At 43.4% G+C, this 288358-nt stretch overlaps 7 protein-coding genes, 1 long non-coding RNA gene, 2 other non-coding genes and 3 pseudogenes across 39 annotated transcripts; 8 read left to right on the plus strand and 5 right to left on the minus strand.

Moving 5' to 3' along the window:
• Nucleotides 1-2874: 2874 nt before the first annotated feature.
• Nucleotides 2875-16154, plus strand: SPACA6 (sperm acrosome associated 6). The gene is made up of 10 exons (XM_015100074.4): nt 2875-6989; nt 7217-7294; nt 13367-13435; nt 14144-14167; nt 14548-14625; nt 14753-14859; nt 14939-14941; nt 15317-15473; nt 15568-15778; nt 16047-16154. The coding sequence occupies exons 1-10, from the start codon at nt 6776-6778 to the stop codon at nt 16078-16080; spliced, it is 975 nt and encodes a 324-aa protein (XP_014955560.2). The 5' UTR covers nt 2875-6775; the 3' UTR covers nt 16081-16154.
• Nucleotides 16155-18637: 2483 nt separating this feature from the next.
• HAS1 (hyaluronan synthase 1) lies at nt 18638-29981 on the minus strand. The gene is made up of 5 exons (XM_027977477.2): nt 29910-29981; nt 25650-26354; nt 23827-24052; nt 22927-23059; nt 18638-19657 (listed from the first exon to the last, which is right to left on the minus strand). Exons 1-5 carry the CDS (start codon nt 29916-29918, stop codon nt 18982-18984), a joined length of 1749 nt encoding a protein of 582 aa, XP_027833278.2. The 5' UTR covers nt 29919-29981; the 3' UTR covers nt 18638-18981.
• Nucleotides 29982-36421: 6440 nt separating this feature from the next.
• On the minus strand, nt 36422-38136 carry LOC132657780 (uncharacterized). The gene is made up of 2 exons (XR_009596391.1): nt 37784-38136; nt 36422-37576 (listed from the first exon to the last, which is right to left on the minus strand). It is a non-coding gene; the product is annotated as an uncharacterized LOC132657780 (long non-coding RNA).
• A 2774-nt stretch (nt 38137-40910) lies between these two features.
• Nucleotides 40911-92837, minus strand: LOC101103089 (zinc finger protein 84). 10 transcript variants are annotated; one of them, XM_060398824.1, is made up of 6 exons: nt 92697-92837; nt 88039-88229; nt 85636-85762; nt 84795-84890; nt 75968-76060; nt 40911-53336 (listed from the first exon to the last, which is right to left on the minus strand). In XM_060398824.1, the coding sequence occupies exons 2-6, from the start codon at nt 88051-88053 to the stop codon at nt 53047-53049; spliced, it is 621 nt and encodes a 206-aa protein (XP_060254807.1). In that variant the 5' UTR covers nt 88054-88229; nt 92697-92837; the 3' UTR covers nt 40911-53046. The 10 variants fall into 10 exon arrangements, with proteins under 10 accessions (XP_060254807.1, XP_060254808.1, XP_042086962.1 ...); XM_060398825.1 differs by lacking the exon at nt 40911-53336 and adding an exon at nt 54033-66756; XM_042231028.2 differs by lacking the exons at nt 40911-53336; nt 88039-88229 and adding exons at nt 54033-66756; nt 90774-90863.
• Nucleotides 92838-92908: 71 nt separating this feature from the next.
• Nucleotides 92909-131834, plus strand: LOC101114548 (zinc finger protein 613). Of its 15 annotated transcripts, XM_060398802.1 has the most exons (9): nt 92909-92992; nt 95035-95093; nt 102283-102335; nt 103342-103432; nt 105549-105719; nt 122673-122880; nt 124478-124604; nt 124889-124981; nt 129723-131834. In XM_060398802.1, the coding sequence occupies exons 6-9, from the start codon at nt 122866-122868 to the stop codon at nt 131420-131422; spliced, it is 1935 nt and encodes a 644-aa protein (XP_060254785.1). In that variant the 5' UTR covers nt 92909-92992; nt 95035-95093; nt 102283-102335; nt 103342-103432; nt 105549-105719; nt 122673-122865; the 3' UTR covers nt 131423-131834. The 15 variants fall into 15 exon arrangements, with proteins under 15 accessions (XP_060254785.1, XP_060254786.1, XP_060254783.1 ...); XM_060398803.1 differs by adding an exon at nt 109360-109511 and having other exon boundaries at nt 95035-103432; XM_060398800.1 differs by lacking the exons at nt 102283-102335; nt 103342-103432 and adding an exon at nt 109360-109511.
• LOC105602084 (zinc finger protein 613-like) lies at nt 97142-98831 on the minus strand (annotated as a pseudogene).
• TRNAC-GCA (transfer RNA cysteine (anticodon GCA)) lies at nt 106758-106829 on the plus strand. Its single transcript has one exon. It is a non-coding gene; the product is annotated as a tRNA-Cys (tRNA).
• On the minus strand, nt 107298-117524 carry LOC101103588 (zinc finger protein 432-like; annotated as a pseudogene).
• On the plus strand, nt 124888-176286 carry LOC101103836 (zinc finger protein 432). Of its 4 annotated transcripts, none has more exons than XM_042231013.2 (6): nt 124888-124981; nt 141305-141493; nt 143215-143341; nt 145270-145365; nt 145975-153307; nt 168641-176286. In XM_042231013.2, the coding sequence occupies exons 2-5, from the start codon at nt 141479-141481 to the stop codon at nt 147693-147695; spliced, it is 1959 nt and encodes a 652-aa protein (XP_042086947.1). In that variant the 5' UTR covers nt 124888-124981; nt 141305-141478; the 3' UTR covers nt 147696-153307; nt 168641-176286. The 4 variants fall into 4 exon arrangements, with proteins under 4 accessions (XP_042086947.1, XP_042086949.1, XP_060254779.1 ...); XM_042231015.2 differs by having other exon boundaries at nt 124889-124981; nt 141305-141357; XM_060398796.1 differs by lacking the exon at nt 124888-124981 and adding an exon at nt 138093-138191.
• ZNF614 (zinc finger protein 614) lies at nt 153163-176286 on the plus strand. Of its 4 annotated transcripts, XM_060398809.1 has the most exons (6): nt 153163-153212; nt 153800-153894; nt 168641-168839; nt 171352-171478; nt 171977-172072; nt 172414-176286. In XM_060398809.1, the coding sequence occupies exons 3-6, from the start codon at nt 168822-168824 to the stop codon at nt 173925-173927; spliced, it is 1755 nt and encodes a 584-aa protein (XP_060254792.1). In that variant the 5' UTR covers nt 153163-153212; nt 153800-153894; nt 168641-168821; the 3' UTR covers nt 173928-176286. The 4 variants fall into 4 exon arrangements, with proteins under 4 accessions (XP_060254792.1, XP_042086954.1, XP_060254791.1 ...); XM_042231020.1 differs by lacking the exon at nt 153800-153894 and having other exon boundaries at nt 153163-153307; XM_060398808.1 differs by lacking the exon at nt 153800-153894.
• A 19482-nt stretch (nt 176287-195768) lies between these two features.
• LOC114117831 (TATA box-binding protein-associated factor RNA polymerase I subunit D-like) lies at nt 195769-197359 on the plus strand (annotated as a pseudogene).
• On the plus strand, nt 197231-197358 carry LOC114118121 (small nucleolar RNA SNORA40). Its single transcript, XR_003591668.2, has one exon. It is a non-coding gene; the product is annotated as a small nucleolar RNA SNORA40 (small nucleolar RNA).
• A 7194-nt stretch (nt 197360-204553) lies between the features above and the next one.
• LOC101104336 (zinc finger protein 521-like) lies at nt 204554-226875 on the plus strand. Its single transcript, XM_027977959.3, has 10 exons — nt 204554-207133; nt 208063-208242; nt 208651-208777; nt 208997-209089; nt 212257-213596; nt 218116-218189; nt 222077-222170; nt 222571-222697; nt 222962-223054; nt 225348-226875. The coding sequence occupies exons 1-10, from the start codon at nt 206993-206995 to the stop codon at nt 226640-226642; spliced, it is 3564 nt and encodes a 1187-aa protein (XP_027833760.2). The 5' UTR covers nt 204554-206992; the 3' UTR covers nt 226643-226875.
• Nucleotides 226876-288358: the final 61483 nt, after the last annotated feature.

The following is a 288358-nucleotide window of genomic DNA, read 5'->3' on the forward strand; positions in this document are numbered from 1 at the left end:
TGATATGAACGCAGGGCATCTGAAGATGAGAACAGACTGACAGTCATTCTGGATGCCAAGTCAAGGTGCAGGGTCTGACAAAAGATCCTTTTATCAGGTGTGAATCTGTGTGCATGACAAGTCTAACCTATGCTGGACAGCAACCCCAGGCAAGCTGGACATTTTCACAGAGGCAGCCGGTTTCCAAAGAAAGGGCATAGCACATGGACCCAGAGAGGCCTGGGTGAATGGCCTGGGCTCTGCCATTCACTTGTAAGCATGGGAAACTCACTATTCAGAATCTCAGTTCTCTCATCCTTACATGGAGATAAAACAATTCTTAAAAATAAGACTGCTGCTGGGAAGTCCCTGGTGGTCCAGTGGTTAAGACTCCATGCTTCCCATGCAGGGGGCATTGACTTGATCCCTGGTGAGGGAACTAAGATCCCACAAGTAGCAGGGTGAGGCCAAAAAACCCCAAAAAATGTTGACTGAGATAATGTATAACAAATACTCAGCCCAGAAAACTGTCCTTAAGTAGACATTCGAGAAAGGATTGCCATTTGTTATTATTCCTACCATTAGTAATCAGTGACAAAATTTAAAGAACCTAGAAGTATTTATCAAATATCTGGGTCAAGAGGCTTCAGAGCATTGGAAGAAATTATAGTTTTTAAAAAAACAGTAATTTGCATATTCATAATCATTAGTTTCTTTATGTGAAAAACCCCTCCTAGTTGATAACAAAAATGGATGAATAAGGTTTCCCAAGTGACACTAGTGGTAAAGAACCCGCCTGCCAATGAAAGAGACATAAGAGACGCTGGTTTGATCCCTGGGTCAGGAAGATCCCTTGGAGGAGGGCATGGCCAACCACTCCAGTATTCTTGCCTGGAGAATCCCATGGACAGAGGAGCCTGTTGGGCTACAATCCATGGGGTCACAAAGAGCTGGACACGACTGAAGCGACTTAGCACACACACATGGATGAATAATACAGGATACAGTGTTAAAAAAAAAAAAGCATAGAATAATATGATCCCACCTGGGGACAAAAAAGAGGGGGTTAGTATAATACATGCGTGAAAGTGAAGGTCGCTCAGTCCTGTAGGACTCTTTGCAACCCTATGGCCTATACAGTCCATGGAATTCTCTAGGCCAGAATACTGGAGTGGGTACCCTTTCCCTTCTCCAGGGGATCTTCTTAACCCAGGGATCGAACCCAGGTCTCCCGCATTGCAGGCAAATTCTTTAAGCTGAGCCATAAGGGAAGCCCAATAAACAAGTACAAAAGGATATAATTCTTCTGGAAAGATTCATAAGAAACTGGTAAGCATGAGCTGTCCCCAGAGAGGAGTGGATGGCCAGGGACAGGGCAGGAGGAGACGGCATTTTTCACTGTTGGAACCCCAGGACCCTACACTCACCACTCCCTCAGTGTGTCCTCAATATGTCCTCTGGGCCCTAATGTCCACTAGGTCCCAATCGGCACACAGTGCCTGCCCTCTTCTGCACCCCCTTCTCCCTCTGGTTCCCCATCCAGAACAACTCCTGGCCCCCGCAGTCTCAGGGCCACACTCCTGGTTGTTTTATCTTCCTGACCTCTTCCATCCTCATCACCCTCCTCACATTCTCTGTCCCACCCCCTCCTCTGGGTCCCCAGGGTCCCCGCCTCGGATCAGGCAACCATCTCCCCATCCTCCAGCAGTCTCTTCCCCCCAACTCATCCCCCACAGGCCCCAGAGGGATCACTTTGACACCCCAAATCTGACCCTGCCCCTCCCTTTGCTCCCAGACACCCACATGGGAAAGTTCCCCGCCCCGGCCAGCCAAGCGCTGGGCACCTGGCCCCGCCCACCACCTCAGCCTCCTCTTGCAGGCTCCTGAGTTCCCATCAGACTTGACCGCCCGCCCTTCTCCCAGAATCGCCCCCCTGGTTTCCTCTGGGCCTCTGCTTCAGCTGTGCCCTCCGCCTGCAATGCCCGTACGGACGCCTCTCTCTCTCTCTCTGTCTCTCTCTCTCTCTCACACACACAATTCAGATCTAACTTCTCCTAGTTCTTGGAGGTCACAACCACCGCCTTGTCTGGAGGCCCTTTCGGCTATCGCCAGCTGAAAGGATTCCTGCCCCATACCCCGGGGCTCCCACAAGCCGCTGGATCCTCCCTTCGTCATACCCCGATCGCCCAGGATTGGAACTGTCTGCGTCTGGGTCTGTCTCCTCCATCAGACTTGTGAGCTCGGACTGCAAGGGCAGATCTGGGTCTGATTCACCTTTCCGTCCCCCAGTGGGTGGGTGGGTGGAGAAACCGAAGCGGAGGGAGGGGAAGGAGGCTGGGAGAGCAGAAAGGGGGAGACAGAGCGAGGAGAGGAGAAGACCCTGATGGAGGGGCGCGGGGGGCGTGATGTAAGGAGAAAGAGAGACGCGGAGACGGAGACACGGGGGCGGGGGGGGGGGGGGGGGGAGCACAGGGCCAGGAGGAGGCAGGCAGAGTGAAGGAAAGGGAGGAGAGGTGGAGGGGACGAAAGAAAGCAGAGAGTAGAGAACCGGCCCCGGCCGAGGGAGGAGGGAGGGAGGAGCGGGAGCGCCGCCGGCTCACCCTACCGCCTCCCGGCCCCTTTTGTCCCTTCCCTCCTCCCTGCGTCACGCTCCCCGGCCCGGCCTCTCCGCCCCGCTCCCTCCCCCGCCCCGCTCCCTCCTCCCCGGGGCTGGATGGAATTTTTTCCCCTGGACCGGGGCCAGCTCCGGGGCAGGGGCGGGGCGGGGGGGGGGGGGCGGTGGCGGTGGTGGAAGCCAGGCCGGACTGGGCCGGGCGGTGGGGAGGGGCCGGGGCGGGGGCCCCCCTGGGGAGGGGGCTGATCCGCCGGGGTCCCGGGCGGGGGAGCCGGGCCCGCAGAACCGGGAGGAGGCCCAGGCCGGAGGGAGTCGGGGAGGAGGGAAGGAGGATGGCTGGGACGCCGGGAGGAAGGGGAGAGGCCGTCGGGCGGCGGAGGCGGGGAGAGGATGGAGAGCTGGCGGCGGTGGCGGCGGCGGCAGCGGGGCCCGGCTCGGCCCGGCCCCGGGGGGTTGCCCGCCGAGACCCTTCCCCCGACGCGGGAGCGGTGGAGCCGTGAGTCTACGGAGAGGCAGGGGCGTGGGACCCGGGGCCCGGACTCCAGGGTCCTTGGATTTCTGGGTTCCTGGAGGAGGAGGCGGGGGCTGGGGACCCAGAGTCCCGAATCCTTGTAGGTGGGAACTGGGGGGCCTGGATTCCGGGGTTCAGGAGGAGGAGTGGGCCAGGAGCACCTCCTAGATTCCACTGGGAGGGGAGAGATGGGGCTGGGATAGCTAGAGAGGCTCGGAGCCGGAGGAGACTCGGGAGGGGTGCCCTCCCGCGCCCTCAGGGGAGCTCAAGGGAGAGGCTGGCTCTGGAGGTGCCTCTGGCCGCGGAAGGGTTAACGTCTGGCTGGAGGGGCGGGGGAGGGGCAGGGAAGGGGCTGCGGGGCTCTGAGGGGTCAAGGGTGAGCCGAGCCAGTGGGAGGGGGCTGCCGAGGAGGGGGAGGTTGTCTGGGCTGCCAGACAGGCCAGGGTCAGCGGCGGGGGCAGGGGATGTCTGGCGCAGGAGAGGCCCAGCGTCCAGGCTCCCTCGGGGACCGGGATTCCAGTCCCCGGCCCCCTCCTCCCTCAGACCTGGGCGTCCGCGACCCGGCCCCTCCCGCAGAATTCCAGCGTCCGAACCCCAGCCCCCATTTTTTAGCCCTGGACCCTGGAGCCTCCAGCCTCTTCTTCCCTCAGCCCTTGGAAGGGAGGAAGGGGGGGGGGCGGGTCCACATTCCAGCCCCCTGATTCTCCATGAAATCCCAGAGTTCGGGCCCCCAGACCCTTTCTCCCCCTAACCCAGGTGTCCCCACCTCCTCCTCTTTGGCCCCAGCTGGAGTCCAGCCCTCTGGGGGTTAAGGGGGCGGGGCCACTGGTTGCCATGGTGCCAGACTGTTTGGGTCTGCTCTCTGACCCTTGGGGGCTCCCCAGGGTCTGCGGGGAGGGGGAGGGGGGCCCAGACCTGGGCGAAGTCCTGCGCCAACCCTTTCCCCGGGTCGGGCCTGCGGGCCCGGGGAGTCCGCGTTTCCGCCGAGGCCCGGTGCGGTGACCTCGATCGGGTCCTGACCCCCGCCCCCCGCCCTCCGCTCTCTGCGGGCCTCAGTTTCCCTAGGAGAGACGTGCCGGAGCCGCAGGGCGATGCTGCGGCCCCGCGAACCCTGAGGACGCTCGGCTTCCCTCGGCTCGCACCCCCTCCCCAGGCCCCCGGCAGCCCCGGGGCATGCTGGGAGCCCGGGCCTGGGCTTCGGGCCAGGTTGGGGGGGTCGGGGGGGCGGGGGCCGCCTCCTCCCTTCCCCTTCCTCCCCACCTTGGCCCGGCTCGCGCCCCTGCCGGAGGGTCGGGGAGGCCGGGAAGGAGGGAAGCGGGATGCGAGCGGGGTCCGCGGACCCGTCCCTGGGCTCCCCCCTCCGCCCTTCCCCCCGGCCTCCCCCGCCCCTCCGCGCCTCCCCGCCTCCCCAGCAGGTCGCTACCCCGGCCCTGGGCCCCTGCGCGAACCACCCCCACCCCACCCCCAGCTCCAGACCTGGCTCCGAGCTGCGGCGAGGGGGAGGGAGAGAAGGAAGGAGAAGGGGGGGTGGAGGGAGGCGAGAGACCCGGGAGGGAGAGAAGGAGAAAGAGAGAGAGAGAGGCAAGGAGGGAGACGGAGGGGGAGAAGGAGGCCGGGAGATGGAGAGACGAGGGAGGGAGGCAGGCAGGGGGAAGAGGGTTGTGGGGGGGGGGGGGGGGGGGGGGGGAGAGTGAGACGGGGAAATCGAGGGAGAGAAGGGAGGAAAGGGACAAAGACAGAGGGAGGGGGGCGGAGCAGGGGAGGGGGCAAGGCCGGAGGGAAAGGGAAAGAAGCAGAAAGGAGGAGAGGAGAGAGAGCAAGGCGGGGGAGGGCGGAGAGACACGGCCTGAGAAAGGCCCCTGCGAGCCGGGGACGGCCGCGCGCGGGGGGAGGCGCGGCTGGGCAGCGCAGAGCCGGGGAGGAGCACACGGAGCCTGCAGGAGATGGGGACCAGGTGAGGCCGAGGGCGAGCAGGCCGGACCGGGAGAGAGGACCGGGAAGATGGAGCTGGAGCGGGAGACGGCGGGAGCGAGACCGCTGGAGCCCTGGACCGAGGCGGAGGTTCTCAGGTGCACAGACTCAGCCCCGGGCTGGGGAGGGCGGGTGCTGGGCCCTCTAGCCTGGAAGGCCTGGCCCCTCCCACTCCTGCCCCCGCCACCCTCCCCACCCCAGCCTACGGCTGGCTGGGGCTCAGCCTTACCACCTGCGAAATGGGGGTGCCGATGGCACCTCGCGCTCAGCCGGAGAGATGACACAGGCCTGGGGCGGCATCCGCGGATGTCAGTGTGGTACTTGATGAGAGGCCGAAAGCAGGGGTGAGAGAGGAGCAGATACCCAGACAGGCTTTCACGGGTTTATAGCCCCTGGGCGGCCTCCGCCCTGCTTCTGGATTTCAGATTATCTGACAGGTAGGGTCAGGGAGGGAGCTGGCCCAAGTGTCCAAACTCTGAAACTGGTGAAGTTCCCTCGGACCCGGGATCCAGGAAGCCGGGCTGCGTCTTCTCCGAAGGAGACAGGCCTGGCTGGATTCCCGGGACTGAGGGAGGGGCCGGGGGCCTGGCCTCCTGGGTCCCCTGGGGAGAAGAGGGGCTTGAGGACTCGGACTTTTGAATCTCAGGGAGCAGTGGGGGCTAGGGGACCTGGATTCCGGGGACCTTTGGGGAGGAAGGGGCCGAGAGACTGACTCCTGGGTTCCTTGGGGAGGAGGGGGCCGGGGGCCCGGATTCCTGGGTCCTGGCACCCACCCGTAGAACCGACCTTGCGGGGCCTTCGCCGCACACAAGCTCGTGTCTGTGGGTCCGTGTCGGGGGCTCACCATCGCGGCTGGGGCCTCCCCCGGCCCTCCCCGCCCTCCCTGGCCCCGTCTGTCCGTCCATCCGTCTGTCTGTCCACCTGCCGCGCCCCCCGGGCTGAGGTAGGAGGTTGTATAGTTGAGGAGGACACCCAAGGAGATCACTATACGGCCTCCTAGCTTTCCCCAGGCTGCGCCCTGCACGGGACGGCCGGCGGGGACCCCTGGACCCTGGTCCCCTGCCCCACCCGGCCAGGCTGGGGAGGGGGGGCTGCCGCAGGGACCCTGGGAGAGAAGTGGGGCTGTCCCTCCTGTCCTCATCCCTTTCCTTTCTCCCCTTTCCTTCAGAGAGTTTCTCTCCCATCCAGAAATCTCTGCTTGGCTTTCTCTGTCTCTCCATTTCCACTGGGTCTCTGTGCAGCGGCCTCTGAAACTGTCTCCATTAGTCTCTTATGGTGCTTTCTGGATCTCTGGCCTCCTGGTGTCTCCCTGTGGCCTAGTTTCTGTCTTTCGGGCCCTTACGGTGTCTCTGTGCCATGTTCATGTCCCCGGCACCCCCACCCCCACCCCAGGGCCTGGCAGGCCCCCACACACACAGCGCACTGCCGGCCTCTGCGTCCCTGAGACCCTTTAACCTGTGAGGATGTCCAGGGTCACAGGTGAGGTTCTTGGGAGCCTGGCGTCCGGCCCAACCACCAGCCTGGGGCTTGCCGGCCCGACCCCCCTGTCCCCTTCCTCCCTGAAAACCCCCACAGGGGGAGCCTGACATTGGATTGGTGACTGAGACCTGACCTCTGACCCCTGCATCTTGAGCCCCTCCCCCGCACCACAGTGACCTCACAAAAGTCACCAGCTTTCCCCCAGGCTGCGACCCTCCGCCATGGCCTGGCTGGCCCCTTGGAGCGCCATCCTGCCCTCCCTGGTGGCCCTTGTGGTCTCTGGGGCTTCAGCCTGGGCCTGTCTCCTCTGCTTCACGTCTTATGAGGAGCGTCTCCAGATTTGCCAGATCTTCGCCGGCCTGGACAGCCCCGACCTCGGGAAGTGTGAGGAGGCCTTCGCAGATGCCTTTAAGGGGCTGCTGGACACTGAGATCAGTGAGGAGACTGCCCCTTGCTCCCCAGCATCCTCCTGGGATGGGAGGGGGGCCGAGGGTAGGTGGAGGGAGGGACCTGAGAGGCCTGGAGAGACTGAGAGGGACGAGACACACAGACGGGAGAATGGAGACGTGGGGAGCAGAGCTCGGAGACAGAGGGATGACCACCTCGGGGACATGGTGCCGGGGGAAGCAGTTTCCCCCCCAGCCCCTGCTTCCCACCACCAGACTACGAGGAGAGGGGCCAGCTGCACGATGCCTTCACCCAGATGACCCACTCCCTCCAGGAGATGGCCGCTGCCCAGGGTGAGTGGGGCAGGGTCCATGGCACTGGGATATGGATGTCTGAGCCTTTGTGGGGCGGAGGGCACGGGGGAGAAAGCCCAGAACGTGACAGTGATCTTGATGGTAGGATGCCAAGGGAGCTGGGTGACCTTGTCAGGGAGCAGAGACGGGCGGGTTCAGGGCAGAAGGAACTTGAGAGTCTGAGGCCAGTGGGGCTCAGGGAGGTGAAACCTGCCCTCCCTCTGTGGCTTGCCCTCTCCCTGGCTGTGAGATTCTGGATGCACCACTGCCCCCGTCCCCAACTTCGGGCCTCAACTTACCCATCTGAGAAAGGGGACAAGCACTTTGCCTTCGGCAAGGTGTGGGAACTCAGTGAGACGGAGGGGGCTCCAGCAGTGGAGACAGACTTCAGGGAGGAGAGCTTCCTCTAGGATAAAACTCCCTACAGTTAGCAAAGTGATTCCACATCTTTGACCGACGGAGGCTATTAGGGGGCCCGGAAGACAGGTGGGAGCAGGGAGGGAGAGCATCACTGGGGAGACAGGCACATGTGACAACCTCGAGGGAGTGAGACACGATCAACACACGCGTGTGACAGTGTGAAGGGATCACAGGGCTGGGGTGACCCTCGTGGCCGAGGGGCAGGTTGAACAGTGATCACACCAGGCCACAGTGATCACGTGACACAGGACTCCCTCCAACCCCAACCCCTGCCCCTGCATGCTGGAGACTGGAACCATGGGTGGGGAAGCTTCCATGGCCGTGTCCGTGGTCTGGGGGCTCCGCACTTATTTCTTCATTTCAGTTCTATTACTTCTTTTGCTTCCTACTCTTGCCTGTGAGCTTTTTGACAAACATGATCCCCAAACATGAGGAGCTTCCCGTCCATCCGGGGGGCTCCCAGTGCAGGGGGGAGGTGCAGCATGGAGAAGACTTCAGCTGCAGTTTCCCCCACCCACAAAGGGAGAGCTGGGGAACTCAGAGCTGGGGGTGGGGGTGGGGGGAGAATTCTGGGAAATGCCCTTCTCCCCTACATCAGAAGTTTTCGAAAAGAGCAGAAACAAGTCCTGCTCTGGGTGCAGAAGACCCTGAGGGCAGTGTGTGGGACCAACTGGAGCAGGGGAGGGAGTGGAGGCTGGGAGGCCCGGGGTGGAGGCTGTGGTGAAGGAGGCCAGACCTGTGGTGGGGAATCTGTGAAGATGGAGAAGAGAGGACCAGGCCTGGGTCTGATGAGCTGTTCAGGGAGAGGGGAAGAGGAGGGTTAGGGACTGTGTGCCGGGTCTGGCTCCGTGTCTGAGTGGGCAGTGGTCATCCCTGGGAGGAAGAGCAGGAGAAGGGGTAGATGGCCAGCTGGGTGAGGCTGCAGTGACTGCGAGGGGCCTGGGGGACGTCCAGGGTACAACTGGGAGTCAGGGAGATTTGAGACTGTCCCAAAGAAACAAGGCTGTGAGCAGGGGAAGGGCAGGGTCAGCTCAGGGTGTAGAAAGATCCTCGAGGGCCATATGGATGGACTGGAGGGAGAGTCTGGGGGCCGGGAGAAGCTGGGGCTTTACGTTCCATGGGTATTTACTGACTGTGCCAGGAACACCACCAGGGACACGGCTGTGACCCAAACTGCAAGCCACCTGCCCTCAGGTTCCTTGCGCTGTTTATTAAAAGTAATCAGTGAAATGCCGTAGATGTCAGTTGGTGATCTATGCTATGGAGGGAAACAAAAGAGTGAAAGGGGGGTGGCCGGTGGGGTGATCATTTTACTAAACAGGTTGATCAGGGGAGATGCAAATGAAAAGATCCAGTTGTGCAAAGACTGAGGGGGAACAGAGAGAGCTGTGCAGGTGATCTGGGGAGAGAGCTTCCAGGTGGTGGAGCCAGTGCAAAGGCCCTGGGGCCAGTGGGGCTGGAGTGGACCATGTAGGCCAGTAGTTCTCCAGCCCCACAGTGTATGTCAGAATCTCCTGGGACCTTATTAAAATGCAGGCTCCTGGGCCCCACCCTCTGTTTCTGAGCCTTAGGTCTGAGGTGGGGCCCAGAAATGGACATGTCTAACAAGTTCCCAGGTGCTGCTGCTGCTGTGCTGGGAACACACTTTGGGAACCGCTAGGGTGCGTCCTTGAGCCAGCTTCAGCCAAAGGACCCCCTCTTTCCAGCTCATACCCAATGATCACTTCAGCTCTTGCTCTTGATGTGGGAAAACCCTTTGGAGGATTTTACAGGAAAGAGGGGTTCTGACTAAGGCCATGTGGGTCAAAAGCAGACGCAGAAAGCCTAGGGAGGAGATGGTCAGTGGTGTCTTAAACTTGTTGTGATGGTTGGTGGGGACTGAGATGAATCTGCCCCTTGCATGGAAGATGCTGTGTCTGCAAAGTTGATTTGTGTTAATAATCCTCCTAAAGGATGTCCTTGTACTGGCCCCACGAGGTGGAGTTTTATAGCTCCATTTTCCAGATAGGGAAGTTGGGGCTCCCCTGGATGGACCCAGGGGCTGTCTGGACCAGATGTATGTAGGATGATGGGGATGGGAAGAATTGAGACGACCCCTGGGTCTCTCCTGAATGGAGGCCCAGAGAGATGGACAGGTAGACTCAGAGTGGTTCCCGGTGGTGGCCGCTGACACTGTTAGTGTCGTGTGGAGGGCAGTGTGTCTACCACAGGTAGTGGCCACCCGTGGAGACTCTGGAGTTCGGCCACATGGGTTCCCATCTAGCTGTGTGACCTTGGCTGATTTCCTAACCTCTCTGTGCCTGGGTTTCCCCATCTCAGATTAGGGGATGATAATGCCAGTAGTTGACGATTCTATAACACAGACATTATCGCATTATGGTCATTTAATGGTACCTAGCATGTAGTTTGGGAGGAGGAGGCTTTTATATTGTATGACATGAAATCCTCATCACCAATGCTGTGAAGTAGATACCGATATTGTCCCCATTTTATGAATGAGGGAAAAAAACAAGGATCAGGAAGGTTAAATACCCGGCCAAGGTCACATAGGGAGGAGTGCATCTGATGGGTAGCATGGAAGTGAGACAGGTGTGCGCATAGTTGGGACAGACAGGACTCAAACGCAGGTGATCAGCAAGTCGAGGCTCCCAGTGAAGCAGCTCTTTGGGGAGACTATAACTCTTGCCCCTTTGTGGTTAACACAAGCCTGCCTCTTGCCCTTTTGGACATTTTGCTCCACCCCTGTTTACTCCCATGCTTCTCCCCTGCCCCCTGGCTGACTTGGTATATCCCACACACCGGCCCCCAAGAGCCATTTGGTTTGGCCCATGGATATTCCTTGGCTGCCTCCTCCAACATCATGACACGCCACTCGGACCACATCCTCCTGACCATACTGCCATCACCAGACCACAGCTCCTGCCTGCCTTGTGGCCAAGGAGAGACTGCTAAGTCCTTGACCCCTCATTTGGCACCTGCTTCCTGGCTTCAGAGCCCTCTTCTCTCCAGCTTCTACCATCACTTCTATGATCATTACTTCAGCCAAATTGTTATCAGAATCCTCAATTCCCTCCCTTTATGTATGGTTTAACCTAAGGTTAAAACCTGCAATGTCTTAAGCAGGGTAGAAGTTTATTTTTTCCATATAAAATAAGTCTTAATGTAGGCACTTAAGACTACTATGGCAGCTCCATTTTCCTGGGGACTCAGTACCCTTCCAGCTTTCTACCTTACCATCCTAGGGTATACTACTTATCCTCATGGTCCTATATAACTGCTAGAGTGCAGCCATCAAATCTAAGTTTCAGGCAACAGGATGAAAGAAGGGGAAAGGGGCCAATAAATTGGCACCATATCTCTTTTAAGGCTACTTTCTGTGACTCAACACATCACACTTAAACTTACATCTCAGCCATCAGAACTTGGATACATGACCACAGCTAGGTCACATGACCACAGTTAGCTACAATGGGAGGTTGGGAAATGTAGTCTTTTAACTGGGGCAGGGTCGGGGTGCTTTCTCAGCTGAAACGTGGTAATATGTTATTAAGGAGAAAATAGATATTTTGAGGCAACTGGCAATCCCTGTGTATTAGTTTGCTAGGGCTCCTGTAACAAAAAAACCAGAGACTGGGTGGCTTAACTAAAAGAGGTGTATTTGCCCACAGTTCTGGAGGCCAGAAGTCCGGCATCAAGGTGTCAGTGTCAGCAGGGTGGGTTTCTTCTGAGGCCTCTCTCCTTGACTTGCAGAATGACGTGTCCAAATTTCCTTCTCTTCCAAGGAAATCAGTCATGGTGGGTTAAGGCCCACCCGAAAAACCTCATTTTAATGTTGTTACCACCTTAAGATTCCATCTCCAGGGACTTCCCTGGTGGTCCAGTGACTAAGACTCTGTGCTGCAATGGTGAGGGCACAGGTTCAATCCCTGGTCAGGGAACTAGATCCCACATGCTGCAACTAAGACCCGGCGCAGCCAAATAAATAATTAAAATTAAAAAAAAAAAGATTCCATCTCCAAATACAGTTATGTTCTGAAGGACTAGGCTTAGGACCTTACTGTATCAATTTGGAAGAGATGACTTCAGCCTGTAGCACCCTGCCACATGAGCACTGGTGGCTCAGTGGTAAAGAATCTGCCTGCGGTGCAGGAGACGCAGGTTTGATCCCTGGGTGGGGAAGATCCCCTGGAGAAGGAAATGGCTCCCCATTCCAGTATTCTTGCCTGGAGAATCCCATGGACAGAGGAGCAAGGCAGGCTACAGTGCACTGGATCACAGAATTGAAACCTGACTTAGCAACTAAATGACAACAACAAAATCCTGCCACATTTCTGACTTCCAAAGCCACCTCTACCTGTAAATCATTGCGGCCATCCACTTTGAGAAAGTCCCCCAATTTTTTTTTTTTTTTGGAAGGCCATTACAGTGGTGTAAACTCAAACATCCATAAGAGCAGAGAACATAGAAAGAGTGAAAGAGGGGTAGAAATGAAGAGACTGGGAACTCTGGAAAAGTGGGTGTGTGCCCTGTCTAGAGTGGGTGGCTGCTGCTAAGCTCCAGCCAACTGCTGCCTCATGGAAATACTGCCTCTGTTACAGCTCTTCCAGATTTCATAAAGGGATGCCAAACATTTTATGTGACTTTTCCCAAACTTCATATGATGGCAACTGGGTCATTTTTTAAAAACACTTTCCAGGCCAAATATAACACATCCAGTGGATGAATTGTGGCCCCTGGCTTCCAGCTGTGGTGCTCATTCCAGTTGAATCCTGGAATTCATTCTACACATACTTATTCCTAAGACTCGGGGGCCCTTTCCTGGTTTCTGAGGACACAGCACTAAAGAAGGGCTTGTTTGCTTACTTAAGAGACAGTCTTAAATGCTCACTATGTATATATGAATATATGTATTTGCAAACTGGTGAGAGCTATGAATGGAACAGACGGAGTACTGTTAGAGACAAAGATAGGGGACTGGATTAAATTAGATTTGTGGTCAGAGAAAACCTCTAAGGAGAAGACATGAGGGTTGACAGGAAGGAAGAGTAGGAGTGGCGGGGGGAGGTGTGCTGGAGACTGAAGACAGCATGTGCAAAGGCCCTGAGGTGGCAGAGAGCGTGATGCTTTCCTTACTAGGGGAAATGAACTGCAGGAGACTTAAGAGTTGCGGGTTCCATACCTGGGTCAGGAAGATCCCCTGGAGGAGGACATGGCAACCCACTCCAGTATACTTGCCTGGAGAATCTCCATGGACAGAGGAACCTGGTGGGCTACAGTCCATGAGGTCACAAAGAGTCAGACAAGACTGAAGCGACTTAGCATGCAGAGGGAGACGAGACTAGGGCAGACTACACAGGGCCTCCTAGGCCATGGGAGAAATTTGACCTTTATCCTCCCTTTTCTCCTTAATAAGATAACACGGATGCGGAGTCCTGTCAGAGTGATTAGTCCAGAGGCTGATTAGTCCAGAGGCAGCAGAAGATTTGGGGGTGTGCCCACCATCCAGATGGAGTAGGAGGCTGTGGCATATACCAGAGACCTGGGGATAGCAGGGGCTGGGGGAGGGGCACAGACATGATGACAGCCAGACCTGTCAAGCCCCGGCAGCCTTGGGGAAGGGTCTTTACCACAAGGACTCCCTCCACCCTCCAGGGTCCTTTCGGGTTGCCTTTCTTCATGCCGCGGAGAAAATGCAGAAGATTATATTGCAGCTTAAGGAAGGTAAAATAGACTGTCTTCTTCCCCCAAGCTCAATTATCAAACCCAGCTCCGAAGACCCCCATTAGCTCCCATCAAGCCAACCCCCCCCCCCCGCCCCGATCTCTGAGCCGAGCTTCCCTTGTGGGTCACTCTGGGCACAGCCTCTTACCCTGCTAGGACCACTCTGGGTCCGGCCCCGCCTCCGAGGCAAGGTTACCTCTAGCTGGGACCGCTTTGTAGGACAATTCTGTCCCAGACTAGCTCGGGCCTCTTCATGGATCAATGTCTGACCCTAGGCACTCTGTGACAGGTTTCCTTTCCATCCGGGGCATCTTAGTGGGCTCGTCCAGCCTGACCACACCTCTAATTGGACGCCCTAATTAGGCTCTGTCCCCTCCGATGATCGCCTGCGATCTAGGCCCGTCCCGCTCGATGGGATACACCGGGGCTGGACCTGCCTCCTGGGTGCCAGCAGCAGGCATGTGCCTGACGTCTTAATGGAATGCTGCAGGGCTGGCAGGGTCCCCAGGTGAAGTACCGCAGGCCTGGCCCCGCCTGCAGGGGGGAAGCTGCAGGCTTGGCCCCACCCCTTTGGTAGAGCGCGGCATACCTGGCTCTGGTCCCTTGGAGGAATGAATGCATCCGGCCCCGAAACGTTTCCTCTAGGGGAGTTTCAAGTGGGCACCTGCCACGACTTACAGGGTGGTAACGCTTCCCCTCTCTCCGCAGTGCAGGCCTGTATTCCTCCCTGCGGTAAGCACGTCATTCAAAGCTCAGAATTGCGGGGGGAAGGGAGGTGGTAAGGGCCGAAACCTGGGACTCTTGGAAGAGCACGGGTGCCTCTGATCCGAAGGGGCCAATGCGAGCCCAGGAAAAGAGTAAGAAAACCAGTTCACAAACCTCACGAAAGGCGGGTCCGAAAAAACAAACAAACAAACAAACACCAAGGCAAACCAATAGGGGTCCTAGAGGCTGGAGAGTTGTGAGAGCCAGCCAATGAGCGCGGGAAAGGCGGGGTCCAGGTTTTGTCCGGCAAGTAGAACCCCGCGAAGTTAAATAAACCTTATGGTGGCTGAAGGGACCCTGGCCAGGGGAGGCAGATGGACCCCAGACTCAGCGTTCCCACCACACAGGACTCCAGGAGGTCACCCGGCGTTTTCGCTGCCGCGGATGCTACTCCAAGGTCTGCGACCTCCCGCTTGACTGCCCAGGTGAGGGGTGTGGCCTTGAAAGGCGAGAAACCTGAAAAGCTGGGAGAGGGCTGAGCGAGGAAGGGGCTGGGGTTGGGGGGGATCGGACGTGGACGGGCCGAGGTGGCGATGCGAGACCTGTCTTCAGTTCAGGACCTGACGGTGACTCGGGGTCGTCAGGCCATGTTCTCTTGCACTGTGAACTTCCAGCTGCCTAAGGAAGAGATCACCTATTCCTGGAAGTTCGCAGGAGGTGTGAGTCGGGGCGGGTCCAGCGTGAAGGGCTTTAGGAGGCGGTTTATGCTTCACTAGAGGATGGAGAGTCAGGAGGCAGGGAGTGGGATTCGAGGAGGCTCGGTCTAGACTCATGCTTCGTGCAAGGGGACTGTCCCGGCATTTGGGGGTAAGGTCAAAGCTCAAAATGCAATGCAATGCAATGCAATGCAATGCTCAAAAACTCCGTAGGAGTTTCAGGTGGGAAAGCAAACCCTAGGCCCACGAGGCGGAGTCAAGGCTTAGGGGGCGGGGTCGTGCGTGAACGCTCGGTGAATAAGAGGGTGAGGCCGGGGCTCGGGGGGGGGGGGGGGGCGGTGGCCTGGCTTAGGGGCGGGGCTTCACGTAGCGGTTTGCCGAGAGGGCGGACTCTCTTCTGTGCTCGGGGCGGAGCCGGCTGCCCGCGGCCTCTCACCGCTTCAGCCCGAGCGTCCCGCAGCTCCGGACTCAAGATCCAACCTACTTCCGAGATATTCCGCGGGCCCAAGGATACCTGGCGCGGATCCGGCCGGTGCAGCCCACGCACCGCGGGACCTTCTCTTGCGTGATCACGCACGACCAGCGCCCCCTGGCGCGGCTCTACTTCTTTCTGAACGGTGCGGGCGGGGCGGGGCCGCGCGGCGGGACAGGGGGCGGGGCTGCGCGGCGGGGGGTGGGGCTGGCGCCCGGCTGACGTGCGCGTCCCCGCAGTGACGGGCCCGCCGCCGCGCGCGGAGACCGAGCTCCAGGTCTCTTTTCGGGAAGTGTTACGCTGGGTGCCGCAGGAGGCGGAGATGGTCGAACCCTGGAGGCCCAGCCTGGGCGAGCTGCTGGCCAGGCCCGAGGCTCTGACGCCGGGCAATCAGTGCCTGCTCGTGGCGCTTGTGGCCTTAGCATCAGCCAGTGTGACCGTGCTGGTGTGGTGAGTCCCCGGGACCCGGAGTCCCAGCCTCCGGCTCTCTCCTTACTGAGACTGGGACGTTTGGGTTTCTCAGCCCCTCCTCCCTCAGATCCGGAATTCCGAGTCGCCAGCCCCCTCCTACTCAGGAGTCATAACCCCCAGCCCCTGGTGTCTCAGATCCAAGAGTCCAAGCCCTATCACCCGCCTTTGGAACTTGGGCTCCAGGACCCACATTTCTGGTCCCCAGCCTCTTCCCCCGCCACACACTAACATCGCCTTGTTTCCCCAGGATGTTTTTTCGATGGTACTGCAGCGGCAACTAACAAAGGTATCTTTTTTTTTTTTCTTCCTTATCCTGTTTTCATCCTTAAAATAAAGAATATATTTTGACTCCCTAGATTCTTTCATCGTTGCAAGTGATCGCTACAAACAACTTAGGGGGAAGGGCGGGATATGCCCAGGTGCACATGCCCCCATAATGATGGTGAGAGGCACCGCTGTGGCAGGGCAGGGCCCTGTGCTGAGGGCTTTAGGTGCACGCCCAGGCCCCTCCCCAGATTTCCGGCAGTGTCCTGGACATTTATGCCTGCATCAGTCACCCCCAAATAAAGACCTTCGTGTGGCCCCCAAAGCCTGTTCCTCCCCCAGAACTTTCTTGCTGTCAAGCGCATCACCATCCACCCAGCCGCTCGACTGGAAACCTAAGCTGTATTTACTTTCTCCTCCATGTCTCACCTATTTCCAAGTCTCAGCCTTTTCAATTCCTAAATATCTCATGGAGTTGCTCTGTGGTGCACCACCATCTCTTGCCTGGATCTCTGCAGCAGTATCCACACTGGTCTCCCTGGCTGAGAGTGGGCTCAGCCTTGTCCCAGTGCGATCCATTCTCCACAAAGCAGCCAGAGTGTTATTATTTTTGGCTACTTTGGCTAAGTTTTTAATTTTTTAAATTAAAATTTATTGGAGTATAGTTTCTTTTCAGTGTTGTGCAGCGAAGTGAATCAGTTATACATATACACATATGCAATCTTTTTTAGGTTCTTTTCCAGGTTCTTTTCCCATATATGTCATTACAGAGTATTGAGTAGAGTTCCCTGTGCTGTACAGTAGGTTCTTATAAGTTATCTCTTTTATATATAGTAGTTTGTATATGTCAGTTCCAGTCTCCAGAGTGATATTCTAAAGTTTGTCAGGTCAGGTCACTCTGTTCAGAGCCCTTCAGTGGCTCCCATTGCTACTGGGCCAAAATCCACTTCCCCTCAAGGTCTCCAAAGCACCCCGTGTATTCACCATTATTCCTCTTGTTCTATCCAGGATCTAGGGTACATACTATTTTCTTCCTAGAATCATGTTTCTTCTCCTTTTTGTCTAGCTAGCTCAGTTATGATTTCCCCTGAACAGCCTTTATGTACATGAACCTATTTGATCTCCAGGACAACTCTGTGGGCAGGCACTATGTTGGTGTGCCTGACTCCCCTTCTCTATCACCCTTCTCTTTATTCTCTAACCCACCATTCTTTGCAGGTCCCTGGAACATACAAAGCTCAGTCCTGTACCTGGGCCTTTGCATGTGCAGTTCTTCCTACTTGAAATGAGATTACTCTGACCCTCATGAAGCCACCTCCCTCTCACTTCACAGGTCTCAGCTCAGATTATACCTCTGACTATTCCCTTCCTCCCACATGATACCCCCCCCCCATTTTATTTTTACTTTTTGTGTGACTGGCTTGTGAGATCTTATTTCCCTGACAAGGGATTGAACCTGGGCCCTTGGCAGTGAAAGCTTGGAGTCCTAACCACTGGGTAGCCTAGAAAATCTCGACATCCCCCTATTTTTGCTTGTGCACAGCATTCATTCAGACCTGATGTAAACTTATTTTTTAATTTGGTTTTATGGCTTCCCCACCTTAAAGGTAAGCTCTCTCATAGTATTCTTCACCAGTATGTTCCTTTTCACTGATTCATTCAATAAGAAAATATTTACCGAGCGTTTATTATGCATCAGGCGTTTTCAAGGCACTGTAGACACAACAATGAAGAAATCAGAACAGACAGAAATCTGCACCCTCAAGACAGGCACAGGGGATCAAGAGATACAGACTATTATGTGCCTGTTAGTTGCTCAGTTGTGTTCGACTGTTTGGGACCCCTGTGTTCTGTCCATGGAATTCTCCAAACAACAATACTGGAGTGGGTTGCCATTCCCTTCTCCAGAGGATCCTCCTGACTCAGGGATCAATCCAGGTCTCCTGCATTGCAGGCAGATTCTTTACCATCTGAGGTACCAAGGACTAATGGATTATGTTCCTGAGAATCCTTAACTAAGGATAACACTCTCTTTGCTTAATGGAATAGGAGCTCCTGGAAATCTGACTCAGACTCTTAATATCTTCTGTATTTGCAAACCTGGCAATGTGTGTGGAATTCAATAGGAGCTTAGTAAATGTGTTTTGTGGTTGACTGACTGAGTCAAAGAATGATTGAAGTGAAATGGCAGTGTCCAGCAGATAGTAGGTGCTCCATAGTACCTGAATGAAGAGTTGACAAATTCCACCTTCAAAATAACCCTGATCCATGGTATTCCTATCCCTGTTTCCCAAAGGGGACGTCCAGGCTAAAAGAAAGGAGGGTATCCTGTCTAGTTTCAAACAGGCTCCTCTGTCCATGGAATTTTCCAGGGAAGAATACTGGAGCAGGTTGCCCTTTCCTTCTCCAGGGAACCTTCCAAACCCAGGGATCGAACCCATGTCTCCTGAGTCGCCTGCATTGACAGGCAGATTGTGTACCACTGCGCCACCTGGGAAGCCCCAAGACCCAGCCAGGAGTCCTCAGTTCTTAACCATGCAGCACCCCCTTAGAAAAAAATGGAGGAGAGTAAGCTGAGAAGAAAATAAATAAAATTCTTTATTATATTCTAATACACAGTACAAATGGAGGTTAAATAAGAACAGAGAAATCAGGGGCCCCAGGACAGCTTGTGAGGACCCCTTTTGCCCTGTCCCTAAAAATCCACACCCTGATCAATAAATACCCCTCCCAAGAGACCCAGAAGTCCCAGTCCGCCCCTCCAAAAGAGTTTAGGCTGAGAAGTCTTGGGTCGAGCCCCTCACTTCACAGAGGAGGGCCACTGAGGCCCAGGGGGTCACCTAACAAGTGCGTCGCTCCGGGAACCCCGCTAAGTCCCCTCGGGCCGCTCCCCGAGCCAGCGCCCCGTGCACCCAGCCTCACACCTGGACGCGGTAGCCTCCCGCCCGCCGCCGGCAGAGCCTTCGCACGCCCACCCAGTAGAGGGTCAGCATCACGGCCCAGTAGCCCACATAAGCGCCGGCGCCCGCGGCCAGATGGCGGGCCTCGGCCGCCCGGGAGGGGCCGCTCCAGTCGGCCCGGGCCTCGTGGACCACGCTGCGGACCAGGCCCCCGAGCAGCAGCAGCGCCCAGAGGGCCAGGGGCAGCACGGGCACGTAGTTGGCGGCCAGCTTGCGGCGGCCCGACGTGCCCCAGCCGCTCTGGTTCATGGTGGCCAGCGCCAGGAACTTGGCCGGCAGGAGGCCGCCCATGTAGAGGGGCGCGTAGAGCGAGAGCAGCAGCATCCGCAGGCAGCCCCGCAGCCAGGCCGCGAATGCCGCCTTGGCCAGCGCCACGCCCTGCACGCAGAGCAGCACCCAGAGCAGCGCCCAGGGGCGGCCCGCGTAGAAGAGCCGCAGCACCGTGGCCGCCACGAAGAAAGGGAAGAGCCCCGAGACCACCGCCTCGTAGGTCATCCACGCGTGGTGCCGGTGCCACCAGAGCGCATTGTAGAGCCACTCGCGGAAGTACGACTTGGACCAGCGCGTCTGCTGGCTCAGCCAGCGCAGGAAGGACGAGGGCGTCTCCGAGTAGCAGCGCGACCGCGAGGTGTACCTGGGAGGGAGGGAAGAGACGGGGCTGTCGGCGCGGCTCTCCTCGGAGCCCCTGGGGACAGATCCGAGCCAGGAATGGCCCCTGGGCCACGTGTGCTCAGCCTCTCTTGGAGAGGGAAATGCAACACACTTGCCTGGAGAATCCCATGGACGGAGGCGCCTGGTGGGCTACCGTCCATGGGGTCGCAAAGAATGAGACACGACTGAGCGACTCTCTTTCTGGACCTCGGGGGTTTTGATACCCACCTGGTCCCTGGACTTTTTACCTAAGTGTGTGCACTTTTGGGGACCCCATGGACGGTAGCCCGCCAGATTCCCGTCCATGAATGAGATTCTCCAGGCAAGAATACTGGAGTGGGTTGCCATTTAGGATCTTTCCAACCCAGGGATCAAACCCACATCTCTTATGCCTGCTGTACCGGCAGGCGGATTCTTTACCACTGTGCCACCTGGGAAACCCCTCTTTATCCGACAGGAATTGATTAAAAGGCCAGTGGAGGAATTCAGGGAAGCCTTTACTGGGACTCCTGCTGCAAGTAACATGTTCCCTTGCTTGCTCCCTCCCCTGTGGGGCTGGGGAGGCGCTGGTCCCTTAAATGGGATGAGGGTAGGAACGGATCAGTAGATCAGGTGGAGGGGTAGTTTTGGTGGTCTGCCCACCCCTTTGGTGGTGCACTGTGTGGGGATCAGGCCGGGTAACCCCACTTTTGCTCCCTACACCTCAGAAATGGCAGTTGAGTTTTGGCCTTTTTGTATCTCATTGTTCATAAGTCGCCCGGCTGCACATGCACGTGGGTTACTTTTAGTCCCATATAGTTTCTTTGTATTTTGTTACTGGAGGAGGTGTTTGTTTGGGTGCAAGCACTGGTATAGCGTCTGCCTACAATGCGGAAGACCCGGGTTCAATCCCTGGGTCAGGAAGATCCTCTGGCGAAGGAAATGGCAACACACTCCAGTACTCTTGCCTGGAAAATCCCATGGCCAGAGCAGTGTGGTAGGCTACAGCCCAAGGGGTCGCAAAGAGTCGGACACGACTGAGAGGCGTCACTTTCACTTTCACTGCAGTAAAGGGTCCCAGGTTCCAGCCTGTCTCATTCTCATATGTAAAATGGGGTCAACAATGTTTCCTACCTAATAGATGAGGGTTGAAGGAGGATTAACGCCAAGTGCTTAAGACCAGTATATTGTACTTGCTCAACTGATGGTGACTATTACAATATTTTTACTATGACTAATGTAACTTGGCATTACTAATATCATTGCAGTGGCTGACACTATTACTAATACTATCACTAATCTATTACGAATACTGTTATTGGCAGACCTCAGGGTGAGGAAGGAGCCAGGCATGGTTCCTACTAGGGAGAGCCCATGCCTTAGAGGTTCTCAAGGGAACTATTAAGCTCCTTTCCTGTGGCCCTGGCAGACGTTACTAATCAATCCCTCCTAGGTTTCCAGCCAAGCCCCCACAAAGCTAAAATCACTTATGTGAGACGTCATCGAGGTGGCCTCCGGCAGTCAGCTTGTTAGGAGGGATTAAACCATCCTGTCCCCAGAGGCATTATTTGACAGTGTCCAGTCTCCTTCCCCTGTGCCACCTGGGATCCTCAGTGACCTCTGTGGTTATTCTCTTCCTCCTGCAGTCCGTACTCAAAACAGCTGGGAGGGGTCCTGTTACAACAGCATGCTACCCCTCTGCTCAAAACCGCCAATGGCTCCCTCTCCTTAGTTCACATTTCTTGACCATGGAGACTCTCATGAATGGACCCTCCACCCTGTGAGCTCTCTATCCTCTCCTGATGCTCTCTCCCTTGCTATTGATCCAGCTGCTCTATTTTCAGCCCCCATTCCTATCTTATCCTAATTTATCATTTCACTCTCTACCTGGAAACTTCTATCCCCCTTCCTGGCTTTATATGTCACCTTAGCATGTGCTGTTGTTCAGTTGCTAGATATGTCTGACACTCTGCAACCCCATAGATTGCAGCATGCCAGGCTTCCCTGTCCTCCATTATCTGCTGGAGTTTTCTCAAACTCATATCCATTGAGTCAGTGGTGCTATCTAACCATCTCATCCTCTGTTATCCCCCTCTCCTCCTGACTTCAATCTTTCCCAACCTCAGCGTCTTTTCCAATAAGTTGGCTCTTCACAACAAGTGTCCAAAGTATTGGAGCTTCAGCTTCAGCATCAGTCCTTCCAATGAATATTCAGGACCAATTTCCTTTAGGATAGACTGGTTTGCTACCCTTGCAGACGAAGGGACTGTCAAGAGTCTTCACCAGATGTATCATTCTCACCCACTCCAACTTCTACATTTTACTTATTGTCTATCTCCACAATCAGTGTAAGCATGAATTTGCAGTTCTTTTGTTTGCTGCTGCATCCCCAGAGCTGAAAACATGGGAGGCACCTGAAGAATATTTGTCAAGTGCATAAAGGTATGGGTTCCCTTGGCATATGCTGAGTTCTCTCTGGTGCTGTCACTGGTCTAACTTTGTAGAAATATCTTTCCCCAGTATGTCACGTGGTCTAGCCATACTCCCCCGAATCTCCTTCAGTTACATCCCTTCTTCCTGGAGCACGTATTGGGGTTTAGGCGCTCCCCTCCTCTCCCATGTGATTCTTCTCACTCTCTCACTAGCTGATCCCACTCTGTTGATGTCTTTCTCTTCCCACAGACTGGGGAGTCTGTGCTCTCCGTGGTGGCGCCATCTTGCCCAATTTCATGGTATATCTTCTTGGTGGCATTCCCACCCTCACCTCACCCTACTTGGTAGAGTCCACTGGGTCACATGGTTCCATGTAAAGGCCACCCCTGGCCCTATGGTATCTTCCACTCTCCTCTAGTGTCTCACTTGATGCATTGGATTGGCCAAAAAGTTCACTGGTAATGTGTTACGAAAAACCCAAAGGAACTTTTTGGCCAACACTATAGCTCATGATTCAATGCAAGTGCCCCTTCTGTTCCTTATGCGTTCTCTCTGCCTCCTCTGAAATCTTGCTAGAGAGACCCCAATGTCCTATGATTCACTTTAAGTTTGGAATATCCCCAACACACACACGGGAGAAGGCAATGGCAACCCACTCCAGTATTCTTGCCTAGAGAATCCTGTGGACAGAGGAGCCTGGTGGGCTGCCGTCTATGGGGTCGCACAGAGTCGGACACGACTGAAGCGACTTAGCTGCAGCAGCAGAAGCAATACACATGTGTTTGCTGAGATACTCATTGGCCCCTGCACACACCCAACCACCCAGTGCCCTCAGCTTACTTGGTGGCATAGCCCATGCTGAGCATGCGATTGGTGAGGTGGCGGTCATCCCCAAAGGTGCAGTGGGTGCCCAGGAACTTCTGGTTGTACCAGGCCTCGAGGAACTGCTGCAGGAGGTTGTTCCTGTATAGGCCTGGGTGGGGGAGGGGCGCACAGGAGCCTCAGCTGCTGCTGTTGCCAGCACCATCCCCAGCCCAACTCATCTCCAATTCCAACCCCACCCTTTCTCTAAATATTTATTTCTATTTATTTATTCAGCTGCTCTAGGACTTGGTTGTGGCATGTGGGATCTAGTGCCCCCACCAGCGATTGAAGCTGGGCCCCCTGCCTTAGGATGATGGAGTCTTAGCCACTGGACCATCACTGTAGGCCCTCCAGCCCCATCTTTAACCACCTCAATCCCATTCTTAACCCTGTCTCCAATGACAACTCCAGCCGTGATCCTGTTCTCAACTTCACCTCTTTCCTCAACCCCACACCCATCCCAAACTTGCCCCAGTCCCACCCCTGACCCACAGCCACTTTGACTGCAAACCCATCCCCAATCTGGTATCCATTCTCAGCTCCACCCCTTACTCATCCTCATCCAAAAAACCCATCTCCAGCCTCAAGTCTAGCACCAACAGTGTTCTTAAGTTCCAAACCCATCTCATCCCCTTCCCCAATCCTTTGCCTAGCCCCAGTCCAATCGCCATCCACATGCTTTCTCCAGACCATTCCTAACATCAGACACCATCCCCACCTCCAGCTTCCAATCTTACCCCACCCCCAGTTCCTGCCCCAGCCCCATCTTAGTCTCCTGTCTCAATCCCACCTTCAACCCTGGCTTCAGCTTCTGGCTCCTCTTCTCCCTTCCTTCTCCACCCCATCCACCGCCCTCCCAGCCCTACCCCTGCTCACCTAGGGGCCCGCTGATGCAGGACACGCAGTGGAAGTAGCTCTGACAAGCCCGCTCCACATTGAAGGCCACCCAGTACCGCAGGCTGCTTAGGAAGCTGACCCAGGAGTCCAGTGGGTTCAGGATCCGTACATCACCCCCAACAGCCCCTACATGGGGGTCCTCGTCCAGCACCCGCACCAGCTCCAGCAGCGCCATGGGGTCCAGCCTCGTGTCTGAGTCACAAACCTGACAAATGGAAGGGGCCAAGATTCAGGCGAGATCCTTGTACAGGGCTGGCAATTGAGGGACCATTGGGATGGTCTCTTACAAGGGATGAGGACCAGCTCAGACACTCTGCAGCCAATCTGAACATAGTTTTGAGGTTTTTTAGTCATGTTCAATGTTTTATCACATTTTAAGATGACCACCCCCTCCTCCCCACACACCCATGCTCTTGTAAAATACCCTCCTCTGGTGTGTGGGCAAGATCTGTAACTTGCTTCTAACCTATTGAATATGGCCAATGGCCAGAGTGATGATATAGAACTCCTGTAACTGTATTCTCTTATTTGGAAATGGTGAAGGAGTTTTGCAGTGTAATTAAGGTTCCTAATCTGTTTTCTTTAAGTTAATCAAAGAGAGAATATCCTGGGTGAGCCTGATCTAATCAGGTAAGCCCTTTAAAAGAGGGTCTAGAAGTCAGGTTCTTGCTGGTCTTGACAAGGCAAGCTTTTTTCCCTGAATAGTAGGTCACAATATGGGAGATTATTCCAAATCCAGGTAAAATAAGAATATATACTTCAGGGTGTCCAAAGAATCAGAATAGATGTTGATATAAAATAGGGTCTCCTCCTCCTGCTGGGTCAAAGAAGGTTGTGTTTAGGTTTCGGTCTGCTATGAGTTCTATGGTTCCTTGGAACGGGTCCTGGAACCTTTGATAAGACCCAGTCACAACTGACACCATGACTGCAGCCTGATGACACTCTGAACAAGGGATCCAGTTAAGCTTTGCCCAGATTCCTAACCCATGGAAACTATGAGATAATAATAAATGTGTTTTGTTTCAAGTTGCCAAGTGTGTGGAAATTTGTTATGCAGCAGTAAAAAAAAAAAAACTGTAGCAATGCATTCATGAATAAATTACTGCGTTGAATGGATGAATGAATGATGAAATTAACAAATCTCTATACTGATAGGTAAATGGATGGATAAACAAAAGAATCTCAACACTGAATGAATGAAGAAACAGAATGAACCAATCTCTACCTTTAATGACTTAATTTAAGTGAATGAGTAAATGAATGAATGATCTCCATACTGGATGGACAGATGGAGGCATGAAAGAATGAGTGACAGGAAGAATTTCTACCTTGGATGAAGAAAAGACGGAACTCCCGTATTGAATGGATGAATAAATAAAGGAGTGAATGATCTCTGTAGTGGATGATAAGATAAGTGAATGAAGAAAAGATACAATGAAAGAAGGAAGAGAAAGGAGGACAGAATATTCGATATTGAATGGGTAAATGAATCTTTAGATTGAATGGATGGATACATGGATGGATGTGTTAATGAGTTTCTGCATCAAATGGACGAATGAATGAAAAAGGAAGGAAAGAAGAAAGGAATCTCTTCACTGAATGAACAAAACGAACGCATAATCTCCCTAATGGTTAGATGGATAAATGGAAGTATGAATGGTGGCAGGAAGGAAAGAATCTCTCCATTGAATGGATGAATGAACAAAGGAAGCAGAGAGGTTCACTCCAGTTGAATGAAGGATCCGAGGGAAGTGGGATGGGGTGTTAGGGTCACAGACGCGGCGGGGGCGCCTTCCACGCACCTGCACGTAGTCCACCGAGTCGCCGAGAGCCTTGAAGGCCGTGTACATGACCTCGCGCTTGCCGCCCCAGCGCTGCGCCACGCACACGCACCTGCGCGTCCTCACCAGCGCCTCCACCGCCAGGCGCCCGGGGTCCTCGGCCTCCACCTCGCGGTAGGCGCCCTCGCCCGCCGCGCCCGCCGCCGCCGGCTCCCAGGGCTGGTGATAGTTACCGTCCCACACATAGGTGGCGGGGTCCTCGTCGGCAAAGACCTCGCGGAACATGTTGACCATGTACAGGTCCTCGGCGCGGTTGCCGTCCACCACCATGAGGACGCGCAGGCGCGCGCGCGGGTACACCAGGCCTCGGGCCGACACCAGGCACTGGCGCAGGTACGCGGGGTCCTCCTGGTACGCCGAGATGGTGAGCGCCACGCTGCGCGCCGTGGCCGCCTCCGGGGGCCCCCGCGCCGCCGCGCGCCGCGCCGCCGCCGCCACCCGCCGGTGCTCCAGGTAGGCGAAGAGGCTCTGCGCCACCAGGTGCGCCGAGAGGAAGGCCCCGTAGAGGCCGAAGGCCAGGAGGCCGTAGCGATCGGAGGCCAGCGGCACGCCGGCGGCATAGGCCCAGGTCATGAGGCCCAGAATGAGCAGCGCGAAGGCGATGGTCAGAACCCGGCGGACGAGGCCGGAGCAGTGGCGGGCTGCCTGGCTCGGCTTGGGCACGTCCTTTGGGAAGAGAAAGGGGGAAAGAAGAGTCCTGAGATGCTCTCCAGGAAGGGAAGCCCTCCTGGCTTTTGTTTCCAGGATAGACGGTCACATCTCCTCTTCATAAAGAGAATCCCCTGGGTACTGCAGTTACTTTCATTCATGAAAGTAAATGTGGCAAACAGTTATCAAGGCTGAATACCTGCTTTCCCTGCTTCTGATGCTATTCCCCCCCGCCCCCCACGTGTTTAACAGCTTTAAAATCCACAAGGATTACACTTAGCGGAGTGTCACAGTTGAATTAACAGGGGTTTCCTGCCTCCTTCTTAGTGGCACGGAAAATGATTCATCTCATAAAGCTTTCTTAGTGTTGAGATAATAATAGTGATAAAAATATACATCTCAGAGAAGAATGCAATGTGCCTTAAACGTTTTACAAAAACTAACTTATTTTCCTCGCTACAGCCCTGTGAGGTAGGTACTATTATTGTGTATGTATGTGTTAAGTCGCTTCAGTTGTGTCCAACTCTTTGCGACCCCATGAACTCTAGCCTTTCAGTCTCCTCTGTCCATGGGATTTCCCAGGCAAGAATACTGGAGCCGGTTGTCGTTTCCTACTCCAGGGGAGGGTCCCAACCCAGGAACTGAACTTGTGTCTCCTGCGTTGGCTGGTGGATTCTTTACCACTGAGCCACCTGGGAAGTCCCATCCCCATTTTACAGGTGAGGCAACTGAGTCACATAGAGGTGCAGCAACCTGCCCAAGGTCTGCCTGGAAAGCAGTGAAGTCAAGCCTTTGTGTGTTTTCTTTGGGGGGGAGGGGTGTGGGTGTTGCATTAAAAATTATTTTTATTGAAGTATAGTTGATTTACAATGTTGTCTTAATTTCTGCTGTTCAGTAATTCAGTTAAACATATATATTCTTTTCCATTATAATTTATCACAGGATATTGAATACAGTGTTCTGGACTATACAGTAGGACCTTGTTGTTTCTCCATTCTATATATGACAGTTTGCAAGTGCTAATCTCAAATTCTCAACCCTTCCCTCCACCACCTCTCTTCCCGTTTGGCCACCACAAATGTGTCAGAGAAGCCAAGATTTAAACCACAACCTTATGTATTGGCTTTACTCCACACCAGCACCCCAGGGGGTGAGGGTGGGGGAACATAATCTTTCCGGCCACCACGATAGAGATGGCAAAACCAAGTACTGATTAGCCAAAAGGAGTGGCTGGCAGGGCCAGGTGCCCAGTACATGTGACTGGCAGAGCTCATAATTGAAGGGAAGGAGGTGCCTCTGTTTTCTTGTCTGTAAAATGGGGGTTTAGCCCCTTCCACGTGCCAAGCCCTGGTAAGGTGAATACTGTTAACACTTCCTATTACAGATGAGGAAACTGAGACCCAGGTGGGTGTGTTCTCTCATCCAAGGTTACTCAGGCTCCAGCCTCTGGCTCCACCATCCTCTACACTAAACTGCCTTCTCCCTCTGTCACCAGTTTGCACCTCTTGGGCTTATTATGAGTTAAATGAATCACTAAAGCTATAATTCTGCAGGGTCCAATACGTGACCCATAGGCCACCTGTAGCTATAGACCGCTTGAAATGCAGTGGGTACCACTGAGAAACTGAATTTTTAATTGTATTCCATTTAAATGTTTGAATTCAGAAACTGGGACTTCCTCGGTGGACCAGTGATTAAGAATCCGCCTTCCAATGCAGAGGACATGGGTTTGATCCTTGGTTGGGAAACTAAGCCTGCGTGGGGCGACCGTGCCACAACTAGAGAGAAGCCCATGTGCCGCAACTAAGGCCTGACACAACCAAAAATATATAGATAAATATTTTTTAAAATAAAAATAAATTTAAAACAGATCCTTAATTCAGTTATTGGAAGGCTTTTACACATGTTTGGAACAAGTAGGATCTGTGAAGCTTCTTTTTCAACTAAATGTTATGAAATCTAAAAATACAGATCAAGCATCTCCAGCGGAAATATAGCATCTGCATGAGATGTTCTATACATCTCGATTGTGAAGCCCGAGTGCGGAAAAAAGAAAGTAAAACACCACATTCATGTGTTTGTACTGAAATGATCATTTTTTTGTATATATAGTAGGGAGTCAGCCGTCTACGGCCTCTTGGACCAAATGCCTGCCTCCTTTTTCACTGCAGCCTGGCAAGCTAAGATTAGTTTTTATGTCTCTAGAAGGTTGAAAAAAGTCAAAACAAGAATAATATTTTGTGGGACATGAAAATTATATGAATACACACAGTACTATGTATAAAATAGATAACAAGGACCGACTGTATAGCACAGGGAACTACACTCTATTTTGTAATAACCTACATGGGAAAAGAATCTGAAAGAGCATATACATCGATATATACATATAATTGAATCACTTTGCTGTACACCTGAAACTAACATGACATTGTAAATCAACTTCTTGTTTAGTCACTAAGTCGTGTCTGAGTCTTTTGTGACCCCTGTGGACTATAGCCGGCCAGGCTCCACCGTCCATGGGATTTCCCAGACAAGAATAATGGAGTGGGTCGTCATTTCCTTCTGCAGAGGATCTTCCCAACCCAGGGATGGAACCTGCGTCTCCTGCATTGGCAGGCAGATTCTTTACCACTGAGCCACCTGAGAAGCCCTGTAAATCAATTATACTTCATTCAATCAACATAAAGGAATAAAGAAGATTACATGAAATTCAAATGTTATTGTTCTTAACATCGTTTCCTTGGCACACCACACACATCTGGTTACATATTGTCTACAGCTGCTTCCTCATTATGCCAAAGTTGTGTAGTTACAATGGAGACCCTATGGCCCTCAAAACCCGGAATATTGACTGTCTGGCCCGGTACAGAAAAAGTTTGCTGACTCCTGATACCATGGGTTAAAGAAAATTTTATTATTAAAATTAACCACACCTGTTTCATTTTCCTTTTTAATGTGGCTACTAGAAAATTTTAAATGCTGTCTGCAGCTCGTTTAATGTTTCTCTGGTGCTGGTGCTAAGTCGCTTCAGTGGTGTCCGACTCTGTGCCACCCCATAGATGGCAGCCCACCAGACTCCCCCATCCCTGGGATTCTCCAGGCAAGAACACTGGAGTGGGTTGCCTAGGGCAGAGCTAAGTTACAGCTTTTAGCCTGGTGCTAGTAATCGCTCAGTATTAACCACTGTTATCATTTCTTCTGGAATCTTCCTCCTGACACCCTTTGGCCCACACCTAACTGTGCCTGAGTTCCTGGGGGTGACCAGAGATGGGCGATTTCACTTAGTCCACCTTAATATTTACCGAACACAAGAAAATAGAAATCTAGACCCCCGTGTGGTGCAAAGACAGCTCTTCTCTGCCCGGTCCGGTCTGGGGCATACAGACCTACACGGCTTTACAGGCAGGTTGGACCTGACAGGCGTTCAGGCCAGAAGGCACACACTCACAGGGCCGCTGTCACACATAGGAGCACACGTGCGCACAAACGCGCGGGGAGGCCTCCCGCCTGGCCGCAGTCTCACGCATGCCCACGCACACTCACCATGCCCACGCACACTCATGCACACACCTGTGTCATCGCTGCGGCTCCGGCTCCGGGGCGGCCTCTCTCCTCGCCCGCTCGCTGCTCCCGAGTCTCCCTGCTGCCCCAGAGCTCAGGGCAGATTTGAAGAGCCGGGCGGGCGGGGGCGGGAGGTGGGGCTGACGTCAGGGCTGAGCTGGGCCAGGGGCTCTGAGGTCACAGCCGAGACTCGGGCAGCCACACCCGCTTCCCGCCATCACCCCCGCCCCCCAGTACCAGATGGGCCTCCCCTTCCCTCTCCCCTCGAAGCTCCCCTATCACCCCCACTCCTGGCCCCGTCTCTCCCCTCCATTTCTCCTCCTTTCTCTGCCTTCATCTCGTCCCTCTATTTCTGGACTTCTCTCCATCCTTTTCGTTCTCCCCACTCCCTCTGTCTCTCTCCACCCCTTTTCCCCCTCCCCTCCTCCATTTCTCTCTCTTCTCCCCCACCCCCAGCCCCCCTCGCCTCCCCTCTTATCCCCATCAACACACAATGCCCGCCCGTCCCCTCGAATCCTTGGAATCTCTCCCATGTTGACTTCCCTGGGGACTGGCCACTGGCAGACGAAATGAGATGCACACTTGTGCGTGCTGGTGGGTGTGACTGTGAGTGCCCTGGTCTGGGAGGTCGGCTGTCTGGAACTGGAGGAGTGAGTGAAGGTCTGAACATTCCGTGCCTGGTTGTTTCTGGTCCACGTGCGTGTGCTTGCGTGTGTATGTGTGTATGTGTGTGTGTGTGTGTGTGTGTGTGTGCACGCACGCGCAGGGCACGCGCTTATGTGCCAGGGTCTGGGGAGGCGGTTGGGGCATTGGGGTTTGACTCTCCAGGATCTCCAGGGTGAACTAAGAGTTGTGGGTCAGCTGCCCCAGGAAGTCTGGGCAACTGAGTCAGAGAGAGCACAGGCAGAAGTGGAATGGGGTTATTTGGAAGTCTGAATCTCCGATTTCTCAGAACCAGAGACTCATACATGTCGTTGTTTCGATGCCCTTGTTTTCATGATTAAAAAAAAAATTTCTGGAGGTGATGGAATTCCAGTTGAGTTATTTCAAATCCTGAAAGATGATGCTGTGAAAGTGCTGCACTCAATATGCCAGCAAATTTGGAAAACTCAGCAGTGGCCACAGGACTGGAAAAGGTCAGTTTTCATTCCAATCCCAAAGAAAGGCAATGCCAAAGAATGCTCAAACTATCGCACAGTTGCACTCATCTCACACGCTAGTAAAGTAATGCTCAAAATTCTCCAAGCCAGGCTTCAGCAATACGTGATCTGTGAACTTCCAGATGTTCAAGCTGGTTTTAGAAAAGGCAGAGGAACCAGAAATCAAATTGCCAACATCCGCTGGATCATCAAAAAAGCAAGAGAGTTCCAGAAAAACATCTATTTCTGCTTTATTGACTATGCCAAAGCCTTTGACTGTGTGGATCACAATAAACTGGAAAATTCTGAAAGAGATGGGAATACCAGACCACCTGACCTGCCTCTTGAGAAACCTATATGTAGGTCAGGACGCAACAGTTAGAACTGGACATGGAACAACAGACTGGTTCCAAATAGGAAAAGGAGTACATCAAGGCTGTATATTGTCACCCTGCTTATTTAACTTCTATGCAGAGTACATCATGAGAAACGCTGGGCTGGATGAAGCACAAGCTGGAATCAAGATTTCCGGGAGAAATATCAGTAACCTCAGATACGCAGATGACACCACCCTTATGGCAGAAAGTGAAGAAGAACTAAAGAGCTTCTTGATAAAAGTGAAAGAGGAGAGTGAAGTTCAGTTCAGTTCAGTCGCTCAGTTGTGTCCGACTCTTTGCGACCCCATGAATCGCAGCACGCCAGGCCTCCCTGTCCATTACCAAATCCTGGAGTTCACTCAGACTCGCGTCCATCAAGTCAGTGATGCCATCCAGCCATCTCATCCTCTGTCGTCCCCTTCTTCTCCTGCCCCCAACTCCTCCCACCATCAAAGTCTTTTCCAATGAGTCAAGTCTTCTCATGAGGTGGCCAAAATACTGGAGTTTCAGCTTTAGCATCCTTTCTTCCAAAGAAATTCCAGGGTTGATCTTCTGAATGGACTGGTTGGATCTCCTTACAGTCCAAGGGACTCTCAAGAGTCTTCTCCAATACCACAGTTCAAAAGCATCAATTCTTCGGCACTCAGCCTTCTTCACAGTCCAACTCTCACATCCATACATGACTACTGGAAAAACCACAGCCTTGACTAGACAGACCTTAGTTGGCAAAGTAATGTCTCTGCTTTTGAATATACTATCTAGGTTGGTCATAACTTTTCTTCCAAGGAGTAAGCATCTTTTAATTTCATGGCTGCAGTCACCATCTGCAGTGACTTTGGAGCCCAAAAAGATAAAGTCTGACACTGTTTCCACTGTTTCCCCATCTATTTCCCATGAAGTGATGGGACCGGATGCCATGATCTTCATTTTCTGAATGTTGAGCTATAAGCCAATTTTTTCACTCTCCTCTTTTACTTTCATCAACAGGCTTTTTAGCTCCTCTTCACTTTCTGCCATAAGGGTGGTGTCATCTGCATATCTGAGGTTATTGATATTTCTCCCGGCAATCTTGATTTCAGCTTGTGTTTCTTCCAGTCCAGCGTTTCTCATGATGTACTCTGCATAGAAGTTAAATAAGCAGGGTGACAGTATGCAGCCTTGATGTACTCCTTTTCCTATTTGGAACCAGTCTGTTGTTCCAAGTCCAGTTCTAACTGTTGCTTCCTGACCTGCATGCAGATTTCTCAAGAGACAGGTCAGGTGGTCTGATATTCCCATCTCTTGAAGAATTTTCCACAGTTTATTGTGATCCACACAGTCAAAGGCTTTGGCATAGTCAATAAAGCAGAAATAGATGTTTTCTGGAACTCTCTTGCTTTTTTGATGATCCAGCGGATGTTGGCAATTTGATCTCTGGTTCCTCTGCCTTTTCTAAAACCAGCTTGAACTCAGGAAGTTTACGGTTCACGTATTGCTGAAGCGTGGCTTGGAGAATTTTGAGCATTATTTTACTAGCATGTGAGATGAGTGCAATTGTGTGGTATTTTGAGCATTCTTTGGCATTGCCTTTCTTTGGGATTTGAATGAAAACTGACCTTTTCCAGTCCTGTGGCCACTGCTGAGTTTTCCAAATTTGCTGGCATATTGAGTGCAGCACTTTCACAGCATCATCTTTCAGGGTTTGAAAGAGCTCAACTGGAATTCCATCACCTCCACTAGCTTTGTTTGTAGTGATGCTTTCTAAGGCCCACTTGACTTCATATTCCAGGATGTCTGGCTCTAGATGAGTGATCACACCATCGTGATTAACCGGGTTGTGAAGATCTTTTTGTACACTTCTTCTGTGTATTCTTGCCATCTCTTCTTAATATCTTCTAAGTTTAAAGCTCAACACTCAGAAGACTAAGATCATGGCATGCAGTCTCATCACTTCACGGCAGATAGATGGGGAAAGAGTGGAAACAGTGTCAGACTTTATTTTTGCGGGCTCCAAAATCACTGCAGATGGTGATTGCAGCCATGAAATTAAAAGATGCTTACTCCTTGGATGGAAAATTATGACCAACCTAGACAGCATATTAAAAAGCAGAGACATTATTTTGTCAACAAAGGTCTGCCTAGTCAAAGCTATGTTTTTTCCAGTGGTCATGTATGGATGTGAGACTTGGACTATAAATAAAACTGAGTGCTGAAGAATTGATGCTTTTGAACTGTGGTGTTGGAGTAGACTCTGAGGGTCCCTTGGACTGCAAGGAGACCCAACCAGTCCATTCTAAAGGAGATCAGTCTTGGGTGTTCATTGGAAGGACTGATGCTGAAGCTGAAACTCCAATACTTTGGCTACCTGATGTGAAGAGCTGACTCATTGGAAAAGATCCTGATGCGGGGAGGGATTGAGGGCAGGAAGAGAAGGGGACGACAGAGAATGAGATGGTTGAATGGCATCACCGACTCAATGGACATGGGTTTGGGTGGACTCCAGTAGTTGGTTATGGACAGGGAGGCCTGGCTTGCTGCAGTTCATGGGGTTGCAAAAAGTCGGACAGGACTGAGCAACTGAACTGAACTGAATTCTCTCTGCTCCTCTTAGAATGAACTGCTAACATCTCTCTGTGACCCTGACTATGTTTCTGTATGCCTGACCATCTCCTCTCTCTTTATATCTGTCTTTCTTTAAATCTCACACTTTGTCTCTCTCTCCCTGGCTTTGTTTCTCTGTCTGTCTCTTAATTTCTGACTCCGTATCTCCTGACTTCCTTATACTATTGTCTCTTTCTCTCTCTCTCTTATCAATTTTCTCTCTTTCTCTATTCCTCGCTCCCTGTGGGTTTCCCTCTGCCCCTGTCTCTCTTTGCGTACATCTATCTCCTTCTCTCTGATTCTATCTGGATCCTTAACTCTTTGTTTTTTCCTGTCTCCCAGTATTTGATTCTCTGTTTCTCCTGGATCCTCTCAGTGGCTGCCTGTTTCTCCTTTGTGTGTTCATCTGTCTGTTTGTCCATCTGTATGTGTGTGTCTCCTCTCTAAGTCTCTCTGTCTCTGTGTACCTCCGAGGCTCTGTGTGTGTGTGTCTCTCTCTGACTCACACACTCTCTCTCACACTGTTTGTCTCTGTTTTCCTGTCTCCAGGTCCTCGTATCTCCCTGCTGCTCCATCTCTCCCCGCCTGTTCTGGCACTTTCCCCTGCAAGGTGCCAAGTTCTCACTCCCTGAGTTTCCCCAGACAGGCAGGGTGTGGGGGAGCCCCAGCCAGGTTGGGTCTCTGCCTGAGCCTGGCTGTCAGCGAGAAGAAGGTTGCTTGAGGCCCCAAGTCAGGGGTACCCTGCCCCCTCTCCAGGGCAGGGCGTCTCTGACGCGGTTGCTGGGAGCCCGGCCGCCGCCTGGTGTCTGGCCGTGTCAGGGTGATGGGTCCTCCGGTGGGAGCCCAGCCCAGAGCACGAGGGGAGGGCAATCCCTCTACCCCAGGGGGAGGCTGGCGGGAGCCCAGGCTCCACTCAGAAGCTGGGCATTTGGCTGCCCAGCCCCCACGCCGCCCTGCCGGGGTGGAGCAGCTGTATAAAACCAGCTGTTTCTAAAACCAGAGTGCGGACGAGAAAGGAGGGACCAGGACTTTAGACCCAATGGTGTCTTTCTCCAGGACCCAGGATTTGGGGCCCCCAGCTCCCAGACCCTCCTCCCTCAGACCCAGAGGTCCAGACCCCCAGCCCCTCCTGACTCAGAACCAGGGGTCCAGGACCCCAGCCTTTTCCTCCCTCGGATCCAAGAGTTCAGGACCCTAATGCTCTCCTCCTTCGGACCTAAATGTCCAGTCTCCCAGAATTCCTTGCAGGGAGAGATGACCAAGGCTGGAAACAGCCAAGCCAAGAGCTGAAAGACAAGGACAGATAAAACGGGCACTCGCACAGGAGGCAGGGGCTGATAGTGGCAGGACCACCCCCTGCTCTCCTCACTAACAGCCATCTCTCCCAGAATCCTCCACTCCAATAGTGGCCCTCGGGTCCCTGTCCTGGGTCCACAGTGACCCTCCCAAGATTTCCATCATCATCGAAAAACTCAGGGTGTGGTTTACAGAACGCAGGATGGAAAGAGCGAAAGCGGGGAGACCATAAGGCTGAAGCGGAGAAAAGGCAGCAGGAAGGACATGTGCTCACTGGAGGGACATCTCCTGTGCCCCCAGCTCCTGGTGGGGCTGGGCTCTCAGCTGGGCGATGCCTGGCACACAGAAATGACTCAGACCCGGGCCCTGCCCTTGAGGAGATGCCAATCTGGTGGCGAAGACAGCTGTGTAAACAGAGGATCACAGACCAGTGCGAGCAAGGATGCATGAACCCAGAAGGAGAGTCAGGGAGGGCTTTCTGGAGGAGGTGATATCCTGGAGGAGCCGAGTCCTTGAGTGTGGAGGAGTTAGTCAGGGTAAGGGTAGTGGGGGTGGGGCTGGGGGTTGAAAGATGGAACAAGAAGGGCATCCGAGGCAAGGAATGTCCTAGACAGTCAGGAAAGTACCTGGGAGTTGATGTTGCAGAAGCTGAAAGGGTGAAGCCCAGGGCTGGGTGCATAACACAGTCCACCCTGGGCAGGATTTTGAATGCCAGCTTCAGAGGCTGGGAGTTTGTCCTGGGTGCTGGGGAGCCAGGGGCGGGCTGGGGGCAAGGGAGGGACAGGGTCCACTCTGGGTGCCTGTGAGGGACACAGGGAATGGAGAGACTAGGGGCATTTGGCCAGGGTGTGTGCGTGGCGGGTTCACCTCAGCATCTTCTCTGGGAGGAAAGGAGCACGGAATGTGAGCTGGGATGCAGGCAGCAGCCGTGGGTTTGGAGGAGCATCGGGGACCTGCAGAGCTGGGGGAGCAAAGGCCAGAGGGGAAGCCCTGAGGGTGGCTGAGAGAGGGAGGCAGACAGCAGGTGTGGGGGCAGGCACGCTGGCCCTTTTTGTCTGAGCTCCTTGTTTGTTCTTTGCATATTTTAAAATTAGAAATCTAGTATTCTATTCATACAAAGTCAAACAAGTGGAATCAAAATGTCATAAATTTTTTAGTTAGGTAAAAATTCATAAGCTTTCTAAAATATATATATTAAACATATTATTTATATATGTATACAAAAACTTCTATTGTGTAAATGCTTGAGTAACAACATAAAAAAAGAGAAGAGACAGAGAAGTTGGAAAACATAAACTAAATGAGATGGGAGCACTGAATAAGAAATAGAAAAAGTGAAACAAACTAGATAAAAGTAAATGATCATCATCTAGTCCAGTTGTTCTTAAACAAGACTGCTCATTAGAAACATATTTCGTGAGCTGCTTCTTTTAAAATTTATCTTAAATGTTAGTAGTTTGGTCACACTGCAGGGCATGTGGGATCTTAGTGGGTCTTAGTGCCCCTCTGCCCCCTGCATTGGCAGCTCAGAGTCTTAGCCACTGAACCAGCAGGGAAGTCCTTTCTGAGCTCCTTCTGACTACATCTGCCTCCCTTCAGAACTAGGGAGGGTGCCGGGCCTAGGGAGGCAGCTTGAAGAAGTCTGTGTTTTGTTAAGTGCTTGAGTCCAGGCGAATGACTTCTCTGCAAGGAGTCCTGGGTAGAAGGGAAGTGCTTTGGGAGAATTTAGACACTGAGAGTCAGAGGAGGAAGGAAAAGAGGGAGAAGGAGGGGAGGGAAGAGGAAGAAGAAGAGAGTAGGGAAGGAGGGAAGGGGGGAAGGGAGGAGGGGAGGGAGGCTGGTTAGCCTGACCACCCTATTTAATACGGAAAGCTGTCCCACTCTGGGACTCCTAAATCTCACTGCTAATTCTCTTTTTTCCCCACAGCATAGATTTCTATATAAAGCGTAACTTGTCCATGGAGTCTCTTTCCTGTATAACCTGCCTCTCCTTTGTTGGAATGCGAGCTGCTCATAGACAGTGGTCTTCGCTTCGTCGGTGACTCCATTTCCTTGGGTCTGGACTGGTACCTGTTGTGTAGCAAGTGTTGGATGGATATATACCGGGTGCATGAGTGAGTGAGACTGGGATGGAGAGTCAGAATGCTGGGTGGAGGCAGGAAAGAGGAAGAAGATGGAACTCCCTGGTGGCCCAGTGGTTAGGCCTCATGCTTTCACAGCCAAGGGCTGGGGTTCCATCCGTGGTTGCGCAACTACAATGCTGCATCCCACAAGCCTCTGGGTGCTGTCAAAGAAAGAAAAATAAAAAAGGGAAGAGAAGGAAGAGGAGGAAAAGGGGGAGGGGGACAGGAGGGAAAGGAGGGAAGGAGAGGAGGGAAAAGGGAGGGGGAGGGGTAAGGAGGAGGGCAGAGGAGGAGGAGGGAGATGGGGGGAAATGGGAAAGTGAGGGGTTGAGGGGGAGAAAGCCCAGAGCTGAGGACCCCCCAGCTACCTGCAGCTCTGGAGGGATGGGAGGAGGTGTTCCCAGCAAGGTGGGACCCTGGACAAGGCTTCCCAGGATGAGTGAGTATTCAAATCCGGAAGCAGGTGGGTGGCCTTCCAGGAGTTCCAGGGCTGGGTCCCAGCGCTCTGAGCTGAGCCCTGGACAGGCTGCAGCCGGTTCCGCTGGCCATTCTTCCCATTCAGCCGCGTTCTGGGAAACACCTAGGCCTCCAGATTCCGCCGAAATCAACGCCTAGGCTTCCAGATTCTGCCGAAATCCTGGGAGGGGGAGGGGAGGGCGGAGGGAAGGGGATGATGGCTGCAGGTCCGCCCTCTGCCCTTGGGAGAAGCTGGGGGGCCTCTGAGGCCCGAGGAGAGGGCCGCCCCGTCAGGCCGTAACCCTCCCTCCAGCTGCAGACACCGCCCCACCCCTACCCCCGCCCCCGCTGCTTGTCTTTGTTACTACCCTTCTCCCAGAGGAAGACAGACAGACAGGGCCAGGCTTCCCAGGTCAGCAGCTTGCTCTTCTTCCAGGAAAACAAGAGAGGAGTCTCCTCTTGAGACGGAGACTGAGGCCTGGGAGGAGCTGGTTCCTGGTCAGAGGGATGCAGCCTGGGGACAGCAGAGGCCGGTGGACAGGCCATCAGGGGGAGGACTGGAGGGGGAGGGGCTGGGGAGGAGGACTCGGGTCTGAGGGGGGAGGGAGCTGGGGGTCTGGACCCCTGGGACTGAGGAAGGAGGCATTGAGGATCTGCACTCCTGCGTGCTGAAGAGGAGTCCTGGACCCTGGCCCTTCAAGTCCATCACCTTCTGAGCTCTGACAGGACTGTGGAGCCGGGTCACTCTGCACATATGACTTTGGTTCTGCGCCTCCCTGGCTCCCTTCCGGAGCAAAGTTCCCATTGTCCACGTTGAGTCCTGCCTGTGCCTACACACAGACTAGGGCCTGAAGAGCCTCCCAGGAGAGACACACAACGATCAGAGTCAGAAGACAGGATAATGGGGACCAGGAGGGACCTCCTGGGCCCCCCAGGTGGGAGCTGGCCACTTGTGTGTTCTTGAGTCCCTGAGCCTCTCTTTCTGCATCTGTAAAATGGGACCATCTCAAGTTGTCCCCTGTGCTTCCCTCGTGGCTCAGGGGTAAATAATCCACCTGCAATACTAGAGACACAAGAGACACAGGTTCCATCCGACCTCGGAGAAGGAAATGGCAACCCACTCCAGTATTCTTGCCTGGAGAATTCCATGGACAGAAGAGCCTGGCAGGCTACAGTCTATGGGATTGCAAACAGCCAGACATGACTGAGTCCGCACACACAAATGGTCCCTCACGGACAGCCCTACAGGTTAGGAGAGCATATGGAATTGGAGGTGAGTTTTAGCTGTTCCTGAGCCAGCCACAGCTGAGGGTCTGCATGACTGCCTCACGCTGCAACAGGCAGGCCCCCGACCTTCCCCTGGCAACCTCAGCACAGACCTGGGGATCAGACCAGCTGATGGAAGGCACCCAAAGCTCAGACCCAGAAACCTGCTCTAACGTCTGCTCTTATCATCCATCCAAGCGTCCTGCAGAGTGGTCTAGGGGCCTCAGAGCGTCCACTGTGTGGATTTGCTAAAAATATAGATTTCTGGGCCCTGCTCCCATATATTCTGACTCAGCGAGCTCAGGACCCCACAAATGACTCAAACATATGCCCTATAGAGTCCCTTGGACTGCAAGGAGATCCAACCAGTCCATCCTAAAGGAAATCAACCCTGAATATTCATTGGAAGGACTGATGCTAAAGCTGAAGCTCCAATACTTGGGCCAACTGGTGGAAAGAGTTGACTCATTGGAAAAGACCCTGATGCTGCGAAAGATAAAACGCAGGAGGAGAAGGGGGTGACAGAGGATGAGATGGTTGGATGGCACCACCAACTCAATGGACATGAGTTTGAGCAAAGACAATGAAGGACAGGGAAGCCTGGTGTGCTGCAGTCCACAGGGTTGGAACAAGTCTGACGTGACTTAGTGACTGAACAACAAAACATCAGGGTGTTCCCTGGTGACCTAATGGTTAGGATTCCAGGCTCTCACTGCTTCGACCTGGGTTCAATCCCTAGTTGGGGAATTGAGATCCTGTAAGCTGTGCAGTGTGGCCAAAAAAAAAAAAAAAACAAAAAACAAACAAACAAACAAAAAAACCCCTACAGGGTTCTTAGACTCTGTGAAGTTTGAGAACCATCTGACTAGGGAAAAAACGACTTCTGAAGTGGCATTACCCCTGCACCCTCCCCAGGCTCCTGTTTCATGCTTAGCATTGATCTATGTGCTTGCCCTCATTTAACTGCTATGAAAACCTTTTGAAGCAAGTATTATAATCCTCATTTTACTAATAAACTAAGGTCTTGATATACTCAATGTTCTGCAGAGAGCTGGAGGTCCCAAGCCCAGAAACTGCCTTAAATGAGCTCCCAAATTCATGGATAATTTGTTATTTACAGGAAATAGTTGCACAAGATTGCTTTCTGGGCCTGTGAGTAATTTGCTTCATCCTGGCTCAGATGGTAAAGAATCTGCCTGCAATATGGGAGACCTAGGTTCCATCCTTGGATCGGGAAGATCCCCTGGAGTAGGAAGTGGCAACCCACTCCAGTATTCTTTCCTGGAGAATCTCATGGACAGAGGAGCCTGGCGGGCTGCAGTCCATGGGGTCACACAGAGTTGAACACAACTGAGCCACTCAGCCCAGCACATTCAGTCACTCAGCAGACACTGTTACCAAGGCCTCCCGTGGGACAGAGCATGGAAGAGCAATAGGTTGGAGGGACCTGTATTCTTTTTTTTTTTTTTAGAAACAATTATTTAATTTTGTGTGTGCTGGGTCTTCCTTTCTTCGAGCTTTTCCCTAGCTGCAGTGAGCCAGGAATACTTTTCACTCTGTTCCTCAGGCTTCTCACTGCGGTCATTTTCTTAGTGCGGAGCGCGGGCCCTAGGCCCACAGTTTCAGTAGTTGTGGCTCATAGGCTTAGTTGCTCCGAGGCCTGTGGAATCTTCCCAGATCGGGAATCGAACCTGTGTCTCGTGCATTGGCAGGCAGACTCAACCACTAGACCACCAGGGAAGTCCGTCTTTTTAAGAAAAAAAATAATAACAATTAAAAAGGGAAGGAAGATCTTTATTTTAAATTAATGAATTAGTTTCTGGTTGAACGGGGTCTTTGTTGCTGTGCGTGGGCTTTTCTCTCGTTGGAGCGGCGGCCGTGCGTTAGTTGGGGTCCCGGGCTTCTCACTGCGGGGCGTCTCTTGTTGCGGAGCGCGGGCTCTAGGCGAACCGGCTTCAGGACTTGCAGCGTCCTGGAGGAACCTGTATTCTAAGCCCACATCCGACCGAAGCGTGTGGGCTTGGAAAAGTGATTTGTTCGCTCATAGCCTCAGTTTCCGCCTCAGACATCATTTTGGAGCGCAGTTTCATGAGAGGGTCGAGTCCCTACGTATCCTGGGGTGACTGGTGCCCACCCCCGCCCCAGAGTCCTCACCCCCTGAACCTCTGAGTGTGATCTCAGGTGGGAAAAGTCTTTGTGGGTGTGATGAGGTTAAGGATTTTTATGTGAGATCACCCCTACCTAAATCCAATGCTGGAATCCTTTCCAGAGTGAGGCACATACGTTAAGGCATGTATATGAAATCTAGAAAAATGGCGCAGACGAATTTATTTCCAAGGCAGGAATAGAGACGTAGACATAAAGAAAGGACATAGGGACATGGGGGGAGCAGAGGGTGGGACGAACTGGGAGAGTAGCGTGGAGATATAGACACTACCTCGTGTGCAATGGATGGCTAGAGGGAAGCTGCTGTAATAGCACAGGGGCTCAGCCTGGGGCTCCGTGATGGCCTAGAGGGGTGGGATAGGGGTGGTGGTGGAGGGAGGCTCAAGAGGGAGGGGATATATGTATTCATAGCGCTGATTCACGCTGTTGTACAGCAGAAACTAACACAACATCGTAAAGGAGTTATACTCTAATAAAAAGAATTATCGTATATTAATGTGTAATATATGGGCTCTAGAAATACATATGGACCTTATGCAGGGCAGGAAATGAGACGCCGAGGTAGGGAACAGACAAGCGGACACAGCAGGGAAGGAGAGGGTGGGATGAGTTGAGAGAGTGGTATCAACATATATGCACTACCATGTTTAAAGCAGGGAGCGAGAGGGAAGCTGCTGTACAACCCAGGGAGCTCTGCCTGGGGCTCTGTGATGCCTTAGAGGGGTGGGATGGGGGCGGTGGTGGAGGCGGGCTCAAGAGGGAGGGGATATATGCATTCATACAGCTGATTCACGTTGCTGTAGACCAGAAACTGACAAAACATTGTAAAGCAACTATATTCCAGTAATAAATTTTTAAAAACAATGAGTGACCAAATTAAAAAAAAAAAAAAAGAGTAAGGCTGAGGGAGATTAGTAAATAGGAGACGGAAAGGAGAAGGTGATGTGAAGACAAAGGTAGAGATTGGAGGGATGTGTCTGTCAGCCAAGTGTATTCATTTTCCAGGACTTCTGTATAGCTTACCGCAAACTTTTGGCTAAAATCAAGAGAAAGTTGCTGCCCCATAGGTCTTGAGGTGGAAGGCTGAGGTCAAGGTTTTGGACAGGTTGCGACTGAACTGTGAACTGTGGTGTTGGAGAAGACTCTTGAGAGTCCCTTGGACTGCAAGGAGATTCAACCAGTCCATCCTAAAGGAAATCAGTCCTGAATATTCACTGGAAGGGCTGATGCTGAAGCTGAAACTCCAATACTTTGGCCACCTCTGATGTGAAAAACTGACTCATTGGAAAAGACCCTGATGCTGGGAAATACTGAAGGCAGGAGTACAGGGCGCCAGAGAATGAGACAGTTGGATGGCATCACCATCCAACTGGATGGACATGAATCTGAGCAAACTCCGGGAGTTGGTGATGGACAGGGAAGCCTGTCATGCTGGGTCCATGGGGTCGCAGAGTCAGACATGACTGAGCGACTGAACTGTGACTCTGAAGGCTCTGAGTCTTTTGGGGCCTTCTTGAGTTTTTGGTGGTTTGCTGGCAACCTCTGTCTCTCTCCTTTTGTAGAAGCATCACCTGAATCTCATCTTCACATGACGTTCACACTGTGTGTGCATCTGTGTGCTGGTTCCCTTTTTCCTAAGGACATCTGGTCATACTAAGGGCTGACCAGACTTCACGATGACCTCATCTTAACTGAAATGACTATATAGGCAACAACCTCATATCCAAATAAGGTCGCATTCAGAGGTGCTGGAGGGTTAGAACTTCAACTTAAGAATTTGGAGGAGCAGGGGTTACAATTTAATTTATCACATCAAGGATTGCTGGGAACCACTAGAAAGGAGGAGGAAGTCTTGAACGGATCTCCCTGAGAACCATCAGAAAGAACCCCTCCCCACTCCACACACACACCTTGATTTCAGACTTCTAGGCCCCAGAGCTGTGAGAGAACACATTTCTGTGGTTTGAACCCACCCAGCTTGTGGTCATGAGTTACAACAGTCCTAGCAGACCAATACATCAGCCTGATGCCTGGCCTGCAGTAAACCAGGAACCAGTCTTTGCCCTGGAGAAGCTCACGGGGACCCTCCTCTTCTCAGGCAGCAGGGACCAGAATGGGTTACAAGGAAGGTTTTCCCTTGCCTCCCTCCCCAGGTCCGAGGAGTCACAGTAAATTCTGCTGAAGGATTTGTCCCTGTGTTGACTGCTGAAGGGTGGGGCTGGAGGAAGGAAGGTTGTGGGGAGGAGGGGGAAGGGCCACGTCATTGTGGTCTGGACCTCAGAGGGTTGAAAAGGCAAGGAGAGCAGGCTTGTCTCCAGCAAGTCGAAATAGCCATACCGTGGAGGGTGCCGCGATACATGCCAAGTCCGCATGGGATACATACATACCCACTTCGTATTCAACGTTGTTGTTGTTGTTCAGTTGCTCGTGACTTTTTGTGACCCCACGGACTGCAGCACATCAGGCTTTCCCATCCTTCACCATCTCCCTGAGTTTGCTCAAATTCATGTCTACTGAGTCGATGATGCCATCCAAGTATCTCATCCCTTCGCCTCCTGCCCTGAATCTTTCCCAACATCAGGGTCTTTTCCAATGAGTCAGCTCTTTACATCAGGTGGCCGAAGTATTGGAGCTTCAGCTTCAGCATCAGTCCTTCTGATGACTATACAGGGCTGATTTTCTTTAGAATTGACTGGTTTGATCTCCTTGCAGTCCAAGGGAATCTCAACAGTCATCTCCAGTACCACCGTTCGAAAGCATCAATTCTTCAGCACTTGGCCTTCTTTATGGTCTAACTCTCACATCCATATATGACATTAGCTCCAGCAAAACATCGACCTCAGTTATAATAGCTTCCATATTAAAGAAGAGAAAAACTGAAGTTCAAAAAAGGGGGGATGAGGTCTCTAGGGTCATACGAGTACTAACAGAGCCAGAGTTTGAACGCGCTCTTCCAGAATCCCAAGCACAGGTGCTGTCTGGACTGTGGTATGCTGGTAAACATTAACAGCCAGCTCTCAAGGGAAAAAAGTAGGTCTGTATATAAATATGTATGTTTACGATAAATTTTACTGATTATAAATGATACGTAGCAGATACTTTGGGGCTTCTCTGGTGGCTCAGTGGTAACGAATCCACCTGCCAGTGCAGGAGACTCAGGTTCGATCCCTGGGCTGGGACGATCCCTTGGAGGAGGGCATGGCAACCCACTCCAGTATTCTTGCCTGGAGAATCCCATGGACAGAGGAGCCTGGTGAGCGAATAGTCCTTGGGGTCGAAGAAGAGTTGGACATGACTTAGCAACTAAACAACGACAACAACAAAGCAGACAGCTTACAAATCAGACTTCAACACACAATACTCTACTGTAAATTCCATACCATGGTGGTTTCTGGACAACTTGCTACTTCTTACAACTGATGATGTGAGTGTCTGTTGGTATCTTTGTTTATGTTAATAAGAGGCAAACGTGAAACAAGGAATATGGATGTTGAAACTTCAAGGGTCCATCGAAATTTAAGACAGTAATTAGGAAAGGCTGAATCTGAGAATTTGTTACCTTTGTTTTGACGATCACTTATTCACTGTAATTTTATAGGACTGATTTCTTTTTTAGAAAATATTTATTTAATTTTTAAAAATTATTTATTGGCTGCACTGGGTCTTAGTTGCAGCACCCAGGATCTCTGATCTTCCTGGAGGCTTGCGTGCAGGATCTTTAGTTGCTGCATGTGAGATCTAGTTCCCTGAACTGGGGTTGAACCCCAGGCCCCTGGCATTGGGAGCAAGGAGTCTTACCCAAGGGATCACCAGAGATGTCTCTACAAGATTGATTTCTAATAGTGGCTCATAAAATTCCTGACACGTTAACGGCTGTCTGGAAGCCATCACGAGCCATCTCAACACACGGCTGGTGTTGCCCCCTCTGATATATGAGTGGGCGGGTGGGAGGGAGAAAGACACGGGTGGCAGTCATGTCAGAGTCCCAGGAGTCATGTGCCCTGGCTACTTTGAGGCTTGGGAGATGGAGTCCAGCTCCTGCCGCTGGAAATAGTCTTGACAACAGAGGACCCTTGTCCACAGTGGTCTCTCTGCCTCGGGCACTGTCCAGCTGCCCCAGGTCACTGGTGATTGTGCTCGGAACTCAGCTATTTCTGTCTGCGGTGCTGGTGTTTCTCCCAGCCTCCAGGTGTGTGGATGGGGCAGGGGTGGGGAAGGATATGACAGTGTTTTCACAGACTCTACTGAATGCCTGTATCCACTCATTCTGTGTCATGCGTTCAGCTGTGGCAGATGCTAAAACTCACTGCCCTTTCCATTCGCTGTTCCAGGAAATAGCTTCTTCCACCCCTTCCTCCCTCCTCCATCCCTCTGTCCCTCCCTCTCTTTTCTCTCTCTCCCTTTTCCTTTCCTCCATCTCCTCTCCCTCACTCCTTCGCTTCTCTCTCGTCTCTCACCTCTCTCCCCCTCCCTCCTTTTTCCTCTCTCAGTAAAATTTTCACTGAAATGTAATATACACACAGGCCATTGAGCACGTCATAAATGTTCCACTTATCCAATATTCTTGAGGGTCCCTTGGACCGCAAGGAGATCCAATCAGTCCATCCTAAAGCAGATCAGTCCTGGGTGTTCATTGGAAGGACTGATGCTAAAGCTGAAACTCCAATACTTTCGCCACCTCATGTGAAGAGCTGACTTATTGGAAAAGATCCTGATGCAGGGAAGATTGAGGGCAGGAGGAGAAAGGGACGACAGAGGATGAGATGGTTGGACGGCATCACCGACTCAATGGACATGGGTTTGGGTGGACTCCGGGAGTTGGTGATGAACAGGGAGGCCTGGTGTGCTGCTGTTCATGGTGTCACAAAGAGCTGGACACGACTGAGCGACTGAACTGAACTGAACTGAACTGATTCAATATTCACAATTTCAACACATCTGAAGAACCAGCACCCAGAGAAGCAGAATGTTCCCACTGCCCCCTTCCAGACATCCTACACACACACACACACACACACACACACACACACACACACACACACACACACACACTGTGGTCCCCTTTGCCTGGCAAAGTAATAAAGCTACTCTTTTCTACTTCACCCCAAACTCTGTCTCCAACATTTTATTTGGCGCTTGTTTGCAGAGGCCCATCACTACAGTTCAGTTCTGACATGGTCTAGATTCCACATCGGATTCCATCATATTAAGAAGGTCTCAGTCCCCTCAAGACTGCTCTTTCCCCCACTTCACACACTGATCCCAACTCCAGGGATCAGTGCTTCTGACCGACTGACTATAACCCGGAGTTTCCTGTGGCATCTCCTCTCTGGGTTTATTAATTTGCTAGAGCAGCTCAGGGAACTCTGGACACCCATTTATTCATGACATTACTGGGTTATTACAGAGAATATGAATCAACAGCTAGAGACACATAGGGTGAGGTCTGAACAAAAGGTTTTCTGTGCTGTTGAACAACACAAATCCAACTGAGTGATTTAAAGATCAAACTGGCTTGCTCAAACAACTCATGAATCAGACAGCATCCCATCTAGCAAATGGAAAGGAACTTCAATGAGCCGCAGAAAAGGAAAGGTTTTTAAAGGTGGAGGTAGTGGGCAAGGAGGTGGGGATTATTAGCAAAGAATGCATTGTTTCAGGCAAGGTCAACCCCTGTGCCTGGCAAAGTACCCTGCCTAACTTGTTGCCTGACCACTTTGTTTTGCAATAAATCAATCTGAAAAAGGACTTGGTCTTTTCCCTTGCTTTCTGCAAAGGATCACTCACAAATTGCCCTTTATTGTGTAACGCGCATTCTTAATACACTGGCAAAAGAAAGAACTCAAAATGAATATCACCTGGTCTTGTTATCAAAAGTCATTCACCCACTGCACTGTTTTTCCTCCATCATCTCCTCCCCCTCCATGTCACCCCTAAAGTTTTTGCATTTTCAATGCAAAGAAGTTTACCCATCTCATTTGCACTCTTGACTCCTAGAAAAGCAATTTCCAAGAAATGTATTCTCTTCAATGCCCAACTAAGACGTGGCTATAGAAAATAAGGAACAATAAAGACAAGAGGCTTCCCTGGTGGCTCAGTGGTAAAGAATCCACCTGCCAGTGCTGGAGGCGAGGGCTCCATCCCTGGGTCAGGAAGATCCCCTGGAGAAGGAAATGGCAACCCACTCCAGTATTCTTGTCTGGGAAATGCCCTGGACAGAGAAGCCTGGCATGCTACAGCCCATGGGGTCACAAAAGAGTCAGACATGACTTAGCGACTAAACCACAACAATAAAGACGAGGGAGCAAACTAGGAGGCTTGAAAGATGGTGTGTGCATCCTCTGTATAGGAGAATAAGTGCTTCCAAAGTGGCCGCCAGGGCAGGAAACTCTTACTATCCCTGCCCGCTGGCCTTGGTTGCAATACAATAGCACTTGTTGGCTATCCTCTCCAGTATTCTTTTGATTGGAGTAGAATTGCTTTACAATATTGTGCTAATTTCTGCTGTACAACAACACGAACTAGCTATTTTTGTTCAGTCGCTAAGTCATGTCCGACTCTTTGCAACCCCATGAACTGCAGCATGCCAGGCTTCCCTGTCCATCACTATCTCCCGGAGTTTGCTCCAACTCATGTCCATCAAGTCAGTGATGCCATCCACCCATCTCGTCCTCTGTCTCCCCCTTCTCCTCCTGCCCTCATTCTTTTCCAGCAGGGGGATCTTTTCCAGTGAGTTGTCTGTTTGCATCAGGTGGGCAAAGTATTGGAGGTTGAGTTTCAGCATCCGTCCTTCCAATGAATATTCAGGGTTGATTTCCTTTAGGATTGACTGGTTTGATCTCCTTGCTTTCCAAGGGACTCTCAAGAGTCTTCTCCAGCATTGCAATTCGAAAGCATCAATTCTTTGGTGCTCAGCCTTCTTTATGGTCCAACTCTCACATCTGTACATGACTACTAGAAAAACCACAGCTTTGACTATATGAACCTTTGTCGTCGAAGTGATGTATAGAATACTCACCACAAAGTTGGCTCAGCTGGTAAAGAATATGCCTGCAATGTGGGAGACCTGGGTTTGATCCCTGGGTTGGGAAGATCCCCTGGAGAAGGGAACTGCTACCTATTCCAGTATTCTGGCCTGGAGAATTGCATGGGCTGTATAGTCCATGGGGTTGCAAAGAGTAGGACACAACTGAGTGACTTCTAGACCTGATTGAGTCTAAAACTCCAAAATAAAACTTTGGCACTCTCTCCCTTAGGAAGGATGGGTCTACTTCCATTTGAGGAGAAGAGTATATAAAGACGCTGGGTAGACAACAGGGTAGGATGCGGTACAGACTGGCAGCTTCCTGCTCAATATTCACGCCTCTTCCTTGTGGCCAGATGTGGTAGAAATTCATCTGCCTAAAACAATAGGTTTCTCAGCCATCCTTTCAGTTCAGTTCAGTTCAGTTCAGTTCAGTCGCTCAGTTGTGTCTGACTCTTTGCAACCCCATGAATTGCAGCACGCCAGGCCTCCCTGTCCATCACCAACTGCCGGAGTTCACTCAAACTCATGTCCATCGATTTGGTGATGCCATCCAGCCATCTCATCCTGTGTCGTCCCCTTCTCCTCCTGCCCCCAATCCCTCCCAGCATCACAGTCTTTTCCAATGAGTCAACTCTTCCCATGAGGTGGCCAAAGTATTGGAGTTTCAGCTTCAGCATCAGTCCTTCCAATGAACACCCAGGACTGATCTCCTTTAGAATGGACTGGTTGGATCTCCTTGCAGTCCAAGGGACTCTCAGGAGTCTTCTCCAACACCACAGTTCAAAAGCATCAATTCTTAGGCGCTCAGCCTTCTTCACAGTACAACTCTCACATCCATACATGACTACAGGAAAAACCATAGCCTTGACTAAACGGACCTTTGTTGGCAAAGTAATGTCTCTGCTTTTGAATATGCTATCTAGGTTGGTCATAACTTTCCTTCCAAGGAGTAAGCGTCTTTTAATTTCATGGCTGCAATCACCATCTGCAGTGATTCTGGAGCCCAAAAAAATAAAATCTGACACTGTTTCCACTGTTTCCCCATCTATTTCCCATGAAGTGAGGGACCAGATGCCATGATCGTTTTCTGAATGTTGAGCTTTAAGCCAACTTTTTCAGTCTCCTCTTTCACTTTCATCAAGAGGCTTTTTAGTTCTTCTTCACTTTTTGCCATAAGGGTGGTGTCATCTGCATATCTGAGGTTATTGATATTTCTCCCGGCAATCTTGATTCCAGCTTGTGCTTCCTCCAGCCCAGCGTTTCTCATGATGTACTCCGCATAGAAGTTAAATAAGTAGGGTGACAATATACAGCCTTGACATACTCCTTTTCCTATTTGGAACCAGTCTGTCGTTCCATGTCCAGTTCTAACTGTTGCTTCCTGACTTGCATATAGGTTTCTCAAGAGGCAGGTCAGGTGGTCTGGTATTCCCATCTCTTTCAGAATTTTCCACAGTTTATTGTGATCCACACAGTCAAAGGCTTTGGCATAGTCAATAAAGCAGAAATAGATGTTTTCTGGAACTCTCTTGCTTTTTCGATGATCCAGCGGATGTTGGCAATTTGATCTCTGGTTCCTCTGCCTTTTCGAAAACCAGCTTGAACATCAGGAAGTTCACGGTTCACGTATTGCTGAAGCCTGGCTTGGAGAATTTTGAGCACTACTTTACTAGCGTGTGAGATGAGTGCAATTGTGTGGTAGTTTGAGCATCCTTTCCAAGCAATGAGATGCAACTGTTGTATCACATCAACTCATAATTAGGACGGGGAGAGCAGAGGGGTCAGAAGGCAGCAGCAGTAAATAGTCCTGGCATGACTAGGTTTGGTGTGGTGTCACTCAGTTTGTCCCAACGGGGAATGAAAACTCGTTAGGACCCGAGCGCCACCTGGTGGCTCCTAAGACACAAAGCAGGGAAATATGAGTCTTGCCTTACCCTCAGTTCTCTGAAGCTGAAGCTCCAAAACTTTGGCCACCTGATGCGAAGAGCCCACTCATTGTAAAAGATCCTGATGCTGGGAGAGATTGAAGGCAAAAGGAGAAGGAGGTGACAGAGGATGAGATGGTTAGATAACATCACTGACTCAATGGATATGAATCTGAGCCAAGTCTGGGAGATAGTGAACGGCAGAGGAGCCTGGCATGCTGCAGTCCATGGGGTCGCAAAGAGTCGAACACAACTTAGCGACTGAATAACAAACAAGAACTCCGACTTCATTGGGAGAGAACGTTTAGGAGAGTTAAATTATTTTCCATGGGAGCTTCTAGAGTGAATCTCTAAGTGCATCTGAACGAGAAACTTTTTTTTTTTTCTTTCCCTTTATGGTTTATCACAGACTAGTGCAATACAATAAGACCTTGTTTATCCAAGGAACTTTTTTTTTTTTAAGTAATCTAGGAAGTCCCCTTCATTCCAGAATGTACATTCCAGAGACTGGCGATCTCTCAAGTATCTCATCCCATCCTAAGAGTTACCACGGCTACAAGATAAGAGAGAACTTAGGTAAATGTTTCATAATCTCAGGATGCTGTGGATTGTTCAACTGTGTTTTTTCCCCTCACATTCCCATCTCATGCCTCTCCAGGTGGCAAATACCATCCAGGTAACTGTCTCCCAAAGTTGATTTACAGCCAATGCTGCTCCATCAAAATCGCCTGAGGGGGGTATTTTTTGAAACTAATTAATTACGTTATTTATTTTTGCCTGTGCTGGAACTTCCTTCCTGCGTGGACTCTTCCCTACTCATGGAGAGCGGGGCTACTCTCTAGGTGTGGTAGCAGGCTTCTCATTGCTTTGGCTTCTCTTGCTGAGGAACACAGGCTCTAAGACCCATGGGCTTCAGGAGTTGCAGCTCCCGGGTTCTAGAGAACAGACACAATAGTCATGGTGCATGGGCTTAGTTGCTCCTGGCCTGTGGGATCTTCCTGGATCAGGGATTGAACCCCTGTCTCCTATACTGTCGGGTGGATTCTTTATCACAGGGAAAGCCGGGGATGTACTTTTAAAAAATATAGGTTAGGGACTTCCCTGGCAGTCCAGTCATTAAGACCCTGCAGTTCCACTACAGAGGGCATGGGTTCAACCCCGGTCAGGGAACTAAGATCCCACGACTCACGTCATGACCAAAAGACAAAAATAAACTAATTAGAAACCCGGAGGATCAAAAGACAGCAAAAGTAAAACAGCTCTGGTGTGACCTGATGATGGCACTCATGTCACCTTTCTTTGTCCCAAGAGCGGATGAAAACTCAGATTAGAACTCAGTTTCCACCTAGGCTTCCCTTGTGGCTCAGCTGGTAAAGAATCTGCCTGCAATGTGGAGACCTGGGTTTGGTTCCTGGGTTTGGAAGATCCCCTGGAGAAGGGAAAGGCTACAGAATACACTCCAGTATTCTGGCCTGGAGAATTCCATGGACTGTGTAGTCCATGGGGTCGCAAAGAGTCAGACACGACTGAGCGACCTTCACTCACTTCCACCTAGTGGTTGCTTGGAGCTAGGATACATGATTAAGGAAGTTTTGCTAAATGTCACTGAGAGAACCTCAGAAGAACCTTACAGTCTCCGTCAGCTTCTCCAGAGTGAGTATTCAGGGACCTCCAGAATAAATAACCTTCCAAGAAATCCCAATATCCTTATCTGGAATGTATTTCAGGAGATTGGCCCTCACCTCACCCAAAAACTTACTGTTACTAGACAGATGAAAATTATTATTATACACTTTATGGCGATCTGTGACTTTTTTCTTCTGTCTGTGCTGTGTAGTATGTAGGAGCTCAGGTCCCCGACCAGGAATTGAACCCTCACCCCCAGCAGTGGAAGTGCGAAGTCTTAACCACTGGACTGCCAGGGAAGTCCTTGTGATCAGTGATCTTTGATGTTGCTATTGAAAAGAAAATTATGACTTGCTGAAGTCTCAGGTGACGGTTAGTATTTTTTTAGTGAAAAATCATTTTTAATTGAAGTATAGTTGATTTATAATATTGTTTCAGGTATACAGCAAAGTGATTTAGTCATATTTATACATAATTTCTTCAGATAAGCAAAAACATTTTAATCTCAAGGTATGTAACTTGCTTTTTAAGGTATAATACCGTTGCACACTTAACCCACTACAATATAATGTAAACATAACTTTTTTTCTTTTTTGTCATGATAGCAGGATCTTAGTTCCCTGACCAGGGATTAAAACCAGGGCCGTGGCAATGAAAGCGCCTAGTTCTAACTAACCACTGGACCACCAAATAACTCCCCAAGCATAACTTTTATATGCACTGGGAAGTCAAAACTTTTGTGTGATTCACTTCATTGCAATATTATCTTTATTGTTGTGATCTGGAAAAATCTGCAGTATCTCTGAGGTATTCCCTGTACTCTGCTTATTAGCCTTTCTTTGGGTTCACACTATTTTTTAGTTATTCTATTTTTGCTCTTTACTCTTGCCCTTGACTGGTTTGGAAGACACACATCCTGGTTCTACTCTGTTAATGATTAAACATGCATTCATTAAAAAATTTTTTTTTACTGAAGGAGAACTGATTTACAATGTTGCATTAACTTCTGCTGTACAGCAAAGTGGTTCAGTTATACACACAGATACAGGCTTTTTCATGTTCTTTTCCACTATGGTTTGTCACAGGGTATTGAACAGAGCTCCCTGTGCTATACAGTAGGCCCTTGTTTATCCATTCTGTATATAGGTTTCTGAGTAGAACTCACTTATCTAACACTGCTGCTGCTGCTGCTGCTGCTAAGTCGCTTCAGTCGTGTCCGACTCTGTGCGACCCCACAGACAGCAGCCCGACAGGCTCCGCCATCCTTGGGATTCTCCAGGCAAGAACACTGGAGTGGGTTGCCATTTCCTTCTCCAATGCATGAAAGTGAGAAGTGAAGTTGCTCAGTTGCGTCCAACTCTTCACGACCCCATGGGTTGCAGCCTACGAGGCTCTCCGTCCATGGGGTTTTCCGGGCAAGAGTACTGGAGTGGGTTGCCATTGCCTTCTCCGTATCTAATAATGAGAGAGCAAGAACTGTGAGACGTTTTTATGTCATCACCATTATCGTTGCCTAAGCATTCATCATGCAGCATATCATGTGCAAGACCCAAAGTGGACAGACTACCCTTACATAGGCCTAAGATGAGTGGTATTTAGTATAAAATTAATGTGTTAGTTTTCTGATTTATAACTTTGCTTCTCTTTCATTGTTGGAGAAACTGCATATCAGCCTATCATCACAGGTGTTTTTTGTTTGGTTTGTTTTGACCACACTTCCTGGCTTGCGGGATGTTACAGGGATTGCACTCAGGCTCTCAACAGTAAGAGTGTAAGAGTCCTAACCACTGGACTGCCAGGGAATTTCCCCTTATGACTTTCTTAATAACATTTTCTTTCCTCTAGTATATAAAACATAAAAAATATGTGGCTCGTCAACTATTTATGTTATTGGTAAGGCTTTTGGTCAACAGAAATCTATTAGTAGTTAAGTTCTGAGGGAATCAAGTTATATATGGATTCCCAAATGCATAGGGGATCAGCACCTCTAAACCCTGCACTGTTCAAGGGTCAACTGCACTAGCTTTTTAAAAAAATAACTTATTTATTTATTGACTTTTCTGGGTCTTCGTGGCTTTGCCTGGCTTCATGACATGACTAAGTGAGCATGCAGGCAGGAGGTCAGGAAGACAGAGCCTTCAGGAGGACTGGTGAGGTCGAAATTGATTTATTCGAATGGGAAAACAGACTTATAGAACTTAATACTTTATCTAAAGTCACACAAACCAGTGGAAAAACTGACATAAAAAGCTAGGATTCATTTGATTTCAAGTGCTTACAAACACATGTGTATACTGGCTGACTCACACACACATTAAACTCATATATTTATGGCAGTTCAGTTCAGTTGCTCAGTTGAGTCTGACTCTCTGTGACCCCATGGACTGCAGCACGCCAGCCCTCCCTGTCCATCACCAACTCCTGGAGTCTACTCAAACTTATGTCCATCGAGTTGGTGATGCCATCCAACCATCTCATCCTCTGTCGTCCCCCTTTCCTCCTGTCTTCAACCATCAGGGTCTCTTCAAATGAGTCAGCTCTTTGCATCAGGTGGCCAAAGTATTGGAGTTTCTGCTTCAACATCAGTCCTTCCAATGAATATTGAGGACTGATTTCCTTTAGAATGGACTGGTTGGATCTCCTTGCAGTCCAAGGGACCCTCAACAGTCTTCTCCAACAACACAGTTCAAAAGCATCAATTCTTCAGCACTCAGCTTTCCTTATAGTCCAACTCTCACATCCATACATGACTACTGGAAAAACCATAGCCTTGACTAGACGGACCTTTGTTGATTTTAACAATTCGTGGATCTAAGTGGCAGCTATAGTGGAGAACATTTTGCTATTGTTTCAATTTTTCTGTATGCTTGAAATTCTTCAGTCTAAAATGTTGGGAAATAAAGTACCTCAGTGCTCAGTATATACCCAAATATCTGTCCACCTGAGGTCGCTACGCTCCAACCCCTCTCAGCCTTTCCTAGGCCCACACAGCTCCCCACCCTGCACTTGACTGTCCTACCCATTCACGGTTCCCCAGACACCTCTTTTCATCCGGACCACTAGGCCCTCTGAAGCTCAAGCCCCAACAACGGGTATTCCAATGAATGACCCCCAAGCCTTATCCTGACGGGCCAGACGGGCCCCTTGATCACTGACTCTTCCATTGCCTCTCTCCACTGCCTGGGGGCTGCGGGCTTAGGGACTAGGAGGTGCGAGCCGGCGCCGACCTGTCACTGTCAACAGCAACGGTCTCTGGTGTCTTCCTCAACCCCACTTCCCAAGACTGATGCCGGCCCAAACCACCCAAAACGCCCTTCAAACTCCGGGGACGCCTTAAACAATAATCATCCACAAGTCCCCACCACACACCACATCTCAAGCCGCAGAATTTCCCCTACGAGGGATTCTAAAAGCCGCTCGCAGAAATCTCAAGTAACGTCAAAGACCAATTCCGCGACCTTAAGCTCGGGGAAGCCAAGCTTCCGACAGTTCCGGTTCCGCCGAAGCGAGTGGCAGGTCCCTGCTGTCACTCACATTCCAGGCCACTTTGGAAGTGAGCGATGGTTTCTGACGCCTGGAGGGAACTAGCGCCGGGCAGTATGGCCCCGTCAACGCCCTTACGTTATGATGGGAGCTGCCATTTTGGCCAGTGCGTTGCCGTTGGGGATCACGTGACCTACTGAGAGCTGAGTTGGACACTGGGGCTGACCAGGCGGCAAAGTGCCAATCCAAGCGATTCTTTATCTTTGACGTTTTTCATCTTGGGCACTTCCATCTAGCATTTCAGCAGCCAAATAAATAAATATTACAAACGAAAAATCTTAAAAAAGAGAGGGAGTAGTATCCTAAGATCTACCACTTTTCCTCCTTCTCTTTCGCCTGCTGGGTCTTCAGTGATGAACTCAATTGTTTTAGTCTTTTCTACAGGCATTAGAGAACTTCAGTCTTCAATTTGACCAACTTAAAGGACTGTGGTTGTCCGGTCCCAAGATCTGATAACCATGTGGAAGTTTACATATTGGGGGGCCTGATTCTGAACCTGGTTGGATGATTTTCAAATCTAATGAAGGCTCTGTTGTTGCCTTACATGGTATATTTGTTTTTTTCGCCTTTTTGGATTCAAGAAGGATCATTATGGCTTTCTTGGCTAAAACTCTTATTGAAACTAGGCTTCTCTTTTTCAGTTTGCAGATGTTCTTCAGTATCTGGTCCTCTTTCTCCCCCAATACCACACTCCCAAAAGACTGGCATCATGAAGACCTTGTGGCTTGTAGGAGAATATTTTTTATTATTAGGAGATTCTAACTGAGGTATCTGGGGGTGAAGGACCATGATGTCTGCAATTTACTTTCAAAATAGTTCAGCCAAAAGTAAATTGGATAGAAGACAGAGGGAGATGGATAGATACATGATAGCTAGAAGATATACCCAAAACAAAATGGCAAAATTTAACATTTATTGAATTTATGTGATAGTATAAGGATGTCCATGGTACTGAGTTTCTATATATGTAAGAACATTTTTATAATAAGAAACTTGTGAGAAGCTACTGGTGACTGGTTTTGGATGATATGTAACTGATTTGGAAGTGATATACTTTTTGTGCGGCAGGAAGTTGGAGAAGAAAGTAGAGTTTCTATTTATTATATCCCAGATCACTGTAGAAATGTTCTCAGCATTCATCCAATAAGAACCCATTTTGTACCCATCTCTGGAAAGAACCAGTTTCCTGTTTAGTATCCTGAAATTAAAACCTTTGAGGAAGACAATAATTTAATGCTATTTGGAGTTTGCTGACCTAATTGTATACAGAGATTGTTTTCATCAAATTTTGAAGTTTTTTTTTTCTTTGCCACACTGGGTGGCTTGCACGATCTTAGCTCTTCAACTAAAGACTGAACCCAGGCCCACAGCAGTGAAAGTGCAGAGTTCTAACCACTGGGACTTCCCTTTGTCATTATTTCTTCAGATGTCCTTTATGCCCACTATTGTCTCTCCTCTGCTTCTAGGACTTCCATTATGCATATGTCGGTATGCTTGAGAGTGTACCATGGATTTCTGAGGCTCTGTTTACTTTTTCACTTTTTTCTCTTTGAGTTTTCCCTGTTTCTCACGCTGGATAATCTTTATTGACTGGTCTTCATGTTTACCTATTCTGTCTGCTACAACTGAAATCTGCTGTGAAGCCCCTCCAGTATTTTCATGATCTCTTTGTTGATATCCTGCATTTCATGAAACATCATTGTCATACTTTCCTTCAGTTTTTCAGAGATGGTTTCTTTTAGTTCCTTGACTATATTTATAATTGCTGATTTAATGTCTTTGTGTAGTAAATCTAATATATGAGACTGCTCAGTGACAATGTCTATGGATTACTTTTTTCCTGTGTAAAGGTAAAAAGTAATACTTTCCTGTGCTTTGTGTATCACAACTTTCTATTGAAGCTAGACATTTTATTATTACTATTTTTGGCCACACTGTGCATTATGTGGAATCTTTAGTCCCCCAACTTAAGTTTCCCAACTAGAGATGGAACCCATCCATGCTCCTTGCATTGGGAGGCAGAGTCTTAACTGGAGGGGAAGACCCTGAATACAATTGAATAATTGCCCTAGTAAACCATTCAAAATTTTGATGTGTCCCCAAATTATGTCTATCCAACTTGCCTTTCATCAACTGTTTCAAAGAAAAAATAATCACAAAGCATCAAGATTATACTAACACCTACACAGAATTATATTCATTTGATTATTTGTCTGCCTTCTTAGTGAAGCTGAAAGCTTCTATATTGTTAAGTCAGTGTCTTCTAAATCTTTCCATCGTCATCAAGATACATTCCAGTATCTTGAGTGTATGTGTCACGTGCTAGATATCCATATATCTTTGCTTTGAATAAGTGAATAACCAGATTATTTGAAGAAAAGAGAAACTGTTGTGAATGGGCCATGAGTCATTTGGGATTTTTTCTTTTCACCATTTAAGAGCAGAATCTTGGTGCCTGGAGATCTCGAAGCAGCAATATCAGGGGGCTCAGGGAGGGATAACATGCAGCTAGAAAGGTGGTAGTGTGCTGCACCCAGAGGTGAGACTTGGAAAAAACATTATAGATTGTAAGGAGAGAATTGGTCAAGTAAAACAAAATGAAGGTGCTTGCTAGAAGCAGGACGGTGTGAGCAGCTTTTGCCTCAGGAGAGAAGCTGTGGCAGTTTCTGAGGGTGTGAATATGCTTCACTCGCTGGTGGTGTCTATGCAGGAGGAGGACCATGTAAACACTGGCTCCAATCATGAGCCCCATGAACACAGCATCTGGGAAAGTCATGGTAATGGTGTATTTTGCAGCACTAGACATTTCAGGATTTTTCGAAGAACACAGCCCATAATCCTGTAGCTTGGTTGAATTGTGAGTATGCCGATGAGCCTCTAAATTTATAGGGACAAAGACATTTATCACCTTTGTTGGAGATCCAACAAAGGAAGCAGGAAGAAAGGATGTGCTTCCAAGCTCTGTCCTTGAGCCTCATCCATCCACCAATTCTGGGGCTGATGGTGATTGCCTGAAAACTGCTCAAGAGGCAAGTGGTGCAGAGAGAAAGACCTCAGGCTAGTCTATGGATGTACTAGACAAGTTTACACCCCGTGTTGCCCAGGATGTGTGTCATTCCCCAGATAAAAGTCATCTGGGGGATCCCCTTGAAGAGAAGAACCAAAAAGTTGGCCACTGCCATGTCGGTGATAATCAAGTGTACGGGCTTCAGGGCACAGCCAGTGCAGGATGTAGAAGCGTAAGTTGAGAGCAGAAAGGTGTTTCCCAGGACCCCAAGCCCCGTTTGGACCAGGAAGAGTAGCCTTAGGATCGAGTCACCAAAAATCATTCTCATGAGATCATGGGAGGAAGGAGCTCAGAAAAGAACCTGAGGGTCATGAAGTTAGAACTCAAGAGTGATAGCACTAATCACAGATTTGCTCCACTATTCCCAGTTCTGATAGGGAGTCTTGGGCCCTTAGGAACTCCCTTTCTGAGGATAGAGATTCACAGTTCTGGGGAGGGGAGTCCACAGGAATGAGCTCAAAATCACCACTCAGAGTAGCCATCTTGGCGTATGTCTGCTTATGCTCACACAGCCATGCAAACTGGTTCATTATTTAGTCCATTACCTAAATCCTTCTGTGTCTGTGTTGAGGTCATAAGCTCCAAGGTATAAACTCTTATATTTCATTTAAAATACTCTTCTTAGACTATATGCCAGGACAGGTTGTCAGTGCACAGATTTACAAAAATTAGCTGACCTGGATCATTGTTCCAAAGGGCAGGGAGCCTAATGTGGGTGACACCTATACAAAATACAATAAGATAAAATAAAATCACACAAAAATGAATAAAGGATATAAATAGTATTGTGGATGTGTGTGTCAGGGATTCCAGCACTTAAAGAATCTGTGATAACATATAGACATTTTAATTAATTTAGTAAAACTGCTCTCCCACTGATGCCCCCACACAATCAAGAGAGAACTCTGTGGGGAAGGCACCAGGGAGGTCCTTGCCTAACACTGGTCACATGACCCTGATGGGAAACAGATGGAAATCACTTGGCCAATGGTTCAGATTCTTTCTGAACCATTTCAGTGAATATGAACCCCTCTAGGTCAGGTCCCCACTCTAAGAAGTTATGAATCTGCAGGTCTGAGGTGGGGTCATTAAATACATCTTTAGCAAGTTCTCTGTTCTGATGCTTCTTCCCCAAGACCCACACTCAGGAGCCCTGAGCTATAGCCTTCTCACTCAGCACAGCTGAGACATCTCAGGAGGGGAGAGTTTAGGGTGGGAATTTCTGAGGGAGGTCAGGCTAGAACCAGGCAGAGAAAGCTCCAGTACTTGGGGTTTAGGCCTTTCTAAGGGACCCTGGGTGAAGTGTTGTGGGCTCCCCAGGCTGAACATGGATGGGTCCATTCAAACCAGAGGAGCAAGAATCTGGTGAAATCTGAGGGTGTCATTGAAGGGGGGGCCTGTGCAATAGACCCTGGGGTTCAGCAAGACTGATCTCAAGGAAGGGGGTCATCTAGTGGAGGTGCTCACAGGATGGCTGCTGTGAGTTCAAGGACCTGCAAGCTGCCAGCTCCCCAGACAGATGCTGAGGCAGCAACAGCACGGAGCAGTCAGGGAAGCTCTCAACAATACTCTGTCTGATCCTTCTTATTAGAACCATCACAATGTCCCTGCAGTTACAGAGAGGGGGGAAAAGTACAATGGATAAATGATGGGAAATACATGATCAAATTATATGAGGCTTAAGGGCAGTAACAGATGCCATCCCACTGTGCTACCTAATAGTTCACTGGTATGCATTCTTCCCTGCAACCTTAAATAAGGTGGGAGAGGTTAAAGCGTCTGTCTACAATGCAGGAGACCCGGGTTCGATCCCTGGGTCAGGAAGATCTGCTGGAGAAGGAAATGGCAATCCACTCCAGTACTACTGCCTGGAAAATCCCATGGACAGAGGAGCCTGGTAGGCTACAGTCCATGGGGCCGCAAAGAGTCAGACACGACTGAGCGACGTTCCTGTTCCTGTGCATCTCCTATTAAGGCATAAAATAATTACAAAGATATAGAGAGGAAAAAGTTCATCTGTGTCCTCTGTCTCTCATTTCTAGTCTTATTCCTCTCTCCCCTGAGATAATCGTATATTTTAGGTGTGCATTCTTTCACACCCGTTCACACAAAAAGTGTGCATGCGTGTGTGTTAGCAATCAGTAATAATAAGTATAGGACTAAATGTGCCACTTATGTTTAGAAATTTAAGACATTCTCTCTCATAAAACATGGGCCAAAGGGGGGAAAAATCATACTGAAAACCTGGCACTAAGAAAACAATATAGCGTGGCCATGGGAGACAAGGAATGCAAGGAATTTTATTACCGAAATTCACCATATATATATATCTTGATATTATAAAATCCACTTGATATATCTAAGGAGAAAATTCATATGACTATCTTCATTGATGTTAAAAAAGCCTTTGACAAAAATCAACCACATCATTTTTTTTTTTTAAACCACTCTAGGATATAGGAGTTTATGGATACCTCCTTGGCATGATTATGAATTTATATATTAGCACTTTACTGAAGGGGAAATATCGCCAGAACAAAGCAAGGAGGAATGGTGTTTCAATTAGTAATTCATATTGTCCTCTAAGTGCAAGTCAATATAATCACACAACAGAAAACAAATAAGCATGAGCATTTTAAAAGAAGCAAAATTATTTTTGCATATGATATGATGGTATAGCATGAAAACCCTAGAGAATCTATGTTGAAACTAATTCAACTAATAAAATAATTTATGGGAATTCCCTGGCAGTCCAGTGGTTAGGTCTCTGCCCTCTCACTGCCCATTGTGGAGGGCCTGGATTCAATCCCTGGTCAGGGAACTAAGATTCCCCCAAGCCCCATGAATAAACAGATAAATAATAAAATTTGGAAGGTAGAAAGCTTTAAAATTAATATATGAGTCATATACACATATAACAATCAGTTAGATTATGTAATGGAAGAGAAATTTTATTTACAAAACCAATGAAGATTTATAATTTTTTAGGGATAAACTTAACAAAAACAGAAAATATCAAAGTAATATCAAAGTCAATATAATATCAAAGAAAATACCAAAGTAATATCAAAGTCAATATAATATCAAAGAAAATATCAAAGTAATATCAAAGTCAATATAATATCAAAGAAACTATCAAAGTCAAGTGAAAAGACATTCCATGCTTTCTAAACATTCTAAAGACATCAGTTCTCTCTAAGATAATTGTAAAATTTAATGGACCTAGTAAAAATAACAACAAGCTTTTTTTCTGGAACCAAATGAGTTGGTTTTTTAAATTACATGGAAAGTAACATGCAAGATTAGGTAGGAAGAGCATAAAAGAAGTGTGATGGGCTATGGAGTAGTTCTAGCAGTTGTTAAAACATAATTCAAAATCTCTGTAATTAAAAGGGTTGTACTCGCATGTTTGTGTGTGTGTGCTCAGTCATGTCCAAGTCTTTGGAACTCCAAGGACCATAGCCCACCAGTCTCCTCTGTTCATGGGATTTCCCAGACAAGAATACGGGATGGGTTGCCATTTCCTTCTCCAGGGGATCTTTCCGACCTAGGAATCTAACCCACATCTCCTGCACTGGTGGTAGTTCTTCACCACTGAGCCACTAGGGAAGCTGAACTAACTGTATATTCATTAAAAAAAAAATACAATATAACATATATATATAATATACAGGCTTCCCTGGTGGCTCAGCTGGTAAAGAACCACCTGCAATGCGGGAGACCTGGGTTCAATCCCTGGGTTAGGAAGACCCCCTGGAGAAGGGAACAGCTACCCACTCCAATATTCTGGCCTGGAGAATTCCATGGACTGTATATTCCATGGGGTCACAAAGAGTCGGACATGACTGACTGACTTTCACTTTTCTTTCATATAATGTACGTATAATATATATAATTATATAATATATATAGTATATATATCTTATATTGCAGGTGGGCTCCTTACCGCTGTGCTACCTGGGAAGCCCGTACTCACATAAAGATGGACAAACTGAGCAGCAGAACAGATGGAAGATCAAAATCTTTTAAAATGGAGCCCTCGATATATTGTGTATAAAAGACTATAGGTGAATTCCTCTATGACCCAGACATAGGGAAAGGCTTTCTAACTACGACTGAATATCAAAAGACAATAAAATATTGATAAAATCAACTATATAAAGGTTAAAAAGAAAGTTTTCATGAAACACTGTAAGTAAAATAAAAGACAAAGAACAGTTTCTGCTTCTGTTAACAGCTGGGCAAATTCTACAAATAACAATCATAGACCCCGGACAAAAGATACATATATACATACATTTATTTCTTTGTTATATTATTTATATTTTTAAATGAGTTATCTATAGAGCTAGTTCAGCTTCCCTGGTGGCGCAGAACCATCTGCCAATGCAGGAGATGTGGGTTAGATCCCTGGGTTGGGAAGATCCCCTGGAAAAGGAAATGGCAACCCACTCCAGTATTCTCGCCTGGGAAATCCCACGGACAGATGAGCCTGGCAGACTACAGTCCATGGGATCGCAGAAGAGTTGGACACAACTGAGTGACTAAAAAACAACAGAAGTAGTTCACTAAAGAGTGAACAACGGCAGGCAAATCCTGCTGGGATGACACTTGGAAGAAGCATGAGTTTCCTTTTCTTTCTTTTTTTAAATGACTCTTCCTGAGGGCAGGCTGTAGCTAGTATCATGCCTTAAGCCCAAATAGATTCCCCATAATCCTACTGGTCTAAAGAACCAAACGACAGGATAACCACAGAGGGTGCAAAGTAAAAAAAAAAAAAAAAAAAAAAAATCTTAAAAAAAAAGGAAGAAAAAAAGAGAGCCAGAAACGTGTGACCATAAATTTAAACCAGCACGTCTATCCAAGACTCTGGCTGACCCCCTGAATGTGCTTGCAAGGGGCCAGACAGCAAACAGTCCACCATAGCATGCTGCAGTCCAGCACACTTGTAGAACTGCAGGTTCTAGGGATCCTGTCTTTACCCACTTTACTACAGATGGTAAGTTTCTGCAATAGGACTCAAGATGTCTCTTGATTTTGCCTTTTCCGCTGGATGCTTGGTGCTTCAGGGGTTTCTCTTTATGGAAAAAAAAATTAAACTGACAGCAAGGACAAGGGGAAAAAAAAGTCTTGAGTGTTCCAAGTGCCACAGGGGCAAGCATCGGGCAGAAATAAATATGAAAACGAAAATGGAATTCTGAAGATCAGGTCAAGCACTGGTGAGTCAGGCATGGTTAGACTTGCTCTTTGGAGTCAGGGACTGTGACATTTGAGAAAGCTGCCAGCTATAAGAGCACTGGAAATAAACCCTGAATCTTCAAGGAGACCAACATGAAGACAGTTGTTAAAAAAAAAAAAAGGAAGAATGGCCTTCAGTTCAGTTCAGTTCAGTCGCTCAGTCGTGTCCGACTCTTTGCGACCCCATGAATCGCAGCATGCCAGGCCTCCCTGTCCATCACCAACTCCTGGAGTTCACTCAGACTCACGTCCATCGAGTCCGTGATGCCATCCAGCCATCTCATCCTCGGTCGTCCCCTCCTCCTTCTGCCTCCAATCCCTCCCAGAATGGCCTTAGAAGAGGCCTACTCACCCAAAGGGGAATTCTTTGAGAGGTAAAAGAATTGGAAGTGATTAAGAAGACAGAAGTAATTAACAGAGCTACCAATTTCTGTACCCTCCCTGGTAGCTCAGCTGGTAAAGAATCCACCTGCAATGTAGGAAACCTGGAATCGATCACAGGCTTGGGAAGATCCCCTGGAGAAGGGAACAGCTACCCACTCCAGTATTCTGGCCTGGAGAATTCCATGGACTGTATAGACCATGGAGTCCTAAAGAGCTGGACACAACTGAGCGACTTTCACTTTCTCTTTTCACCAACTTCTGTATTTTTTTTTTTTAATTTAATATGCACAGGCTTCTTAGTTGCTCTGTGGCATGTGAGATCTTCCCAGATCAGGGATCAAACCTGTGTCTCCAGCATTGGCAGGCAGATTCTTTACCACCGAATCACAAGGAAAGCCCCAATTTCTGTATTTTTAACTCACTTCCCAATAAGCGGCTCACAGTCCATTCAGAGAATATACCAGGAGATACAATTTATTGATGAGCTTTTGCACATAGGGCCAAGAATAGGCCCTTATAAGTTAATATTGAATGTTCAGTGTCAAAGATCATTATCCGATGAATATTATCCTATTTTACATGGATGGAAAATGAGCCAGAGAGGCTTTTTTTTAACGTTCTCAAGGTCACTCAGTTCCAGTAAATTGCAGCCTAGCTCTGATGTGACTCAAGGTATGTACTTCTGATTTTTTAAAAAATAAATTCATTCTTTAGTCTTGAAGCCAGATTGGTTTCTCCTTTGCTACTAAAGTTTACTCAATATATTAAGTGAATCAGTGGGTAATTCAAATCCTACTAGCTGATTTTAAGAAGGCTTTTTTTTTTTTTTTTTTGCTGCACCACTCGGCTTGCAGGGTCTTAGTCACCCAACCAGGTACTGAATCAGGGCCCTGGCAGTGAAAGTGCTGAATCTTAACCACTGGACAGGGAATTCCCAGAGGCAGTTTTTTTGTCCTACCTTGTTGTTTATGCTACTGTATAGCACAGAGAACTAAATTTAATATCCTGTGATAAACCATCATGAAAAATAATTTATAAAGTTATATACACACATATAACTGAATCACTTTGCAGTACAGCAGACATTAACACTGTATGTCAACCATACTTCAATACATTTTTAAAAAAAGCAGTCCCCTCTCCGACCCCACTCCTGCCTTTCACAAAGCTAAAGCAAAAAAAGAAAAAAAGAAAAAAAGAAAGAAAGGTACTGATCTGTGTTGTAAAGGGGTTATTCTTCTCTACTATGGAAATCTTTGCTAAGAAGAAACTCCTAAACACATCAACAGCCTTCTTTACTGAATAAGACATCAGGTTTGGATGTACTGCCTCATTTTTCGTAAGTATCTTAGGATTAAATCACTGGTAGGTTGGTAAATGTGGGCATGGTCTAGGCAGTCTTTCCGTCTCTGTCTCTGTCTCACACACACAAATACACCAAGTCATTCAGATCCATCCCACAAAATCTCCGAAACACCATCAGATGGAATTGGGAAATCAACACAGAATCACTGAGATGGGGTGAAATTTAGTGAGTTGTTGCAGTGTGTGTCTGTCTAGCTGCAAAATATTGGCTCTAACATCATACAGGTGAGACCATCACGACCACCATTTACCAGAGACTTGCTGTGCACCTGCCTGTCACTCTCTTAAACATTCAGCCACCTGCTCACTATTCAGAGTGATACTGTTCTAATCCCAGCTCACTGGCTGGGAGGCTGAGACTTGCTGTCCGGGGTCCCCGGTCCCCGAGATTGTAGGAGGCAGAGCCAGGAATTGAAGATAAGCTGCTCCCACCCCCTGAGTAAGACTGGGCTCTTACTCAGTGTTGCTTTGAAGCTGTGCCTTTTGGTGGCAAAGAAAAATATGTATGATATTACAACCCCACTAGGTCCCACGCCTGTCCATTTCTCCAGGTCCTTCCAGATTGTGGAATCGGTCTGTGAGACAATAGTGGAGCAGTGTGAGTGTGAGTGCCCACATGCGTGCAGAGAACAGGGGCCATGGCTCAAGAGTCTACATGTGAACCCTGAACTCTAGACATCAAAATGTCTCAACTCTGCGTCCAGCGCTGAGTGGTTTGGGTTGATGGAAAATCTCGTCTCCAATCTTAAGGGGCAAGAGCAGGAGGAAGAAAAGCAACCCTTACTCTTAGGCTGGGCACAGCCTCGGCAATGCCCATCCCCCTTCCAGCTGAGTACCCACTGCCCTCCCCTGCCTGCTCTGGGGTCTCTGCTGTTACACTTGCCCCGTCACTCTCTCAGCCCAGAAAGGAGTCCAGCTGAGACAAAGCTGTCCTGAGACACAAGGGGGAAAAGCCACTGTCTCACCCAGTTCCCCAGCTGCCCTCTCCTCCTGGACACTGTCTGTCTCACCTTGTTGGAGTCTGAGTTGTAAGGACACACTCACCAGGGTAGATCACTGCTGCTGGAACGGGTAGCAGGACTGTGGCTGTCAGTAAATATGTGCCGTGCAAGCCATGGTAGCTATGTGTCTTGAGATCCCCTGAGTTCATCTCCCCCACTAAACAGTTGCAATTACCCTGGCACTTGCAAGGCACCAACAACTTCTGCAGAGGGACCGAGGTACATCTGCAAAGAAGCTGTCAGTGTTAGTCCCAAGACAAGTTGGCATCCGCAGTTCCTGGGGATTAAGACAGAACTAATTAAAAGCAGGTGCAGCTGAGGGCAACATTTTCCTGCCCCCACTGCAGTGGATCCTGTGTGTCCAAGGGAGTGCAGGACAGACAGGGCACTCAGCGCTGTGCTGGGAAGGCAAAGTGGATCCTCAAATCCTGACCCCGTGCCCCACCCCCACCCCCCAGCCCTCTGTCCCCTCCCCTGCAAACCAGGGTCACAGAGATGAGACCTGTCATGTTCATGTTGGACTCTGAGCTGTGGCGTCGTAAGAGGGAAGAGTAAATCTGACTCCGTATTAGATCTGTTTCTTCCTAAACATTGTGCTGTTGCCTGTCCTTAGTCATAATGCACATTTTGCAAAAGAATGTTGCCTAAAACCTGAAATATATAGGACAGCCCATCCTCAAGACTCTGACCATTAAGCCTGTGCTCTGCAACGAGAAGCCACCGCAAAACTTGAGAGTAGTTCCCACTCTGCAACTAGAGAAAGCCTGCACAAAGCAGTGAAGACCTAATGCAGTCAAAAATAAATACATGTTATTTTTTAAATGTTTAAAAAAAATCAATGATTGCTTCATAAAGTGCTCCAACCTTTTTTTAAAATTTAATCTCACTTGAATCTCACTCTCTTGAGAGTCCCTTGGACTGCAAGGAGATCCGACTAGTTTATCCTAAAGGAAATCAGTCCTGAATATTCACTGAAAGGACTGATGCTGAAGCTGAAACTCCAATACTTTGGCCACCTGATGCGAAGAACTGACTCATTGGAAAAGACCCTGATGCTGGGAAAGATTGAAGGCGGGAGAAGGGACAACAGAGGATGAGATGGTTGGGTGGGATCACTGATTCAATGGACATGAGTCTGAGCAAACTCCAGGAGTTGGTGATGGACGTGGCATGCTGCAGTCCATAGGGTTGCAAAGAGTCAGACACGACTGAGCGACTGAAATGAACTGAACTGAAGCAGAAATGAACAATGGCACTCCTTTGGTGTAGACTCAATGTCAGACACTTTCTATTGTCCACTAGCAACATTAAAATAGGAAGCAAGAATGAAATATTTAAAAAGAAATAAAAGATCTATATATTTTATTCCCCTTGTTGAAAAAAAAAGCCAATTCATATAAAAAGTTGCAGAAGAGACAATAACCTTTGTCTTGCTGGAGGTTTACAGGAACAAAGTGAGCTGACCTATGTGGACAACAGCTGCAAGAAGCTAGGATACTCACACCAAGAAGTCAGTGATAACTAACCATGCCCCTCCCTCTCCTTGCCTTTAAAAGGGCTTTGCCGAAACCCTTCCAGGAGCTGGGGCTCTTTTGAGCACGAAGCACCTGTCTCCTTCATAGCCCCGCAGTACAATCTTCCCTGCTCCAAACTCTCACATTTCAGGTAGTTTGGTTTCACAGTGTGTCAAGCGCATGAACTTGCGTTTGGCTAATAGTGTGTCACCGTTAAGGACACAAGCTGTGTCTGAGGTGCTGGATTGCTGGGAAGGCTCTGGCTGGATCTTATTCTCGCTTGCAGGAGCCCTGATTACTCCTGCTAGTCCCTCCACCTTTCGTGCCCAAATCTGTCTTTTTGAACCATCTTGGGGCCAAGTCAACAAAAGTGACCCAGTCACTTTTGAAACTGCTTCCACACTAACTTGTTGAGTGCCTATTCTATGTAATGATACCATTCGTTTAGTTCCACTTCCTCTTTTTTTCCTTCCACTGCCCAGGGTTAACTGTACACTTGTCTTCATGTTTCTCTTTATATTTTATGTGTATGTGAAATAAAATTCACACTTTATGCTAAGACAAGAATATGAGCTTTTTTATATTATTTTTTGGCTGTGCCATGAGCCTTATGGGATTTTAGTTCCCCAAGCAGGGATCAAACTCCAGCCCTTGACAGTGAGAGCATGGAGTCCTCACCACTGGACCACCAGGGAATTCCCAGAAAAATTTAAACATAAAAAATTTTTCCTGTCCAGTGGCCTTCCCTCATCGCCCACTGTGCCTTGTGTACCTACATTAGGCATCGACCAAAACTCCCCCATCAAGAGAAATACTGGCTCAACCATTAAGAGCAACATCCTCCCAGAATCAAGACAACTCCTTAACACTCTTTCTTGACCTTGTAAGGGACCACAATGATGCTTAGATCTGGGTTGTGTAAACTGTCAACAGTATGCCATTTAACGTACAGCCATCTGTCTCAGAAAATATATATGTGTGTTTTGACTTCCAACAGGTAGAACAGGTTTTGGAACTTTCTGAGAGGCTGTTCCTGGGTTATAATTTTCAATTGAGATCGAATAAAATTTTCCTTAGATTGACTAATTTTTCATTGACATGTACTTGTCTTCTATTTTTTTTTTATGTCAGCTTAGATGATATCTAGCTTGCTCCCTAGACTAAAATGATTAGACCCATGTTCATACATTACCTTTTATTTTCTGTCCTCACTTCTCTCCCAATAGTTGATTTACCATGTTAATTTCTGCTGTACAGCAAAATAACTCAGTATACCCATATTCTTTTTTATACTCTTTCCCAATATGATTTATCACAGAATATTGACTATAGTTCCCTGTGCTATGCAGTGGACTCTCTTTTTCTACATGGTTGTCTATGGGTTCTCGTCTCTCCACGTAGGCAATCAAATCATCTGCAAATAATGACAATTTTGTTTCCAATTTTTAAACCCATTAGTTGTTATTGTCATGCTATGGTGGTTAAGACCTCCAGCAGTGTTTAGCAGGAATAGAGACAGCAGATTTGTGTCCCTCACTGGTGAATAACTAGAGAATATCTTCAAAATTTCATCATTAAATATGATGTTAGCTATAAAGTTTTGGTAGCTAATATCTATTAAGTCAAAGGTTGTATATTTACACTGGTTTTGCTGTGCAGGGTTTTTGGTTTTTTTTTTCTGTAAGTATCATCACTGACTCAATGGACATGAATTTGAGCAAACTCTGGGAGATAGTGAAGGACAGGGAACCCTGGTGTGACCATAGGGCTGCAAAGAGTCAGACATGACTTACCTACTGGACAACAACAAATGATTTTTATTTGCATTTTGAGTGCAAATAAAAACCAGAGGGTGGAAACAACCCAGATGCCCAAGAGCAGGACTGTAGGCTGCCAGGCTCATCTGTCCATGGGATTTTCCAGGTTCTTGCAATGTTATTTTTCTCAAACATTTTTTTATTGATGTAAAAATTCACAAAATATAGTTAGCCATTTCAAACTATTCACTGAGCATTTACTACACTGAGAATGTTATGCAATCACCACCTCTATCTAATTCCAAAGCATTTTCATCATTCTAACAGAAAACTCTGCAGCCATTAATCACTCAGTCTCTATTCCCCATTCCCCCCAGGTCCTGGTAACCACCAATTTCCTTTATGCCTCTATGTTGTTGTTTAGTCACTCAGTCGTGTCTCTTTTGAGACACCATGGACTGTAGGCCGCCAGGCTCATCTGTCCATGGGATTTTCCAGGTAAGAATACTGGAGTGGGTTGCCATTTCAGGGGATCTTCTCTGAATTGGCAAGTGATTCTTTACTGCTGAGCCACCAGGGAAGCTCTTATGTCTCTACAGATTTATGCATTCTGCACATTTTATAGAAATATGTGATCTTTTTTTTTTTTTTTTTCCCAGTTGGGTGGCATGTGGGATCTTAGCTCCCCATCCAGGGACCAAACTCATGCTTCCTGCATTGGAAGTGCAGTCTTAACTAGCGGACCACCAGGAAAGTCCCAACGCGTGGTATTTTGGGTCTGGTTTCTTTCACTCAGTGTACTGTTTCTAAGGCTTATTCATTTTATAATATGTATCGATAGTTCACTTGACTATTTCTAAGGCTTATTCATTTTATAATATGTATTGATAGTTCACTTATATGAGTGATTAATACTCTATTACATATATACATGTATTTTGTTTATCCATTTAGCCACTGATGGGCATCTGGGTTGTTCCCACCCTCTGGTTTTTGTGAACAGTGTGCTGCTATGAATATTCTTATGTAAGTATTTAATTATCTGTTTTCAACTTTGTTGGGTATATATCCAAGAGTGGAATTCCTGGGTCATTGTTCACTTGTTAAGTCGTGTTTGACTCTTTGTGACCCCATGGACTGCAGCATGCCAGGCTTCCCTGTCTTCCACTATCTCCCAGAGCTTGCTCAAACTCATGTCCATTGAGTCAGTGATGCCATCCAACCTTTTCATCCACTGTCACCCCCTTGTCCTCCTGCCCTCAATCTGTCCCAGCATCAGGGTCTTTTCTTATGAGTCATTCTTTGAATCAGTTGGCCAAAGAATTGGAGCTTCGGCTTCAGTATAAGTCCTTCTGATGAATATTACGTGTTGGTTTCCTTTAGGATTGACTGGTTTGATCTCCTTGCAGTCCAAGGAGATCATCTACATTAAGGAGGTACTACGTTTACTACATTAGTAAGGCTCTCCTCCTCTCTGAGTTTGTTGATGTACGGAAGATCTTACATCATGTTGATGTGGGAAGACTACCACATTCACCACATCCATAGGATCTCTCTCCTGTACAAGATGATCAAAGAGTTTTGACTTTTCTAGGGGATACTGTCATTATCAAAACATTCCTGAAACTTCCATTTTTATGTACAATGAGATGTGACTTTTCTTAGCTTGCTTGTATTCACTGCAACTGCAGGGTCCCTCTCCTGAATGAATACCCTAATGTATAACCAACATGACTTGAAAAAGAAAAATTTCCCACTTTCCCTGCACCCACATGGGCTGCCTCTTAAATGCATAGCCTGTGACTTTCAAACAAAGTCTTTTGACAATCGTTGCCTTTATACTACATTACATGCTCAGTCATGTCTGACTCTATGTGACCCCATGGACTGTAGCCTTCCAGGCTCCTCTGCCCACAGAATTCACTAGGCCAGAATACTGGAGTGGGTTGCCTTTTACTACTCCAGGGGATCCTCCCGATCCAGGGATCAAACCTGCATTTCCTGCGTTGGCAGGCAGATTCTTTATAGCACTGTACCACCAGAAAAGGCCATTCTCGCTGACTTTATAATGTTTCTTTTTTTGGCAAGATCCCTAAGGTATAACAAGGTGAATGTCTTCAGATGGAAGATGTAAAACTTTCATTCCATGTACAAGGTTTCTTTCCTATTAAGGAGTTCCAGAACAGTCTGTATAATGAGAACACTTACGGCATTTCCATCCTGTGTGAGTTCTGTGAGTAGATAAGGTTAATAGGAAGAGCTCTGTCACATTCTCACAGTCACTGTGCACAGTATTTTCCTCTATGCTGAGTTCGCTGATGATTAGCAAGCACTGATTTCCGAAAGAAGGCTTTCTGACATTCGTTGCATCCATAGGGCCTCTCTCCTGTGTGAGTTCTCCGGTGACTGATAAGAGCTGACAGAGTAGTAAACGCTTTCTTACAATGGGGGCATTCATATGGTTTCTCTCCTGTATGAATTCTCTGATGTACAGTGAGATAGGACTTGGCTGTGAAAGCCTTATCACATACACTGCATTTGAATGGTTTTTCACCTGTGTGGGTTCTCTGATGTATAATGAGTGTTGACTTACATGACAGAACCTTCCCACATTCGGGGCATTCACACAATTTCACTTTAGCATGACAATTTTTTAGATGGTTAGTGAGACCTGACTTCTGGATGAAAGCCTGTGGACATTCACTGCATCCATAAGGTCTCTCTCCTGTGTGAATTCGCTGATGGATCATGAGATACGCCTTAGTGGAGAAGGCCTTCTCACAGTTTGAGCATTCATATGGTCTCTCTCCTGTATGAACTCTCTCGTGGATAACGAGATGTGCCTTTGACGTGAAGGCTCTATCACATGCACTGCATTTGAAGGGCTTCTCGCCAGTATGGGTTCTCTGATGTACAATGAGAGTTGACTTAGAGGACAGAATCTTCCCACATTCACTGCATTCGTGGGATTTCTCTGCTGTGTGATGACTTTTCTTATGATCGCTGAGATCTGACTTCTGGATGAAGGCTTGCTGACACTCACTGCATCCATACGGTCTCTCTCCTGTGTGGATTCGCTGATGAATCAGGAGCTGAGCCTTTTTTGAGAAGGCTTTCTCACAATCGGAGCATTTGTATGGCTTCTCTCCCGTGTGAGTTCTCTGATGTACAGTGAGATGTGCTTTCACCATGAAGGCTTTATCACAAACTCCACATCTGAAGGGTCTTTCTCCTGAGTGAGTCCTCTGATGTAAGCTGAGCTTTGACTTCCAAGGAAAAGCCTTCCCACATTTGCTGCATCTGTGGGACTTTCCTTCTCTGTGTCGGGTCTTCTGATGATAGGCAAGTGCTGACTTTGTAATGAAGGCTTTCTGACATCGACTGCATCCATATTGGTTTTCTCCTGTGTGAGTGTCCTGATGAGTAACCAGCTTTAACTCACTGGGAAAGGTTCCCTTACAATCACGGCATCCATGGGAATTATTTCCTGCGTGAGTTCTCCAAGGCATGGTTGCGAGTGGTTGACAAATATCCACTGCATTTTGATTGCATCCATATAGTTTCTTGCCTAAAGAAGTTGAGTTATAATTAGCAAACCCTGACAGCTAGATGAAAGCCAGAGTACTCATAGCAGAATGAACAACACAGCAACTAAAGGTCCAGAAAAAGGCTGTTTTTTTAATTATTATTATAAAAATGAGTGAAATAATTAGTAAAATTTGAGGAAACTCTAGATTGGGTAATAGTTCAGTATAAGTAGTAATATTCTGATTTTGATAACTATTTTGTTTATGTTTTTTAAATTACCTGTTTCTAGGAAATACACAATTACGTATTTATAAAGGGTCATTATTAGGGGTCAAGAGTTCAGGAAAGCAATATGTACTTGTGTGTGTGTGTGTGTGTGTGTGTGTGTGTGTGTGTGTGTAAAATGACAGATTACGATAAAGCAAATGTGGTAAAATACTACCACTTAAGGGAATCTGCAAAAACAATGTACATGAAATCTGTGCATAATCTTGGGATTTCACATGAAGTCTAAACTATTTAGGAATAAATATTTTCAAAAGGAAAAAATAGAAAATAAAAGAAGACATTTTCATTAAGTTATATAGGAGGATTACTCATAATGGCCTGAATGCGGAATGACTAATTTGTTTTAGATTCCCACAATGGCATCTTGCACAGTACTCTGGTATTTCCGATCTAAATGCTGGTTATACTGTGGGTTGATTGCAAAATTAACTTCATTATACTTCATTTTTACATAAAGAAGTTAGAAAGTAGGCAGTAGGCAGGAAATGCTCATGTGTAGGACGACTCTGGAAGGATTCAGATATTATATTATTAATAACAGTAACAGGATGCCATTCAAGGTAATACTAGGAGAGAGATGTCTTAGCTTTCACTTCAAAAATGTCATCCTTTGCGTATGTGAATTACAAGGTCTTAAATATTGTGACATAACACTGTTTTTAGGCTTGTGGACTGTGGTTATGAACATTGGTAATGATCTGCTATGTCATATAGCATTGTTCTTAGATTACACTTTAGATTTTGCGCTCTACCCTCCCACTCAGGAGGTTGTTCTACATGATGGTTTATCTTGTCATTCCTCGGTTTTTCAATCCAGGTATGTCTTTAAAACGCCAGATGTTTCTGAAGCTCATGCTCATGACCATTGTGGGGGGTGGGGTGGTGACCAGCTACAAACACTCATTTTCCTTACTTCCTTTTTATAAATAAATAAACACAGCAAAATTTTTGAAAAGAAATCACTTGATTATTGTGTGGAGAACAGAGAGAAGCAAGATTAAACAAGTCAAGAGTATTTTCAAGAAAACTATCACAATTCTGGCAAAAAATACTGGACACTGATGTGTGAGTGAAAACAACAGTAACAGAAAAGAGTGGAGCCCTTGGGATATAAGGAGACAGACCAAACTTGCTGATAGATTCAATTTGTGGTGTGAGCGAAAAGAGGAACAAAAAGTGATGTGAATATGAGGTAGGTATCAGATCTCTGAGTGCAGAAAAGAAGCATCAGGTGACTATATAAGGATAAGGGAAGGTTTGGTCAGTAGACAGAAATTTGGGGGTCATCAGCAAATAAATAGTATTGTTAAGGCCATGAAATTTAATGAATTTACACTGGTTAACAAATGACAGAAACAGGCAAAAATGAAGCTTCATGCTTTGCAACTCTGAAGACTTTAGGAGATGCCCAGAGATGAATGGAGAAGGTCCATTCATCAGGCACAAACAATGACAACAAAGGAAAGACACCAAGTTAAGTCTTGAACAAACATCTGGGGGAAGCAGTTTAGAATAAAGGATCCTCAGCTTTTAAAGTGTAGTCACCCTATCTTACTGATTCTTTCTTATCTAATTAATTCTGCAGGCAATAGACAGTCAACCTTCCCAAAACTCTAATATCACATTTATAGACCACCAGTGGTCAATATCCCCACTTTCTGGTTTGCTCTGATACATTCTCACACAGCCCACAGAAAGCCACCAGCACTGGTGTTGCTGTATTAACTGGAAGAATTGTGGCATTATTTGATCAGGTAAGTGTTAGTCACTCAGTCGTGCAAGAAGCTAAAGAGAATGCGGAGAAAGGAAGTGACGCTGCCAAACAGGAAGAAGAAGGAGGAAGTCTGGATGCTGTAAGGAAACTAATTACTGAACAGTGAGTCAATCTGAGAGAAAAAAAGGCACATTTTCCTGGAAACAGCATGCAAGAGAGCCTTGTCAATGATTTAGGTGTTTGTAAAGACCTTCAGAGTCCCTTGGACAGCAGGGAGATCAAACCAGTCCATCCTAAAGGAGATTAAACCTGAATATTCACTGGAAGGACTGATGCAGAAGCTGAAGCTCCAATACTTTGGCCACGTGATGCAAAGAACTGACTCACTGGAGAAGACCCTGATGCTGGGAAAGAATGAGGGCAGGACAGGGGGGCAACAGAAGATGAGATGGTTCCACAGACTCAACAGACATGAGTTTATTTTCGCCCTGGGAGACAGTGAAGGACAGGAAAGACTAGCATGCTGCAGTTCATGGGGTTGCAAAGAGCCAGACACAACTTAGCGACTAAACAACCACCACCACCGTCAGAGTTTTAGCCTTGCTAAACACATTCGGAAGGGTCAACCTTTCACCTCCAACTACTTTCAAGGTCTCCCATCTTGCGGCTTCTCATCTGCTTACTTACCTGGAAAGTACTGATGCTGCATTTCATCTTCTTTCCATGGCCCTTTTCTGGGCTCGAAGTTAAGGATCAGAACTGGTATGGTAGCTTGATAGCCTGTTCATGGGAAATGACAAAGACTTGGATGCTTACAATTTGACTTGGTGGGGGATGTCTAGGAAGAGCACAAAAGGAATGGACACACTCTCACCTTGGCAGATTAAAGAGCTAATGAAGATGAAAGCACATTAAGTTCTGATGGGAACAGAAGGACTGAAAATTGATTGTCTATAAACTCAAACCCAGTATCTGGAGTCTCTTTGGACGTTAGGGCAACTAAAAAAGGAAAGGCTATTGGCTGTGTTCTGAATGACACAGTTAACTAGTATCACAGGTTATTAGAATTCTCCAGTAACATATCCTGATGTTGGCTCTTCTAAGCAGAACCTAGTAGCTACCACTCCTCTCAGGGAAATAAGTAGAAGTGAAATTGCTCAGTCGTACACAACTCTTTATGACCCCATGGACTATAGCCTACCAGGCTCCTCTGTCCATGGAATTTTCCAGGCAAGAGTACTGGAGTGGGTTGCCATTTCCTTCTCCAGGGGATATTCCCGACCCAGGGATCGAACGTAGGTCTCCCGCATTGTAGGCAGACGCTTTACCATCTGAGCCAAAAGGGAAGCCCCCCTCCCAAGTGAAGTCCATAGAAATATCCTCAAATGACACTAGTCCCTATTAATTATCACAGATTCTTCTTCCAATGTGTGGTGATCATTGTGTGTGTATGTGTGTGCTCAACTGTATCCAACTCTTTGTGATCCCATGGACCCCATGGACTATAGCCTGCCAGGCTCCTCTGTGCATGGAATTCTTCTAGGCAAGAATACTGGAGTGGGTTGCCATTTCCTCCTCCAGGGGATCTTCCCAACCTAGGAATTGAACTCATGTCTCTTGGGCCTCCTGTGTTGGCAGGTGGATTCTTTCCCACTGCAGCACCTAGGAAGCCGGTGATGGTCATTACTAATAAGCAAAAGACCTACAGGTATATGTTCTGGCTGTTTTCACCCTAAGTTACCAAGGCTCTCTCTCTCTGGGTAACAGTTTTCATTAGTTACTATGAAAAGAAGTAAAATGCCCTTATACTGATTTTGCAATTGAACACTTAATTATCAACTAGTCTAGTAAATCAGAAGTTTCTGAAAAGCATATTCACTATATTTTACAGGTAAAATATCCCTAAAACAGGGACATAAAATGTCTCTATAAAACATTTCAGACAATTATTTAAGAGGTGAAGAAGAACTAAGTGCTAACATATAAACACAGCAAAAATCTGCCCTCAAGGAGCTTTTGGACACATTTCAACAGACAGAACAAGTAACAGAATCAGATATGAAATAACTACACATGCAGGAATTATCAGTACAAGATATTAATATGTTTAATATAAAGGTTTACTGTATTGAGAAACAGGATATCTAAAATATGTAGAAGGGATATTATTAAAATGACCATTTAGATGTACATAAACCAGCAGAAAAATTAAAAAATAAAGTTCAGTCAGTTCTCATTATTCATGGATTTACTGTGAATTCACCTGCTAAAATTTCTTTTTAACCCAAAATCAATAATCACAGCACTTGCACGAACATCTGCAGACATCTGCATAGAATAATTTGAGCAACAAATAATATAAGTTGCCCGATGTGTATGATCCTGGCTGAGTCTGAACAAAATGATCCTGTCTTATTTCAGTTCTCCTATCGCAAACAAGCACCCTTTTCATGGTCTACTTAGGGTCATGTTTTTCACGACACTTTTCTTGGTAATTTATACTTTTATACTTTTTCTTGGTAATTCTGCTGATTAAAATGGTCCCAAGCACAGTGTTCAAGTACCGTCTAATGTCTGCAAGTGCAAGAAGGCAGTGATGTACCTTATGGAGCAAGGTGTTGGATAAGCTTTGTTCAAGGCTTCCCTTATGGCTCAGTAGTGGAGAATCTGCCTGCCAATGCAGGGGACACGGGTTCAATCCCATCTGGAAGGATCCCACATGTCACAGAACAACTAAACCTGTGTGCCACAACTACTGAGCCTGAGCTCTAGAGCTCATGCCCTGCAACTACTGATCCCATGTGCACTAGAGCCCATGCTCTGCAAAAAGAGAAGTCACTGCAATGAGAAGCCTGGGCACCACAACTAGAGAAAGCCCACACACAGCAACAAAGGCCCAGCTCAGCCAGAAATAAATAAAAATTTTAAAGAGACACTGCGCAATTGGCCACGTGCGTGTCAGTTGCTCAACTGTGTCCGACTCTTTGCAACTCCATGGGCTATAGACTACTAGGCTCCTCTGCCCATGAGATTCACCAGGCAAGAATACTAGAAAGGGTAGCCATTCCCTTCTCCAGGGGATCTTCCTGACACAGGGATTGAACCCAGGTCTCCCATGTTGCAGGTAGATCTTTACCCTGTGAGCCACCAGGGGAGCAATCTGTCCCTTTCTTCATGTGGAGAGAATTCCACAGAAAATTATAATTTCCATAATCCACTTGACACAGCCTTCTTGACCATATATAATATTTATAATAACTATTTTAACATCATTTTCTACTAATTCTATCACCCATGTCATTTCTGGGTCTCTTTTACTACTTTTCCCCTCTTTTTAGATTTATTGTTTTCTGTATTTTTTATTATTTTTATTTTCTTTAAGAAATATTTTTTCATTTTTTATTTTTCTGGGTCTCTTTCTATAGACTTTCCTTCGTGTTTATGGGTCCTATTTTCCTGTTTCTTGGCATACATGCATAGGTTCTGACTGGATGTCTGACTGTAAAATTAGCATTACTGGTTGATCCATGCCTGCTGAGTCATGTCCTACCTTTATGACCCCGTGGACTATAGCCCGCCAGGATCCTCTGCCCATGGAATTTTATGTGTGGATATGTTAATCTATTCAATTTCAGAATAGATACAAAGGTATGTTTGGTAGTATTTCCAGCAGTAAAAATCTCATGTTCCATTAGGAGAGAGTTCTTTTCCAGTGCTGATAATTTGATTCTTATGTTTCAAGAGCATTCCATGGTATTCACATCTAAGAATTAGTACAAGATTCTCTGATTAAAGGAAAAAAATGTTAATGTGCAGGTCAGGAAGCAACAGTTAGAACTGGACATGGAACAACAGACTGGTTCCAAATAGGAAAAGGAGTACGTCAAGGCTGTATGTTGTCACCCTGCTTATTTAACTTCTATGCAGAGTACATCATGAGAAACACTGGGCTGAAGAAGCACAAGCTGGAATCAAGATTCCCAGGAGAAATATCAATAATCTCAGATATGCAGATAACACCACCCTTATGGCAGAGAGTGAAGAGGAACTAAAAAGCCTCTTGATGAAAGTGAAAGAGGAGAGCGAAAAAGTTGGCTTAAAGCTCAACATTCAGAAAACGAAGATCATGGCATCTGGTCCCATCACTTCACGGGAAATAGATGGGGAAACAGTGGAAACAGTGCCAGACTTTATTTTTGGGGGCTCCAAAATCACCGCAGATGGTGACTGCAGCCATGAAATTAAAAGACACTTACTCCTTGGAAGGAAAGTTATGACCAACCTAGATAGCATATTCAAAAGCAAAGACATTACTTTGCCAAGAACGGTCCGTCTAGTCAAGGCTATGGTCTTTCCTGTGGTCATGTATGGATGTGAGAGTTGGACTGTGAAGAAAGCTGAGTGCCGAAGCATTGATGCTTTTGAACTGTGGTGTTGGAGAAGACTCTTGAGAGTCCCTTGGACTGCAAGGAGATCCAACCAGTCCATTCTAAAGGAGATTGGTCTTGGGTGTTCTTTGGAAGGAAGGATGCTAAAGCTGAAACTCCAGTACTTTGGCCACCTCATGCTAAGAGTTGACCCATTGGAAAAGACTCTGATGCTAGGAGGGATTGGGGGCAGGAGAAGGGGACGACAGAGGATGAGATGGCTGGATGGCATCACCGACTCAATGGACGTGAGTTTGAGTGAACTCCGGGAGATGGTGATGGACAGGGAGGCCTGGTGTGCTGCAATTTATGGGGTTGCAAAGAGTCGGACATGACTGAGCGACTGAACTGAATTGAACTGTACTTAGATCATAATTACTTTAGATAACTGCTTCACTGAGAACATGCTGTTTCAAATTTATTTAAGGGGTAGGCAGGAATTTATTGAAGTGCAACTCTCTGAAATCTAATGCTTTTGTGGTAGGCAATATCATGGCAAATCCCAAAGATGTTCATGTCCCAATTCCCAGAATATGGAAACCTGTTACATTGTATGGTGAAGGGGAATTAAGGCAGAAGATGGCATTAAGTCATTTTAAGGCCAAATAGTTTCTAGAGTTTTAAGGTTCACATGGTGCCCCAGGGCAGATTATACCCAGAGGCTCACCAATATTAGCTTTAGAAGGTGAGATCTGGCACTCCCGAGTAGATCCATTTTAGGTGAGATTTTGGACTGAGTTGGTCCTGTAACAGGCTGAGACACTTGGAGATGGTGGGATAGGGTGAATCCATTTTACATGTGGGATGGACATGAACCATTGGGTGCCAAAGGGTGACCTTTGGTAGGCAGCATAGTGGCCTCCCAAAGATGTCTACATCCTTATATCCAGGACTTGTGAATATGCTATATTATAAGGCAAAGGGGACACAAGTTAGCGATGAAGTTAAAGTTGCTAATTAGCTGATTTTAAGATAGGACATTATTTTGAACTTTCTGGGTGGGCCCAATGTAATCACAAGGGTCCTTAAGCGTGGAAGGAAGAGGCAGAAAAGTGAGAGATGAAGAGTTGACCAGTCATCACTGGCCTTAAGGAAGGAAAGGGGCCAAAAGTCATGGAATTTGGGCAGCTGCTAGAAGCTGGGAAAACAAAGAAACCGAGTCTGCTCTAGAACCTCCATAAAGAAATGTGACCTTGCCAACAACCTTGTTTTTAACCCTAGAGAGATGCATTTTTTTGGATTTCAGATCTCTGGACTAATGCACTGTGTTATTCTGAAACACTAACTTTGTGAAAATTGGTTACACCAGCCACAAGAAACTAATACAGCTGTACTTTTACATTCATTATATTCTGAGGTTTTCACTCCATACTGCAATTCCTGACGTCTAACGGACGCAAGTCTGAGTGAACTCCGGGAGTTGGTGATGGACAGGGAGGCCTGGCATGCTGCGATTCATGGGGTTGCAGAGTCGGACACGACCGAGTGACTCAACTGAAGATTTCCTTTACTTAGAGAAGTCTCTCCCCATTTCCCAAGGTAAAACTGTGATACAGGACTTAATTTGGGGATACAATTTCCTTTTTTTTTTTTTTTTTATGGCTTTCAGGGGATTTCTCTTTTCTATGAGTTCTTCCCCACTTTATAAATGTGTTTTTTCCACTTTCAGTGCCTCTAGAGTTGTCTTTCTATGCTTCTCTGACAAGTGAGAAGGTATAATTGATCACTGAAGACCATCACACTTTTTCCTAAGGTTTCAGTCCCATGGGAACTCTTTGAAACTCACCAGGATATCACTTCTGGGAAAAAGGTTCCCCACAAGAGCTACATTTCTGCTCCATATGATCTCACTGATATTTACTAAGTCTAACTTCTCATGGAAGTGTTCTACACAATCACTGCATCCATGGCATTTCTGTCCCGAAATCAACTCTTTATATATATATATTTTTGGCTGCACCCCACAACAGCCTGTGAGATTTTAGTTCCTCAACCAGGGATTTAACCTGTGCCCCTTGCATTGGAAGCTTAGAGTCTTAACCATTGGACCTCCAGGGAAATCCAGCATTTCTGCCCTAAGTGAGCATTGACACATAATGAATGTGGGGAAGATTCTGGCTCAAGGCTCCCCCATCTCTGGAGGAAAAATCCCCCAAGGATTTTTCTTTCTATGCAGTATCTGTAACATACAAGACATAATTTATTACTGAAGGGGTGATCACATTCACTGCATTTCTGAGGCTTATTCCCTGAGTAAACCCCCGATTATCTACTGAGGCCTGACTTCTTAGAAAAGACTGGGCCACAATCACTCTGTTTCTGCCCATTAGCAGCTCACTGCTTGATAAGGACTGGGTTCCCAAAGACACCATCTCTCTGGGCACTGTGTTAACAGGGCTTTGCTCTTGTATGAGTTCACTCAGGCATAAAGAGCTATGACACCCAGAGGAGGGTATCTCCAGCTCTGGGGATTCTACAGCTTTCTCTCCCCAGTGAGTCTTCTTATGTTTGATGAGAACACGTCGGCCAAGGCTTCGCCACATTCACTGCAGCTGTATGGTCTCTCTGGTGTGAGTCCGCTTGTGCTGAATGAGCTCTGCCTTGCTTCAGAAGGCCTTTTTGCAGTCACTGCACTCACACAGTTTCTCTTCCCTGTGAATTCTCTGATGCTTGGTCAGGTCAGACTTAAAAAAGAAGGTTCTTCTGCGTTTGCGGCACTCATAAGGCTTCTCTCCTGTGTGGCGTCTCTGATGGGCAATGAGGTAAGCCTTTTGGGAAAAGGCCTTCCCACACATACCGCAGCCATACAGTTTCTCTCTGGTGTGAGAACGCTGATGTCTCTTGAGCCGGTAACCTCTGGCTGAAGGCTTTTCCATACTCACCACATCCTGCAGGGCTTCTCTCCTGTGTGACTTCTCTGGAGGCCCATGAGCTGCAACCTTCTGGAAAAGGCTTTCCCATTCATTAGGTTCATGGGGCTTCCCTCCCGTATGAGTTCTCTGATGTTCAGTGAGCTGAATCTTGATGAATGCTTTTCCACATGTGTTGCATCTGTGGGGCTTCTCTCCCCTTTCAGTTCTCTGATGTCTAATGAGCTGGGCCTTCCTGGAGAACGCTTTCCCACATTCACTGCATGCACATGGCTGCTTTCCTGAGCAAGGTTTCTGACAGCCACTGAGCGGTGATATAGTGCTACTGGGTTTCACACAACCATGGTATTTGATCCACCAAGAGTTTTATTATCCTGGAGGCAGACAGATGATTTCCCATACCCACTGAACCCATCAGAGTCCTTTCCTGCGTATCTTCTATTCTCAGCAACAAAACCTAACTGTGACTTTAAACTTCTACAGTGTGAGCCAAACTTATTGTGTTTTTGTGTTAAAGGAACAAGGCTTTTGCATAAGTCAAAATTATTTGCATAACTTTGTGGACATCTTTCCAAAATTTTAATCCTGTTTTGGTTTTCTGGGTGCCACTGCAAAGGATCAATCTCCCACATTTCTTCTAGGACAAAGAACAATGAAAACATCCATGATAATTCTAGAGGGGGGGGAACAGAGTATAAAAATGCCATGGTTTGAGTTAGCTCTTATAAGATCCCAGTCTAAGAGAAATGGCTACTATGGAAGTGTATGCTATGCTCTGTGAAAAAAATGACAGTATTATAAAACAAAATTCAATAGGAACAGCAGTTAGTTAGTGTTAGTCACTCAGTCATGTCCAACTTTTTGTGACCCCATGGACTGTAGCCTGCCAGGCTCCTCTATCCATGCAATTCTCCAGGCAAGAATACTGGAGTGGGTAACCATTTCCTTCTCCAGGGGATCTTCCTGACCCAGGGCTCGAACCCAGGTCTCCTGCATTGCAGGCAGATTCTTTACCACCTGAGCCACCAGGGAAGCCCAAAAGAAGGCACCTGGAATCCATACAGAAGGTCTTTCAAATTTTTTTGGCCGTGTCCTGTGCCATATGGGACCTTAGTTCCCTGACCAGGGATCGAACCTGTGACCCCTGCAGAGGAAGCATGGAGTCTTAACTACTGGACCACCACAGAGACCTTCAGAAATAATAGAGCAAATAGGAAAGACTCAAGGTAACTGAAAGGCAGAGCAATATGGTAGAACCTAAACAAAATGCATGGGGAGGAAAAGAATTCACCAGGAGGAAAAATGATCTCATTCATGAAACCGAAGGAAAAAAGATTTCGCAGGATAATTACTTCGGATGTAGGCAAAATGCAGAATCAGAGGGCAGATTAGACTATAGACAGAGAGTTGTCAACCCAGGGATATCTGTCAGAGAGCTTAAACCTTCCATATGTGTGAACACACACTCTGAGGGTGAAGACAGGATCTGGGAGAAAAGAGGATTCTGGTCTCACGCACAGGAAGTAGAGCAACACAGGCCAGTGGCCCTGGTGGCTGGCAACACACAGAGGGTTAGAGTGCAGGTCAGATGTTAGCAGGAGTCAACCTGGGGCCCTCCAGCAGAGAACAGAAAGCTGAGGCCCGGAGACTGAGTCAAACTTTTAACAGAAGATTAACAAAACCCCTAACCTGAAAGCTGGGGAAGCAGAGGGTCAATCAGTAGACAGAGGTCCCCTGGGAGACAAGGTGTGTGTGGTTTTCAGATGAATGAAGGTGACATGGGTTGTCAGGGAGGGAGAACAGCTGTCAAAAGGGGAGCTGATACTGCAGAGGCAGGGAGCAGCGCTAAGTGCAAAACAATCTGTATGGGTGGTGAGAGGGACCTCGGAGTGAGCAAGGTGGAGGACAGAGAGTGAGCCCTTGCAGACAAAGGAAAGGAGAAGGCATGAGGGAGCGTGCTGGGAAGCACCGAACCAGCTTAAGACCGCAAGGTCTAGGATGAGACAAACCACAGTAAGATCCCGAAAACTGTAAAAAAGAAGACATCATCCTTTAATAGCAGGCAAAGAAGAACAGCCCTAATAACAACATGCAGAAAAGTGTTAGGTTATTGGGTCACAAACGGTGTCAGGGAACACTTCAGAAATGTCAACCTGTCACTGACTAACTGAATGTTTGTGTCATTTCTTCCCACCTTCTTGTTTTGAGCTCACTCACCTGGGCAGGTTGGACTCAGGACTGCTCCCTTGACTGTCCATGGGGGTCCTCCTTGTTCCAACTGAAAGAGTGAATCTGGTTTGGGAGCCTGATATCCTGTAAACGGGAAATCATGGGATGGCTGGTGCTGACCATTTGAGCCAAGGTGATCTACGAGAACTGTACAAAGTTTGATTTTGGGGACCACATCCCTTGTACTTTGGTAAAGTAAAAACCTTTAACTTGGAAAGGGAGAACATGCATTCTAGGACCTACAGTGCTTTAGTCCCAACCATAAAATACAACATTTCAGGAACCCTACAGATTTCACTGAATGAGAAAGAAAAGGCAACTGACTATAATGCTGTCTGCTGGGATGCACCTTGCAGTCCTCCAAGCCAAGCCCTGGACTCACCCAACTTCAAACCACGGAAAAAGAGCCTGGAGTCGGCGACAGAGACATCAATGGTTTAACGGAGGGAGGAGCTTACTTGTCTGACACAAGGTCCTGGAGCAACACCCCACTGTGTGCAGTACATGGCAGGTGGGACATGACTGCAGTCTTTGCTGGGGTGGGGGGTGCGTTACCAGTTACAGGGGAAATTGATGTCAGGTTGGCTCATTGGTTACCAGGGAAACCAGCAGAGAGGCACGCCCGTCACCATCCCTATGAAAAGCTCTCATAGTGGAGATGTTCTGATCTAAAGCCAGAATGGCATTAGCTGGGCCCAGGGTAAATTTGTAGACAGGGAGGTCAGTCATTTGAGAAGGGTGTAGGTGAAGCAGGCCTGGGTTGAGCTAGAGATGGACAGAGAGCAGGAGAACAGCCATCCTGGGTGGCCTGGGCACACGCTGCCCTTACCTACTGACACTAAGTTGCAGTAGTTCTCCAACATGACGTCCCAGTACAGGGCCTTCTGAGATGGGCCCAGTAGCTGCCACTCCTCCCCGCTGAAGCCCACAGCCACATCCTCGAATGACACAGGGCCCTGTAATAACAAATTCCAATGCAATTCGTGATGGAATATATGATGTGGAAAAAAGAGTAAGAACATGTTCTTTTATTTTTTTATACATCAGAAGAGATCTCATTTTTATTTTATTTTTTGGCCGTACAACATAGCTCATGGGATCTCAGTTCCCAGACCAGGGACTGAACCCAGATCACAGCAGTGAAAGCCTGGAATCCTAACCACTAGACCACCACGGAAGTCTCAGGAACACATTCTGTTTATCTTCCCCATGATAAAAAATTATGTGCACTGTAGCTGTGGCTATTTCACGTAGGCCAGACCATGTGTCTTTTTTTAAAAAAAATCTGTATTCATTTATTTTTGTGCTGTGTCTTTGTTGCTGCATGGGCTTTTCTCTAGTTGTGGGGGCCACTCCCTAGCTGTGGTGTGTGGGCCTCTCACTGTCATGGCTTCTCCTGTTGCAGAGCACAAGCTCTAGGCCAGTGGGCTTTAGCAGCTGCGCCTCCCATGCTCCAGAGCACAGGCTCAGTAGTTGTGGTGCTCGGGCTTAGCTCTGGGGCAATGTGGGATCTTCCTGGCCCAGGGATTGAACCTGTGTCCCCTGCATTGGCAGGTGGGTTCTTTACCACTGAGCCACCAGGGAAAAGCCTGTGACTGTGTCTTAGTCCACTTGGGTTGCTATAATAAAATGCCACAGACTGGGTAGCTTATAAAAACAAATTTATTTCTCACAGTTGTGGGGGCTGGGAAGTCTGGGATCAAGGGCCATCATGGCCACCTTTTAGTGAGGGCCCGCTCCCTGGTTCATAGCGGGAACCTTCGCAGGGAAGGGTGAGGGATCCCTGTGCATTCTCTCTTAAAAGGACACTCATCCTATTCGTGAAGACCTCACCCTCATGACTGATCTACACACCTCCAAATGGTCCCACCTCCTAATATGATCATCTTTGATTGGTTAAGATTTCAACAATGAATTGTAGAGGCACACAAACATTCAAACCACAGCCCTGTGGAATTCTACAAATTAGTCCTTCCCAGCCTAGAAAAGAACTCAAATAATATTTGCATAGAAATAAAAGACACTGTGCAGTAAGAATGTCTTTGTTTATATGAGTGAAAAATTTGTTATTAATTTAGATGTCTATTAGAGGCAGACAAAAGAAGTGAAGTGAAGTCGTTCAGTCGTGTCCGACTCTTTGCGATCCGCAGACTGTAGGCCACCAAGCTCCTCCGTCCATGGGATTCTCCAGGCAAGAATATTGGAGTGGGTTGCCATTTCCTTCTCCAGGGGATCTTCCTGACCCAGGGAGCGAACCCAGGTCTCCCACATTGCAGGGAGACGCTTTAACCTCTGCACCACAAGGTATCCTAAACCTCTATGCTATGAAATATTATGCAAACATTAACATCAATGAGACGGATTTAAATATACTGGTATCAATGATTTTCAAGGCATTCTCTTAAATGAAAAGAATCAAGCCCCCAAATAGTATGTAGTCTATAGTATATAGTCTATATAGTATATAGTCTCATCCCAGACACATGAAAAACTCTTAATAATATATTCAGCTACATATCTATAAGTTTACATATGTATGCGCATACAAACACATATATTAAGATATACATAAATTAATCTAAATATAGATATATTTTACCAAACATGAATTTGATGGGAAACCCAAATTATTATCATGTTACCCTTCGGGTTGGGCCTTTGGTAAGAAAAAGGTGAAAGAGGATATTTTCTTTTGGTGCAAAGACTTGTGTGTGCTTAAACCTCGTGCACGTGAACGGAGCTATGTATCATTTGTGTAAGTAAAAACACAAAGATCACCCAAGAATAATTGGCTTTGACTTCATTTTTTTGGAAACTGGGGTTAAGAAGTTATAAGGGAAGAATTTGCCTCTATTTTAAGATTTTAGCCTAAACTTACTGTCCACCAGATCCTAATTTTTATTCACATATACTCTTCTCAGGGCTTTCCTGGTGGCTCAGAAGGTAAAGAATCTGCCTGCAATGGAGGAGACCAGGGTTCTGTCTCCAGGTTGGAAAGATCCTCTAGAGAAGGGAATGGTTAACCACTCCAGTATTCTGGCCTGGAGAACTCCACAGACAGAGGAGCCCGGTGGGCTACACGCCATGGGAGTCCCAAAGAGTCTGACACAACTTAGGGACCATCATTTTCACTTTTTACTTCATACTGTTCTCACTTCACCAGACTGCTTTTTAGAAGCTTCCACAAGTCCCCTGGGAAACAAAGGATTAAAACAGATAACACAAACCTCACCTGGACCTTGCTCATCTTCTCTACTTCTTAAGAAAGGGTGTGTAACTCCAGGCTGTGTTCTGTCTTCTCTTTCCAGGCCTGCCTGGAGGTTATGGTCAGGGATCTCAGGTCAGGCTGCTGCCAGAATCCATGCCCTCCCAAGCCTGAAGCCTCCTTCTTCTATCACTGAAAATGTTCCTGTAGACTAGAACCTGTGGATTCAAGAGCAAATTCAATGACTGAACCTGTAGCCACAGCTCTCTCTAGCCACGAGTACTCATTCTAACAGAATGTCCCAATAGTTCAAGTCTCTTTAACTCCTTGAAAGGCTTTTCTATCATGGGGCTGGGTCCCACAGAAACATGAGATGGGTGAGAGGAATGCCTTTTTTGACAAAGCTGGAAAAGAGTGAAAGCAGAAGAGAAGATGGGAAATAAAAACCAGTTCCTGGTCTTGTCCATGGCTAAGATCTCACAGATCCAGTTCAGGAAAAATGAAGCACGAAAATGTTGGCCTTATAAACAACAAGGTCCTACTGTACAGCACAGGGAACTATATATTCAGTGTCTTACAATAAACAGTACTGGAAAAGAACATAACAGAATGTGTACATATATATAGCATAGTGGAGTAGGAAATGGCAATCCAGTCCAGTTTCTTGCCTGGAGAGGCAAGAGAATTCCATGGACAGAGAAGCCTGATGGTTACAGTCCATGGGGTTGCAAGAATCAGACATGACTGAGCAATAAAAAGAAATGAGATGGTAAAGAATCTGCCTGCAATGCAGGAGACCTGGGTTCAATCTGAGTCGGGATGATTCCCTGGAGAAGGGAATGGCTACCCACTCCAGAACTCTTGCCTGGAGAATTCCATGGACAGAGAAGCCTGGAGGGTGCTACAGTGCACGGGGTCGCAAAGAGGCAGACTCAACTGAGGGACTAACAATTTCTTTTACTTTCATACAGTGGGATACTAATAGCAATGAAAAGAAATAATATTTTGCTACATGCAGTAACTTAGATGAATTTCACAACAAAATATTGAACATAAGAAGCCAGACACAAGAGAATATGTAATACATGATTCCACTTACATAAACTTGTCAGGCAAATTTAATATGTTTTTAGGAAAGTAATTGCCTCTGGAGAGGAGGGAGATTAGCAGGTGGAGGCTTCTAGGGTAGTGGAATACTCTATTTTTTTTTTTTAGCCATGCTGTTTGGCATGTGAGATCTTAGTTCCCTAACCAGGGATGACCAGGAATTGAACCCATGCCTCTGTAGTGGAAGGGCAGAGTCTTAACCACTGGACTGCCAAGGATGTCCCTGTAATATTCTATTCTTTTTAATTTGGTTTTTATTTTATTTCTGTAACATTCTAGCCTTTAATTTGGGGTGTATACTTGAAAAAAGCTTTTAAAGAAAAGTACAGATCAGTTTCACTTATACATTTCCACAGTCTTTTTTTTACCATTTCAAGCAAAAGAAAGAACAGTCATTTAAACCTCATGTACAAAAACCCTGATAGAGAACAGTGTACTCAGGGACCCCCTGGTGGTTCAGTGCTTAAGAACCTGCCTGCCAAGGCAGGGAACACAGGTTCGATCCATGGTCCAGAAAGATCCCACACGCCTTCGGGCAACTAAGCCGAGGCACACACAACTACTGAGCCCGTGTGCCTAGAGTCCGTGCTCTGTGACAAAAGAAGCCACCTCAGTAAGAAGCCCCGTGCACCACAACCAGAAAGTAAATTCCACTTGCCGCACTAGAGAAAGCCCGTGTGTAGCAATGAAGACCCAGTGCAGCCGTAGATTAAAAAAAAAAAAAAAAAAAGAACAGCATAATCAAACTCCACATATCCATTGTGTGACTTCAATAATTATCAATTCAACCCTAATTTGTTTTTTTTTATCTACACTGCCATTCACTCCCCCACCACCACTGGATTACTTTGAAGCAAATCCAAAACATTTTTTTATTTCTAGGCGCAAAAATATTAGGTAGACTATCAGCAAACAGAATTCAGTCCCATGTTAAAAGAACAAATCATTATGAACAGGTATGGTTTATTCCCGGAATATAAAATATTGAGAAATCTCACAACATATAGAAAACTTTAAAGAGAAAGAAATTATCAATGAAAATAAAATTTAAAAGCCTTTTAAGGGGACTGTAATGTACAGCATGGTGATTACAGTTAAATACCATATTAGACCTGGGTTCAATCCCTGGGTTGCAACAATCCCCTGGAGGAAGGCATGGCAACCCATTCCAGTATTCTGGCCTGAAGAATCTTCATGGAGAGCAGAGCCTGGAGGGCTACCGTCCATGGGATCGCAAAGAGCCGGACACGACTGAGCAACTAAGCACATACACTTGAAAGTTAATAAAAAAAAGTAGATCTTCAGTGTTCTCACCCCTAAAAAGAAATGGTAATTATGTCACATGATGCAGATGTTGGCTAACTTACGGTGGTGATCATTTTGCAATATGTAAGTGTATTAAATAAACAACTGTACACCTTTAAACTTACAGAATTACATATGTATATGCCAACTACATCTCAATAAAGTGTGTGGGACACCTTTGAGAAAGAGTAATAACTTGATAAAGTGCAGGTACCATTTATTCAGACTATTAGGCACTCTGCTTTGTACTCAAAGAACTTTTGCTCATTCCATAGTTCTAACAGCTATGAAGTGGGAATCATGACAGCTTTTTTCACAACTGATGAAGCCTGACTCAGAGATTAACCTACCCAAGTCAGAGGGAGAAGCAGGTTCTTCTTATTCCAGTCCATAAACTTGCCACCTGGCCAACTCTATATGCAGATAACAAAGATGCTCAACTAGAAAACATAAAGGAATCAATTTGAAGGAATCAATTAGTAATATCTGAGTGGAATGAGGTGACAAAATAAGTATATCTTTTTAATTTTTGCTCTTGTGCATTACATAAAATTAGAAAACACAAAATTGAGGGAGCGGGGTAGTATGGGAAAAAAAATGACGCTATTTACAGTTACAACAAAAGTATAACCTGTTTACAAACAAACGTAATAAAACATGTCCAAAACACATAGAGAAAAACATCACAGCTGGTCAAAGAAACAAAAAAAACTTGAGTTAACAGAAATCCATTTATGCGTTCCTAAAAGTGTAGTACCTACATCTGTATTGCTTCTTCCCAAATTAAAATACCCACTTGATGGAACATAACTGCGATAGTTTTTTTAAAAGAAAAGAAATAAAACTTTCAAATGTTATGATAGGATGTTAGATTTAAAATGTATAAAATCATACCAATACCTACACACCTGATCCCAATGCTAAAAATGAAATATACTAAATTTTAATAAGAGTTGCTTTCTGGAGGAGTATTTAAAGTGTGTTAGTCGCTCAGTCGTGTCCAATTCTTTGTGAGCCCATGGACTGTAGCCTGCCAGGCTCCTCTGTCCATGCGATTTCCCAAACAAGAATACTGGAAAGTGAAAGTTGTTCAGTTGTGTCTGACTCTTTGCGGCCCCATGGACTATACAGTCCATGGAATTCTCTAGGCCAGAATACTGGAGTGGGTAGCCTTTCCCTTCTCCAGGGGATCTTCCCAACCCAGGGATCAAACCCAGGTCTCCCGCATTGCAGGCGGATTGTTTATCAGCTGACCCACAAGGGAAGCCCAAGAATACTGGAGTGGGTTGCCGTTCCCTTCTCCAAGAGATTTTCCCCACCCAGGGATCAAACCTCGGTCTCCTGCATTGGCAGGCAGATTCTTTACTGCTGAACACCAGGGAAGCCCTGATTTTAGGATGAACCTGAAAACCAAGTATTTTCAATAGGAATATACAGTAAACATGGATTCAAGACCAGAAACTTCACATCTAAAATTAAACATGCAATAAGCTCCCCAAACGCTGTCCCTAATGCAGACACAAGTTCCAATCCCCAACAACAGACACCCCAAATGTTTTATTCTCCAGCAAAGACCTCCCAATTTGTCATGCTGAAAGACACAGCAAAGCCAAACAAACTGAAACGCTGTTGTCTGGAACAGTGAAATGTTTATTTCAAGGCCTTGCAATGAGACAAGACGGCTCTTGCCCTAAAATGCCAAGGGATCTGGCAAAGCACTTTAAAAAGCCAGGTGAGGGAGAGGGTTTGCAGGGTCTAAGATCAGCTTGCGCACAATTCTTTAACTGGCTGATGGTGAGGTAGCAGGAAGGTTTCACAGGGGTTAACATTATCAGTCCTTGGGTTCCAGGAGGCGTGGGGTTCTGTGCCCTACCTCACTAAATAGTTTATTAATATCTTCTTCTTTGTTAGAGAGGGGGAGGGTTTTTTTTTTTTTTTTAACTTCTGCAAAACAATTCATGAAATGTACATCAAGTACTATTATCGAGGTACTTCAGAGAGGAGCTGAAACACAGGATATGAGGGAAGGCCTGTGCCAGGAAGGCCTGGTGGCGTCCAGCTAGGTTACAGATCCAACACGGGAACCCGTGATCCCCCACCAGAGAAAACACTCAACACGAATCCCCGGGGTGGTCCACAAACACAAAAGGCACCAGCCGGCATAACCACTCGCTTCACCCCAACGCCTACCCCTACGCAATCTGGAACAACAACAACAAACACCCTAAGGCGCTCTCCCTGGCCCTGAAACACGCCCAGAACCCAACACCGACCTGATGGATGACTTCCGTCTTCACCGCTGGAGACAAATCACAGGACAGCTGTTTTACAACCTGGCGACCACCCTCCGCCGCAGGCAAAAATGCTGGAAGCTGAAAGGATGGCGGCCGACGAGGTTCACAAGCGGCGGTTCCAAAGACCCGGATCCTGACTTCTCGCGAGCCTTCGATGACGCAGCATTTCCGCGCCGGGTTCGCGGCTCTTTACCAGTAGCAGCCGTTTTTCCACATAGTTCCGTTTGATCGGTGAGGGCTTCGTTTGTCTTCCTTTCGCGGGAAGGTGTAAAACGGTGAGAAGCTATCGAAAAGGACTTATTTCACCCTATTTTCAGCCCACCTGACCCATTGGGCCATGACTTTGAACATTTGCCAGGGGCGCTGCACAAACGCTTAGCTTCTCAGAAACTCAAGGGTACCTGGATCTCTGCAGTCTGGGCAGAGATGTTCGCGGACATGAAGGCCCTTTGATTTAAGATGAAGCTAAGAAGCGCGACCGTCTCAAAGAAATCCAACAGGGAGGGATCCCAAGCCAAACCTAGCAACAATTGAAGGAGAACCGAGCAGTATTCTAGGAATGCGGACTGGAGAGGGTGTTGTAGGGTTTAGAGAACCTTTCAGAAGCGCACAGGTCTGAAAGTGGGTAAAACGGCGGGATTATACAGCTCTTGTAATGACTGGTGTAGAGGAAATGGGAAACACTTTTGATCAGGGGCAAAGCCAGCGGAGAAGCATGGTTCCCCCCTTCCACAGTGGGATGAGCCAAAGATGGGGTAAGGTTTTACTTGCACACTTGCACAAAGGTGAGAAATACTTGAATCAAAAGCTCTAAGGGAAGTGATTCTGTTGAGTACTGTGACGCAACTGACTAAAGCACCGCTCCCTACGTGAGGAAGGTCAGAAAAGGAAATGGCAACCCCCTCCAGTACTCTTGCCTGTGAAATCCCATGGACAGAGGTGCCTGGAGAGCTACAGTCCATGGGGTCGCAAAAGAGTCGGACACGATGTACCAACTAAACAACAACCCTGTAATTATACAACTTGGTTCAGAGAACATTCATGCATGTTTATAAAATGCATACTCTGGCAAACAGGGATCTGGGTGCTGGAAATATAGAAGGTATAAGTGCAGGAAAAATAACATGGTTTCATTGAGCTGTACATTCTGTTACTGACCAAGTTCTTGGATTCTAGCCAATAGAAATTGGTAAGAGGCCAGATAAATTCAGGCAATGCTTTACTGGGCCTGGTGCTGTAGCAGGAGGAAGTGAAAACAAGTAACAGGTACCCTTTCTTGCTACAGGGCAGGTGGTGATCTGGTCCATTAAATGGTGTGAGGGTAGGGCAGGTCCAGGGGAGGGGTGGCTTGGGTGGTCTGCCCATTCCTTTTAGGGCTGTTTGCAGGGAACACACATAGGAGCCTGCGTTTGCTCACAGTACCTCAAAAGTAGCAGTTGGGTTTGGATCTTTGTGTATCTTGTTCATAATTTGCCCCTATTGCCTATGCCAGGCAGTTATTTTTAGTCCCTTATAGTTCCTCTGTATTCTGGATGGGCTGTTTGTCCAGATGCAGGCACTGCAGCAAAGTGTCCTGGGTCCCAGCCTGTCTCAGTACTGGTGTGCAGAATGTAAAAGGAAAGCTGTTGGCTTGTCTTCCTCATTATAGTGAGAGTTTTGATTCCCACCTACAATGTGATCTATAGTGCCTGGAGGGCAGAGCAGTGAACCAAAGACATTAGCCCTGAGATTTAATGGAATTTGTTTCTCTAACTTTTGGACTTGCTTGGGACCAGTCACTCTTTTTACCTTATGATTTATCTGTCTTATGATGGAAGTATGTATCATACCTCTGTCCCACCATTGTATTTTTGAAGAACATAACTTACCTGGTTTCACGGGTCCAAAGATGGAGAGGAATTTTTCCTCAGGATGAATTGTACATCATGTCTCACCTATATTTGGCTCAGATGAGACTTTGGATATAGACTTTTTTTTTTTTTTTTAAGTTATTGTTTTTGGCTGTGTTGGGTCTTCCTTGTTGGGCAGGGGCTTTGTTTAGTTGCAGTATGTGGGCTCAGTAGTTGTGACACACAGGCTGAGTTGCCATAGGCATGTGGAATCTTCCTGGACCAAGGGTCAAACCCATTTCCCTTGCATTGGCAGGTGGATTCTTAACCAGTGAACCACCAGGGAAGTCCTGGATTAGAGTTAATCCAGGGGGCTATTGGGATGCTATTGGGATGAAATGTATGTATTTTGCATGCAGGAGGGGCATGATTGGAGGGGACAGGGCCAGTGGTGGAATTTTAAGGACTGAATGTTTGTGTCCCCTCAGATTCACATGCTGAAGCCCTGAAACCCACTGTGGCTCTATTTGGAGATGGGACTCCTAAGGTAAGTAATTCAGGTTAAATGAAGTTGTAAGGGTGGGGCTCTACTCCAGTTGTATCTGCTGGAACCTTGACCTTGGACTTCTAGTCTCTGGAACTATGAGAAAATTAACTTCTGTTTAAGCCACCTACATTGGTATTTCAGTATGGCAGCCAGAGCAGTGTAATACAGGAATGTTTATGTATGGCCTAGGAGCTTAATAAAACCCTTAAGAAAACAATGAAGATGTTCACTCCAAGTGAGTCTTAAGTTTTCACATCATGTGTTAATTGTTAAAGAACATTTACAACGCCATTAAGATACCTTATCTACTTACATGCCTCTACCGCTAGCTTCTCCCTAAGGGACCTGACATCATGTCTTTCCTCAAACTCAGTTTTCCAGCAGTAGTCACTACTGACATTACTCCTGGCTACAGCTCAGTGATTATAGAGATTCAGAAAACATTTGCCAGATAGGTTAAAGGCCTGTAGTATTCCAGTCTAGAACCAGATTCAGCCCACTCTTGCAGGGCTCCTCGACTCATTCTCGATCTGATTCAGTCTCTCCAGCTCTGTGGAGAATGAGGTAACAGGCCAAAGTTGATTCTACAAAATCTACTTCTCTCTTCCTCATGTCACTCCCAAACATGTTAGACTCAAGAGTGCCTGAGTTAGGAGGAAATGGAATTACCCACCTTTCTTCCTGGCATCTGTTTCCATCCCATCAGTGAGGCAAAAGATAGGGTTAGGGAGCTATGTCCAGAAGGAAGAATGCAGCTGAGTTAACCAGTGTAGACTTTCATATTCCCAGGATTCTGAGAATAATCTGGATAACCAGAGAAGGGGAGAGCTAGGAGAGAAGCAATCTTAATTTGTGTTCAGATTGCCCATCTTTTCATGTTTTAAGGAAAAAAAAAAAAACAACCCAAGGTCTGTGTTGCAATGTATTTTATTACCTAATTTATAGGTTTAAATTACTAATTGTTTTTGGGCTTTCAGTTCACTTTGCAAACCTTCATTTCACTACCTTTGCAAGTCTAGGAAATCTTAAAAATCACATTTAAGGTGACCTTTATTGTATAATGCTTGGTCTTATTTATCAGTTGAAGTTAAGCTCATTCAAGGACATTAAGTTGCATTTATGACCTTAATATTCATTTTTCTTATTAGAAAATTCAATTTGCTGAAATAATATTTAAATATATTAAAGTCAAAGAAATGTAGCAGCTAAATATCATATACTGGGTGGGTGTTGAAGATAATTTTTTTTCCAGTTGGGAGAAATGAATGAATATGTGAAATGAATATAACCCGTGATGTGAGGTAGATTATCTCCTTAAAATTATGGAAATATAAGCATAGTAACCAGGCTTCCCTGGTTGCTCAGACAGGAAAGAATCTGCCAGCAATATAGGAGACCCTAGTTCAATCCCTGGGTCAAACCCCTGGCAAATGGAATGGCAACCTACTCCAGTATCCTTGCTTGGAGAATTCTATGGACAGAGGAGCTTGGCAGGTACAGTCCATGGGGTCACAAAGAGTCAGACATAACTGAGTGACTAACATTTTCACTTTTAAGCATAGTAACGAAGAATATGGTTCCAGGTTTCCTATCCAAAAATGTATATCAGGTATATTATGTAATGCATTAAAGTGGGAAATGGTACATAAAGCTCTCAAATACCCCTCATTTTCACAGGCTTTGCCTCACAAGAACTAATTAAGATACTTGTCAAGTAGTGATGTTCACAGTGTTTTGTGTATGATTTCACCAGCTGATGGATGAGGCAGAATGTACCACTGAAAACCTTGCCACATTCACTGCCTTCCAACAGTTTCTCTCTAGTATGTAATGATACCTATTGGGGGCAAGGGTTTTACCACTCTCATATTTTTTACCCACTATAAGCTCACCTATGACCAATGGTAATCACTGATGATGCGGTCTTTCTTCCAAAACACAGCTTTCCTAACTTCTGCATTCACAGGCTTCCTGTTTACATATAACCATGCAGTCAGCTATACATTATGGCCCAAGGCTTTTCCAAATAGAATGCACCAGTTTTCATCCTATGTATTTTTCGTGACATAAAATAAGATGTAATTGACCACTGAAGGCATAACCACATTCATGGCATCCATAAACCTTTCTCTCCTGCACAAACTCTCTGTTACCTCCTGAGGGTGCACATCTGTCAGCTGGCTGTTCCATCAGGACTACATTCCCACCTGCTAGGAGTCCACTGATATGTAATGATGTCTGAGGGGTCACAGAAGGCATCTGCACAGTCACTATATTAACAGGGTTTTTCCCCTGCAAGAGTTCACTAGTATCTAAGAAGCTGGGACCCTTTGTCCACCTTCACGGAATCTACTTGTTTCTCTCTTGTGTGTGTCCTCTTATGTTTAACCAGACATGACGTGGGAGAAAGCTCTCCCACAGTTGTTGCATCCATACGGCCTCTCTCCCATGTGAGTTCTTCGATGAACAGTGAGCATTGTCTTTGTGGTGAAGGCTTTCCTACAGTCACTGCACACATAAGGTTTCTCTCTTGTGTGAATTCTCTGAGGTTTAGAGTCCTGATTTCTGTGAACAAGATTTTCCACGGTCAGTACATACAAAGGAAGTCTTTCCTGTATAGAATCGCTGATGTGCTATGAGGCATGCCTTCTGAATGAAGGCCTTACCACATTCAGTGCATCCATAGGGTTTCTCTCCAGTGTGAGTTAGTTGATGTATGAGGAGATTGCCCTTCTGTATGAAACCTTTCCCACACTCACTGCATATATAAGATTTCTCTCCTGTATGAATTTTCTGATGCAGAATGAGCTGTGATTTTCTGGAGAAAGCTTTTCCACACTCACTGCATACATGGAGTTTTTCTCCTGTTTTGTTTTGTTGGTGTGTAGTGAGTTTTGCCTTCCTAAAGAAGGCTTTTCCACATTCAGTACATTTGTAGGCTTTCTCTCCTGTATGAGTTCTCTGGTGCTCAGTTAGCTTGAACTTTCTGTACAGTGCTTTCCCACATATACTGCATACATGGAGTTTATTTCCCATATGCGTCTTCTGATGTTCAATAAGCTAAAATTCCCTGAGGAAGGCTCTTCCACACTCACAACACTCATGGAGTTTCTCTCCTTTGTAAGTTTGCTGATGTTCAGTGAGCTTGAACTTCTTGAAGAAGGTTTTCCCACACAGACTACATCCATGGGGTTTCTTTCCTGTGTGAATTATTTTATGTTCATTGAGCTGAGACTTCTTGAGGAAGGCTTTCCCATATTCAGTACATTCATGGGCGTTCTCTGTTTTGTGTATTTCCTGATGTTCAGTTTCAGTATGAGTTTGTTCATGATGAGCATGGAGCAAGGATCTCCCATCCCCATTAAGCTCAGCAGGCTCCTTTTTGTTGCAGCTTTTATTCTGGTTGGTTATATCTATATATGATTTCGGAGTTTTCCTGTGTAAATCAAATACATCATAATTTGGCCTTAAAGGAAAACAACTTCTGCTGTGATGAATAATATTCCCAAATGCATTCTGTTCATAACACTTCAGCGTATTTTGGTTTTGCCAGTGCAACTGCACATGATCATCCACTTCCTTAATGTTTAGGAAAGATAACAATGAACACTTTATGAGCATCAGATGGAATAAAACTATTTCAAAAATACCTTGGGGTGATCTGGCTCTTTAATGAAAAACTCAAGATATCAAATAGAAAAGGAATTCCAAGCATAAAAGTACCTTATCTTTAAAAAAACTTTTCAAAATTATAGTTAAATATATATAAGATAAATTTTACTGTTTTAATGGTTTTAGGGGGGCTGGGCCGTGCAGGATCTAAGTTACCTGACCAGGGATGGAACCCATGCTCCCTGCAGTGGAGGCAGAGTCCTACCGCTGGACCACCAGGGAAGTCCCTTAACCATTTTTAAGTGTACAGTTCTGTGGCATTAAGTATAATCACAATGTTGTACAACCATCAGCACCTTTCATCACTAGTTTTTTGGGGTTTTTTTCCATCTTCTCCAACTGAAAAACTCTGCATCCATTAAGCACTAACTCCTGTCTCTTGGAAATGGTTAAAAACATGATAATATAAAACACCAAACAACCCAAAAGATGTCAGCCATCAGTGTAAAATAGAGTAAATTCACAATGAATAAATATAGATTTGTTTGCTTTATAAATAAGGCCCTGGGGACAGTTAAATACCGTCACTGTTAGCATCACTTCACAGAGACTGGAGGGACACCCAATTTCAAAATGGTGAAAGACATTCATTCAACACATCCTTAATTAATGGCTACTCCACAAACCAGACATGGTGCCAGTACTGGAGAAACACAAAAAAATTCTTAAACTGAAGTCATATTCTGCGGGTGGAAAGGAAACAGAATAAACAAGATAAGGAATAAAGTAGGCAGTTCAAACATGACAGTGGTTTGAAGAAGCAAAGGAAGTAACGACATGTAGAAGAAAAGAGGATTTATTTACAAGGAAGGATAAGACTCACTAATGAGATTTTATGATTTTGTTTAGGCTCCCTAGCCTAACGAACTGAGAATGAGAAATTTTAGAAAGATCTTCTCTAATGAAACAAAGAATAGAACAGCAAAGGTGTGAAACACAGGAGCACAGAGGGTAAAGAGGGGCTTCCCAGGTGGTGCTTGTAAAGAACCCGCCTGCCAATGCAGGAAATGTGGGAGATGCAGGTTCGATCTCTGGGTCAGGAGGATCCCCTGGCGAACGAAATGGCACCCCTCTCCAGTATTCTTGCCTGGAGAATCTCATGGACAGATGGGGCTGGCAGGCTACAGTCCATAGCGTTGCAAAGAGCTGGAAATGACTGAAGTGACACACGCACGCACGCAGAAGGTAAAGAAGATTCAAGGTAATGTCAGGATTTAAGATGTATGGAGGTGCAGCAGAATCTCAATTTCAGAAAGGATGTTGGAAAGGGATTTTCTTGGAGGGAAGATGGTTCTAGTATCTCACACAGAAAGTGTGAACTTATTGGGAGTTGCCATGGAGACAGGTAAAATATATGGTAGCAGCAGGTGTATTAGACATTGTTACGGAACATGGGCCAGAGAACAAGGGCTTAACACATTTAAATAAATAAGGTTTTATAGTCTAGGAGAGCAGAGGATAACAACAGAACCTTTGAAGCAGCTCAGAGTGGGGAAAAAAGAAAAACATAAATACGTGTTAAGAGATCATGTCACCATAAGAATAAAGGCTTCCAAGGTGTGGCTGGATGTCATAAGGGGAAGTATTTTCCAATGGGGCAGGAACGTGTATGTGTCAGAAGATAATGATGAATTCAAAGTTTCCTCTTAGAAACGAGACACAGAAGGAGGAGTTTCATAGCAAGAGACATGAAAGGAACATAAAATCATACTCTGACAAATGTTGAAGTATGGGAAGATTTGAAAATCCAAGCAAGACTGTGGGGTGTGGCAGGGGGGAACGTTGACATCTAAGGAGAAATATATGATTCTTTCCAAGAAGAGATAAAGGGGTATATTTTCCTTTAAATTCCCACCCAGAAAAAGAGTTCTTATGGAGAGAGGGCTACATGGAGGCTGTTTCTGTGTCCTCTGCACCCCTCCCCACTGGGATGCCTTCTCTAAGGAACTGAAAGGTGATTTCCACAGCCTTGCCCGTCTTGCTGCTTCTCTCTCACCTACTTGGATGAGGGTGACCGGGAACTTAATCATCTGAGGTCCATGGTGGTTCTTCTCATTCCAACTTGGAGAGTACATCAGGTTTGCTAACCTGATACCCTGTTCATGGGAAATGCCAGAAGACTCAGGCTCATCAGATGTCACCAGAGATTTGTGATGCTGAGAACAGTATGCTTTTTAGGGACTACGCAATTTGTATGTTTGTAAATTAAAGGCTTTTCTCTAAAATGAAAAGAGAGTATACCTTCTTGTCTGGGACAAGAGACGAGACCGAAAATCTACCACTTCAGAGCATGACAGACACAACAAAGCCTTCAGAAGCTGAAGAAAGAAAAGCCACTGTCCTCACCCACAGACACCAGGTTGCTGTAGTTCTCCAGCACCACATCCCGGTACAGGGCCTTCTGAGCAGGGGCCAGGAGCTGCCACTCCTCCCACATGACACCCACGGCCACATCCATGTTACAGTGTCAGCGATCTCTATAACAACACAGTCCCCTCTAATATGAGTGTTTCTCTTATCACTAAAATGGAGGGTGTGAAATAATAGAGGTTTCTATCCCTGGTGGTTGGCTTAGAGATCCTAAAACCGTTGTAGTCTCCTAAGTGGTAAAAGCACTAGGAACATCTTTTGTTCTAATATTTGGTCTTCAGCTTCAACCCTAATCTGACACTGACAACTTAGAATTAGCATCAGGCTCCACAGGCTAAAGGGCTCAGTATCACAAGAGTGCCTTCAGTTCAGACACCAGTCCAAAGTCCCAGGTTCCCTGCATTTGTGTCCAGCTTGGCTGCAACTCAGGGGTTCCCATAATTTCCGTGCTAAGATTGGATAAATTGCTAGAACAACTGACAGAACTGAGGACAATGTTATGCTTACCTTTATAGTTTATTATCAAGGATATAGGGCCTCCCGTGTGTGTCGCAGCGAGTAAAGAATCTGCCTGCAATGTGGGAGACCTGGGTTCAATCCCTCGGTTGGTAAGATCCCCTAAGGGAAAAGCTACCCACTCCAGTATTCTGGCCTGGAGAATTCCATGGACTGTATGGTTCATGTGGTTGTAAAGAGTCGGACATGACTGAGCGACTTTCACTTTCATCAAGGATATTAATGAACACCCACATGAAAAGGTAAGGAGAGCCAAGTGTAAAAAGGTCCTGAATGCAAGGGCCTCTTTCCCCATCAAGTTGGGATGAGTCACCCTCTTAGCACGGGGATCAGCCTGCCTCCTTGGAAGTTCTCTGAAACCTGTTGGGGTTTTTATGGTGGTTCTATTGCACAGGAATGATTGATTAAACCCCTGCCTACTAGTGACGGAGTTCAATCTCCAGTTCCTTTCCTATCTACTGAGATCAGAAGGTAGAGCCAAACACTCCAGTCAAGGCTTGGTCTTTCTGGGATCAGCTCCCGTCTTAAAGTTTTCTAGGGACCTGTCCTGAGTCACCTCATTAGCATACACTCACAGATGGTTCAGAGGGGCTTGTTATCAATAAAAAAAGGATACTCCTCTATTTCTCAGGAAATTGCAGATGTTTTAGGAACTCTGTCCCAAGAACCAGCGACAAAGACCAAGTATGTACAAAGACCAAATAAGTGACAACAAGTCATTTGTGTAATTAAAGGCAATACAGGGGCTTCCCTGATGGCTCAACAGGTAAAGAATCCGCCTGCAATGCAGGAGACACAGGTTGTTGACCACAAGTTCATGTGCCAGATACAGAGTGAGGCCAGACAAACCAAAATGTTGCAGTTTGGAGCAGAGAGAGGTTTACTGCAGGGCCAAGGAAGGAGAAGGATGGCTCCTGCTAAAAACCCCTGAACTCCCTGATGGTTTTGAGGGAAGAGTATTTGTTTGAGTTTTTTTTTTTTTTAATATTTATTTATTTGGGTGCATCAGATCTTAGTTGAGGCACGTGGGTTCTTCATTGCAGCATGGGAGCTTAGTCACCATGCTTAATTGAAGCATATGGGCTGTTCCCTGACCAGGGATCAAAAATGCATCCCCCGTGTTGGAAGGCACTCTTAACCACTGGACCACCAGCGAAGTCCCTGTTTGTTTTTAATTAATTAATTTTTGGCTGCATTGGGCCCTTGTTGCTGTGTGCTGGCCTTCTCTAGTGGCTGAGTCGGGGCAGTTCTTCACTGCAGTGCATGGGCTTCTCATTACGGTGGCTTCTCTTGTTGCAGAGCAACGGCTCTAGGCGCAAGGGCTTCAGTAGTTGAAGCTTGCCAGCTCAGTAGTTGTGGCCCACAGGTATGTGGAGATCCTCCCAGACCAAGGATTGAAACTTTGTCCCCTGCATTGGCAGGAGGATTCTTATCCACTAGACCACCAGGGAAATCTGGGGAAGAGTTTTTAAAGGCAAAATTCGGGGCAGGGGCTACAGGATATGTGATTTTCTTCTGTTTGGTTGGTGGTGAGGTAATGGATAGTGTTCCAGGAATGTTGTGCTCAGCCAAAAGCTGAAAGGTTTTGTATAGTTATGTATATCCTTGGAAGAAGAACCAGGACCCTGCTTTATTGCTGCAATATTATTTCTTGACTGCTTTTCCTGAGTTCCCTTACTTCCTTAATTAGAAAAACTATTTGAATCTGCTCTTTTGAACTCCTAGAAAGTCAAGGAGCCCAAAGCCTTTTTCCTACGAACAGGAAGCCCCACAGGGTTCTGGTAAGTCTCAAAATACACACAACCATTCTTTCTGCGACAACATCATTAAGGCCTTAGCACCTCTGCTTTCATCTGATATTATTGGGAGACAATTCTGGGGCATCTTTGTGCTGTTTTGTTACTTTTTAATGTCCAGCCAAAAATGTCTGCCACCTGATGTGAAGAGCTGACTCATTTGAAAAGACCCTGATGTTGGGGAAGATTTAAGGCAGGAGGAGAAGGGGACAACAGAGGATGAGATGGTTGGATGGCATCACCGACTCGATGGACATGAGTTTGGGTAAACTCTGGGAGTTGGTGATGGACAGGGAGGACTGGCATGCTGCGGTTCATGGGGCCGCAAAGAGTCAGACACGACTGAGTGACTGAACTGAACTAATGTACAGCCCCTTCTCTCTGCTCACCCATCACCCTATCTGTGCATCTTAGTCCAAGCTTCTTCCAGCTGTAGCAGCAGTGGGTTGTGGTTGCAGGAGAAGGGAGGAGCAAGAGAATGATCACATCTCAGGTCTCAGGAGAGTGAGCCATAGTAAAGTGAAAGTGAGTTTATTCAGAGAAATACACATGCCCTAGGCAAGTGAGAGCAGTCTAGGGGTAGAGGGTTGTTAGTTTTTATGGGTTGAATAATTTTATAAGCTAACAAGTGGGAGGATTATTTAAACTATTTGTGGGGAAAAGCAGTTTTCAGGAATTGGGCCACCACCCCCTTTTTGGTCTTTTAAAATGGTCAACCTTTTCCTGGCACTGGTGGGTGTGTTATTTAGCATATTAATGTACTATTGCTGCTGCTAAGTCGCTTCAGTCGTGTCCGACTCTGTGTGACCCCATAGACGGCAGCCCACCAGGCTCCCCCGTCCCTGGGATTCTCCAGGCAAGAACACTGGAGTGGGTTGCCATTTCCTTCTCCAATGCATGAAAGTGAAAAGTGAAAGTGAAGTCGCTCAGTCGTATCTGACTCTTCGTGACCCCGTGGACTGCAGCCTACCAGGCTCCTCTGCCCATGAGATTTTCCAGGCAAGAGTACTGGAGTGGGGTGCCATTGCCTTCTCTGTTAATGTACTACAGTGAGTGTATAATGAGGCTCAAGGTCTATGGGAAGTCGTGTAGGCTAGTCAGAGCCTTGTAGGTTCTAACCAGTTTGTCATATCTTCAATGGCTGTGTCATTCTTGTAATGGCTATGCCCTGTCCCCTTCCATCCTGTCATACTTTGGCAAAGACAAATCAAGTGTTCCTTACAAATTTTTAGGATACTGTAAGTTGGTCAGCTGTCACTTTACAGATATGTTCCCAAAAACTATTAAAACTATCCTATCCAGCAGGAATTGCTATAATTTTTAAGATAAAAGAAGTAAAATCTGAGAATTGGCTGTCCAAAAATGGTCCTGCTTTCAGTTAAAAATGCAGTTTAGTATCTTTTTATGTTAATTGGCTATTCAGAATCATCTCTTCTATGGATATTTACCTATAGATTTTTACTCTTATTTTCTTATTGATCTGTTGACTGGAAAACCCTCAAAATAACAGTTGTGAGCTTTAAGTTTTATTCAGGTTCTTGCTAAGGACCACAGCCACCCAGTTAGTGTAAGCATATGGGTTAGGGAGATTTCTCAGAGAAAGAGAACCAGGCGTGGCTTTCTTGACATGAGAGAACCTATTTCAGCCTAAGCCATTTTGTCGTCTAAGCCTGGCCATAATTCTTGCCCTTGAACAGTCTCCATAATCAATGATCTTAAGGGGACAATGGGGCTTCCCAGGTAACGCAGTGGTAAAGAATCCACCTGCCAATGCAGGAGCCACAGGAGACATGGGTTTGATCCCTGAGTCAGGAAGATCCCCTGGAGAAGGGAATGGCAGCCCACTCCAGTATTCTTGCCTGGAGAATTCGATGTAGCCTGGTGGACTAGAGTCCATGGGGTTGCAAAGAACTGGACACCACTAAGCAACTAAACTTTCACTTTCACTAGGTAAAGGACCAAACTGATGATCTTGACCCTCTGACTTCAATCTACTAAAGCTGGACACTCAACTTTTGCCCAATTTTATGCTGAATTCTCTGCTCAAGCCCCTTCATGAATGTGCATGTGCCCTTAGCTTAAAACTTCTTCACTTTTGCAGTTCCCAGGAGCCACTGCTTTGGTAAAGATCCCTGGCGTTCTTACTTGCTGCAAGTAATAAATCCTTCCTTCTCCTATTCTTTGGCTTGGGTGTACCTGTTGGCTTGACACCCACCAAGAGGTGAACCCAGTTTGGGGATGACATTAGCTCTGAGGAAGTTGCTCCGAAAAGGTAAGGGAGAAGCCTGTTTATATATTTCTGGAGAAATACATGCAGTTAGGCATACATCTTGGTAAAAGATTTACTGCTAATCATAAAGGAAAAAAAAATGTCTCAAGTTAATCTTTTTAAGGCTTATCTCTGTATGGGAAGATGCTAGAATCCAGTGTCACTAAAATTCTCCCTGAGATATACATCTAACGACCTGTGAGCCCTGCCTGCCTATTCACTTGCATTCTAAGCACAGAATGCCTGTTGTTTTCTATTTAAATTCCTCTCAGTGCACTGTCAGCAACTGTAGTGGGTTACAACTTAGAGTGAAGTGAGTGAGTGAAGTCGCTCAGTCGTGTCCGACTCTTTGCGACCCATGTACTGTAGCCCACCAAGCTCCTCCGTCCATGGGATTCTCCAGGCAAGAATACTGGAGTGGGTTGCCATTAACCCCCTGTCAAAACTGGATGGTGAGCAACCCTCTTTGTCTTAATGATCCTAATTTTTCTGCACCCACAGATTCATAAGAGTTCTTTATACACTCTAAGTTTTCATCTTTTTCAGTGAAGTGTTGAGGTATAGTCTCCCAGTCTGCGGATTGTTCTTTGAGGTTTCTGTTTTACTTTAATGTAAAATGTGCTTCAAAAGGAAACCAGAGTCAAGCTCCTTGTAACTTAAGAGTTTAATTCTCATTTAAGAAAAAAAATTGAGATTTTTGTATTACATTCTAGAAAGGGATTAATAAAAACATCTCTGAAGTTTGGTTTATACTCTTTCAAAAGGAAGTGCATCTTGAGCTGTATGGGGGAAATATTTTATTTGTCCTTAGGAACAAACCACACATCCTATCAGGCAATACCAGGACTCAAGCTAATATTTAATTTTATCTTCTGATACCAGGGACTTTATCTCAAACTGTTCAGAATTCAAAGGGGGTATATAAAACCTATGAATAGTCATCATCTTCAAACCCTAAATATCTGGCTGGTTTAGAAGAAAGCCTATTATAAAGATGATGATTTCTACTGTATTTCATCCAATCTAAGGCACCTTTGGGCTTCCCTGGTGGCTCAGAGGATAAAGCGTCTGCCTGCAATGCAGGAGACCCAGGTTCAATCCCTGGGTTGGGAAGATCCCCTGGAGAAGGAAATGGCAACCCACTCCTGTATTCTTGCCTGGAGAATCCCATAGACAGAGGAGCCTGGTGGGCTGCAGTCCATGGGGTCGCAAAGAGTTGGACACAACTGAGCGACTTGACTTTCACTTTCACGTAAGGTACCTTTGGTTGTATGATACACTAATATTTTGTGTACCCATTTCTCCATTTAAATATGTCAAGCAATCAACTGTGTGCTGCATTTTCACTTAAGCGTTGTTAATACACGGGACAATTTTTCCATCTTCGGATCAATGAAAACAAAAGTTTTACTCAAGAAAGATTGAGAAATTTCCAGGCCCACTTATTAATAAAGAATACAGTGGGGCATGGTAGAGGTGGCAAGATATTAAGTCATAAGATTCTTTTACTAAAATAATGAACCATGTAGTTCAGTTACAATTCATGTAGCATTATGATGATACAAAGACACAGTGCAGATATTCTGTGGTAAAATTTTATGACATTTAAGCACATGAACTAGGGAGTCACAATCATTAATGCTCACACACACAATTCCCAAATACAAAAATCATGTTATTATTAAAATAGGTACAGAACACATATATTTTCACATGGTTCTGCTATAATTTTTGCTTTGTTTTCTAACTACTGTCTTTATTTACATATTTAATAATTTCTATAATGCTGTGTATTATGTCAAAATTACAGGAAATGAATTCCCTCATAAATGATACCATGAAAGCATGACTTTCCCCCTAAATGTCAATTCTCTGTAGCTGAATTTCATACCAACAACATCCCCACCATTAATACATACACAGAAGTTCCTATTTGTTCCCTCTAGCCTACATTCAATTGACATTTATCGGGAAAGGTATTTCCTCCTGTCTGGCATTCTATGTAGTACCATTGTCTGATAAAAGTAATGTGGTATGAATCTGGAAAGTGTCCAAATCTGCTTCATTCTTAAGGTTTCACTCCTACATAAACTCTGGAGTGTAATGAGCTATTTCCTTTCAGTGACAACTTTTGGATATTAACTTTCTTCATGACTATTCTTGATGAGTTTTATGATGTAAAATGAGGCTAAATTTGTGGGAGAAAGTTTTCCAGCACTCACTGCATCTGTAATGTTTCTCACCTGTGTGAGTTCTTTGAGGTATAATAAGATGTGACATCTGGGCAGAAGATTTGACACTCATGGCATTCGAGGGGTTTTTCTCCCGTATGTGTTTTCTGATGTAAAACAAGGCTAAACTTCATAGGGAAATTTTTCCCACATTCACCGCATCCATAGGGTTTCTCTCCTGTATGGATTCTCTGATGAATGATGAGGCTAAACTTGTGGGAGAGTTTTCCCACATTTGTGGCATTGATAAGGCTTCTCTTCAGAGTGAATTCTCTGATGAATAAGGAAATACGACTTTCAGCTGAAGGCTTTGTGGCATTCACTGCATTTGTAGGGTTTTTCTCCTGTGTGAGACCTCCGCTAAATAGTGAGATGTGACTTTTAGGTGGAAGCTTTCTGACACTGATGGCATTCGTAGGGTTTCTCACCTGTGTGAGTTCTTTGGTGTAGGATGAGACTAAACATTGATGGAGAATGTTTTTCCACATTCATTGCATCCATAGGGCTTCTCTCCTGCATGAGTTCTCCAGTGAGTGTTGAGGAGTGACTTTACACTGAAGCCTTTTCCACATTCACTGCAATTATAAGGTTTCTCTCCTGTGTGAGTTCTCTGATGTCTGATGAGCTCAGATCTCTGGATGAAGGCTTTCCCACAATCACTGCATCCATAAGGTTTTCCCCCTGTATGTGTTTTTTGATGTAAAATGAGGCTAAACTTAAGGGGAAATGTCTTTCCGCATTCATGGCAACCACAGGGGTTCTCTCCCGTGTGAGATCTCTGATGAATAATGAGCTGTACTTACTGCCGAAGCTTTTCTGACATTCATGACATCTGTAGGACTTCTCCCCTGTATGTGTTCTTCGATGTAATGTGACTTGTGACTCATCACTGAAGCCTTTCTGACACATGCAGCACTCAAACCATTTCTCTCCTGTGTGGGTTCTCTGGTGTAAAATGAGATGGGACTTCTGGCTGAAGGCTTTCTGACACCTACTGCACCCGTAGGGTTTCTCTCCGGTGTGTGTTCTCTGATGCTTAATGAGGTCTGACTTCTGGGAAAAGGCTTTCCCACAGTCAGTGCAGCTGTAGTGTCTCTCTGCCATTTGAGTTTTCCAGTGTTTAATAAGCTGTGACTTACGGCTGAAAGGTTTAATGTGTTCCCTATATTCGTCGTATTTTTGTCTATTAAGAATTTTCTCATGCTTAGTATGAAGAAATAACTTGTCACATTGATTAAATTCCACTTCATTTCTTGTGTAGCTTTTATTCTGAGTAATACATTCTAGATTAGGCTTCAAGTATTTCCCAAGTATGTCAGGTGTATGAGATATTTGTGCTAAAGAAACTTCAAGGTTTAAGCTCAGAGAAGATACTTTTCCAAATGCATTATCTCTGTGGTGACTCTCCATAGTTTCCAGGTTGCCATGGTTTACTTCGTGCCAGTCTCTGTAATTATCAACTTGCCAGATGTCTTCTAGAAACAGACCAATGAATCCACAATGACCATGTAACAGAAGGAAGAGGATCTCAGCAAAGGCCAAAGAGAAAAGAGGAAGGGAGACTGTGAGTATAAACCTAAAGTCTGTGACATTTATAAGTAAAAGGAGATTTAAAGATGGGAAAAGAAAAAAGGAATAAACTACAAGTGTCTTCCCAGGTAACGACAGTGGTAAAGAACTCGCCTGCCAATGCAGGAGATGCAGGTTCAATCCTTGGGTCCAAGAGATCCCCTGGAGAAGGGCACGGCAACCAACTTCAGTATTCTTGCCTGGAGAATCCCATGGACAGAGGGGCCTGGCAGGCTACAGTCTGTGGGGTCACAAAGAGTCGGGCACGACGTAAGCAACTTAGCATGCACGCACAAGAAGCATGAGAGATACACAATGAGAAGAATGGAGAATTTATGTATGCTTGAATATATAAGAAAAGAGAGCTATTAATATAAACATGGATTAAGGAGATGGAGACAAGGAGAAGGCAAGTACACTGAGGATAACAGAGAGAAAGATTAATTAGGAGAGCAAGTTCCAAGATGGACTGGAGAGGGATCTGATCAGAATATCTAAAATAAAGAAATGTGTGTGTGTGTGTGTTTTTTAAACCAGGCAAAAGAGACCTAATACAGGTTTCCCAGGTGTCTTCCCACCTGGCAAGTTGATAATTACAGGTGGTTTCTCAGTGGTGAAGAATCTACCTGCCAGTGCAGGAGACCTAACATGGAGAGATTAAAATGTGAAGTCACAGCACTTTCACTGCCAAGGGCCCGAGTTGGATCCCTGGTGGTCAGGGAACTAAGATTCCACAAGCCATGCTGCATGGCCGAGAAAAGGAGTCAGTGTTCACGTTAGGTGGGAACTCAGGTCAGCTGTTCTGAGTCATATTGAGAGCTTAAAAATTTCAAGAAGATTTCTCCAGATATTTTTGAGGTGCCTCCCTCTTTCTGGCCAGCAAAGACTGATACTTCCCTTTATCCCATGGCGCTGGTTTTTCATTCACCAGAATGAGTCTGACTCTGGATTTTTTCCTGTTATCCATGGTGCTTGTTGCAACTGGTAGAATGCATGTGCTTTGGTAACATCATACCCTACTCAAGGGGAATTACAGAGGACCCACAGACTCAAATACAAGTCCTCTGTAGAATAAGGTTATATTTAAGGGGTTGAACAAATTCCAACTTGGCCAAGTAAAGGACTTTTGCTTTGGGAGTGGGAGAAGAAAACTAAGAGGCCAGAAGGTACTAAAATCTATGACGTATGAAACTCAAGTCTAGAAAAGTAAGGCAGTTGTAAGACTCCACCCCTTCCATCCCTGAGAAAGAAAAGGCAGTCCACTGCCTACAGTACCCAGAATGCTCTTCTTACCCACTGATACTAAGTTGATAAAATTTTCCAGCATCACATCTTGTTATAAGTTCTTCTGAAGGGGGTCCAGTAGCTGCTACTCCTCCCAGTTGAAAACCACAGCCACATCCTTGAATGACACCGAGCCCTGTAATAGAACATTCCTATTCATTCTAAAGGAATTATCATTGATTACTACTATGAAGATAAATAGGAATGTCTCAGAAGTTTTCCTGTAAGTTTTCCCATGATGAGCTATTCGACTGCTTTCTGTGTAATAAGTTTTGCATTTTACTTTGTAGGAAAAGCCAATTTTTTTAAATTTAAAACTGAAGCAACTGAGCACACACCCAAGATGTGTTCTTACAAATCATTGTTGGAAAAAGAAAACAAAATCCACATGATTTCATTGAGAAGTTTCTGCCTGGTGTCTTCTGCCTGTGCTTCTATTCAGTCATTCTGAGACTCACATGTTCATCGATTCACAAAAGAAGAATAGAACAGAGAACACCCTTAAATCTTTAATCTGGAAACCACCTACAGCCTATGTGTATGCACCTATGACAGACAACGTATTAAGTATTCCTTTATAAGGAAGACGTTCTTTGACCCTGAAGGAACACACTAGCTTACAGAGAGAGAAATATAACACATCGCTCTTTTGAGTCCTGTGAGGTCTTCTAGAGAATCACTGAGTTTGAGTCATGGGCCCTCAACTCAAATTCATACAAATACACATTTACATATGTGAGTACTGACACAGGAAGTCAGAAGAACATACATAAAAAGTTTTTGGATTATTTATCTTGCAGGTAAAGAAAAAGGACTGATGGGAGACATATGGGTTTAACTCTATAAACTTCTGGACTATATGAAACTTTGACACTGAGAATATCTTAAGCTTCACTAATATTATCAATGTGATTTATATTAGAGGTCTTGGGCCACACTGTAGCAACTTGACTTCTGGAAGTTGCTTGACTTCTGAAGTTGTCCACGGGCTGGACACCAACGACAGCCATTGATGTAGTCAGCCTTCCCTATGTGACCCACTGCAAATAAAAAGCCTAGACACTAATTAGCAATACCGGAGATGTGTTGTTGGACTTCCCAGGTGGCGCTAGTGGTAAAGAACCAAAGAACGTGCCTGCCAGTGAAGGAGATGTAAGAGATGCGGGTTCGATCCCCAGGTCAGGAAGATCCCCTGGAGGAGGGCACAGCCCACTCCAGTATTCTTGCCTGGCAAATCCCATGGACAGAGGAGTCTGGTGGGCTACAGTCCATAGGGTCCCAAAGAGTTGGATACAACTGAAGCAACTGAGCACACACGAGATGTGTTCTTACAAATCATTGTTGGGAAAAGGAAACAAAATCCATATGACTTCATTGAGACAACAGGAAGCTTCTGCCTGGTGTCTTCTAGACCTGGCCTTACGCACCATTTTCTGTTGCTGATTTTAATCTGTATCCTTTTGTTGTAATAAATCATAACCATGAGAATAAATGCTTTGCTGAGTACTGTTGAGCTCTTATAGCAAATCACTGAAACTGAGGATGGTCTTTGAAACCTGAAAAGATACGTGCCATTGCCATAGGGCCCACTAAATTGTTCATTAGATCTAAAATTATATATATATATATATATATACACCTTCCTGCATTTTTGAAGCATAAAGTAGTACATTGTACATATCTGTAAGCTAGTATATTTGTGTCACCATTTGTAATGTTTAAGAAATTCTCACTCATTATAGAACAAAAGTATTATGTATCCAAAAAAACTGCTGCTGCTGCTGCTAAGTTGCTTCAGTCGTGTCCGACTCTGTGCGACCCCATAGACGGCAGCCCACCAGGCTCCGCTGTCCTTGGGATTCTCCAGGCAAGAACACTGGAGTGAGTTGCCATTTCCTTCTCCAATGCATGAAGGTGAAAAGTGAAAGTGAAGTTGCTCAGTCGTGTCCGACTCTTATCGACCCCATGGACTGCAGTCTACCCGGCTGATACTTAATTTTTTTTTTTTTTTCAAAATTTGTAATGTGTTGCTCCTACATAAGCTCTCTGGAAACAATCATAACTAATGGGACACATGTAAACACTTGAAGATCCATCCTAGAATTCAGTGTCACACAAAAACTGTGTGGACAGAATATTTATACCCACTGAATCCTTTAGGATTATGTTTATCACCAGATTTTGGGGTGACTAACAAGGCAACAATAGATAAGTGGAAAAACAGGGGATACCAGAGACAAGTTTCTACTCTTTTTTTATTTTGGCACACTGTGAGGCATGGTGGGATGTTAGTTTACTAACCAGGGATCAAACCCACGCCCCCTGCAGTGGAAGGACAGTCTTAACCACTGGACTGCCAGGACTGGCACACAGGACTCCCATGTGCTCAATTTTACTAAACATTTAGAGCCTCACAGGCTATAATCTATGTTCTAACTTCAAACAATTTATATAAACATATGATTTATAAATTCTTATTTATAAATTTTATAAATTTATTAGTAAAATTTATAAATTATAAAAATAATAAATTTTATAAATGTATAAAGCTTACTGTGAAGTTGATCTTTTGTCTCAGTACTTTTTTCTGAATTCAGACATTCATCTTTCCATGCTGTGTCTGGTATAGAGTAACCTTCATAAATACTGAATAAACATTTTATCTTAATATATGTATTATTTAACCTCCTAAAATCCACTAGAAAGCTGAAAGGAAAATAAATGTGCAGAATACTACTCACTTGGGATGCAGGCATTTTCTGGAGCCCTAGGTTCAGCCAGCACCTCTTGTATCTGCTCTGTTGTTGGTTCTGCCTGCCTCCCTGCAGCTCCAGTACAAAGTCTCTGGTGAAGGACGCCAGGCTGCTCTGGCACCTTCAGTTCCTTCCCTCACTGGAACTGTTTCATCCCAGGAAGCCTGGGGATTACGGAAATTCACTCCTGTGACAAACTCTAACTGGGAGCACAATATTTTTCTGAGTTGTAAGAGTTTTTATTTGTATGTGGTGGTAGGTTAACATGATAGTTTAAGGAGGAAAAAAGTACCATATACTACATGATGGTCTATTTTACAAGAAAGAAACACAAGCAACAAAGCTCTCTTCATTAAATTATGTAATTGTGCTAAAACTGTATTGAAAACTAAATCTACATTTAGAGAAGGGTCACTATAAAGAAATTTTTTTTTAAACTAAATTTTTAAAAGGTTAAAATTCAGAGAAACAGTATATATATGTGTGTGTGCTAAGTTGCTTCAGTTCAGTTCAGTCGCTCAGTTGTGTCTGACTCTTTGCGACCCCATGAATCGCAGCACGCCAGGCCTCCCTGTCCATCACCAGCTGCTGGAGTTCACTCAGATTGACGTCTATCGAGTCAGTGATGCCATCCAGCCATCTCATCCTCTGTCGTCCCCTTCTCCTCCTGCCCCCAATCCCTCCCAGCATCACAGTCTTTTCCAATGAGTCAACTCTTCGCATGAGGTGGCCAGAGTACTGGAGTTTCAGCTTCAGCATCATTCCTTCCAAAGAAATCCCAGGACTGATCAGCTTTAGAATGGACTGGTTGGATCTCCTTGCAGTCCAAGGGACTCTCAAGAGTCTTCTCCAACACCACAGTTCAAAAGCATCAATTCTTCGGCGCTCAGCCTTCTTCACAGTCCAACTCTCATATCCATACATGACTACTGGAAAACCATAGCCTGGACTAGACAGATGGACCTTAGTCGGCCAAGTAATGTCTCTGCTTTTGAATATGCTATCTAGGTTGGTCATAACTTTTCTTCCAAGGAGTGTCTTTTAATTTCATGGATGCAGTCACCATCTGCAGTGATTTTGGAGCCCCCCAAAATAAAGTCTGACACTGTTTCCCCATCTATTTTCCATGAAGTGATGGGACCAGATGCGATGATCTTCGTTTTCTGAATGTTGAGATTTAAGCCAACTTTTTCGCTTTCCTCTTTCACTTTCATCAAGAGGCTTTTGAGTTCCTCTTCACTTTCTGCCATAAGGATGGTGTCATCTGCATATCTGAGGTTATTGATATTTCTCCCAGCAATCTTCATTCCAGCTTGTGTTTCTTCCAGTCTAGTGTTTCTCATGATGTACTGTGCATATAAGTTAAAGAAGCAGGGTGACAATATATAGCCTTGATGTACTCCTTTTCCTATTTGGAACCAGTCTGTTGTTCCAAGTCCAGTTCTAACTGTTGCTTCCTGACCTGCATACAGATTTCTCCAGAGGCAGGTCAGGTGGTCTGTATTCCCATCTCTTTCAGAATTTTCCACAGTTTATTGTGATCCACACAGTCAAAGGCTTTGGCATAGTCAATAAAGCAGAAATATATGTTTTTCTGGAACTCTCTTGCTTTTTCCATGATTCAGCAGATGTTGGCAATTTAATCTCTGGTTCCTCTGCCTTTTCTAAAACCAGCTTGAACATCAGGAAGTTCATGGTTCACATATTGCTGAAGCCTGGCTTCAGTCATGTCCAATTCGTTGTGACCCTATGGACTGTAGCCTGTCAGGCTCCTCTGTCTATGGGATTCTCTAGTCGAGAATACTGGAGTGGGTTGCCATGCCCTCCTTCAGGGGATCTTCCTGGCCCAGATCAAACCCAAGTCTCCTATGTCTCCTGCATTGGAAGGTGAATTCTTTATCACTAGAGCCATCTGGGAAGCATGTGTGCATGTAAGTGTGTGTGTGTATACTGGAATAGTGCTTGCTAACCTCTCTTGGGTACTTACTATGTGCTAGGTATTCTAAGTATCTGAATAGGTAGTACTGGTAGTTTTTTAACCAAATGGGAAAAGCAGCATAGGTTTAGAAATGCCCAAGTTCACAGAGTAAGTGGCAGAATATGAATAAAAACCTAGGTCTGCCCAAATCTGAAGTCCATATTCTTTTCTCTGAGTTAAATTTATCTGCAGGTGTTCTGACTGCTCACCTGGAAAACCTAAAAGGATCAGTTCAAACACATTAGTAATAAAAGGAGTTCAGTAAGGCTATGCTGCTGCTGCTAACTCATTTCAGTCTTGTCTGACTCTGTGTGATCCCACAGACGGCAGCCCATCAGTTTCCCCTGTCCCTGGGATTCTCCAGGCAAGAACACTGGAGTGGGTTGCCATTTCCTTCTCCAATGCATGAAAGTGAAAAGTGAAAGGGAAGTCGCTCAGTCATGTCCGACTCTTAGCGACCCCATGGACTGCAGCCTACCAGGCTCCTCCGTCCATGGGATTTGCCAGGCAAGAGTACTGGAGTGGGGTGCCATTGCCTTCTCCTCAGTAAGGCTATCGAAGAGAAAAAAGTTGATTACTTTTATACCTATAAAATAAAAATAACTGAAGTTTCAAAAGAAAGAGAAGCTGTTTGAAATGGCAGCAAACATAGATAAGATCTAGGCATAAACTTAACAAGCAGTGTCCAGACCTATGTGAATATTTCAAAGTCACGTCTATCCAAATTAGTGCAAAGAATATAAGGAGATTCACATTGTAGAATACTACGCAGCTATCAATAAGACTTTGTACCAAAAGTCAGTTATCTGGAACAATTTTACCATATAAGGTTAATTTTCTTTTTTTGAAGGTTTTGAAGTTTCTTTGAAAATGCAAATTATAAGCTATTTATGCACTGTTATCACATTTTTGTAATAGATAGTTTCATACCCCAATTTCATAGTTCTTGACTTCTAACAAATTATTATTCGTTTATCCAGACTCAAATACATAGATCCCCATGACTCTCAGTGACCACTGGGGACTCAAAGACAAGAAACAGTTGCCCCAAGCATTAACCTCCCTACAAGACCACCCAGAAGGATATTCTAAACACTGAACCCCTCACTAAGTACATCCCAAATATTCACCCAGGCCAAGAACATCAAAAACGCTGAACTGCCAACCAAGGATGTCTGAATCACGAACCTGCCATTCTGGACACTTCCATTAGAGAACCTCCCAAAAGACGTCTCAATCACTGACTTATACCCAAAGATTCCCCAGTCACTGACCTTCATGCAGGAAAGCTCCAATCGCTGACATCCCTCTAAGGCTGTCCTAAGAACTGATCTTCCTCCAGAAGACATTTTCAGGCTCTGACACACTCTCAAACCCCAATTTCTGACTTCCTCTAACACCTCATGTCATTCACCCCCAATCAATAACATTCCCCCGAAGGATGCCCCAAATCTCTGACCTATCCCCTAAGTGCATCCCAATCGCTGACTACCCCGCTAAACCATGCCAAACACTGGTTTGCCTCCAAGACCGCAAAGTCACTGACCTCTCCCATAAATGCTAACCCCAAGCCACCCCAAATCTGTCTCCACGCTACTGCGATACCCTGACCCCCAGGGCTGCCTTATTTCTGACCATTCTGTTCCCTCATTAACGGAATGCATCCCCTCCCCAACAAGGGCTTGCTTCTCCTAAAGACTCCCCATAGGCCTTCCTTACCTCAAAGCTCATATCTCCACAAAACTCAAACTGATTCTGCTCCCAGAAAGCGAAACTGAGACTCCTTAGTAGATTCTTCACGCACCGCTGCCTGGGTAGCAATAGGCACAGTCCATCACTTTCTTCAGCGTCACAAGCCCGGCTGTTCCACCTCGCAGGTCAAGTTTATTCTCTATAGCACCAGAGTCTGCAGGCTGACAACCGTTACCCCGGGGCGTCCTTCCACCAACGAAAATTCCATTTAGTTTTCGCGTCTTTTAAACAGAGACACTATGACAAGAGTATGGCGGCACCCTATTAGCTGATATCTAGGGGGCCCGCCATTTTAGAAGCCAGCCGTACAACCAATTTCCCTGCCCTACAAAACTTGTTTTGTAGCGATTGTTACGCCAATCGCTAGCGTTGCAAAGGGGAATTAGCATGCTCTAGTCTATCTCGGCGGAATACTGATGTCCTCCTAGTAAGGCGCACTAAACTCAAACATGTACGCCTTCGCTTTGCCGCTGCTACGTGCGAGGTACAAAACTTCACAGTGGGCGCAGCCATATTTAAAAAGGTGCGCATGTCCGAACCTCAAAAGGCGTTCTCCTTTAGGGAGTTGAGAGCAGGCGGAGAAGGCAATGGCCCGCCACTCCAGTACTCTTGCCCGGAAAATCCCATGGATGGAGGAGCCTGGTGGGCTACAGTCCATGGGGTCGCGAGGAGTTGGACACGACTGAGCGACTTCCCTTTCACTTTTCACTTTCATGCACTGGAGAAGGAAATGACAATCCACTCCAGTGTTCTTGCCTGGAGAATCCTAGGGACGGGGAAGCCTGGTGGGCTGCCGTCTATGGGGTCGCACAGAGTCGGACACGACTGAAGCGACTTAGCAGCAGCAGCAGCAGCAGCAGCAGCAGCAGCAGCAGCAGCAGCGGCGATTTCAGGGAACGGTACAGGGTTTGCAGAAGCCAAGGTGGTAGAGGAAGGCAGCATGCCTTTCTGCGGACACACAGGAAACACATTTAGTTGAAGGAAAAGGTCTTCAGTCAAAGTTGGGGGTGGAAGTTTGATGACATCCCTAGGGTGAAAGGTGAGAGGGTTGCTGGCAGGGTTGAGCTAGCTTGGAGGGGTTTTGTTCTGACTAAGATGAAAGGTAGTGAATTGGGGAGGAATAGAAGATCAGAAAATGTGGGTACAGAATCCGTCTGCCATGCAGAAGATCGCATTCGATCCCTGGGTCAGGAAGATCCCTGGAAAAGGGAACGACTACAGCCACTTCAGCATTCTTGCCTGGAGAATCCCATGGTAGAGGAGCAAGAGTGGGGCACCACTGAGTGACAAACACACTTTTTTCCAGGCCAGAAATTGTTGGGAGAAGTTTCTGTGCAGGCTTTATCTCAGTTGAAATGTTTTCACATTTGTCTAGTGAAGAATTGTTTAGAATTGGAGTTGTTGAGTCAGAGAGAATGAAAAGTTTGAATTGGATTGATTATTCCAGGTTGTCCAAAACTGTTCTATTAGTTGAGTCCACTTTACTAATCTATCCTCCCTCAAGAACTCCAGCTGAAAAGTAAGAGCTAATTTTTACTAAATGTATGCACATTTTTTTGATTAGGGGTGTATTTCAAACATTACCTAATATTATGAAAGCTGTCAATGGTGGGCAGAAATATTATCCTCATTTTAGATATGGGGAAAAAAGGTCTAATTCTATCAGAGTGCCTGCTTTCTAAATACCTCATCCATCTTTTAGTCTTTGCCTGTTCTAAGGAGTGAAAAAATATTATTTTAACTTTGCTTATTTATTTTAGTTGATAACATTTATTAAGTCTTTTGTTGTATTCTTCGTGTGCTGGAGGTTTTGGGAACCTTGGTCCCCAACCTGGGATTGAACCCCAGTCCCCTTTAGTGGACCACTGGACCACAAGGGAATTCTTTTATTAATTTTATAAATTATTTATTTTCTTATATCATTATTGCTTTTTTGTTTTAGGTTGATTATCTTTTTCTTAATCATATTGTAGATATTTATAACTATCAATTCAGGCTCCATTCTCCCCATCTTTTAGTTAGTTCAGTTCAGTCACTCAGTCATGTCCGACTCTTTGCAACCACATGAACTGCAGCACGCCAGGCTTCCCTCTCCATCACCAATTCCCGCAGCTTATCCAAACTCATGTCCATCGCGTTGGTAATGCCCTCCTCCAGGGGAGATACCCGATGCAGGGATCGAACCCGCGTCTTCTGTGTCTCTTGCATTGCGGCCGGACCTGGGAACTATAAGTAGTATTTATTTATATATGACTATATACTACTATATACTGTATAATACTGTAGTTCAACCACTAGTATACTATGATTACTTTTCCTTTCTTGTACGACTTTTTATTCTGCCCGGAATTATCTTATTTATTCCTTACAAAATTTCTGGACTCTCGTTTTCAGAAAGCCCGGCCCTTGATACTGGCTCAAGCTTAGCCCAGTATCAGGGGCAAAAAATTTCCCCAGACGTTGGATTCCCTGTTCCCATTGGCTTCTGGCTACTCTTCTCCCCTTTTCTGGGCGGAAATCAGTGTAGTTTGCCGAGGAGCGTTTAAGGTGCAAATCACTGCTGGCTCAGCGTGAAGAATCCTCCTGTAATACAGGAGACGCGAGTTCCATTCTTGGGTTGGGAAAATTCTCCGGGAGAACGAAGTGGAAATCCACTCCAGTATTGCCTTAAAAAAAAAAAAAAAAAAAAATCCCATGGACAGAGGAGCCTGTCCGGCTACAATCGGACGCGAAGGAGCAAAGAGGAGCAGAGACGTGAGGGTGGTTTGTTTCTTGTCACTTATGTGCTTGTGCCTGGCTTTCTGTACGGCAATTCCTAAAAGATGGCAGCCTCGGGTACCGTGGCGAGCAGGGCGCAGACATTAGCTCCCTGGAAAAGCCGGAAAAAACAAACAAACAAACAAGCAAACAAAAAAACGGGCGTGCGTTCTCCGCGTTCTCCGTACAAATGCCGCAGCCCCTAGTCGGCCGCCGTAGTCCAGCTGGGGCGCAGTAGTAAAAAGAATTCTCGGAAGTGCGGGTTCGAGGAGGTCGCGGTGGGATTAGGAGAAAATCAGGATAGTGTGTGGATTTCTGCGTGGAATAGGATGAGAGGACTGAGGTGAAGTTCGCGTCCGGGTTGGGTGGAGCCATGCTGTCCGTAGAGGGAGAGGAAGCAAGTGGGAGTTGGTGACTGGGCTATTTATGGTTGGGGTGACGTTGGAGTCAGTTCTGAAAGATTCTGGCGTTTAGTCCAGTCGAGATCAAGGATTGAAAATCCGTAATCGGGGTTTTGTGTCTCTTGGCCGTGCTTGATTGAGGACTGCGGCAGGGAGTGATATTTGTCAATAAAAGTGGTGTCTGGTTTGGATTCGGGGTTTAGTAGGCGTTTAATGACAGGATCGGGGGACTCCTGGTTAGCGAACCTGGGTGTCTAGTGCAGGTTTGGGGATAATCCAGTGTTTGCGGGAGCGGGGGTGGTGTCCAGTTGTGTCAGTCGTTGAGAGGTTTGTGAAAGCTGAAGCTGTTCGGTGGGTGGGTGTTTCAAACGTTACTTTCTCCTTCAGTTCCTCAAGTCCAAGGGCTTCTTTTGTAAAATCGCCTTTGGCTTTTTGTATCTTTTCGTCTCGGACCGGTAGAAATGAGAGCGTTGTCGGAGACCGAGGGCTAAGCACATCTAAAGTGGTAAGGTTTCTACTAAAAACGAGGATTTTGCCTTTTCTGCTCGTTTACTATGTGTGTACATGCACACACTTGTAAATATTTCCTTTCAGAGTTCTAACAAGAGTACAGTAGCATCTCTGTTATCCCAATTCTGTTCTCCAATGATCACGTTTTTTAAAGTTTTCCTGTTTACTCTTTAGTCTTCATTTTTCTATGCTTGATTTTCACAGTTCCAGTAAACTGCCAAAATATTGATATAATTAGCCTCATTATTTAATTTCCTATCATAAATATTCATAATGAATGTATCATACAATTTTTTGTGTGTGTGAAAATTCTTTTTAAAAAATTCCTAACAAAATACCAAGAGACAAACTTAAGCCATTAATGACTGGCATCACTCAATATGTACATTCATTTAGTTGGAATTTAAATGCTTAAATAGTCAGCACTTTTGAGAACAGGTTATGATTCTGGATTTACACAAGAGTGTGGTTCCCTGTCCCTCATCTCCATCTTGATTTTTAACTTTTTTGCCATTGTGAATGGTGTCTTTTTACTTTGGATCTTTTTACTGACTTTTAATTTTCTATTGCATAGAAGAGCAATTATATTGAAAAGATTTGTTTTTTTTTTTTTTTTGCTCACCCTGCTCATTATTACAGGCTTCCCCATCCCCCATGATTTTATTATGAAAATTTTCAAACATATATCAAGGATTACAGAATTAAACATTTGAATTCCTGTGCACCTGTCACCTAGATTTTATCATCATGATTTTTTTGTGTTTCCTTTATTGTATATGTATCCATATATCACTCTTCTATTCATCATCAACCCACCCTTTTACTTTTTGGGGGGTATATTTCACTGTAAGTTGCAGACATTTATGCATTTCCCTCTAAATATTTTAGTAAGCAAATAATTAGAGCTCTGCTCATAGTTTTTTCCTAATAGCTTTTTTTATTCAAACATCATACAGTTTATCTGCTTCAAGTCTACAATTTAGTGATTTTTATTGTAATCACATTTCTTGAACTTGTTTTTATACTTTTACTAAATGAGTTATTGTTGTTTTGTTGCCAAGTCATGTTCGACTCTCTTGCTGCTCCATGGACTGTATCCCACCAGGCTCCTCTGTCCATGGGATTCTCCAGGCAGGAATACTGGAGTGGGTTGCCATTTCTTTCTGCAGGGGATCTTCCCAACCCAGGGATCAAACCCTTGTTTCCTGTGTCTCCTGCTTGGTAGGTGAATTCTTTACTATTGAGCCACCTGGGAAGCCCACTAAATGTGGATATATCCACAAATAATAATCTTGATCTGTACACTTTAATTTTTTCCCCTTGGTTTTCCTTCATTTGTTTCTTTCACACTGTGGAGTAGTTCAGCAGGTCCACGAGCACACATGGTTTCCAGGGCAAAGCTGTCCAGGTCGTCATGTCTGTATGTTCTCTTTCCAGAAACTGGCCTGTGATGCTTCCCCTGCTGTGGGAGCTTCATGTTGTGCTGGTTCTCTTTTCCCATCTCCCGTTTCACAGTCACCCCACTTCCACCTCACAGAAGGAAGAAATACTATCCACACATTTACAGTCTTCTATTTTATTGCTCCAGCATGTAATAGCCTGTGAGTCCCCAAATAAAGGGACAAGTGACCTTGAAATTAGGTCGGTCATGATATCAATGACAAACATCTGGGCCCTGAGGAAATGAACACTCAAAAGTGAATTTACTCTTCACCCCACAGGTCCTGGCTCCCTGATACATCAAGATACAAGATATATCAAGTGACATGAGGAGGTTTCCCTTCCTGGACATCATCACTTGCAGGGACATCATTGCCTTGGCACTAAGATTTCTAACCCGAAATTGAGGAAAGTCCAAAAAGAGACTCAAGACACATCCTAGTCTTTGGCCAGTTCTCAATATATCAGAAGAAAATGATCAAGGACCAGGTAACTTTTTGGCTTGTCTTATTCCTTCCATCATTCTGTAATTGGTTTCTTGGGGGGGGGGGGGGACTGTAAAATGCAATGGAATTCAATAGAAAATAACAAATTGGAAAAGTAGGATTTGTGCAGAAATAAATTTAGATTTAAATTCAGCATCAAGTGAAAGTAGCACCAGAAATATATTGTTAGCAGGATCTACACTGAAGGACTAACGTGGAAAAACGTGTGTGATTGGAGTATCCTATGGATTATATTTGCTGTCAACTTATGTTTAACATTTCTTTTTTTCCTTTATAATTTTATTTATTTTTGGCTGTGCTGGGTCTTCATTGATGTGCAGGCTTTTCTGTAGTTGTGGTGAACAAGGGCTGCTGTCTAATTGCAGTGCGAGAACTTTCTTTGCCGTGGCTTCTGTTGTTGCAGAGCACAGGCTCTCAGGTACAGGATCAGTGGTTGTGCTTAGTTGCTCTGAGGCATGGGGGATCTTCTTAGACCAAGGATCAAACCCATGTCCCGTGCATTGGGAGGTGGATTCTTTACCGCTGAGCCAGCAGGGAAGCCCAGGAGTTCACAGCTACAAGTAGATGATCCTGCCGCATTGAAGACCCGGTGCAGCCTAATAAATAATAATAATAATAAAACCCTGCAGTGATTATGAAGTACATCTAGCAAAAAAGTAAGAGTCCTCTTCACAGGCTTCTTTCCTAATCCCCTGAGTATGTCTGTGCAGATGCTTGTGCATGGATCTCGCTCAGCTCTTAGGCCTTTGGATAGTGCCCTTCTTTGACTGTATTTACAGTTTCATAAACTGAGTTGGGGAATGTGAGATCTCTCTCAATCCTCTCTATTTATTGTTCTGGTTTATATTGTTCTGGTCCATCATTATATGTTTGTGCTGCATTTTGAGTAATTTCTTCAGATCTTACCATTCATTTTATTATCTCTTCAATGTATTTGATATGCTGTGAATCTGACTGGTAATGTAAATATAAATAATGTACATAGGTACGTAAGTATTTGTGTGTTTTTTGAAGGATGCTGTTTATTTTCTTAGTTTGCATAATGTGCTTTCCTAGTCTCTCACTGTTTGGACATGTTTTAGAAAGATGTCTTTATTCTTCCTAACATACCTATCTTGTAATTATAGTGTGTGGTGTTTCTTCACAGTTGATTCTGATAATGGTTACAAAGATTCATGGGAATGTAGGAATGTGTTCCATTCATCCTGGTGTCACTAGAATATACTTAGTGCCTGGTACATATGTACTTGCTTCAAAAAAAGTTACATATGTAGCAAATGGTTCAACTCTATATTGCAAATGTTTCTAGTTTAGCAAAAGGATTTAATGAGGACTTATTATAGAAACTTCTGATTTGTTGAATGATGGTTGACTGAACAGTTACAGAATATTTTGGGAGACAGGTTTGAACATGGTTAGATTTTGCTTCTATGACAATGTAGTTTAAAAAAAAAAATAAAAACACCTCTGTATATAGATGTAGCCTAAATGATAAAAGGGAAGAGAGCAGAACAACCTCCTTCACATGCCTTCCATTATGGTAACCAGAGAAACACTCTAGCAGGACTGTGTTGTTACAGGGATCTCTGACACTGGAGGATGTGGCCGTGGACTTCACGTGGGAGGAGTGGCAGCTCCTGGCCGCTCCTCAGAAGGCCCTGTACCGGGACGTGATGCTGGAGAACTATAGCAACCTGGTGTCTGTGGGTGAGGATGGCTCCTGCGGGTCCCTCGGAGAGTCCCCAGTCAGTGGCCTTTCCTATTTCGGCTTCGGCTTCTGAAAGCTCTGCAGTGTCCATGGTGCCCTGAAGTGGTACCTGAGTCTCAGTTTCTTCTCTGGTCCCAGACTAGAGAGTATGACATGCCCTTTCCTGAGAGATGAGCCTTCTCTTGGCTGAGCTGCACACTGTGTACTTCCTAAAATATAACTCCACGCTGGCAGACCACAACCCAAGTCAAGAGCCTGTCTGTCTCTCATTTCCCATGAACAGGGTATCAAGCCAGCAAGCCAGCTGCTCTCTCCAGATTGGAACGAGGAGAACTGTGGCCCATGGAAGACGAAGTCCACAGTCGAATCTGTCCAGGTGAGTGAGAGCACCAGCACTGGGTTGGCTGCAGGACTTACATTCTCATCATTCAGAGATGCAACAGCCATGAGCGTCTGATAACATGGAAGCTTGGCTTCCATGATACTCTCATAGAAGAGCTCTATATCTTTTAGGTGTGTCGAAGAATGTGTCTCTTCTTGGATTTCATCCTTGTTTATTTCATCTTGGTCTTGATTTTTTTTTTTCCTCTGAAGGTTCTGTTTACAATTCTCAAATCTTGCTCTCCTGCCCCCAGCACTGTGTCACTGATGGTTTCTTCTGCTTCCTTGCTATGAAATTACACCTTCCACGCCTCTCTAAATGTGAAGAGACGCGTTTAATTCTTTTTTAAAAATTTTGGCCACACAATTTTTCAGTCAGAACTTGTTTTAGGGAAATTTTTTAGTTCCCTGGCCAGGGATCAAACCTGGGGCCCCTGCACTGGAAGCATGGAGTCTTAACCACTGCACCACCAAGGAAGTCCCAAGATTTTTAGCACTGTCTTCTGGCAATTGTACCTTCTTGCCCCTTTGGATAATATTTATTTTCAGTCCTAACATTCAGATCATCTTTGATTGGCAGATAGAGTTTCAACATATAAACTGTGGAGGGAGGAAAGATAAACCCTTAAGGCAGTCTCTGGAACCTTCTATTTCTTTCTTCATAGATCTGTGTTGGGAAAGCCTCAGTCTTCTGTGTTTCTCCTCTGTTCTCACACCACTGCTGCACTCACAGCACTTCTGACACCGGATCTGTGTTGGGTTTTCCCCATAATAAGCAGTTCTCTGTGACACCAGCTGTATGTTTGTGTGCTCAGTCGTGTCTGACTCTTTGCAACCCCATGTACTGTAGCCCAGCAGGCTCCTCTGTCCATGGGATTTCCCAGGCAAGGATACTGGAGTGGGTTACTGTTTCCCTCTCCAAGGGATCTTTCCGACCTAGCGATCTAACCTGCGTCTCTTGCATCTCCTGCATTTGTAGGTGGATTCTTTACCACTAGCGCCCCCTGGGAAGCCTGACACAAGCAGTTTAACTCAGTTCTGACTCTGTCTTCCTGGAGAAAGCATCAGATCCCACAGGTTAAGGGCTCCATCACACCAGACACCCCCCCTCAACTCCACTTCCAAACACAGGTCCAGGTTGTATCCTGTGCTTTTGACTCACTTGCTCTAGATTGGGGCTTCCCAAGACTCCCTCCTCCCTCAGGTTCAATTCATTTGTTAGAGCAGCTCACAAAACTCAGAGAACCATTGCACATATTAGATCACCAGTTTGCTGTGAAAGGATCTAAGTCAGAAAGAGCCAGATGAAGAAGGTGCCCAGGGCAGGGTGTGGGGAAGGGGCTTAGGGACTTCCACAACGTGTCTGGGCATAATGCTCTCCCATCACCACCATGTGTTCAGGCACCCAGAAGCCCTCTAAATCCTGTAATTTTGTTATTTTTATGGAGACTTCATCCCCCTAGGCATGATTGATCATTGACTTTGTCTCCAGCCCTTCTCCCCTCTCTGGAGAATGGAGGTGGAGGTGAGACTGAAAATTGGATCAGATCCAAGCATCTGATCAAGCTTTGATCTTTCTGGTGATCAGCCCTACCCAGCATCCCCCACCCCAAAATATAGGGGAAATAGAGCTTACAAAATGACATAAATGAGAAAGCAATAGCCTGCTATATAGAAGGCATAGCTGGGATTTGAGTAAAGATGATGGAGAGCAAAGAATGAAGGTGTGAAGTTGGAAACATGCTAGGTCTTGAGGGAACTGTTGAAAGATTAGCCTGAAGCCCCTTGAAGGCCGGTTTTAGGAGGTAGTTGTACAGGAACAAGTGGAATGTGTACAATAAATAAATAAAGTAGATGTTGGTCATATAACTTTAATTTCCAGGCTAACTGTTCTGGTCTTTGTTAGTAGAGTTGCCCCTGAATAACACAGGTTTGAATGGGTCCACTTATATGTGGAATTTTTTTCCATAAATACATAATGGAGTGCTATGCTATCTGAGGTTGCTTGAATCCTTGACTATGGAGGGGTGTCTATAAATTTTATCTTTATAAAGTTAAATTGGATCTTGACTTCGAGGAGGGTCTGTACCCCTAACCCTGTGTCGTTCAAGGGTCAGCTGTAATTGAGGTATAGTGGTGGCGTTGTGAGTTTGGTTTATATTATCCTTGGATATGTAGTCTTACTTTTTAATTGGGTGGCAGTAGTGTGAGCTGTAGTTAAGTACATCCAATAGTTCTGAGACAAATGGCAGGTGAACTGTCAAGAGTCCTGAGATCAGTCCAGTGATCCTTTAGGATTTCTTAAATGATGGAAACCAGGATGAATATGTAAGCTGTTGAAAGAAAATGCTGTTAGTGGCAAGAGGTAGGCTTAGGGATTGTTACAATGAAATGGGGACAATTTGGATATTACATGTGTACATGTACAAAGGGCAAAAGAAAAAGGTGCCAGTTCCCTAGTATGAAATTGTGATATAAGATACATATATATCTTGGTCTTTGACTTTGGTTTAGCACGCCTAAAACCCTTGTAGTTTCCTGAGTACAGGACTGCTTATTTCCTTTATCAGTATTGGTATAGTCAATGTTGAATGCTCCTCACTGGGCTTCCCCCCCCCCCCCCCTGGGCTTTTTAAAACTCAAAGTTGTGAGACTTTCCTGTTGGTCCAGTGGCTGGGTCTCTGAGCTCCCGATGCAGGAGGCCTGGGTTTGATCCCTGGTCAGGAAACTAGATCCCACATGCTGCAACTTAAAAACAAACAAAATACTATATGCTGCAACTAAGACACAGCGCAGCCAAATAAATAAATAAATATTTTCAAAAAAAACCCCAAAGTCTTAATGTTACAAAACTATAAACTTTGACCCAGGCCTTCATCTACTTTCAATCTACACTTTTTTCCAAATATCTCATCCTATCCCCTATCCTTATATAATATTTATATACAGATGATTCCCACAGTGTTGTTTTCAGTGAGGACCTTTATCAGGATCTGTATGTTCAGTTGAATTCTTCATGTCTGCTTTGAATATCCAGAACCTACCTGAAGATTGATTTGCTTTGAAATGCACACTTGATTTAGCAACATTGTGAACCTCAGTGATAGTCCCCATCTCATTAAAAACCACTACTCATCTATCCAGTGGCCTAGGTCAGGTAATCAGGAATAACACTTGATACCTTACATTTATCATAGCAACCATGAGTGAATCTTGTTTTTTCTCTCTCTGGATTATATCCTAATTTTTTCCACCTGGTTCTTTATTGCTTCCTCAAACCACTATTCGAAATTTGCTCCTGCTTTCTTAATTGTTGCTTTAATGTTAGTTTTACCCTAACTGGAATTTATGCTCAGTGACAATAAGGACTTTGTTTCTATTTCCTCATCACTGGCATAATGCTTGATGCATAGCCATAATTTAATAAAGATTTATGGATGTATGAAAGTGTGCCACATCATTTGGAAACAAATAGCCCTCTGTCTTTGTTCATAATGAAAGTGAAAGTGTTAGTCACTCAGTTATGTCTCACTCTTTGTGACCCCATGGACTGCAGCCCTCCAGGCTCCTCCGTCCATGGAATTCTCCCGGCAAGAATACTGGAGTGGGTTGCCACTTCTTTGTCCAGGAGGTCTTCCTGACCCAGGGATTGAACCTGGTCTCTTATGTTGCAGGCAGACTCTTTACTGTCTGAACCTCATAATAACTTGATTTTATTTTACTCTCTCAGCATACTCTATAAGTTCACAATTACAAAGCAGCCAAATCTGTATTTGCTCAATTTGAATGCTCTAACCTCATTTGTGCCCTATTTTACCCTTTATTTTACCCTTTATTTATATTACTGTGTTGTACTCTTGTCCCAGTAATAACAAACATATTTACTTGAAGTTTCTTTCTTTCTTTCCTTTTTTTTTTTTGAGTTAAGGTATAGTTGATTTACAGCTTTGTGTTAATTTCTGCTATGCAAAGTGTTTCATTCTTTTTCATATTCTTTTCCATTATAATTTCTCACAGTATATTGAATATAATTCCCTGTGCTATACAGGAGGACATTGTTGTTTATCTATCCTGTTTATAATAGTTTACATCTGCTCATCCCAAAATCCCAATCCATCCCCTGCTTCCCTTTTGGCAACTACAAGTCTGTTCTCTAAGTCTGTAAGTCTTTCTGTTTCATAGACAAATTCATTTGTGTCATATTTTAGATTCCACATATAAGTGATATCATATCTTTCTCTTTCTGACTTACTTCACTTAGTTTGATAATTTCTAGGTCCATCCATGTTGCTACAAATAGCATTATTTCATTTTTTTTTTTAATGTCTGGCTAGTATTACATTATATACCACATCTTCTTTATCCATTCAAATGCTGATGGACATTTAGGTTGTTCCATGTTTTGGCTATTGTGAATTCTGCTGCTATGAACATAGAGGTGCATGTATCTTTTCAAATTATAGATTTTTCAGATATATGCTCAAGAGTGGGATTGCTGGATTGTATGGCATCTCTATTTTTAGTTTTTTAAAACCTCCATACTGTTTTCCAGAGTGGCTACACCAATTTAATTTACATTCCCACCAACAATGTAGGAGGGTTCTCTTTTCTACTTGGAGTTTCTTTAAACTGAGGTCATAGTGTTGTCTATAAAGAGCCCACCTACCCAAAATTTGTTAAACAGTTTCACTCTTTACCAAGTTCATGGGAAGGTTCATTCTTCTCTTCTTTCCTAGAAATAAGGAAAGATGACTGTCTTCTACAGGAGAACTTGCAAAATCAAAGCTGTCCAAAAAGAGCGGAACGATGTCACGAACATAATGCACTTGGAAATGTTTATCAGAGCAAAAGTCATTGTCCTTTATGCCAGAATCATGATATACTTTACTTACATGGGAAAACACTGAAATCAAACTTAAGTTCAATCAGCCAGAACAGAAACTATGAAGTAAAGAACCCCATTAAGGCTAATGTAGATGGGACATTCTTCCTCCATGCAAAGCATGAGGAATTTCACAGTGAAAGTAAGCTTCCTGAGTGTGGAATTCCTATGAGCACAAATTCACAGATCATTACATGTCTGGGAACTCAACAGATAAATAAACCTCATGTTTGCACTGAATGTGGGAAAGCCTTCATCAAGAAGTCCCGCCTCATCGATCATCAGAGAGTTCACACAGGAGAAAAACCCCACGGATGCAGTGTATGTGGGAAAGCTTTCTCTAGAAAGTCTAGACTCACTGAACACCAGAAAACCCACATAGGAGAGAAACGGTATGCATGCACTGAGTGTGACAAAGTCTTCCCTAAGAAGTCACGGCTGCTTATCCATCAAAAAACTCATACAGGTGAGAAGCCCTACATATGTGATGATTGTGGAAAAGGCTTTGTCAAGAAGTCTCGGCTCATTAATCATCAGAGAGTTCATACAGGAGAGAAACCTCATGGGTGCAGCCTGTGTGACAAAGCATTCTCCAGGAAGTCCAGGCTCATGGAACACCAGAGAACTCACACGGGAGAAAAACCGTATGAATGCACGGAATGTGACAAAGCCTTCCGCTGGAAATCGCAGCTCAATGCACACCAGAAAACTCATACAGGGGAGAAATCATATATATGTAGCGATTGTGGAAAGGGCTTCATTCAGAAGGGCAATCTCATTGTACATCAGCGAACTCACACTGGAGAGAAACCCTATGTATGCACTGAATGTGGGAAAGGCTTCATCCAGAAGGGCAATCTCCTGATACATCAGCGAACTCACACTGGAGAGAAACCCTATGTATGCACTGAATGTGGGAAAGGCTTCAGCCAGAAAACCTGCCTCATCTCACATCAGAGATTTCACACTGGAAAGACTCCCTTTGTGTGTACCGAGTGTGGAAAATCCTGTTCACACAAATCGGGTCTCATTAACCACCAGAGAATTCACACAGGAGAGAAACCCTACACGTGTAATGACTGTGGGAAAGCATTCAGGGATAAGTCGTGCCTCAACAGACACAGGAGAATACACACAGGAGAGAGACCCTATGGCTGCAGCGACTGCGGGAAAGCTTTCTCCCACTTGTCATGCCTTGTGTATCACAAGGGGATGCTACATGCAAGAGAGAAACGTGGTGACTCAGTCAAGTTGGAGAATCCTTTCTCAAAGCATCTCAGCCCATCACGTCCAAGTGATATGGTACAGAGGAAAAACCCTGTTAGTGTGGTGACTGTGCAGATGCCTTCTGTGGCAACTCAGACTCCATCCCACAGCGATAAGCCCCTAGAAGATGAGAACATAACCCTTGTGGGACAGCTAGGGGGCAGATATGCACCCTCAGCAGATAATAGAATTTGCGCAGAAGAGAAGCCTAGTGAATGCAGTGAATGTGGTAGCACCCTCAGTGGTCAATTACATCTTATTTTTGTCACAAAAGACACCCAGGAATAAACTCATTCAATCAAGCTGGAAAACCCTTGAATAAAACCTAGCTCTTTGTATGGCTGGCGAGTGTATACTGAGACAAATAGTATAAACACAGAGACTGGGAAAGCCTCTCATGGAAAGATAGACCCTAACAGGGCTTTCATAGGTCACATATGTCAGTGAGGTCATAGTTGGCAGAAATGTAATGACTGAGGAGAAGTCCTTCCCCAGAAATAAGACTTCAGTAGGTGTCAGAGTTCACACTAAGAGAAACTGTTGGACCCCTGAAGGCAGTAAATGGGTCAGTGGTATGTTCCTTTTCATTGGTTGGCAGAGGAAATCGTAGAAATAAAACTCTGAACACACCAACTATGGCACGTCTTCAGCAAAATATCAGAAAGTGCATGAAGCAAATAACAAACCCTGTTAAAATGAATCTTTTAGAGATGTCTGTCACAATTTTAACATGATATATCAAATTGTATACATAGTGTACACTCTAGGACAGTACACCTGGAATCAAATTCCTAGTTTTGATGTCATTTCAGTTCAGTTCAGTCACTCAGTTGTGTCCGACTCTTTGTGACCACATGCACTGCAGCACGCCAGGCCTCCCTGTCCATCACCAACCCCCAGAGTTCACTCAAACTCATGTCCATTGAGTCGGTGATGCCATCCAGCCATCTCATCCTCTGTCATCCCCTTCTCCTGCCCCCAATCCCTCCCAGCATCAGAGTCTTTTCCAATGAGTCAACTCTTAGCATGAGGTGGCCAAAGTATTGGAGTCCTAAAGCATTAGCTTTAGCATCAGTCCTTCTAATGAACACCCAGGACTGATCTCCTTTAGAATGGACTGGTTGGATCTCCTTGCAGTCCAAGGGACTCTCAAGAGTCTTCTCCAACACCACAGTTCAAAAGCATCAATTCTTTTGTGCTCAGCTTTCTTCACAGTCCAACTCTCACATCCATACAAGACCATTGGAAAAACCATAGCCTTGACTAGATGGACCTTTGTTGGCAAAGTAATGTCTCTGCTTTTGAATATGCTATCTAGGTTGGTCATAACTTTCCTTCCAAGGAGTAAGTGTCTTTTAATTTCATGGCTGCAGTCACCATCTGCAGTGATTTTGGAGCCCCCACAAAATAAAGTCTGACACTGTTTCCACTGTTTCTCCATCTATTTCCCATGAAATGATGGGACCAGATGCCATGATCTTAGTTTTCTGAATGTTGACCTCAGTGACTCCTTAATTGAAAGAAAAGCGTCTCTCTTGCACTTCATCTCTGAAAGTTATAATGTGGTACATTCCCCTCTGTGGGCTTCCCTGATAGTTCAGATAGTAAAGAATCTGCCTGGACTGCAGGGGACCTGGGTGATCTCTGGGTTGGAGAGATCCCTTGGAAAAGGAAATGGCAACCTACTCCAGTATTTTTGCCTGGAGAATCCTATGGACAGACCATGGGGTCACAAAGAGTCAGACATGACTGAGCAGCTAACACTAGCAAACACTCCCCTCTTTGAAAGGGACATGAGTCTTCTTTTCCCGCCCAGGATCATTATATGGTTAGCTCTTGCATTTCTTCAGTTCTAACTTTACTCAGTTTGTTGTTTCAGCCTACCAAAGTCCTTCAAAAGGAAATGAAATACATTTAATCTGACAATGTAACACAGCATGTTTGGATGTGCTTAACTTTATACATCTCACTTGGAGGAACAGGGCTCAAAATTCATGAATAATCTATCAGCCAAGCTCTGGCTCTAGAAGACAGTTCCCTTCCTGTACACACACCATCCAGAAAAAAAAAAACTTTTAAACAACTGTTTCCCTTGACTTGGTCCTGTCCTAGTACCTAGAGATGATGACAGTGATGAACTTAAGAGGAAATCCTTTCCACCTTTGAGCTGGCAATTTTTTTAAGGCTAGATTTCATGCCTATGGTAATTTTACCCACAGTCAAAGATAATCAAAGTATGTGTACACCTACATGAGTTGAAAAGGACATATAAGAAACGAAGTATTTCTGATAATTTTCTCTTCAAGGTGAAAGGTTGTTGCATGAAAGATGCCAGGATTCTTGGCCTCTGGAGGAGAGGAATTCTATCCGGGGCCAGTGACGAGGCTTGATCACTCAGAGCTTTGTGTGACAAAGTTTTATTAAAGTATAAAAGTGATAGACAAAGCTTCTGACATTGACATCAGAAGGGGGCAGAAAGAGTGCCCCCTTGCTAGTTTTTCGCAAGCTGTTTTATGTCTGTTAGAAAGGTATTAATCAGATAAGAGAGACACCTCAAGACTGAGGGAGTTTCACCAGGCCCCCACCAGTATACATTTTTGAGATAGGATGGAATGAGGTGTGTCATCCCCCAGCCATAAAACACTTGATATGAATACTGGTTTGTTGAGCTACTATCAGCCCAAGGTTTGAGAAAAGAAAAAGGTAGAACCATTTTGAAGAAAGGCAAATTCTAAAGCAAATAGGTAGTTTCATTAACATAGCTTAAGTAAAACATTTCCATAAGGAAAACGCATTGGTTAGCTCAAAGTCTGAGAAAAGTTCAGCTCAGGTGGAAACAGGTGTCATCATGGCAACACAGAATTTTATGAGAAAACTTTTATTTTTGTATAGAGAAGGAAAAAATTTTGACACCTGCTGTGTAAGGGAGAGAGAAAAAATTCTGCCACTTGCAGCCTGTTTCCTCCCCTTAGGATCCCTGGCCTTCCTGCCTGTTACCCTCTCAAATGGACATAGTAGAAGAGAAAGGGGAAATAATTCACTTAATTTTACATAGAAAAGGGTATGGATACTTTTAAAAAATATTCACATCATTCCACCTAGATTATAAATTCTTTGTTAGTTTATACATAATGGTATAGTCCCCAGTTCATAGCAAAATAGGAAATGAATTATATGTAGATTTGAAAAAATAATGACTTCAGGAACTAACCAATCAAAGTTATTTTGTCGCTGAAGGAAAGGACCTACTGGAAAGCGATTCTCAGAGTCAGAATTATTGCAAGAAACCTTTTTGAACAGAGGCTCCTGTCAGAATATAAGATGGGCAGATCAGAGAAAGAATAGTGAGATATTTAATCCTAACGTCTTAGTGTGGCATAATGATGAATGTATTTGGTCACTGCTCTTGGTTCCTGACACAAAGGTCATGAAACCCTTGGAATTTCCTGAGTGAAGGGGCTTCCCTGGTGGCTCAGAGGTTAAAGCGTCTGCCTTCGGTGCCGGAGACCTGGGTTCGATCCCTGGGTCGGGAAGATCCCCTGGAGAAGGAAATGACAATCCACTCCAGTATTCTTGCCTGGAGAATCCCATGGACAGAGAAGCCTCGTAGGTTACAGTCCACGGGGTCGCAAGGAGTCGGACACGACTGAGCGACTTCACCTTCACCTTCACCTTCACCTTCAGGAACATCTTACACAGAACTGTTAAATCCCTTGGAATTTCCTAGGTGATAGGAACTCCTGCTCTCATAAAGTGACTCTGTATGGGTTTCTGCCTATCTCTTAAGTGCGACTGGTCACCAGAAAGACCAAACCATGATTAGAAGCTTGGAACTTTCTACTTTATCCTCATATACTATGAGGATGGGAGAGGGGCTAGAAATTGAGTTAATAATTATTCATTTAAATATATATGTGTCATCATTTGAATTTCCTATCTTTAAAATGTAGCCATGAGTCAAGTATATCATTTTTTAAAGGAAAGGCAACATACATATGTATATATTTAATAATATATGTAATGATATATACATGTTTGTCAAAAAAGGACCTTCCATATTGTATTGGGGGGCTTCCCTGGTAGCTCAGCTGGTAAAGAATCCACCTAAAATGTGGGAGACCTGGGTTCGATCGCTGGGTTGGGAAGATCCCCTGGAAAAAGGAATGGCTACCCATTTCAGTATTCTTACGTGGAGAATTCCATGGACAGAGGAGCCTGGCAGGCTATAGTCTGTGGGGTCACAAGGAGTCGGACACAACTGAGTGACTTTCACTATTGTGTTGGGGGTCCCCAAGACTACCCTCAGGTCTGATAATCTGCTAGAAAGACTGATAGAACTCAGAAAACTTGTTATCCTCAAGGTTACATGTATTATAGAAAGAATAGACACTAAAATCAGCAAGGGAAAAAGGAAAAACCACACCCACACTGATTTAGGGCGGAAGCTATAGATCCCATGGTGTCAGTGGACCTCTGCAGGGACTGGAAACTAAAATCAGGCCTGTGGGTTTCCTTCCAGCCTGCTGGGATCCAGCCCCAGATAAAGACTGGACATTGGGGTTCAGGGGAGCTCCAGGTTGGTAATACCCCCTGCCTGCCTGCTGTCACACATTTATGTCAGGAAAGTAACCCTCATTATTATATACAAAATAGATAACCATGGGAATTCTCTGGCAGTCCTGTGGTTAGAACTCTGCCCTTCTGCAGGGGACACAGATTCCATCCTTGGTTGGGGAACTACTATTCTGCAAGCCTCAAGGTGTGGCCAAACAAAAAACATAACCAACAAGAGCCTATAGTATAGGACAGAGAACTATACTAAATATTTTATAGCAACCTATTAAGGAAAAGAATCTGAAAAAGAATATATATTCACGTATGTGCATGCTAAGTCACTTGAGTCATGTCTGACGCTTTCTGACTCTGTGGACTATAGACTGTCAGACTCTTCTATCCATGGGATTCTCCAGGCAAGAATACTGGAGTAGGTTGCTATGCCCTCCTCCAGATCTTCCCGACCTGGGGATCAAACCTGTGTCTCTATGTCTCCTGCATTGGCAGGTGGGTTCTCTACCACTAGCACCATGTGAGAAGCCCAATATATATGAATAATTGAATTGTTTTGCTATATATCTGAAACTAACACAATGTAAATCAACTATACTTCACTTTTAAAAATTTAATGTTTTTTTAAGTTAAAGGGATTTATTATGTATATGTCAAACTCTGGCTTCCCTGGTGGCTCAGATGGTAAAGAATCTGCCTGCAATTCTGGAGACCTGGGTTTGATCCTTGGGTTGAGATCTGGAGAAGGGAATGGCAGCCCACTCCAGTATTCCTGCCTGGAGAATCCCATGGATACAGGAGCCTAGCCGGCTGCAGTCCACAGCGTTGCAAAGAGTCAGACACTACTCAGTGACTAACACCATGTAAAACTGAATCACTTTGCTGTGCATCTGAAACTAACACAGCATTGTAAATCAGCTATACTTCAATTAAAAAATAAGGGGGGAAAAGGTTACACTGCCCATGATTCCATTGTCGGAAAGGCAGCTGGAATCTCCATTTGGAACTTCCCCAGACTCTGCCCTTCCAGTCTCTTCCCTTGGCTGATGTTAATGTGTATCCTTTAGCTGTTATGAACCCTCACTCTGAGTAGAACAACTTTCAGTAATCCTGAGCCCCTCTTGCAAATGAGTTTCTTGCTATGACCTTTGGTTACATGACTATCAGTCACTTCCTGAGAATTATTTATGGCATTGGCTATAGGGTAAAACATATTGAAGCCAACAGGTGAACCTGGGGGCTGTGCCACAACCTGTGTCCTCAAGATCTATTTCCTCAGGGTGAGTGAGTCTTCGAGCTTAGGGCTGGGGTGATGGGAGAAAAATGAGCTGGAGCAGGGCATAAAATAGGTAGTACCCCTGTAAATGACTGGCAAAGACTTCTTCGGGAGGTGACAAAGATGCACAGGACTGGGAAAAACAGTTCTTTGACATCATTGTTGTACACGGATATTCATAGTTCTATTTGCAGTATCCAAAAAAACGAACCAATTCAAAGGTCCACCCACTGGTGAATGATTATCCAATGAGTACCCAACAATGAATACTAAAGCAACAAAAAGGAACGAACTATTGATACTTTAGTAATGATGAATTTCAAAACAATTATACTATGTGAAAGAAGCCAGAACCTACAGTATTAGTTTTATGAAAAGAATAGAGACTAACTGTATAGTGACAGAAGGCAAGTTTTGTATTTCGGCCGTGTAATTAGCACACTTGAGAAGTGGCTCACAACGTCCACTGTTTCTGCTCACACTGTGATCGCTATACTAATCAGTTTCCCAAACCTCGGTTTTCCGCAAACACTTAACCTGACAATTCCACGCCTAGCCCCGCCCCGCACAAAGCACCTGCTCTGCGTACGGACACCGAACCTCTTCTAAGATGGCTGTTTCCACGGTGCTCCTGCCCAGTGGCTACAGAGCGCCTCCAGTTTTTGTTTTTTTCCAAGCACGTATGTAAGTTTTCATACAGTCTCTAGATCTTTTCGGGGTTAAACCACTGATCGAGATGTCCGGAAGTAATTTTAATTTCCCACGGAGGTGAGACGCCACAGCCATTAACAGCCGCTTAGAATGTATGCCTGCACCCTTCTGGTCTTGATGGGCTCCGACCTTAGAAAGAGGGCCCTGTCCATTCAAACGAATTTACCTTCACGTCATGATTGCTCTGTATGAGCTCAGACCTCTTAAAATCGTCCCATTTTCCTTGGGCCAGGAAATAGAATTTCCGTACGCCATCTATCCGACAGATAGGCAAAGATGGCGGCCCCCAGGGGGCCGAGGCGGCAGTGGCGGCGCGTATATATTAGCTCATAAGGAAATGCCGGAAACGCCCTACCGTTCACCATAGAAACGCGGTAGAAACGCCGCTGACCCTTGACGGTTGGTGTCTGTAGAGGGGGCTGGGCGAGGGGACCAGAAGTGAAAGAAGCTTAGGGAAGAAAGTTAGGCCCTGAAGAGGTGGCTGCAGGTTCAGGAGAGAACCAGGTGGGTTTGTGTGTCTGGCTGTAAAAAGGGCGGGGACGGGGGCGGTCTGTGGGCCTTTAGGTGGGTTGTGGCTCCTTCCAGCCCATGAAGGTAGCTCGAGGGCGGGTGGCGGTTTGATTTTGTTTTTGAGGGGAGCGTGTACTGAACGTCCGTGATCGGGGTGTCTTTGGGGTCAGTCATGGGCTCTGGTGGTCACCGATTAAAAGTCTGAACAGATCAACTACCGAGAGTCCTGAGGTCAGGGTTTAGCGTCTTGGCGGTTGACAACTAGTGTGGTGGGGATTGTCAGTGAATGCGGTGTCTTGTTCGGGTTTTCGAATAATTTGGAGCTCAAAGTCGAGGATGGAGAAGGAAATGGCAACCCACTCCAGTGTTCTTGCCTGGAGAATCCCAGGGACGGGGGAGCCTGGTGGGCTGCCGTCTCTGGGGTCGCACAGAGTCGGACACGACTGAAACGACTTGGCAGCAAAGTCGAGGAACCATTAAGGGAGGTCAGTATACGTGTGTATCTGACCTGGTTTGGTATTAGTCGGGTGGGGGGTTGGGTGGGTCATGGTCACTGTCTTTCGCGCAGAAATGCGTGACGCAGAAGGCTTGGAGGCTCAGGAGCCCTGGTAGGTTGTGTGTTTAGCTCAGACTTTGGCTAATGAACATAACATTCCCCGAAAACTTCAGGTCCAAGTCCCTGACCCACCAGTTTTCTAGTCCCTTTAAATTTTGTCTTTATTCTTCCTGCAAGTTGACTGCCTTATTCATTTCCCCCGTGTTTATATTTTTGAATTGTTTTTATATTTGTTATTTATAGCTCATATTCTTTTTTTTTTTTTTAGTTTTGTGAGTTTTTTAAAAAATTTTAATTGGAGGCTAATTACTTTACAATATTGTGGTGGTTTTTGCCATACATTCACATGAATCAGCCATGGGTGTATATGTGTTCCTCATCCTGACCCTCCCTCCCACCTCCCTCCCCATCCCTTCCCTCAGGGTCCTCCCAGTGCACCAGCCCTGAGCACCCTGTCTCATCCATTGAACCTGGACTGGCGATCTAGTTCACATATGATAATATACATGTTTCAATGCTATTCTCCCAGATCATCCCACCCTCACCTTCTCCCACAGAGTCCAAAAGTCTGTTCTTTACATCTGTGTCTCTTTCGCTGTCTTGCATATAGGGTCATTGTTACTGTCTTTCTAAATTCCATATATATGTGTTAATATAGTGTATTGGTGTTTTTCTTTCTTACTTTGCTCTGTATAATAGGCTCCAGTTTCATCCACCTCATTAGAACTGATTCAAATACATTCTTTTTAATAGCTGAGTAATAGTCCATTGTGTACATGTACCACAGCCTTCTTATCCATTCATCTGCTGATGGGCATCTAGGTTGCTTCTATGTCCTGCCTATTGTAAACAGTCCTGCAATGAACATTGGGGTACACGTGTCTCTTTCAATTCCAGTTTCCCCGGTGTGTATGCCCAGCAGTGGGATTGCTGGGTCGTATGGAAGTTCTATTCCAGTTTTTTAAGGAATCTCCACACTGTCCTCCATAGTGGCTATACTAGTTTGCATTCCCACCAACAGTGTAAGAGGGTTTCCTTTTCTCCACACCCTCTCCAGCATTTACTGTTTGTAGACTTTTTGATAGCAGCCATTCTGACCAGTGTGAGATGGTACGTCATTGTGGCTTTGATTTGCATTTCTCTGATAATGAGTGATGTTGAGCATCTTTTTCAAGTGTTTGTTAGCCATCTGTATGTCTTCTTTGGAGAAATGTCTATTTAGTTCTTTGGCCCATTTTTTGATTGGGTCGTTTATTTTTCTGGAGTTGAGCTGCAGGTGCTGCTTATATATTTTTGAGATTAATTATTTGTCGGTTGCTTCGTTGGCTTTTATTTTCTTCCATTCTGAAGGCTGTTTTTTCACCTTGCTCATAGTTTCCTTCATTGTGCAAAAGCTTTTAAGTTTAATTAGGTCTCATTTGTTTATTTTTGCTTTTATTTCCATTACTCTAGGAAGTGGGTCATAGAGGATCCTGCTGTGATTTATGCCAGAGAGTGTTTTGCCTATGTTTTCCTCTAGGAGTTTTATAGTTTCTGGCCTTACATTTAGATCTTTAATCCATTTTGAGTTTATTTTTGTGTATGGTGTTAGAAAGTGTTCTGCTGCTGCTGCTGCTAAGTCGCTTCAGTTGTGTCTGACTCTGTGCGACCCCATAAACAGCAGCCCACCAGGCTCCCCCGTCCCTGGGATTCTCCAGGCAAGAGCACTGGAGTAGGTTGCCATTTCCTTCTCCAATGCATGAAACTGAAAACTGAAAGGGACGTCACTCAGTCGTGTCTGACTCTCAGCAACGCACATGGGCTGCAGCCTTCCAGGCTCCTCCATCCATGAGATTTTCCAGGCAAGAGTAATGGAGTGGGGCGCCATTGCCTTCTCTGAGAAAGTGTTCTAGTTTCATTCTTTTACAAGTGGTTGACCAGTTTTCCCAGCACCACGTGTTAAAGAGATTGTCTTTTCTCCATTGTATATTCTTGCCTCCTTTTTCAAAGATAAGGTGTCCATAGGTGTGTGGATTTATCTCTGGGCTTTCTATTTTGTTTCATTAATCTATGTTTCTGTCTTGTGCCAGTACCATACTGTCTTGATGACTGTAGCTTTGTAGTATAGCCTGAAGTCAGGCAGGTTGATTCCTCCAGTTCCATTCTTCTTTCTCAAGATTGTATAGTGCATATTCTTTTTCTGATTTGCTCATTGGCCCTCATGTTGAAAATGTATTTAAACAAGGGATACGAAGACTTTTAAAGAGGCGTCAGGGCAACAAAATTTAAAGGAAGAATGTTACAGTTTCTCAATGCCCGGATGGCTTCGTCTGTATAACTGAAAATTAGCTGCCACTGAAATGTAGTGCTGTGTTAATTCTCCTTGGTCACTCCCCCCATCAAATTCATGTTACTCCCGCATATTCAGGGAATTAGGTTTCACTGGCTGGAGGTGTGAAATTCTCTGGGAAACTAAATGGAGAGACAGAAATACTGGGGACTGCAGTATTAAGGTGAGTGCACAGAAAAAAGGAATATAATCCTAAAAGTAATTTTGCTTTTCAACCCACAGATTTAAACAACAGATAAGATATGAATGAAGAAGGACGAGGTTCCAGGACCTAGGTATTGTTATTTCTGGGGACACTCTGGCAGCTGTGATATCTGACTAGAAATTAACAGGAATATCCAGAAGAGACAGAGACAGAACCTCTGCATTGCCAACTGTTTTCAGAGAACAGAGAATATGATCCAGGCGCAGGTGACTCATATCTTATTTTATTCTCTCCTTTATTCCTTAATGGATTTGTGGAGCCTATTAAAAAAATCCAGTTCAGTAGAGAGAAATAAACTGAATCTAACCCCAACACCATGGCAAAGTGGGATTAAGAATGTAGTGTTTATGTGATTCCTGTGAAACTAGTGTTAGAACATCATGTGTATCTGTCACTGACTCTGTGTGCACACCTGTAGATGTGTCTATTTACAAATTATGTGGGTTTGTGCATATATCTGTGTACACATCTGTTAGGACGTTTTGTGCAAAAAATTACACTCTTAAAGGACATCCTATTGCCCAAGATGATATAATTTAAACATCCAAACGAATAATGACTGCAATTGTTCAGTAAATATTAGCTGTATAAAATTCCATGTGTCTATGTGCTCTACTGTCTTAGTCACTCAGTCATGTCTGACTCTGTGTGACTCCGTGGGCTTTAACCCGCCAAGTTCCTCTGTCCATGGAATTCTCCAGGCAAGAATACTGGAGTGGGTTGCCATTTCCTCCGCCAGGGGATCTTCCCAGCCCAGGGATTGAACCCACATCTCCTGTGTCTCCTGCATTGCAGATAGATTCTTTACCCACTGAGCCATTTGTCTATAGTCATACTCAAAAAGTATGTTAAGCTATGTAAAGCATTTAGAGGAGTGCCTGCCACATGGTAAGGGCTGTATGAGGTCATCCATGCCTTTAGTCTTTGACAGCACTTTATACTAGGATATTATCAAATTGTATGATTTTCAGTAATCAGTTTTTTTTTGCCATATTTTGCATTTACCTCATCATAGATGAAGTTGAAATCTGCCTTGTATATTAATTGATCAGCTGTATTTTTTCTCTTGAGAAATGTCTGTCCTTACACTTTTTACATTAACAAGATTATCTTTTTCTTCTGATTAATGAGTCATTCCTATGTACTGTATATTGATTCTTTCTCTCTCTTTTGTTTTAACCTCACAACATGGCATGTGGGACCTTATTTCCCTGAGCAGGGATTAAACATGTGCTCCCTGCAGTGGAAGCATGGATTCTTAAGCACTGGACTCCTGGGGAAGTCCTCTTTCTTTTGTTTATAAAAAATATTTTCCTGGCTTGTCACTTTTATTTCAGCTCTGCTCATGATATCTTCTTTAAAATCTTTTTTAAATTGAAGAATATTTGATTTACAATGTTGTGTTAATTTCTGCTGTATACCAAAGTGATTCTGTTATACATGTATATACATTCTTTTTTTCATACTATTTTCTGTTATGGCTTGTCACAGAATATTGAATATAGTTCTCTGTGCTGAACATTAGAACTTTATTTATCCCTTCTATATATACAGTAGTTTGCATCTGCTAATCCCAAACTCCCAACCCATTTCTCCTCCAGCTCCCACTTTGGCAACCATAAGTCTATTCTCTATGTGAATCTGTCTCTATTTTGTAGCTAGGTTCCTTTGTGTCATATTTTAGACATGGGGACTGAGCCCTCACCCTATGCCACATGGTGCTCTCTTCAGGTTGATCGTGTCAGAATTGAATGGTAGGACACACAGCTGGTGTCAGACAATTGCTTGGTGGTATGTTTAAAAAAAACATAGACATGAGAATTGGTGTCAGAATCGTGCTTAATATGAGCAGGACAGCTTCCTTTATATTCTTTATGAATGAATTGAAGAGAAACACTCATATTAAACCAGGAATCTGTTACTCCAGGAAACCTTGTCATTCAAGGATGTGGCTGTGGACTTCACATGGGAAGAGTGGCAGCTCCTGGCCCCTGCTCAGAAGACCCTGTACCGGGATGTGATGCTGGAGAACTATAGCAACCTGGTGTCCGTGGGTGAGGACAGCTCCCTTGGGTCCTTCATAGGATCCCCAGTCAGTGGCCTTTATTTTCTCAGCTGCTTAAACTTTGAAATCACTGCAGTGCCCTATGGCAGATTCTTATTGCCTCTTCTAACTCCTGATGAAAGGATATATACAATGTGCTATGAACTGTTTTTACGCCCAACACGACTGATACCAAATGTCTGGGTTTTTTCTATACTAATAACCAATTCTCCTACTCTCCATGTACAGCCTGGGTGTCCCACAATTTAATCCTCTTTTGACATTGACCACCCAAATTCAGCATCATACCCCAGAAGCTTATGGGCTCACTTCAGATGTAAGTTAAACATATTAGGTGTCCAGGGTACCCACACTTCTGCCTGACTTGACTATAAACTGAGCCTTTGGGACTTCCCTGGTGGTCCAGTGGTTAAGAATTCGCACTTCGAATGCAGGGAGCACAAGTGTGATCCCTGGTTGGGAAACTAAGGTCCCACATGCCACAGGGCATGGCCCCCCCAGAAAAATTACATTAAAAAAAAAATCAAGCATTCCCATTCTCCACCCCTCAACATTTGACAGAATGGCTCACAGAACTCAGGAAAGCACTTAACTTACCATTACCAGTTTATTACAAAGGATAAACTCAGGAATAGCCAAATGGAAGAGATGCTGGGACAGAGTTAAGGGGGAGGGATCATGGTCCTTCCATGAGTGCTCCAAGTGTGTCACCTTGATGTGGTCATCAACCCAGAAGCTCCCCCAGCCTGGTTGTGTAGGGGTTTTTATGCTGATTTCATTGTGCAGGCATGTTTTTTAAAATCACTGGCTGTGGGTGGTTAACTCAGTCTCTAGTCCCCTCTCTCTGTGCGGCAGGGGTGAAAAGTGAAAGAAAGTGAAAGGTGCTCAGTCATGTCCAACGGTTTGCGACCTCATGGGCTATACAGTCCACAGAATTTTCCAGGCCAGAATACTGGAGTGGTTAGCCTCTTGCTTCTCCAGCGGATCTTCCTGACCTAGGAATCGAACGGGAGTCTCCTCCATTGCAGGTGGATTCTTTACCAACTGAGCTATCAGGGAAGCTCATGGCAGGGGTAGGAGGAGCTGAAATTTCTAACCTTCAGTTCATGCCTTGGTTTTTCTGGCAGCCAGTCTCCACTCTTAAACTCCCTAGGGCCCCTAGTCACCAGTCATCTTATCAGCACACAGAAGACACCCATCACTCTTGGAGACCAAGGGTGTTGGAAGTTCTTGTTCCAGGAACTGGAATTTAAACCAAATGCTGTAACAAAAGAGGTTTCTGCCATGCCTCTCACATAGGAAATTACAAGGGCATCATTTTTATTTTAATTTTAAAAATATTTATCCGGCTGTGCCAGGTCTTCCCAGATGGCGCTAGTGGTAAAGAACCTGCCTGCCAATGTAGGAGATACAAGAGACTATGGTTTGATCCCTGGGTCAGGAAGATCCCTTGGAGAAGGTCATGGGAACCCACTTCAGTATTCATGCTGAAGAATCCCGTGGACAGAGAACCTGGCAGGTTAGAGTCCATAGGGTCACAAAGAATCGGACACAACTGAAGTGACTTAGTACGCATACCAAGTCTTAGTTGTGGCAGAAAGGATCTTCAAGCTCTATTGTGGCATATGGGATCTTTAGTTGCAGCATATGGGATCTAGTTCCATGACCACGGATCAAACCCAGGCCCTCTGCATAACCACCAGGGAAATCCCTATTAGGGCTGCAGAAGCTGTCTGCCAAAAACCAGTGGTGGAGACCAAAGAGATATCATCGTATCGTAACATCCCATGAGTCCTGAGTGCAAAGCCTCTGCTTGGCAGATGGGAAAACCAATCCCTCAAATGTAAAATTCTCCTGTCTTGACCAGCCCCAGTCCAATTCAGTGGGACTAAATCTTCTATCATTTCCCATGAACAGGATATCGAGTCAGCAAATCAGATGTACTGTCCAAGTTGAAACAAGGGAAAGAACGATGGATGACAGAAGATGAAATCCACAGTCGTACCTGGCCAGGTGAGTGAGCACTGGTTGGTAACTGCAGATGTCCTGAACTAGACAGGGAGAAGAGGCTGGGGAGTGTCTGAAAATAGAGAAACTGTGCCTCTGCATAGCTCTCTCCCATAAAAGAACTTTTAGACTTGAGAGGGAAATAAATTCATTTTCACTTCTGAGATTTGATCCTTGATTTTATTTCACATCTAGATTTTTGTTTACCTTGTTTTCACCTTCCTTGGATTTTATACTCCTTTGAACCCTATCACAAATCCCTTTCACTTCCCTGGCTGTGGAATTCCACCTTCCAGGCCTCAGCTCAAGAAGAAATCTTGGTTTTTTGTTTTGTTTTGTTTTAAATTTTTGGCCACACTGCATGTGAGATCAAACCCATGTGCCCTACAGTGGAAGTACAGAGTCTTGACCACTGGCCCACCAGGGAAGTCCCTGTGTTACTTTGGTTTTACCAATGTGTAAGAAATAAGGAACATTTATACAGGGAGTGTTTGTTTCATACTGTTATCATAAGGTTGCCACTAAAGTGCCATTTTTTAAAAACACTAAGGAATTTTTTAATCAATTTTATTCCAAACAGGAATAAAAAGGATTCATTATTCTTTTCTTTCCTAGAAACTGGCAACATTGGTAATCATCTGCAGGTTGACTGGGAAAATAAAAAAATGCTGAAAGGTATTGAACAATGCCAGGAACATAATGCATTTGGAAATCCTGTTCCTCAAAGCCAAAGTTATTTCTGTTTCAGGCAAAATCATGATATGTTTGAGTACTATATAAAAACTTTGAAGTCAAATTTAAGTTTAGTCATCCAGAGCCAAAGCTATGAAATTAAAAACTCTATTAAATGTAATGGAGATGGGAAATCATTTCTGTTTGGTAAACATGAAAAATGTCATTCTCCAGTTAAATGCCCTGTAAGTGCAAAACCCATCAGCACTAAGTCCCAAGTTATTAAGCACCAAATAACTCACAACACAGAGAAAGCCCATATATGCAGTGAATGTGGGAAAGCCTTTGTTAAGAAGTCTCAGCTCACTGATCATCAGAGAGTTCACACAGGAGAGAAACCTTATGGATGCAGTCTGTGTGCAAAAGTATTCTCCCGGAAGTCCAGGCTCAATGAACATCAGAGAATTCATGAGAGAGAGAAATCTTTTATATGCAGTGATTGTGCAAAAGTCTTCACTACAAAGAGCCGTCTTATTGAACACCAGCGAACTCACACAGGAGAGAAACCTTATGTATGCAGTGACTGTGGAAAAGGCTTCCCAGGGAAGCGTAATCTCATCTTACATCAGCGAAATCATACTGGAGAGAAATGCTATGTATGTAGTGAATGTGGAAAAGGCTTTACTGGAAAGAGCATGCTCACTGTACACCAGCGAACTCACACTGGAGAGAAACCCTACATCTGCAGTGAATGTGGGAAAGGCTTTACCACAAAGCACTATGTCATCATCCACCAACGGAATCATACAGGAGAGAAACCCTACATATGCAATGAATGTGGGAAAGGTTTCATCATGAAAAGCCGTCTGACCGAACATCAGCGAATTCATACAGGAGAGAAGCCGTATGTGTGCAATGAATGTGGAAAAGGCTTTCCCAGGAAGGGTAATCTGATTGTACATCAGAAGACTCATACAGTAGAGAAATCCTATGTATGTAGTGAATGTGGAAAAGGCTTCACCATGAAGAGCATGCTTACCATACATCAACGAACTCACACTGGCGAGAAACCCTACATCTGCAGCGAGTGTGGAAAAGGCTTCCCATTGAAGAGTCGGCTGGTTGTGCATCAGCGAACACATACTGGTGAAAAACCTTACCGATGCAGTGAATGTGGGAAAGGCTTCATTGTGAATAGTGGACTGATGTTACATCAGCGAACTCACACTGGAGAGAAACCCTATAGATGCAATAAATGTGGAAAAGAGTTTGCCTTTAAGAGCAATCTTGTGGTACATCAGCGAACTCATACCGGAGAGAAGCCCTTTACATGCAGTGAGTGTGGAAAAGGTTTCACCATGAAACGCTATCTCATCGTACATCAACAAATTCATATGGGAGAGAAGTCCTATGTATGCAGTGAATGTGGAATAGGTTTTGTCATGGAAACAGAGCTCATTTTACATCAGCAGATTCATACTGGAGAGAAACCTTATGCCTGCTGTGAATGTGGCAAAGGCTTCACTGTGAAAAGCCGTCTAGTGGTTCATCAGCGGACTCATACAGGAGAGAAACCTTTTGTATGCAGTGATTGTGGAAAAGGCTTCTCCTCAAAAAGGAATCTCCTTGTACATCAGAGAACTCATAATGGAAACAAACCATAAAAGCGATGACTATGATCACACCTACAGGAAAAAAATATGCTTTGTCAAACATCAGAGATTTCTAACCTTTATATATACTGACTGTGGAAAATCCTATTCAGCATTGGTATTGGTCTCATTACCCACCAGAAAATTTACACAGGAGACAAATTGTATGTATGCAATTAATGTGAGAAAGCCTTCAACACAAATTCAACACTCATTGTACCTCAAAGAACTCATAAAAGAGACCGACTATGAATCCAGTGATTGGGGGTAATCTTTTGTCAACCCTTGTTAATACACATGAGAAACATGTAGGTCAAAGTACATAATTCTTTGTAGAAACTCTGAACTCATTATATACAAGTATATTTTTTAGGATAAAAAAGATGATGGTTCAGTGAACTCATTAAACATCAGTGTGCTCCTAGCATACTTGTCAAATTGCACCCTTAGGAAATATGAAATTTGCATAGGGGTGAAATTTAATGAATGAAGAGAATATGCTAGTGCCTTCAGTGATCAGTTACCTCACATTGTATGTCTAAATTAACATGTAGGAAAAGCTCTGATACATTCAATGCAGAAGAAGCTCAAGGAAGCATTTTTAGGTACTAATTATATGTCTGAAAAGTGTGTGCTAAGATAAATCCTATGACTGGAGAGACTAGGAAAGCCTTCTATGGAAATAAAAACCCTATCTCATCAGTGATCATAATAGATCACCAATGAGCTCATACACAGTAACAATATGATGATTGTGGGAAAGACTTTGCCTGGAAATAAAACCTCAGTAAGTTGCCTGATATGCATGCTGGAGAAAATTTTCAGATGGCAATGAATATGGCAGGATTTCAGTGATACATTCTGCCTCATTGCTTTTCATGAATTCACACAGAAATAAAATGGTTATGGACCCACTAAATATGGAGTAACTTTAGCAAAATATCAGAATTCTGAAGGAAAGAAACCTCATGAAAATGACATATACTTGAACTTTCTATCACAAGTCTAAAGTTATTATACACCTGATGTCCATTTTGGGGCAGAATACCTTGAACCATATCAATGATTCCATAATTTTAAAGTGGGCTAGTCTCGACACTAATTTGTAATGTTATATACAATACAGGAGTGTTCTGTGCCCACTTTATATTGTATTTTTCACTCTTGCATTTCTTAGGTTCTAAATTCAGCTCTGTCTACAATGTACTTCAAAGTAAAAAGGAATATATTCATAAATGAAATCTAACATAACTGGATGTATTTATCTAAGTTTATAAGTAGCATTAGGTAGTTTACAAACACTTTAAAAATGATTTTTCTAAAACTCGTTTTGAAATAGTTTTAGACTCCCAAGTAATTACAAAATATACCAAGTTCCCACATACCCTTACTCAGTTTCTTCAGTGGTGTTATCTTACATAACCATAATGCATCATCAAACCCAATAAAATGACATTGGTGCAGTGCTGTTAGGTAAACTGGATCTTATTTGGATTTTAGTAGGTTTTTGCATGCACTAATTTATATGAAGTTTTTTGGTTTTAGTATATAGTTTTAAGAAATTTTATCTTACACATAAGATTTCTGTAAACCCCACCACAATTGGGATGCAGAATTGTGCCAACACAAAGAAACACCCTCATGTTACCCCTCTGTGGTCACACTCTTCCCCCACCCCTGACCATGGTGACCACTGGTCAAACTCCATCACTCCAACTTGGTTATTTCAACAGTGCTGTTAAAATGGAATCATACCATGTGTAGCCTTTGAGATCGGCTTCGTTTCACTCAGCAAATTGCTGTTAAGATCCATCCAATTTTTTTTGGTGTATAAGTAGTTTTACTTGTTGTTAATAATATTCTTTTGTATGGATGTACAGTGACTATCTGTTTACTATTGACAGATGTCTGGGTTGTTTTCCAGTGTTTCATTGTTTTGAATAAAACCCTATGAACATTTATGGACCCAACTTTATGGGAAAGTAAGTATTTGTTCCTTTGGGGTAAATAGCCAGCAGTCATATGTTACATTTGTGTTTAACTTTATAAGAAACTGCCAAATTTTTCTTTAGTGGCTGTACTAATTTACATTCTCACCAGTAGTGTATGAACACCCTGGATGTTCCATGTCTTTTCTAGCAGTTGGCACTGTCATACTTGATTCCAGCCATCCTGTCACGTATGTGGTAGTAGATAATGATGGCCTTAATTTACAGTTCCCTAACAGGGAATGATATCTCAACACTTCTACTTACATTGAGAACCATATCAGGTAAAGTTATCATGTCTGCTTTCAACCATCCAATGTAATTTTAAAAAATTCAAAAGGAGACTAGTCTATTATATTTGATGATCTATTTACCCTTTCCATTCCTTTTTCTTCATTCCTGATGTCACGTTTCCTTCTGTTATTTTCCTTTTGTCAGTCTCCTTTATCAATTCTTTCTGGGCAGGTCTGCTTGCAACAAATTCTTAGTTTTCCAAGCAATAGATCTCTTGTCTCTATCCAATTATTTTCTTTGATATAATAAGGATATTTAACCCAGTTTACAAATGATGAGTCTTGCTTTTAGGGGAAAAAGAAAAGGACATTTGCCATACAGTATTGTGGCAGTATTCAATATCCAACTGCATGGTGAGTAATTCATTCCTTTAAAAATATTTGTTAAGCATCTACATTTGGCTAGACACTGTTTTAGTCACTGGAGACTCATCAGTGAACAAAACAGGCAAAGCCATGGCCTTCATGGAGCATACAGTCTAGTGAAGGTGACTGAGTAAATACACATCAGAATATCAGTTCTGATAAATGTTTTGGAGAAATATTAAGCCTAGTACATACGCTGTCACGGGGAAGCTATTTTAGAAAGGGTTTCCAAGGAAGGCTTTTCTGGGCAAATGTAATTTGAATCAACACCTAAATGTACCGGGGGGAGCCAACAAGATCTGTTGTGAGCCAAGAACACTCTAGATGTGTTTCTAAGTGTTTTCTATGGGCTTCCTGCCTCAGGATTCTCTGAGAGGCTTGTAAAAGACGCAAGCTCTTGAGTCACACTGCAGACCCAAACCAGTACCTGTGAGACTTGGGGACCCCAGACTCCGGGTTTATAAAATGACCTTTCTGATCTATACTTAAATTTGAACAGCTCTGCCCTAAATCCCGGATTAGTGCAGCCACTCCCGCCCCACATTGTCATAGGATGGATTCTGGGCAGATATTCTACAACAAAGAATTAGACATGAGGGCCCCACCTACCAGGTCCTCAGATGCTTTCTACTTGTCCTTCTGTGAACCTACACATGGTGCCATGGCAGGGTCACAGCCGCTCATTCCTGAAACTGATCAGTCAGTCACAGAATGGGCTGCCCCGAGTTCTCTGGACCACATGTTCAACTCACCTTTCAGAGTTTGACATCTCAGGTGAATAGGGCTGAAATTTAATCCCTGAAGGGAATTTAATATTATTAAGAAATTATGAAAACAAATTCTTAATATATAAAAATTAAAAGGCATATATAAACAAATTTTGTCACCCATATTGTACCTAAAAGCAAAATACTGTTAACGATATATTCTCCTCCAAATTTTAAATGCAGGTAAGTATATTTTTTACAAAAGAAGAATGAGACAAGTCTATAAACTTATGATATTCTCTACTCATAAGCACAAACCCTAAAGTAATCCAAGCTAAATATTTAACCAATCAGAATTTTCAAAAAGACAAACGTTTATGGTTTGTTCTCATAAAAGGATCAAAATATATATACTATCCTGCCGATACTTTTTATCTTCTGAAGAATACTTCAGTTCAGTTGCTCAGTTGTGTCCAACTCTTTGCAACCCCATGGACTGCAGCAAGCCAGGCCTCCCTGTCCATCACCAACTCCCAGAGTTTACTCAAACTCATGTCCATTGAGTCAGTGATGCCATCCAATCATCTCTGTTGTCCCCTTCTCCTCCTGCCCTCAATCTTTCCCAGCATCAGGGTCTTTTCAAATGAGTCTGTTCTTTGCATCAGGTGGCCAAAGTATTGGAGTTTCAGCTTCAGCATTAGTCATTCCAATGAATATTCAGGACTGATTTCCTTTAGGATGGTCTGGTTGGATCTCCTTGCAGTCCAGGGGACTCTCAAGAGTCTTCTCCAACACCACAGTTTAAAAGCATCAATTCTTCGGTGCTCAGCTTTCTTTATAGTCCAACTCTCATATCCATACATGACTACTGGAAAAACCATTTTCCTTATTTATAGTAACAATCTTTAAATATTATATACTGTTATACTGAGTGGATAGCCCATAATTTACAAAAGCATCTATTACTGTACACTTAGGCTTTTCCTTTGTTTGTTAAAAAAGCCTCTGTGGTTAATAAAACTTTTTACCAAATAAATTGTAGGAATCAGAATTGCTGGGTCAAAGAATGAAAAATTTAAATTGGATCTAGGTTGCCTTCTAAAAAAATCATCTTTAAACCCTCTAGAATTAAACTTCCCATGCCTACATAAAAATAACATTTTAAAGTATTTTTTTTTCATTTGTAAACTATGCCAAGTATGATAATTGCATGATCTCATAATTTTACATTCTCAAATGCCCCACTGTCACCATTTACTTCTTAAAACACATAGTTCACACATTTTCACCTCATCCTCTTACCCACTAGATGTCGCTATGTGTCCATCCCACGTGGATCTTAACATTTTTATTGAGATACACCTCTAGCTATTCCGCCGGTTTAACCAGTGGCAAAGAGGCGGACGCGACTGAGCGACTGAACTAGAGGTAAACAATCTGCTTGAAATGCAGATGCCCAAGGTTCGATCCCTGGGTCCGGACGATCCCCCGCAGAAGGGCATGGGAAGCCACTCCAGTGTTCTTGCTTGGAGAATCCCATGGACAAAAGAACCTGGCAGGCTACAGCCCGTGGGATCGCAGAGTCGGACACGACTGAAGAGACTTTGCATGCACACCTCTACAAAAGCTGTTAATTCTTCTAAACTACATAAGCCTTTACCCACTCCACATTTAACTGCTATCTCCACAAACCTAGGATTATAAGTGACCACTACTTTTGTCAACTCAAGTGGCCGCTGCCTCTCCAGAGAGGTCGCAGCTTCTATCTTTAATCTTTCCAAGTCACCGGGCGCCTGAGCCCTTTCCGTCGTACGGACACCTGCCTTCTAAGACGGCCGTGCCCATCGGGCTCTAGCTCTAGAGCTCACTAAGGGCGCTACAGTTTTTCTTTTTGCCTCAGCCGGCTGAACTCGCCACGTTGTCCTTGGAACTACATGGACCTCTGAAATCTTAACGCAGTTAGTACAGAATGGTTGGTCATTCCTTGCAACGAGGAAGCAAAAGCATTGAGGGTGCCAGGAATGATTTCAATTTCTCCCCACTGGCGTTACGGCTGGTCTCCTCAGAAACGCCGTGGTGGGTGGGGTCATGTTACGTCATAAAGCGGAGTCCGCTGACGGAATCCGGAAATCCGGCAGCGCTCCAAGGTCGTCGGCTGATAACCTGAACCAGCAGGTATGCGTCCCGAGGGACCGTGAAAGGCGTTAGTAGAGAAAGCGGGCTCCAGCATTCTGTTGCTGCCAGTGGTGTCTGGACGGGTTTGGGATCAAGTGAGTCGGGTTCTGGGCTTGTATTCACGGCCTGTGGGGTCTGTGAAACCGGAGCATGTGTGAAGGACCGTAATTGGGATTTTATTTAGATTCGGCCTCAGAGACTTCTGGGAGTTAATGATGAGGCCTTTGGCAATCTGTGATTAAGAGTCTGAAGAAATCATTGACCTAAGGTCCAACTCAGTCAGGGTTTGGATCGCTTTGCTTGTGGGGCTCCGTGATTGCGAACTGTGATGAAAGTTAGTATCGGTGAACGCGATGTCTTGTCCTGGTTAACCTGCGACTCTGTTAGAGACACCTGGGTTAGGGGCTGGCTCGGTTTCTTGGTCATGTTTGGAGTTTAATCTGGCATTTAGACGGCCTGGTGGGGGCTTTCAGTATTTGAGGAGGTCCGGGGTCCCTGGAGAATCCGTAGGATCAGGGGCGAATGCCGGAAACAGACTTGAAGGCTGCATTTCCCCAGTTAATCCGAATACAATTCTCTTCTTGTAGTCTGTCCTCCAAGTGAAGTCGCTCAATCGTGCCCGACTCTTTGCGACCCCGTGGACTGTAGCCCACCAAGCTCCTCCGTCCATGGGATTCTCCAGGCAAGAATACTGGAGTGGGTTGCCATTTCCTTCTCCAGGGGATCTTCCCTACCCAGGGATCGAACCCAGGTCTCCCACATTGCAGGCAGACGCTTTAACCTCTGCACCAACAGGGAAGCCCTGTCTGTCCTCAAGGACCCTACTAAAAACTTTGGCTCTCCGCATCACCACTGTTCTCACCGTCCTCACAAAATTCAGTGTGGTTGATGTAGTTATAAATTTACTGTTTTTAATGTAATCTAATATAGTTTCCGTTCCTCTGTCCCCAAGTTTATTATACTTTTGGATATTTCCACCTAGGGTCATTCTTACTCAAGTAAAAGCTTCTCCCTTACCCTATATTCTGTTCTACAGTGCGAATTTTTTTAATAGGCGGTTTTATATCAGGATTTTTTTTTAAACTTTTTGGATTATCTGTGTAAGCATGATAGGTGACTGCATTGCTTAATTTCTCTGTTCTCAACACATTTGCATCTGAGATATTTATACTTTTTAAAAATAGTTCCAGTAGTATCAACTCAGGTTGGTGAACCACTGGCATGGTGTCTGGAATCAAATGTATTCATTAATGGAGGTAGTGTTGACATACAGTATTCAAAAGTATTCGATTATAATTTCATTAATCCATTTTGACTTTCTGATTACTTTCTGATTCTACCACTTCACTTAAAAATTTATGGTGCCCTTTTTTTCCTACCCCCCCCCCCCCGCCCCCCCGAGATTTCTGGCTGCTTTTATTTCTTGGTGAACTCTTTTCCTTGACCTTTTTTGGAAATTTCAGTTGATGGGTTCTTTCTTTGGTTGGTTGTTTTTGTTTTTGTTTTTGTTTTTTTTAACTGTAGAAAAGGAAGTCTTTTTTTAATTGTACTTTTATTTGCTGTAAAATTCACTAAGTACAAATATACATTTCAGTACTTTGAATCTCTACAGTTACACAGTTCAATTTTAAAACATTTCTCACCCCAGAAATTTTCCTTGATTCTCTGTGCGCTCAAGTTTCCACTCCCATATACTCATGAAAGTATCAACACCATGAAGACAGTGAACATACCTGTCATCTTGAGAAGTTTCATTGTGTTCCTTTTTAATCTCTGCCTGTCATATTCCGCACACCTTCCCAAGCAACCACTGATCTATTCAACCACCAATCTATTCTATGTTACAATAGGTCACTTTATATTTTTAAAAACATTTTTGTAAATTGAATCATACAGTGTACATTCATTTTCATTCTAACTTGTTTCATCAGCATTCAGTTCAGTTCAGTCGCTCAGTTGTGTCCGACTCTTTGTGACCCCATGGACTGCAGCATGCCAGGCCTTCCTGTCCATCACCAACTCCCAGAGTTTACTCAGACTCATGTCCATTCAGCCGGTGATGCCATCCAACCATCTCATCCTCTGTGGTCCCCTTCTCCTCCTGCCTTCAATCTTTCCCAGCATCAGGGTCTTTTCAAATGAGTCAGTTCGTTGCATCAGGTGGCCAAAGCATTGGAGTTTCAGCTTCAGCATCAGTCCTTCCAATGAATATTCAGAACTGATTTCCTCTAGGATGAACAGGTTGGATCTCCTTGCAGTCCAAGGGACTCTCAAGAGTCTTCTGAAACACCACAGTTCAAAAGCATCAATTCTTCGGTGCTCAGCTTTCTTTATAGTCAAATTCACATCCATACATGACTACTGGAAAAACCATAGCCTTGACTAGACGGACCTTTGTTGGCAAAGTAATGTCTCTTTTAATATGCTGTCTAGGTTGGTCATAACTTTTCTTCCAAGGAGTAAGTGTCTTAATTTCATGGCTGCAGTCACCATCTGCAGTGATTTTGGAGCCCCCCCAAAATAAAGTCTGACACTGTTTCCACTGTTTCCCCATCTATTTGCCATGAAGTGATGGGACCAGATGCCATGATCTTCGTTTTCTGAATGTTGAGCTTTAAGCCAACTTTTTCACTCTCCTCTTTCACTTTCATCAGGAGGCTCTTTAGTTCTCTGCTTTCTGCCATAAGGGTGACGTCATCTGCATATCTGAGGTTATTGATATTTCTTCCGGCAATCTTGATTCCAGCTTATGCTTCCTCCAGCCCAGAGTTTCTCATGATGTACTCTGCATACAAGTTAAATAAGCAGGGTGACAATATACAGCCTTGATGTTCTCCTTTTCCTATTTGGAACCAGTCCGTTGTTCCATATCCAGTTCTTTTTTTGATATATATTTATTTTAATTGGAGGCTAATTACTTTACAATATTGTATTGGTTTTGCCATACATCAACATGAATCCACCATGGGTGTACACATGTTCCCCATCTTGAACCCCCCTCCCATCTCCTTCCCCATACCCTCTCTCTGGTCATCCCAGTGCACCAGCCCCGAGCATCCTGTATCATGCATCGAACCTGGCCATATCCAGTTCTAACTGTTGCTTCCTGGCCTGCAAACAGATTCCTCAAGAGGCAGGTCAGATGGTCTGGTATTCCCATCTCTTTCAGAATTTTCCACAGTTTCTTGTGATCCACACAGTCAAAGGCTTTGGCATAGTCAATAAAGCAGAAATAGATGTTTTTCTGGAACTCTCTTGCTTTTTCCATGATCAAGCGGATGTTGGCAATTTGATCTCTGGTTCCTCTGCCTTTTCTAAAACCAGCTTGAACATCAGGGAGTTCACGGTTCACGTATTGCTGAAGTCTGGCTTGGAGAATTTTGAGCATTAATTTACTAGCGTGTGAGATGAGTGCAGTTGTGCGGTAGTTTGAGCATTCTTTGGCATTGCCTTTCTTAGGGATTGGAATGAAAACTGACCTTTTCCAGTCCTGTGGCCACTGCTGAGTTTCCCAAATTTGCTGGCATATTGAGTGCAGCACTTTCACAGCATCATCTTTCAGGATTTGAAATAGCTCGACTGGAATTCCATCACCTCCACTAGCTTTGTTCGTAGTGATGCTTCCTAAGGCCCACTCAAATTCGAATTCCAGGATGTCTGGCTCTAGGTGAGTGATCACACCATCATGATTATCTGGGTTGTGAAGATCTTTTTGTATAGTTCTTCTATGTATTTTTGCCAGCTCTTCTTAGTATATTCTGCTTCTGTTAGGTCTCTACCATTTCTGTCCTGTATTGAGCCTGTCTTTGCATGAAATGTTCCGTTGGTATCTCTAATTTTCTTAAATATTTTGAAATTCATCCTTATGTGTATCAATAGTTCCTTTTTGTTGGTCTGTATTCCATTGTGGAATGATTAGTTCATTCATTAAGTCACCTGTTGGTGGCTAGTTGTGTTTCCAGTTTTTAGTTATTACAGATAAAGCTTCTATGAACACTCATGTTCAAGTCTATATTTATATGTTTGTCTTTCTCCTGAGTAAATTCCCAGTGGTTGCATGGCTGAATCCTGTAGTAGGTGTATATCTAACTTTTCAAGAAACTGCTAAACTGTTTACTGAAATGGCTGTACTTTATATCCAGGAGAAACAGATGGGTGGCTGTTGGGTGTCTCCACATTTTGTATAGTTTTTCTTTTTAATTCTAATAGGTATGGAAGAGTAGCTTGTGGTTTTAATGTTTATTTACCTAGTTATGGCTAATGATCCTGAGCATTGTTTCATGTGCTTAGCGGCCATCCATCTATCTTCCTTGAATTATCTGTTCAAGTCTTTTGCAATTTTCTTGTGTTTTCTTGTTGATTTTTGAGAATTCTCTGTATATTCTGAATACAGATTCTTCCTTTACCAGTTACTTGCTTTTCAAAGATTTTCTCCTGGTCTTTGACTTGACTTTCAGTATTCTCTTAACAATATGTTTTGAACAGCAGAAGAATTTAGCTTTTATGTAGTCCATGTAGTCTGAACTTTTTTTAAAGGACTCATTCTTTTGATATTGTGCCTAAGAATCTAGATACAGCTACGCCTAACTACAAGTTCAGAGGATTTTCACCAGTTTTTTTCTTCTAGAAGTTTTGGAGTTTTTTTGGGGGGGGGGGGGTTCATTTAGGTTTGCTATTATTTTGTTATGAAATATGAACCTATTATTCCATTAGGCTTATTATACATTTTGAGTTATGTAGCTGGTGTAATGTATGTGATAACTTACAGTGAACGATGTCAGATTTGTGATCTCCGGAGAAGATTTAGCTTTGGGACCAGAGACCAGGCTTGATCACTCAAGAGTTTTTGTGTAGCAGAGTTTTATTAAAGCGAGAGGACAGAGAAAGCCTCTGACATAGACATCAAAAGGGGGCAGAGAGTGCCCCCATTGCTAGTCTTAGCAAGGGAGTTACATACTTTTTTCAATTGATTATTAGAGTAAATCAAAAGAATGTCTCAGGATTGTAAAGATCTTATCAGACCCATTCCCACAATTTTCATGTTAAGATAATGGGATTAGAACTAACAGTAGAAAGGTCTTACCAGACCCCCTGCCATCATATACATTTTAAGATGACAGGATTAGTCAGATGATTCTCAAGGAGGAGAAACATGTCCTCAAGCAGGATACATTGTTATATTGCCTAAGACAAAGCAATATAGAAAAAAAGCCTTTGTCCTTTTCTCCTACTTCACAACTCCAGACCCCTCTCTCCTCCTCTGGGACCCCCCCCCGGACTTTTTATCAACCTACCTAGGAGTTGACTCTCTCATATGGATCCAAGTTCTTTTCTTGTTGATATAAATTTATGTTTGTTCCAGAAAACATTTGTTGAAAAGGTTTTCCTCCACTCTATTGTCTTTGCTCCTTTTTAAAAATGTCAGTTGGCCATATATATGTGGGTCTTTTCTGAACTCTAATCTGCTCCACTCATTTGTCTACATTTGACATGGATAACACCCTGTCTTGATTACTGTAGCTCGATATAAATTCTTGAAGTCAGGTAATGTCAACCCACCAACTTTGTTCTTTTTCACAGTTTTTTTTTTTTTTTCTTTTTCTTTTTTCTGTTCTAGACCTTTTACACTGCTATTTGTATTTAAAGATCAGGCTGTCAGTTCTACAGAAAAACTTCTGAAATTATGACTAGATAGAATTGTACTTTTAAAAACTAAATGGCCTCATATAGTGAATTGGGAAATATCCTCTTCAGTTCTATTCATGGGTGATCTAGTGAATGTATATAATGCATTTCATATATAAAATCAGTTATTGGAATTATTTTCCATTTGAGACTATGGTGAATAATGTTGCTACGTACATTCAGGTACAAGTTGGAAATGTTTTCATTTCTGTTTGTTAGATTCCTCTGAGTAGAATGACTGGTTCCTAAGCAGGTGTTTTACAGAGTTTGAAAAGTGCCTATACCAGTTTACCATTATTGTATGAGAGCTTAATTTCTCCTCATTCTCATCAGCATTTACAGTTGTTAGTCTTTTTATTATCATCTTTCTAGTTGGCATGTAGTAGAATTTCACCATCATCTTATTTCCCTAGTGACAAATAACGTTGATCATCTTCTCATGTGTTTATAGACATTCATAGGTCTTCTTTAGTGTAATATAGTGTAGTCTTAGTCTTTCCCCTTTTTTTGCATCCAAGAAAATGATTTAATTTTTCCATTTGTCCAAGTCTTCTTTTGTGTCCTTCATTAGTATGTATTCTAAAGTTTTGTTCCTATTTTTCCACATTCATTACTTAGCATTGGTTAGTGTTAGATATTTTTAAATGGCATCATTATCTACTTTACACTCTTAATGGTTCAGATCATATACATAACAACATCTACTAATGATTTCTGCATATTAAGTTTTCAATTCCAATGCCTTACCAAATTATAAAGTCACTGCAGATGGTGGCTGCAGCCATGAAATTTTAAAAGTCGCTTACTCCTTGGAAGAAAAGTTATGACCAACCTAGATAACATATTCAAAAGCAGACATTACTTTGCCAACAAAGGTCTGTCTAGTCAAGGCTATGGTTTTTCCATTGGTTATGTATGGATGTGAGAGTTGGAATGTGAAGAAAGCTGAGTGCCGAAGAACTGATGTTTTTGAACTGTGCATTGGAGAAGACTCTTGAGGGTCCCTTGGACTGCAAGGAGATCCAACCAGTCCATTATAAAGGAGATCAGCCCTGGGATTTCTTTAGAAGGAATGATGCTAAAGCTGAAACTCTAATACTTTGGCCACCTCATGCAAAGAGTTGACTCATTGCAAAAGACTCTGATGCTGGGAGGGATTGAGGGCAGGAGGAAAAGGGGACAACAGACGATGAGATGGCTGGATGGCATCACCGACTCGATGGATGTGAGTTTGAGTGAACTCCAGGAGATGATGATGGACAGGGAGGCCTTGTGTGCTGCGATTCATGGGGTCGCAAAGAGTCAGACACAACTGAGCGACTGAACTGAACTGATAGTAGTTCCTCAGTTGATTTTCTTAGGTTTTCCATATATACAATTATATCATCTACCAATAGCAATATATATTATACCCCAATTATTTCTCTTTTATCTAACATAGTCTGTGGGTCCCAGAATATCAATCCCATAAATTCAGAGACATTTGTTACTTTGTTATCTGCTTTGTTACAAAGAAGGAAATGAAATAGTGCTTGTCACAGAGTATATGCCCACTAAATATTTGAATTAAATGAACTGCATAGTCTAGCAATTCCAGTATAATGCTCAGTAACAGTACTGACAGACGGCACCTGGTCTTGTTCTTGACTTCAGTGGGAATGTCTGATTCAAATGTATTATTATTTCATGTTAAGTATCTTCCTATTTCTATTCTTTTGAGCATTTTTATCTGAAATGTTTTTTAAAAAAATTATTTATTTTAATTTGAGGCTAATTACAATGTTGTGGTGATTTTTGCCATACATTGATAGGAATCAGCCATGGGTGTACATGTGTCCCCCATCCTGAAGCCACCTCCCTCCCCGTCCCATCTCTGGGTTGTTCCAGTGCACTGGCCCTGAGTGCCCTGTTTCATGCATCAAACTTGGGCTGGTGATCTGTGTCACATATGGTAATATACATGTTTCAATGCTATTTTCTCAAATATCTCACGCTCACCTTCTCCCACAGAGTCCAGAAGTCTGTTCTTTATATCTGTGTCTCTTTTGCTGTTTCACATATAGGGTTGTCATTACCATCTTTCTAAATTCCATATATACACGTGTTAATATACTGTATTGGTGTTTTTCTTTCTGACTGACTTCGCTCTGTATGATAGGCTCCAGTTTCATCCACCTCATTAGAACTGATTTAAATGAGTTCTTTTTAATAGCTGAGTAATATTCCATTATGTATTCGTATGTACCATAGCTTTCTTATCCATTCGTCTGCTGATGGGCATCTAGGTTGCTTCCATGTCCTGGCTATTATAAACACTGCTGCGATGAACGTTGGGGTACACGTGTCTCTTTCAATTCTGGTTTCTTCGGTGAGTATGCCCAGCAGTGGGATTGCTGGGTCATATGGCAGTTCTATTTCCAGTTTTTTTAAGGAATCTGCACACTGTTCTCCATAGTGGCTGTACTAGTTTGCATTCCCACCAACAGTGTAAGAGGGTTCCCTTTCTCCACACCCTCTCCAGCATTTATTGTTTGTAGACTTTTTGATAGCAGCCATTCTGACCAGCGTGAGATGGTACTGGTACCTCATTGTGGTGTTGATTTGCATCTCTCTGATAATGAGTGATGTTGAGCATCTTTTCATGTGTTTGTTAGCCATCTGTATGTCTTCTTTGGAGAAATGTCTGTTTAGTTCTTTGACCCATTTTTTGATTGAGTCCTTTATTTTTCTGGTATTGAGCTGCATGAGCTATTTGTATATTTTGGGGATTAAGTCTTTGTCAGTTGCTTCATTTGCTATTTTTTCTCCCATTCTGAAGGCTATCTTTTTACTTTGCTTTTAGTTTCCTTTGTTGTGTAGTTTCCTTCTTTCAAGGAAACTATCCAAGTCTTTCCCCTTTTCTAAAAATAGGTTGTTTGGTTAACAAACTGCATTTTTTGAGTTGTTTGGATATTGTGCATAGAAGTCTTTATCAGATACAGGGTTTGCAAATTTTCTTTCTCAACTTGTAGCTTACCTTTTCCTTTAGCTTTATAGTGTCTTTTGATGTGCAGAAGGTAATACAAGTCCAGTTTATCAGTTGTCTTCTTTTATGGTTTGCTGATATGGTGTTGTGTAAGACTTCTCTGCCTAACCCAACGTCATGAGAAATTCCTCATGTGTTTTCTGAAAACTGTGTATATATAGATATAAATAGGTAAGGATATGACTTTACTTTTTAAGAGCAGTTTTAGATTCACAGCAACATTGAGTGGAAAGTGCAGTAGGGATACTGAGAGAGTCAGTTTCTAGGCAGGTTGATAAGAAGTCCAGGGTTCCCCCACACATGCACCCACCGACGCCCAGGAGGAGAAAGGGCTCTGGGGCTCTCAAGGAGAAAAGGACAAATGTTTTTTTCTTCCTTGCTTTCTCGTAGTCAATATAACAATGTATCTTGAGGGTATGTTTCTCCTTAAAAGAACCTTCTGACTAATCTTGTTATCTTAAGATGTATGTTGTGAGAGTATGCAAAAGTAGGAAGTCAAGAAACACCTGGAGTAACAGGCAAATTTGGCCTTGGAATGTGGAATGAAGCAGGGCAAAGACTAATAGAGTTTTGCCAAGAAAATGCACTGGTCATAGCAAACACTCTCTTCCAACAACACAAGAGAAGACTCTACACATGGATATCAACAGATGGTCAACACCAAAATCAGATTGATTATATTCTTTGCAGCCAAAGATGGAGAAGCTCTATACAGTCAACACAAACAAGACTGGGAGCTGACTGTGGCTCAGATCATGAACTCCTTATTGCCAAATTCAGACTTAAAGAAAGTAGGGAAAACCGCTAGACCATTCAGGTATGACCTAAATCAAATCCCTTATGATTATACAGTGGAAGTGAGAAACAGATTTAAGGGTCTAGATCTGATAGATAGAGTGCCTGATGAACTATGGAATGAGGTTCATGGCATTGTACAGGAGACAGGGATCAAGACCATCCCCATGGAAAAGAAATGCAAAAAAGCAAAATGGCTGTCTGGGGAGGCCTTACAGATAGCTGTGAAAAGAAGAGAATCGAAAAGGAAAGGAGAAAAGGAAAGATATAAACATCTGAATGCAGAATTCCAAAGAATAGCAAGAAGAGATAAGAAAGCCTTCTTCAGCGATCAATGCAAAGAAATAGAGGAAAACAACAGAATGGGAAAGACTAGAGATCTCTTCAAGAAAATTAGAGATACCAAGGGAACAGTTCATGCAAAGATGGGCTCAATAAAGGACAGAAATGGTAGGGACCTAACAGAATCAGAAGATATTAAGGAGAGCTGGCAAGAATACACAGAAGAACTGTACAAAAAAGATCTTCACGACCCAGATAATCATGATGATGTGATCACTAATCTAGAACCAGACATCTTGGAATGTGAAGTCAAGTGGGCCTTAGAAAGCATCACTACGAACAAAGCTAGTGGAGGTGATGGAATTCCAGTTGAGTTATTTCAAATCCTGAAAGATGATGCTGTGAAAGTGCTGCACTCAATATGCCAGCAAGTTTGGAAAACTCAGCAGTGGCCACAGGACTGGAAAAGGTCAGTTTTCATTCCAGTCCCAAAGAAAGGCAATGCCAAAGAATGCTCAAACCACTGCACAATTGCACTCATCTCACATGCTAGTGAAGTAATGCTCAAAATTCTCCAAGCCCGGCTTCAGCAATACGTGAACCGTGAACTCCCTGATGTTCAAGCTGGTTTTAGAAAAGGCAGAGGAACCAGAGATCAAATTGCCAACATCCGCTTGATCATGGAAAAAGCAAGAGAGTTCCAGAAAAACATCTATTTCTGCTTTATTGACTATGCCAAAGCCTTTGACTGTGTGGATCACAAGAAACTGTGGAAAATTCTGAAAGAGATGGGAATACCAGACCACCTGACCTGCCTCTTGAGAAACCTGTATGCAGGTCAGGAAGCAACAGTTAGAACTGGACATGGAACAACAGACTGGTTCCAAATAGGAAAAGGAGTACGTCAAGGCTGTATATTGTCACCCTGCTTATTTAGCTTATATGCAGAGTACATCATGAGAAACGCTGGACTGAAGAAACAAGCTGGAATCAAGATTGCCGGGAGAAATATCAATAACCTCAGATATGCAGATGACACCACCCTTATGGCAGAAAGCGAAGAGAAGCTAAAAAGCCTCTTGATGAAAGTGAAAGAGGAGAGTGAAAAAGTTGGCTTAAAGCTCAACATTCAGAAAACTAAGATCATGGCATCTGGTCCCATCACTTCATGGCAAGTAGATGGGGAAACAGTAGAAACAGTGTCAGACTTTATTTTTCTGGGCTCCAAAATCACTGCAGATGGTGACTGCAGCCATGAAATTAAAAGACGCTTACTCCTTGGAAGAAAAGTTATGACCAACCTAGATAGTATATTCAAAAGCAGAGACATCACTTTACCGACTAAGGTCCATCTAGTCAGGGCTATGGTTTTTCCTGTGGTCATGTATGGATGTGAGAGTTGGACTGTGAAGAAGACTGAGTGCCGAAGAATTGATGTGTTTGAACTGTGGTTTTGGAGAAGACTCTTAAGAGTCCCTTGGACTGCAAGGAGATCCAACCAGTCCATTCTGAAGGAGATCAACCCTGGGATTTCTTTGGAAGGAATGACTGAGCGACTGAACTGAACTGAACTGAATCTTGTTATCTTAAGATGTATGTTGTGGGAGTAGGTCTGGTAAGATCTTTCTGTTGTTCTAATCTTGTTAATGTAAGATGTATGTTGTGGGAGTAGGTCTGGTAAAAGTATATAAGGCCTTAATAAGACTAGCCAGGGGGCACTCTGCATCCCCCTTTGAGTGTCTATGTCTCTCCCTTTTCAGACTTGAATAAAACTGCTACACAAAAGCTCTTGAGTTATCAAGCCTGGTCCCTGATCCTGAAGCTAAATCTTCTTCAGAGATCATGAATCCGAAACCATTCACTGTAAGCTATGAATACCATACCTCTGTGCCCCAACGTATGCAACCTTCCCCACTGTCAGCATCCTGCCCCAGAGTGGTGAATTTGTTACAGTCAATTTACGTACTGACTCATTATCACTCAAAATAAATAATTCACATTAGGGTTCACTCTTGGTGTTATATGTTGTTTGTGTCTTGACAAATGTAAAATGACCTGTCCACTGTTTAGTGTTATACAGAGTGTTGTACTGCTTTAAAAAGCCCTCTGGATTCTGCTTGTTCATCCTATCTTCCCTCCAACTCTTGGCAACTACTGATCTTTTTACTGTCTCCTTAGCTTTGCCTTTTCCAGAATGTCATTTACAATAGTTGGAATTGTATAGTGAATAGCCTTTTTATTTTACTTTATTTTATTTTTTTTGAATAGCCTTTCTAGACTGGCTTCTTTCACTTTAGGCTCCTCCTTGTTTTTTCATGCTTTGATAGCTGGTTTCTTCTTAGTGCTGAATAATGTTCACTCATTGGATGGATAAGTCTGTGATATATACCTATGATAAGGTTTCTGTCCAGACATAAATTTTCAGAGTATATACATAGTTTTGTAAGAAACTGCCAAACTGTCTACCAGAGTGGCTGTAACAGTTTGCCTTCTCATAAGCAATAAATCTGTTGCTTCATGTACTCTTTAGCATTTGATGTAGTCATTAATTTGAATTTTGGTTATTCTAATAAGTAGGTAATGGTATCTCATTGTTCTTTAATTTGTTATTTCCTAATTACATATGATGTAATTTCCCAATTACACATGTTTTCATTTGCTTATTTGCTATCTGTGTATCTTCTTTGGTAAGATGTCAGTTCAGGTCTTTTGCCTATCTTCGTGTTTTCTTATTGTTGAGTTTTTAAGAGTTCTTTGTGTATTTTGGATAGCAGTCTTTTATCTTGCAAATATTTTCTCCCAGCCTATGGCTTATTTCTCAATTTCTGGAAGTTGTTTGTATTTTTAGCTATTACATTTAAATTTATTATTATTTAATTGGAATTGGATATTCATTTGTTTCAGTATATTTGTTGGAAAGACCGTCTTTTTCCTCATTGCTCTAATCTTGCACCTTTGTTGAAGATCATCTGACTGTGTTGTTATTGTTCAGAGGCTGAGAAGTGTCCAACTCTTTGCAACCCCATGGGCTATAGCCCACCAGATTCCTCTGTCCTCCAGTATCTCCTGGAGTTTGCTCACATTCATGTCCATTGAGTTGGTGATGCTGTCTAAACATCTTATCTTCTGTCACCCCCTACTCCTTTTGCCTTCAGTCTTTCCCAGCATCAGGATCTTTTCCAGTGAGTCAGCTCTTCATATCAGGTCGCAAAAGTATTGGAGCTTCAGCAACAGTCCTTCCAATGAATATTTAGGGTCGATTTCCTTTAGGATTGACTGGTTTGATTTCCTTGCTGTCCAAGGTACTCTCAAAAGAGTCTTTTCCAGCACCACAATTCATAAGTATCAGTTCTTTGGCACTCAACGTTCTTTAATTGATATAGTCCAACTCTTAACATCCTTACTTGACTACTGGGAAGACCATAGCTTTGACTATACAGACCTTTGCTGGCAAAGTGATGTCTCTGCTTTTTAATGTGCTAAGCTTGTCATAGCTTTTCTTTCAAGGGCAAGTGTCTTTTAATTTCATGGCTGCAGTGAGCACCTGCAGTGATTTTGGAGCCCAAGAAAAGAAAATCTGTCAACACTTCCACTTTTCCCCCTTCTATTTGTACTAAAGCGATGGGAGTAGGTGCCATGATCTTAGTTTTCTTAATTTTTAGTTTCAAGCCAGCTTTTTCACTCTTCTCTTTCACCCTCATCAAGAGGCTCTTTAGTTCCTCTTCCCTTTCTGCCATTAGAGTGATGTCTGCATATCTGAGGTTGTTGATATTTCTCCTAGCAATCTTGATTCCAGCTTGTGGTTCATCCAGCCTGGCATTCATTCAGTTCAGTACAGTTCAGTCGCTCAGTCGTGTCCAACTCTTTGCGAACCCATGAACTGCAGCACACCAGGCCTCCCTGTCTATCACCAACTCCCGGAGTCTACCCAAACCCACGCCCATCGAGTTGGTGATGCCGTGTAGCCATCTCATCCTCTGTTGTCCCCTTTTCCTCCTGCCCTCGATCTTTCCCAGCATCAGAGTCTTTTCAAATGAGTCAGCTCTTCGCATCAGGTGGCCAAAGTATTGGAGTTTCAGCTTCAACATCAGTCCTTCCAATGAACACCCAGGACTGATCTCCTTTAGGATGGACTGGTTGGATCTCCTTGTAGTCCAAGGGACTCTCAGGAGTCTTCTCCCACACCACAGTTCAAAAGCATCAATTCTTCTGTGCTCAGCTTTCTTTATAGTCCAGCTCTCACATCCATACATGACCACTGGAAAAACCATAGCCTTGATTAGATGGACCTTTGTTGGCAAAGTAATATCTCTGCTTTTTAATATGCTGTCTAGGTTGGTTAGGACTTTCCTTCCAAAGAGTAAGCGTCTTTTAATTTCATGGCTGCAGTCACCATCTGCAGTGATTTTGGAGCCCAGAAAAATAAAGTCTGACACTGTTTCCACTGTTTCCCCATCTATTTGCCATGAAGTAATGGCACTGGATGCCATGATCTTAGTTTTCTGAATGTTGAGATTTAAGCCAACTTTTTCGCTTTCCTCTTTCACTTTCATCAAGAGGCTCTTTAGTTCTTCTTCAATTTCTGCCATAAGGGTGGTGTCATCTGCATATCTGAGGTTATTGATATTTCTCCCAGCAATCTTGATTTTAGCTTGTGCTTCCTCCAGCCCAGCGTTTCTCATGATGTACTCTGAATATAAGTTAAATAAGCAGGGTGACAATATACAGCCTTGACGTACTCCTATCCCGATTTGGAACCAGTCTGTTGTTCCATGTCCAGTTCTAACTGTTGCTTCCTGATCTGCATGCAGGTTTCTCAAGAGGCAGGTCAGGTGATCTGGTATTCCCATCTCTTTCAGAATTTTCCACAGTTTATTGTGATCCACACAGTCAAAGGCTTTGGCATAGTCAATAAAGCAGAAATAGATGTTTTTCTGAAATTTTTACTATGGCTTTAAAGTAAACGTTGAACTAGATTAGTATAAGCATTCACCGTAATTAGCATAGCATATTCTAATTCACACCATAAGCATTCACCACATGATTAGCGTAGACTGTATGGCCCTAGCCTCTCAGGTAAAGAAAGACATTCTTAATCAGGCCTGACATTTTGAGGGCTTAGAGGTTTCCTCCCAGGAACTAAGGGCAAATCTCAACCTCTATTGGGCAAGATTAATCCTTTTAATACACAAAGAGAAGTAAGACAACCTTAAAGATCAGCTTCATGCTATCCTCTTGAAACTGAGGTGTGTGTATCCACTGAGCATATAAAAATTTTTGGAGTGGTGTAAGGGTACAGATGCATTTTACAGATGGAGTGTCCAGATTCTTGGAACCTTCCATGTGTTCTCTTCCATAAACTTGATCTGCCCTGAGCTTTCATCAGGCTCTGAGGTATCATGCTCTGCTTATGCTTTCCCTCTTCCCCTTTAATAGTCATGCCACTTCCTCTTTACAAAAGAAAGCCACACGTTTCACCTATTCATAACCTTGTCTTATTGCCTCAGAGTATGAAAGCCTCTAGGTAGCAAATAAAGGAACAGATGGAAATACTGAGGTCCCTTTAAGGATAAGTGCATATCGACAGTGACAGTGTTTGTGCCGAGAGGAAATGTACACTCAAAGTCAGTTTGCTTTTCAGCCCACAGGTCCAGGCTCTCCAGGAGAAAGAGTGAGGAAAGAAAGAGATTTTTGAAGTTGGATATCATCGTTCCAGGGGACATCTTTAAGTGAATGCCAAGATTTCTGTCTTTAAGAATGACACAGTAAATGCAGACGAGACAGAAGTCAGAATCCATGTTACTATTTCCTGAGCACAGAAGATGATGATCAAGGCTCAGGTGATTTTTTGTTATATCTTTCCTTTATTGTCTAATAGATTTGTGGTAAGCTGAAAAAAAATAACAGCTCAACTAAACGTATAAATTGGGGATGATTGGGTTCTGGGGAGAAATTAATTTGGACTCTGAATTCAGAATCAGGACAAAGTGAATCAGGAATATACTGTTCATAGGGGTCGCATCAGATGATTGGTGTTAGAAGAGAATGTGTGATTGTGGTGGAGCCTGTGGATTTTATCTTAGCAGACATCACAACCAGAAAAACATGAAAAGCTCCATGATACATGTTGACTATGAGGAGAGAGCAGATCAGCTCTCTGGGCTTTTCAATGGTTTATGTCACTTAAGTGAATGGAGTGAAACTCCTAACAACATTGGTGACTCTGAGGGGCTCCCCACTGGCCTGGTACCAATCACACATCTAAAAGAAAGATGAATGTAGTTTACTGAAGAGCATTACCTATATAGGTATATAAAATTCCATGAGTTTCATAATCATCCTCAAGAAAGCGAGTTGTAAGATACGGATGTACTGAACAACATAATGGCTATAGCTAACACTGCTGTATGATATATAGGAAAGTTGTTAAGAGCAAATCCTGAGTTCTCATCACAGGGAGAAAAGCTTTTTCCTTCTCTTTTTGTTGTATCTATGCGAGAAGATAGATGTTGACTGGACCTGTTGTGATAATGATTTCACAATATATGTAAATCATATCATCATGCTTTACATCTTAAATTTGTATGGTGATATATGTCAGTTATTTCTCAATAAAACAGCCATTTGGAGTTTGATAGAAGTGAAATATTTAACCTTTGAAATGATCAAATAACATAATCCAACGTATGTGTTGGTGAACAGTGGTGGAGATTCACTCTGAGTTTGAGAAATAGATTCAGTGTGAAATATGCAAGCTTCACTGATAATAGCTCAGCACTCCTTGACCATGATCCAAGGCTCAGCTGGGGATGGATACACTTTTGAGTTCATTTACACAGTTATTGGCAGAATTCATTTCCAGAAATCAAATGAGATTCTTAGTTTCTATCTGTCTGCTTGTGTAAGACCACTATAAGTTCCTTATCACATGGGCCTCCCAACGTGCCATCTTGTTTCGTCAAAGTCATCAACAGACAGATTCTGTTAGCAAGATGGAAATCATATATATAGCCTAATTTAAAAATGCATGTCTTGATTTTCCTGGTGGTTCAGAGGTTAACCCTCCACACTTCCATTGCAGGGGGGCGTGGGTTCAAGCCCTGGTCAGGGAACTAAATCTCACATACCATGCAGACCAAAAATATATATATATATTAAAATTGGTATCACAGCATTTTTGCTGTATTTTGTTCTTTGGAAGCAATTCAGCCCAAGCTCAAGGGAAGGGTACATCATGGGGTCATGAGTACCTAGTGTGTAGTAAGGAATTTAACTGACTTTTGTCCCTAATTTCTGGGAGGTAAACTCTAAAGCCTTGGAATTACCCGTGTGTTAAGAGTGTCTTGTTTTTCATCCCAGATCACTGCAACCACACTTTATAGTTTATGCTATGAGGTGACTCATGTGGGCCCTAGGGGATTTGTGCTAATAAGACAATTCAAGGTGAGGGCTGTCCATGCCCCAAAGACCAGCCGTGTGATTAGAGGGTTGTGGGGTTCAGCCATGTGGTCAGTGATTCAGTAAATCATGCATATTTAAGGGAGCCTCAATAAAAATTCTGGACACTGGACTTTAGGTGAGCTTTCTTGGTTGGCGGTACTCCTGAGTACTGTCACACAGTGTGGCTGGAAGGAGAGAATGCTGCCCAGGATTCTATGGAGTCTTGTGTTTCAGTACCAAGCGGCGTCATGTCTGACTTTTTTGGCACAAAAATCAGAACTTTGAAGATAATATTCCATGTTTTTTGAGTTCTGTTGTAGGTCATCTATCCTTTGTGTCTGGATGCTTTTATAGTTCCCTTTTGTATTTTGTGTATTATAGTTTTAGTCTGATGTCCCTACCTAGAGATTTCCTGCTTGGAATTTGTTGGGATTCCTGAGCCTGGGGTTTGGAGAGTTTAATCAGTTTTGAAATTTTTCACCTTTAGATGTTGGGATACTGCTTCATTACTATATTTCTTCTTTGTTTTTGTTTTCAAATCTTCCTAATCAACTAATTTTTTTTCTTTGCTGCAGATGTATCTTCTATAGTTTCTGCTATTTTTTACATGTATTAAAAACATTATCTTGTAAATTTCAGATGTGGAATCTGTTCAGAGTTGATTCTTTTATTGGCTGTGAAATTTCATGGTAATGTAGGACTGTTTTATTTGTTCTGATGTCATTTGCATATTATGCAAATAGGTAGGCGCTAAAATATATACATAGAAAGATAGGATTTTGCTTTTAACTGAAATGTATTTGAGAAAAGTATATTGATGCAGGAGGTATGGTGAAAATCAGAATAACTTCTCTCATGTTTCTTACATATTGATAAAAGGAATTCACATCATACAGGGCTTTATTATTACAGGAATTGCTGACACTGGAAGATGTGGCTGTGGAGTTCAACAGGGAGGAGTGGCAGCTCCTGGATTCTTCTCAGAGAGACCTATACTGGGATGTGATGCTGGAGAACTATAACAATTTGGTGTCACTGGGTAAGGATGACTCCCAATGTCATTTATGAGGTGTCGAGTCACTGGACTTTTCTCCATCACCTGATGAAAGCTTTGCAGCCCCTGTGGTCTTCCAAAGAGTTAGATTTTTTGTCCCCTGGCTGGCTCCAAAGAGGTGTAATCTCCTGTACCTTGAAAGAGAACATTGGCTTTGCATACAAGAAATTTTGTTTCTAAAATGCAGTATTTGGCAAGGGTGGAGGTAAGGGGGGAGGGCGGAGAGGGAGGCTTAAGAGAAAGGGGGTATATATGTATCCACATAGGTGATTCACATTGTACAGCAGAAACTGACACAACATCGTAAAGCAATTATATGCCAATTAAAAAAGTAGAATCTAATAAAATGTGATATGCTTAATAGGAATCCAGTAAAGTTAAAAAGTCAGTAAATGTTAAATAAATAAAATGCCATATTTTCCCATCTTGACATACCATAACCCAGTTCTTGAATCTAAGTCTTTTATCATTTCTCATGATCAGGATATCAAGGTACCAAACCAGATTTGCTTTCCAAGTTGGAACATGGAAAAGAACCATGCATAATAGAAAATGAAATGCAGAATAGAATTTGTCCAGGTGAGTGAGTTAGAATCAGCAAGGGGAGTGACCATGGAAGTCATATTCTAGTTCCTTCTAGAGAAGGAGTCACAGCTGTGAGGGTGACTGAGGCACCCCCTCAACAGCTGTTCCCCATATTCATCTATCCAGATGAGAACTCTTTCTGGGTATTTAGCTTTAAATATATTCCTTGTCTCTTTTTGGATCTGATATTCATTCACTTCCTCATACATCTTTATAATTTTACACTGTGATTACATGGTAGATAATAAAGAGCACCCCTACACACCATGTCATTTTTTAAGCCTTTCATCCCATACCAGTCTCATGAAATAATTGATCATCTCCTTTTTTCTTAGGAATTGGGAAAGGTGACAGTTATTTGCCAGAGCACTCTCGAAACCAAAGATTTCTGAAGAGCATGCAACAGTGCAGTGAACAGAATGCATTTAGAAAGAGTGTTCATTTGAGCAAAACACATTTCACCCTAGTTCAAGATTGTATATTTAACTTACATAGAAAAGCTTTGGAATCAAGCTTAAGTTTAGTTAACCAGAAGAGCAGCTATGGAATAAAGAACCCTGTGGAGTTTAATGGAGATGAGAAATCCTTTCTACATAGTGATTATGGACAGTTGTATTCTGGAATTATATTTCCTGAAAGTACAGAACACATTAGCGCTCAATTCCAAGTCCTTAAGCATCAGAGGACTCACAAAATAGAGAAATCTCTAGCCTGTGTTGAAAGTGAAAAGCCATGCAGCAGGAAATCTCAGCTTATTTCTCGTGAGAGTGTTCATACTGAAGAGAAACCCAGTAGGGGTGGTCCATGTGAGAAATCCTTCTCCAGAAATGTCACATTAACTAAAGATCAGAAAACTCAAACACAAGACACACCCCACTTAACCAGTGCGCCCAGAAAAGGCTGTACTGTGAAGAGCAGCTCTCCTGTACATCACCAAACCTGCACAAGAGAGAAAGCCTATGTATGCAGTGAGTGTGGAAAAGGCTTCACCATGAAGCGCTATTTGATTGCACATCAGCAAACTCATAGTGGAGAGAAACCTTACGTATGTGGTGAATGTGGAAAAGGCTTCTCCGGGAAGAGTAATCTCACTGTGCATCAGCGCACCCACACAGGGGAGAAGCCCTATGTATGCAGTGAGTGTGGGAAAGGCTTCACCATGAAGCGCTATCTTGCTGTACACCAGCGAACTCATACCGGAGAGAGACCATATTTGTGCAGTGAATGTGGGAAAGATTTCGCTGTGAAGAGTAATCTCACGGTACACCTGCGGTCTCACACAGGGGAGAAATCTTACATATGCGGTGAATGTGGGAAAGGCTTCACCGTGAAAAGTAATCTCATGGTTCACCAGCGAACTCACACGGGAGAGAAATCTTACCGGTGTAACGAATGCGGGAAAGGCTTCACCACAAAGCTCACTCTTATTATACACCAACGAACTCACACAGGAGAGAAACCCTATGAGTGCAATGAGTGTGGTAAAGCCTTCAGTCAGAAGATATGCCTCATACAACATGAGAGGTGTCACACGGGAAAGACTCCCTTTGTATGTACTGAGTGTGGAAAATCCTATTCCCACAAGTATGGTCTCATTACCCATCAGAGAATTCACATAGGAGAGAAACCCTATGAATGTGATGAATGTGGAAAAGCCTTCACCACAAAGTCAGTACTCAATGTCCATCAAAGGACTCACACAGGAGAGAGACCGTATGGGTGCAGTGATTGTGAGAAAGCCTTCTCCCACTTGTCAAACCTTGTGAAACATAAGAAAATGCACATCAGAGAAATGGGTAGATCCAGTCAAGTTGGAAATGCCTTTAACAGAGTCCCAGATCATTTATGAGTGAACCAAAGCCCCATTAATGCAGTGACTGGGGAAATGCCTTTTGTGACAGCTAAGACTTTAAACATCAGTGCCTCTAGCAGAGCAGAATGTAATCATGGGACTACCTGTTATCAGATGGGGGGGCCATGAGGAGATGAAAGGGTTTGCCCAAGAGGTAAACCCAGTGAAACCCAGTGAATATCGTGAATGTAGTAGTGCCTTAATGATCCTACCTCACATTTTCTGTTGGTGAAAACGTGTTGGAAAAGCCCTTGATATGTTCAGGGTGGAGATGACTTGGGAAAAACTTTCTGGCTTCATTATATGTCTGAAAAGTATGTATTCCATACACACTTGGACAGATTTTGTGAATGCAGAGACTAGAAAAGTCATCAGTGGGAAGGTAGACTTTATTATCAGGGATTGTTGTTGATCATCAGTGAACTCATTGTAGAAATATGATTTAGAAAAGAAAAATACGATGACCATGGGAATGTCTTTACCCAGAAAGATCTCAGTGAGTGTCAGAGGTCACACTGGAGAAATATTTTTAAGAAGACAGTATATATGGCAAGATTTCAGTGAAGCATTCTGCTTCATCATTTGTCAGGGAATCATACAGAAATTAAAACTTTTAGGAGCATGCTAAAGGTAGAGTACCTTTAGTTAAATATTAGTGGACTTACAAAGGAATGAATTTTTATGAAAATAAATGAGTGCTTTTTGTTACAAATGTAACCTCATCAGACATCAGATGATGCACCCGAGTCTTGTTTCTGATTTTCTTGTGAATAATTCCATAGTTTTGTGTTATATATTTTTTAATGTGGACCATCTTCCAACTCCAATTGAATTTGCTACAGTATTGCTTGTTTTTTTTTTTTTTTTTTTTCAAGGGATGTGAGATCTTAGCTCCCCAATCAGGGATCAAACCCACACCCCCTGCACTGGAAGGCAAAGTCTTAACCACTGACCCACCAGGGAAGTTCCAGTAATTCCATAGTTATAAATAACAGTTTTATGCTTTTACCACTGATTGTTACTGCAAGTGTTCCATGCCTACCCCAATATGTGATTAGCTCTTATTTTTCTTTGGCTCCAAACTAATTATAAGCATACTGAACTTTTTTAAAAAGGAAATGAAATAGGAATACACATTTGCAGCTTGCTTAACTAAGTTTATAAATAAAACCAAATATTTTATAAAACCACCTTCAAAGTTGTTTTTGTAAAATGGATAACTTGAGATCATTTTTAACTTATAAGAAAATGCAAAAGTAGTCCAGAAAATTCCCTTGTATACTTTATGTAACTTATCCCCGTTAAAACATTTTGTGTAACCATTAACTCAGCCTTTGGAATTTAGATTTCACTAGATTTTTTACATGAAATTTTAAATAGTTTTTTTGTTTTTTTTGGAATTCTAAGCTGCTTTATTACATTCATAGATTTTGTGTAACTGCTATTTCCAGAACATAAAACTTTAATCAACACAGACACCCTCAAGCTACCTTTTTATGGTCACTCCTATCCTAACCTACCTCTGGCAACTATGTGTCAGTTTTCCATCAATATAATTTTGTCATTTGTGAAATTAATTTTTGTAACTGGATTTTAAACATTATATATGTTGTATTTATACAAATTTATAATTTTTTTTATTAATAAGGGCCATGTCATCTTTTTATTTTTTGTCCCTCAGGAAATTGCTCCTAAGACTTTTTTGAGTTGAATTGCTTGATTTTTATTACTGAGTAGTATACATTATTGGATGTACCAGTTTGTTTATCCATTAACTCTTCAGATAAATTTGTATTGTTTCCTGGTTTCAATTTTTATAAAGAAAGGTGCTATAAATCTGCATCCAGAGTTTTGGACAGACATAAATTTTCATTCCTCTGTAATAAATATTCAGATGTATGATTATTGGGACATAAAGAAAGTTGTGTTTAGCTTTAAAAGAAACTACCAAACTCGCTTCCAGAGTGACTTTACCAGCAGTGTATGATATCCACTTGTTCCACATCCTCTCTGGCACTTGGTATTTTCAGTATATTTTAGTCATTCTGCTAGCAACACATGATTCAATTGTTCATCCTTACCAGCACTTAGTATTGTGATATGTTACATTACCCATTCTATTGGGTTTGTAGTCCTATCTGATCTTGAGCTTGCATTTCCCTCATAGCTAATGATGTTCAATCCCTTACGGCTAATGATGTTCAAACAGTATAATGATGTTTGTACCATTTGACCACCTTCACCATTTCTGCCCTCCCACCCCACTTTCAGCCTCTGGCACACAATCTGTTCTTTATTATTTATAAGTTTGGGTTTGGGGGGGGGGGGTTCTACAAATAAAAGAGATCATAGAATATTCAGCTTTCTTGGCCTGATTTATTTCACTTAGTATCCCTCATGGTTGCAGATGGCAAGATTTCCTTCTTTTTATGGTTGAATTTCTTTATCCATTCATCTGTCAATGAACACTTAAGACTGGTTCCATGTCATGGCTGTTGTAAATAACACTGCCCTGAACATTGATTGTAACATCATATCTTTTCAAGTTAGAGTTCTTATTTTTTTCCAGATATATACCCAAATTGCTAAATTTTATGGTACTCCTATTTTTCATTTTTTTGAGGAAACTGTGGACTGTTTAACTTAGTATCTGTACCAATTACAAGCTTCTTCATTCTTTTTATATCTGTATAGTGTTCATGAAGATCCATCCCATGATTTATTTAACCAATCACCTACTAATATACACTCCTATTGGTTTTAGTTACCTTTGCATTACAAACCTACCTCCCTAAAAACTTAATATCTAAAGACAACAAACATTAATTATTAATTCTCTAGTATGTGGATTGGGAGAAGGAAATGGCAACCCACTCCAGTGTTCTTGCCTGGAGAATCCCAGGGATGGGGGGAGCCTGGTGGGCTGCCGTCTATGGGGTCGCACAGAGTTGGACACAACTGTAGTGACTTAGCAGCAGCAGTATGTGGATTGAGAGTTAAATTGTCTAGTGTGGGCTGTCTGACTGGTGGCTACATGATCTAGATGGCTTTTTTCCACATATCTGGAAATATCCCTGTGCCAGGAGCCAGCATAGGAGATCCCACCCATGGCAAAGGTCACGAGGAAGAGACCTGATGGGCAAAGGTGAATCAGGCTACCCCAAAACCAGAATTTGTCTGTCTTACTATCTTAGGCTTTTCGCCAAACTCTTCTGATATTAATGGGGGCTGTCCCTGACCACCTTTCTCTGAAGAAAATCAACCAAGAGCTCTAGTTAATAAGTCTCCTGGGCATAATAGTGTTTCAATTCAAATCCCTCTGATAGCTTTCTAACTTGCCTGACAGGTTTTTCCGGATTCTTGCAGCTACGCATGTGATTGTTTACAGCCTCCAGACTGGTTCCAAATAGGAAAAGGAGTACGTCAAGGCTGTATATTGTCACCCTGCTTATTTAACTTATATGCAGAGTACATCATGAGAAACGCTGGGCTGGAGGAAGCACAAGCTGGAATCAAGATTGCCGGGAGAAATATCAATAACCTCAGATATGCAGATGACACCGCCCTTATGGCAGAAAGTGAAGAGGAGCTAAAAAGCCTCTTGATGAAAGTGAAAGAGGAAAGTGAAAAAGTTGGCTTAAAGCTCAACATTCAGAAAATGAAGATCATGGCATCTGGTCTCAACACTTCATGGGAAATAGATGGGGAAACAGTGTCAGACTTTGTTTTTTTGGGGCTCCAAAAATCACTGCAGATGGTGACTGCAGCCATGAAATTAAAAGACGCTTACTCCTTGGAAGAAAAGTTATGACCAACCTAGATAGTATATTCAAAAGCAGAGACATTACTTTACCGACTAAGGTCCGTCTAGTCAAGGCTATGGTTTTTCCAGTGGTCATGTATGGATGTGAGAGTTGGACTGTGAAGAAGGCTGAGCGCCGAAGAATTGATGTGTTTGAACTGTGGTGTTGGAGAAGACTCTTGAGGGTCCCTCGGACTGCAAGGAGATCCAACCAGTCCGTTCTGAAGGAGATCAGTCCTGGGTGTTCTTTGGAAGGAATGATGCTAAAGCTGAAGCTCCAGTACTTTGGACACCTCATGCGAAGAGTTGACTCATTGGAAAAGACTGATGCTGGGAGAGATTGGGGGCAGGAGGAGAAGGGGACGACCCAGGATGAGATGGCTGGAGGGCATCACTGACTCGATGGACGTGAGTCTGAGTGAACTCCAGGAGCTGGTGATGGACAGGAAGGCCTGGCGTGCTGCAATTCATGGGGTCGCAAAGAGTCGGACATGACAGAGCAACTGAACTGAACTGAACTGAACTGTGAGAGGCACGGGCAGCTTAAAACATTCTAGGAATGTAGAGCCTTTCAAGGAGTTAAAAATCAATAGAATAGAACTGGTTAAGGGTTTCATTGTTGAGCCAATGCTTGCTGCCAAGTTTTCATATCTTTCGTTGTGTACCTGGGAGTGCATTAATTAATATAGCTGATATATAGAGATATAAGTAGTAGCCTTGATATTAACAACATTAAACTTTGAGTTAATAAATTCTTTCCTTGTTATAGCCCGCACCTTTGCCCTATAGGAATGTAACTATTTAGTGCTTTCTGAGAGTGGCACCAGACTTTGGAAAGAACAACACTTTTAGGGAAAATAAGTTTTCTGGTTGACGAACTCTTATCAGAAAAGGGTCATAAAATGCTAATAGGCCTCCTGGCCAGAAGATGATGTAAATCACCTAAGACCTGTGTATACAGATAGGTATGCAGAAAGAAAGCCTGGTCTCAATAAGGGTCAGGACTGCTGACTCTGCATCTTCCATTATTCTCTATGTACAACTTAGGGTATAAAAGCTCCTTTTGAAAATCAAGTTGCCTTGCCTGGGAAACCCATGGACAGAGGAGCCTGGTGGGCTACAGTCCATGGGTTCACACACACACACAAAAAAAAAAAAAAAGGAAAGAAAATCAAGTTGCAAGCCTTGCTCACCGAAACTTGGTCTCCCCATGTCATTCTTTCTTTCGTTCTCTCTCTCCCTTTCTCTTTCCTTTTCAGGCTGACTCCCTGGAGTGCAGGGGCGCTCTGAGTTCACTTCTCTGCCCAGGCTTCTAAGACCCACTCGAGAGGGTGCCCCATTTGGGAGGGCGCCTGTGGCCTACGTGAACAGAGCAAGTCCTATGCTGGGGCTTTATTGGCTTTCTGTGTAAACCAAGGAATATCAGCCTCTTTCCTCTATTTTATTAACTGCAATATTCTTTCTTTATCTCTCTCTATATCTCTAAATAAATCTTAGTCGCCGATGCCGTCACACTTCGGATACCCTGGAATGGATGGGGTGACTTTTCACATAGTATCTCATCCCATGCCTCTCCTGGGCTCCATTACAATGTGTTAGGAGAGCTCCAAGAGAGTAGAACATGCTTCAATGAGCAAGTCTTCCCTCTGCATCAAGCTTACTATTGTCCCATGGGACACGTTGATCAGTCATTATGCTGCGGCACTGTCAAAAGGTATGAATGCAGAGATGCAAGAGTGAGTTTATGTAATGATCACAAGATTTCTTACTTCCTTAAAACTGTCAAAATTGATGCCATAAATATCCTTGTGCATGTTTGTTCTTACAACGATAATTTCTGCTGAATTTGAATTCTTAAAAGTTGATTGGTGGCTTTAGGAGAATGAAAAGTTGATTGGTGGCTTTAAGAGAATGAAACTGAGCAATTGCAAGTTGTACTCCAAAAACATTTTATTAATTTTTACACTCTAGATTCAATCCTGCCCCCCCCCCCACCTTGAAAAGCACACTGAACATAATACCTAAAATTTATTGAAGTTTTTTTTTTTTTTTTTGGTAGTGTGGGGTCTTAGTTGTGGCACATGAGGTCTTTTAGTTGTAGCATGCCAAGTCTTTAGCTGCATTATGTGGTACTGAGTTCCCCGCCCAGGGATTGAATCATGGGTACCTGCATTGGGAGTCTTAAACACTGGACCATCAGGTAAGTCCCTGGTAAGCATTTTTTGAACTAGAACTATGACAGACTTGATAACATCATCTCAATTCATTCAAGGCTATGGATGTTGGACACGTCTGTTAATTACTATGCAAATGAGAAAAATGAGAGGCTAAGCCTGATCAGTTCAGTCGCTCAGTCGCGTTTGATTCTGTGACCCCATGGACTGCAGCACGCCAGGCCTCCCTGTCCATCACCAACTCCCAGAGTTTATTCAAACCCATGTCCATTGAGTCAGTGATGCCATCCAACCATCTTATCCTCTGTCATCCTCTTCTCCTGCCTTCAATCTTTCCCAGCATCAGGGTCTTTTCAAATGACTCAGCTCTTCGCATCAGGCAGCCAAAGTGTTGCAGTTTCAGTTTCAACATCAGCCTTTCCAATGAGGATCCAGGACTGATTTCCTTTAGGATGGACTGGTTGGATCTCACAGGAGAGAAACCTTACATGTTCAGTGACTGTGGAAAAGGCTTCACTGAGATGTCTTATTGCATGCCATTGAACTCATACATATGAGAAACCCTTTATATGCAGTGAATGTGGGAAAGGTTCACCTTGAAGAACAGTCTTAGCACACATCAGCAAACTCACAGAGAAGAGAAACTATATATGTGCAGTGAATGTGGGAAAGGCTTTTCAACAAAGCACTACTTCATCATACATCAGCAAACTCATACAGGAGAGAAACCGTATGTGTGTAGTGTCTGCGGAAAAGGCTTCACTATGAAGGGTGATCTTGTACATTAGTGCAATCATACTACTGAGAAACCATTTATATGCAGTGATTGTGGGAAAGCCTTTACTGTGAAGAGCCAACTGATTGTACATGAGTGAACTCATACAGGGGAGAAATCCTACCTATGCAGTGAATGCAGGAAGGCCTCTCCAGCCAAGGCCCACCTCATCAGACATCAGTGAACTCACACTGGAGAGGAACCCTATATATGCAGTGATTGTGGAAAAGGCTTCGTTCAGAAAGGCAGTCTCATTGTGCATGAACGAACTCACTGTAGAGAAACCCAATGTATGCAGTAAATGTGTGGCAAAGGCTTATTCTCAAAAAGGAAGATTAGTGCACACCTATGAACTCATACTGGAGAGAAACCATATATGTGTAATGAACATGGCAAGGGCTTAGATTTCCCTGGTGCCTCAGGAAGTAAAGCATCTGCCTACAACTCGTGAGACCCAGGTTCAATCCCTGGGTTGGGAAGATCTCCTGGAGAAGGAAATGGCAACCCACTCCAGTATTCTTGCCTGGAAAATCCCATGGACAGAGGAGCCTGGTAGGCTACAGACCATGGGATCACAAAGAGTCGGACATGACTGAGCGACTTCACTTTCTGTAAGGAGTACTCTAGGTATATATCAGCAGATTTGCACTGGAGAGAAACTATACAAATGCAGCGAGTGTGGTAAAGCATTTAGAAAGAAGACATGCCTGATAGAACATCAGAGATTTTATTCAGGAAATGCTTTTTTGCATGTACTGAATGTGGAAAATTCTCTTTACACAAAAATGATCTCATCACCTGTTAGAGAATTCACGTGGGAAAGAGGCCATATGAATGCTGTGAATGTGGAAAAGCCTTTACCACAAAGTCAGGGCTCAAGGTTCATCGATGAAAACATACGGGAGAGGGGCCCTTTGGATGCAGCAAAAGTGGGAAGGCTTTTGCTCACTTGTTAATCCTTGTTAAACATAAATGAAATCACAGGTAGTCTCTTTGGGCTAATGTGTATTAAGTTGCAGACCCTCAAAAAATAGTATGCAGAGAAGAATTGCAATGCAAAGAATGTGGTATTATCTTTAGTGATTACAGCATATTTTATATTGATGAAAAAATATACGAGACAACTCAGGTAAAACCAGCCTTCTTCAGCGTTACTGGTCGGGGCATAGACTTGAATTACCGTGATAGTGAATGGCTTGCCTTGGAAATGAACAGAGATCATTCTGTTTTGAGATTGCATCCAAGTACTGCATTTCGGACTCTTGTTGACCATGATGGCTACTCCATTTCTTCTAAGGGATTCCTGCCTACAGTAGTAGATATAATGGTCATCTGAGTTAAATTCACCCATTCCAGTCCATCTTAGTTCGCTGATTCCTAGAATGTCGATGTTCACTCTTGTTGTCTCCTCTTTGACCACTTCCAATTTACCTTGACTCATGGACCTAGCATTCCAGGTTCCTATGCAATATTGCTCTTTACAGCATCAGACTTTGCTTATATCACCAGTCACATCCACATTGTGGATATTGGGTATTGTTTTTGCTTTGGCTCCATCCCTTCATTCTTTCTGGAGTTATTTCTCTACTGATCACCAGTAGCATATTGGGCACCTATCGACCTGGAGAGTGCATCTTTCAGTATCCTATCTTTTGCCTTTTCATACTGTTCATGGGGTTCTCAAGGCAAGTGGGTTGCCATTCCCTTCTGCAGTGGACCACATTCTGTCAGACCTCTCCACCATGACCCGTCCATCTTGGGTGGCCCCCAAATGGCATGACTTAGTTGCATTGAGTTAGACAAGGCTGTGGTCCGTGTGATCAGATTAGCTAGTTTTCTGTGATTGTGGTTTCAGTCTGTCTGCCCTCTGATGCCCTCTCTCAGTGCCTACCATCTTACTTGGGTTTCTCTTACCTTGGATGTGGGGTATCTCTTCACGGCTGCTCCAGCAAAGCACAGCCTCTGCTCCTTACCTCAGACATGGGGTATCTCCTCTCGGCCGCTGCCCCTGACCTCGGATGTAGGGTAGTTCCTCTTGGCTGCACTTAAGTTGAACAGTTCTATGAAGACCTACAAAACCTTCTAGAACTAACACCCAAAAAAGATGTCCTTTTCATTATAGGGAACTAGAATGCAAAAGTAGGAAGTCAAGACACACCTGGAGTAACAGGCAAATTTGGCCTTGGAATACCGAATGAAGCAGGGCAAAGGCTAACAGAGTTCTGCCAAGAGAAGGCACTGGTCATAGCAAACACCCTCTTCCAACAACACAAGAGAAGACTCTACACACAGACATCACCAGATGGTCGACACTGAAATCAGATTGATTATATTCTTTGGAGCCAAAGATGGAGAAGCTCTATACAGTCAGCAAAAAAAAAAAAAAAAAAAAGACCAAGAGTTGACTGTGGCTCAGATCATGAACACCTTATTGCCAAATTCAGACTGAAATTGAAGGAAGTGGAGAAAACCACTAGATCATTCAGGAATGACCTAAATCAAATCCCTTATGACTCTACAGTGGAAGTGAGAAAGATTTAAGGGACTAGATCTGCTAGAGTGCCTGATGAACTATGGATGGAGGTACATGGCATTGTACAGGAGACAGGAATCAAGACCATCCCCAAGAAAAAGAAATGCAAAAAAAGCAAAATGGCTGTCTGAGGAGGCCTTACAAATAGCTGTGAAAAGCAGAGGAGAAAAGGAAAGATATACCCATTTGAATTCAGAGTTCCAAAGAATAACAAGGAGGGATAAGAAAGACTTCCTCAGCGATCAATGCAAAGAAATAGAGAAAAACAATAGAATGGGAAAGACTAGAGATCTCTTCAAGAAAATTAGAGATACCAAGGGAACATTTCATGCAAAGATGGGCTCAATAAAGGACAGAAATGGTAGGGACCTAACAGAAGAAGAAGATATTAAGAAAAGGTGGCAAGAATACACAGAAGAACTGTACAAAAAGATCTTCACGACCCAGATAATCACGATGGTGTGATCACTCATCTAGAGCCAGACATCCTGTAATGTGAAGTCAAGTGGGCCTTAGGGAGCATCACTATGAACAAAGGTAGTGGAGGTGATGGAATTCCAGTTGAGCTATTTCAAATCCTGAAAGATGATGCTGTGAAAGTGCTGCACTCAATATGCCAGCATATCTGGAAAACAGCAGTGGCCACAGGACTGGAAAAGGTCAGTTTCATTCCAATCCCAAAGAAAGGCAATGCAAAAGAATGCTCAAACTACCGCACAATTGCACTCATCTCACACGCTAGTAAAGTGATTCTTAAAATTCTCCAAGCCAGGCATCAGCAATATGTGAACCATGAACTTTCAGATGTTCAAGCTGCTTTTAGAAAAGGCAAAGGAACCAGAGATCAAATTGCCAACATCCGATGGATCATGGAAAAAGCAAGAGAGTTCCAGAAAAACATCTATTTCTGCTTTATTGACTATGCCACAGCATTTGACTGTGTGGGTCACAATAAACTGTGGAAAATTCTAAAAGAGATGGGCATACCAGTCCACCTGACCTGCCTCTTGAGAAACCTGTATGCAGGTCAGGAAGCAACAGTTAGAACTGGACATGGAACAACAGACTGGTTCCCAAAAGGAAAAGGAGTACATCAAGGCTGTATATTGTCACCCTACTTATTTAACTTGTATGCAGAGTACATCATGAGAAACGCTGGGCTGGAGGAAGCACAAGCTGGAATCAAGATTGCCGGGAGAAATATCAATAACCTCAGATATGCAGATGACACCACTCATAAGGCAGAAAGTGAAGAGGAACTAAATAGCCTCCTGATGAAAGTGAAAAAGGAGAGTGAAAAAGCTGGCTTAAAGCTCAACATTCAGAAAACGAAGATCATGGCATCTGGTCCCATCACTTCATGGCAAATAGATGGGAAAACAGTAGAAACAGTGGCTGACTTCATTTTTCTGGGCTCCAAATTCACCACAGATGGTGACTGCAGCCATGAAATTAAAAGACGCTTACTCCTTGGAAGGAAAGTTATGACCAACCTAGACAGCATATTAAAAAGCAGAGACATTACTTTGTCAACAAAGGTCTGTCTAGTCAAGGCTATGGTTTTTCCAGCGGTCATGTATGGATGTGAGAGCTGGACTATAAAGAAAGCTGAATGCCGAAGAATTGAGGCTTTTGAACTGTGGTGTTCGAGAAGACGCTTGAGAGTCCCTCGGACTGCAAGGAGAGCCAACCAGTCCATCCTAAAGGAGATCAGTCCTGGGTGTTCATTGGAAGGACTGATGTTGAAGCTGAAACTCCAATACTTTGGCCACCTGATGCAAAGAGCTGACTCATTGGAAAAGACCCTGATGCTGGGAAAGATGAGGGCAGGAGGAGAAGGGGACGACAGAGGATGAGATGGTTGGATGGCATCTCCGACTCAATGGACATGGGTTTGAGTAGACTCCAGGAGTTGGTGATAGACAGGGAGGCCTGGTGTGCTGCGGTTCATGGGTTTTCAAAGAGTGGACACGACTGAGCGATTGAACTGAACTGAAAACCAACCTCGGTGAAAATATTTTAGGACATTTTATGTCCAAAAAATATACTGAGATAAAACCTATGTAGTGTGAAAGTCTAGGAAAGCCTTCAGTGGGAATAGACCAGATCATATGTGGTCATCATGAATCACAGGTAAGTGAATATTTCTATAATTAGAAATTAATAGAAATACAACTGTGGGGAAGCCTTTGCCCAGAAATAACACTTCAACAGATGTCAGTTAACTCTGGAGAAATACTTTACTATGGCGATGAATATGGCAAGATTTGAGTAATATCACCCCATCATTTGTCAGGAAATATGTGTAGAAACCCATTCAATATCGTAGGCTTTAACAAAATATCTGATAACAATGAAGGAAAGTAGCCTTGGGGAAAGGATGAAGAGCATTATGCCATAAGTCTAAACTTAAGGGATGATACACCTCACAAGCCCCAAGAGAAAGGATAATTTCAACCACATTTCTAGTTGCCTTGTCATTGATCTTATACATTTTAAGTAGTAGTAGTTAGTGTTGTCACTGCTGCTGCTGCTAAGTCGCTTCAGTCGTGTCTGACTCTGTGCGACCCCATAGACGGCAGCCCACCAGGCTTCCCTGTCCCTGGGATTCTCCAGGCAAGAACACTGGAGTGGGATGCCATTTCCTTCTCCAATGCATAAAGGTGAAAGTGAAGTCGCTCAGTCGTGTCCCAGATTGAATTTTAATATATACAGTGCAGGAGTGTTCAATGACTATTTTATTATTTAACCTTCGCATTTCTTTGGTTCTAAGTTTATGTCATTTCAAAGTATTTGAAGTACTTCAAAATGAAACACTTTATTCGTTTCATAAGTACTACTCCATGTATTTGGATGTATTTAGCCAAATTTATAAGTAGCATTTGGGGGTTTATAAAATTAATATAAATGTTATATTTTTAGAATTTTGAATTTTGAAATGTTTAGAATTACAAAAACTGAAATATTCCAGAAATTTTCTAAACGCTTTTCAGCCCACTCTTCCCAAAGCTAAAATGTTATATAAGCACACAGTTAACCATAAACAGAGGAAATGGAAATTGTTACAGTGCTATTAACTACAATTGGGTTGATTGCACCAGTTTTACCATGCACTCGGTTTTGCTTGATTTTTATATATCACTTCAAGAAACAATCATATATGTAGGTTTATATAACCAACACCACAGTAAAAATTCAGAATGCTTTGTCAACACAAACTCCCTCATGATACATCCTCATAGTCACAACCTTTCCCTGACCCTAACCCTTGGCATCACAGATCTTTTTGCAGCTATCTTTTTTCATTTGGAGAATATTAGAAAAACAGAATTGTTTAGCATATATCCTTTTGAGTTTGACCTTGTAAAATAATAGAAAATTGACCTGCTGGTCTGTGTTACCAGTTTCTGGCACAGAGCTCCTGAACCCTCGAAAATTCTACATAATGAGAGCATCTGGAATGTCTCTTATGCTATTGATGTGGCTGTGGGTGGGCTCCTGGATGGGGGATGGTCACCAGAAAGATCAAGCCATGATTAGAAGTTTGGAATTTTCAGCACACTTTCCATCCTCCAGAGAGCAGAGAAGGGCTAAAAACGGAGTTACTAATTGATCATGCCTATGTAAGGAAGCCTCCGTAAAGTCCCAATAGTGTGTGCTTTGGAGAGCTTCTAGATGGATGAACACATACAGGCCTGGGGAGAGGAACACACCACAGCGTAGGAGCAGAAGCTCCTGTGCTCGAGACCCTCCTGGTCCTGTTTTTCTCTTCATTTGGTCATTCATCTTTGTCCTTTATCGTTTCCTTTAATAAACTGAGTTCTGTGAGCTTTTCAGCAAGCTGTGCCGTGCTAAGTCACTTCAGTCATGTCTGACTCTTTGCAACCCCCTGGAGTGTTGCAAAATTCGTGGACCCCACTGACAGGCTGTCTGTGAGACTCTCCAGGCAAGGATTTGTAGCCAAGTCAGACAAGTTGTAGGTAACTTGGGGACCTGCTACTTAGAACTGGCATCTGTACTGGGGCAGCAGCATTTAGGACCAAGCCCTTTACTTCTGGGGTCTGGCAATATCTCTGCATAGAGAGGGTTATAACTGAGTCAGACTTGAAAGGTTGTTGAATCACGACGCCAGGATTCTTGGCCCCCGGAGGAGAAGAATTCAATCCGGGGCCAGAGACGAGGCTTGATCGCTCAGAGCTCCTGTGTAATAAAGTTTTATTAAAGTATAAAGGAGATAGAGAAAGCTTCTGACACAGGCATCAGAAAGGGGCAGAAAGAGTACCCTCCTGCTTGTCTTCAGCTGGATGTTATATAGTCACTAGCAGTTAATGAAAGAAAGGAATGGCACCAGGCCCCTCACCCATAAGATGCATTTTGGGATAATCTTGGCACCAAATAGTTCATCCTGGACCATAAAATGATTAACTTGAATCTTGAAAAAGGGCAGAGCACCATACAAATAATTTCATTTACATAGATTGCAGGAACAATATCTGAGTATAACATACTGGTTTGTCAAGTAGTTTCTGAGCCAAAAGGCGGAACCAACTTGAAGACAGAGTTTGGGGTAAATGCATAGTATATTAGCATAGCTTAAGATAAACATTTCCGTAAGAAAAGGCATTGGTTATCTCTAGGTTTGAGAATGGTTAACTTCAGGTGAAACCAGGTGTCATGGCAACACAGTATTTTAGGAGAAACCTCCTTTTAAATTTGTATAGAGAAGGAAAAAATATCGCTAGTTTGTTTCCTCCTGCCGCTTAAGAGAGATAAAAATGTCTGACACTTGCAGGCTATTTCCTCCGTTTGGAGACCCCTGGCCTTCCTGCCTGTTACCCTCTCAGACTTAAGGACTCAGTTGGTATAGAGGAGATGACAGACATGTCACACGTGTTGCAATTGTGGCAGTAGTGTGAGAAAAAGAAATACAAGCATAGATTTTTTCCAACATAGACCTCAAGTAGATTCAACCTTTGATCCAACCAGAAGCTCTCTGCACAATTTTTTCTTCCACAAGAATATCAGACTTCAGGTAAACTGGCCGCACTCAAGGTGTTACTGCCTAAGGGCTCAAGGGCACCATCAACTTGCCCGTTTTGCCCAAACTGATGACTAGAACGCATCTCATACCACATTGGCCTTGGCAAGGTGCCAGCCTCAGAAGACTTAACGTGTCTGTGACTGGGGTACCCGTATGACATTTCCATGTCTTCCCACCCAGCAAAGCGATAACAGCTGTTGAAGCCATTCCCATCCTAAAGGCCAGAACCTCTCTGAGGTCACGGAGCCATATGATGTCATAGAACCTGTGGGAGGCCAGAACTCAGGAAACTAACCCAGAGCCCTCAGCAGATATGCCTCCTCCCGGGCCCTCCAAGTCCCTAGCAACAGCCACAGATGCACTCTGGGGAGAACACATTAGAAGCAGAACTGGTTTTGGACCAGGTTCAGGCTTTAGTAGTTACGGAAGGACTCTTGGGGGCTCAGGCTGGTGAGCCTGATTCTGAGTAAGAATCCCCAGTGAGGGGGGGTCTGTGAAGGGTCAGTGAAGAGGGAATGCGTGTCAGTGTCCATATCGGGGGTTTCCTTTGGGTTGAGACACTGAGGAATCTGGGTGTTAGTAATGGGGCCTTTGATTAAGGCTTAAGCTGAAGTGTTTAATGATCAGTGGTTCTGTTGGTCAGGGTTTAGGGTACATGTGTTAAGCTCTGCAAGATTCAGTAATTGAAAACTGGATGGAAGGTGTGAAACTAATGAGCATGGTTTCTCCCCTAGGTTAGCAATTTAATATCCAGCTCCTGTTCTTGGACAGCAAGGAGATCAAACCAGTGAATCCTAAAGGAAATCAGCCCACTGCTCAGCAGGCTCTTAACTGACTTTTAAGAACTCTGTTCTGGATATCAGTTCTTTATCAGTATAAGGCTTATGGGATGAATGTGTTGAGATTCCTTTGAGAGTCCCTGCCCCCACACTGCCTCCGCCCCTACTCCACCCCGGCCCCGCCACTGGAATTTTTTTGGGGGGGGGGGGGCTATGAACCTCTAAGTTATTTGCTGAAAAGTCTATCTTTCTCCATTTTGAATAAACTTTTTACCTCTCTGAAACACTTGAGTGTAACTGACTTATGTGGGTCTTCTTGGGATCTCTATTGTATTCCTTTGTTCTGTTTTATCCTTTCACCAATACTACTGAAGGTTTATAAATCTTGAAATCTGTTGATGTGAGCTCTATATGTTGGTTCTTTTTGGTCTTTTTTTTTTTTTTGCTATTTTCAGTAGAAAAATCTGGCAAATATTACCGTTGTTGTCCCTTTAATAGTCTATACCCCTAGACATGATGTTATTAGAAAGGGACTTCGATTCAGAAGTGTCTTTTCCAATATGGATAACCCTTGTTTAATGAGGAAAACAGACTGACCTAAAAGAAGGTCAATATCCCAAATACCTGATCAGTACTCCTCAAAATGAAGACTGGAAAAAGAGAAAATGGTGAGAAATGGTCACAGAACAAGGGAATTCAGGAAAACATGATGTTTAAAGGCAGTATTCCCTGGGTTGAATCCTGAGACAGAAAGAGGACAGTAGTGGAAAAACTTGTGAAATCCAAATAGAAACTAATTTAGTTGAGTGTCATAGCAATGTTACTATCTTAATTTGATAAACGTATGATGGTTACATAGGGGCTACCCAGGTGGCTCACTGGGTAAAGAATCTGTCCGCAATGCAAAAGATGCAGGAGGCTTGAGTCTGATCCCTGGGTCAGGAAGATCCCCTGGAGGAGGGCATGACAACCCACCCCAGTATTCTTGCCTGGAGAATCCCATGGACAGAGGAGCCTAGCAGGATACAGTTCATAGGGCCATGAAGAGTCAGATGCAACTGAGCACACACAAACCAAGGTTATATAAAATATTCACATGAGAGGAAGTCAAATGAAGGTATATATGCATTCTTTGTAGTACTTTGTGACTTTTGTGTAAATCTAAAGTTTTCTCCAAATAAAAATTTAAAATAGGTATTTGTGGTTGTTGTTCAGTTGCCCAGTCATGTCTGACTCTTTGCGACCCCATGGTCTGTATCACATCAGGCCTCCCTATCTTTCACCATCTCCCAGAGTTTGCCCCAGTTCACGTCCATTGCATCGGTGATGCCATCCAGCCATCTCATCCTCTGGCGCTCTCTTCTCCTGTCCTCAATATTTCCCAGCATCAGGGACTTTTCCAGTGAGTCTGCTGTTCACATCAGATGACCAAAATACTGGAGCTTCAGCTTCAGCAACAGCATCAGTCCTTCCAAAGTGTATTCAGGGTTGAATTTCCCTTAATATTGACTGGTTTGTTCTCCTTGCAGTCCAAGGGACTTCCAGGAGTCTTCTCTCGCACCATAGTTCGAAGCCATCAAATTTTTGGTGATCTGCCTTCTCTATGGACAAGCTCTCACATCCATATGTGACCATTGGGAAGACCATAGCCTTGACTATACGGACCTTTGTCAGCAGAGTAATGTCACTGCTTTTCAAAACAATGTCTAGGTTTGTCATAGCTAAAATAGGTATAAATTATATCAATTATATCTCAAAGCTGTAAAAAATAGGTTTGATCTAGTTTCATCATTTAATTTCTCATTATAAATGTATTTCCATATTATAAAATGTTCTTATATATCTATAATTTATATTATGTGTCTGTAATAATACGATGGGTGAACTAGTAGGGTAGTAATTTGAGCCATATATAAAAGATGTGCATTAAATAGGGTTATACTTGAAAAACATAAGGCATTCAGTTATATTCAGTTTATATTATGACCCTCTCATTATCCATATTCTTACATTATCACTTCAAGATTTGTTGTACAATTTTTCTTATATATCCCAGATAGCTCCAATTTTTAAAATCCTAAATAGCCTTATAATTTTGCAGTTATAGCTGGTGTATTTTAAAATGTCCATATCTTATAAATTTTGTAGTACAGAACAGCAATTGATTTTAACAGTTTTATGGGTATAATTTATATGTAACATTTGCCAGTAGTCAATAACATTTAATAAGTTGTGTTACAATTTAATACAACATTAATATTTGTATTAACATTTAACAATAGGTTAATGACATTTAACACAACATTAACACTTGTGTTAATATTTAACATTTAACAATAGGATTGTGCATCCATCACCATGATCTAATATGTAGAAATTTTCATAACCCCCCAAAATAATTCGACACTTGATGAATTTTGAGTACTCTTTATATATTCTGAATATCCTTTGTCAGATGTTAAATGTGTAAATATTTTCTCCCAATCTCTAGCTCCACTCATTTATTTTATGGCTCAGCCTTTTTTGTCTTGCTGCAGAACCCTTTCGCTCCCTTAGGTTCATGAAGTTTGTCTCCTGTCTGCTTCTTTAAGTTTATGCTTTTACTTCTTATATTTAGGACTGAGATCTATATTGAGTTAAATTTTGTGTATCATTAGGGTTAAGGGTCTGAAGTTATTTTTCTGCAGATAATTATATAAGTATACCAGCATCTTTTGTTGAAAAGACTAAGCCCATGGAATTATCTTAATGTCTTGGCCAAATAGCTATTGACCTTAATAGTTTTGGACTCTCAATTCTGGTTGTGCCATTCTCATTGTCTCCAGACCTTCACTGGCCTAATTTTTAGTGGCCTTTCCCAATCAAAATTTAAGCTTTGGAGGGGTGGTCCTAAGATGGCAACCTCAGAGACCTCTGGGACAATGTTAAATGCCCCAACATTCAATCACAGGAGTCCCAGAAGAAGAAGACAAAAAGAAAGACCATGAGAAAATACTTGAGGGGATAATAGTTGAAAACTTCCCTAAAATGGGGAAGGAAATAATCACCCAAGTCCAAGAAATCCAGAGAGTCCCAAACAGGATAAACCCAAGGAAAAACACCCAAAGACACATATTAATCAAATTAACAAAGATCAAACACAAAGAACAAATATTAAAAGCAGCAAGGGAAAACCAACAAATAACACACAAGGGGATTCCCATAAGGATAATAGCTGATCTTTCAATAGAACCTCTTCAGGCCAGGAGGGAATGGCAGGACATACTTAAAGTGATGAAAGAAAATAACCTATGGCCCAGATTACTGTACCCAGCAAGGATCTGATTCAAATATGAAGGAGAAATCAAAAGCTTTACAGACAAGCAAAAGCTGAGAGAATTCAGCACCATCAAATGAGCTCTCCAACAAATGCTAAAGGATCTTCTCTAGACAGGAAACACAAAAAGGGTGTATAAGCTCGAATGGAAAACAATAAAGTAAATGGCAACGGGATCATACTTACCAATAATTACCTCAAACATAAATGGTTTGAATGCCCCAACCAAAAGACAAAGCCTGGCTGAATGGATACAAAAACAAGACCCCTATATATGTTGTCTACAAGAGACCCAGCTAAAAACAAGGGACACATACAGACTGAAAGTGAAGGGGTGGAAAAAGATATTCCACGCAAATAGAGACCAAAAGAAAGCAGGAGTAGCAATACTCATATCAGATAAAATAGACTTTAAAACAAAGGCTGTGAAAAGAGACAAAGAAGGACACTATATAATGATCAAAGGATCAATCCAAGAAGAAGATATAACAATTATAAATATATACGCACCCAACACAGGAGCACTGCAATATGTAAGACAAATGCTAACAAGTATGAAAGGGGAAATTAACAATAACACAATAATAGTGGGAGACTTTAATACCCCACTCACACCTATGGATAGATTAACTAAACAGAAAATTAACAAGGAAACATAAACTTTAAACAATACAATAGACCAGTTAGACCTAATTGATATCTATAGCACATTTCACCCCAAAACAATGAATTTCACCTTTTTCTCAAGCGCACATGGAACCTTCTCCAGGACAGATCACATCTGGGCCATAAATCCAGCCTTGGTAAATTAAAAAAAAAAAAAAATGAAATCATTCCAAGCATCTTTTCTCACCACAACACAGTAAGATTAGATCTCAATTATAGGAGAAAAACTATTAAAAATTCCAACACATGGAGGCTGAACAACACTCTGCTGAATAACCAACAAATCACAGACGAAATCAAAAAAGAAATCAAAATATGCATAGAAATGAATGAAAATGAAAACACAACAACCCAAAACCTGTGGGACACTTTAAAAGCATTGATAAGGGGAAGGTTCATAGCAATACAGGCATACCTCAAGAAACAAGAAAAAAGTCAAATAAATAACCTAACTCTATACCTAAAGCAACTAGAAAAGGAAGAAATGAAAAACCCCAGTGTTGGTAGAAGGAAAGAAATCTTAAAAATTAGGGCAGAAATAAATGCAAAAGAAACAAAAGAGACCATAGCAAAAATCAGCAAAGCCAAAAGCTGGTTCTTTGAGAAGATAAATAAAATTGACAAACCATTAGCCAGACTTATCAAGAAACAAAAGGAGAAAAATCAAATCAATAAAATTAGAAATGAAAATGGAGAGATCACAACAGACAACACAGAAATACAAAGGATCATAAGAGACTACTATCAGCAATTACATGCCAATAAAATGGACAACTTGGAAGAAATGGACAAATTCTTAGAAAAGTATAACTTTCCAAAACTGAACCAGGAAGAAACAGAAAATCTTAACAGACCCATCACAAGCACGGAAATTGAAACTGTAATCAGAAATCTTCCAGCAAACAAAAGCCCATGTCTAGACAGCTTCACAGCTGAATTCTACCAAAAATTTAGAGAAGAGCTAACACCTATCCTACTCAAACTCTTCCAGAAAATTGCAGAGGAAGGTAAACTTCCAAACCCATTCTATGAGGCCACCATCACCCTAATACCAAAACCTGACAAAGATGCCACAAAAAAAGAAAACTACAGGCCAATATTACTGATGAACATAGATGCAAAAATCCTTAACAAAATTCTAGCAATCAGAATCCAACAACACATTAAAAAGATCATACATCATGACCAAGTGGGCTTTATCCCAGGGATGCAAAGATTCTTCAATATCTGCAAATCAATCAATGTAATACACCACATTAACAAATTGAAAATAAAAGCCATATGATTATCTCAATAGATAATCATAGAGAAAGCCTTTAGTAAAATTCAACATCCATTTATGATAAAAACTCTCCAGAAAGCAGGAATAGAAGGAACATACCTCAACATAATAAAAGCTATATATGACAAACCCACAGCAAACATTATCCTCAATGGTGAAAAATTGAAAGCATTTCCCCTAAAGCCAGGAACAAGACAAGAGTGCCCACTTTCCCCACTACTATTCAACATAGTTTTGGAAGTTTTGGCTACAGCAATTAGAGCAGAAAAAGAAATAAAAGGAATCCAAATTGGAAAAGAAGAAGTAAAACTCTCACTGTTTGCAGAAGACATGATCCTCTACGTAGAAAACCCTAAAGACTCCACCAGAAAATTACAAGAACTAATCAATGAATATAGTAAAGTTGCGGGATATAAAATCAACACACAGAAATCCCTTGCATTCCTATACACTAATAATGAGAAAATAGAAAGAGAAATTAAGGAAACAATTCCATTCACCATTGCAATGAAAAGAATAAAATACTTAGGAATATATCTACCTAAAGAAACAAAATATCTATATATAGAAAAACTATAAAACACTGGAGAAAGAAATCAAAGAGGACATTAGTAGATCGAGAAATATACCGTGTTAATGGATTGGAAGAATCAATATAGTGAAAATGAGTATACTACCCAAAGCAATCTATAGATTCAATGCAATCCCTATCAAGCTACCAATGGTATTTTTCACAGAGCTAGAACAAATAATTTCACAATTTGTATGGAAATACAAAAAACCTCGAATAGCTAAAGCAATTTTGAGAAAGAAGAATGGAACTGGAGGAATCAACCTGCCTGACTTCAGGCTCTACTACCAAGCCACAGTCAGCAAGACAGTATGGTACTGGCACAAGGACAGAAATATAGATCAATGGAACAAAATAGAAAGCCCAGAGATAAACCAATGCACTTATGGACACCTTATCTTTGAAAAAGGAGGCAAGAATATACAATGGAGAAAAGACAATCTCTTTAACAAGTGGTGCTGGGAAACTGGTCAACCACTTGTTAAAGAATGAAACTAGAACACTTTCTAACACCATACACAAAAATAAACTCAAGATGGATTAAAGATGGATTAAAGATCTAAACATAAGACCAGAAACTATAAAACTCCTAGAGGAGTTATAGGCAAAACACTCTGACATAAACCACAGCAGGATCCTCTATGACCCACCTCCCAGAATATTGGAAATAAAAGCAAAAATAAACAAATGGGATCTAATAAAACTTAAAAGCTTCTGCACAACAAAGGAAACTATAAGCAAGGTGAAAAGACAGCCTTCTGAATGGGAGAAAATAATAGCAAATGAAGCAACTGACAAAGGATTAATCTAAAAAATATACAAGCAACTCCTGCAGCTCAATTCCAGAAATATAAATGACCCAATCAAAAAATAAGCCAAAGAACTAAACAGATTTCTCCAAAGAAGACACACAGAGGGAGTGCTATGGTCGGGTAGGTTGCTGTCCGCAGCAGAGGCCCGTGCCGAGCCGGCGCAGGAAACTACACAACATTTACCAGATTTTACATGGTCAGAAATCTATTGAAAGCAAAAGATAATTTGAGAGGGACTTGGATCAAGAATGGATTCTCTTAACTATACAGCGGCATCTGATTCAGCTGTGGAAACTGAGAATCAAAGTGACAACTCTTCCTCTGGTAGCAGCTTGTTTAAAACTCAGTGTGTTCCTGTCCCACCTAAACGGAGGCAAAGAAACACTATTAGAAAGTTCTTTCACATACCCAAAAGTACTCAGGCAACAGAGTCATCTAGTGACTCATCTATAGAGCCAAGACCACTGACTTTAAAGGCTATTTTTGAAAGATTCAAAAATAAGGAACGTAAAGGTAAAAAGAAGAAATACAAGCCAACGGGAAGATCAATGGGAAGACCAAAAGGAAGGAGAACAACTAGATACTCACAAATTAACTGAGAAACAATTTAAAGACAAAAGACCATTTTTAGAATCAGAAAATGGAAGAAAACCATTACCTTGGAGAAAAATTTTAACCTTTGAGCAAGCAGTGGCAAGAGGATTTTTTAACTACCTTGAAAAACTGAAGTATGAATACTACCTCAAGGAATCCTTGAAACAGATGAATGTTGCTGAAGATTTAGAAAAAGAAGACCTTGATAGTCGAAGATAGAGATACTTGGATGATGATGGATCTCTCTCTCCTATTGAAGAGCCAGCAGCAGAGGAGGAGATTGCAGCAAACCTTGAACATGATGAATGTGATATTAAGTTGGTGGAGAATAGTTATTTCATAATAAGTTCTGAATTTCCAAAGAAGAATGTATATTTGGATCAAGAGGAATATACTGAAGAAACTGCTTTGCTTAAAAAGAGAACATCAAAATCTAAACACTGGACAGAGGACAAAATGGCCTGCAGAGAGATAGGATTATAAATACCAGACAAGGTAAACAGAATAAAAGTGAAGATAAGTGTCTATATAGGTCAGCCTTGGAAAAAAACAACCCTGTAAGAAAATAAAGAATACTTAAACAGATTTGTGAAACTCTTGAAGTAGTAATTATAAGAAAAATTATGTAGAAAAAATGGAAGCTGTTACTGCAGAGACTGACTTTACAAATAATAAACAAAAGTCCTACTGTTTTTGCCTATGATGGTTTATTTCTAGGTAAGAGAACTTAAAGGTACCATTTGAGCACTGAATCAAATAACAGATTGTAATCTTGAAAAGTTTGCATAAACAAATTTTTTTTTCACCTTAGGGGACCTACAACTTCCTGTTTTTGTTTTACTTAGACGAGTTTAGTGTGAAATGCTGAGTACTGTAATAACTTAATTTTCCCTTCCTAATTACCTGTATTTCAAATATCATTTTCATCACCACTGTATATAATGTATTTTACAGTAGCACTTGTGTTTGTTTTTGTTTAATTTGTGGACAAAGACTTAACAAACAAGTGCGAAAGTAAATCCTCTTTTGAAACCCACAACTCATTGTTCAGTATGAGTTTTGATACAGATAAGAAGGAACATGATCCATAAGGGAAAAAAAAAAAAAAAAGACACACAGATAGCTAACAAACACATGAAAAGATGCTCAACGTCACTCATTATCAGAGAAATGCAAATCAAAACCACAATGAGGTACCATTTCATGCCAGTCAGAATGGCTGCTATCCAAAAGTCTACAAGCAGTAAATGCTGGACAGGGTGTGGAGAAAAGGGAACCCTCTTGCACTGTTGGTGGGAATGCAAACTAATACAGCCACTATAGGAAGAGTGTGGAGATTCCTTAAAAAACTGACATACGACCCAGAAATCCCGCTGCTAGACATACACACCAAGGAAATCAGAATTGAAAGAGACACGTGTATCCCAGTGTTCATCGCAGCACTGTTTATAATAGCCAGGACATGGAAGCAACCTAGATGTCCGTTAGCAGACGAATGGATAAGAAAGCTGTGGAACATATGCACAATGGAGTATTACTCAGCCATTAAAAAGAATACATTTGAATCACTTCTAATGAGGTGGATAAAACTGGAGCCTATTATACAGAGTGAAGTAAGCCAGACAGAAAAACACCATTACAGTATACTAACGCATATATATGGAATTTAGAAAGATGGTAACAATAACCCTGTATTTGAGACAGCAAGAGAGACACAGATGTACAGAACAGTCTTTTGGACTCTGTGGGGGAGGGCGAGGGTGGGATGATTTGGGAGAATGGCATTGAAATATGTATAATATCATATATGAAACGAATCGCCAGTCCAGGTTCAATGCATGACACAGGATGCTTGGGGCTGGTGCACTGGGATGACCCAGAGGGATGGTATGGGGAGGGAAATGGGAGGGGGGTTCAGGATGGGGAACATGTGTACACCCGTGGTGGATTCATGTTGATGTATGACAAAACCAATACAATATTGTAAAGTAATTAGCTTCCAATTAAAATAAATAAATTTATATTAAAAAAATTAAGCTTCATACCAGTTGCTCTTTTCTTTTGAAACATGATGACTTATTTCACACTGCGTCACTTCCTCGAAATCTTATTCTGACCTAAAAGATACTTCCTGAGAGAAATTTTCCTACAAAGCTTTTTGGGGATGTCTGTTTACTAGATGTATTGCCATTTCCCTTTCCAGGAGTGGAGAAGGAAATGGCAACCCACTCCACTATTCTTGCCTGGAGAATCCCATGGACAGAGGAGCCTGGTGGGCCACAGTCCATGGACTTAGCAACTTAACTTTCCAGGAGTTCGTTCTCTGTTGGGGTACCAACACCGGAAGTCTTAGTCCCTGTTGAAACTCATCCCCCTCCTCTTTAATTGTTGTTCAGTTGATAAGTCATGTCTGATTCTTGTGACTCCATAGAGGGCAGCATGCCAGGCTTCTCTGTCCTTTACTGTCTCCCAGAGTTTGCTCAAATTCATGTCCCTTGCATCAGTGATGCTATCTACCTATCTCATCCTCTGCTGCCCTCTTCTTTTGCTTTCAATCTTCCTCAACATCAGGGTCTTTTCCAATGAGACAGCTGTTTGCCTCAGGTGGCCAAAGTATTGGAGCTTCAGCTTCAACATCAGTCCTTCCAGTGAATATTCAGGGTTGATTTCCTTTAGGATTGACTGGTTTGATCTCTTTGCTATCCAAGGGGCTCTGACGAGTCTTTTCCACATGGACAGTAGCCCACCAGGCTCCTCTGTCCGTGGAGTTCTCCAGGCAAGAATACTGGAGTGGGTTCAGTTCAGTTCAGTCATTCAGTTGTGTCTAACTCTTTGCGACCCCATGAACTGTAGCACACCAGGCCTCCCTGTCCATCACCAACTCCCAGAGTCCACCCAAACCCACATCTATCGAGTCGGTGATGCCATCCAGCCATCTTATCCTCTGTCGTCCCCTTCTCCTCCTGCCCTCAATCTTTCCAAGCACCCATTCCCTTTTCCAGGGGATTTTCCCAATTCAGGGCTTGAACTTGGGTCTCCTTTTAAATTATAAAGTGTAAAATAAAGGCCATGGCACTATTACTTTTCTGCCTAGTCTGTTGAACCCTGTTTAGGTAGCTCCTTATTTGCTTTGCAAACCTGAGTCCCTGAAAATCTAATTTTCTGAACAGCTTAAGTGCCAGCAAATGAGATAACTTCACTGGCTTGTCATCATCCCATTCATCCCTGGTTCCTGGTCCCCAAACCCATCCCCTTGGCCTTCTATACAGCAGGTGTTCCAATATATTGTTGTTCAGTGACTCAGCATGCCAGGCTTCCCTGTCCTTTACCATCTCCTGGAGCTTGCTCAGGAGTCAGTGATGCCATCCAACCATCTTGTCCTCTGTCTACCCCTTCTCCTGCCGTCAATCTTTCCCAATACAGAGGCTTGACATATTCCTTCCCCAATTTTGAACCAGTCTGTTGTTCCTTGTCCAGTTCTAACTGCTGCTTCTTGGCCTGCTTACAGGTTTTGCAGGAGGCAGGTAAAGTGGTCTGGTATTCCCATCTCTTAGAGAATTTTCTACAATTTGTTGTGATCCACACAGTCAAGACTGTATATTATCACCCTGCTTATTTAACTTGTATGCAGAGTACATTATGTGAAATGCTGGGCTGCATGAAGCACAAGCTGGAGTCAAGATTGCTGGAAGAAATATCAATAACCTCAGATATGCAGATGACATGGCCCTTATGGCAGAAAGCAAAGAGGAACTAAAGAGCCTCTTGATGAGTGTGAAAGAGGAGAGTGAAAAAGCTGGCTTAAACCTTAACATTCAGAAAACTAAGATCATGGCATCCAGTCTGATCACTTCATGGCAAATAGGTGGGGGAAACAACGGAAACAGTGACAGACTTTATTTTCTTGGGCTCCAGAATCATTGCAGATGGTGACTGCAGCCATGAAATTAAAAGACACTTGCTCCTTAGAAGAAAACCTATGACCAACCTAGACAGTGTATTAAAAAACGGAGACATTACCTTGCTGACAAAGATCTGTCTAGTCAAAGCTATGGTTTTTCCAGTAGTCATGTATGGATGTGAGAGTTGGACCATAAAGAAGGCTGAGTGCTAAAGAATTGATGCTGTGGTGTTGGAGAAGACTCTTGAGAGTCCCTTGGACTGCAAGGAGATCCAGCCAGTCAATCCTAAAGGAAATGAATCCTGAATATTCATTGGAAGGACTTGATTGATTGTCCTTTGATGCTGAAGCTGAAACTCCAATACTGTCACCACCTCTGATTTGAAGAGCTAACTCATTAGAAAAGACCCTGATGCTGGGAAAGATTGAAGGCAGGAGGAGAAGGGGACAACAGAAGATGAGATGGTTGGATGGCATCACTGACTCAGGGACATGAGTTTGAGCAAGCTCCAGGAGTTGGTGATGGACAGGGAAGCCTGGCGTGCTGCAGTCCACGGGTCGCAAAGAGTTGGACACAACTGAGCAACTGAACTGACTGAGTGATATGGCTGAAAAGTACATACTGAGAGAAATCTGTCATCATTTCCATCATCCTAGAAAGTTATATTTCCCAGCACAGAAAAATAAAAACCAATTATTTATTTGGGACTTGAATGAACAAGCTAATGGACTAATCAGTTTTTTGTCATTTAAGGGAGTGAGCCACTGGAAGACAGTTCTAAATAACATAGCTGTCTTCTAAATTGTGTGTGATTAGAGACTCAATATAAACTGGGAAAAGCAAAATGAAAGAGGATCCTCAGATAGAAAGGACAAGAATTGCACTTTCCAAGCTGTTCAGTCATTGAGTCATGTCAACTCTTTGTGACCCCATGGATTGTAGCACGCCAGGCTTCCTCGTCCTTCACTATCTCCCAGAGTTTGCTCAAATTCTTGTCGAGTCCGTGATGCTATCTAACCATCTCATCCTCTGCCTCCCCCTTCTCTTACCCTCAACCTTTCCCAGCATCAGGGTCTTTTCCAATGAGTCGTCTCTCTGCATTGGGTGGCCAAAGTATTGGAGGGTCAGCATCAGTCCTTCCAATGAATATTCAGGGTTGATTTCCTTTAGGATTGACTGGTTTCATGTCTAAGAATGGAGGAAAATATAGGAGATGGGAAGTGACATTCTTAAAGGATGTGATGAAAAAACTTTATCTAAAGGGCAAAGATCTCAAAACTCTTGAGAGCTGCTGCCATTTCAAAAATTCCAGCTTCACTGTTACCTGCTGAACTGAGATGTGCTTTCTCTTCTTTCTCCCTCTTCTGAGAGTGGGGCTGTTGGCCTCTCACTATCCTGAGCGCATGTATGCTAAGTCGATTCAGTCATGTCCAATTCTTTGTGATCCTATGGACTATAGCCCGCCAGGCTCCTCTGTCTGTGGACTTCTCCAGGCAAGAATACTGGAGTTGGTTGCCATGCTCTCTTTCAGGGGATTTTCCAGACCCAGTATTGAACCCAGGATTCCCACATTCTTTACTGTCTGAGCGACCAGGGAAGCCCTACTTTCCCTTAATTTCCTAACTACCGTGTAGTTAGCCACCTATCCAAGTTATAAACATTTAGGTCTTATTCACAGGAAAGGAAATGGAAATTTGCCAAGCTGCGGCTGTCTTGGAATTGAATCTGAAATGTTGGGTTATTGGACATTTCACTCCTTCAGATATATTTTAAAGCAACAACACTGTGCAAGACACTGTACTCCACACTGAAGATACATCAGAGATCAACACAGGCAAGGGAATACCCCTTACGGATCTTACAGAATAGTGAAGAAGAGACAGTCAAGAGATTCTATGTCACCAAGTGATAAGTCCTTTGAAGAAAAAGCCTAGTAATAATAATTTATTGGGTGTCCCAGGTGGAAAGTGAAAGTCACTCAGTCGTGTCCAATGTTACTGGAGTGGGTAGCCTTTCCCTTCTCCAGGGGATTTTCCCAACCCAGGGATCAAACCCAGGTCTCTCACATTGTGGGAGGAGTCTTTACCAGCTGAGCCACAGGGGAAGCTAGAGAATACTGGAGTTGGTAGCCTATCCCTTCTCCAGGGGATATTCCCGACCCAGGAATGGAACCGGGGTCCCTTGCATTGCAGGTGGATGCTTTACCAACTGAGCTATCCGAGAAGCTCCAGGTGGAGCTAGTGGTAAAGAACCCACCTGCCAATGTAGGAGACATGCTGCTGCTGCTAAGTCACATCAGTCGTGTCCTACTCTGTGTGACCCCATAGACAGCAGCCTACCAGGCTCCCCCGTCCCTGGCATTTTCCAAGCAAGAACACTGGAGTGGGTTGGCATTTCCTTCTCCAATGCATGAAAGTGAAAAGTGAAAGTGAAGTCGCTCAGTTGTGTCTGACTCTTAGCGACCCCATGGACTGCAGCCTACCAGACTCCTCTGTCCGTGGGATTTTCCAGGCAAGAGTACTGGAGTGGGTTGCCATTGCCTTCTCCTGCAGGAGACAGGAAACTCCAGTTAAATCCCTGGGTGGGGAAAATCTACTGGAGGAGAGCAAAGCAACCCACTCCAGTATTCTTGCATGGAGAATCCCATGGACAGAGGAGCCTGGCGATCTAAAGTCCATAGGATCACAAGGAGTGGGACTCCACTGAAGTGACTTAGCACACATATGCATGCTTTAGTAATAATAGGGAAGGCTCTCCACCCCAAGCTTTTCTGGATACGATTTGAGCCAACACTGAAGTACTAAAGGAAGTCCCCCATCATAATATTTGTTGTTATGCCCAAGTCGTGAAATCTCCCAATGACCACCAGGGAGCCGATATCCGATGCAAAAGCAAGAGTTTTTATTACCAAGCTGGAGCTGGGGCTCCCACCGATACTGACTCAGCAGCTATAGGGAGGAGCCCTGAGCTGTGGGTTACATTGCTTATATAGGGTATTATTGAGCCAAAAATTCAAAAAATGGGAGTCTCCGGGTCTGATTGGTCACCTTCTGGTGAAGGGTTAGGTGTTGAGTTCTGATTGGTTCTCCTTTCCCGGGCTTGACTGGAATTTCTCGGGCTGGCCAAGGGTTCTGATTGGTTCGCATGTGGTGGGGTGAGGTCAGGGGATTTCCAAAGGCTCTTTTCCCGGAACCTTACAAAATGGAGTAGCTTTGATTCTTCGTTGGTAACTAGAGAATATTCCAGGACTGTTTCTTTTAACCACGGCCTAGTTTCACAACAGCCTGATGCACACCTAATTTTCACGTTCTTTGCCGTAAATCTTGGGTTACTGTCCTCATCACCACCCTTCCGTTATGGCAAGATGGATTCAGGTCGGGCTTTTCCCACTGACGCCACATCGTTAATGGCCTCACTTCTGGTGGCCTTTTCCTGAGCCCCCACCCCCAGTCACACCGTGGGTAGCCCCTGCCGCTCTTTTCCTTCGTTAATGGCCAGCCCCATACTGTAGCAGTTTCTGGAAATCTTTTTTCTCTTCTTAAAATCAGCTTCTTGCAAGCTATTTTCCCTCCGGAAGCTCTCCTTGAAGTCCGTTTACCCAGTGTATTTTCTTTTCCCTTTCTGGGAGGGTGTTCTTCACTGCCAAGCCAACCAGTGAACTCCTACCTCTCTGGAATTTTTTTTTTTTCATACAAAGTATAAAAATACGGATTTATACAAAACCTTATACAATTTACGTATATAATTTATAAAAAATTGTATACTGTATATCATTGTATATAATTTATACAAAAATTTATACAATTTATACAAAAATTTATGCAAAATACGGATAACATATGCCGGGGCCGTATTTACTTCCATGACTAGCCTTCTGAAAGCACCTTCAGTTCAGTTCAGTCGCTCAGTCGTGTCCGACTCTTTGCGAGCCAATGAATCGCAGCACGCCAGGCCTCCCTGTCTATCACCAACTCCCGGAGTTCACTCAGACTCACGTCCATCGAGTCAGTGATGCCATCCAGCCATCTCATCCTCTTTCGTCCCCTTCTTCTCCTGCCCCCAATCCCTCTAGCATCACCTTAGCCGGCATTATTTTTGCCTCACGAAGCTTGAGACTGAAAACTTACCTAAATAGGTAAGAGTCGAACTGTGAGGAAATGAGAGTATTTCAGTGGCTCCTCACCCTCCAGCCGTCCCAGCTCCTGGCCTCCAAATCCATCCCTGACTTTCCGTACGTCATGTGTGCCAGCATGGCCGCCCTCTTGGGGGCCGTCGTGATCTGGGCGCAGACATATTGCCTGTCTAGGACGTAACGGAAGTTGATTCGTCGGCTCCAGTAACAGCCTAGATCCACCTCGGCATCCGTAGACAGGTCTAGACTTCAAAGCAGTTCGCCGAAGTAGGAGGGCGTTTAGGTTCCAGGCAGTCTCGGGAAAATCTGTTTACTGTGTGATTTTTGTCCCTGGATTTTCTTCCTTTTTTTTTTTTTTTTTTTGTCGTCACAGTAGTGGTATTGTTTCGCCGAAGGTGATGCGTGGAGTTGGTGCTGTCTGGACCCCTGGGATTATCTTCAGAGGGCAGAGGCATACGGCAGAAGTGCCGAGGTGGTTATATGTAAGGGGAACCAGGTGGGTACTGGATTTGGGAACCAGACGCTGAGTTTGTCTGTGATTTGCGTTGGAGGTCTCCTGGGGGTCAGTATGATTAGATTCTGTAGAGATCAGTGCTCTTCTTCCAGTTTTCAAGGCTTGGTGTTCTGTGGATCACTCCGCTTGCAGGGTATACAGGTGGCATTGACGACGATCGCAGTGTCGGATTCAGATTGGGGATTTAATTCGGGGCTCAGTGATGGCGGGGTGTGCCTGGGTCGTCACATGAGGGTGTCTGTACCAGGTTTCGGGTTCATAAGGAAGCGACAGAAGACCGTACATCCCAGGCAATAGTTCCAAACCATCTATATTTTATCTTTTTGTGTATGTGTGTTTTTCTTTTTAAATTTATTGAAGTATAATTGGTTTACAACACTGTGGATTTCTACTGTATAGCGAGGTGATTCAGTTATATATATACATTCTCTTTAATATTCTTTTCCATTATGATTTATGACAGGACATTGACTATAGCGCCCTGTGATATACTGTAGGACCTTGGTTATCGTGGTGTTTAGCTTTTAATTGAGAAGTTGACTATAGAAGGAGAGACCGAGCCAGCAATGCCAATCTGTCTTATATTGTCTGTGCGGCTTTTGCACAGCAAGGATAGAGTATATCGTGACAGACATTTCGGCCTGCAAATTTGAAAAGCCCTGTGTACTTTTTGCAGAAAATATTTGTCAACACTTGCACTCACCTCCTAATAACGATATATTGCAACAGCACTGTTACTTTGCAGAAGGAAACGGCAACCCACTCCAGTATTCTTGCCAGGAGAATGCCATGGACAGAGGAGCCTGGCGGGCTACAGTCCATGGGATGCAAAAAGTAGGACACGACTGAGCAACTAACAGACACTGTTACTTACCTCCCTGACATAGGTGAAAACTTTGTTCTTTGCTAACAGAATCTTCATTTTGCTTAATTATCTGGCAAGGTGCCTTCTGGCAAGGTCACCCATATCCCAGTTTATTGGGAAGTCCTGACTGGCCTTACTCAATCATGTGGTTTGAGTTCCCATTGCGAGTGATTGCGTTAGTACTAAGAAAAGAGCTTATGCATATGGGGCGGTTCTAAACAGCTGTGTGTGTAGAAATGTGCTTTGGGGTTTCTAGAGAAGCATTTTTTTCTTTTAAAGAAGTAAGGCCTTGGATCTCTTTTTTCATATTGGTAATGATATTGATGAAAAATTTTGGCCCAGTTTTCTAATGTTAACTTATTCTTTCAGGTTTTCTTTATGGTGTTGTAATTATTCATTCCTCATCATTACAGTTTATTTAGTTTTGCCTGTTTTCAACTGTATATATTTTTATACCACATCTTCCTTATCTGTTCATCTATTGATGGACCCTTGGGTTGCATCCGTGTCTTGGCTATTGTAAGTAATTCTGCTATGAACATCGGGATGCCTGTAGCTTTTCAAATTAGAGTTTTCTCCACATCATGCACTTTTTTTTTTAATGTCAGGTTCAATATTTGTGAGACTCATTTATTTTCTTGCATATAGATGTACTCCCCCCACCCCCACCATGTAACAGGATTATGCAAATATATAAATATCCACATAGTAAATATTTTGTAGTTTGCATGCCACCATTCTGTCATGTATAAGTCTTTATTTTTGTTTTATTGTCCTTGAAAGACGTAAAAGGCATTCTTAGCATGAAAGCTGAGCAAAGACTGTTGTTTTTCCATAGCATTCTATTGTTTGAATATATGATTTTCTGACTACTTATGAAATTTGTGTTGCTTGCATTTCGGTTTATTATGAATAATGTTACTATGGAGATTCATGACATTGTCCTCTGGTTTAACCCATATTTTTGGAGGGATGCCCCAGATTTTTAGAGGGATGTATTTCTTAGATGTATTCTTCAGAGTGAAGTTGCTTCTGGCTTGGTGAACATGTGGAGATGCAGGGAGAGTGACCCTCCTTTAGGGGGCACTCCTCACCCTTCCACACTTGCCCTGTCCTAGGCACGCACCTCTTCCATCTGCCTGTTCCTGAGTTACATCTTTTTGTAAGCAAATATAATACCTAAAATGTTTCTCTGAGTTCTGGGAGCCATTCTAGAATATTTTTCTTTGTTTTGTTTTTGGTCTTGGTTTTGTTTTGTTTTGGGCTGTGCCACACAGCATGTGGGATCTGTTTCCTGACCATGGATGGAACTCACGCCCCCTGCAGGAGAAGCACAGAGTCCTAGCCACTGGACCTGCACAGAATTCCCTTCTCTAGCAAATGAATCAACCCAAGGAGGGGGTCATTGGACCCTGGGCTCTGTGGCCAGTTGCTTGGAAGCACAGGTGATAACCTGGACTTGTGTTTGCACTTGAAGCAGAAGGTAGAGACCAGTCTCATAGGACTGAGCCTGTAACTCATGAAATATGATATTATCTCCAGGTACATAGTGGCGGAATTGAGTTGAAGCGTAGGACATCCAGCTGGTGTTGTAGAATTGCTTCCTGATGTGTTAAAAAAGAACTACGTATCAAATTGATGTCAGAATCACACCTTGTTGTGGATGAGTTTCTTGTTAGTACATTTCCCTCTTCTGATGGCACCACAAACCGTGTTTTAAGAGAGTTATTAGTGTTCATTATGGCACTGGAGAATACATATGACATATAATTTTTGTCAAATTCTTATGTTAATTAGTACTTTTATACTTTCTTCTGATAACACAGTAGTCTTAGAGCACTTCAACTTCATTTATATATGATTATTTTGTATTTTAATTTCTTATGTATTTTAAAACCTTCTAAGATATTACCAGTATTTTTTATAACAAAGTGTTTCTGCTTTGAGCAGTATGGTGGTTTTCAAAATGAAGTGTGTGTAGTCACGGGATGTATAAAAATTTTTGAGTAGTCCCTGACCACACATGGTTTAAAGGATCAGCGCCCAGCACCTCTCCTCACATGTGGTCCCTTTTGTATAACTGAAGTGCCTGCGATTCTCCTGCTCCTGAGGCCTGCTGCTGGGTGAATCTCTTGTTCCTCATCTCATTTGACAGTCACCCCACTTCAGATTCATGGAACCAAGGAACACTACCTCCATCACAGTCAGAAGCTTAGGATTTTTTGGCCAGAAGTATAAAATCTTCTGGGGCTACCAGTAAAGGGACACTCGGCAATGCTGTGGGCATTGGGTTAAGATGAGCACCCAGGAGTAGCAATAGCTTCTGGGCCCAGAGGAAATGTACCCTCAGCTTGAATTTTCTCCTCTACCCAAGGTCCTGAGTCCCCAGGAACAAAAGAATCAGTCGAAGGAGGAAGAAGTTATAGGATTTGGTAGCAGCATTTTCTTGGGATATGCTTGGTTGAAGACAAGTTTCAGAACAGAAATTGAGAGCAGATCCACGAGATACATCAACAGTGTTTTCAGAGAACAGAAGAAAATGATCCAAGCCCAGGTGACTTCTGGAGCTTTATTTTTCTGGGACTTTTGTTTTATTCTTTCCTTTGTTCCCCAGTGGGTTTGTAGAAACCTGTAAAAAATCATTTTTGTTATTCTATAAAGTATAAATTTGTATATCTTTTCCTGTTATATATATACACACACATATATGTGAGAATGTAGTGTTTCTAGCTTACCAAGATTTAGTTCTACACACTATAGAAAGTTGCAATTGGATAAATGAATGGATGACTGACTACACAATTAGAGAATGTTGTATTAGGCATTTGCTTCTTTAATGATACATTAAAATAAAAGCCCTACTGGCTGTCTCAGTGCAGCCTGTAAAGTGGAACAGAACACCTTTAACATTTCTTCCATATCATCAAGATGACATCATCATTACACACTTCTCTTATAACAGGAAACCTTCACATTTGATGATGTGGCCGTGGACTTCACATGGGAGGAGTGGCAGCTCCTGGCCCCTGTTCAGAAGGCCTTGTATCGGGACGTGATGCTGGAGAACTATAGCAACCTGGTGTCTGCAGGTGAGGACAGCTCCCCTGGGTCACTGGCCAGGTTCCCAGTCAGTGGCCTTTCCTTTCTCAGCTTCTGAAAGCTCTGGCTCAAGAGAAGTGGGTGTATTCTCTCTTCTCCTGTGAGAAAAGCCTTGACTCTGTAGGTTGTGACATGTAGCATTCTGCTGTCTTCACAGACCCCAAGGCGAACTCACTGGGCCTAAATAGTCTGTCATTTCCCATGAACAGGTTTTCAAGCAAGCACACCAGAGGTACTCTCCAAATTGGAACAAGGAGAACCATGGATGATGGATGATGAAATCCACTGTCAAACCCGTTCAGGTGAGTGAGAGACTAGCACGGGGACAGGCTGTGGAAATGACCCTGTCAGAGAAGAGCCGCAGCTGCGAGGGGGTTGGAGGATGGGTGAACAGTGCCTCCCTGCATTTCTCTCTTGGTATCAGAGAACTTTTCTTTGTAGGAGTTTCAGTTCAGTTCAGTCACTCAGTCGTGTCCGACTCTTTGCAACCCCATGGACGGCAGCATGCCAGGCCTCCCTGTCCATCACCAACTCCCGGAGTTCGCTCAAACTCATGTCCATTGAGTCAGTGATGCCATCCAGCCATCTCATCCTCTGTTGTCCCCTTCTGCTTCCGCTTTCAATCTTTCCCAGCATCAGGGTCTTTTTAAATGAGTCAGTTCTTTGCATCAGGTGGCCAAAGTATTGGAGTTTAGAGAAGAATATATCCCCTTTTAGGAAATATTCTGTGTCTTCTGGGATCTGTTTCTTTATTTTACTGCCATCTTGATTTCTGTTTGCCTAGTGTTCTTTTTCCTACCATTTTCATATCTTCTCCTTCTCCATACTCTTCCACCTCATTTTCTATGAAATTTCCCCTTCCAGGACCTCTCGCCACAGAGCAGACTTTTTCTAAAAATGTTTGTTTTTGGCTGTGCTTTGTCTTCGTTGCTGCACGCTGGCTTTTTCTAGTTGCGGTGAAGGGCGCTGCTCCCTAGTTTTGGTGCACAGGCTTCTCATTGCAGTGGCTTCTCTGTGGAGCATGGGCTCTAGAGCTAAGAGCTTCAGTCGTTGCCGTTCCCAGGTGCTAGAGGACAGGCTCGATAGTTGTGGCCCACAGGCTTTGTTGCTCCCCAGCATGTCGGGTTTTCCTGGATCAGGGATCAAACTTGTGTCTCCTGCATTGGCAGGCAGTTTCTTTACCACTGAGTTACCAGTGAAGCCCTCCACAGAGAAAACTTTTAATTCCTCTCTGTCTGCTGCCATCTACTGCCCCTTCCTGCTCCACTGCTCATATTGATTTCCTTTCTCACAACCATCCCATTGGATGCCAGCCCCAAAGTAAACTAGTCTTCACTGGGCCTTCTCTCTGCTCTGAGGTTTTACTAGTGTTTTGCTTTCCCTCTTACTCAATGATCTCTTGACCTTCCAAGTTTTCTTCTTTCTAATAAGCTAACAAATTCCTTTGGCTGACTGGAGAAAACTCCCAAGTTGTTACCTCCCCAGTGTGATCCAGCACAGACTTGGTTCTGGACAATTTCCTCATCTCGATGGCAGCTCTCCTTAGTTCCTAGTAACTACCTGGTTGTGGATTATCTTCCCTCCCAGGAAACCCTACAAGTTAGCGTCTCCCTTACTCTTGTGCAGTCTCCATCCTGGCTATCAGACTTTACCTCCACTGTCCTCCTTTGCAGAGCTCTCCTCTGTAAAGGACTCAGCTGTTCAGGATGAATTTTTAACTAGAAAATTATTTTAACATCCTGCATTCTTAGTTCCAGCCTCAACTTAATCGTAATTCTTGCCTACTTCCAGTTAATTCCTTTGTGTATTTACTAGTTTTGAAATTTCTTCTCATTTGTTGTAGACCTTACCATCTCATTCACTTCTGAAAGCTTTCATTTCTTTCCCCTGGTATCCTGATAACATTAAGTACCAGGTAACCACATTCCCTTTCAGGGCAAAACAGTTCTCTTTTCTGTGATCGTCATGACAGATCATCTTATTCACACACAGATTTTCATCTTCCTAAACCTCCCAGTCTGTTCCATACATGGAATAGCTAGCTTCCTTGATTCCTTCCTCTATGAATTTTTTTTGATAGTGAAGTGTAAACTGGAACGTTACAGCAGTCTAAGCCACTCAGATGGGAAAGAATTCACCTGCAAGGCAGTAGACCCAGGTTCAAGCCCTGGGTTGGAAAGACCCCTGGAGAAGGAAATGGCAACCCACTCCAACCCACTGGGAAATTCCATGGACGGAGGAGCTTGCTGGGCTGCAGTCCTTGAGACTGCAAAGAGTTGGATACAACTGAGCAACTAACACATACACAAACACAGCAGTTGAAAAAACAGACTGAGAGCTTTTGTTCTAAGAGGATGAGACATGAATTTAATCAAAATTTATAGTAAATAATATGTCTAGGTGCTGAAAAGTGCTGTGATGAAATTAAGTTGCATAATGGACCAGTGTGAGCCAGGGCTCCTCTTTTAGGAAAGGGAGCAGCTCTCTGAGATGCAGATTGTAACTTAGATGTGCTTGCAGTTGTCTGCTGTGTCACTTTCTTTCTTTCTTTTTTTCCCTTCTTTTAAAAAGTTTTTTGCCAAAAGACATGTGGAATCTTACTCAGATGCTAAAGAATCTGCCTGCAATGTGGGAGACCTGGGTTTGATCCCTGGGTTGGGAAGATGCCCTGGAGAAGGGAATGGCAACCCATTCCAGAATTCTGGCTTAGAAAATTCCATGGTCAGAGGAATCTGGCAGGCTCCAGTCCATGTGGTCACAAAAGAGTTGAACACGGCTGAGCGACTAACACACTGGGGATTAAACCTAAGCCTCCTGTACTGGAAGCAAAGAAGCTTAATGGCTAAATTGCTTAGGGAAGTCCCTGTATCATTCTCTTCATTCCCCTCATGCCAACAACACTGGATCCATAGGGAGGCCTGTCTGCCTCCAAATTGATCCAGATTTCCTCCACCTCTCTCCCTCTCCATCACTCCTTCCCACCAGTTTTCACAGCCTGTAGCTGTTTTCCTCATGTTCTGTCTCTGCCCTATGAATTGGTTTTATTCCGCTACAGCATGGGCTCTGTATACCTATGGAATGTGTTTGTGACTCCCCAACACTAGCACCACTCCTAGTCCACCATGGTCAGCAGTCAGGATCTGTGGACTGGATGAGTCCATATCACAATGTGGATGAGGTGCCCTGCAACCTCTGGGCTCCTTCTCACAGAATATTGCTTGTATTTTACAGTCTCTGCATGTCTGCAAGGCTAGTGTTTAGAAGGTATTCAAATCTGTATTTTTTCATTGTGAATTATCCAACCCTGTGTTTTACACTAACTGCTTTTTCCTTTTGACTGGTTTGTGGCACTGTTCCAATGTGCAGGGAACATTAAACATAGAATTTTATTTACACTTATAAAAACATCCCCAGAAAGATTCCTCACATAAGGTATTTTTAGGAAATTCATTTTTCTTCTCTTTCCTAGAAGTCTGGAAATTTGATGACCACCTGCTGGAGTACTTACAAAATGAGAGCATGGAGAAGAGACTAGAACCATGGCATGAACAGAACCAACTAGAAAATGCTTTTCATCAGAGCATAACTCATTTTCTGCTCAGGCAGCATCATGATGTGTTTGGTTTACATGGTAAATGTATGAAATCAAATTTAACTTTACTTTCTCAAAACCTCAGCTATGAAATAAAGAGCTCCAGTGAGTTTACTGGAGATGAGAAATCCTGTCGCCATGCTGACAGTGAACAGTTTCATCCTGAAATTAAATTCCCCCAAAGCCAAAAACTCATCAGCTCCAAATCCCCATTCAGTGAGCATCAGAAAACTAAAAAAACAGAGAAGCCTCATGTATGTGGTGAATGTGGGAAAGCTTTCATCAAAAAGTCTTGGCTCACTGATCATCAGATAATTCACACAGGAGAGAAGCCCCATCGATGTAATCTTTGTGACAAAGCATTCTCTAGAAAATTCATGCTCACTGAACATCAGAGAACGCACACAGGAGAGAAACCTTACCAGTGCACTGACTGTGGCAAAGCCTTCCTCAAGAAATCACGGCTCAATATACATCAGAAAACCCACACCGGAGAGAAACGGTATATCTGCAGTGACTGTGGAAAGGGCTTCATCCAGAAGGGAAATCTCATTGTACATCAGCGAATTCACACAGGTGAGAAACCTTACACATGCAATGAATGTGGAAAAGGCTTCATCCAGAAGACCTGCCTCATCGCCCATCAGAGATTTCACACGGGAAAGACTCCTTTCGTGTGTAGTGAGTGTGGAAAATCCTGTTCCCAGAAGTCAGGTCTCATTAAACATCAAAGAATTCACACAGGAGAGAAACCCTTTGAATGCAGTGACTGTGGGAAAGCCTTCACTACAAAGCAAAAGCTCATTGTCCATCAAAGGACTCACACGGGAGAGAGACCGTATACCTGCAATGAGTGTGGGAAAGCTTTTGCCTACATGTCTTGCCTTGGTAAACATAAGAAAATACACACAAGAGAGAAACATGGAGATGCAATCAAGGGGGAGAATCCTGCCTCACAGACAAGTGATGCCATGCAGAAGAAGAACCTTGTTAACTTGGTGGCTGTGCATGTGCCTTCCATGGCCCTTCAGCCATCAGTCAACATCAGTGAACTCCTAGCAAATAGGAACGTCATCATAATGGGACCACCCGTGGGCAGGTGTGCACCTGCAGGAGATGACAGAGGGTCTGCAGAGGACAGAACCCTTAAGAGTGCAGTGAGCATGGTTGTGCCTTCGGTGGTCAACTATGTTTTATTTTGTGTCACAGAAAACCCCTAGGAAAAAATCTCGAGACATACTATGTGTAGGCAAAAATTTCTAGGTCAGATGGTGGCTGAAAAGTTTATACTGAGAGAAACTGTATAAATGCTGAGGCCAGGGACCCATGATATGCTCATCCAGTTAAATATATGCATTGATACTGAGGCATAATCTGATGTTAACTCAAACACAAACACATCAATTGCTCTGTTGTGTCAGTTGAATGAAGGAAAGAAGCCTGAGTCCAACTAAGTGGAAGAAATAAGTAGGTGAAGTTTTTAAGCATACAATTTGTATGTGGAAGGTTCCTGTGAACAAACAGGGCTAATACTGGTTTGGTGGGCTATGGGACATGTGTATATATATATATCAGTTCTGTTTCTCCAGGGCAAGGTGAAGGATTGACTGAAAACTGGGATGTCTACCTTAAACGCTAAGAAATTTTACATTATGCAGAAGGATTTAGATTGAGCCAGTTTGCTTGAGTCTTAGATTGGGTCATTGTATTCATTTACTGAGTATTTGTCGAATACTTCCCTTTTTATTGGGTCCTGTCCTAGTAGCTGAGGATACAGTGGTGATTAAGCCCATGAGAAAACCCATGGTCTCCCAGATAGAGCTCTGAGATAACTATTATTTTTAAGTAGTACATCAGCTAATCTCTTAATAGTAAGAGGATGTAAATACATACACTAAATGAAATAGGTCTTAGACCCTTCCAGTTACCATAAGAGAAGACCATCACCTGCATAGCTTATAGAAACAGAAATTCATTTCTCAAGTTCTGGAAGCTACAAAGTCCCAGATTAAGGGGCCTGCAGATTTAGTATCTCCCATCCAAGTACTAAGCAGGCCTGATCCTCTGAGCTTTTCAGCTCAAATGAGATCAGCACATTCAGGGTATTACAGCCATAGACAGACTTGGTATCTAATGAGGGCTCCTGGTTCATAGAAGATGGTCATCCCACTGTATCCTCATGTTGGGGAAAGGGCAAAGAGGGGGTGGGTTCTCTTCTATAAAGGCACTATTCCCAATCATGAGGGCTCCATCCTTTGGACCCAGTTGCCTCTTAAATGCCCCACTACTTAATACCATTCTATTTTCTTTTTAATATTTTAATTTTATTGGAATATTGTTGATTTACAATGCTGTGTTAGTTTCAAGTATACAGCAAAGGATTCCCTGGTGGCTCAGACAGTAAAAAATCTACTGCTATGCAGGAGGCCCAGGTTCAATCCCTGAATTTGGAATTTCCCTTGGAGGAATGCAGCAATCCACTCCAGTATTCTTGCCTGGAGTATGCCATGGACAGAGGAGCCTGGCAGGCTACATTACAGTCCACGGGAGTGGCACAAACTCAGACACAACTGAAGCGAGATAGCACACATGCATGGATGCTTTGGTAATAATAGGGAGGTTCCCCATCCCAAGGTTTTCTGGATATAATTTGAACTAAGACTTAAGTACTAACGGGAGTCCTGCATCATAATATAGGTAACTAGAGAATATTCCTATGCAATATTGCTCTTTACAGCATTGGACCGTGCTTCTATCACCAGTCATGTCCACAGCTGGGTATTGTTTTTGCTTTGGCTCTATCCCTTCATTCTTTCTGGAGTTATTTTTCCACTGATCTCCAGTAGCATATTGGGCACCTACTGACCTGGGGAGTTCCTCTTTCAGTATCCTATCATTTTGCCTCTTCATACTGTTCATGGGGTTCTCAAGGCAAGAATACTGAAGTGGTTTGGCATTCCCTTCTCCAGTGGACCACATTCTGTCAGACCTCTCCACCATGACCCGCCCATCTTGGGTTGCCCCTTGGGCATGGCTTAGTTTCATTGAGTTAGACAAGGCTGTGGTCCTAGTGTGATTAGATTGACTAGTTTTCTGAGAGTATGTGTGTCTGCCCTCTGATGCCCTCTTGTAACACCTACCATCTTACTTGGGTTTCTCTTACTTTGGGCATGGGTTATCTCTTCAGAAGAAGATATTAAGAAGCAGAAGATATTAAAAAGAGCTGGCAAGAATACACAGAAGTGTACAAAAAGATCTTCACGACCCGGCTAATCACGATGGTGTGATCACTCATCTAGAGCCAGACATCCTGGAATGTGAATTCAAGTGGGCCTTAGAAAGCATCACTATGAACAAAGCTAGTGGAGATGGTGGAATTCCAGTTGGGCTATTTCAAATCCTGAAAGATGATGCTGTGAAAGTGCTGCACTTAATATGCCAGCAAATTTGGGAAACTCAGCAGTGGCCAAAGGACTGGAAAAGATCAGTTTTCATTCCAATCCCAAAGAAAGGCAATGCCAAAGAATGCTCAAACTACCACACAATTGCACTCATCTCACACGCTAGTAAAGTAATGCTGAAAATTCTCCAAGCAAGACTTCAGCAATACATGATCTGTGAACTTCCAGATGTTAAAGCTAGTTTTAGAAAAGGCAGAGGAACCAGAGATCAAATTGGCAACATCCGCTGGATCATGGAAAAAAGCAAGAGAGTTCCAGAAAAACATCTATTTCTTCTTTATTGACTATGCCAAAGTCTTGACTGTGTGGATCACAATAAACTGGAAAATTCTGAAAGAGATGGGAATACAGACCACCTGACCTGCCTCTTGAGGAATCTGTATGCAGGTCAGGAAGGAACAGTTAGAACTGGACATGGAACAACAGACTGGTTCCAAACAGAAAAGGAGTACGTCAAGGTTGTATATTGTCACCTTGCTTATTTAACTTATATGTAGAGTGCATCATGAGAAATGCTGGGCTGGAAGAAACACAAGCTGGAATCAAGATTGCCAGGAGAAATATCAATAACCTCAGATATGCAGATGACACCAACGTTATGGCAGAAAGTGAAGAGGAACTAAACAGCCTCCTGATGAAAGTGAAAGAGGAGAGTGAAAATGTTGGCTTAAAGCTCAACATTCAGAAAACGAAGATCATGGCATCCGGTCCCATCACTTCATGGGAAATTGATAGGGAAACAGTGGAAACAGTGTCAGACTTTATTTTTTTGGGCTCCAAAATCACTGCAGATGGTGACTGCAGCCATGAAATTAAAAGATGCTTAGTCCTTGGAAGAAAAGTTATGACCAACCTAGATAGCATATTCAAAAGCAGAGACATTACTTTGCCGACTAAGGTCCGTCTAGTCAAGTCTATGGTTTTTCCAGTGGTCATGTGTGGATGTGAGAGTTGGACTGTGAAGAAGGCTGAGTGCCAAAGAATTAATGCTTTGGGACTGTGGTGTTGGAGAAGACTCTTGAGAGTCCCTTGGACTGCAAGGAGATCCAACCAGTCCATTCTGAAGGAGATCAGCCCTGGGATTTCTTAGGAAGGAATGATGCTAAAGCTGAAACTCTAGTACTTTGGCCACCTGATGTTAAGAGCTGACTCATTGGAAAAGACTCTGATGCTGGGAGAGATTAGGGGCAGGAGGAGAAGGGGACGACAGACGATGAGATGGCTGGATGGCATCACTGACTCGATGGATGTGAATCTGAGTGAACTCAGGGAATTGGTGATGGACAGGGAGGCCTGGCGTGCTGCGATTCATGGGGTTGCAAAGAGTCGGACACAACTGAGCGACTGAACTGAACTGAAATGAGCAAATATTCCAGGACTGTTTCTAGTGATTGTATTTGATAACCTTCGTGCCTCAGATTCTCTGAGAAACTTAATGCAAATATCCTAGCCATGTCCCCCCAGCTCTTAAACCAGAACCTCTGGGGCTACAAATGAGGACCCCTCATTTTTAACAACGGCCTGAGGCACACTTAATTTTGACGTTCTTTGCCCTACATTTTGGGTTACTGTCCCCATCACCACGCTTACATTATAGTGGGATGGATTCAAGTCGAGCTTGTTCCATCAACTCCACACCATTAATGGCGTCACTTCTGGGGGCCTTTTCCCCAGCCCCCACCCCCAGTCACAACTTGGGTAGTCCCTGCTGCTCTTTTCCCTGTTAATGGCAAGCCCCATACTGTTCAGCTCCCGGAAATTATTTTCTGTTCTAAAAAAAAAACAGCTTCCTGCAAACTGTGTTCCCTCTAGAAGCTTTCCGTGGTATCCGTTTACCAGACGTATTGCTTTCCCTTTCTGGGAGTGCATCTCCGCTGCCAACTGGACGATTTAACTCTTACCTTTCTGTTTGGATTTTTTTTTTTTAATACAAAGTGGATAATATACACCGTGGCCTTTTGTTTCCCTGCCTAGCACGCTTGACATCATCTTAGTCAGCATCAGTTTTGTCTCGCGAAGCCTGAGACTGAAAATGTATCTATTTTCTGCAATAATCGAAGTTCCAGGAAATGAGAAGTTCAGCGGCTTCTCACCCTCCAGGCATCCCCAGCTTCTGGGGCACAGCATCCCTGGGTGTTGTGTACGTCAGGTGTGCCAACATGGCTGCTCCCACGGGGCCGCTGTGAGCTGGGCGCAGACATATTGCTTCTCTAGGACGTACCGGAAGTCGGGTCCTCTGCTCCTGCACACTCCAGATCCACCTCGGCTTCCGTAGACAGTTATGGAGGTCAAAGCAGTTCACGGAAGCACGATGCTGTTTAGGCGGTTGGTCAGTCTGAGGAAAATCAGGTTAGTGTGCAGTTTTTGTCCCTGGAATTTGTTGCTGCTTTTGTTATCACAGTGGTGGTATTGTTTCGTGCAGGGTGATAGATGGACTTGGTGCCGTCTGTACCCATGAGATTATTGCCAGAGGGCAGAGAGGGAGGGTAGAGATGCCCAGGTGGTTATATTTAAGGGGAACCAGGTGGGTACCGGATTTGTGGAGAACCAGACGTGGAGTTTGTCTGTGGTTTGGATTGGGAGCGTGTCCTGTGAATCAGTGTAATTAGATTGTGTAGAGATCAAACTTCCAGTTGTCAGGCCTTGGGGTTTTGTAGATCACTCGGCTTGCAAGGTGTACATGTGTTGCAGAAACCAGTAATGGAGAAACCAAGCACCGCACTCTGAGTTGGAGAACTCAGGTTTATTAAGCAGGTGGGCCCAGAGGAGTTAACACTCCAAGCTCTGAGCCATAAGCAAAGGGTTTATAGAGTTTTTATAGACAGACTATAGTAGGCAACTTTAGCTGCTAATAGGGTGGTTTAAATTAAGGGATTTCGCGCGCGCGGGAACAGCGGTCAAGACGGGGAGGGGGATGCCTGACCTTTACAGGGACAGGCATGATTAAGCAGGATTGCAGGGGCCGGGTAATTGCAAAGAGCAGGACAAGGGTGAGTGAGATAAGCTCCAGTTCCTAGTATTGTAAGTCCCCACTTCCTGAGACCACGTGACCTGTGATCCAGCCTTTGCAAGGAGCAAGCAGAGGCAGAACAAGCAGGAGGTTATGTAAAGTTTTAACTTTTCCTCTTCAGTGGCATTGACAACGATCGCAGTGTTGGATTCAGGTTGGGGATTTAATTCGGGGTACAGTGGTGGCGGGGACTGGATCATCACATGAGGGTGTCTGGCCCAGGGTTTGGGTTAATAAGAAAGTGTGTAGTGTAGTCAGTGTCTGGTACAGAGAGGTGTGTGATGACTGAAGATTTGGACGCCAAGGATGGTTGCGTTGGTAGTTGCATTGAGGTTCCAGTTTCTGCTGGTGCAACGGAAGACTGTACATCCCAGGGCAGTAGTTCCAAACCATCTGTATTTTAGCTTTTTTGTGTGTGTTTTTAAGTTTGCTGAAGTATAGTTGATTTACAATGGTATGTTAATTTCTACTGTACACCAAGGTGATTCAGTTACACATATATATATACACACACATTCCCCTTGATATTAATTTCCATTATGATGTATGACAGGACATTTAATATAGTTCCCTGTGCTATACTGTAGGACCTTGTTTAGCTTTAATCGAGGAGCTGACTACAGGACGAGAGGCTGAACCAGCAGTGCCGATCTGTTTTGTACCGCCTGTGCTGCTTTCACATAGCAAAGGCAGAATATACTTGTGACAGACATTCTGGCCTGCAAATTTGAAAATCTGTCTGTTCTTTTTTGCAGAAAATATTTGTCAACACCTGCACTCACCTCCTAATATTGGTATGTTGCAAGAGCACCATTACTTACCTCCTTGACATACATGAACACTCTGTTATTTGCTAACAGAATCTTCTTTTTGTTTAATCATCTGGCAAGGTGACCTCTGGAATGGCCACCCATATCCCAGTTTATTGGGAAGTCCTGGCTGGTCTTAGTCAATCGTGTATTTCAAGTTCCCATCGCTAGTGACCGAATTAGTACTAAGAAATGAGCTTGGGCATGTCTAACCAGCTATGTTTGTAGATGTCCTTTGGGGTTTCTAGGGGAGCATTTTTTCTTTCAAATAAGTATCATTTCACGTTGATAATGATATTGCTGAAAAATATTGGCCCGATTTTCAATGTTAACTTATTCTTTCGCATTTTTCTTTATGGTGTTATAATTATTCATTCCTCATTATAGTTTATTTAGTTTTTTAAATTTTCAACTGCTTATATTTATACAGCACGTCTTCTTTATCTGTTCATCTGTTGAAGGACACGGGTTGCATTTGTGTCTTGGCTATTGTAAGTTAGTTCTGCTGTGAACATTGGGATACCTGTATCTTTTCAAATTAGAGTTTTCTCCACATCATGCTTTTTTTTTTTTAACGTCAGGTTCAATATTTGTGAGAATCATTCATGTTTTTGGACATAGGTGTACTTTTTTTTCCCCCTGTGTAACAGGGTCAGGAAAATATTAAATATCCACATAGTAAATATTTTGGGGTTTTCATGCCACCATTCTCTCATGTATACTTCTTTATTTTTGTTTTCTAGTCTTTGAGAAGTGTAAAAGGCATTTTTAGCTTGAAGCTGAGCAAAGACTGTACTTTTCCAATATTATTCTATTGTTTGAATATATGATTTTCCGACTATTTATGAAATGTGTGTTGTTTACATTTTGGTTTATTATGAATAATGTTACTATGGAAATTCATGACAGTGTCATCTGGTTCAACCTAGATTTTTGGAGGGATGTTATTTCTTAGATATATTCTTCAGAGTGAAGTTGCTTCTGGCTTGAACATGTGGAGATGCAGGGAGAGTGACCCTCCTATAGGGGGCACACCTAACCCTTCCACACATACCGTGTCTTGGGAACCTCTTCCATCTACCTGTTCCCGAGTTACATATTTTTATAAATAAATATAGAACCTAAAATATTTCTATACATTTTGTTAGGTGTTCTAGCATATTTTTGTTTGTTTTTGGTCTTGGTTTTGTTTATGTTTGTTTTGTGTTTGGCTGTGCCACACAGCATGTGGGATCATAGTCCTAAGACCAGGGATCAAACTCATGCCCCCTGCAATAGAAGCATGGAGTCCTAACCACTGGACTACCAGAGAATTCCCTGCTCTAACAAATTAATCAGCCCAAGGAGGGGGTCATTGGGACCTGGGATCGGTGGCCAGTTGCTCAGAAGCACAGGTGACAACGTGGATTTGTGTTTGCACATGAAGCAGAGGGTAGAGGCCAGTCTCATAGGACTGAATCTGTAACTCATGCAATTGATATTATCTTCAGGTTCATAGTGGCAGAATTGAGCTGAAGTGTAGGACACCCAGCCTGTGCTATAGACCTGCTCCGTGATGTGTTAGAAAAGAACTATGCATCAAATTGGTGTCAGAATCACACCTTGTTGTATATGAGTTTTTGTTATTACACTTCCCTCTTTTGATAGCGCCACAATCTATGTTCTTTAAGACAGTTGTTAGTGTGCATTATGACACTGAAGAGTATGTAGCACATATAATTTTTGTTCGTCAAATTCTTGTTAATTTGTACTTTTGTGCTTTCTTCTGGACAATATGGTAGTTTTAGAGCACTTCAACTTTAATTATGTATAATTATTTTGTATTTTAATTTTTATGTATTTGAAACCTCCTAAGATATTACCATTATTGCTTATAAGAATGCATTTCTGGTTTGACCAGTGCATTGGTTTTCAAAATGAGTGCATGTACTCACGGGGCGTATAAGAACATTTGACAAGGTCCCTGAGTGCACAGGATTGAAAGAAAACAGTGCTCAGCGCCTCTCCTGCCATGTGGTCCCTTTTTGTATAACAGAGCCACTTGTGATTCTCATGCCCCTGAGGCCTGCTGCTGGGATGGATCTCGATTCTCTCATCTCCTTTGACAGTCAAACCACTTCAAGTTCACAGAATAAAAGAATATATCACCAGCACAGTGAGAAGCTTAGACTTCTTGGCCAGAGGTATAAACTCTTCTGGGCCAGCAAACAAAGGGACACCCAGCAATGCTGTGGGTCTTGGGCTAAGGTGAGCACCCAGGAGCAGCGATAGCATCCGAGCCCAGAGGAAATGTACCCTCAGCTTGAATTTTCTCCTCCACCCAAGGTCCTGAGTCCCCAGGAGCAAAATAATCAGTTGAAGGAGAAAGAAGTTACAGATTTGGTAGCAGCATTTTCTTGGGATATGCTTGGTTGAAGACAAGTTTCAGAACAGAAATTGAGAGCAGATCCACGAGACACATCAACAGTACCAGGTGTTTTCAGAGAACAGAAGAAAATGATCCAGGCCCAGGTGACTTTTGATTTGTTTTATTCTTTCCTTTGTTCCCTAATGGATTTTTAGAGGCCTGTAAAAAATCACTTTCATTATTCCATAAAGTATAAATTTGTATATCTTTTTGTGTCGTATATATATATGTGCGTATATATATGTGAGGTTGTAGTGTTTCTAGCTTAACAAGAAGATTTAGTTCTACATACTATATAGAAAGTTCCAATTGGATAAAGGAATGGATGGCTGACTACGCAATTAGAAAATATTATATTCAGCATTTGCTTCTCTAATGATACATTAAAATAAAAGCCCTACTGGATATCTCAGTGCAGCCTGTAAAGTGGAAATGAGCAGAACACCTTTAACATTTCTTCCATATCATCAAGATGACATCGTCATTACACACCTCTCATTACAGGAAACCCTCACATTTGACGATGTGGCCGTGGACTTCACATGGGAGGAGTGGCAGCTCCTGACCCCTGTTCAGAAGGCCCTGTACCGGCACGTGATGCTGGAGAACTATAGCAACCTGGTGTCTGCAGGTGAGGACAGCTCCCCTGGGTCACTGACCAGGTCCCCAGTCAGTGGCCTTTCCTTTCTCAGCTTCTGAAAGCTCTGGGGTGGTCTGTGATGCTCGTATGTCCTCTCTGGCCCAAGAGAAGTGGGTGTATTCTCTCTTCTGCAAGAAAACCCTTGACTCTGTAGGTTGTGAAGTTGTTTTGGCCTCACATGTAGCATTCTGCCATGTTCACAGACCCCAAGGCGAACTCACTGGGCCTAAATGGTCTGTCATTTCCGATGAACAGGTTTTCAAGCAAGCACATCAGAGGTACTCTCCAAATTGGGTCAAGGAGAACCATGGATGATGGATGATGAAATCCACTGTCAAACCCGTTCAGGTGAGTGAGAGACCAGCAAGAGGACAGGCTGTGGAAATGACCCTGTCAGAGAAGAGCCACAGCTGCCAGGGGTTGGAGGCTCTGTGCATCTCTCTTCTGATGTTATGCTCCCCCAGGCAAGATACTGGATGGAGTTAGCCATTCACTTCTCCAGGGTTCTTCCCAACCCAGGGATTGAACCTGTGTCACTTATATCTTCTGAACTGGCAGGTGGATTCTTTACCACTAAAGCCACCTGGGAAGCCCTAACTGTTGCCTACTTCTAGTTAATTCCTTTGTGTATGTACTAGTTTTGAACTTTCTTCTCATTTGTTGTAGACCTTAACATTGTATTCCTGAAGGCTTTCATTTTCCCCCCTCATATCCTGACAGCATTAAGTCCCAGGTAACCATGTTCCCCGGAGAAGGCGATGGCACCCCACTCCAGTACTCTTGCCTGGAAAACCGCATGGATGGAGAAGCCTGGTAGGCTGCAGTCCATGGGGTTGCAAAGAGTCAGACATGACTGAGCGACTTCACTTTCACTTTTCACTTTCATGCATTGGAGAAGGAAATGGCAACCCACTCCAGTGTTCTTGCCTGGAGAATCCCAGGGATGGGGGAGCCTGGTGGGCTGCCGTCTATGGGGTCGCACAGAGTTGGACACGACTGAAGCGACTTAGCAGCAGCAGCAGCCACCATGTTCCCTATTATGACATAAAAATTCTCCTTTCTGTGATCATCATGATAGATCATTTTATTCCCAGAGATTTCTGTCTTATTCCTAAACCTCCCAGTCTGTTTCATACATGGGACTGCTTCCTTGATTCCTTCCTCTATGAATTTGTTTGATAATCTGTTGTAAACTGCAATGTTACAGCAGCTGAGAAAGCTAATAGCCTGAGAGCTTTCGTTCTACGAGGATGAGACATCAATTTAATCAAAATTTAAAATAAATAATATGACCAGGGGGTGAAAAGGGCTGTGATGGAATTAAATTGCGTCATGGACCAGTGTGAGCTGGGGCTCCTCTTTTAGGAAAGGGAGCAGCTTTCTGGGATGTAGGATGTAACTTAGGTGTGGTTGCAATTCTCTGCTGTGTCATTTTCTGTTTTTTTCCCCCCCTTAAAATTTTTTTTTTTTTTTTTTTTGCCATATGACATATGGGATCTTACTCAGATGGTAAGGAATCTGCTTGTGATGCTGGAATGAGCCCCTGGAGAAGGAAATGGCTACCTACTCCTGTATTCTTGCCTGGAGAATTCTATGGACAGAGCAACCTGGTGGGCTACAGTCCATGGGGCCGCAAAGAGTCATGGGCACGACTGAGCAACTAACACACTGTGGATTGAACCCAAGCCCCCTGTACTGGAGGCGCAGTGTCTTAACTGCTAAACCACCAGGGAAGTCGCTGTATCATTTTCTTCATTCCCCTCCCGGCAACCCCAATGCAGGATCCATGGGGAGGCCTATCTTCCTCCAAATTGAGCCTGGATTTCCTCCACCCCTCTCCCTCTTCATTGCTCCTTCCCACCAGTTTTCACAGCTTACAGCTGTTTTCCTCGTGTTCTGTCTCTACCCTGTGAAGTGGTTTGACCCCACTAAAACATAGGCTCTGTGCACCTGAGGAGTACGTTTGTGACTCCCCAACACTAGCACCATTCCTGGTCCATCGTGGACATCAGTCAGGATCTGTGGACTGAATGATCCGTCACAATGTAGATGAGGTGGCCCTGCAGTCTCCTGCTCACAGGACATTGCTTGTATTCTACATTATTTACAAAGTAACCAAATCTGTCTTTATTCATTATGACTATTTTGTCCCCCACCCCCAGGGTATGAAGAATATTAAACAGAGTCTTATTTACACTCATACTATAGGCTCATCACTAAAAAGATATCTCACATCGAAGTGTTTTTAAAAATACCTTTATTCTGGGACTCCCCTGGGTTTGGACTGTGCACTTCCACTGCAGAGGTGCAGGTTTGATCTCTGGTTGGGGAACTAAGATCCCACGTGTGAATTAGTCCCTCAGTCCTGACTGACTCTTGGCGACCCCATGGACTGCAGCCTGCCAGGCTCCTCTGTCCATGGGATTCTCCTGGCATGAATACTGGAGTTAGCTGCCATTTGCTTTTCCAGATATTCCCGACCCAGGGATCACACTGGCATCTCCTGCATTGCAGGCAGGTTCTTTACCATCTGAGCCATCAGGGAAGCCCCAAGATCTCACATGCCACAAGGCAAAAAACAAACAAACCTTTTATTCCAGATCTAAAAGATAGAGGAATTCATTCTTCTTTTCTTTCCTAGAAGTCTGGAAAGTTCATGGCCACCTGCTGGAACACTTACAAAACAAGAGAGTGGAGAAAAGACTAGAACAATGGCTTGAACAGAACCCACTGGACAATTCTGGTCATCAGAGCAGAACTCTGTTCAGGCACAATCATGATGTGTTTGACTTACATGGAAGAAGCGTGACATCAAATTCAAATTTACTCTCCGAGAGTCCGAACTGTGAAATAAAGAGCCCCGCTGAGCCTCCTGCAGATGGGAAATACTGCCCCCATGCTGACAGGGAACCTTTTCATCCTGAACTCCTCAGCACTAAGTCCCAACTCATGGAGCATCAGCACACTAAACAAATGAAGAAGCCTCATGTGTGCAGTGAATGTGGGAAAGCATTCGTCAAGAAGTCTTGGCTCGCTGATCACCAGAATCTTCATACAGGAGAGAAGCCCCATCGATGTAACCTCTGTGGGAAAGGCTTCTTCAGAAAGTTCCAGCTCACTGAGCACCAGAGGATGCACATGGGGGACAAACCTTACGAGTGCGCTGAATGTGGCAAAGCCTTCCTCAAGAAATCAGGGCTCAATGTGCACCAGAAAACCCACACGGGAGAGAAACCATTTATTTGCAGTGAGTGTGGCAAGGGCTTCATCCAGAAGGGAAACCTCGTGGTCCATCTGCGGATCCACACAGGCGAGAAACCTTACACGTGCACCGAGTGTGGGAAAGGCTTTAGCCAGAAGACGTGTCTCACGGCACACCAGCGGATTCACACTGGCACGAGTCCCTTTGTGTGTGGTGAGTGTGGGAAGGCGCTTTCCCAGAAAATGGGTCTCATCAAGCACCAGAGGACTCACACAGGAGAGAAGCCCTTTGAATGCAGCCACTGCGGAAAGGGATTTATCGAGAAACCACAGCTCGTGATACACCAGAGGATCCACACGGGGGAGAAACCCTACAGATGCAGCAAGTGTGGGAAATCATTCAGAGGGAAGTCGGTCCTCAATAAACACCTGAGAACTCACTCAGTCAAGGAAATCCCTCCCTCAGCGAAGTCCCCCCAGAGCAGTGTTGTCCTCCAGGAGAAAAACCTGAACACGGTGAAAATGCACCTGCCTCCTCTGGCCCCTCAGTCGCCAGTTGGCATCAGTGGGCTCCTGGCTAACAGGAGCATGGTCTTAGTGGGACAGCCTGTGACCCGATGGCCACCCACTGGAGACAACCGGGGGCTGGCCCAGGAGAGGACCCTTATGAACTCAGTGAATGTGGTCGTGCCTTCAGTGGTCAATTGCATTTTATTTTATGTCACCGGAAACTAGTAGGAAAAAACAAAACACATTGTCTGAGGAAAAGGGTTGAGCAAAAATTTCTACCTCAGACGGTGGCTGAAAGTATACACTGTAAGAATTCATATGAATGTGGAGACTGGAAGGGCATACTGTCCTCATCCAGTTAGATATATGCATTGGTACAGAGGAATAATCTCATGTTAACCCAACAGATACACTTCAATTGTTCTACTGTGTCGAATAAATGAAGGAAGGTAAGGTAAGGAGTGTGTGGTTAGTCGTGTCTGACTCTTTGTGACACCATAGACTGTAGTCCCCCAGGTTCCTCTGTCCATGGGATTTCCCAGGCAAGAATACTGGAGTGGGTTGCCATTTTCTTCTCCAGGGGATCTTACTGACCCAGGAATGGAACCCATATCTCCTGTGTTTTCTACATTGCAGGCGGATTCTTTATCTGCTGAACCACTGAGAAAGCAAATGAAGGAAGCTTGAATTCAACTAAGTGGGGAAATGAGGAGGTGAATTTTTAAGCATATAATGTGTATGTGGAAAAAGCACAAGAGGGCTAATACTGAGGTGGTGGCATATGGGGTGTGTTGGTATCAATTCAGTTACCCCTAGCCAAAGTGAACTGTGAATTCAAAACCAGGATGTCATCCTTTAAACCTGGCAAAGTTGATATTGCCAAGGGAGACTTGGCAAGCAACAGCCTTAGGTTGTTGGCAACAAATGAATGTCTAATGTTGAAGGCTCTAGAATGTCAACATTTGTTGGCAAAGTAATGTCTCTGCTTTTGAATATGCTGTCTAGGTTGGTCATAACTTTCCTACCAAGGAGTAAGCGTCTTTTAATTTCATGGTTGCAATCACCATCTGCAGTGATTTTGGAGCCCCCCAAAATAAAGTCTGCCACTGTTTCCCCATCTATTTCCCACCTAGACAAAACACTGAATTCATTGATATTCACCTACCACTCCAGTTCTTAATCACTGAGCCTCATGAGCAGAAATCATTATCAAGTCAAACTTGGGTCGGCTCAGCCGCTGAGCAGCAAAGCCAATTTACTGACACCACTTTGTTGTGAAGCAAAGCCCAGCATTTTCCGCAAGGCCCAGCTGGGAGAACTGACAGCTCAGGCTTAGAAGACCTCAACTCCCTGATGCCTTTCAGGGGAAGGTTTTTTAAAGCAATTATTTGTGATGAGGGATGCAGGGTTCATGACTTCCTACTGATTGGTTGGTGGTGAGGTAACAGTTTCAGGAACCTTCATTATCAACTTTCTAGTTCTAATCAGTCTTAAGCTTGTGCTCAGCAAATAATCACATCTTCCACCCCGGCAGGTGTCTGAGTTTCTGCAGAACGCAAAGGTATGCATCAGATCCTATGCATATCCCTTAAGGAGGAACTAAGATTCCGTGAACTATTGTTTCTTGCCTGTTTTTCCTTAGTTTCTGCATTCCCTCACTTCGCACTTCCCTAATTAGTCAGCTCTTTGGATATCCCTCAAAGTCCAGGAGATCAAAGCCTTTTTCTACAAACAAGAAAGGGGGCTGATAGAGAGGGCCTTTGGTACCCAAGAGGGCCCTTCAGAATCCAGCTCACTTTCAATCCCCCTTTCCTTTGATAGTCCTCAATCCTGAGGGGAACAGGGTGGGACACGGAAAAGAAAAGTTTTGGTTGGAGAGGTCAATTATAAAGTCAGCAAGGGATTTTAGGAAGGCTGGGTTTCAAAACACAGACACAAACCCTCAGTCAGCGCCTCGATCGCTTCTCTCTTCAGAGATTCAATAGCACTGACTGCCAAAGGGCGTATGACTAAAGCCAAGCCTCCCCAGTGACTGAACCCCAAAAAAACCGCCTGAAGGCCTCCCATTGGCCTCGCAGGGCCCCACTCCGGATCGACGTCCCGAACACTACCCACCTGACACTGAGATTCTCAAGGCTCCGGGCAGCTACCAAAGGCTGAATTCACTTCCAAAATGATTCCCATTACCATCTTGTCGAGCGCAAGTCCCCCTCTCTGGCTGTCGCTAGGGACGCTTCTGATCCGGGGCGACCTCAGAGCCTTCTGAGGTCTTGGAGTTCTGGCCTCCCGCCCAGCTCTATGACGTAACGAGACCACGCCCACTGCAGCGATGCGAGAGGAAAGGGTCATCGCAGAGGCTGGGGCTCAGAGCGGGAACTGAAATCACTGTGGGACACTTCTTTCCCTTCCCCTCCTTGTTGTCGGTCAAACGCACCATGCTGAACAAGTTTTGAGAGGCTGGACCCTATCCAAGACCGTGGCGGCGCGGGCTGGATTCTATTTTGCTTTCTGGGGCATACGGAGACATGGCAGCGCCCGCCAGCACCACGGAGAAGCACTATGGGGGCGGCCATCTTGCAGGAAGTGCAGTTCCGTACGGCGGAAAGACACGAGGAGCTAGCGTTAGGAGCCGCCTTTGGACGGTCAATGAAGTTTGTAGGAGTGAAGACACGTTAAAAACGTGGCTGTCAAAGACAGGGTGAAATCTGGAAAGCAGGTGGAGCGGGGATGGAGAATGAGTAAGGTCGGTTTGAGACCTGTTGAAGGGGCGGAGCCGCCGATGCTGAAGAGCCCAGCACTGTAAACACATATACCGGGGGCTGGGAATGTGGCTGTTTGCAACTGCGAACCGAGAGGGGCGAGGCTTAAAAGAAATGCAAATATTTCCTTAGAAAACAAAGGGCAATTCCGAATAATTACATGGTGATATAAAGTATTTCAGTGTTTGGCATCATTCCCAAATAAAACTCTTAAATGTTAGCCATTATTTTACACAGAGGGGTAGTAGAGGATATTATCTGCACATCCTTTCTAGAGGGCAATTTAGAAATTATCTATACAATTTAAATCTTTCGTTCTCATTGATGCAGAATTTCCAATGCTAGGAATTTTTGTTTGGTATTTTTTTTTTTTAACTAGGAATAACCTGAGTGTACAATCAGCAGGTGAATAGTTTTGTAAATTAAACATAGATCTCTTCAACAGAACAGTCTACAGTAACCTTTAAAAAGCCAGTTATAGGGACTTCCTCTGTGGTCCAGTGGTGATGACTATGCTTCCAGTACAGCCCTGCGGGTTGATCCCTGAACCAGGAACTACAATCCCATATACCATGTGGTGTGGCCAAACTGAAAATAATATAAATAAATAAGCCGATTATGGAATTACCTGTATTTTTTAAGTGACTTATTGAATGGATGAAATATTGACCTCCAGAACAGCATTCATCATAATATGATCCTACGGCACACATTACTAAGCATTTCAAAAATTTGAAGGGATTAAGAAAAACTTAAAAGTTTGATTATATTTGGGGTATGGACTTGGAGATGGAATCTTCACTAAACTCAAAGATTAACATAGCATCACAACATACATACTGCCTGCTCCAGTCTGGAAGCTCCTCAAAGTGCACAACTGTAAAATGTAAGCCCTCTCCCTTCCAGATTGAATTTTCCCTTGTTTTGTTTCTCATCTAGCAGTTACTACTACACAGTAAATCAAGAATGGAGATGTGTTACCTGGATTGTAGGTTGATGTGAAGGTCAGAGGATCAACCCAAAGTATAACCTGCGTCACCATCACACTGGCCACTGATTCCTGTTAATACCATCTCAAAAATAACTCCAGAACCACTCCCTGTGCTCACCCTCATTGCTTTACTCCGTTTATATGAATTATTACTGAATTTGCCCACCGCACCAGCCTCAGAAGTGAATGCTTCTCCAACCACCTCTTTTCCCATACTGCAACCATCTTTGTTATTATACCCTCCCCAAAACCCTTAATTAGTTTACTGATAACAGACTAAAGCAAGATCTCAAGAGAATGCTTTTAAGGCTATATAGAGGCACACACTGAACAGATTCTCCATTATCATCTTCATTACTCCCTGCCTCCCACTTAATTCTTCCACTACTCTGCTTACTTCCAAGACCTTGTGGTCTCATAGGCTACCAAGAATTTGTGAATACTTTCCCTCCACTGAAGTCCTTGGCACACAGGAAGCAATGAGAGAATATTAGTTACTATGGCTGTTCTCTCATGAGTCATCTTAGTTGTTACTTCTTCAGATAGCAGTCAGGGACACCTTCCATGCCAGTCTCAAAAACAATCATACATTAAATATAAAATTGCAACTACATTGTGGTACTAACAATAGAAAGTACAAAAGGCATCCAATAGAGAAAAAGACAACATGTCAATACAAGGGATGACTGAAGATCATTATCTTTCTAGACCATCATGCTGACTTGACTGCCCTCCAAAAGGTACTATGAATTCCTCAGACAGAAACTCTGTAATATTTTTGTATCTCCAGTTCTCAGAAAACTTGAATGGGTTTCAATAATGGACTGAATTTTCAAAGCAAGGTAAGAGGAAGGAATAAGCAGTGGTACCATGGCAGTCAATGAAGAAGGAAAAACTTGAGAATCCATAGAAATTTAAAAAATCTAAGCAAAGCAAATCAAGACTCTAGATGAAATAAATCAGTATGAAATCCAGAGGTGAAAACATGAGTATTTTCCTCTAAATGATTAAGTCATGAATACTAACATAGGAGAGGAATCCTCAGAGGCTCTGTTGAGATACTGTCAAAGTTTAGAAACTAGAAGATGAGTCACCATAACATGATTTTAAAGGTGTGAGGCCTTCACAGATATAAGAATTTACTTCTTTTCTACCTGGATGTTTCTCATTCACTTACCTGGATCATAGATATTTCCCCTTTCTATCCATGGTTTGTCTCCTTCCTTCAACTTGAAGATTTCAATTGCTTTGGGACTCTGATACCCTATTCACAAAAAAAACATACTATTTAGCAAAATCTTTGGGCATGAAATCTAAACACTGTTCAATGATCCCATTTATATTAACAGATTATGCAGCTACACCTTGGAAGTAGCTTTCCCCTTGGAGTAGCAAAAACTTGAGAATCCATGGAAAGGAAAAAACAAAAATCTAAGCAAAACAAATCAAGATCCTAGATGAAATAAATCTGTCTGAGGCCTAAGGGGAGACTAAGAATCTATCATTTATAAAAATTCAAGTCATACGTATGGGTCAACAAACTCTGGTTGGTGACTATAACTAAGACATTAGACATTCATTTGTTGGCAAAGTAATGTCAAATGAATGTTGCAAAGTACAATAAAGCAAATCACAATAAAATGAGCTGTGTTTGTGTAGAAATATTACCCAAAGAGGGAATTCATTGGCAGTCATGTGATTAGGACTCCGTGCTTCCACTGCAGTGGGCATGGACCAGACTAGATCCCTGGTCAGGGAACTAAGATCCCTTGCAAGTTGTGTGGTGGAGCCAAAAAAACCAAATTGAATTGGAGGTTTGTGGCAGCTCTGTGTAGAGCAAATCTGTTGGCACCATTTTTTCCAACAGCATTTGCTCACTTTGTGTCTTTCTCATATTTTGATAATTCCCTCAATATTTCAAACTTTTTCATTATTATTATGTTTGTTATGCTGATTTGTAATCCATGATCTTTGATGTTACTCCTACAAGTCACAGAAGGCTCAGATGATGATTAGCAATTTTTAATGAGAAAGTATTTTGAAATTAAGATATGTACTATGTTTTAGACATAATGCTACTGCACACATAACAGACTACAGTCTTGTGTAAACATAACTTTTATACGCTCTGGGAAACAAATTCATGTCACTAACTTCATGCAATACTTGTATGGTGGAGGTCTGGAACTGAACCTGGAATATCTCTGAGCTATGCCAGTACAGATAACCCCATATTTGTCCTCTAACCAAAATCTTCTCCAAATTCCTCTTTCCAGTTGAGTTCTTTATGCCTGTACTAAGATACCCACCTCAGAATGGTTGTGTCAAAATACCGACTTTCCTACATTAAAAATCTGTCTCCCTGGTGTTCCTCAACAACACCAGTACCATTGAGAACACCCAGTCTCATGGGAGGAGGGCCCTAACTAAGAAAATCTCAGAAATGTCACCTTGTTTGTTACATAGGAGGGATTTAGCTAGAGGTCACTGCTTGCCAGTTATTCACTTGAAACTTTGTGCTGAGTCAGGACCCTGGAGGATGAACAATTACTATCCCCCTTCCCCCCCACCCCCAGTTTCTCCCCCCACTGCTCTCCTCTCACTTCCCCCTCTCCACCCTGGAACTCTTCTTCCACTCTCTGAGGAGAATATATGGCTGGCTGCTGCTAGAATGCATGAGGACATGGGATGAAGATGATTCTGAGACTGGACAAAAACTGAAAACACCAACTGTTTTCTCTGCAGCAGGGAGACAAACAGGAAAAAGCAAGGCCCATCTCCATCTTCATTCTGCCTATCTGTTCTTTTTAGTGTCCCCACATTGGCAGAACTTATTATGAAGCTGCCTATGAACCATCATCAGGTGAGTTATGGAGTCATCCCCTAGCAATGAAAAAGAGTCCTTCTCTAGCAAACTACACATTAAGGACTTCCTTGGCAGTCCAGAGGTTAAGACTCCATGCTTCCACTGCAGGGGCATGGGTTTGATCCCTGGTCAGGGAAGTTCCACATGCCATAGGGGGTGCAGCCAAACAATGAACACACACACACACACACACACACACACACACACACACACACACATTAAGGGTGTTAATATGATGAAAAATGAGGGTAGTTTTACATCAACAAGTTTCCAAATTTCCACTGCAATCACAAGCTTATCTCCTTTATGAGATTGGCTGCCTTTCTGCTAAAGGTTCTACACATTCCATGTATCCATAGACATTTATTTCTGACACATGATGAGGAACAATGTTATTAAAAACCTTATTGTTTTCACTAGTGTGCAAATTAGAAGGTGACTTGGCAGGTTGGGGGTGTTCAGATCCTGCACATTCCAAATAAAGGCCTGGCTTTTGATCCGCACCTGAGAGGGAACCTCTAAGCCCTTGGAACAGCCTGCCTGCCAAGAGCATCTTTGTATACCTGGGATTTGAACCATGTCATACAGTTTATGCCAGCAATGATTTTTGGTGAACACTTGCTATTGTTTGCCTGGGGGTCTCTTGGCCATGCTGTATTGGTTTGACTTCAAGAAGGCTAGAGCTTGAAAAGCTAAAGTCAGTCATGTGGTTTCTCCGTGCTGGCATAAGGAGCACCCTTACTGACCCCTCAAGTCCCCGGGTACAAAGGCTCAGGTGAGTTTCTCTGGTTGGCAATATGCACATGAGTTGTCGCATCATTGCTGGCAGAATTACACGGAGTCCATACAACTCCACTGGGAGCACAATGGATGTACCTGGTTTCTCCTAAAGTCTGCCTTAAGCACCTTTTAGACTTGCTAATCTGTAACTTTTCACTGTCATAACTTGTAATCATAAGTATAGCAGCTTTTGAGTTTTTCTTTTTTTTTTTCTTTTTGAGTTTTTGAGGTTTCGGCGGGGTTTTTTAGTTTTTGAGTCAGTGCTTTCAGAGAATAATCAAACATGAAGGTGGTCTTATGGACTGGACATATTTGCCTTCCCAAAATTTCTTTCTGATGTGAATTTATGATGCTTTTAAAGTGAAGCTTGCTACAGTTCAACCTACTAAGAGCTGCTGATATTTAATGAGACATATCTTTGTACTGGGCTGTCCTAGTGGCTCAGATGGTAAAGAATCTGCCAGCAATGGGAGAGACCCAGGTTTGATCCCTGGGTTGGGAAAGTCCTCTGGAGAAGGAATTGGCAACCCACTGCAGTAATCCTGCCTGGAGAATTCCATGGACAGAGGAGCCTGGCGGGCTGCAGTCCATGGGGTCACGAAGAGTCAGCCACAACTGAGCGACTAACACTGACTGACTGATTGACTTTTCCACTATCGCTACATTCATTAGCATTCTCTCAATGACAGTTTTCAACTACATAAAAAGCTAAAATTTGCTCCAAAGACTTGTCCATATTGAATGCACTCCTCCTTACATGTTTCCTGTGACATAAAAGACATAATTGGTAACTGAAGGCAGTACCACATTAACAACATTCATGAGGTTCCTCTCCTGTGAAAACTCTCTGCCATCTCCTGAAGGGACACATCTGGCCACAGGCTCTCCCACAAGAACCACATTCCACTGGGCAAGGAGCCCATGGATGTTTAATGATGCCTGCACTGCCATAGCAGGCCCCTGCACTGTCACTGTCTCAAGAGAGGTTTTTCTCCTGTTTGGGTTCTGTGGTACATGAGTCATGGCTCTCTAAAGAATCCTTTTCCACCTTGACTGAATCGACACATTTCTCTATTGTATGAGTTCTCTTATGTTTAGTGAGGGAGGATTTGTGGCAGAAGGCTTTCCCACAGCTGCTTCACCCATGGGGTTTGTCTCCCATATGGACTCTCTGGTGTCTGCTAAGTATGGACTTCGTGGAGTAGATTTTCCCACACACATTGCATTTGTGGGACTTCTCTTCTGTGTGACCTCTTTGATGTCTAATGAGACTTCTGAAAATAGGCTTTTTCCACACTCACTGCATTCATAGGGAGGATTTCCAGTGTGAAATGTTTGATGTGCAACGAGTCATGGCTTGTGATTGAAGGCTTTACCACACTCTTTGCATCTATAGGGCTTCTCTCCAGTATGAGTTCGCTGATGTATAAGGAAGTTACCCTTCTGGATGAAGCCTTTCCCATATTCACTGCACATATAGGGTTTCTCTCTCGTGTGAGTTTTCTGATGTACAAGGAGCTGAGACTTCCTGGAGATGGTTTTCCCACACTCACTGCACGCATGGGGTTTTATTTCTCGTTCAACTTGCATGTGTATATTAAGCTCTGCCTTCCTGCAGAAGGCTTTACCACATTTAAGGCATTTATAATGGCTTCTCTCCTGTATGTATTCTCTGGTGTACAGTTAGTTGAGACTTTTTGATGGTTTGACCACATTCCATACATTCTAGACAACAACCTAATGTTGACATACATTAGACATTAGACATTTGCCAACAAATTGGAATGTTGAATGTTGGCAACAAATGAATGTCAAATTCTAGAGCCTTCTCTAGCCAAAAACTTTCTCAAGGTCTGCCTATTGACCAGACTCTTCTCTGCTAAGTATAAAAGACCTCAGCCAGATGGACACAACCACTTCCTTCAACATGGCTACAGCCTCCTGTGACAGACTCGGTGGACACAGGCATTTTAGGTCTTGGTCCCACTTAATTGACAGAGAAGAAGCCTAGGCTGCATGGTCAGAGTCCGTACGTGTGCCACACTATTGATGGCACTTGGGGAAATGGAGGCTTCAGAGCTCAGGTGTCCGGCTGAAGAGATCACAGCTTCAAAAGAGAGCACAACTTGGGAAAGAGATTCTCCACAGGCGCTGACCACCATATTGCAGAATCTGGTTTCCTGGCCGTTCATCACGTGACGGGTGGCTGTTGCTGGCTCTCCGGTGGTTTGGAGTTTTGGAGTGTTCTCTGCCGAGTGTTCGCTGCTGAGGCGCTGCGGCGCTGCCAGGCGACCTGATTCGGAAGGTAGACTTTGGAAGCCTATTGTTTCAGCCGCGTCAGTGAGAAGACCCGGTAAGAGGAGAGCCTTCCGTGGCGTTGCATGCTGTTTTGGTAGGGTCAGTGGCAACAGTCTGTGAGGGTCGAGGAAGCGGGTGTATTGGGTTGATAGGCCTTTTGTTTAGTGGATAATCTGGGACTGTCCAGGAGTGCTGAAATAAGTGATCTGTGCAGGTTTTCATTGCGTGAATCTATGGTTCAGTGATGGAGGGAACGTGGGATCAGCGACGGCATGGTGAATCCACGGGTTCAAATGTCAGGGCCTGGAGAATGAGGGATGGACGTTTACGAGGTCGCTGATGGGGAAGTCTGTGAGAGCTGGTAACCGACGCTGTCTGTATGGTAGCTGACAGGACTTAGGGTTTGTGATGGGGAGCCTTGAAGTCTACTATGGGAGAGTGTGGGTATTACTAATGTGGAGGTCTGGGGACCTCATAGAGGTTGAGGATGAGGTATTAGAGGGCAGTGATGGAGTTGTTGAGGAATATTAGGGGCTTGGAGGAGGGTCACTGATGGGTACTGGAGTCAGCGTTTAGAACTATTACTGGGGCAGGCGATGGAATGAGATTGGTGTTAGCATATTCTCATGACTGACAGGTGAGCTCATGGAAGTCTTTGCTTTGGGAGGCCTGTGGGGTTCGTGATTGGGGAGGGACTCCCTGGAGATCCTTGGTTTGAGTTTGCAACCTGTATAACCGGAAGGAGCTTTGTGTTGTGACATTCTCCCCCCAGTTCTTCAGCATTTCACCAGCTGTTCCTGTCAAGCCCCTCCTCACACCTACACTTCTGTTCATGTCTTCCTTTGCCTTGATCACATCCCTACAGAAATTTAAAGCATTTTCAAATAATCAGACCTTGAGGAAATCTAAAGTGATATTTGCTTCTATTTTCACACACTATCTCTGTAAGGATTCACAAAAGTAGGAACAGAGGAACTGGGTGGCTGAAGGACCTCAGGTGGAAATGATGCCCTTTGTACCTGGTGAATGTTGAACCATGTGGACTATTTCTTTCTTTTTTAAAATATATTTTTAACTGGTATGCTTATGAGATTTTGTCTATTATTGCATAAAAACTGTATATTGCTTGATAAGGATAAGATATATGTAAAATATTAAATTATTCTCTTTCAGAACATGTTTTTAGTTTTCCTGTAGGCCAGTGATCTCTTGGATATGATCCTCCTCTTGTTTCTACCGGGTAATCATAGAAATAATGACATTGATTCTGATTGTATTCATGCTTCTTCACCATAATTTTTCACATTTAAATATTTATTGTCATTTTACAAATAGGCAGAACTTGCTAATTTTGTTACTTCACATAGGAGGCATTTATGATAATTTTAAATTTTGTTTTGTTTGAAACTTTTTGATTGCTGTCTTTCTTGTTATTCCAAATTCTGTCTTGAGGAATCTATCACACTTTCCATTGTGATTCCCTATATGATTTTCTCTTTTAAGGCAAACATAAATAATTGAAAAGAATGTATTATTTTCAATATGTGCATCTTTTAACTACTTTGATATATTGCTGAAGTCTGCATTAGTTTTAATATTTAGACCATGTATACAGTATTTTCCTACATTGTCACAAAATTACAGTGGTATTTTAATATTGTCTATCTCAGTAGTGTTCCTGCCAAACATCCTTTTTTTTTTTTAAAGCGTTTGTTTTATGTGATTTGGTTCCCTTTGACTTGCTACATAAAGCAACCACACTGAAACTTCTAACTCATGTTATTCTATGTATTTTTACTTTATCCGATGGACTGGATCTCATCTTAAATTCTTTTACTGGTTCCTGTTACTATTATTCCTCTTGATTCCCAATTATCTACATTTGCCTGGGCCTGATATACTTTGTCTATTACAGGTTATTTTCCCTGGACAGTTTTAAGGATGTGAGTGTCTCTGAGAACCAGTCAGTTACTAGATTTTGTTTCCTTTGTATTTATTCCAGTCAGTTCTGTCTTTTCATGGGTAGTTTTGCACTTTGCATTTGCTGCCCCAACCCTGTACTGTGTGTCTCTCACTTCTGTTTTTACTTTTTTTAAAAATTCTCTCTGTTTCCTGGTAGTTTATTTTCCTTTACAGTTTCTATTACCTAGATCATACATTTTTAGCTTTTAATTTATGCAGTGGTTTAGAAGGCACACCTTGTTTTTATATATCTACTGGAAGTTCCCTTAAAGTTTTCCAGAAATATTCTTGAATTTATGTTGTTCTAATTAGCAAAGTGGCTGACAAAAATATAGGTCTGTTTTATCTATTATTCTTTCTACTTTCTATTCTAGCTAGCTCAGCTTAAAATTTTTTTTTCTTTGTATTTGTTTGCTCTGGGTCTTTGTTGCTGCACGTTGCACTGTCTCTAGTTGGGGTAATCAGGCACTGCTCTTCGTGGTGGGGTGTGGGCTTCTCAACAGTGCCTTCTCTTGTTGCAGGGCATAGGCTATAGGTGCACAGGCTTCAGGAGTTGTGGTACATGAGCTTTGCTGCCCTGGGGCGTGTGGAATCTTCCTGGCCCTGGGATTAAAGCCGTGTCCCCTGCCCTGGCAGGTGATTCTCAACCACCAGGGAAGCCTTATAGTTCTTAATTTAAGGGTTAATCATATTTACCTACTCAAAATTTTGCACAAAAGCAAATGTGGAAGTCTTTATTGACCGCTTGATAGGCTTAAATTGAGTACTATTGGCTTACACGACAGTAACAGGAATAGTAGAGTCTCTGTTTTAAACTATCTGATCCTGGTAGATTTATTTGCAAGAAACGCTTTTAGAGCCTTCTCTCTTCTGTGGATATTAGTCTGCTTCTGCTTACTATCACTAGTGAGGATCAATATTAGTAAAGTTTATTTTCCTAACAGTTTACATATTCATTGATATTGAGTTGTACAAATGAGTGCAGTGATATCTGATGTAGATCATTGGCATCATGTTCTTGTTACCTGTATCTATTTTTAGATCCTTCTCAAATACTTAGACAAATTCTAGTTCATTGCTCGTAAGGGAACTGATGGTGCGGCTCACTGTGTGAAATTAGGAAAGAACTCTTTTGGGTAAAATTTCTTGGTGAGATAGAACCTCCTCACCATGACACATACTTGCTGACCGTCCATTGCATGTTAGTCCTAAATTCTTCCTGCTCCCTGCATGTGAGCCTTGTCTGCCTCCAGGGATCATGAAAAGTGAGCCTCTGTCATAAACACTCTAATAGTCTGTAAAGACATATTAACTAGAAAGTAATAATTGTCCTTGATAATTAGCAACTGGCAAAATGTTTTCACAAATGCATAACTCCAGTTCCCAAGCCTGTTCCTGCCAGAGCTGTTATACGTGACATGATAATTGCAGTTCTGAGGGGAGGTGAGGTCACAGGATCACGAACTCATATCTCAGGGTCAAGCTACCCCTCTTGCACACAGGCTAATTGCTTTGACCTTCATACTGAATCCACTATCCAGGCATCAGGAAAAAGTCAGTGAGTTTTCTCTATATTCATCAAGGAGGTAGAATCTATAAAGGAAGGCTCGGTATCAGGAATCTGGTAAGGGAACTTACTGGACAAAGCAAATCTCCTGTGTATAAACCTGGTCCAGCAGCAAAGCCCTGCAGGAGGGCGGGATAAATCCTGAGTCTGAACTGAGATAGAAAAGGGAGATGGGGTCCTAGACCTTTCACCAGTCTGTAATGGCTCCTAATGTAGTGTATGTACTTTTCTCACTGACAGAGATTGTTGTGGTTTAATACTAGTATGATATTTTACAAAACCTCATCTATGGATGTGAGAGGTGGACTATAAAGAAAGCTGAGCGCCGAAGAATTGATGCGTTTGAACTGTGGTGTTGGAGAAGACTCTTGAGAGTTCCTTGGACTGCAAGGAGATCCAACCAATCCATTCTGAAGGAGATCAGCCCTGGGATTTCTTTGGAAGGAATGATGCTAAAGCTGAAACTCCAGTACTTCGGCCACCTCATGCGAAGAGTTGACTCACTGGAAAAGACTGTGGTGCTGGGAGAGGTTGGGGGCAGGAGGAGAAGGGGATGACAGAGGATGAGATGGCTGGATGGCATCACTGACTCGATGGCCGTGAGTCTGAGTGAACTCTGGGAGTTGGTGATGGACAGGGAGGCCTGGCGTGCTGCGATTCATGGGGTCACAAAGAGTCAGACACGACAGAGCGACTGAACTGAACTGAATTGAAGGACTGTATTTCCCCAATTAATATGATGTTCAGTCTACTTTCCAGGAATCCTATGCCTACATTTCAGGTTTCACAGGTGAGCACATACATAGTTCATCCTTGTAACGAAGAATATGATGAGTCTATAGGAATTATCTGAGCTTGTGCAGTAACAGTGTGTCTGGCAGCCACTGCTGGAGTAGAAATGTCTCCTCTAACGCTGGATGTTGTATGAATTGCTGAGAAGATTAAATTATTGTGTGTCTGTTGATTGTGGAGAGACTCTTTTCAGTTATATTAAGGAATCAGCATGTAAGAAAAATAGAACGTTATGCAATTCAGATACCATATTTCTGCTTCTTTTCAAAATTATGATACCCATTCAAAAAATGTATGTTCTTTATACCATACACAAGTTGCTCACCTTAACACTGATTTTGCATGTATCTTGTATTTTCATATCTTTCACAAATCTTGCCTTATTGGTAATACTTGTATTAAAAAATAGGACCAGGCAGTGGAGAATGGTGTGGATGGTCATGGTCAGTGTTTTAATGCTTGCTTTCAATATAGAGGGATTCACATAGACATTATGAAGAATTCATAAAGACGTGAATTGACCAGGAAGTAATTCTTCCCCAGAGACTCCCATTAAGAGTCCCAAAGAGCAGACCACTTGATTTTGGCCTTCTAACTTACCTGTGAGAAAATGAATCCATGGTTTTTAGCTGCTAATTTCATGGAAGTTTGTAACAGCAACCAAAAGAATAGAATTATAAAATAAATGATAAATAAAATTAGGTAAAATGCCCACTTAATCTCCTGTAACTGATAGCATTTTACTCTTGGCTGTAACAATTTTCTTCAGTTAAGTTCACTCTATTTTAAAATGTAGTTTTAGAATGTTCTTTTTAAAAAATTTTTTTTAAACTTTACAATACTGTATTGGTTTTGCCATACATCAACATGAATCCACCACGGGTGTACGTAAGTTCCCATTCCTGAATCCCCCTCCCATCTCCCTCCCCATACTATCCCTCTGGATTATCCCAGTGCACCAGCCCCAAGCATCCTGTATCCTTAGTAGTATATCTGAAATGACATTAAAATGAATTTTTAAAGTATTCTGTTTTGGTTCAGTATTGAAAGAAATATTGTCATACTGGACTTACTTTCTAATCAAATTGCTCTCTTTAATCACTGGTCTATAATGAAGATATTTTTAGTCCCATAGGAATAGATCTAGAAATTTGTTGAAAAATCACATTTATTCCATGGAGATTCTTTTTAGTTTGTAGGTTGAAATACAGTTGATTTATAATAGTGTGTTTGTTTCAGGTTTACAGCAAAATGATTCAATTTTTCCTATATGTATATTGTTCAAATTATTTTTCATTGTCTTTTTCCATAATGATTATAGTTCTGTATGCCATACAGTAAATCCTTCTTTCTTATTTACTTTGTGTCTAGGAGTTTCCATAGTAATTTCAAATTTTAATTTACTCTGCTTCCCCATTTCCCCTAGGTAGTCATAAGTCTGTTTTCTATGTCTGTGAGGTTTTTTTTTCTGTTTCATATATAGATTCACTTGTATTACTTTTAGATTCCACATATAATCCCAGTCCACACTCTGCATCCACGGTCCTCTGCCTTGTAGTCCTGACCTTTTGTCCTGGGCTCTTGGGCTCCTTCATACCCCTGTCCTCTCCAGGTCTCTCATGTCCTGGTCCCACTATTTCCCCTGGACCCATCCCCTTTCCACACACTATCTCACTAGGACTGTTATCTCTACCAGGACCTGCCTACTCTATGTGAAGTCATCTTCTCCCTGCATCATGTTTTATAAACCCACCTACCACTGACTTTTGCTCACTTTTGCCCATGTTTCATCCCCACTGACTTCCCTGGTGGCTCAGATGGTAAAGCGTCTGTCTACAATGCGGGAGACCCAGGTTCGATCCCTGGGTTGGGAAGATCCTCTGGCAAAGGAAATGGCAATCCACTCCAGTACTCTTGCCCGGAAAATCCCATGGATGGAAGAGTGTGGTAAGCTACAGTCCATGGGGTCGCAAAGAGTTGGACACGACTGAGTGACTTCACTTCATCCCCGCTGAAATTTTCATCCCTATTATTCTGTTTACCCCATATCACCAAGTTCCCCATATGGTGACTTCTTATCCACTTTGCCCACTTGTATGTTCATCCCGAGGCTTGCACTTGAATGCTTAATCATCATTTAACTCCTTCTACCTTCTCTCTCTCTGCCCTCTCTCTTCCCCTGCCCACTTGACAATCCCTGGCCTCCAGGTTCACTGTACTACAATCTTATTCACATGGCTCCTTTTCCCTGTGGCCTCTTCCTACTCTATTGTCACACATCCAAACACTACAAGTTGCCTAGACTGTGTCTTGACATCAGATGGCAATATTCACCTCACATTTTAGGTGCTGTGTATTGTACTAAATATTGTGATTTTGATTGTTGCAGGGTTGGAAGGACTGGAGAGTGTAGAGGCATCCAGAAGTTTGCAGATAGAACTGTTTTTCTATGGAAGATCATGTCACTGAGACACACACGTGCATGGTGATTGTGTTTTTAAGTGTGGTATGCTAAGTTTGTGTATCTATGAATATTTGTATACATGCATGGGAATTTTCATGTGTTCAGTACCTGCATTAGTAGTGCCAATGTCCACTGAGATTATATGAAGATGTGTGTGTGTATATGCATAAATATGTGAATGTGTGTGACTATATGTTTGAGTATGTAATATCCATGTGTGTATGCTTGCATGTCTGTGTAATGACTTTGTGTGTGTGTGTGTGTTTTTGTAGAATGGGTGGTCCACCATTATGGCTCTGACAACTAACTTAACAATTGGGAGTGAATGTATAGTGAACCTGGGTCAAAGATTTGTTTGTGTGTAGGGATCCCCTGGAAGAAACACAAGCTGGAATCAAGATTGCCAGGAGAAATATCAATAACCTCAGATATGCAGATGACACCACCCTTATGACAGAAAGTGAAGAGGAACTAAAAGCCTCTTGATGAAAGTGAAAGAGGAGAGTGAAAAAGTTGGCTTAAAGCTCAACATTCAGAAAATGAAGATCATGGCATCAGGTCCCATCACTTCATGGCAAATAGATGGGGAAACAGTGGAAATAGTGTCAGATTTTATTTTTGGGGGCTCCAAAATCACTGCAGATGGTGACTGCAGCCATGAAATTAAAAGACGCTTACTCCTTGGAAGGAAAGTTATGACCAACCTAGATACCATATTGAATAGCAGAGACATTACTCTGCTGACTAAGGTCCGTCTAGTCAAGGCTATGGTTTTTCCAGTAGTCATGTATGGATGTGAGAGTTGGACTGTGAAGAAAGCTGAGCGCTGAAGAATTGATGCTTTTGAACCGTGGTGTTGGAGAAGACTCTTGAGAGTCCCTTGGACTGCAGAGAGATCCAACCAGTCCATTCTGAAGGAGATCAGCCCTGGAATTTCTTTGGAAGGAATGATGCTAAAGCTGAAACTCCAGTACTTTGGCCACCTCATGCGAAGAGTTGACTCATTGGAAAGGACTTTGATGCTGGGAGGGGTTGGGGGCAGGAGGAGAAGGGGACGACAGAGGATGGGATGGCTGGATGGCATCACTGACTCGATGGCCGTGAGTCTGAGTGAACTCCGGGAGTTGGTGATGGACAGGGAGGCCTGGCGTGCTGTGATTCATGGGGTCGCAAAGAGTTGGACACGACTGAGCGACTGGACTGAACTGAACTGAACTGAGGGATCCCCCAATAGTTCAGTTGGTAAAGAATCTGCCTGCAATGCAGGAGACCTCGGTTGGGTTCCTCAATCAGGAAGATCCGCTGGAGAAGGCTTAGGCTGCCCACTCCAATATTGTTGGGCTTCCCTTGTGGCTCAAGTGGTAAGGAATCTGCCTGCAATGAGGGAGACCTGGGTTTGACTCCTGGGTTGGGAAGATCCCCTGGAGAAGTGTTCTGGCCTGGATAATTGAAGATTTTTAGCTTTATTCAGATTTTATAATTGTGTGTATAATAAATCTTCACAAACAACTCAAAAGTTTTCAGTACCTACATTTTAAAATAAATTACCACCAACCTAAATTGAAATGACAACACGCAAAACTAAATTTAGATCTTGTTTATTTGCAGAACACAGGTAACTAACTAGTTACTCAGTGCTTTTTGGATTAAGCACACTATTCCCCAGCTCAGCCAAGGAATCCCTATTAGCCATGTGCCCCCAACTAGTGAATCAATTTAGAACAAACACTTCACCTCTCTGTGTCAACATTTGCTTCATCACTTTAAGGAAGATAGTAGTGTCTGTCTCTTGAATTTGTGAGAAATAAAGACATTACCACATGTGTGGCTTTCATAGCAGTGATTCATACATCACAAGTATTCTTTAATGGCTGTACATGGAACCCTTGGAAGCTTTGACTTGACAGGAAAACTTCAGGTAATTAATCCAGGGTAGAAAGTTGGATTTCGCTTGACCTGGTACCTGTATTCCATGCCTCATATTCCCATTCTGAATCTTCTAGCTCAGAAGAAAACCATCAGTCACTGAGACCTGACAGCATAGCTGGTGGTGATTTGTCAGAAGGATTGATCTTATTATTACAGACTATATTTGGAATGCTGGGGAATTTCTCTCTTCCATTATCTCTTCCTTTATTGCACTGGGTATAGGCTGAGGACCATAGATTTGATTGTCAAGAATCTGATTGTCGCCAACATCTTGGTTCTGTTCTCTGGTGGCTTCCACAATACAATGGCAAATTTTGAGTGGCACATCATGGACAGTGACTTTACATGTGAAATTTCCCGATATGTTCATGGAGTGAGCAGGAGTGTGCCCATTGGCACCACTGTCCTCTTGAGTGTCTTCCAGGCCATCACCATCTGTCCCCAGACCTCCAGGTGGGCAGAGCTTAAAGTGAAAGCTCTGCAGCTGGTTTCTCCTTCAATTATCCTGTGCTAGATCATGAACATGCTGGTAAGTGTTGTGTATCCTATGTATGAGACTGGAAATTTGAGCGACAAAACTTCACACACAGAAAATGTTTTGGACACTGTTATGCTGTTCGTGATGACCAAATCAGAGACTCATTATATGCAGCATTGGTATCATTCCCTGATGTCTTATGTTTTGTGCTCATGATGTGGGCCAGTGGTTCCACAGTTTTCATCCTATACAGGCACAAGTAGAGAGTCCAAAGCATTCATAGCATCAGCGTCTCCTCCATATCCTCCCCTGAGTCCAGAGACACCTTAAAACTGTCCTTCTTGTTGTGAGCACCTTTGTTAAATTTAACACCCTTCCCTCAATCTGTTATATTGTTTTGAGTCATTTGAAGAATCCTAGTTTGTTCATTTTGAACGTCTCTGGAATAATCACTGCATGTTTCCCAACTGTCAGCCCCTTTCTGCTCATGAGTCATGATTCCAGAATACCCAGGCTTTGCTTTGCTGGGAAAAGGGATACAAACTCCCCTGCCCTTAAGAGAAAGATGTAAATGGTATGTATTTGAACTATATTCATTGGCTTGTTTCCTCACTTCCCTCAGAGTCTTAGGTAAAATTGTGAGTGGCTTACCAGAGAATGGTAAACAGTAGTGGTGAGCATCTCCTTCAAAGTAAACAATATCATGGTGTACTTTTAATGAAGTATTTTATAATTATTGTGTAAATACTTCTGCAGTGTAAGTTTTACTAGTGCTTGCTGTTGAGGAGTTCAGAATTTATGCCATAACAAATGTCAGGTCCACAAACAATCTCATTGTCATAGAGAATTGTATGAGTGTGTAACTTTAATTTATAACCGTAAAATTCCAAAAATAAAGTAGGCTTGGAATATTAAGAAAAGGTGCATGAAAATGGAACAGCATGTGGCAAGTCATTGCTAAACCTGAAGATGAGAGTGCTGGAGGGGAAGTTCAGTTCTTGAGTAATGCTTTTGGAAGCCAGTCATGAATTTTGTACATTATATTCTTAGAATGAAGACAGTCATTATATGGAATATGATGTTTTGTGGAGAGATGAGCATGTTTAAATATTTTTAGATAGAAATGACCAGATTGAACTGAAGTGGCATAAAGGAGAGCATAACATTACATTTTACTAGTTTCTAAATAACTACACGTGATTGTGACAATGGAAAAATATGTGAGTTGCATGGACGTGGGTTGTGTAGAAGTCAGTGTTTTCCCTCTTTAGTGAAGGTGAATTGGACATACTCGGATGGAAGATGTTTGCAGGTGAATACTCTATGAGGTTAGTTTGTGGTGGAGACTTCCATTAAATTCAGAGCAACCCATTTGAGAGAAAAGACGTGGATTGATTCTGTGTGTATAGAGTTTATGGTTCTTGATTTTCAAGGAGCAAAGTGCGTCTTGTCTCAGTTTTAGGAGAGATTGTTTTTTTTTTTACTGTATTGACATTCTGAAGCCAAGGAAAGTATTAAGAATTCAACAGATTTAAAAGCAAAACACTTATTTTAACCTGATGGTTATATAGATTGAACCTTGTACCCCAAGAGAAGCCAACATTTTCACCTCACTTGAAACACTTAAATATTTACCACAAACTAGATCACATAGCAAGGAAAAGAAAGTACATGTACAGATATCTATAAACATGTATATTTATTTTCTTGAAGCTATGTGTATGTATATATTAATACATATAGAATTAAACATATTTGTTATTGGAAAGTTGTACATAAGAACAATTTTAAATGGCTATAACTACACTAGTGATAAATCTTAATATGTATGTTATCTGAAGAGCATATTGCCGTACTTGTTTTTAGTTAAGATTTCATAAACTGTACTTTTTATTATTCCAGTTTAATCATATTATTTGGCTGTATCTCTTGAAAAAATATTTATTGAGTATAGTAACAAAATTTTGATTAAGAAATTAGTCTACTTACATTTAATATAATAATTGACACATTTGTATATCAATAAAGTTTATTTTCTTGTTTCATGTATGTGAACTTCTTTTCCATTACTTTAAAAATGTAGTTCTATTTAGTAATTGATTTTTATCTTTAAAATTTGTTTCCTTACCATGTGTTAACTTTTACCTAGAAATTTACCATACTTGTTTTTTTTTTGAGTGCACCATCTGTCTTCTGGGATCTTAGTTCCTTAATGGGGTTGAATTTATACCATCTGTACTCAAAGTGTGGAGTCTTAACCACTGGACAGCCCCAAGGAAGTCCTTTACTACACATTAAAAGGTAAGATATATGTATATATGTAATGATTCACTTACTGTACACCTGAAACCAGCACAAGATTGTAAGTCAACTATACCCCAGTTTGAAAGCTAGAGTCCAGGGGAGCAGACACTTTGACTTTTGACTTACTGACATGTGAGAAAATGAATGTATTGTTTTAGGCAGCTGATATCATGTCAGTTTGTTACAGCATAATAGAAATCTGATTCCCATGGAAACACAATAATATACAAACAATAAAATTAAGTAAGATTCTCATTTGTCATCCCACAACTGATGGAATTTTGATACTGATGTGTAATAATTTTCTTTAGCTTTAGGTATACCCTTTTTAAAAATGTGGTTTTAGAGTATCCCTGAAGTTTTCCTTGAAATGGCATAAAAATGAATTCTTTAACATAGTCCATTTTGGTTAAATTTTTACACAAATAATTGTCTTCATGGACTTACTTTCTAATCAAATTTCTTTCCTCTATCAGGGGTCTATATTTAGTCCAATAAAAGTAGATCTACAATTTTATCTGAATCATCACTATTTATTAGTTGGAGATTATTTTTCAATTTGATTTCAATTTTATTCAATTTTTTTCAATTTGATTTTTATTTTTTTAAGTATAGGTGATTTATTGTGTTAGTTTCACAGCAAAGTGATCATCAGAGAATTTTTTGTTATATTCTTTAACATGATTCAGTCAGGGGTCTCCAAGGCCATCCTCAAGGTTGATAAATCATAGAAGGACTCTAAGTTTCAGAAGTGGTTACACTCAAGGTTACTTTTTATTGCAGTGAAAGGATGCAGGTTAGAATAAGCAAAGGGAAAAGGTGCATGGGGCAAAGTCCACAAGAAACTGGGCTTAAGATTCCACATGTCCTTTCCCAGGGGAGTGACATGGGGGTGTTGTGAGTTTGCCCTGAACAACATGTAACAGTATACATTAAGTGTTGCCAGCCTAGGAAGTTCACCAAAGCCAGGGTGCAGGGTTTTCTTGGGGGTCATGCAGGTAGCCCTGAGGCCCGGTGTGACTGACATCAGCTACTCAGACCCTATCCCTCCAGAGCGGAAATAGCTCTTCACCATAAATGGCATTGTTAGGATTAACTTTCTGGTCCCACTGGTCTTGTATGGACCAATGCCTCAAGTATATCAAAACACTCTTATCAGGAGAATAGTCCAGACTTCAGAGGCTGTCTCCCAGGAGTGAGGCAATGCTGAAGACAGGTCTTTCTTTCAAATATTAGAGCTTGAGCAAGCGAGGCTTGCTGGATTATCACTTTCCTACATGGTCATAGTGGACGGTTTCCTTGTTCTATGTTTCTAAATGATGTCTGGGAATTTGGTGATGATGTACCCTGGCACCAAGAGAAGCAAGAAAAACTGAGAAAGTTTCCATGATTGTGAAGATTTTGGAAAAAGTATTTTGTCTAAACATTCAGCTTGCTTCTTTAAAGGAAAGTCCCCAGAAATTTGACTCACAGTGGAAGGTTTCTAGAGGATGGTGTGCAGAGGGAATGGGAATTGGGTTGAGGTGAGTGGGATAGAGGAAAATATAGACCCATGAGGAAGAGGGAGGCCCTGAAGTCAAGAAGTAGCCAGTTGGGGTGCACGGACTGTGAGGGTAAAGAGTTGTCAGAGGGAGAGGATTCCAAGGAGGGCTAGAATGGAGGTGGGGTGACGAAATGGAATTCAGGTAGAGATTCAGTTCAGTTCAGTCACTCAGCTGTGTCCGACTCTCTGCGACCCCATGGACGGCAGCACGCCAGGCTTCCCTGTCCTTCACTGTAACCTGGAGTGTACTGAAACTCATGTCCATCAAGTCGGTGATGCCATCCAACCATCTCAACCTCTGTCATCCCCTTCTCCTCCTACCTTAAATCTTTCCCAGCATCAGGGTCTTCTCATCAGGTGGCCGAAGTATTGAGTTTCATCTTCAGTATTAGTCCTTTTAATGAATATTCGGAACTTTTAATGAATAATCAGGTGGTCTGATTTCCTTTAGTGTGGACTAGTTGGATCTTCTTGCAGTCCAAGGGACTCTCAAGAGTCTTCTCCAACACCACAGTTCAAAGGCGTCAATTCTTCGGCACTTAGTTTTGTTTATAGTTAAACTCTCGCATCCATACCTGATTACTGGAAAAATCATAGCTTTGACTAGACAGACGTCTCTTGGCAAAGTAATGTCTCTGCTTTTTAATATGCTGTCCAAGTTGGTTATAGCTTTTCTTCCATGGAGCAAGTATCTTGTAATTTCATGGCTGCAGTCACCACCTGCAGTGATTTGAAGGCCTCCAAAATAAACTCTGTCACTGTTTCCATTGTTTTCCCATCTATTTGCCATGAAGTGATGGGACCCGATGCCATGATCTTCGTTTTCTGAATGTTGAGCTTTAAGCCAACTTTTTCGCTCTCCTCTTTCACTTTCATCAAGAGGCTTTTTAGCTCCTCTTCACTTTCTGTCATAAGGGTGGTGTCATCTGCATATCTGAGGTTATTGATACCTCTCCCTGCAATTTTGATTCCAGCCTGTGTTTCGTCTAACCCAGCATTTCGCGTGATGTACTCTGCATATAACTTAAATACAAATCAACAATATACAGCCTTGACATACTCCTTTCCAATTTGGCACCAGTATGTTGTTCTGTGTCTGGTTCTAATTGTTGCTTCTTGTCTTGCATACAGATTTCTCAGCAGGCAGGGCAGGTGGTCTGGTATTCCCATCTCTTTCAGAATTTTCCACAGTTTGTTGTGATCTCCACAGTCAAAGTCTTTGGCATAGTCAGTAAAGCAGAAATAGATGTTTTTCTGTAACTCTCTTGCTTTTTTGATGATCCAGTGGATGTTTGCAATTGGATTTCTGATTCTTCTGCCTTTTCTAAATCCAGCTTGAACATCTAGAAGTTCACGGTTCATGTATTGTTGAAGCCTGGTTTGGAGAATTTTGAGCAGGTGGAGGTTAGAGAAGAAAATTTAAATCCTGGCCTTGCAAGGTGATGGGACAGGTGCTAAAAGATGGATAGAGACCTAGGAAGTACTGGGGTGAAAGTCTTTGGGTGATAAAAGTAGATTTTAGGGTCAATATAGAGATAAAGGGATGGACGTATCAGGGCAAATTGGGAGTCACTATTTCATCCCCGACAATTCATACTCTCATTTTCAGTGGAGTCACAAGTCCCTTGTGGGTCATCTTTTCCATTTTCCCCATATAACTAAAATTCTGCTGATACCAAATACTCCTGGGACTTCCTTGGTGGTCCAGTGGTTAAGACTCCATGCTTTCATTGCAGGGGACAGCTGTTTGGCCCCTAGTTAGGGACCTAAGATCCTGCAAGCCACATGGAATGCCCTCACCCAAACCTCCTAATAATGTTTTAACATACAGTAGGTCCCTTGGTAGAAGGTGAATGATAACACAGCATCAGGATTTTACTCCTCTCTGGAAATTTCGAGCAGGAACAGTGACTAGTGTGGACCTGCCAGGAGCATCTCTTTACTGGTCCTGGGCTCCAGTGTTGGAAACAGGAGACCTGACCCCTTTGCTGTACTATGATTCAGCAACTTTTATGCCCCAAACTGATTTTATGAAATTCCTCTTACTTAATTATAGAGTTTTTAAAATTTAACACCCGGTTTACGTAAGAAATAAAGTATAACTATAAGCACAAGCTGGAATCAAGATTGCCGGGAGAAATATCAATAACCTCAGATATGCAGATGACACCACCCTTATGGCAGAAAGTGAAGAAGAACTAAAAAGCCTCTTGATGAAAGTGAAAGAGGAGAGTGAAAAAGTTGGCTTAAAGCTCAACATTCAGAAAAAGAAGATCATGGCAACTGGTCCCATCACTTCATGGCAAATAGATGGGGAAACAGTGGAAACAGTGTCAGACTTTATTTTGGGGGGCTCCAAAAATCACTGCAGATGGTGATTGCAACCATGAAATTAAAAGATGCTTACTCCTTGGAAGGAAAGTTATGGCCAACCTAGATAGCATATTCAAAAGCAGAGACATCACTTTGCTGACAAAGGTCCATCTAGTCAAGGCTATTGTTTTTCCAGTAGTCATGTATGGATGTGAGAGTTGGACTGTGAAGAAAGCTGAGCGCCGAAGAATTAATGCTTTTGAACTGTGGTGTTGGAGAAGACTCTTGAGAGTCCCTTGGACTGCAAGGAGATCCAACCAGTCCATTCTAAAGGAGATCAATCCTGGGTGTTCTTTGGAAGGAATGATGCTAAAGCTGAAACTCCAGTACTTTGTCCACCTCATGAGAAGAGTTGACTCATTGGAAAAGACTCTGATGCTGGGAGGGATTAGGGGCAGGAGGACAAGGGGACGACAGAGGATGAGATGGCTGGATGGCATCACTGACTCAATGGACGTGAGTTTGAGTGAACTTTCGGAGTTGGTGATGGACAGGGAGTCCTGGTGTGCTGCAATTCATGGGGTTGCAAAGAGTTGGACACGGCTGAGCGACTGAACTGAGCTGAACTGATACAGTATTGAAAAGGTTATAAGTAATGTTTGTTTTTTGTGTGTGAAACTATCCCAAGATGTGACCACTTGCAATAGTTTTTTGGGTCTGACCACAAAAATGTTTTTCATTGAACAGAATCCACTGTTATCGTAGAGCTGTAGGCAGCTCATTATCCCATGGCATCATCCCTTGGTGGTTCATGTCACATTACAGGCAAAAGGGCCTTTGCAGATGCACGTAAGGTTATTAATCATATGACTTTAAAATCGGGAAATATTCGGCATTATTTGTGTAGACTCGTTGTAGTTACATGACCCTAAAGAACAGAAAGGCCAGTTAGATGCCACTGAAGAGGAAGAGATTGAAAAGAGGAAGGGAAGGGTGTCACTTTGCTGATGTTGACTTTCAGATAGAAGAAGCCATGTAGAAGCAATTGTGAAGAATTCTTGCAAAGACATGTATCAACCTGGAAGTAACTCTCACGGAGAGGCTCCAGTTAAGAGCCCAGGAGAGCAGACCACTCGATTCTGGCCTTCTGACTAACTGACCTGTCAGAAGATGAGTGAGTGTTATTTCAGGTGCTAGTTTCATGGAAGTTTGTTACATCAGCAATAAAAACAGAATAATAAGCAATAAAATAAGCTCCAACCTGTTGCTCTGTGAGAAACTAGAGTGTTGTGATGGGGTGGGTAGTGGGAGGGAGATTCAAGAGGGAGAGGACATATGTATATCTATGGCTGATTCATCTTGATGTATGGCATAAACCAACACAATATTGTAAAGCAATTATCCTACAACTTAAATAAATTGAAAAGAAAAAGCCTTTTTAAAAATTAGGGAAAATTCCCATTTATTCTCACAACTGATGGAGTGGGTTGCCATTTCCTCTTCCAGGGGATCTGCCTGACCCAGCGATCGAACCCATGTTTTCTGCTTGGCAGGTGGATTCTTTATCACTGAGCTTCCAGGAAAGCCCTTCAAAGGAGTAAACCTGATATTATATCACAATTGGTATAAAAATGAATTTTTAACATACTCTATTTAGCTAATCTGACCACAAAAATGTTTTAAACTCCCTGTGGCTTTCTTCTCTCTGCCCCCTTTCTTCCCCTGCCCTCTCTATAACGCTGGGCCCCAGGTTCACGCCGTCACCCTCTTATCCTCATGGCTGCTTTTCCCTCTGGCCTATTCCTACTCCACTCAGTGACACACCCACACACTGTCACTACCCCAAGGACTCCAAGTTCCCAGAGTGTGTCTTGACGACAGGTCGGACTGTTGTCTGCTATTTTAGATGTTGTGTATTGTAGTAAATGTTGTCTTTGTGATTGTCCAGGGTTGGAAGCACTGTAAAGTGTAGGAAAGCTCCCATTTTGAGGCATCCAGAAGTTTGAAGATACAACCGTCCTTCTTATTACTGAAGTACGTATGTGGTGACTGTGGTTTCATGAAAGAGTGTACTTTTGAGTTGATGTGTGTTTAGATTTATGAGTACTTGTGTATGTGAGAGGTAATTTCCATGTGTGCAGTGTGTGCATTCATGGTTGTGAGTGTGCACTTGAAACTGTATGCGGATGAGAGTGATTATGTGTGTGCCTAAATATCTGAATGTGTGCAAGTATATATTTGAGTGTGTGGATGTTCTTGCATCCCTGTATGTAAATGAGCTTGCATGTGAGCGTTTCTGTGTGTTTGTGTAGAATGGATTGTCCTCCATTATGGCTCTAACAACTGACTTGACAATTGAGAGGGAATATGGAATGAACCTGGATCAAAGATTTAGTATATGTGTAAGGAAAACCTGAAAAATTAGATTCAATTCATTATATATATATATATATATATATATATTTTCTTGACCCTATGGCAATGTATTTCTTAATTAAAAATGCAATCCTAATTTCTTAATGAAAAGTTTGCACAAAAGTAAGTGTAGATAACTGTGCTGACCTCTCTATGGTCTTGAATTGAGTAAGTAGCATTGACTTATCTAACATTTATGGAAATAGTAGAATCTCCTTGTTAAACCACCTGATCCTTATTCTTTTGTTTGCATGGTTCTGTTTTCAAGCTATATCTCCTTCTGTGGGTAGTATCTACATCTGCTTCCAAAATTACTGAAGGTCTATATCAGGAAAGTTTATTTTCCTAACAAATTACATATTCATTGATACTGATGTGTACAAATGAGTACACTGATGTCTAATGTAGATTGTTGAAATCATGTCCTTCTTATTACTTGTTTCCCTTTTGAAAACCTGAGATATGAGGACAAATTCCATTTCTTTGTCACAGTTTAATTGATGGACCAGCTCAGTGTATGAAATTGGGAAAGAACTGTCCTGGGTAGAATTTCTCAGTGAGGCAAAACCTCCATTGAGACATAGATGTTCAGCCAGTTTCTTACACGTCAGTCCTAAGTTCTTCCTGCTCCCTGCATGTGAGCCCTGTGTGCCTCCTGGGATCGTGGAAAGTAGAGGGCCTGGCAACCCACTCCAGTATTCTTGCCTGGAGAATGTCATGAACAGAGGAGCCTGGGAGGGCTACACTCCACTGGGTCTCAAAGAGTTAGAGACAACTGAAATGGCTTAGCACGCTCACATGTAAGCATCTGTCACAAACAATCCAAAGTCTCTTAAGACATATTAGATAGAAACTTATATTGTCATTGCTAATTAGCGACTGCAAAAATATTTTCAAAAATAATCACAGCTCCCAAGTCTGTTCCTCCTGCCAGCGCTGCTACAGGTGACATGATAATTGCAGTTCTGAGGGGAGGTGAGGTCACAGGATCACAAACTCATATCTCAGGGTCCAGCTAGCCCTCCCGCACAGATACTGATTGCTTTGACTTTCATTCTGAGCCCACCATCCAAGAAGCAGGAAAAATTCACTGAGTTTTTTTCTGTATTTTTCAGGGAGATAGAATCTGTAAAGGAAGGATCTGTATCAGGAATCATGTAAGTGAATATATTGGACAAAGGGATTCTCCCTTGTGTGAGCCTGATCCAGCACCAAAGCCCTGCAGGAAGGTGGGATAAATCCTGAGTCTGAGCTGAGGTGGAAAGGAGTGACTGGGTGCTAGATCTTTCACCAATTCCTAATGGATCCTAATGTGATGCATATATGACTCACTGACAGAGATTGTTCTGGTTTAATACTAGTGTGTTATTTTATAAAACTAAGGACTGTATTTCCCCAATTAATACAATGTTCAGTCTACTTTCCAGGAATCCTATGCCTACATTTCAGGTTTCACAGGTGAGCACATACATAGTTCATCCTTGTAATGAAGAGTAGGATGAGTCTATAGAAATCATCTGACCTTGTGCGGTAACAGTGTGTCTGGGCAGCCACTGCTGGAGTAGAAATGTCTCCTCTAACTCTGGATGTTGTATGAATTGCTGAGAAGATTAAATTATTGCATCTCTGTTGATTGTGGAGAGACCCTTTTCACTTAAATTAAGGAATCAGCATGTAAGAAAAATAGAACGTTATGCAATTCAGATACCATATTTCTGCTTCTTTTCAAAATTATGATACTCATTCAAAAAATACATGTTCTTTATACCATACACAAGTTGCTCACCTAAACGTTGATTTTGCATGTATCTTGTATTTTCATATCGTTCACAAATCTTGCCTTATTGGTAATACTTGTACTTGTTGTCGTTTCGTTGCTAGGTCATGTCCAACTCTTTTGCGACCTCGTCCAGTGTAGACCGCCAGGTTTCTTCTTTCCATGGGATTTCCCAAGCAAGGATACTGGAGTGGCTTGGCATTTCCTTTTCCAGGGGATCTTCCCCACTTGGGGATCAAAACCATGTCTCCTGTGTTGGGAGGCATGTTCTTTAGCAGCTGATAAAGCAGCTGGTAAAGAATTCCGCCTGCAATGCAGGAGACCCTGGATCGATTCCTGGGTTAGGCAGATCTCCTGGAGAAGGGATAGGCTACCCACTCCAGTATTTTTGGGCTTCCCTGGTGGCTCAGATGGTAAAGAATCTGCCTTCAATGTAGGATACCTGGGGTCGATCCCTGTGTTGGGATGATCTCCTGGAGGTAACACTGCAGATATTACTAAATAAATATATATATCACATGAAATTAATATGAATACGAATTTTGTTTCTTTAGTGAACTATTAATCAGGTATCATTGTCTGCTGTTCCATGAAACTATGACTTGTGCCGTTGTGCTTTTTCCTGGATTGAGAGTAAATGAGTCTTTTTTGCTGCACTAATATTGAGCCATTCTTGTATTCATTAAATCCAACTTGAACACAGGCCAGTTGCCAGCAGTATTATATTCCTTGTGAATATCTATAAAATTTTATTCAAAATTTATACTTGACCCTAGAATGTCTCTTTTGGGAGGCTTTGCCATGAGGTATGCAGGATCCTGTTCCCTGACCAGGTATCTAAACAGCACATGCTGCATGGAAGTGTGAAATCTTAACCACTGAACCAGCAGGGAAGTCCCAGTACCTAAATTTTCAAATATAATACTACCAAACTAAACCGAAACAACAAGTTGTAAAACTAAACTAAGATCTGGTTTAGTTGAGGAACACAGGTCACTAGCATTTGCATGTATTCTGGTGCAAATGCACCTTCCTTGTTACGAGGGCAGCCAGATTCAAATCCTCGCTAGCCATCTGCCCACAACCAATGAGTGAATATAGACTAAGCATTTAACTTCTCTGGGTGATGTTTCCCTCATCTTTATAAAGGAGATAATACTGTCTGCCTCATGAATGTGAGAGGAATAAAGATGTTTTCATTTGTGTGCCTTTCTTAACAGTGATTCATTCAATCAAGTGTTTTCTAATGGTTATTCATTCAACTCTTGGAAGCACTGATATGACAGGAAAACATTAACTCTTTTAAAGTAGGAATTGCTGATAAGTGGAGAACATTGGATTTTTGTTGACCTGCTATTTATGTTCCATGCCTCATCTTCCCATTCAAGACCTTCAGCTCAGAAGACAACCATCAGTCACTGAGACCTGAGAGCATGGCTACTGGTGATTTGGCAGCAGGATCCATCTTATTATTACAGGCAGTATTTGGAATGCTGGGGAATTTCTCTCTTCTTTACTGTTATCTCTTCCTGTGTTGTACTGGGGATAGGCTGAAAACTGTTGATTTGATTGTGACGAACCTTATTGTAGCCAACATCTTCATTCTGTTTTCTACTGGATTCTGCAGTCCAATAACAACTTTTGGGTGGAATTGTCTGAAAAGTGGATCTGCATGCAGAGTTTTTGCTTATCTTCGCGGAGTGGGCAGGGGAGCATCCATTGGCATCACATGCATCTTGAGTGTCTTCCAGGCCATCACGATCAGTCCCAGGAACTCCAGGTGGGCAGAGCTTAAAGTGAAAGCTCTCAAGTGTGTTGTTCCTTCAATTATCCTGTGCTGGGTCGTGAACATGATGTTAAATATCATTTATCCTATTTTCGTGACTGGAATATTGAGTAACAAAAGCATCACAAATAGAAAAAGTTTCCAACATTGTTCTGCTGTTCCTAATGATCGTTATGGAGAAACATATGCAGCAATGATGTCCATGCCTGTTGTCTTTTCTTTTGTGGTCATGATCTTGGCCAGTGGCTCCACAGTTTTCACTCTGTACAGGCACAAGCAAAGAGTCCAAAATGTTCATAGAATCAATGGCTCCTCCATATCCTCTGCTGAGTCCAGAGCCACTAAAACCATCCTTCTCCTAATGGGCATTTTTATTAGTTTTAATACACTTTCCTCCATCTCTTATATTATTTTGGGCATTTCCAACAGTGCTGGTTTGTTCATTTCGACCATGTCTGCAGTAGTCATTTCATGTTTCCCAGCTATCAGTCCCTTTCTGCTTATGAGTCGTGACTCCAGAGTATCCAGGCTCTGTTTTGCTGGGAAAAGGAATGCAAACTCCCCTACTCTTAAGAGAAAGGTGTAAATGGTATGTATTTGCACTATATTCATTGGCTTATTCACTCAATCCCTCAGAGTCCTAGGTAAAATGTGAGTGGTTTACCAGAGGATGGTAAACAGGATGTGGTGAGCATCTTCTTCAAACTAAACAATGTTGTGATAGTAATTGCAAGGAAGTATGATACAATTATCATGTAAATACTTCTGTAATGGACGTTCTACTAGTGCTTGCAATTGAAGAGTTGAGAATTTATGTAATAATAAACATCAGGTCCTCAAACAGTCTGCTTCTTATAGACACATGTAGAAGGGTGTAACTTAAATGTATCAATGTAAATTTGCTAGAAATGGAGTAGGCATGGAATATTAGGAAAATGTGGGTGGAAATGGAAGAGCATGTGGCAGGTCATTACTGAATCTGAAGACAATGGAGAAGGGAATTTCAGTCCTTGAATAAAGATTTTTGAAGGTAGTCATTAGTTTTGTCAATTTTATCCTTAGAATGACAACAATTGTTTAGATGAAATACAGTGTTTTGTGGGGAGATGAGTGTGTTTAAGGATTTTTCAAGTAGAAATGGCAAGATTGAAGTGAAGTGGTGTACAGGAAAGCATAAAATTATATTTTACCATATTTTAAAAAATCATGTGATTGTGATAATTGAAAAAGTTGAGAATTGCATGGAACTTGGATCTGTAGAAGGCAGAATTTTCTTTCTTTTGTGAAGATGACCATATTGGTAAGTAGAGGTTTTCAGGTGCATACTCACATATCCAAAGCTATGAAATTACTTTGCAGTGGAGACTTCCATTAAATTCAGAGCACCGGAGGAAGAACCATTTGAAAGGGAAAGGGATCCATCCTGTGCATATGGAGTTTGTGGCTCCTCAATTTTCAAGGTGCAGAGTGAGTATTGCCTTACTGTTATTGTTCAGTCCCTCTGTCAAGTCTGAATGCCACCCCATGGACTGCAATCCTGTAGGCTTCCCTGTCCTTCACCACCTCTAGGACATTGCTTAAACTCATGTCCATTGAGTCAGTGATGCCATCCAACCATATTATCATCTATTGTCCCCTTCTTGCCCTGTCATCAATCTTTCCTGTATCAGGGTCTTGTCTAATAAGTCAGGTTTTCACATCATGTGGTGAAAGTATTGAAGCTTCAGCTTCAGTATAAGCCTTGCTAATGAATATTCATGTGGTCCCATCACTTCATGGCAAATAGATGGGGAAATAATGGAAACAGTGGCTGACTTTATTTTTTTGGGCTCCAAAATCACTGCAGATGTTGATTGAGCCATGAAATTAAAAGGCGCTTACTCCTTGGAAGGAAAGTTATGACCAACCTAGACAGCATATTAAAAAGCAGAGACATTACTTTGTCAACAAAGGTCTGTCTAGTCAAGGCTGTGGTTTTACCAGTAGTAACATATGGATGTGAGAGTTGGACTATAAAGAAAGCTGAGCACCGAAGAATTGATGCTTTTGTACTGTGGTGTTGGAGAAGGCTCTTGAGAGTCCCTTGGACTGCAAGAAGATCCAACCAGTCCATCCTAAAGGAGATCAGTCCTGGGTGTTCATTGGAAGGACTGATGTTGAAGCTGAAACTGCAATACTTTGGCCACCTGATGAGAAGAGCTGACTCATTGGAAAAGACGCTGATGCTGGGAAAGATTGAGGGCAGGAGGAGAAGGGGATGACAGAGGATGAGATGGTTGGATGGCATCACAGACTCAATGGACATGAGTTTGAGTAAACTCTAGGAGTTGGTGATGGACAGGGAGGCCTGGTGTGCTGCAGTCCATGTGGTCGCAAAGAGTCGGACACGACTGAGTGACTGAATGAATATTCAGGATTTATTTCCTTTGGAATTGACTGGTTTGATATCCTTGCAGTCCAAGGGACCCGCAACAGTCTTCTCCAACACCACAGCTCAAAACCATCAATTCTTCAGCGTTCAGCCTTCGTGGTGGTTCAACTCTCACATCCATAAATGACTACTGGAAAAACCATAGCTTGGTCTGTACAGACCTTTGTTGGGAAAGTAATGTGTCTGCTTTTTAATATGCTGTCTAGGTTGGTCATAGTTTTCTTCCAAGGGTCAAGTGTCTTTTAATTCTATGGCTGCAGTCACCATCTTCAGTGATTTTGGAGCCCAAGAAAATAAAGTCTGTCATGGTTTCCATCGTTTCCCCATCTATTTGCCATGAAATGATGGGACTTGATGCCATGATCTTCATTTTTTGAATGTTGAGTTTTAATTCAGATTTTTCACTCTCCTCTTTTACCTTCATCAAGAGGCTCTTTGATTCCTCTTTGGTTTCAGCCATAAAGATGGTGTCATCTGCATATCTGAGTTTATCGATATTTCTCCCAGCAATCTTGATTCCAGCTTTTGCTTCATCCAGCCCAGCATTTTGCATGATGTACTCTGCATGTAAGTAAATAAGCAGACTGACAATACACAGCCTTGACATACTCCTTTCCCAATTTGGGACCAGTCCATTTTTCCATGTCCAGTTCTAGCTGTTGCTTCTTGATCTCCATACAGGTTTCTCAGGAGGCAGGTTAAGTGGTCTGGTAGTCCCATCTCCTTAAAGAATTTTCCAGAGTTTGTTTTGAATTTACCACACTGTCAAAGGCTTTAGTGTAGTCATGAAGGAGAAGATGTTTTTCTAGGATTCTCTTGCTTTTTCTTTGATTCAGAGAAAGTTGGCAATTTCATGTCTGGTTCCTCTACCTTTTCTAAATCCAGCTTGAAAATCTGGAATTTCTTGGTTCACTTACAGTTGAAGCGTGTCTTGAAGAATTTTGAGCATTAATTTGCTAGGATGTGAAATGAGTGCAATTGTGTAGTAGTTTAAAGATTCTTTGACATTGCCCTTCTTTGAGATTGGAATGAAAACTGACCTTTTCCAGTCCTGTGGCCACTGCTGAGTTTCCCATATTTGCTGGCATATTGAGTGCAGCACTTTAACAGCCTCATCTTCTAGGATTTGAAATAGCTCAGCTGGAATTGCATCACTTCCACTAGCTTTATTTGTAGCAAAACATAAAAGATCTTAATGACCTAGATAACCACGATGGTGTGATTGCTCATCTAGAGCCAGACATCTTGGAGTGTGAAGTTGTGGGCCTTAGGAAATATCACTTCAATCAAAGCTATTGGAGGTGATGGAGGCTTTCTTTGTATCGACATTCTGAAGCCAGTAAGAGTATTGAGAATTCAACAGCTTAAAAATATAATAACTATTTTGACCTAATGGGTCTATATAGATTGAACTTTGTACCCCAAAGAGAAACCACCATCTTTAACTCACATGAGACACTTAAACATTTTCCACAAACTAGATCACAAAGCAGCAAGAAGAAAATACAGTCACACACATACCTACAAATATGTGTATATATCTGCTTGAATTCCTTATAGTGTATTTTTATTTTCCTACTTTAATACTATTATTTGTCCATATCACCTAAAGAAATTAGATGAATACAATAACAAAATTTCAATTAATAAATTAGTCTACTTGTTTAATATAATAATTTATTCATTTGTGTATCAATAGTTTATTTTTTATTTTACCTATGTCAATTTCATTCATTAATTTTCAAATATAATTCGATCTTACAATTTTTTTCTTTGAAATCTACGTACTTATTATGTGTTGGCTTTCATTTAGAAATTTATATACATTTAAAAGCTAGGATATATGTATATGTATAGCTAATTCATTTTGCTATAATGTGAAACTAACACAACATTGTAAATCAACTATACTCCAGTAAAAATTATAAAAATGAAATAAAAGTAAAAAGTCAAAGTTAATCACAGTGTCATTTTATCTGATACTATCAGGACATTGAGATAATAATCTATCCACTCTTTCTCATATTTCTTTTCAGAAGGCTTCAAAGAGGATTTTATTTACTTTTTTCTTAATTTTTAATTTACCTTTATTTGAACTTAAAAATTTTTTGAAAATTTTTAAGATTGAAATATAGTTGATTTACAGTATTATATGTTTGATGAATACAGAATAGTCATTCACAGTTTTTAAAGGTTCTACTTCATGTATTGATTGGCCATGTTTCCTGTATTGTGCCATATGTCTTCATATCTGATTTATTTGATGCACAGTAGTTTGCATCTCTTAATCCCTTACCTTTTCTTGCCCTTACCCCCTTCCCCTTCTCCACTGTAACCACTAGATGTTTTTCTATATTTATCAATCTATTTCTTCTTTGTTACTTTCTTTAGTTTATTCTATTTTTAGATTCCTCAGTGAAGCAAATATCGTATAGTATTTATTTTTCTGTTTGATTTATCTCTTCAAGCATTATATCCTCTAGGCCTATCCATGTCGTTTCAATGGCCAAATTCCATTGTCTTTAATAGCTGAACAGTATTCTGTTGTGTATATATCACCTCTTCTTTACCCATTCATCTGCTGGTAACTCAATTTGTGTCCATATCTTGGTTATTGATTTTAAAAATGCCACTTTCAACATTGGGGTGCATGGTGCCTTTTTTTTCCCCTGCACCACGCTGCACGTGGAACTTCCCTGACCAAGAATCAAACTCATGCCCATTCTGCAGTGGCAACACCAAGACTTAACCACTAGACCAGCAGTAGAGTCCTACAAGTTACTTTTTGAAGTAGTTTCTTAATGTAGAGTCAGGTGTGGAATTGCTGGATCATATGGTAATTCTATTTAGAGTGTTTCTGAGGAGTTTCCATACTGTTTTCCATAGCGGCTACACCAATTTGCATTTCCCACCACAATGCACAAGGGTTTTCTTTTCTTGTAAAAACTGGCCAACATATCTGTTGATAGCCATTCGGACAGCTATGAGGTAATATCTCACTTTTGTTTGACTTGCATTTTTGATGACTAGCTCTGTTTAGTATCTTTTTATGTGCTTGCTATGCATTTGTATGTCTTTGGAAAAATATCTATTTAGGCCTTCCACTTATTTTTTCAGAGGGGTTGTTTGATTTTTACTATTGAGTTATATGAGCTGTTCATGTCTTTTGGATATCATATCGTTTGCAGGTATTTATTTCCATTCCATTGGTTGTCTTCTCATTTTTCAGTGGTTTCCTTTGCTGTGAAATGGCCTTTAAGTTTAATTGTTGTTATTCTGGCTCCTCTGTTCATTGGATTTCCCAGGCAACAGGAATACTGGAGTGGAGTACCATTTCCTTCTCCAGGGGATCTTCCAGACCCAGGGATTGAACTTGCTTCTCCTGCATGGAAAGCATATTTTTTTATTTTTTTCCAGGTAGATTCTTTACCACTGAGCTAACAGGAAAGCCCCTTAAAATTAAATAGGCGTCCAATTTGTTTATCATTGCTTTTGTTCCTTTTCCCTTAGGTGACATATCCAAAAAAAATATTACTGTAATTAATATCAGAGAAGTTCTTCCTATCTTGTCTTCTAGGTGGTTATTTTCCATTACTATACTTTCTCTTTGCCCACAAAATATAAACTGCACAAGGGTTGTGTGCCTTGTTCATGGAGTTCTGTCCATTGCCAGCAGATCAAGTGCTCGACGCAGCATGTAAAGTATATTCAGAGTATTTTATGGGAGGAATGGAATAATTCCTCCAATGCTTGTTGAGGTGTTACCTACCTTTCTGTGTCACTATAATGTACTTTCCATCCTTTTCACCTTCTGTCTCCATTTTGCAAGTCATCTTTGTAACTATCACAGTATGTTTTGTTGTGTTCCTTTCCTATCACTGTTTTTAGTGACTTGTGTTTATTCCCAACAATTGTGACACCAGATTAGAGTGGGTTTTCTCCAGTCTGCAAAGAGATTGTTCAACTCTCTGGAAACCAGCTGGGTGTCCTATAACTCACTTCAACTCTGACACTAACTAATTGACTCCACAAGACTGTCCTCAGTTCACATGCAAGTCCCGATATTGGGGGCCCAAGGCACTTACATTTCTGTCTGCCTTGAGTATAATATCAGATATTCCCATACTCAGCCCTCCCCCAATTCAAGTTGAAGAATTTCAAATTAGACACAGTTATGATAGTAATTGTAATGAAGTATTATGTAATTATTGTGCAAATACTTATTTAATAGATGGTCTACTAATGCTTGCGGTAGAAAGGTTTAGAATAGATACAATAATAAACACTGGGTCCTCAAACAATCTGGATGTTATGAAGAAGTGTGCAGCTGTGTTACTTAAATATATCACTGTAAAATTTCCTAGAAATGAGGTAGGCACGGAATATCAAGGCAAGGTATGTGAGAATTGAATAGTGTCTGAAAGAAAGGTCATTACTGATACTGAACACAATAGTATTGAAGGGGAAATTTAGTCCTTATATAAAATTTTTGGCAGCCAGTCTTGAGTTTTGTCCATTATACCTTGAGAAAACATTTATTTCAAATATGATATTTTGTGAGGAGGTGAACATGTTTGAATATTTTAGGCATAAATGGCCAGATTGAACTGAAGTGGTGCAAATTAGAGCATAAAATTACTTTTTACCATGTGTTTAAACAACATCATGTGGTAGTGACAGTTGAAAAAGATGTGACTTGCATGGGACTGGGATGTGTAGAACTTCCAGATGTTCAAGCTGGTCTTAGAAAAGGCAGAGGAACCAGAGATCAAATTGCCAGCATCTGCTGGATCATTGAAAAAGCAAGAGAGTTCCAGAAAAACATCTATTTCTGCTTTATTGACTACGCCAAAGCCTTTGACTGTGTGGATCACAAGAAACTGTGGAAAATTCTAAAAGAGATGGGAATACCAGACCACCAGAAACCTATATGCAGGTCAGGAAGCAACAGTTAAAACTGGAAATGGAACAACAAACTGGTTCCAAATAAGAAAAGGAGTACGTCAAGGCTGTATATTGTCACCTTGCTTATTTAACGTATATGCAGAGTACATCATGAGAAACGCTGGGCTGGGCACAAGCTGGAATGAAGATTGCTGGGGGAAATATCAATAACCTCAGATATGCAGATGACACTACTCTTATGGCAGAAAGTGAAGAGGAACTAAAACGCCTCTTAATGAGAATGAAAGAGGAGACTGAAAAAGTTGGCTTAAAGCTCAACAGTCAGAAAACGAAGATCATGGCATCTGGTCCCATCACTTCATGGGAAATAGATGGGGAAAACAGTGGAAACAGTGCCAGACTTTATTTTTGGGGGCTCCCAAATCACTGCAGATGGTGACTGCAGCGATGATATTAAAAGATGCTTACTCCTTGGAAGAAAAGTTATGACCAACCTAGATAGCATATTGAAAAACAGAGACATTACTTTGCCAACAAAGGTCCATCTGGTCAAGGCTATGGCTTTTCCAGTGGTCATGTATGGATGCGAGAGTTGGGCTGTAAAGAAAGCTGAGTGCTGAAGAATTGATGCTTTTGAACTGCGGTGTTGGAGAAGACTCTTGAGGGTCCCTTGGACTGCAAGGAGATCCAACCAGTCCATTCTAAAGGAGATCAGTCCTGGGTGTTCTTTGGAAGGAATGATGCTAAAGCTGAAACTCCAGTACTTTGGCCACCTCATGCGAAGAGTTGACTTATTGGAAAAGACTGCGGTGCTGGGAGGGATTGGGGGCAGGAGGAGAAGGGGACGACAGAGGATGAGATGGCTGGATGGCATCAAGGACTCGATAGATGTGAGTTTGAGTGAATTCCAGGAGATGGTGATGGACAGGGAGGCCTGGCGTGCTGCGATTCATGGGGTTGCAAAGAGTCAGACACGACTGAGTGACTGAACTGAACTGAACTGGGATGTGTAGAAGGCAGAATTTTCTCTTTTGTGAAGGTGACTTGGACATTTCGGGGAGAAAGAGGTTTTCAGGTGCACACTCATGTCTCCAAAGTCATGAAATTAGTTTGTGGTGGAGACTTCCATTAAATTCAGAACAACAGAGGAAGAGCCAATTGAAAGGGAAAGACATGGCTCCATTTTGGGTATGTTGAGTTTGTTGCTCCTCAGTTTTCATGGAGCAAAGTGCATATTGCCTCAGTTATAGGACAGATTTGTCTGTGGTTTTCCCTGTATTGACATTCTGAAACCAATGAAAGTATTGAGAATTCAGCAGTTTGGAAAACAAAATAATTATTTTGGGTGAATGGACATCTTGCACCCCACAGAAAAATACTGCTCATGAGACATTTAATGATTTACCACAAACTAGATGGCTCAGATGGTAAAGCGTCTGTCTACAATGCGGGAGACTCGGGTTCAATCCCTGGTTTGAGAAGATCCCCTGGAGAAGGAAATGGCAATCCACTCCAGTACTATTGCCTGGAAAATCCCATGGACAGAAGAGCCTGGTAGGCTACAGTCCATGTGGTCACAGAGTCTGACACGACTGAGCGACTTCACTTTCACTTTCAGATCACATAAAAGAAGAAGAATATACAAACATACCTAACTATAGAATGTGTATATATGTCTGCTTGTGATCTTTGTGCATATTTGTGTGTCTATGTATATATGCCTATATATGTATAAAGTCAGTCATGTTTGGTATTTATCAATAACATATTGGAAAGTTGTATTTAATAAAAATTTAAAATAGCAGTAACTATAATAGTTATAAATCTTTTTTTTTAAATTTGCGATTTATTTATTTACTTTAAAATACTGTATTGGTTTTGCCATACATTGGCATGAATCTGCCATGGGTGTACATGAGTTCTCAATCCTGAACCCCCCTCCCACCACCCTCCCCACATTGTCAGGGTCCAGCCCGAGTGGATCCAGGGTAATTCGAAGTGGAGATGGCGTTGGCGAGGAGAGACTTATTTATTTAGAGATATAAAGAGAGATTAGAAGATAATAGTGTAGTAGAGAAAAAGGGGCTGAGATTCATTGATTTACACAAGAAGCCAATAAAGTCTCGAGACAAGAGATTTGCGCCATCTACGTTAGGCCACAGGCACCCTCCCAGTCTCCCGAAGGAGCGGAGATGCAAAGCGCCTCCCCGTTTGGGTCTTAGAAGCCCAGGCAAAATTAGTAGACATGGTGAGCTTTTGTGTTCCAGACAGGAATTCAGCCTGAAAAGGAGGAGAGAGGGAGAAAGAGAGAGAGAGAATTGACACAGGGGGAGCCAGATTTCCGAGAAACTGGTTCATCTCTTATTTTCCAGAAAAACTTTTATACTTTTAGTTGTACATATAGATCAATGGATAATACAAAGTCATGCAGAGTCAGCAGCCCTGACCCTTATTGAGACCAGGCTTTTTTCTGCATACCTTTCCCACAAACGATGTTGAGTATATTATCTTCTGGCCTTGGAGGCCTGTAGGCATTTTATGACCCTCTTGATAAACGCTGCTCAACCAGAAAACTTATTTTCCCTTGAAGTGTTTTTTTCTTTATATTTCTAGTCTATATTAGCCTCAGAAAGTATCAAACAGAGTTACATTTTCAAGAAGCAAAGGTGCAGTGAGTTACAACAAAGAAAGAACCAATTAGCTCAAAGGTCTGATGTGGTTAGTTTCAAGGCTACACTTGTTTTTCTTACATTCTAACTATGTTAACTAATGCACTCCCAGGTGCACAGTGGATAAGAGCTAAGGGAACTTGGCAGCAAGCATTGGCTCAACAGTGAAATCTTACACCAGCACTATTCTAATAGCTTTTAACGCTTTGAAAGGCTCTATGTTTTAGGCTACCCGTGCCTCTCACAGTTGGGGGGCTGTAAACAATCACATGCATAGTTGTAAAAGTCCAGGTAAACCTGTCACGCAAGTTAGAGAGCCATCAGAGGGGTTTGAGCTGAGACACTCCTTTTATATGCAGGAGACTATTAACTGGAGTTCTAATTTAACTTTTTCCAGAGAAAGGTGGTTGGGGATAGCCCCCTGTTAATGTCAGAGGAGTTGGTGAAAGTCATGAAATAATAAGACAGACAGATTCTGGTTTTGGGGTAGATGCTTGAGAAGTTCCGGGAGGAGGGGGCCACGAGGCCTGATCCTGCATTTGCATGTCAGGCCCCTTCTTCATGACCTTTACCATGGGCGGGGTTCCCCATGCTGGATCCGGGCACCATATCATCTTTCTGGGTCATCCCAGTGCACCAGCCCCAAGAATCCTGTATCCTGTATTGAACCTAGACTGGCGATTCATTTCTTACATGATAGTATACATGTTTCAATGCCATTCTCCCTAATCATCCCAACCTCTCCCTCTCCTGCAGGGTCCAAAAGTCTGTTCTGTACATTTGTGTCTCTTTTGCTATCTCGCATACAGGGTTATCATTACCATCTTTCTAAATTCCATATATATGTGTTAGTATACTGTATTGGTGTTTTTCTTTCTGGCTTACTTCACTCTGTGTAATCGGCTCCAGTTTCATCCACCTCATTAGAACTGTCTCAAATGTATTCTTTTTAATAGCTGAGTAATACTCCATTGTGCATTTGTTCCACAGCTTTCTTATCCATTCATCTGCTGATGGACATCTAGGTTGCTTCCATGTCCTGGCTATTATAAACAGTGCTGCGATGAACATTGGGGTACATGTGTCTCTTTCAATTCTGGTTTCCTCATTGTGTATGTCCAGCAGTGGGATTGCTGGGTCATAAGATAGTTCAATTTCCAGTTTTTTAAGGAATCTCCACACTGTACTCCATAGTGGCTGTACTAGTTTGGATTGGAGCCATTCTGACTGGTGTGAAATGGTACCTCATTGTGGTTTTGATTTGCATTTCTCTGATAATGAGTGATGTTGAGCATCTTTTCATGTGTTTGTTAGCCATCTGTATGACTTCTTTGGGGAAATGTCTGTTTAGTTCTTTGGCCCATTTTTTGAATGGGTCATTTATTTTTCTGGAATTAAGCTGCAGGAGTGGCTTGTATATTTTTGAGATTAGTTGTTTGTCAGTTGCTTCATTTGCTATTATTTTCTCCCACTTCACCTTGTTTATAGTTTCCTTTGTTGCGCAGAAGCTTTTAATTTTAATTAGATCCCATTTGTTTATTTTTGCTTTTATTTCCAGTATTCTGGGAGGTGGATCATAGAGGATCCTGCTGTGATTTATGTCAGAGAGTGTTTTGCCTATGTTCTCCTCTAGGAGTTTTATAGTTTCTGGTCTTATGTTTAGATCTTTAATCCATTTTGAGTTTATTTTAGTGTATGGTGTTAGAAAGTGTTCTAGTTTCATTCTTTTACAAGTGGTTGACCAGTTTTCCCAGCACCACTTGTTAAAGAGACTGTCTTTAATCCATTGTATATTCTTGCCTCCTTTGCCAAAGATAAGGTGTCCATAGGTGTGTGAATTTATCTCTGGGCTTTCTATTTTGTTCCATTGATCTATACTTCTGTCTTTGTGCCAGTACCATATTGTCTTGATGACTGTGGCTTTGTAGTAGAGCCTGAAGTCAGGCAAGTTGATTCCTCCAGTTCCATTCTTCTTTTTCAAAATTGCTTTGGCTATTCGAGGTTTTTTGTATTTCCATGCAAATTGTGAAATTATTTGTTCTAGCTCTGTGAAAAATACCGCTGGTAGCTTGATAGGGATTGCATTGAATCTGTAGATTGCTTTGGGTAGTATACTTATTTTCACTATATTGATTCTTCTGGTCCATGAATATGGTATATTTTATCATCTATTAGTGTCCTCTTTGATTTTTTTTTTTATCAGTGTTTTATGGTTTTCTATATATAGGTCTTTAGTTCCTTTAGGTAGATACATTCCTAAGTATTTTATTCTTTTCATTGCAATGGTGAATGGAATTGTTTCCTTAATTTCTTTTTCTACTTTCTCGTTATTAGTGTATAGGAATGCAAGAGATTTCTGTGTGTTGATTTTCTATCCCACAACTTTACTATATTCATTGATTAGCTCTAGTAATCTTCTGGTGGAGTCTTTAGGATTTTCTATGTAGAGGATCATGTCATCAAAACAGTGAGAGTTTTACTTCTTCTTTTCCAATTTGGATTCCTTTTATTTCTTTTTCTGCTCTGATTGCTGTGGCCAAAACTTCCAGAACTATGTTGAATATTAGCAGTGAAAGTGGGCACCCTTGTCTTGTTCCTGACTTTAGGGGAAATGCTTTCAATTTTTCACCATTGAGGATGTTTGCTGTGGGTTTGTCATATATAGCTTTTATTATGTTGAGGTATGTTCCTTCTATTCCCGCTTTCTGGAGAGTTTTTTTTATCATAAATGGATGTTGAATTTTGTCAAAGGCTTTCTCTGCATCTGTTGAGATAATCATATGGCTTTTATTTTTCAATTAGTTAATGTGGTATATTACATTGATTGATTTGCAGATATTGATGAATCCTTGCATCCCTGGGATAAAGCCCACTTGGTCATGGTGTATGATCTTTTTAATGTGTTGTTGGATTCTGATTGCTAGAATTTTGTTAAGGATTTTTGCATCTATGTTCATCAGTGATATTGGCCAGTTATAAATCTTAAAGTATATTTTATCTGAAAAAATTATTGCCATGCTAATTTTTTTTAATTCCATAAAGTGCATTTTTCATTTTTCTACCTTAGTCCTAATATTTGACCATATCTCTTGAAAAACCATTTACTGAATATCAGTTCAGTTCAGTTCAGTCGCTCAGTCGTGTCCGACTCTTTGCGACCCCATGAATCGCAGCACGCCAGGCCTCCCTGTTCATCACCATCTCCCAGAGTTCACTCAGACTCACGTCCATCGAGTCCTTGATGCCATCCAGCCATCTCATGCTTGGTCGTCCCTTTCTCCTCCTGCCCCCAATCCCTCCCAGCATCACAGTCTTTGCCAATGAGTCAACTCTTCTCATGAAGAGTGGCCAAAGTATTGGAGTTTCAGCTTTAGCATCATTCCTTCCAAAGAAATCCCAGGGCTGATCGCCTTCAGAATGGACTGGTTGGATCTCCTTGCAGTCCAAGGGACTCTCAAGAGTCTTCTCCAACACCACAGTTCAAAAGCATCAATTCTTCGGCGCTCAGCCTTCTTCACAGTCCAACTCTCACATCCATACACGACCACTGGAAAAACCATAGCCTTGACTAGATGAACCTTAGTAGGCAAAGTAATGTCTCAGCTTTTGAATAAGCTATCTAGGTTGGTCATAACTTTTCTTCCAAGGAGTAAGCGTCTTTTAATTTCATGGCTGCAGTCACCATCTGCAGTGATTTTGGAGCCCCCCAAAATAAAGTCTGACACTGCTTCCACTGTTTCCCCGTCTATTTCCCATGAAGTGATGGGACCGGATGCCATGATCTTCATTTTCTGAATGTTGAGCTTTAAGCCAACTTTTTCGCTCTCCTCTTTTGCTTTCATCAAGAGGCGTTTTAGTTCCTCTTCACTTTCTGCCATAAGGGTGGTGTCATCTGCATATCTGAGGTTATTGATATTTCTCCCAGCAATCTTGATTCCAGCTTGTGTTTCTTCCAGTCCAGCATTTCTCATGATGTACTCCGCATATAAGTTAAATAAGCAGGGTGACAATATACAGCCTTGACGTACTCCTTTTCCTATTTGGAACCAGGCTGTTGTTCCATGTCCAGTTCTAACTGTTGCTTCCTGACCTGCATACAGATTTCTCAAGAGGCTGGTTAGGTGGTCTGGTATTCCCATCTCTTTCAGTATTTTCCACAGTTTATTGTGTATAGTAATAAAATTTTGAGTAAGAAATTCATCTACTTACATTTAATATAATAGATACAACTGTCTATCAATAGATTTTATTTTCTTGTTTTATCTGTATTAACTTCTTTTCCATTAGTTTTAAAATATAATTCTACTTTGTAATCTTTTCTTTGAAACTTGTGTATATATTTTGTGTTAGCATTAACCTAGAAAGTAAGATACATTTAAAGTGAATCGCAGTGTCATTTTACCTAATACTATTACTCCACCTTGATGAGAACATTGAGACAATAATCTATTCACTGTATTTCATCTTTATGTTTTCCAGAATGCTCCAGAGAAGAATTTATTTATTTACTCATTTTTAAATTTTGTGTTTCAACTTTAATATTTTTAGTTAATTTTAAAAATTGAAATATAGTTGATTTATAGTATGTTTGGGTAAAACATTGAAGTTCACAATTTTTTAATTTATATTCCATTTATAGTTAATATAATATATCAGCTATGGTTCCTGTGCTGTACAATATATCCTCAGTTCAGTTCAGTCGCTCAGTCGTGTCCAAATCTTTGCGGCCCCACGGATTACAGCAAGCCAGGCCTCCCCGTCCATCACCAACTCCCGGAGTTCACTCAGATTCATGTCCATTGAGTCAGTGATGCCATCCAGCCATCTCATCCTCTGTTGTCCCCTTTTCCTCCTGCCCCCAATCCCTCCCAGCATCAGAGTCTTTTTCAATGAGTCAACTCTTCGCATGAGGTGGCCAAAGTACTGGAGTTTCAGCTTTAGCATCATTCCTTCCAAAGAAATCCCAGGGCTGATCGCCTTCAGAATGGACTGGTTGGATCTCCTTGCAGTCCAAGGGACTCTCAAGAGTCTTCTCCAACACCACAGTTCAAAAGCATCAATTCTTCAGCGCCCAGCTTTCTTCACAGTCCAACTCTCACATCCATACATGAACACTGGAAAAACCATGCATCTCTCTCTCTCTCTTTTTTTTTTCTTTCTTTTTTAAAATTTTATTTTTGCTTTCTTTTACTTTACAATACTCTATTGGTTTTGCCATACATTGACATGAATCCACCACGAGTGTATACAAGCTCCCAATCCTGAATCCCCCCTCCCACCTCCCACCCCATATCATCTCTCTGGATCATCCCCATGCACCAGCCCCAAACATCCTGTATCCTGTATCGAACATAGACTGGCGATTCATTTCTTACATGATAGTATACATGTTTCAATGCCATTCTCCCTAATCATCCCACCCTCTCCCTCTCCCTCTGAGTCCAAAATCTGTTCTATACATCTGTGTCTCTTTGCTGTCTTGCATACAGGGTCATCATTACCATCTTTCTAAATTCCATATATATGTGTCAGTATACTGTATTGGTGTTTTTCTTTCTGGCTTACTTCAGTGTGTATAATCGGCTTCAGTTTCATCCATCTCGTTAGAACTGATTCAAATTTATTCTTTTTAATGGCTGAGTAATACTCCATTGTGTATATGTGCCACCATGCATCTCTTAATCCCATATTCCCCTGTTGCCCTTACCCTCTTTCCTCTACCCACTGGTAACCACTACTTCATTTTCCATACCTATGAATCTCTTTTTTTTTTTTATTATATTCACTAGTTTGTTCCAGCTTTTAGATTCCACATAACAGTAATATCATATAATATTGGCTTTTCTGTGACTTAAAAACTTAATAATTCCTAAGCACAGTAATTTCTAAGTCCATCCACGTTGTTACAGTGGCAAAAGTTCAGTCACTTTAATGGCTGAGCAGTATTCCATTGTGTATACACCACCTCTTCTTTATCCATTCATCTGTTAGTAACTCAGTCTGAGTCCTTATTTTGGTTATTATAAAAAATGCTGCTGTGAACAGTGGGGCGCATGTTACTTTTTGAATTAGTGTGTGTTGTCTTTTTTAAAATATATATTCCCAGGTGTGGAATTGCTAGATCATATAGTAAGTCTGTGTTTTGGTTTTGTAAGGCTTGTCTATACTGTTTTTTGCAGTGGCTGCCCCAGTTTACATGCACATGAATAGTGTAGGAAGTTTCTCTTTTTTCAGTAGAGATTATTAATGAGACCTCTACGCCCTGTTTATACATTTAAAGAGTCAAATGTCAGCTGTTGCATCATGGGATGTGGCTCATTGGCCATGTTGCCTTGTGCACACATGGACTATCTCAGTGGTTCTGAGGGATGGGACTGCTTCACTGCCACGACTGCACAGTCTCACTGTGGGTGCATAATTGCCAAACTGCTCTTACACCTGGCTGTAAAATGTAATAATGTCCCAGCATCAGTGTATCAACATACTCCCAGTTCAGTTCAGTTGCTCAGTCGTGTCCAACTCTTTGTGACCCCATGGACTGCAGCACACCAGCCCTCCCTGTCCATCACCAACTCCTGGAGTTTACTCAATCTCACGTCCACTGAGTCTGTGATGCTATCCAACCATCTCATCCTCTGTTGTCCCCTTCTCCTCCCGCCTTCAGTCTTTCCTAGCATCAGGGTCTTTTCTAACGAGTCAGTTCTTTGCATTAGGTGGCCAAAGTATTGGAGTTTCAGCTTCAGCATCAGTCCTTCCAATGAATTTTCAGAACTGATTTCCTTTAGGATGGACTCATTGGTTCTTCTTGCAGTCCAAGGGACTCTCAAGAGTCTTCTGCAACACCACAGTTCAAAAGCATAAATTATTTGGTGCTCAGCTTTCTTTATAGTCCACCTCTCACATCTATACATGACTACTGGAAAAACAATAGCTGTGACTAGACGGACCTTTGTTGTCAAAGTAATGTCTCTGCTTTTCAATATGCTGTCTAGGTTGGTCATAACTTTTCTTCCAAGGAGCAAGCATCTTTTAATTTTATGGCTGCAGTCACCATCTGCAGTGATTTTGGAGCCCCTCCCCCACCCTCCCCTCCTGCCGCAAATAAAGTCTGTCACTGTTTCCACTGTTTCCCTAGCTATTTGCCATGAAGTGATGGGACCAGATGCCATGCTCTTAGTTTTCTGAATGGTGAGTTTTAAACCAACTTTTTCATTTTCCTCTTTCACTTTCATCAAGAGGCTCTTTAGTTGTTTTTTGCTTTCTGCACATACTCCCACCTTTCACTTAATGATCACTTTTTATTTTGAAAAATTTAAACATATGGAAATGTAAAAATACAGCAGGAAATATAGACCTGCAAAACCCTGAACGTACAGCATACTTTTCATCTAGATTTACCAAACATTACTATTTTCTTTGCAAACATTGCTGTTTTATCACAAATTCTTTTTCATCTGTTTATGTGCTTGTTGTTTCATGTGAGAATAAATTGTATACCTTTTGATAGTTTGCCCTTGATAGCTGAATATTTACTTTCTTCTTTCAAGGTCATTCTCTAACACAATAGAGGCATCTTATATATCAATCAATACTAGCATCTTGCTAACAAATAAGTGCTAATGTAACAGTATCATTGAATAGCAAGTCCATACACAGATTTCTCCCTGTAAGACAATGATGTCTTTTCTATCTACTTTCATAAATCTAGGATCTAGTCATGATATGAGAATTGCATTCCATTGTCTTGATTCTTTCGTTTCTTTAATTTAGAACACTTGTGGCTCTTATTTTTTTTTTCCTTCAGTGATACATTTTTGAAGAATACACACTCACTGTTTTGCAAAACATACTTCAGTGTAGATTTCTCTGATCCTATGCCTCATTTTGAGACTCAGGTTTAACATTTGAGCAGAACTGTTTCATCCAGAAGACTATGGAAATGTCTTTTGCATCACTTCAGAGGTACAGATTAGCGATATTTTCTGTTATTGGTGTTGAGTTTGATTATTTAGTCATGATTGCATAGTAGATTTACTCCTTTTTGAGGTGAATTTTCTCCAGTGTAATTGATAAATAATCCTTGGGGTGAAACCTTAAAGTTGCCTGAACAGCTTAAATACTTTGACCAAATTATTCTAGCATCCACTGTAGATATTTCATGTGAAGCAATCCTCCAATGATCACTTCAAATCTGCATTCTCCTATCTCATAAGGGTATTAATTGCCATTCCTCTCTAATGAAGAGTTTTTCCTCTTTTGACTGTGAATTCAAGAATTCCTTTTCATTTGCAGTGATAAATTATTACTGTAATTTTCATTTTTGGTGCTCAAAAATTTCCCAGTTTTTCCACTGGGAAAGTCTTCAGCCTGGGTATATCCCATCAGGTTTTCTGGTAGAAATTATTGAGTTAAAATACACAGAACATGCAGTTCAAGGGTACAATGCAGTGACCTTGAGTAAATTCACAGTACTGTGTAACCATGCACTGGTCATAGTTAACACCCACTTCCAACAACACAAGAGAAGACTCTACACTTGGACATCACCAGGTGGTCAACACCGAAATCAGATTGATTATATTCTCTGCAGCAAAAGATGGAGAAGCTCTATACAGTCAACAAAAACAAGACCAGGAGCTGACTGTGGCTCAGATCACGGACTCCTTATTACCAAATTCAGACTTAAATTGAAAAAAACGGGAAAACTGCTAGACCATTCAGGTATGACCTCAATCAAATCCCTTATGATTATACAGTGGAAGTAAGAAATAGATTTAAGGGCCTAGATCTGATAGATAGAGTGCCTGATGAACTATGGAATGAGGTTGGTGACATTGTACAGGAGACAGGGATCAAGACCATCCCCATGGAAAAGAGCAAAAAAGCAAAATGGCTGTCTGGGGAAGCCTTACAAATAGCTGTGAAAAGAAAAGAAGCAGAAAGCAAAGAAGAAAAGGAAAGATGTAAGCATCTGAATGCAGAGTTCCAAAAAATAGCAAGGAGAGATAAGAAAGCCTTCCTCAGCGATCATTGCAAAGAAATAGAGGAAAAGGACAGAATGGGAAAGACTAGAGATCTCTTCAAGAAAATTAGAGATACCAAGGGAACATTTCATGCAAAGATGGGCTTGATAAAGGACAGAAATGGTCTGGATCTAACAGAAGCAGAAGATATTAAGAAGAGGTGGCAAGAATACACAGAACTGTACAAAAAAAAGATCTTCACGATCAAGATAATCACGATGGTGTGATCACTCACCTAGAGCCAGACATCCTGGAATATGAAGTCAAGTGGGCCTTAGAAAGGATCACTATGAACAAAGCTAGTGGAGGTGATGGAATTCCAGTTGAGCTATTTCAAATCCTGAAAGATGATGCTGTGAAAGTGCTGCACTCAATATGCCAGCAAATTTGGGAAACTCAGCAGTGGCCACAGGACTGGAAAAGGTCAGTTTTCATTCCAATCCCAAAGAAAGGCGATGCCAAAGAACGCTCAAAGTACCGCACAATTACACTCATCTCACATGCTAGTAAAGTAATGCTCAAAATTCTCCAAGCCAGGCTTCAGCAATACATGGACCGTGAACTTCCTGATGTTCAAGCTGGTTTTAGAAAAGGCAGAGGAACCAGAGATCAAATTACCAACATCTGCTGGATCATGGAAAAAGCAAGAGAGTTCCAGAAAAACATCTATTTTTGCTTTATTGACTACGCCAAAGCCTTTGACTGTGTGGATCACAAGAAACTGTGGAAAATTCTTCAAGAGATGGGAATGCCAGACTACCTGACCTGCCTCTTGAGAAACCTATATGCAAGTCAGGAAGCAACAGTTAAAACTGGACATGGAACAACAGACTGGTTCCAAATAGGAAAAGGAGGACGTCAAGGCTGTATATTGTCACCTTGCTTATTTAACTTATATGCAGAGTACATCATGAGAAACGATAGGCTGGAAGAAGCACAAGCTGGAATCAAGATTGCCGGGAGAAATATCAATAACCTCAGATATGCAGATGACACCACCCTTATGGCAGAAAGTGAAGAAGAATTAAAAGGCCTCTGATGAAAGTGAAAGAGGAGAGTGAAAATGTTGGCTTAAAGCTCAACATTCAGAAAATGAAGATCATGGCATCCAGTCCCATCATTTCATGGGAAATAGATGGGGAAACAGTGGAAACAGTGTCAGACTTTATCTTTTTGGGCTCCAAACTCACTGCAGATGGTGACTGCAGCCATGAAATTAAAAGACGCTTACTCCTTGGAAAAAAGTTATGACCAACCTAGATAGCATATTGAAAATCATAGACATTACTTTGCCAACAAAGGTCCGTCTAGTCAAGGCTATGGTTTTTCCAGTGGTCATGTATGGATGTGAGAGTTGGACTGTGAAGAAACCAGAGCGCCGAAGAATTGATGCTTTTGAACTGTGGTGTTGGAGAAAACTCTTGAGAGTCCCTTGGACTGCAAGGAGATCCAACCAGTCCATTCTGAAGGAGATCAGCCCTGGCATTCCTTTGGAGGGAATGATGCTGAAGCTGCAACTCCAGTACTTTGGCCACCTCATGCGAAGAGTTGACTCATTGGAAAAGACTGTGATGCTGGGAGGGATTGGGGGCAGGAGGAGAAAGGGACGACAGAGGATGAGATGGCTGGATGACATCACGGACTCGATGGAAATGAGTCTGAGTGAACTCTGGAAGTTGGATGATGGACTGGGAGGCCTGGTGTGCTGTGATTCATGGGGTCGCAAAGAGTCGGACACAACTGAGTGACTGAACTGAACTGAACTGATTGTAGTAAATATTGTCCTGTGATTTTCACAGCGTTGGAAAGGTTGGAATGTGTAGGAAGAGTCCCATTTTCAGACTGTCAGAAGTCTATAAATGCAGCTGTTCTGCCTAAGATCATGTTATTGAGACACACACTTGCATGATGATTGTGATTTTATGAAACAGTGTAATTCTGAGTTCCTATGACTGTGTATATTTATGATATGAAATTTTCATAAATTTCATATGACAATTTTAAATTTATTTTTTATTGAAGGATAATTGGTTCACAGAATTTTGCTGTTTTCTGTCAAACCTCAACATGAATCAGCCATAGGCATACATATGTCCCCTCCGTTTTGAAACTCTCTCCCATCTCCCTCCCCATCCCAACCCTCTAGGTTGATCCAGAGCCCCTGTTTGAGTTTCCTTAGCCATACAGCAAGTTTCTTTTGGCTCTCTCTTTTACATATGGTAATGTAAGTTTCCACGTTGCTCTTTCCATACGTCTCACCCTCTCCTCCCCTCTCCCCATGTCCGCAAGTCTATTCTATATGTCTACTTCTCCACTGCTGCCCTATAAATATATGACAGTTTTGATGTGTTCAGTGTGTGTATTGATGCTTTTGAGTGTGTATTGATTTAGTTAAAACTACTAGAGGAAGAGTGATTGTGTATGCACATGTTATATGTTAATGTATATAAATACATGTTTGAATGTATGAGTGTGCACACATGCCCACCTGCATGTTTGTGTAGGTGAGTTGACATATGTGTGTGTGTGTGGGGGGGTGTTTCTGTGTAGGTTGGGTTGGCCATCTTAATTGCTGTAGAAACTGAGTTGAAATTGCAGTCATTCCATCATGAACCTAGTTCAAAGAGTTGATTTGTGTGTAGGAACAGTAAGAATGGAATTCAACGTTTTATATATACAGAATAGTTTCCTATAAATATATGTTTCTTAATTTAAAGAACAATCATGGTTCCTTACTCAGAAATTTCCACAAAAATATGTGTGGAGGATTCTGTGGATCATTTGTTGCTCTCTTTTGGGGGGCCACACCCAGTGGCTTGTGGGATCTTAGTTCCCTGACCAGGGATTGAAGCCCTGACCTGCAAGTAAAAGCATTGAGTCTTCAGGACTGGACCAGCAGGGAATTCCCCGTTTGTTGGTCTTGAGTTGATTAAGTAGCATTAGCTTATCTGACAGTTACATGAATAGTAGAATCTCCCTCTTAAACTATCTGATCTTGGTTCTTTTATTTTCAAGAACTTTTAGGAACCTTCTTTATTTTTTCTGAAGATAATAGTTGGTTCTGCTTCCTGTCACTAGTGAGGGTCAATAGTAAAGTTTGTATTCCTGAAAGTTTACATATTCATTGGTATTGAGTTGTGCAAATGAGTGAAGTGACATCTAATGCAGATCCTTGGAATCATGTCCTTCTTTTTACCTGTGTATCTTTTGAAACAGTCATATTTGGACCAATTCCATTTCTTTACCTTTACCTTAATTGCTGGTTCAGCTCAGCATATGAAATGAGGAAGGAACTGTTCTATGTAGAATTTCTCAGTGAGGCAGAACCTCCATCAAGACACACACTTGCAGCCAGTCTCTTACATGTCAAACCTAAGTACTTCCTGTTCCCTGCGTGTGAGCACTGCCTGACTCCAAGGATCACGAAAAAGTAAGTATCTGTCACAAACGCACTCCAGTAGTCTCTTAGACATATTAACCAGAAACTTATAATTGTCCCTGGTAATTAGCAACTGGGAGACTGTTTCAAAAATAATCCCAGCTCCCAAGCCTGTTCCTGCCCGCGCTGTTACAGGTGACACGATAATTGCAGTTCTGAGGGGAGGTGAGGTCACAGGATCACAAGCTCATATCTCAGGGTCAAGCTACCCCTCTTGCACACAGGCTGATTGCTTTGACCTTGATGTTGAGCTCACCATCCAGGCAGCAGGAAGAAACAGTGGTTTTCTTTACGTTCATCTGTGAAGTAGAATCTATAAAGGAAGGATTTGTGTCAGGAATCTGGTAAGTGAAGATATTGGATGAAGGGAATCTCCTGTGTATGAACCTGGTCAGCACCAAAGCCCTGCGGGAGGGCGGGAGAAATCCTGAGTGTGAACTGAGATGGAAAAGGGAGATGGGGTCCTAGACCTTTCACAAATCCCTGATGGCTCCTAGTGTGATGTATGTATGTTTCACTGACAGAGATTGTTGTGGTTTAAAGCAAGTGAAAATGAAATCTGTTTTTCCATATGGTAAAGGACTGTAGTTCCTAAGCCAATTTGATGATCAGAGTACTTTTCAGGAATCATAGACATAATTTTTAGGTTGATAAGTGTGGCCAAGGTGGTCCATACTGTAAGAAGGAGTAGGATGAACCAGGGAATCATCTGATCCTGTGCTGAAACAGTGTGTCTAGCAGCTGTTGCTGGAGTAGAAGTGTTTTCTCTAACTCTGGGTGTTTGAAGTGCTTAGTACATTTAATAACTGTATCTGTATAGAATGTGGAGAAACTCTTATTGCTTAAAGTTAGCGATGCAGCATGTAAGAAAAATAGAAGTTTTCATGTTTCAGATATCATTTTTAGGCTCACGTGTATTTTGTGATATTTCTGCTGCTTTTAAATGTTACAACACCCATCCAAAAATATGTCATTTATACTGTACACAAATTGCTCACCTTGACATTTGATTTTGCACACAACTTGTATTTTCATATCTTTCACAAAGCTTGGCTTACTGTTAATACTTTTATTTGACTCAGGTATTAATATATATATGTATATATGATTTGGATTTAGTAATAAATCTACCATACAGCATTAATCAGGCATCAATGTTTGCTGTGCCATGGTTCCTATGATTTGTTCCATTGAACTTTTGTCCAGGAATGAAAGTAAGTGAGTCTTTCGGTTTCAGTCCTTATATTGAACCAATCTTGTATTCATTAAATCCACTTTGTCATGGGGAAAGTACCTGCAGTTTTATGCTGTGAGGCAGTCCATCTACATTTAACTACAGTTTCTACAGCTTTATTCAAAGTTAATATTTGCTTATAAAATGAGTATTTAGGACTAAATGGAATATTGTCACTACCTAAATACAAAAATAAAATATTAATACCACCAACCTAAATATAATGACAAAGTACAAAAGCAAAACCAAATTTAGACCTGGTTTATTTGAAGAACAGAGGTGACTAGCATTTAAGTGTATTCTTGATTAAATGCACCATTCTTATTACAAGCTGATCTAGGGTCACATCCTGTTAGCCTTCTGTCTCTATCTAACGAGTGAATTTAGACCGAACACTGAATTTCTCTATGCTGATGTTCACCTCATACTTATGTATAACATAACAGTGTCTGTCTCATAAATTTGTGAGGATTAAAGACATTCGTGCAAATGTGGCTTTCATAGCAGTGATTCATACATTGAAAGTGTTCTTTAATGGTTATACATTCAACTCTTGGAAGCACTTACCTGACAGGAACACTTGAGGTAAGCCATCCTTTCAAAGTAGGAACTATTGGTAAGTGGAGAATGTTGGGTTTTAGTTAACATTGTACCTGTGTTCGATGCCTTGTGTTCCCATTCAGGATCCTCTAGCTGAGAAGAAAACCATCAGTCACTGAGACTTGACAGCATGGCTGCCAGGGATTTGGCAGTAGCAGTGATCTTCTTATCACAGACTATATTTGGAATGCTGGGGAATTTCTCTGTTCTTTACTATTATTTCTTCCTTCACTTCACTGGGCAAAGGCTGAGAACCATAGATTTGATTGTCAAGAATCTTATTGTAGCCAATATCTTGGTTCTGTCCTCCAGTGGATTTCATGATACAGTGAAAAATTTTGAGTGGCATTTCATGGACAGTGATTTTGCATGCAGATTTTTCCCGTATGTTCGTGTAGTTGGCAGGGGCGTGTCCATTGGCACCACCTTCCTTTTGAGTGTCTTCCAGGCCATCACCATCAGTCCCAGGACTGCCAAATGGGCAGAACTTAAAGTGAAAGCTCTCAAATGCATGGTTCCTTCAGTTATCCTGTGCTGGACCCTGAACATGCTGGTGAATGTCATTTATCCTATGTATATGAGCGGAACACTGAGAAACAGAAGCACCACAAACAGAAAAGATCTTGGACACTGTAGTGCTGTCAGTCATGGCCAACCCGAAGACTCATTATATGCAGTATTACTCTCCTTTCCTGATGCCTTATGTTTTGTGCTCATGATCTTGGCCAGTGGCTCCACAGTTTTCATCCTGTACAGGCACAAGCAGAGGGTCCAAAACTTTCGTAGGACCAACATCTCCACCATATCCTCCCCTGAGTCCAGAGCTACCAAAACCATCCTTCTCCTGGTGAGCACCTTTATCTTTTTTAACATCCTTACGTTCATCTGTACTATTATTTTTTCTGTTTTTGACAGTATCGATGTTTTCTTTGTGAAAACCTCTGCAGTAATCATTGCATGTTTCCCAACGGTCAGCCCCTTTCTGCTCATGAGCCGAGACGCCAGGATATCCAGGAACTGCTTTGCTGGGATAAGCCACTCAATATCTCCTACCCTTATTTGTGCTAAGTCACTTCAGTAATGTCCAACTCTTTGTAACCTCATGTACTGCAGCCCTCCAGGCTCCTCTGTCCATGGGATTCTCAAGGCAAGAATACTGGAGTGGGTTGCAATTCCCTTCTAAAGGGCATCTTCTGGACCCAGGGATTGAACTGGTGTCTCTTCCCTCTAACCTGCCTTGGCAGGCAGGTTCTGTTACCCCTAGTGCCACCTGGAAGCCCATGTAAATTGTTGTCTCCAGTGCCAGCAAAATTCTTGACACTGCAGGTAAAGTATGTTCAGTATATTTTGCTGACGGAATGGATTAATTTGTCCAGTGCTTGTTGAGTTTCTTCTTACCTTCTTTGTGTCACTGTAATGTGCTTTCTGTTTCTTTCACCTTTTATCTTTGTTTTGCAGGTCATCTTTGTAAATATCAGTCTATTTTTTTTTTTTGTTATTTTCCTACCACTGTTTCAATGAAGTGCTTTTATTCCCAACAGTTGTGATACCAAATGTGAGTAGGTTTTTCCACACTCTGCAAAGCAGTTATTCAACTCTGTCACTCCAACAATGATACTAACCACTTAGTTCAGATTCCAAAAGACTGTCCTCAGTTAAATGTCTAAAGTGTTGGGGGCTAATGTTGTGTCCACTTCTGATGACTTGGCTGTAACATCAGGGGTTCCTACACTCACCCCCCTCTTCAAGTTGAAGAATTTGGTGGAATATTAACAGAACTCTGGGAAACATTTTCCTTACTACCACCACTTTATTATAAAGGATACAAAGAAATGGCCAGATGAAGGAGTACGTTGGGTGAGTTCTGGATGGAGCTCAACTGCAGGAGCCTCTGTCCCCATGGAGTTGGGCATTGCCGCCATCCCTGCAGGTGGATGTATTGTCCAACTCTGAGGGTCTCTGTGCACTGTTGCTCACGGGGGTTTTATGGAGGTTTCATCATTGATTAAGTCATTGACAATTGGTGAGTACACTCAATCTCCAGTCCCTCTTCTGTCCCAAGAGACTGGGGGGGGGGGGTCAACCTGAATGTTTCACCTCTACAGTCACATGATTGGTTCCTCTGGCAACCAGCTGCCATCCTGAAGCTCTCTAGGGGCCCATCCAGGTCACCTCATTAACAAATACTCAGATATGATTAGTAAATGCTTGTTATGAGAAACAATAAAATACTTCTTTCACCCGTACCACTCAAACATTTCTAAAGGTTTTGGGAGTTCCGTATCATACGCCAGGGAAATGTCCAAATGGAGATACCTTCTGTGTCACAGTTCTCATGCTGAAAGTTATTTTTTACATTGTAAGTTTTGCGTTCATGCAAGTACCGGCCTTAGACTTCAGCTAGCTGAGTTTCACCGGACTTCAGATTTTTCTCTCATCCTACCCTCTCCTATATTGTAAAGAACCGTCCTTGAAACCAGCAACGCTGTGGGATAGGATGCTTTGAATCCATACCAGGTCCAGCATAAGTTATGACTTTGAAAACACCCACTTTGATTTTTTTTTATTGTCTCTTTTGGGGGTTGAGACAGGCAGGGCCAGCCGTTGTGTCTAGGTGGTGATGTCCATGATCCTGATTCTCCCCTAGGGGGCACTTGCTGAGTCTTTATGTGTTCATCCTTCCTCATGCAGGGCCTTGAGCCCATGTTCAGGAGCTCCAGCAGGGCCTTGGAGCAGACCTGGTTCTGGGAGGATGCCTGACAGGCAGATCCCTCCCAAGTACTTGACAGGAACAGTACTTATTTCTCAGAGTCACATGAAATTAGTACTGATTGAGTTCACTTGCAGATTGGTGCTGACACACTGGTTTTATTTTACATGGTTTATATTGACAAGTGCCCCTAAATAAAAGCATATCTCAAGGGTCAGGTCTATCCTAAATGTAACTGTCTGTGTGTCTTTTGTGTTGTCTGTGTATTTTTAAAGCCCCTTTGGGGTAGGATGTATTCACTGTTAGATTTCCTTGGCCTGGGATCCTAGACTTGGTAACAGAGCTTACTACAGCAAGATGACATATCTAAATATGTTTTGTTAGTGGAAGTAGTATTTTTTTTTTAAACACAGTACAGGGCATATGAGATCTTCTGAAACTAGGATCGAACCAAAGCCCAAACAGTGAAAGTGCTGAGTCCTAACCATTGCACCACCAGAAAATTCCTTGTATTATTCAGTCAGAGATCTCCAGGGTCATCCTCAAAGTTGACTCATAGAAGGACTCCCAAGATTCAGGAGTGGTTACGCTCACCTCCACACCTCCACACACATACATATATGTGCTGTGCTCAGTCACTCAGTCGTGTCTGACTCTTTGTGACCCCATGAACTATATCACACCAGGCTCCTCTGTCCATGGGATTTCCCAGGCAAGAAAACTGGAGTGGGTTGCCATTTCCTTCTCCATTACACCTAAGGTTACACCCAGGGTTACTCTTTATTGCAGTGCAAGGATACATACTAGAATCAGCAAAGGGAAAGGTACCTGGGGTGAAATTCACAAGAAACCAGGCTTAAGATTCCACATGTCTTTTCAAGGGAAGGGACATGAAGATGATATAGGTTTGCCCTGAATGACATGTGACAGTACACGTGTTGCTGTTGTTAGTCCCTAAGTCATGTCAGACTCTGTGACCCCATGGACTGCAGCAGATCAGGCTTTCTTGTCTTTCACTATCTTCCAGAGTTTGTTCAAACTCATGTCTATTGTTTCAGTGATGCCATCTTCTGTTGTCCCCTTCTCCTCCTGCCCTCAGTCTTTCCCAGCATCAGGGTCTTTCCCAGTGAGTTGGCTCTTTGCTTCAGGTGGCAAAAGTATTAGAACTATACATGAAGTGTTGCCATCCTAGGAAGTTCAGCTGAGTCTAGCTGCAGGGCTGTCCTAGGGGTCAGGAAGATAACTCTGAGGCCTCACGCGATAGACATCTGCTACTCAGACCCCAGACATTGACAGCAAATGGCTCTTTGTCATAAATGGCATGGTTAGGATTAACTTCCCTGGTCCTACTGGTCTTATATGGCACAATGCCTCAAGTATATCAAAACAGGAGAATATTCCAAAGTTCAAAGATTATCTCCCAAAGTGAGGCAATGCTGAAGACAAGTCTTTCTTTAAATTTTTCAGGGTTTGAGCACCAAGATTTGCTGAATTAACTCTTTCATTCAAGGTCATAGTGAATGGTTCTTTTGTTCTTGTTTTCCTAGAGATGTCTAGGAATTTGCTGATCAGGTACAGTGGCACCACAGGAAGCACAATAACCTGAGAACTCTGAAAAGTTGGCATGAATATGATGATTTGGGGAACATATATTGTCTACACTTAAAGCTTGATTCTTTACAAGAAAGACTCCACAAATCTGACTCACAAGGGAAAAGGTTCTTGAGGGAGGGGTACAGAGAGAATGGGAATTGGATAGAATGACTAGATTAGGGAAGATACAGATCCACAGGGAAGCAGGAGGCCATGAAGGACAAGGATTTGCCCACTGAGGTTCTGGGATTAGTGGGAGTATAGAGTTGTCAAGGGAGAGGATTCCATGGGGTTATATAGAGTGGAAGAGAGGTGTGGAAATAGAAGGGTCTGGTGGGGTTGGAGGGAAAAATGTAGGTCATGGGCTTGAAGAGTGATACCAAAAGCCCTGAGAGAGAGATAAAGACCTAAGAAGTTGTGGGGTGAAGGTCACGGGTACTAGAGGTACAGGGGAAGCCAGCAAGGAAATAAGTAGATGAAGTTATTTGGGGCAGATTTGGGGTCACTAACTCATCTCCCATTATTAATACCATTATTTTCAGCAGAATCACAAGCCACTCATAGGCCAGTTTTTACAACCAGACATTGAAGTGATAATACTGTTCATATCAGATACTCCTGGACTTCCCTTGAAGTCCAGTGGTTCAGACTCCAAACTTCCACTGCCGAGAGTATGGATTCGATCCCTGGTCTGGGAAGTGAGATCCCACATGCCTCATGGCACAGCCCCCCCTCCCCAAAATACTACTAATAATTTTTATGTTCATTAGGTCCCTAGGTAGAAGTTTGAGTGCATACCAAACCATCACTAGTTTATCCTCTTTGGTATTTGAGGTATGGGAAGTGACCAGGATGGGCCTGGCTGGAGCATCTCTCCTGGTCTGGAGCCCTCAGTATTTGCAGCAGGAGACCTGACTCTTTCTCAGTACGATGTCTTCAAGAACTTTTATGCCTCTAACTGATTTGATGAGATTCCCTTTTTTTACCTTAGTATTTTTAAAATTTAATACAAGCTGTATGTAAGAAATAACACATAACTAAACAGTATTAAAAACCTCTGGTAAAATGTCACAAACCTCCATCCATAGTTCTTCAGGCACTCTGTGTATCAGATCTAATCCCTTGAATCTATTTGTTACTTTCACTGTATAATCATAAGAAATTTGATTTAGGTCATACTTGAATGGTCTAGTAGTTTTCTCTACTTTCTTCAATTTAAGTCTGAATTGGGCAAGAAGGATTTTGTGATCTGAGCCACAGTCAGCTCCTGGTCTTGTTTTTGCTGACTGTATAGAACTTCTGCATCTTTGGCTGCAAAGAATATAATCAATCTAATTTTTGTATTGACCATCTCTTGACATCCATGTGTAGAGTCTCCTCTTGTGGAAAAGGGTGTTTGCTATGACCAGTGTGTTCTCTTGGCAAAACTATTAGCCTTTGCCCTGCTTCATTCTGTACTCCAAGGCCAAATTTACCTGTTACTCCAGTTATGTCTTGACTTGCACTTTTGCATTCCAGTCCCCTATGATGAAAATTATATATTTTTTTGGTGTTAGTTCTAGAAAGTCCTTTAGGTCTTCATAGAACTATTCAACTTCAGCTTCTCAGCATTACTGGTCAGGGCATAGACTTGGATTACTGTAATATTAATGATTTTCCATGGATACAAAACAGAGATCATTCTATCGTTTTTGAGATTGCATCCAAGTACTGCATTTCAGACTCTTGTTGACTATGATTGCTACTCCATTTCTTCTAAGGGATTCTTGCCCTCAGTAGTAGATATAATGGTCACCTGCATTAAATTCACCCATTACAGTCCATTTTAGTTTGCTGATTCCTAAATTGTCGATGTTCACTCTTGCCATCTCCTGTTTGACCACTTCCACTTGGCTCTGATCTATGGACCTAACATTCCAGGTTCCTATGCAATATTGCTCTTTACAGCATTGGACTTTACTTCCATCGCCTGCCATATCCACAGCTGGTTGTCGTTTTTGCTTTGGCTCTGTCTCTTCATTCTTTCTGGAGTTATTTCTCCACTGATCTCCAGTAGCATATTGGGCACATACCGACCTGGGCAGTTCATCTTTCAGAGTCCTATCTTTTTGCTTTTTCATACTGTTCACGGGGTTCTCAAGGCAAGAATACTGAAGTGGGTTGCCATTCCCTTCTCCAGTGGACCATGTTTTGTCAGAACTCTTCACCATGACCTGTCTGTCTTGGGTGGACCTGCATGGTATGGCTCATGGTTTCATTGAGTTAGACAAGGCTGTGGTCCGTGTGATCAGATTGGTTAGTTTTCTGTGATTG

The sequence above is a fragment of the Ovis aries genome, chromosome 14 (genome assembly GCF_016772045.2).
Source record: "Ovis aries strain OAR_USU_Benz2616 breed Rambouillet chromosome 14, ARS-UI_Ramb_v3.0, whole genome shotgun sequence".
NCBI lineage: Eukaryota > Metazoa > Chordata > Mammalia > Artiodactyla > Bovidae > Ovis > Ovis aries.

What these genes read in the sequence shown, in the direction of transcription:
- ZNF614 (XM_042231020.1), top strand. An exon ending in TAACAATTTGGTGTCACTGG is followed by an intron (nt 171,479 to 171,976) that starts GTAAGGATGACT and finishes TCTCATGATCAG; the next exon opens with GATATCAAGGTACCAAACCA. An exon ending in GCAGAATAGAATTTGTCCAG is followed by an intron (nt 172,073 to 172,413) that starts GTGAGTGAGTTA and finishes CTTTTTTCTTAG; the next exon opens with GAATTGGGAAAGGTGACAGT.
- LOC101104336 (XM_027977959.3), top strand. Translation starts at nt 206,993, where the DNA reads ATGGAACTCACGCCCCCTGCAGGAGAAGCACAGAGTCCTAGCCACTGG. An exon ending in TTTGTGTCACAGAAAACCCC is followed by an intron (nt 213,597 to 218,115) that starts TAGGAAAAAATC and finishes CGGCTTCCGTAG; the next exon opens with ACAGTTATGGAGGTCAAAGC. An exon ending in AGAAAATGATCCAGGCCCAG is followed by an intron (nt 222,171 to 222,570) that starts GTGACTTTTGAT and finishes CTCTCATTACAG; the next exon opens with GAAACCCTCACATTTGACGA.
- LOC101103836 (XM_042231013.2), top strand. An exon ending in TAGCAACCTGGTGTCCGTGG is followed by an intron (nt 143,342 to 145,269) that starts GTGAGGACAGCT and finishes TCCCATGAACAG; the next exon opens with GATATCGAGTCAGCAAATCA. An exon ending in CCACAGTCGTACCTGGCCAG is followed by an intron (nt 145,366 to 145,974) that starts GTGAGTGAGCAC and finishes TTTCTTTCCTAG; the next exon opens with AAACTGGCAACATTGGTAAT.
- LOC101114548 (XM_060398807.1), top strand. An exon ending in TAGCAACCTGGTGTCTGTGG is followed by an intron (nt 124,605 to 124,888) that starts GTGAGGATGGCT and finishes TCCCATGAACAG; the next exon opens with GGTATCAAGCCAGCAAGCCA. An exon ending in CCACAGTCGAATCTGTCCAG is followed by an intron (nt 124,982 to 129,722) that starts GTGAGTGAGAGC and finishes CTTCTTTCCTAG; the next exon opens with AAATAAGGAAAGATGACTGT.
- HAS1 (XM_027977477.2), bottom strand. An exon ending in ACTCGGTGGACTACGTGCAG is followed by an intron (nt 24,053 to 25,649) that starts GTGCGTGGAAGG and finishes TCCATTTGTCAG; the next exon opens with GTTTGTGACTCAGACACGAG. An exon ending in CTGCATCAGCGGGCCCCTAG is followed by an intron (nt 23,060 to 23,826) that starts GTGAGCAGGGGT and finishes TCCCCCACCCAG; the next exon opens with GCCTATACAGGAACAACCTC.
- SPACA6 (XM_015100074.4), top strand. Translation starts at nt 6,776, where the DNA reads ATGGCCTGGCTGGCCCCTTGGAGCGCCATCCTGCCCTCCCTGGTGGCC. An exon ending in GGAGATGGCCGCTGCCCAGG is followed by an intron (nt 7,295 to 13,366) that starts GTGAGTGGGGCA and finishes TCCACCCTCCAG; the next exon opens with GGTCCTTTCGGGTTGCCTTT. An exon ending in CCTCCCGCTTGACTGCCCAG is followed by an intron (nt 14,626 to 14,752) that starts GTGAGGGGTGTG and finishes ACCTGTCTTCAG; the next exon opens with TTCAGGACCTGACGGTGACT.
- LOC101103089 (XM_060398820.1), bottom strand. Translation starts at nt 90,815, where the DNA reads ATGGACTGGAATAAGAAGAACCTGCTTCTCCCTCTGACTTGG. An exon ending in TGCTTCTCCCTCTGACTTGG is followed by an intron (nt 85,763 to 90,773) that starts GTAGGTTAATCT and finishes TTGTTATTACAG; the next exon opens with GGCCCTGTGTCATTCGAGGA. An exon ending in GCAGCATCAGTACTTTCCAG is followed by an intron (nt 73,319 to 75,967) that starts GTAAGTAAGCAG and finishes CAACTTCTTTAG; the next exon opens with GCAAGAAACTATATGGATGC.